The following is a 288,358-nucleotide window of genomic DNA, read 5'->3' as shown; positions in this document are numbered from 1 at the left end:
CACAATTTAACATAGTTTTATTTTGAACCATTACATCCTATATGATTAGCATCCTAAGGGCCATCAAGTTATATCTATGAAAATTAGTATTTGGCTTTATGGTTGAAAAAGACTTTTTTTTTCGAATTGAATTTGTCAGATAATAATTGATCTGATTATAATTAATTACGTAAACAATGAGGGTTCCAAATGCGCCCTGGTCAGAGAAGAAGCCCACAAATAACTCAGCAAGGTATTATTTTATCACCATTACACAATATCACATAGAACTTATTAAAACTTTGAAAACTGTTATAGCAACACATACCCAAGCTGTCTTGCTATTGAAATCCTTAACATTGTGATAGCCAGCTTATAATAAATAATAATAATAATAATAATGCCATTAGCTTACTTGAGTTAGAACTTAGTATTCCGTGATATTATGACGGAATATTCTAAATTATTTTATTCGTAATGTGAAAACCTATTTATTTTACTTACTTTAAAATATACTAAAAAGAAAAACTGGTCTACTACCTACTCGACTATAATACTTACTCGTAGCAACCATAATTTGAAAAGAGTTATCCTCGTAAGGAAATCTCAAGCAGTCAGAGTGTGTTTATTATGTACTTAAATAAATAACACACCTACGTTCCTTTTACTCAAAAGCCATTTGCAACCACTAACTAATTAAACATGAAAGATGCACATTTCTACATGCATAATGAAAGCTTCACGAGCAGGATCTTAAGATGCTTTGGTTTGCAGTATAACAATAAATAAAATGTAGTATTTTTATACCTATAAGTATTATGGCCAGCGTGGTAGAATATGGCCAAAACCCTTCTCACTCTGAGAGGACTAGTGTCCCGGCGATGGGCTGTTCATGATTATGGTGAAGTATTATGTTAAAAATAATCTAATGTTAGTTCTTCTTTTTGATCATCAAAAATGCCATTTTTTACAAAAGTTTTCACATCCGACGAAGTAAATGGAACATAAAATTCAAACTTCTCGTAGTTAAACTGAATTAGATTCCGTATTTATATCTATAACCATTACAATAACCAAGTCAGTTAGAAAGGTTTTAAAAATGGTTCATATTCGGTGATATGAGCTACTTAAGTAGTATCTATTTAGTCGGACCACATCACAACACCAAAGCAGCAAAAATATTGCCAGACAATACCTACTCGAGACTACCTATTAATTACTGTTCGAGTGTGAATGGTTATATTACGGTTCCTAAAATTGCGTTGTCGCAGCCAATAATTACTAAGTAGTTAGTCGATTGTGTGTGTCGCGAGTGATTGTATTTGTGGTCGTGATGTCGTCATATTGTCCAACGTTTGTGACAGACGTTAGACGCAATAGGCTACTTGACAATTTTTTTAAGTTGGTCTTAAATGGTTAATATTTGTCCTATTATATCAAAAAAATTAACACTATATTTTTTGCGCCCTAAAAACCGTAAAACTTTAATTTAAAAAATATTTTTCTTAGACAGGTGAAAACACTGTCGGCCATGTTTGGCCGATAGATTATCTGTGCTCTGACGTCATGCATTTGTAAACAACAGTATAACCACAGGGTTATACTGTTGTTTACAAATGCATAACCACAGGGTTATACTGTTGTTTACAAATGCATGACGTCAGAGCACAGATAATCTATCGGCCAAACATGGCCGACAGTGTTTTCACCTGTCTAAGAAAAATATTTTTTTAAATTAAAGTTTTACGGTTTTTAGGGCGCAAAAAAATATAGTGTTAATTTTTTTGATATAATAGGACAAATATTAACCATTTAAGACCAACTTAAAAAAATTGTCAAGTAGCCTATTGCAAATAAATTGTTGTACGTGTGATGCGGCTACAAGTACATAGCGCGTGGAATTTGAGAATGGACTCGACATATTTGCTCTATGTGTCAACTGTCAAAAGTACAGTTTACCGTTATGAATGGTACTTTGACTTGGCAGTTGACACAAAGAGCCCAATGCCCATATGGCGAGGCCTTTTGCTTTATGCGTGTTTTGTCTGGCGACATTTGAAGTTGTGGCATGTCTAAAAGGACTCTTATAATGTTTGCTATGGTAACAGAACAAACATGACCGAAAACTTGATTATAAAATAAGTAGATTATAAATCATGATCTCTATATATAAAAATGAATCGCTAAATGTGTTGCTGATCGCAAATCTCAAGAACAGCTGAAGCGATTTCGCTAATTCTTTTTTCATAATATTCCTTGAAGTACGAAGATGGTTCTTACGGAGAGAAAAATTTAAAGTATTAAAAAAAAATTACAGAATCGACTGTTAGGCGGTACGAAGTTCGCCGGGTCAGCTAGTTGCTTATAAAAGCATCGCAAACTTTGGTACACCGTAGTTGAGAAGCGACATTCAGTCGCATCATCCGCCACAATGAAGCCAATATTTATATATGCTGTAAGTATTTTTAAGTTCTGATTACAATACCTAACTATATTAATAATCTTATTTGAAAGTCATAATGTAGATATTAAACACAAATTAAACCGTCTAGTCTACATGAAATTAAATTAGGGTCAAATTAAATTAACAGTTGTGATTCGGAGTATATTGGATTATTTTTTTCATCCATTTACGCAACAGGTTCCGATGGCAATTCGGTAGAGCGCCGGCCGGCCGGTGGCGTGCGGGTGTGCGGAGCTTCCCCCTGCCTCATACCCCGATTGGCCATCTCGACCTGTCACCTATTGTACTTCTAACTAAATGCGAAAGTGTGCCCGTTACCTACCCTTTTATATGGCCCAACCGGTGAAGCGATCAAATCTTGAATCGGTTTTATCTCGGAAAATAAGAAATCGCACTAGATTTTTTAAAAATCTTCATGAATGTGAAACAAGTCCCGAATATCAACTAGTCATTATTATGTATGTGGCGTAAAAGTAGATAGGCTCGAAGATACCTACTTATTTATTTTTGTTTCTTTTTTATGACGATTTAAAAAGAGCATGATAAAAATTTGTAAGTAAGTACCTACTAAGTTCTTAGGTGTACTTCGTATCGCAGCTATCTTTTACCCTGACCCGACAGTTTACTCTGGGTAGGTTCACTATCTTTTAATGTTATTATTATTATGACTTTAATTAAGATAAAAATACAATAAGAAAGCCTATACCTAATAAATTAAACTAAACTAAGGCACAACACTGCGAGATGATCAAAATATAAGAAGAAACAAAATTATTAGAATTATTAGTACGTAAATTTTTTCTTAATTTTGGAGTTTATTTTAGACGTCAAAATGACGTCATTTCAATGCCTATGAGACATGGTTCTAGGGCAATAGCAATTTGCGGGATTAATACTCAAAAAACCTATTTAAATGCCAAAAAAACAAAATAACAAGACAAAAAGTAACGTATTAACTTTCATTTATTGAACTGTTATAGTTTTGTCTCTCGCTGTCGTGGCTGCAGAAGACCAAAAAGATGTTGAGCTGTTATTCCACATGGGGAACAGCAGATTCACAGCAAAATTCTTTCCGTAAGTTTTACCAGACCGTTTTAAGACCAGATTTAGTATAAACCTTTCTTTACACATAAATTCGTTTTCTTCCTAGCGACTTCCTTATTTTTAACCGACTTCATAAAATGAGGCTATGTATTCGCCGGTATGAATGTAGGTATGCATGTATGTTCGCGATTGTCTCAAAGACCACTAAACGGATTTTGATCATTTCTTTCACTATCGTAATTTACACACTTTAGAAAGGTTATCATTTTAAAGGCTTAAGATTTGGTCTGCTTATTATTCTCATCAGCAGTTATAAAATTGCTAGCGACGTACTTACCTTTCGACAGATGAAAAATGGGGGAAGAAAACTGAAGGTTATTGATTCGAAGCAGAAAACCATCTTAGCCCATACCATCACTTTCCATCAGGTGTGGTTGTGGTCATGCATCTGCCTATAATGAATTTAAAAAAACTGGCGTGTATTTTTATGTTTTCGAGAAGTATGTACCTAGTAGGTAACTGAAAATTTACTAAGCATGGTAAAGAAGATATAAAGTCTGTTCCTATGAGCTTTTATTGTAATTATATACAAGTTTTTTGGCCACCTTAGCTCCACAACCGGTTAAGGATAAACAGGTAGGCAAGATATCTAGCCAGGTTTAGAATTTTTTACCATGTTATATTAATTTGACATTTAAGATAGGTATTATTGTCAGATGTTAGTGGTAATCATCGGTACCACCAAATTAAAGTACCTACTCACTTGGGCACGGGGAAAACCGACAAAATCAGTTCCCTATCCACTCCGATCAAACAGAGTCAAAAATTTTAACCAGTGCTATCGACGATTGCGCAGTTGGAACCACTCTCAATACTTACTCATTACGTACATTAAAATTATTTGTAAATATTTACAGGAAGTGGCGAAAATAAACCCCGATAGAAGTTTTGTTATATCACCATACTCGGTTATGACGCCTCTTGCGCAACTTAGCATAGCTGCAAGAGAAAATACCCGAGAACAACTATGGCAAGCCATTGGAATAACTACTGATGAAGCTGTAAGTTCTTTAGGATAAGTCAGGTTCTATACCGTATACACGGCGAGAAGTTAGTATAGTCTCTGTTACGACCAATATGAGATTACGTAACAGAGACGAAAAAAATGGTTAACGCCTACTTTGTCTTAGTCTTTTGCATGGGATTGAGTACGTAACATAAAGAGCCCTATACTAACTTCTCTACGTGGATATTGTATTTGTATAGGAAAATATAACCAAACTTAGTAAGTACAAATCCAGAGTGAAACAGTAGATATTTTGCAGTTTGCTCCTTATTTGAGTGCAAAGACAAACAATTTAAATTTTATTTTCAGGTGAAATTAGCTTTTTCACACGCAAACACCAAAGTAAATTCCATAAAAGGCGTGACACTAAAAACAGTCAGTAAAATATACCTGGCTTTGAATTATGACGTGTTCAAAGATTTCGGCGCTACTACGTGGGAAACCTTTGGTGCTGCAGCTCAAAATATTGACTTCGAAAAGAATGAGCAAGCTGCGAATGAGATCAATACTTGGGTAACTATCCATACTATATAATGTTATAAATGCGAAAGTGTGTCTGTCTGTCTATCTGCTAGCTTTTCACGGCCCAACAGTAACCGATTTTGATGAAATTTTGTACAGAGTTAGCTTACATCCCGGGAAAGGACATATGCTACTTTTGATGCCGGAAAATTAAAGAGTTCCCACGGAAAACCTTAATCCACTTGGACGGAGTTGCATCTAGTAAATAATAATTAAATTATCATCATCATCAACCTATCGCCGACTCACTACTAAGCACGGGTTTCCTCTCCTTGGTCAATTGGATAAGATTGCTAGACTTGTTGAATGGTATGGTAAGATATGTGGACCCCCGAGCAACATTTTTTTAATATTAAATAGCTAGCAAACGAGCAGGCGTGATTACCTGATGTTAAGTGATTACCGCTGCCCATGAACATTTCCAGCACCAGAGTATCCGCCAATGCGTTGCTGACCTTTCAGGAATTTGTTGCTCGCCCCTTGAATGTTTTAATCTAGTGGGATTACCGCCGATGGGAGTTAATTCCACAGTTTGCATGCGCGTATAAAAAAGGATCTGGCACAACGGGTGGTCGAAGTGCACCAGACAGCCAGGTAGTGAGGGTGAAATTGCTTACGGTGGCGTGCGGTGCGGTTGTAGAAAAAGGAGGGTGGAATGAGGTCAATAGCTCTTCAGAGCACTCCCCATTATAAAGGCGACAGAACAAGCAAAGAGAGCTTACGTCTTTGCGGTGCTCCAGGCTTTCCAACGAGCCGATTAGTTTGGGATCGTCCACAAGTCAAAAAGCCCGCCTTTGGACCAAACCTACTGTATTCTGAGGTGTTAATGATAAAAGTTAATGACAGCTAATATTCGTTTATCGATAACGAAATGATAGTAAATTATGTTTTATTTTCTAATTTAGGTGGAACAAAACACCAACAACCGTATCAAGAATCTCGTTAGTCCTGACAGCTTAGGTCAGGATACTAGAGCGCTCTTGGTCAACGCAATTTACTTCAAGGTATTTGAAATCATTATAACATTCGATTCCCTGTACTGAGACTATGAAATGAAATGAATGAAATGATGAAGATATATAGAATATATATAGAATGCTACTAATACACATGAAAATATGTGTATTAGTAGCATTCTATAATTTTATAGTTTCGTACCTGAAGAGTACAAATGCAAAGGTACCCTATTAATAAGCCTCCACTATCCGTCCGTCAGTTCACATAAACCGTAAAAGGTAGACAGTTGAAATTTTCAGTGTGCCATTGCACATGCATTTCTGTTGCCGCTATAACAACAAATAATAAAAAAGCAAGATGACGAATTTCAAAATGCCCGCTATGCAAATTTAAAAAAAAAAGTATATTGTGTTATGATTCCTTGTACGATGGTACGGGTCAACGATGGTGCGAGTCCAACTTGCACTTGACTGGTTTTTTCATTTCATTTTGATCTCTCTCCAGTTGTGTCGGATTGCCGTCCCATTAGACCAGGAAAGCGTTTCTTCACTTTCATAGTCTGATGGGATAATGAGTTGACGCACACACTTGAACACTATAATATTATCTCCCATGTAGTTAGCTAAGGCTCTATTGAGGTTAGCCACCGTGGCAGAAATTTGGTCAGGAGGACGTTGTAACTTTTTCATTCACATCATTTTAGGGATCATGGGAGACTCAATTTGACAAAACGCTTACCCGTGAGAGGGATTTCCACATCAACAAAGCAGAAACAAAAAAAGTTGATATGATGCACAGAAGAGGAAATTACAAGTACACAGAGAGCGCTGTTCTGAAGTCTCAGGTTAGTTATTCGGATCTTTTATATCTAAATGTATAAAAGGAAACGATGACTGACTAACTGACTGACTAATCTCTCTACTGCACAGCTCAAACTACTAGGTGGATCGTCGGGCTGAAATTTGGCATGCACATAGCTAGTATAACGGAGACATTCACTTAGAAGTTGCGGACATTAGCTAAATTACAATAATTTTACACAACCCAGTCTGAAACCAACAAATCGTTTAATATTAATTTCAGATAATAGAAATCCCCTACAAAGGTGACGAAACTTCGCTAGTCGTGGTGCTACCTCGTGACATTGAAGGTATTAAAGAGGTACAAGAAGTACTCAAGGACTCGACAGTTTTAGATAATGCTCTCAACGATTTGCGGACACAAGAAGTTGACCTGTCCCTTCCCACATTTAAAATTGAGACTACGACTGATCTGAAAGACATTCTTCGAAAGGTAAAAATAACTATTATTTACCACTTTATATACAATCTTCTTGAATTTCAATGAGGTTTAAACAGATAAAAAATTTATTATCATGCTTATAGAAAGCAATGAAGAGGTGATTGGAGCACGCATGCCTAGAAGACGCCTATTCACTCTTGCCTTGGAGGCACACACAAAAATTCTAAGCCTATGCTATTACCTACTTATTGACGTCTGCAAAGGCTTCAAATGCTCGTTTTCTCGCTGTTCTGTCGTAGAGCAGTGAAGGAGAAACAAGTTGTCACATTATAAATCCCAAGTACAAACGGATAATCAACCTTTTATTGTATTCTATCATCATCATCATCATCATCATCATCAACCGATAGACGTCCACTGCTGGACATAGATCTCTTGTAGGGACTTCCACACGCCACGGCCTTGCGCCACCTGAATCCAGCAGCTCCCTGCGACTCGTCTGATGTCGTCCGTCCACCGAGTGGGGGGTCTTCCAACACTGCGTCTTTCGGTGCGAGGTCGCCATTCTAGCACCTTGGGATTGTATTCTATAATTTATAATAATTAAATTATTATTATTCACGCATACTTCTATTTGCTTCAGATGAATGTAACGGAGATATTTGATCCTCACGTAGCAAGATTAGATTACCTCATTCGTGTCAAAGGCAATATGTACATAAGCTCAGCAGTACAAAAAGCTTTTATCGAAGTCAATGAAGAAGGTGCGGAAGCCGCTGCCTCTAATGGTGAGTACATAATAAAGGCACTCGTCAAGTGATATAACTAAGAACGATAATATTTAAACACTTAACGTTTTAATGGTAATTTAGAATACAAACATGGAGAAGAAAAAAATCAGGAAGAAATTCATACTTATATTATAAATGCGAAAGTTCATTATAATTATGATCCACTAGATGATGCCCGCGACTTCGTCTGCGTGCACATAGGTTTTTAATAATCCCGTGGGAACTCTTTGATTTTAAGGGATAAAAAGTAGCCTATGTTCTTTCCCGTGATGCAAGCTATCTCTGTACCAAATTTGATCAAAATCAAAAACGGATGGGCCGTAAAAAGCTAACAGACAGGCAGACAGACAGACAGACACACTTTTGCATTTACGATATTAGTATGGATAATAGGCCACGTTTCTAACAAAGTTGTGATGATTTTGATTTAAAAAATCAAATGTCGATCTTGAGGATACTTCTATAGGTAATATTAGATGATGCATTTAACGTCGTCGGTCGAGGCCATTCTTATCATTTTCTGAAAACTATCTATTTATTACTAAATATGCACATACCTACACACTCTAAGACCATTTTATTATATATATAATGAAATCACTCACGATAGTTTAAACGCTAAAATTTTTATTATTATCTGAAAGTTATCTATTTATTACATTTGCGTGGTTAAGTTTGTGCTCAAGTATTTTTTTTCACTAATTTCTTAAAATATAAGTGTGATTTTGTAACCAAAATTATTATACACCATGAAGTAGGTATGTTCATTGCCTTTACCTCTTTGTAACGCCATGATACTGTTTCAGTATTCGCGGCAGTCAGTAGAAGTTTGTCTGCCCGTTATCAACGCATCAGCTTTACAGCGGACCATCCATTCATATTCTATTTATGCGAAGGAAACAATATTCTATTTAACGGAGTCTTCAATTCTTAGGTAGGTATTTATAAATTAATGGTCATGATCAAAATTACACATTTTATATTATAATATAAATATGTGTGTAGTGTCCCATCGATTCATAGAATTTCATATCCAAGCAGGTACAACATTATTATTTTATCTAAATAAGGGCAGTTTTAAAGGTTTTTATAATAACATGCTTTTTCGCACTATTTGTGCACACACTAGCTTTATTTTATTCTTATCTTCGATTCTTATTCATTCATTCATGTCAATCCATCGCCGGCCTACTATTGGCCTATTGGGCTCAGGTTCCTCTTAGAAAATGAGATGGGTTCTCAGAGTGAGAGGGGTATTTTCCATAAGTGCTTGTTAACAAATAACTGTAGGGATATTTATCATCTTCAGTGCTTTTATAAAATATTATTCAAAGACAAACTGGTACAGAAACACACAATTACAGTCAAGCACGTATTACACAGCCTTTCGACGCAGCTTTGTGAGATTAGTTTATTGGCAAACTTACTAGTGGACACACTATTACTGGACTCGATAAAAACTCGTAATTTAATTTTTACTGTTATTTAGAAGATTTTCTAGTATCGAATGAAAACCCTTCTAATATTAAGTTTCTTTTTAACGAGTTGTTTATGTTTTTTCAGTTACCACCAGCCGCTTTCGATTGTTCTATGCTGATAGACCATTTTTATTTGCTTTGAAAATGAACTCTTTAACTTTATTTAATGGCGTGTACGCATAGTAAAAGTCATCTTTTGATCGCAATATATTAGGACTTGTTTTGTTTACCTTTCCATACTAAGTATGCTGTAAATATATGTATAATTATTGCTGAAATAATTATTATATTTTACTATGACGTAGTAAAGTTATTTTTGTAACCTAACGAACCTATTCCCGTATTACATCGAAAACAAAATATAAAGGCAAGTGTATGCGTGTGAAGTATGAGCTGGCTTTTTATTGCGCCCACAAAATACTATTCTGCTGAGTTTCTTGCCGATTTTTCTCAGTCGAATCTGTTTTCCGAACCAATGTTAGAATCTTGACTCATCACAGCCTATGAGAAATGAAGATATTTTATTTTTAATTTACTTTACTAAAATTTTGGAGACAATACTATCAATATAAAATATAATTATAATATAAATATATAGGAATGTTATTTATGTACTTATTTTCTTTACTATTATCAGGTGAACTTTGCTTACAATTGTTTTTAGTTTCTTTGTTTTTTGTCTTGTTTATCTCTTGTTTTGTGTGCAATAAAGTATTTCTATCTATCTATCTATCTAACTAAGATGGAGCGCGCTAGCCTAAAAGATGCCTATTCACTCTTGACTTGAAGATACGCATATTATGATTGGACGTAATAACTGATGCTGGAAGGGTGTTTCAAATCTCAGCGGTTCGAATTAGAAATGAGAAGGCAAATCGCTTCGTACTGTAACAAACATAGTCTACCATACTAACGGTCTTCCATACTAATGGTCTCTCATACTAATAAAGTGTTACTTTTATTTGGAAAAAGTACTAAAACATTAACTTAAAATATATAAAAATCAGCTTAAGTAATAGGGTATAGGATGTTGTACTAGCATCTAAGATTCTGAGCCTAAAAATTTATACGTTTTTTAGTTTTTAATTATTGGTTTCGCTACGCTCTACATTCGCTATTTTATTCTACTACTATAGTCGATACATAGTTAAAGATAAAACTTCTCCAAGAAACATTAAGTGAGCTATAAGAAAATTATAACGTGTTTTTGAAAGTGAACATTTTTCTATGTAATTTTGATTAATGAACTTGTGTATTACCCACTAAATATTTAATTTTACGGATATGGTACGACAGACGAGTGTAAGGCCCAATGTTTCTTGATTCTTGGTTACGGGTGTCATTTCTGACATTTTTCGAATAGATGGAAAGTTCACCCAAGTAGACTTGGACACCTTGCTTCCCTTGACATCATCGTGAAAAGGTAGGGACACGACATAAGCGACTGAGCTGCCCAGCCATTGAGGTTTGTTTCATCGCCACGTTCTTTCTTTTGTTTCACTTTTTGCGAGTTAGGTCCTCATCTCAAACGTTTGTTGAGAAAATTCGCTTCAATATCCTCAACAGTTTCGAACAAGCTGACTGCATATGCAGCGTCAAGATGGCAGAACTTACTTGTATCGTGACAGAATGTGGGATGATTTAGAATGAGTTGGAAGAATAAAAAAAATATATTTCTTATTAAATTTATATTTTTTCCAACATAATTTATTAATATTTTTTATGATACATAACTTGTGTGTGACGAAACATTTAAAACGTAAAGGAGAATCACAATTTTTGAAGATTTAATTAATAAACTAATTTAATTAATTAAGCAATTGTATCTATTAATTTAGCTGTAGATTATATTTATTAATTAGTGGTTAATGTTAAAAGTTTGTAATGTAGGTAGCTTATTGTTAACACAATCGGAGACTTATGTAATGCTGTATATGCCTATAATTGATGATTGTAGTAGGACTGGAATTGTTTGTGACATGTTTTTAATATTTGTGAATGTTGTTACAATTTATCGTTGGCATATCTAATAAAATAAATAAAATAAAAAGATTTGTTTTACTTTGCATACATCACACCACTGAACAAAGGTTCAGAGTTCATTTTCAAAACGAAGTAAAAAGGTCTATCGGCATTGAACACTGGATGATATTTTGGTCCAATCGTAAGACTATCGACGACAATATTGAATACTGGAAAAAAAGACACAATGTTATTGTTTATCGCCTAAAAATATTACTAATAAGAGCTGGTAATAGAAATTATACAGTAGATGCCGAAAGCTTGCTTGAAAAATTAGTTAGATAGATAGATAGATAGAAATACTTTATTGCACACAAAACAAGAGATAAACAAGACAAAAAACAAAGAAACTAAAAACAATTGTAAGCAAAGTTCACCTGATAATAGTAAAGAAAATAAGTACATAAATAACATTCCTATATATTTATATTATAATTATATTTTATATTGATAGTATTGTCTCCAAAATTTTAGTAAAGTAAATTAAAAATAAAATATCTTCATTTCTCATAGGCTGTGATGAGTCAAGATTCTAACATTGGTTCGGAAAACAGATTCGACTGAGAAAAATCGGCAAGAAACTCAGCAGAATAGTATTTTGTGGGCGCAATAAAAAGCCAGCTCATACTTCACACGCATACACTTGCCTTTATATTTTGTTTTCGATGTAATACGGGAATAGGTTCGTTAGGTTACAAAAATAACTTTACTACGTCATAGTAAAATATAATAATATATTTCAGCAATAATTATACATATATTTACAGCATACTTAGTATGGAAAGGTAAACAAAACAAGTCCTAATATATTGCGATCAAAAGATGACTTTTACTATGCGTACACGCCATTAAATAAAGTTAAAGAGTTCATTTTCAAAGCAAATAAAAATGGTCTATCAGCATAGAACAATCGAAAGCGGCTGGTGGTAACTGAAAAAACATAAACAACTCGTTAAAAAGAAACTTAATATTAGAAGGGTTTTCATTCGATACTAGAAAATCTTCTAAATAACAGTAAAAATTAAATTACGAGTTTTTATCGAGTCCAGTAATAGTGTGTCCACTAGTAAGTTTGCCAATAAACTAATCTCACAAAGCTGCGTCGAAAGGCTGTGTAATACGTGCTTGACTGTAATTGTGTGTTTCTGTACCAGTTTGTCTTTGAATAATTTTATAAAAGCACTGAAGATGATAAATATCCCTACAGTTATTTGTTAACAAGCACTTATGGAAAATACCCCTCTCACTCTGAGAACCCATCTCATTTTCTAAGAGGAACCTGAGCCCAATAGGCCAATAGTAGGCCGGCGATGGATTGACATGAATGAATGAATAAATGAATCGAAGATAAGAATAAAATAAAGCTAGTGTGTGCACAAATAGTGCGAAAAAGCATGTTATTATAAAAACCTTTAAAACTGCCCTTATTTAGATAAAATAATAATGTTGTACCTGCTTGGATATGAAATTCTATGAATCGATGGGACACTACACACATATTTATATTATAATATAAAAATGTGTAATTTTGATCATGACCATTAATTTATAAATACCTACCTAAGAATTGAAGACTCCGTTAAATAGAATATTGTTTCCTTCGCATAAATAGAATATGAATGGATGGTCCGCTGTAAAGCTGATGCGTTGATAACGGGCAGACAAACTTCTACTGACTGCCGCGAATACTGAAACAGTATCATGGCGTTACAAAGAGGTAAAGGCAATGAACATACCTACTTCATGGTGTATAATAATTTTGGTTACAAATCACACTTATATTTTAAGAAATTAGTGAAAAAAAATACTTGAGCACAAACTTAACCACGCAAATGTAATAAATAGATAACTTTCAGATAATAATAAAAATTTAGCGTTTAAACTATCGTGAGTGATTTCATTAATATAATAATAAAATGGTCTTAGAGTGTGTAGGTATGTGCATATTTAGTAATAAATAGATAGTTTTCAGAAAATGATAAGAATGGCCTCGACCGACGACGTTAAATGCATCATCTAATATTACCTATAGAAGTATCCTCAAGATCGACATTTGATTTTTTAAATCAAAATCATCACAACTTCGACAAAAAAAAATCAAAAAAACGTGGAATAATATCGTAAATGCAAAAGTGTGTCTGTCTGTCTGTCTGCCTGTCTGTTAGCTTTTTACGGCCCATCCGTTTTGATTTTGATCAAATTTGGTACAGAGATAGCTTGCATCACGGGAAAGAACATAGGCTACTTTTTATCCCTTAAAATCAAAGAGTTCCCACGGGATTATTAAAAACCTATGTGCACGCAGACGAAGTCGCGGGCATCATCTAGTGGATCATAATTATAATGAACTTTCGCATTTATAATATAAGTATGAATTTCTTCCTGATTTTTTTCTTCTCCATGTTTGTATTCTAAATTACCATTAAAACGTTAAGTGTTTATATAGTGTTTAAATATTATCGTTCTTAGTTATATCACTTGACGAGTGCCTTTATTATGTACTCACCATTAGAGGCAGCGGCTTCCGCACCTTCTTCATTGACTTCGATAAAAGCTTTTTGTACTGCTGAGCTTATGTACATATTGCCTTTGACACGAATGAGGTAATCTAATCTTGCTACGTGAGGATCAAATATCTCCGTTACATTCATCTGAAGCAAATAGAAGTATGCGTGAATAATAATAATTTAATTATTATAAATTATAGAATACAATCCCAAGGTGCTAGAATGGCGACCTCGCACCGAAAGACGCAGTGTTGGAAGACCCCCCACTCGGTGGACGGACGACATCAGACGAGTCGCAGGGAGCTGCTGGATTCAGGTGGCGCAAGGCCGTGGCGTGTGGAAGTCCCTACAAGAGATCTATGTCCAGCAGTGGACGTCTATCGGTTGATGATGATGATGATGATGATGATGATAGAATACAATAAAAGGTTGATTATCCGTTTGTACTTGGGATTTATAATGTGACAACTTGTTTCTCCTTCACTGCTCTACGACAGAACAGCGAGAAAACGAGCATTTGAAGCCTTTGCAGACGTCAATAAGTAGGTAATAGCATAGGCTTAGAATTTTGTGTGTGCCTCCAAGGCAAGAGTGAATAGGCGTCTTCTAGGCATGCGTGCTCCAATCACCTCTTCATTGCTTCTATAAGCATGATAATAAATTTTTTATCTGTTTAAACCTCATTGAAATTCAAGAAGATTGTATATAAAGTGGTAAATAATAGTTATTTTTACCTTTCGAAGAATGTCTTTCAGATCAGTCGTAGTCTCAATTTTAAATGTGGGAAGGGACAGGTCAACTTCTGTGTCCGCAAATCGTTGAGAGCATTATCTAAAACTGTCGAGTCCTTGAGTACTTCTTGTACCTCTTTAATACCTTCAATGTCACGAGGTAGCACCACGACTAGCGAAGTTTCGTCACCTTTGTAGGGGATTTCTATTATCTGAAATTAATATTAAACGATTTGTTGGTTTCAGACTGGGTTGTGTAAAATTATTGTAATTTAGCTAATGTCCGCAACTTCTAAGTGAATGTCTCCGTTATACTAGCTATGTGCATGCCAAATTTCAGCCCGACGATCCACCTAGTAGTTTTAGCTGTGTCAGCTAGAGAGATTAGTCAGTCAGTAGTCAGTCATCGTTTCCTTTTATACATTTAGATATAAAGAATCCGAATAACTAACCTAGGACTTCAGGAACAGCGCTCTCATGTGTACTTGTAATTACTCTTCTGTGCATCATATCAACTTTTTTTGTTTCTGCTTTGTTGATGTGAACACATCCTCTCACGGGTAAGCGTTTTGTCAAATTGAGTCTCCATGATCCCTAAAATGATGTGAATGAAAAATTTTACAACGTCCTCCTGACCAAATTTCTGCCACGGTGGCTAACCTCAATAGAGCCTTAGCTAAACTACATGGGAGATAATATTATAGTGTTCAAGTGTCGTGCGTCAACTCATTATCCCATCAGACTATGGAAGTGAAGAAAGAAGAACGCTTTCCTGGTCTAATGGGACGGCAATCCGACACAACTGGAGGAGAGATCAAAATGAAATGAAAAAACCAGTCAAGTGCAAGTTGGACTCGCACCATCGTTGACCCGTACCATCGTACAAGGAATCATAACACAATATACTTTTTTTTTTTAAATTTGCATAGCGGGCATTTTGAAATTCGTCATCTTGCTTTTTATTATTTGTTGTTATAGCGGCAACAGAAATGCATGTGCAATGGCACACTGAATTTCAACTGTCTAACCTTTTACGGTTTATGTGAACTGACGGACGGATAGTGGAGGCTTATTAATAGGGTACCTTTGCATTTGTACTCTTCAGGTACGAAACTATAAAATTATAGAAGGCTACTAATACACATATTTTCATGTGTATTAGTAGCATCTATATATATTCTATATATCTTCATCATTTCATTCATTTCATTTCATAGTCTCAGTACAGGGAACGAATGTTATAATGATTTCAAAATACCTTGAAGTAAATTGCGTTGACCAAGAGCGCTCTAGTATCCTGACCTAAGCTGTCAGGACTAACGAGATTCTTGATACGGTTGTTGGTGTTTTGTTCCACCTAAATTAGAAAATAAAACCATAATTTACTATCATTTCGTTATCGATAAACCGAATCTATAGCTGTCATTAACTTTTATCATTAACACCTCAGAATACAGTAGGTTTGGTCCAAAGGCGGGCTTTTTGACTTGTGGACGATCCCAAACTAATCGGCTCGTTGGAAAGCCTGGAGCACCGCAAAGACGTAAGCTCTCTTTGACTTGTTCTGTCGCCTTTATAATGGGGAGTGCTCTGAAGAGCTATTGACCATCATTCCACCCTCCTTTTTCTACAACCGCACCGCACGCCACCGTAAGCAATTTCACCCTCACTACCTGGCTGTCTGGTGCACTTCGACCACCCGTTGTGCCAGATCCTTTTTTATACGCGCATGCAAACTGTGGAATTAACTCCCATCGGCGGTAATCCCACTAGATTAAAACATCAAGGGGCGGAGCAACAAATTCCTGAAAGGTCAGCAACGCATTGGCGGATACTCTGGTGCTGGAAATGTTCATGGGCAGCGGTAATCACTTAACATCAGGTAATCACGCCTGCTCGTTGCTAGCTATTTAATATTAAAAAATGTTGCTCGGGGGTCCACATATCTTACCATACCATTCAACAAGTCTAGCAATCTTATCCAATTGACCAAGGAGAGGAAACCCGTGCTTAGTAGTGAGTCGGCGATAGGTTGATGATGATGATAATTTAATTATTATTTACTAGATGCAACTCCGTCCAAGTGGATTAAGGTTTTCCGTGGGAACTCTTTTAATTTTCCGGCATCAAAAAGTAGCATATGTCCTTTCCCGGGATGTAAGCTAACTCTGTACAAATTTCATCAAAATCGGTTACTGTTGGGCCGTGAAAAGCTAGCAGATAGACAGACAGACACACTTTCGCATTATAACATTATATAGTATGGATAGTACCCAAGTATTGATCTCATTCGCAGCTTGCTCATTCTTTTCGAAGTCAATATTTGAGCTGCAGCACCAAAGGTTTCCCACGTAGTAGCGCCGAAATCTTTGAACACGTCATAATTCAAAGCCAGGTATATTTTACTGACTGTTTTTTAGTGTCACGCCTTTTATGGAATTTACTTTGGTGGTTTGCGTGTGAAAAAGCTAATTTCACCTGAAAATAAATTTAAATTGTTTGTCTTTGCACTCAAATAAGAGCAAACTGCAAAATATCTACTGTTTCACTCTGGATTGTACTTACTAAGTTTGGTTATATTTTCCTATACAAATACAATATCCACGTAGAGAAGTTAGTATAGGGCTCTTTATGTTACGTACTCAATCCCATGCAAAAGACTAAGACAAAGTAGGCGTTAACCATTTTTTCGTCTCTGTTACGTAATCTCATATTGGTCGTAACAGAGACTATACTAACTTCTCGCCGTGTATACGGTATAGAACCTGACTTATCCTAAAGAACTTACAGCTTCATCAGTAGTTATTCCAATGGCTTGCCATAGTTGTTCTCGGGTATTTTCTCTTGCAGCTATGCTAAGTTGCGCAAGAGGCGTCATAACCGAGTATGGTGATATAACAAAACTTCTATCGGGGTTTATTTTCGCCACTCCTGTAAATATTACAAATAATTTTAATGTACGTAATGAGTAAGTATTGAGAGTGGTTCCAACTGCGCAATCGTCGATAGCACTGGTTAAAATTTTTGACTCTGTTGATCGGAGTGGATAGGGAACTGATTTTGTCGGTTTTCCCCGTGCCCAAGTGAGTAGGTACTTTAATTTGGTGGTACCGATGATTACCACTAACATCTGACAATAATACCTATCTTAAATGTCAAATTAATATAACATGGTAAAAAATTCTAAACCTGGCTAGATATCTTGCCTACCTGTTTATCCTTAACCGGTTGTGGAGCTAAGGTGGCCAAAAAACTTGTATATAATTACAATAAAAGCTCATAGGAACAGACTTTATATCTTCTTTACCATGCTTAGTAAATTTTCAGTTACCTACTAGGTACATACTTCTCGAAAACATAAAAATACACGCCAGTTTTTTTTAAATTCATTATAGGCAGATGCATGACCACAACCACACCTGATGGAAAGTGATGGTATGGGCTAAGATGGTTTTCTGCTTCGAATCAATAACCTTCAGTTTTCTTCCCGCCATTTTTCATCTGTCGAAAGGTAAGTACGTCGCTAGCAATTTTATAACTGCTGATGAGAATAATAAGCAGACCAAATCTTAAGCCTTTAAAATGATAACCTTTCTAAAGTGTGTAAATTACGATAGTGAAAGAAATGATCAAAATCCGTTTAGTGGTCTTTGAGACAATCGCGAACATACATGCATACATACCTACATTCATACCGGCGAATACATAGCCTCATTTTATGAAGTCGGTTAAAAATAAGGAAGTCGCTAGGAAGAAAACGAATTTATGTGTAAAGAAAGGTTTATACTAAATCTGGTCTTAAAACGGTCTGGTAAAAACTTACGGAAAAGAATTTTGCTGTGAATCTGCTGTTCCCCATGTGGAATAACAGCTCAACATCTTTTTGGTCTTCTGCAGCCACGACAGCGAGAGACAAAACTATAACAGTTCAATAAATGAAAGTTAATACGTTACTTTTTGTCTTGTTATTTTGTTTTTTGGCATTTAAATAGGTTTTTTGAGTATTAATCCCGCAAATTGCTATTGCCCTAGAACCATGTCTCATAGGCATTGAAATGACGTCATTTTGACGTCTAAAATAAACTCCAAAATTAAGAAAAAATTTACGTACTAATAATTCTAATAATTTTGTTTCTTCTTATATTTTGATCATCTCGCAGTGTTTGTGCCTTAGTTTAGTTTAATTTATTAGGTATAGGCTTTCTTATTGTATTTTTATCTTAATTAAAGTCATAATAATAATAAACATTTAAAAGATAGTGAACCTACCCAGAGTAAACTGTCGGGTCAGGGTAAAAGATAGCTGCGATACGAAGTACACCTAAGAACTTAGTAGGTACTTACTTACAAATTTTTATCATGCTCTTTTTATAAATCGTCATAAAAAGAAACAAAAATAAATAAGTAGGTATCTTCGAGCCTATCTACTTTTACGCCACATACATAAAATAAGATGACTAGTTGATATTCGGGACTTGTTTCACATTCATGAAGATTTTTAAAAAATCTAGTGCGATTTCTTATTTTCCGAGATAAAACCGATTCAAGATTTGATCGCTTCACCGGTTGGGCCATATAAAAGGGTAGGTAACGGGCACACTTTCGCATTTAGTTAGAAGTACAATAGGTGACAGGTCGAGATGGCCAATCGGGGTATGAGGCAGGGGGAAGCTCCGCACACCCGCACGCCACCGGCCGGCCGGCGCTCTACCGAATTGCCATCGGAACCTGTTGCGTAAATGGATGAAAAAAATAATCCAATATACTCCGAATCACAACTGTTAATTTAATTTGACCCTAATTTAATTTCATGTAGACTAGACGGTTTAATTTGTGTTTAATATCTACATTATGACTTTCAAATAAGATTATTAATATAGTTAGGTATTGTAATCAGAACTTAAAAATACTTACAGCATATAATAAATATTGGCTTCATTGTGGCGGATGATGCGACTGAATGTCGCTTCTCAACTACGGTGTACCAAAGTTTGCGATGCTTTTATAAGCAACTAGCTGACCCGGCGAACTTCGTACCGCCTAACAGTCGATTCTGTAATTTTTTTTTAATACTTTAAATTTTTCTCTCCGTAAGAACCATCTTCGTACTTCAAGGAATATTATGAAAAAAGAATTAGCGAAATCGCTTCAGCTGTTCTTGAGATTTGCGATCAGCAACACATTTAGCGATTCATTTTTATATATAGAGATCATGATTTATAATCTACTTATTTTATAATCAAGTTTTCGGTCATGTTTGTTCTGTTACCATAGCAAACATTATAAGAGTCCTTTTAGACATGCCACAACTTCAAATGTCGCCAGACAAAAATCACGCATAAAGCAAAAGGCCTCGCCATATGGGCATTGGGCTCTTTGTGTCAACTGCCAAGTCAAAAGTACCATTCATAACGGTAAACTGTACTTTTGACAGTTGACACATAGAGCAAATATGTCGAGTCCATTCTCAAATTCCACGCGCTATGTACTTGTAGCCGCATTCACACGTACAACAATTTATTTGCAATAGGCTACTTGACAATTTTTTTAAGTTGGTCTTAAATGGTTAATATTTGTCCTATTATATCAAAAAAATTAACACTATATTTTTTTGCGCCCTAAAAACCGTAAAACTTTAATTTAAAAAATATTTTTCTTAGACAGGTGAAAACACTGTCGGCCATGTTTGGCCGATAGATTATCTGTGCTCTGACGTCATGCATTTGTAAACAACAGTATAACCCTGTGGTTATGCATTTGTAAACAACAGTATAACCCTGTGGTTATACTGTTGTTTACAAATGCATGACGTCAGAGCACAGATAATCTATCGGCCAAACATGGCCGACAGTGTTTTCACCTGTCTAAGAAAAATATTTTTTTAAATTAAAGTTTTACGGTTTTTAGGGCGCAAAAAAATATAGTGTTAATTTTTTTGATATAATAGGACAAATATTAACCATTTAAGACCAACTTAAAAAAATTGTCAAGTAGCCTATTGCGTCTAACGTCTGTCACAAACGTTGGACAATATTGACGACATCACGACCACAAATACAATCACTCGCGACACACACAATCGACTAACTACTTAGTAATTATTGGCTGCGACAACGCAATTTTAGGAACCGTAATATAACCATTCACACTCGAACAGTAATTAATAGGTAGTCTCGAGTAGGTATTGTCTGGCAATATTTTTGCTGCTTTGGTGTTGTGATGTGGTCCGACTAAATAGATACTACTTAAGTAGAGCTCATATCACCGAATATGAACCATTTTTAAAACCTTTCTAACTGACTTGGTTATTGTAATGGTTATAGATATAAATACGGAATCTAATTCAGTTTAACTACGAGAAGTTTGAATTTTATGTTCCATTTACTTCGTCGGATGTGAAAACTTTTGTAAAAAATGGCATTTTTGATGATCAAAAAGAAGAACTAACATTAGATTATTTTTAACATAATACTTCACCATAATCATGAACAGCCCATCGCCGGGACACTAGTCCTCTCAGAGTGAGAAGGGTTTTGGCCATATATATAGGTATATAAAAATACTACATTTTATTTATTGTTATACTGCAAACCAAAGCATCTTAAGATCCTGCTCGTGAAAGCTTTCATTATGCATGTAGAAATGTGCATCTTTCATGTTTAATTAGTTAGTGGTTGCAAATGGCTTTTGAGTAAAAAGGAACGTAGGTGTGTATATTTATTTAAGTACATAAATAAACACACTCTGACTGCTTGAGATTTCCTTACGAGGATAACTCTTTTCAAATTATGGTTGCTACGAGTAAGTATTATAGTCGAGTAGGTAGTAGACCAGTTTTTCTTTTTAGTATATTTTAAAGTAAGTAAAATAAATAGGTTTTCACATTACGAATAAAATAATTTAGAATATTCCGTCATAATAATATCACGGAATACTAAGTTCTAACTCAAGTAAGCTAATGGCATTATTATTATTATTATTATTATTATTATAAGCTGGCTATCACAATGTTAAGGATTTCAATAGCAAGACAGCTTGGGTATGTGTTGCTATAACAGTTTTCAAAGTTTTAATAAGTTCTATGTGATATTGTGTAATGGTGATGATAAAAATAATACCTTGCTGAGTTATTTGTGGGCTTCTTCTCTGACCAGGGCGCATTTGGAACCCTCATTGTTTACGTAATTAATTATAATCAGATCAATTATTATCTGACAAATTCAATTCGAAAAAAAAAGTCTTTTTCAACCATAAAGCCAAATACTAATTTTCATAGATATAACTTGATGGCCCTTAGGATGCTAATCATATAGGATGTAAAGTGGTTCAAAATAAAACTATGTTAAATTGTGTGACAAAATATCTAAGTAATTTTCAAGATAAATTTTTCTGCAAATATTGCCCATAAATTCAACGAACAGTTCAAAGCAAAGGGGCGACGCGAGTGCTTTATGCTACGGTAAAGTAAAATGCATCCATTGCAGAAGCGCACGGAATACGTATCGTATACCTACACCGTTTACAGCTTTCAACGACACCACAGCAGCTGCTCGGTTAATACAGTCGTGGTTTACCCATTATTTTGTTGAAAGCTCGTTTAAATAGCTGCTAGAAATGTGTGCACTAGAAGTTTGGTTAGAACCTACCTACTTGTACTAGTACTATTATGTATATTATTCTGTCATCATCATCATCATCAACCAATAGACGTCCACTGCTGGACATAGGTTTCCTGTAGGGACTTCCACACGCCACGGTCTTGCGCCGCTTGGATCCAGCGGCTCTATATTATTCTGTGCTTGTACAAAATTAATCTAAAAAATGGAAAGAATTAGAGTTTTTGAGCAAACTCATCACCATCATCAACCTATCGCCACCTACTGAGCACGGGTCTCATTTCCTAAAAATAAATACCTACTAAGTAGGTAATATAAACTCCTAAAAATAAGTAAGCGTAGTGTAGTGCATCCTCCAACAAGATGGACCGACGATATAAAGACGTTAGTAGGAAGTGGCTGGATGAGGAAGGCTGAGGACCGGGTGTGGTGGTGCTCTTTGTGAAAGGCCTATAATCAGCAGTGGACGTCCGCAGGCTGAAATGATGATGATGACGATGATGGACTACTAAGTTATTTTATAGTACCTAATATCGACAAAAATCAATGAAATTGTTAAACAAAACTACCTATTCCGACTATTGGGAGATAAATAGGTACAGTACGCGAATAGTCAACCAAGTTTATGTGTACCTAGCACACTTCGAATAGTTGACTAATTATTTTTAGTGTAGTTATGTTAGTGTAATATTAAAAGCTTTATCAATTAAAATTCTAATATTGAATCTGTCGTTCCATATAGCCTTGTTATTCTTGAGAAAAACACTAATAATCTAGTAGTTGCCGTTATCAAGGCTAACAAAGGTCATAAATATAGTCTAAAATCTAACATATTGAAAATTTAAAGAGCTGATCTGAGTTCATGAGCAAGACGAAAATCATTAAAGTAATTATTTTTGATGCATAATTATTAGTATAAGATTTTATCTGTCCAAAATGTAAACATAAAATTATAAAATATGTTATCTCTCATTATTGTGTGGGTACGATTTGAAAGTTTTTTGTTGATATAAAAAAAATGATTATTACCTAATACCTACTGATAAGTTTGGAAGATATATAATAAAACACGTGTATTGAAGTAAAGATTTTTATTTCAATTTTAGGTAGGATCTCTGTTACCATGGTAATTATTATTCACTAACTTTACTTCAGTCCAGCACTTTATTGTATGATTTAGATACGCTTGTACTTGTACAATACTAAGTATTGTATTTTCCTAATTGTAGAAGGCTCCACTGAATAAGGTATTGTTTCCTTCGCGTAGAGAGAATATGAAAGGGTGGTCAGCGAAAAAGACGTATATACGAGGTGCATTTAATAACGAAACGTAAGACACTCCGAATTCTGAAAGGAAACAGAATATAACATTAATCGAAGAAAAGTAAAAATAAATTTATAGCTAATGGAAAATTCCGAAGAACGATATCATGTCAATGGTTATAAATCGTAAATATTTTAATTAGGAAAATATAATGAACTAAGAGCCAGCGTGCCAGACCTTCGTTATTTTATAAAAGCTGAAAGTTTCTCTGCGTATTGTCCCCAACACTGTTAGGTACGGTTGGTTGGATGTTTGTTTGGATCATGGTGCTTTTGGGAGATAACAGGTAATAAACGTGTAAAAAATCTTACGTCAGAGTATAGAGGACTAATATTTTTTTATATTTTCTTCGGAACAGTATTAGAAATCACGTCATAAATTGCCGACACTTAGTAACCCCCAACCCCCTGCCAGACACCTTTAACGATTAAAAGTTTAAGGGTGTCTGGCAGGGGGTTGCCACATAGATCATTATAAGTCATTATTTGATGAAGTGTGCGTATCACTCGTAGCAACAACCAATGTGCACGTTCTTACCGTTTGCAGCACCAGCCTCAGCCCCTTCTTCATTAACTTCAATAAAAGCTTTCTGTTTAGCGGAGTCTATGTATAAATCACCGGTGTTTTGTATGAGTTTGTTCAGCTTAGCTGAGTGTGGATTAAATATCTTCGTAACTTTCATCTACAGGACAAAAGGTTGTGTTTTCTTTATCAAGAAATTAATACTAATTCTAAACAACACTCAAATATAAATTAACTAGTCAATCTAATCTAAAAATATTATATTTTAAATAATAAAATATTATTATTCAGCTCAAACCATAGTGGTCTAGAAACAGATTGCATTGTTTGTAGGTTTTCGGTATAACGCGGGGTCTACGTAGTAAGAATTTTCAAATTTAGCAAATGTACCTTGCTTAAGTTTTACATAAGCTACTAACTTACTTTAATTAAAACATCTTTAAGGTCGGTGGTCGTTTCAATCTTAAATTTCGGTAGAGACAGCTCAACTTCATGTTCGGTCATATTTTTAAGAGCGTTCTCTAGAACGTTCGGGTCTTTAAGAATTTCTTTGACTTCATTAATGCCCTCGATGTCCAGTGGAAGAACAACTACAAGAGATGATTCATCGCCTTGGTAAGGTATTTCGATTATCTGAAATTAGTTAAGGTATTTAATCTACGCATACCACCCACTTCTCACTAATTGCTATAAGCTCGAAATTTCGTCAATAACAAATTAAATTATATAATATATTATAATATAATAGGAATACTAATTTTAAAATAATTATCTTCTTCTAACTGCATACTACAAAATAACTTACTTTAGATTTCAATTCTTGGCTTTCTCCGTACATGTAGTCTCCATTTCTGTGCATCATTTGAACTTTGGTCGTTACGTTCATCCTTTTGTAGAACACTCGTTCAAAAGTTTTATCTTCATCAAATTTCTTTTTCCAAGTACCCTTTAAAATAATGAACAAAAGTTGAAAAAGCTTCAAAGGTTTTTAAGAAGCTATGCAGACGTTATCACGTGATTGAGATATAACTACTGTTGCAATCAACATTTACAGGCGGGCTATAATATATAGGTACTTAAGGGTGAGATGGACGATGTTTTAACAACGTTTGCTATTACGTTACTATTCTGAAAACTAAACAATATTTTTGAAATTATTATTTACTTTTTGCAAACTTGTGGTTTTTACGTGGTTTATTTACGCTCGAACATATACCTCTAAATCGAAGCGCTCGAAGTTGCTTCCAAATTTGGTCTAAATCCATACTATAATAATAAGATAAAAATGCGAAAGTGTGTCTGTCTGTCTGTCCCTCTGTCTGTCTGTCTGTCTGTCTGCTAGCTTTTTAACCGATTTCGATGAAAATTGGTACAGATATAGCTTGCACCCCGGGGAAGGACATAAGCTTTAAGCATAAGATCCCGGAAAATCAAAGAGTTTCCACGGAATTCAAAAACCCAAATATACGCGGACGAAGTCGCTGGTATCATCTAGTCTAAAATAAAGATGTTTCAACTTTCAAAATAAATTTCATTTTACTTTACTTATTTATTGTTGTCAAGGACAGTTAATGGAGATATATTATATAAATCAATATCTGAGTTTCAAATTTAGAACAACAAAATATATTAGAATAATCTACCTATGTATAAAACAATCAGCGAAATACATTTGTGTAAAGAAGCGTGTGAGAAGTAACCTTAAATTGCAAACCTTGAAGTAAATGGCGTTGACTAAAAGTGCTCTGATATCTGCAGTAAGAGAGGCAGGATCAACTAAATCCTTAATACGACTGTTGGTTTGCTCTTCCACCTGAAATGGTAAATAAAAATGGTAAGCATTACCATGGCAATTCTGTTTTTACCCTGACTACTCGTGAAATTGATACTTACATTTCAGGTAAACTGAAATTATTTAATTGTAGTGTATGATCCATAAAAAAACCAGCTAAGTGCGATCATAAAAAAACCAGCTAAGTGCGAGTCAGACTCGTGCACCGAGGGTTTCGTACTACAGTTATTTTATCGGCATTTTGCACGATAGTTCAAAAACTATGATGCATAACAATAAATAAAAATCTGTTTAAGAATTTACAGAAAAAGCCCTTTCATAATGATACCCCTCTTAGTTATTAATCTTACTTTGAAAGTTAAAAATACTAATTAAGTATTTGTCCATGAGCAAATTTTTTTTGTGATGTAACTACAAATTCACGGTTTTCGGATTTTTCTCCTTATGTGTGCTATAATAACCTACATGTGCTACCTGCCAAATTTCATGATTCTAGGTCAACGGGAATTATCCTATAGGTTTTTGACAGACACGATAGGCATACAGAAAAAGTACAGTAAGTGTTATTAAAATATGTCTTTGTACAAAAATTTTAGAGATTAGTTTTGGAAAGTAAACATATTACCCATGTGTTCATTTTATTTGCAGCATTTTGACTATCCCCGAAATTCAAGCTTTGAACTTCGGATCCGAAGGTTTGTAGTGTGTCGGCAGCAAATTGATGGTTCAGCTCATAGTTATCAGCAACGTATATTTTGCTTGCTGTTTTCAATGTTACTCCTTTTACATCTCGCACTTTAGTGTTGATACGGGAAAATACTTCTTTTGTCTAAGAATAATGAATAAATGTTTTTTGAAAAGTTCGAACTTTCTTTATTAACATAAGTACATACTTAAATGATATTGCTGGCAAACAATATTTATCTATAAAATAAAAAGCTTAAAACGTTGATACTATTTCGCATAGCCATCTTTAAATAAAGCTGACTAACTGACTGAGTGACTGATCTATCAACGCACAGCTCAAACTACTGGACGGATCGGGCTCAAATTTGGATTACAGATTGCTATTATGACGTAGACATCCGCTTAAAAGGATTTTTAAAAATGTAACCCCGAAGGGAGTAAAATAGGGGTTTGAAATTTGTATAGTCCAAGCGGACGAAGTCGCGAGCATAAGCCAGTAATAAATTAATAAGCTGATGATACTTACAGTGCTATCATCAGGCATCCCTATGGTGTCCAGCAGTTCATCGTGTGCCTCATCCACCGAGGCCAAGCTCAGCTGAGCGAGGGGCGTCAACACCGAGTATGCAGATAAAACGAAACTCTTCTCTGGGTTAGTATTTGCTACTTCCTGCCATATTTAAATCATTTTTCGTAAAAACAAATCAAGTTGAGTAAAATCAAAATACAGAACTACTCTGTAAAAAGCGTTAAACAAATAAAACAACAATTACTTAGACTTACAGAAAACATTCTTGTTGAGAATTTATTATTTCCTTCGTAAAACAAGTTTTCGAGCTGATTTTCATCGCCCGACGCCATCGTGGCAAGCGCCAAAACTGTTGGAAAAAGTTCATTTTATTGATATGCTAAAAAACAAGTGCAATAACCGCAATAACATACTTTTCTAATATTGAATAACTAGCTGATGCCCGTGACTTCATCCGCGTGGATTTAGGTTTTCAAAAATCCCGTTGGAACTCTTTAATTTTCCGGGATACAAGTAGCCTATGTCACTCTCCAGGTTAACTCCATGCCAAAAATCACGTCGATCCGTTGCTCCGTTGCGACGTGATTGAAGGACAAAACAATATACCAACAAACAAACACACTTTCGCATTTTTAATGTGGGTAGTGATTTTGTTTTATTTTATTAGAGGTGTTCTGGAGTTGAGACCGCGTGCCAGTAAGCGCAGTATGGGCTCCGGCAATGTAGCGTGAAGTGGGTGGATTCTTCATCCATCCAGGTTTACTAGGTCTACATTTTTTTTCGGAAAAAACGACCCGGGTTTGGGTTCTTGCGAAAAACTCGATTCCATGCGGACAAAATCGCGGGTAAAAGTCATTCATATTCTTATCATTAGAACCTATTACCTACCTACTTATAAATTGGAGTATCGCACGTGGAAATTTACAGTCCGCCCTTCTCACTCTGATGATAATACGGCGTGACCATTGCAAAGTTGCAAACCATTGCACATCTGTTGAATGAAGTGGAGCTGATCCGAAGGATCTTTCCCAGATTACAGCTCAATGGTTTTATTTATTTTAGCACAACGGCAATGATGGCGCAAACCATGTGCTGCGCTTTTTAAAGTTTCTATTGTGTTTTGTTTTCTTGTATATGAATTTCAATCTTATGTCAAAGTAAATAAGCTGATTTTAAATACTGTTATCAAAAATATTCGGTGGCTCCACTTCACTCAATCTGCATGTGTCAGTCCTAAGGTAATAATATATTTTTAAGAATAAATAAAACAACTTACAATAAGTGAAATAAAATAGCTTCATTTTGATAAACGACGCTGTCGGGCAGCTATTCAATACTGAATCATCTAAATTGATAATTATTTCTTATATTATACATATTGCGAAAAGTATTATTAATTAAGTAGCTGTACTAAAGTTCGTACTTTTGACTGAACTGATAAGTCGCTATGGGAAAGATATCAAGTTGGTACAATGATTTCATGATCTTTTAAGCTAGCTCCATATCCACACTAATACCTATTATTAATATGAAAGTGTGTCTGTCTGTCTGTTTGCTGACTTTTGACAGCCCATCAGTTTAATCGATTTTGACAAATTTTGGTACACATATAGCTTGCATCCCGTGGGAGGACATAGGCTACTTTTGATCCCAAATTTGATTGGAAAATCAAAGAGTTCCCACGAGAATTTTGAATAACTTAAATCTAGGTGGACGAAGTACCCAGGTTTTATGCAAAACCTTGTATAATATGCGTACTAGATTGAGGTTGAATTCTCTGTGATAATAAGAATACGTCTATGATTCATTGCTACATAGGAAATAGGAATGCCCACTACGTAAGCCTGCGCGCCACGCAGTCTTTGTCAATGGAAATAACTTTTATAAATGTATACGTTTCTAAGATACAAAATAAGACAAGTGCATGAGATTATTATTATTTATTTCGATACTAGCTGATGTCCGCGACTTCATCCGCGTAGATGTAGGGTTTTAAAAATCCCGTGGGAGCTTTTTGATTATCCGGGATAAAAGTAGCCTATGTCACTCTCCAGGTCTTTTTAACTATAATATCCTTGCGAAAAATCACGTCGATCCGATGTCGATAAGACAGTGTCGCAATGTTTCTCTATCCATTAAAAATAATTAGGAAAATCGGTTGAGAAATCTATGTAAGTATAAATAATCTATGTATAATGTCTAATAAACGTATGTACCTACCTATACCGAAATCTCCAAGATTTCTGAACAGATTTGCGTAATTATTTTTAAAGTCGGTTAAAAAGTAGCCTATGTTACTCCTCGGTTAATCCTATAGGCGACTTTTTAACCGACCTTTAAAAAGGAGGAGTTTTGTTTACTTATCTGTGAAAGTCCCGTCAAATTAGGTTCAGCTGTTTCAGAAATTAGCCCGTTCAAACAGACAGACAGACAAAAATTTAAAAACCTGTGGTTCAGTTATGGTACAGTTCAAATAACCCTAGGAGCTTAATATGAGGTAGTTATTTCGAAATTACAAACAGACACTTCAATTTCATTTATTAGTAAGTAGGTAATAGTTTAGAAGTATAGATAAGGTAAGGCGGAAGGTCTAGCAGAAACGGAATTTTTCTTCGGCGTGTTATCTGCGCTAATTTTATAACATTCACCTCAACATTTAACATTTCAATATTTTATCGTTTTTATCACATTGTAGCAAAATTCTGGAATTCTGATAGATTTGTTCCCATTCTTACTGTCTCATCTCATTGTTTAATATTTTTTTGCCTTTTCTTCTTGGTTTCTGCAAATAAAACACTTGTTTTAGGTTGGTATCTATTCGATCGATATGCCATTAGTATCTATAAAATATGTAAATAGTATGGATCTATAAAATATGCCTGACGGACGGTTTAACTCATGAGTTAGTCGGAATACCTTACTAGAATCTGAAGCCACTTTCCCCTCCACCTCAGCCTTACAGCGTTCCTTGCGTGTCGCAGCCCGACCCGCAGTCTTCTTAACGCTGCGTCGGGAGCTGATGCCCATTGATAAAGAACCCCGGACGGATTAGAACCACTTAGGTAGGTATTTATACTTACCTGACTAAATTCCGACTGTCACGTGAGTTCAGCTGGCAGACAATTTTATATAATGGATATTATCAATACTTATAATAAATACCTAATATATTTTATAATGGATATCACTCACGATAGTTTAAGCGCTAAAAGTATGGATATACTGGATATATAAATAAAAAAATAAAAATATTTTATTTCAGGTCTGGGGGGACCCATATAAAAATTTAAAAATTACAATATGTATAAACAATATTTACCATTTCTATTATTATTAGATTATTAGTAGTATGCAGTCTTGACATGAATCCTGCCCTCGACCTACGCATTACCGCATAAAAGTCGTCAACCCTGTGCATCGCAAACATACCCGACGCGCTGCACCTCCACGGCAGCCCTAGCAGAGCTCGAAACGCGTTGTTGTACTGCACTCTGAGAGCGTCAAAAGTGGCTTTAGTATAGTCGTACCAGAGCTGAGAGGTGTAGAGCGCCTGGCAGTAGGCTTTGAACAGGGTGACCTTTACTTGTCGGGAACAGCGGGTGAACCGCCTAGCCAGCATGTTGCTTTTTGCCGCCAGAGACCGTCTCTGTCTCTCTAGGTCCTCATTGTCTTTCATCGTGTCGCTTAATACATGTCCTAGATATTTGAATTTAGTAACATATTGCAGTTCGGAGCCACATAGTCTTATGGGCAGAACATTTTCTGGGCCTTTTTTGTATTTGAATATCATAACTTTAGTTTTTGTTACATTATACAATAAACCATGTTTTTCCGCATATTTTTCACAGATTTCAATAAGGCTACGCAGGCCGCAGACCGAGGGACTGAGCAGGGCCATGTCGTCGGCGTAGCTCAGATTGTTGACGCTAACGCCTCCAATCTGGCAGCCAACCCTAGCCCCGCTCAGTTCCCCGATCAGTTCATTTACATAGAGGTTAAACAGTATTGGTGACGTCATACCACCCTGCCTAACGCCGCAATTCAAGCGATAGGTATCTGAGAAGTCATTTTGCCATTTTACTTGATTAATTTGATGTGTATACCAAAACTGTAGCAAATCCACTATTCTACTAGGAACTTTAGTAGCTCGTAATTTTGTCCATAGAATATTGTAACTAATAGTGTCAAATGCCTTGCTCAGATCCAGGAAACATCCATATACGGATGTTTCCCGGGCGAGGTAATAGTTTACAGTGCTTTTTAAGGCAAAAATAGCCAAATCTGTTGACAAACCGCTACGAAAGCCAAACTGACCGCAGTGTAATTCGATATTGCAATTTAGGTGAGATATTAACAATCTCTCAAGTATTTTTGAAAATATTGTCGCGAGAGAAATAGGTCGGTAGTTTTTAGGGTCCGAGACGTCACCAGCTCTGTTTTTAACGATCGGTATAACATTCGTCTTTGTCATATCTACAGGGAGATAGCTATGATCAATACATGAATTGTATAATGTAGCCATAATCTCGAAGAGCCTAGGGCCACCGTATAGCACATGCTCCACACTGAGGTGGTCGTGGCCCGGGGACTTGCCGCGCCGCATGTCGCGCACGCACCGCGCCACCTCGTCAGCTGACACGTGCAGCGCGCGCGAGTCTCCCGCGCCCGCGCCTCCACCGGAGTGTGACTCTGACTCAGTGCTAGGGCATGTGCCGACTAGCGGGCAGTCTACACGGAATTTATTTACAAATAAGTTTGCTATATCTTTATGGTTGTGTAAACCACCCACCGACACAGGAGTACTGCATTTAGGCTGTAATTTATTCGTTTCCTTCCAAAATTTTCCAAAGTCATTATTTCGTCTATAGGTTGCGATTATGTCCATTTTAATTTTTTCCTGGTTACATTGACACCATTTTAATTTTTGTTTAAAGGTTTTTCTAGAATTAGTCATTTCCTCGTATATATCTCCATGAGAGGGACGCCCATGCCAGTTCCATATCAGAAATGACTGTCTGGCCCTGGCATGGGAATCCCTCACATGTCGATTCCAGCCCACCACTGTCTTTTTCCTAGTCTTTGTTCCTCCTGTGTAGGTGTCAGTGGCAGCCCTAGACATACATTCAATCATGCTGGCATATAATGAATCTATATACTGGTGGTGACCGCGCATGTTACAAGAAGTACCACAGCACGGCAAGTTTTCATAATTATAGTTATCTAGATATTGACTACATAATTCGGTATATTCACACTGTTGGTCAGAGGTTCTATATCCCCACTGAATTTTATTAACATGTATTTTATTCGTTACAATACTTTTTGGTACAATTACGTCAAAATCGAAGTCAACAGCTAAAGGAAAGTGATCCGACCAATATACGTTATTGAGTACACGCACGCCCCTGAGCGCGCGCAGGGCAGCGCCCGTGACTACGACATGGTCGATCCAGCTAGTCGTGCCATGCGCGTCGCTGAGGTACGTGTATGTACCTGACGTAACGCCCAGCGTACATACATCCGCACAAGTCCAGTCCTCCTCGTCGCAATATGCAACTAATTCACGACCAAATAAGCTATTTTTATGTGACACATCACCATTAAAATCACCGAGACAAATGACACTTTCAACGTCATCATGTGACGCGATCACTGCACTAATGACTCCTAAGCATTCGGTAAACATCGGTAGGTTATCCGCGCCCTCCGTGGGCATGTACACTGACACCACTATGATACTGCGGCGCGCGAGTTCTAGGCGGACTGCTGCCACACGTGGGTTACCACAGTCGATAGGGTTGACAGTAGGGAACATATCCTTTCTCCATAGTATGGCGACGCCTCCGTAGGGTCGACCCTTGAGTACACCACTCGTCGTATCGACCGCGGACACACCGTAGGCTCCAAACTTGTCATCGATAGTATTCAGGAAGTCAAGGTCATCAGGTAGGAGCCAATGCTCCTGAATCGCGATAACCTGATAGTCACTACATAGATCTCGGATATGCTGGCAGGAACGCTTGACCGATCGGCAGTTAAATGAAATCATTTTTACACTAGTCATTTTTGTTTACTACTGTACTCTCGACGCCTATCAGTGTAGAGGGCTGATCAGCGGAAAATACGATCGAGCGGTAATAGCGTTTAGGTCTAAATTGGAATAGCCTGAATTCTATACCTACTGGCCAGAGATCGGCTGACAATAGGGTATTTTCTTCCGTCTTATTTACTGTGATTTTAAACGATGAGAAGTAAGACTTTTTGAATTGAATTAACTTTTCAACCCTTACAGGCTCAATGTTATTTTCTAGTAAGAAATCAGTGATATTACTGTCGGTGGTTTGGGAATCGAATCCTAAAATATACCTAATTATAGAAGGCTCCGCTGAATATAGTGTTTTTTCCTTCGCGCAAATAGAATATGAACGGGTGGTTAGCTATGAAGAAGTATTTAGGGCTGTAATCTATCGATGCGTAACCAACCACGCTGAATTCTGAAAAAAAAGGAAACATATTATCGTTAAGTAAAGAATAAATCTAAGAAAACAATTTTTGTTCATCGAACAGCCTGAAAAAAATCGGTTGAAATCTTAAATATTGTAGATAAGTAAGAGACGTACCTATAGTACGCGACAGGTTGAGATGGCAATCGAGGTATACGTTTGCTCGCTATTTTAATTAAAAAAAAACTCTTACCGTTTGCAGCACCAGCTTCAGCGCCTTCTTCGTTGACTTCAATAAAAGCTTTCTGTGTAGCGGAGCCAATGTACAGTAATTCATCGATGGTCTGTATGAGGTTATACAGCTTAGCTGTCAGTGGATTGAACGTCTTCGTAACATTTATCTAAAGGACATAAAATTTAGGTTTCTTAATCAGAAAAAATAATATTATAACCAATTAAGATTGTAGGGATGTAAGTGTATATATAAGAGTATTAGATATCAAGTCAGTAATAGCTTGTTTCATATTACGAGTATCTATTACACACTTACATCGCTATGGTGGTCCAAACCCATAAATAAATTATTCAATTTAATATGTTATTGTGTATATTGTGCAAGCAATTTATTGACTTACTTTTACAAGAATATCTTTGAGATTGGTTGTCGTTTCAATTTTGAATTTAGGTAAGTACAATTCGACATTGTGTTCCGTCATACTTTTAAGAGCGTCCTCTAAAACGTTTGGTTCTTTAAGTATTTCTTTAACTTCGTTGATGCCTTCGCTGTCACGAGGAAGTACAACTATAAGAGAAGATTCTTGGCCTTGGTATGGTATTTCAATTATCTGAAATTAATTTTTATAATATATAAATAAGCACATTAAGTTGTCGCCATCAAACAGTTGACTCCAACGATTATTATCGGTTCTTCGAACAATATGCCCTGCTCATTGTCAATTTAGCTTTGTAACTCGTTAAGCTGTCGGTTTCTCTGGTATGGACTTCCTTATTTCTGATTTTATCACGAAAAGAAACTTTGAGTATAGTTCTCTCCATCGCTGACTGATTGACTCCTGAGTCCTAAATTTTTGTTATAGGGCCCAATGTTGTGACTGTTTTTAAGCATATGTATACGATAGTGCGATATAAAATAGTAATAATATTTGTATAGTTTGACACTAATTTACAATAGGTACTCTCTGCACTAAATTCAGTATTTTTTTGCAATAAATTTTGTGAATGGGATAGAATTGGCAATTCTAATGAAATCCCTCCAATACTTACTTGAGATTTTAATTCTTTGCTCTCAGCATAATTGTAGTCTCCTTTCCTGAACATCATATGAACTTTGGTTGCTACATTTGTTTTTTTGTAGAAATCTCTTTCAACAGTCAAAATTTCATTAAACTTTTTGTTCCAAGTGCCCTTTAAAATTAAAAAAATTATAAAAGTGAAAGTACTTTACAGAATTTATTTTTTGTAATGAATAGGTTGTGCAAACCTTGAAGTAAATAGCGTTGACTAGAATTGCTTTGGTGTCTGCTGTAAGGGAAGCGGAATCAACTAAATCCTTAATGCGATTGTTGGTATGCTCTTCCACCTAAAATCGAAACCAAATAAATATAAATCTACTTAAACTTTTTCGTATATTTTTTAATTCTTAGAATTAATTTACATAGAAAAATATTGCAGATTGCTTAAATGACGGAGAAAACTATAAATATATTTTACAAAGTTAAAATAAAAAGTGTAAAATATAACGATATTATGATAAGCGTTGATAAATAAACTTTATATTACCCAGGCATTCACTTTATTTGCAGAATTTTGACTATCTCCGAAATTCAAGCTTTGAACTTCAGAACCGAAGGTGTCTCGTGTCTCGGCAGCAAACTGACTGTTGAGTTCATACTTATCAGCGATGTATATTTTACTTGCTGTCTTTAAAGTTACTCCTTTTATAGCTCGCACTTTAGTATTCACCCAGGAAAAAACTTCTTTTGTCTGAAAGTAAATATTTAAACAAAATTTAAATCAAAATCGAAAATATTTTTATTCAATTAAATCTTTACAGGTACTTTTGAATCGTTAAATGCATCTACCATTAATTTACATTGCTTTGGCTTAGACTTGGAAATAATGGAATTGACTACTTAATGGTTATTTATGATGGACGATTTGAGTTTTTTTTTGTAATAAAATATAGATTAAGTATATGAAACTCACAGTGTTGTCATTAGGCATCCCTATGATGTCCAGCAGTTCATCGTGTGCCTCACCCACCGAGGCCAAGCTCAGCTGAGCGAGGGGCGTCAACACGGAGTATGCAGATAAGACGAAACTTTTCTCTGGGTTGGTGTTTGCTACTTCCTGAGATTAAATTATCAATTTTCATATAAGTAAAACTAGGTATTAAAAAAAGTGAGAAGTATTCAGTATATTTATAAACATATTATTATAGTTTGATTGCAACGTTGCTTTATTATAAATGCGAAATTGTGTTTGTTTGTTGGTTTATTGGTTTGTTGGTTTGTCATTCAATCACGTCGCAACGGAGCAACGGATCGATGTGATTTTTTGCATGGGTCTAGGGTAAAGACCTGGACAGTGACATAGGCTACTTTTTATGTCAGAAAATTAAAGAGTTCCCACGGGAATTTTAAAAACCTCAATCCACGCGAATGAAGGCGCGGGTATCAGCTAGTATTTAATAATAAACAGATTCTTAGGACACAGGCAGTGACTAACATTCTAGAATGGTGATGATACAAGGGGTGGTTTCGTGATCCAATGGTTTATACGCACAGCCCGACTATATTGTGTCATTTCACATGGAACCTATCACAGTTTGTTTTATAACATGCTCTTTGTTTATTGTTAGGCAAGTGGAAAAGTAAGGTCAGGTGGACTTACAGGAAACATTCTTGCTGTCAATTTGTTGTTTCCTTCGTAAAACAAGTTTTCGAGCTGATTTTCATCGCCTGACGCCATTGCGGCAAGAGCCAAAACTATTGGAAAAAGTTTATTGTTATAAAATTATGAAAATAACTAAAGGATCTTGAATTTTTAGAAGTGATATATTATTTATGATAATTTTTTACCATAGACAAAAAATATTTTTTTATTAAAATGCTTACCAACCAAAAAATGTAACTAAGTAAACTAACATACAATTGACTACGTATTTCGACAGGTCGAGATGGCAATCGGGGTATGAGGCGAGGGGATGCCCCACACACCCGCACGTCACCCGCGCTATCCCGCATCGGATTAGCTGTGCTGTGGGCTGTGCGGGTGTGTGTCTTCACCCCGTCTGACATCTCAACCTGTCGCGTATTAGTTTAGTTTAATATTCTTTATTGTACACCAAAAAGAAAAGACACAAAAAGAAACATGTAAAAGAACTATACATAGTTTTATTTTTTCTAAAATATCGGCACTCCGACGAGCACTATTAACTTTAGCATGTCGGTGACGCGACTTTGAAGTTTTTATTCATCACAAAATCAAATCCTAAAGTTTTTTTCTTCAAACATACTACGAAAAATTATAATTATGTGATGCGTATAAGTGCTGTTTCAAAATTTAGAAAAAATTCTATCTAGCAAAGAAATAATTAAGTTGAACGTAACTTACAGCAAATAAAATATAATGGCTTCATTTTGGCAGACGACACTATCGGGCAGCTATACAATTCTGAATACTCTAAATAAATAAATTGATCATCTTTTCTTATATAGGTAGGTGACCTACCTATTATGAAAATTATTATTACCTACTCGCACTGTCCATTTGTTCGTTTTCTCCCTAGCGTTAAAGATTGTTTGCAAGAGATCGCTGTTTAGCGATAAGACCGCCTTTTTGTATCTACATTTTAAGTTTTCTTTTCTTGTAACCTGTTATTTGTGTTTTGTGGTGCAATACACAAAAACACTTGGCTGAAAATTGGTAGGATTGTTCAAAACACCAAATGAATGAAACGTGAAAAGTCCTCATCGGTCCGATACCTGGAAAAAATTTACTCGGGGTCAAAGGTCACAAAAACGGGTTTTTCGCAATTATCAGCAAAACGGTAAGTTTATCATAAAATTAGTTCAGACAAAAATTGTAGATCAGATAATTGTCTATAAAAAATGTCTGTATACTTTTTCCTAAGAGCCACAGTTTTTCAGATATTAGAGAACACACATTTTACCACTTTGGAAGTGTCTCTCGCGCAAACTATTCTGTTTAGAAAAAAATGATATTAGAAACCTCAATATCATTTTTGAAGACCTATCTAAGAGTTTGATGAAAAAAAAATTTGAGTTTCAGTTCTAAGTATGGGGAACCCAAAATTTTATTGTTTTTTTCCTATTTTTGTGTGAAAATATTAATGCTGTTCACAGAATACATCTATTTACCAAGTTTCAACAGTACAGTTCTGTTAGTTTCGGAAAAAAGTGGCTGTGACGGAGAGACAGACAGACATGACGAATCCATAATGGTTCCGTTTTTTGCTATTTGGCTACGGAACCCTAAAAACGCGCTAAGTACACCACCTAAAAAAGGTGGCGTGGAGACGTGTGCATATTATGACGATTACAACTCTTTCAACTTATTGAATCGTTATATCTCAAAAACAGTGGCTCTTAGGAAAAAAGTATACAGACATTTTTTGTAGATCTGATCTACAATTTTTGTCTGGTCTAATTTTATGATAAACTTACCGTTTTGCTGATAATTGCGAAAAACCCGTTATTGTAACCGTTGACCCCGAGTAAATTATTTTCCAGGTGTCGGATCAATGAGGACTTTTCACATTTCATTTATAATAGTGTTTTGAACAATCCTACCAATTTTCAGCCAAGTGTTTTTTTTTAAAGAATATTAGCCATGTTAAATGACTAATATTCCCCTTTCCTCTCCAACTAAGCGTAAGGCTTGTGCTAGGAGTAGGTACGACATTTATAGTGCAACGGGCGGGGTTTGAACCGTCGACCTTTCGGTTTCAGTCCACTCCTTTACCGGTTGAGCTATTGAGGCTCTGAATTATTGTAAGTTTGGAGTCTAAATTGACCGGGCTATTAATGACAGCAATTTTTTGCAGATAATATACGAGTACCTACGACACGTTTATAAAATGTCTTTTGAAGATCAAGGTCCTTTGATTACGAAATGATGTTTTTGTTGTAACTCAAATGGCAAAATAGGTTATCGCTAATTCTTAAAAAATTAATTGCCTATAAATTGACGGATGAGATTTCGTTTATATTATATCTAATGCCTAATAGACAGAGAGAGCCAGCGCGTGCCAGACCTTCCTTATTTTATAAAAGCTGTAAGTTTCTCTGCGTACTGTCCCCAAAACTGGGAGGAACGTTTGTTCGGATGTTTGTTTGAACCATGGTGGCTTTGGAAGATAACATGTAATAAAGGTGTAAAAAATCTTTCGGCAAAGTAAAAAGTGTTTTTTTAAAAATATTTTCTTCGGAGTAGAAATAACGTCATGCATTGCCAGCCACTTAGTGTCGTGGGAACCCGCCAGACACCCTTAAACGTTCATAATTTATTGAACTTTAAAGGTGTCTGGCAAGGGGTTGCCCCCATACTAAGAGTCTGGCAATGCATGACGTGATTTCTAATACTACTCTAAAGAAAATATAAAAAAAAATGACTTTATACTTTGACGTAAGATTATTTACACCTTTATTACCTGTTACCTCCCAAAGCCACCATGATTCAAGCAAACATCCGAACAATCGTTCTTCCCAGTGTCCGGGGGCAATACGCAAATAAACTTTCAACTTTTATAAAATAAGGAAGGTCTGGCACGTACTGGCTGTTAGGCCATAAAGAATTGCCACTATATTTAAATAGATATAAAGTTAAGTTCTCTCAGTAACTAACTCATCAGCGCCTATCCCAAATCCTTGGACCTAGAAACCTGAAATTTTGCACAAAGGTCCTTTTTTGAAATTCTCACTTGATAAAGAGGGTTCTTATAAAATTTATCCACACAGGTCATCCCTTTTGCCTGATTCTACGGTCGGTACTTATTTTAAGGCAGGTATTTTTTTAAGCTCGCGTCAAATAGTTACTTTAGCGCTAATTTGGTCAAAAGAGCGGATTTCTTGATAATAGGCACAATAGTTTAGTAGTTGCCAAAAACAAACTAAGGGAAGACCGCAGAGATTAGAAGGCAGCACTTATACCTACCTGCTGTCTTCTTAATTGGATTTATTGACTTTTATATTACACTACACTAGAGGAAGATTTTAAAAATTACGCTAAGTACATATAACGTTATTGTGTAGCACCAAAAACTTCGATGTATGCATAGATAAGTCATTGTGTAACACAATAAATTATCTGGGTGCCAAAAATTGAAATTATGAAATGCGTGCGTATGTTTATAAGTTTTGATAAGTTCAAGAGATAAAATAAAACACGTGTGTCGAAATTATTACTGTTTATTGAAATTAATATTATTGTCATGTTCATTTTTCGTCACTTAAATTTTCGTCTTAGTTTCTGAGTAATTAAGATAAGTGAGTACTCTTTAAATGTTAGAGTAATTTGTTCTGTGTTACATTACATACTTTACTTTAAAAAAATACATAATTCACTTCTTTGGTTAAGTAGTGCAAAAAAGTAGAGAAAAGATATCACTCTGAGGAATACTGACTGTTACACAAAAAAATAATGTTGAAAAGTTATTTATCTTAAAAGTTGTGCAAAACAGACTACCAAGAAGTAGGTACATTAAAAGATTTTCATTGATCTAGACACAACAATAAGAAGCTAAACTCTATCTTGTTAAGAATTATAAACGCAGTGATAAGTTTATTAACGACAGGTAAATTTATATTATTTAAATTGCTATTTAGTAAATACTTAGGAAGAGTAGTAGGCTCCATTGAATAAGGTATATTGTCTTCCGCGTAGATAAAAGAAGAATGGGTGGTCGCATTTAAATCTGATGATTTCAGGTTGAAAACTAAGTGAAGTAGCGTATGATACTCCGAATACTGTAAAAAAATATATGTGTTAAGATAAATTCAGGTAAATTAAAACAAACTTTCAAAAAAATTAATAGTAAATTAAATCAAATTAATAATAAAATATATTATGAATCATAACTTAATTAAACGATTAAGTTATGATTATAATAATTAACTAACAGGTGCCAGGTCTTCGAGTTTCAAAAAGAGGTTTAGGCTATACAAATAAAATGTAAGTAGGTATGTGCATTGTGTAATCATGGTCTACTAACCGTTAGCGGCAGCCGCTTCGGCACCCTCCTCATTGACTTCCATAAAAGCCTTCTGTGTAGCTGAGTCTATGTATAAATCATAACTATTGCCCTTTAGAAGGTTATTTAACTTAGCATTCTCTGGATCAAACATTCTCTGGACATTCATCTAAAAGACAAAAAGTTGACATAATATGTAACTATTTGTATATTTTATTTGAAAATCAATTTACGAATAAAATAATCGTAAATTATCGTAACTTTAAACTCAACTATTTTAATCGACAACAGTTAAGCGTCAATATAACTGTATAATAAGGCTGGACAAATATAAGTACCTATATATTATGCTATGCGAAAGAAGATATCATATTGATTAAAATCAAAATACAAATCGTAGTTTATAGGTATCTACGTACACTAATACAACTCAAAAACAACAAGTCGCGTCAGCGGTTTTTCGGGAATTTTCTCCGATTTGAATTGTTTAAGTGTTTCCAGTCTAAATATATCGTAGTTCTATTTAGGTACAGTAATATTTACTGGACAATTCCTATATTTAGGTGGAAGTTAGCATATAAAGCTCGTTTTACACTACGGGATATAAATTATATTATAGTCCGGTCAAAACAGACATTTAAGGTTACAATAATTCGCATATAGGGCTAAAAATTGGTACGAATGTTGGGAAAACCAATATAGAAATGAATAATTATGAAAAGTCCCCATCGACTTATACTAATGTTCCCAATATTCGTACCAATTTATAGCTCTATGCGAATTATTGTATGTATGTTTTCACTGGACTATGAGCCTCAATAGCTGAACAGGTAATGGAGTGAACTGAAAACCGAAAGGTCAACGGTTCAAGCCCCGCCCGTTGCACTATTGTCGTACCTACTCTTAGCACATGCTTGACGCTTAGTTGGAGAGGAAAGGGGAATATTAGTCATTTAACATGGCTAATCCTCTTTTTAAAAGAAAAAAAAAGAATGAAAAGAATTTATATCCCGTAGTGTGAAATGAGACTACCAACTACAGGTACCAGGTACCTACTCACTTTTGTAAGTATTTCTTTAAGATCAGTGGTCGTTTCAATTTTAAACTGAGGTAGATATAGTTCGACTTCAGTTTCGTACATATTTTCTAGGGCTTTCTCTAGAACATTAGGGTCTTTGAGTATTTCTTGAACTTCGTCGCTACCCTGCATGTCTAGGGGAAGCACAATCACAAGAGATGATTCATCGCCTTCGTAAGGTATTTCGATTATCTGAAAATGCATAATAGAATAGAATATTAGCGTAATACGAAATACTATATTACATTTTAAAATATTTCGCACATAAAGTATTAATTCGTGAAAAAGCATCCAATTATCTCATAGCCTTTTTATTTTTTTGCTGATATTATGTCTGTTTATTTACTTGCGACCACCAGGGAGCGAAGTCGCTCCTGTGGGAATTTAGAAAAATCCGGCCTAATAAGGCCTAATGCTTTCGGCTAATGCGGCTTTCTAATGGAGACAAAGAATTCCTTGTCTCCATTAGAAAATAACTTCTGACCCAATTTTCTAAGCGTTTAGACTGGACGTTGATGAGTCAGTGAGTGTCAGGGCTTTTCTTTTTAATTTTGTACACAAATCACATAGGACTGATTAAAATTAAGCTTTCAAAATTCGAACGCTTTATAATCAGACTAGTTTATGCTCGCGACTTCCTCCGCGTGGACTACACAAATTTCAAAACCCCTTTTCCCCTCCTTAGGAGTTGAATTTTCAGAAATCCTTTCTTAGCGGATGCCTACGTCATAATAGCTATCTGCTTGCCAACTTTCAGCCCAATCCGTCCAGTAGTTTGATCTGTGCGTTGATAGATCAGTCAGTCAGTCAGTCACCTTTTCCTTTTATATATTTAAGATTAAGATTAAAAACTGATTTGCTTTTAAATCTTGTTTTTTAGTTGATTTGTATAATTAGATCAAAATTGGCCTACAAGAACCTGAGGTTGTACATCGATCACAGTTTGATCGATGAGGTTGTAGGATAAGTGCATAAGATTAGGTAGTAGGATATTGATAAAAACGTCTACCTGAGATTTCAATTCATGACTCTGTGCATATTTGAAGTCTCCTTTTCTGTACATCATACGAACTTGGGTGGTCACATCCCTATTTACATAGAACGTGTAGTCAAGCGTAAGACTTTTCTCAAACTTGTTCTTCCAAATACCCTATAAAATAAGAGAAATGCGATGTTGAGGAATAATAATTTCTGCACCGTAAAAGAAAGCGAAACAGATGATTAAGTATATCTATTAAGAAAAAGGAAACAATTATCTCCTTCGGTAGAATAGGAAGATAAAAAGGTATGAGTACGCTATACCTATAGCCTATAGGTCGAAATGTCAATCAGGGAGGGAACACCCCGCACACCCGCACAACCCCCGCGCTAAACCGGTGCAGGTGAGCGCGGTTGACGTGCGAGTGTGCGGGGCGTCCGCGTCCCTCCGCCTCATACCCCGATTGCCATCTCGACCTGTAGTGGACTATATAATTTAAGACAAAGGAAATGTGCAAATAAGTAGACGATTTACAATGAAGCAAGTAAGTACCTACTGCGTTTTGCATGTACCTTGAAATATATAGCGTTGACTAAAAGAGCCCTGGAGTCTGCAGTAAGGGAGTCAGGATCAACTAAATCCTTAATACGGTTATTGGTCTGCTCTTCTACCTGAAATGATCAAAATGCTTATTTCATGTTCCTTTTTTAAATCTTTTAATGTTATTAATCTGTTACAGTTCTTGCAATTCACAAAGGAGAGTGAACTTTACTTGTGGTTACGTCGTATAGGTACAAGGACTTTGCGAAAGTGTGCACGTCGGACCAATCAGTCGCTCGCAAACGCACACTTTACCTTACTTATATCGATACAACTTAAACACAAGCATGAGCCACTCGCCCTCGTGAAATGCAAGAACTATGTTTACTGTAATTGAAATAAATATTTACCCAGGCGTTTACTTCATTTGCAGCTTTTTTAGCGTCTAGAAAATTTACACTTTGAACTTCGGATCCGAAGATAGTTCGAGTGTCTTCAGCAAATTTACTGTTTAGTTCATATTTGTCAGCAACGTATATTTTACTTGCCGTTTTTAAGGTTATTCCTTTTAGGGCCCGTACTTTCGCATTCGCTAGAGAAAATACTTCTTTTGTCTGAAAGTAAAAAAAAAATATAGCAATAGTAATTGTTTCTATTTTTTAATTAATTAATAATATTTTAACAGCTTTAACAGGTTGAACCTGTTCAATTCCCGGCAGTGGTAATTTAGAACATAAAAGCTAAATTGAGTCTGGTCTGTTGAAAGACTTGACTTGGTTGACTCTTGGTTAATTACCACCCTACCGGCAAATACGTGTTACTAGCGATTTAGCTCTTTTGATTTCAGTCAAATAGTGTACACTAAAGTGCTCACGAGGAAATTTACTTTATTTTTAACCGACTTCAAAAAAAGGAGGAGGTTCTCAATTCGTCGGATTTTTTTTTTATTTTTTTTATTTTTTATGTATGTTCCCCGATTACTCGAAGACGCCTGGACCGATTTTGAAAATTCTTTTTTTGTTTGAAAGGGTATAATTCAAAGTTAGTCCCATTTAAATTTGGTGAAGATCTGATGAACATCTTCGAAGATAGATACTGGAACTCCTCAACGGATAAGAGTAAATTGCTCGCGATCAGTGTAATAGCTTAGTAAACAGTAGATTTTTAACCAGTCATAGCATAATTCCATGGGGCCACTAAAAATTGTGAAATAAATTTTTTTTACAAAAAAAATAAAAACCGACTTCGATACACAAACACTAAAAATTGAAAAATAATTTAATTTATTACCGAATCTATTATGTATACAAGAGTTAATATAGTTCCATAATAATATTTTTTGGGGTCGGTGCCAATGAGGTGCCATTGTGGAGTCTCATAAAAATATGAAGTCTCGACGATTCGCGCAGCTAAAGCTAATTGGCACCGGCACCAAAAAGTATTATTATGGAACTATATTAACTTTTGTATACATAATAGATTCGGTAATAAATTAAATTATTTTTCAATTTTTAGTGTTTGTGTATCGAAGTCGGTTTTTTATAATACAGGATAATGCACGTGAGGTCAGCATTCATTCGATATCAGAACCAATCGTGATAAAGCCGGTCGCATATTACGAGACCATCCACCAGAGGTGCAGGAGGCAGGAGCCGCAAGAAGCGTCGAAGATATGCATGGATACGTCAACAGCTCCAGGCGCGGCAGGCTTGGTACAGTACGAGATAGTTCGAGATCGCAATCGGGGTGGCGACGCCCAGTGGCTAACTCGGTGCGGGCGAGCGCGGGTGACGTGCGGGTGTGCGTGGCTTCACCCACCTCATACCCCGATTGCCATCTCGACCTGTCGCGTACTATATATACCAAAGCGGAGATGGGTGCAGATGTTTTAGCAGACCAATCAGACTACTGATAAATGACGTGATAATGTTGACCCGATTATCTATCAAGAATCTGTTTGATCTGCTAAACATAATATCTCCGCTCCATGACTCCCCGCAGATGGATACCGGGCCTTAGATGACGAAGGCTCGTAATGCTGATGTCATCCGCAAGTTCAGTAGGTACTTAGATATACTTAATGAGTTACGTGCCGGCTTTTGTGGCAGTATGCAAACAGTATATTATTCATAACGTTTTACTATGCAATTATTTTGATTAGGTAAATATACCTATCACGATTTATTGACTGTAAAAAATTCCCGGGATTTCCCCTACTAAATTATTATGCTTGGTAACTAGTTGATTACTTACAGTGTTGTCATTAGGCATTCCAATGGTGTCCAGCAGTTCATCATGTGTCTCATCCACCGAGGCCAAGCTCAGCTGAGCGAGGGGCGTCAACACCGAGTATGCAGATAAAACGAAACTCTTTCCTGTGTTCTTTTTTGCTACTTCCTGTCATTTTAAAAAGAGTAATGTTATGCTTTACCGAGAAAGGTGAACATAAAACTGATTGAATGTTGACTACGGGCGTCAAACTCAACCGAAATAAGAGCTACGAAACAGATGGTATAGTGCAAAAGGTTGTGAGTAAACTCTAGTGCACTCTTTATTCTCTCACTCTCATAAACCGCTGAGTCAGTAATCCGACACGTACGGAGAGATCAGGTGTCAGACAACTGCTTTATTGCACTCTCCGAAGGATGGGAGTTTTACAGGGCTAATTCCCCAACTCCAGGCTACTATCTTGACAGAAGAACCCATTAACGTTTTGACGTGACTTAGGAGTCGAACTTGGGACCTTATAATTTGCTGTTGAATAAGTTAGACAATCTGTGAACTAACAAGCAAGTGAGTAAGCAAACATTCCTGATATGCTTAACAAACAAACCATCCCCATCCGGAACCTGGATGCATTATAATATTAAACGCGAGCTGTATAAAAATAAATAGTTAAAAATTGAAATGAAACTTACAGTAAACATTCGTGCTGTTAATTTATTGTTTCCTTCATACAGAAGGTTTTCGAGCTGTTTTTCATCGCCCAGTGCCACTGCGGCAAAAGCCAAAACTGCTGAAAAAGTTATTGGCATTGTTAAATAGATAATTATTATTTTCATACAAAGATACATTTTAAATATTAGACTACTGACTATTCCGGCGTATCAGAAACCGGATCAGGTTTATCCGTGCACCGGCATTCTTTGTGTTCGCTCGTTATATACATAGGTTAGGCACACTACATTTAATCACCGTCACCACTTAAATTGTCAACTAAGTAATACCCGTCTCATCATGATCAACCCATAACCGGCTCACTACAGAGCACGCATCTCCTCTCAGAGTGAGAAGGGTATTGGCCATAGTCTACCACGCTGGCCATGTGATACAACATTATACCCGTCTAGACTCTAGTGCATAGTAATTGGGTATTTGACTACATAAAATTAAATTATTTCTCAGCGATTATTAAACAGAGGAAACCCTCTGTTTAATAATCGCTTTGGAAGACTCCAAAATACGTAAAATCCACATCTTTTGTTAGTTGTAAGTGTAATAACCAATTTAAATTATGAGTTAACCTAAAAAAGTACGTCATTATAATGTGACGTCACATTCCAGTATTTCATAAAATATCGCATAGGTAGGTACTAAGTGCGCGTATTGACGTTTGATACAATAAAAAAACATAGGGGTTTTTGCTTGACATAATAATATCATAACCAATTTCGACCGCAATCTACTTTGGATTAAAAAAACTGAACTCAGAATTCTAGATCAAATCAAAATCAAAATCTATTTAATTGTTGAAATAGGTATATGTAAGGTGTTGGTACAATTTTTATATCACTCTATTTCATACTCATGTGAGGCGTACAAATCTTAGCCTATAAAATTATACAATTACGTCGACATAAGTTGCGCTAACATTCAACTATATTATTATAATTATTATAACATCTAATCTATAAGCTTACATTAGTTTTAAATCGTTGACAGTAGAGCCTTACATAGGTATCAGTAGGTACATAGCAAAGAAATTGTATGTACTACTACGTGTACATAGTAACAGCAGAGTCAACTAGTAACAGGTTATATTCAACTGTTGGGCAAATTTGGCACCTAGTGATGAATGTGTTGCTTTATCCAAGCCAAACATAGCCACAAACATGAGCCAAACCTAAACTGTCAAATATTTACCTAAACGTTTTTAGTAGCGTAGCAACTAGCCACAAGTTAAATCTCAAGGTTTTGTTAAATATATAGACTTTTATTTAATTTACATAGGTACTTAATATTATTACAGTGGAAGCTCGATTAACCGGACTAATTGTTGTCGTTAGGGATTCGGATAATCGAAAATCCGAATAATCGAATGTATGAAGAAAAGCGGGTTTTGTGCATATTATGCACTTCACATCACGTCACGTTCACTATAATAGTAGGTCACAATTTTCAAAGTAAGATAACTATACCTACCAAATGAGATATCAAATGAAAGGACTTTGCCTGTACATACATTCTAAAACAGATTTTTATGCATAGTAGTTTTTGATTTATCGTACAAAATGGCGGAAAAAATACCCGAGTATGGAACCCTCGGTGCGCGAGTCTGACTCGCACTTGGCCGAACAATTTTCGGTTGGTAGTCCGGATAATCGCGAATCCGTATAACCGAGGCCCGGATAATCGAGTTTCTACTGTAGTTGGATTCTAAAGTGGTCTGAAATATCCATAATAATATGCGCTCCCTTGTTTTCCTCGTTCTGGTAAATCAAATCAAGGAAAACCTTGGCTTTTTAATCTATATACTCTATACTAATAAATAAAATTGAAGTGTCTGTCTGTAATTTCGAAATAAATTGAAGTGTACCATAACTGAATCAAATGTTTTTAAAATATTTACCTGTCTGTCTGTCTGTCTGTTTGAATGGGCTAATCTTCAGAACGTCTAAACCTATTTTGACGGCACTTTCACAGGCAAGTAGAGGATTAATCAGAGGGTAACATAGGCTACTTTTTAACCGATTTTAATTTTTACTTACTTTAATTAAAAAATTAGGAGATGTATTTTCTACCTATAGGTATACACCAAAATCCCCGAGATTTCTGAACCGATTTGAGTATATTTTTTTAATTGATAGATAAACTTTGCGACATTGTCCCATAAAAAAATCCTGAATCCTGATGCTGTACGTGCCCTGATCACAAAAATTTATGGGATTTAGAAAGTGTCGGTTATAAATTGAGACTTTTTGAACTCGAAGACCAACTCCTTAGCCCTAATGCTGTAAGGAATTGCATTCTTAAATCGTGGTGATCCCACGGGATTTTTCATTTCATGAATAGTAATCATTTAAATGTATTTCGTGGTACTGAGATATCTTGCATCGCGGGGACGGGCAACTAAAGATAGGCTACTTTTGTCCAGGAAAATCAAAAGTTCCCACAGGATTTTAAAACCTTAATCCACGCCGCGGGCATCAGCTATAGTTTAAAAATATAATAATATGAAAACTTACAAAATAATGTAAAAGTCTTCATTTTGTACGACGGCTCTACTCGCCGACTACTCAACACTAACTAGTTTTTTTAATACAGGTGATTCGCTTTAAATGAGTTACGATCATAATAATTGTTAGGCCGCAAAGCAATTTTTGTTTTTTATTTATTAACAGGTTTTTGATTGACTAGTCACTTATTATAATATGTGAAGAAGAAAAAAACGTGTTAATTGTATGATAAATCGTATTAAGCTCATTTCATACTACGGGATATAATAGTAGATTATTAACCAAGGGGATAAAGCAGTGTCTTCTGTAGCGAGGGATTTAAGTTCACCCAAGACTAAGACAGCTTTATCACCGAGGTAAATACTCTACTTTTCGTACCATTTGCGAAAAAATTAACACTAATAATAATATGAGATAAGCATTTATTAAACGTATTTTTAGAACATTAACTTATTTATAAAAATAAATTAAAATAAACTTAACGTTTATGTACCTATTTGAAGAAAACAAAAACGCGGCAATTTTTGTCGGAAAAGCAAAGGCATCAAGCTCATACGGCCTCGTTGGTTTTCGTAATTTTATTTAATAATCATAACTGCATCTGAATTGTATCTGAATAAAAAAATAAAAATAAAAAAAAAGTTCAGTATAAATTTCGGTACCTAAGTATTCCAAATTTAAATCACATTCTCTCCCTAGGGGATGAATGAAATTCAGTACAATTTTCTTTCCCTGTTTTTAACAGATTATGATTACGATGACTATTGTTATGTACGCTTTTTGTGGCATTGAATGTCACTTTTTTGAGCAAGTGGTACGAAAATTATATTATAGTCCGGTCAAAATAGACATTCAAGGTTACAATAATTCGCATAGGGCTAAAAATTGGCACAACATCAATATAAAGCGATGGGCGCTTTTCGACCTAATCTTACGCATTGTTTTTAAACCTTACTCTAGCAAATGCTTGATCGTTACACTAATGAATATCAATGGGACCCGAAAATGAATTATTTAATCTTAGGAATGAATCATTTCTTTTTAATTTAGCGGACTCAGACGAAGAATACCAATATAGTTAATCTAAACTCTAACTGGTTTACGCACTTTAGTTGTAACATCCATACTACTCAATATCTGTCTCTACATGGCAATCTCTTGCGATCGAAATTGGTTCTTGACATCTATCTAATAGCTTCATTAGAATGGTCAGTAAGCTAAAAAAAACTTGTCTGAACTATTTCATCTATAGCATATAGCTACACCACAGATAAGTGAATAATATCTCTAGTCCGTCAGCTACACCGTTTATAAATAAAAGTTCAAGGTCTATTCAAGGCTTACAAACTATTTGTTTACTGTTATTGACGTTCAGAGATAGTTTATCACTCAAACTAATTAACTTTAAGGTTAAATAATTAAGTAATAATTATCTAATCTTAAATTTAATGTAGGTACCTAATACCTATACCTAACCTTTTTAATCATAAAAAGTAAGTAATAAATACTAAGTTTAGGAAACGAATGTAAGCATTTTAATAAACTAGACCTATTATATTGATTTAGTATATTAATCATTGTCACTACTTATTTTATAGTCTTGTCTATTAAATAATATGTTTATAGGAGGTAGGTGTAATAAACTTACAGTAGGTAAGTGCCTGGGTATAATCGGGTTTCACAAGGCGTCTTTTGTTATTCCGGTCGACAGTTCCGGTTATTTCTAAATTCCCGCGGAGACACCTGGAGTTGTTATCTAATCATTCAATCATTCATTCAAATTATTAAGCAATTCAAAATAACATTATCATAATCTTCCTAGTTCCTTAACGGTTTGTAAAGCCTATAAGTACTAATATAATATCCATTTAACGGTGAAGGATAACGTCCTAAGGAAACCTGCATGCCGGTAGAGATTTCTTTACAATGTTTTCGATTGTGTGTGTGAAGTCTGCACGCACTTGGCCAGCGTGATGAACTTGTGATGGTACGGTGATCGTCTCTGCTTCTTTCGATGATGGGCTATAATGAGGAAATTCAAAAACAAGTAAATCGGCTAAACTTTGGGACACTATTTGTATTCGGAGTCATATGTTATCTTAGGTATGGCCAAGTACATGGCAGGCACAATTCGTCGGACGGACATGTAGACCTTGCCAATCAAACTTCCAGATTTTCGCGGTTAGATGATGAATTTTATTTCAGAGATCTACTATTTTGACTCATTCAACTCTCTCGGATGAAAATCCTGAGGAGGAAAAAAAAAACAGCTAGGTTATGCGTTCTGGCTTGGATGAGGGGTCGGTTGGTACATGTATTTGCCAATAAGGCCATCGTTCTACTGACCAAAGCCTCTACTAGCACGGGGGACCCTGCGCTGGACACCAGCCTTTCAACATTGTTATGTGGGGCACAGCCGACCTCCCTGTTATTCGCTACGAAGCGTTTGGTAGCCTGTCGTGGAAGACAAGGTTCTTTTCTTGAGCTAAAAGCTCGCCCCTTACCATGGTATAATTTTGTATATATATATATATATTCGTTCAGTTATGTCTAAGTTGGCCAACTTAGGTGTCGAGAGGTCGAAGCTGTAAGACATGGCGTGTTTTGGTGTGCCGAGGCTTTGCCGCCAGGACGCCGTCATATCGACCGTGTGCCTTTTTACATTAAATCCGACCTTATAGGTCAAGGATATCAAACTAATAGTTCTCACACATTAATACTTTCAGTGTCCCGCGTTTTAGGCCGGTATGTAACGCCGTCCTATAGCTCTCGGAATGCGGCGTAACGATGACACACAAAAAAAAGGTCTGTACCTGTTCTACTGTTCACCAACGGCCCCGTTACTCGTTCATACAATCTGCTTGCGCCGTGTGCTGGTTGTAAGTCGCACTGACCCAGTTTTGACTCGCCTGCTTTCCACTCGAGGGTCGGGGATTCGAACCCGAAAGATAACCCTTTAGTAGTCGTAGTTGTGTATATTCAAATTAATTAAATATCACTTGGTTCGTCGTAGAAGGAAAGCATCGTGAGGTAAACCGCAACCTGAGAGTTCTCTATGGAGCCCGCGCTCAGTAGTGAGCCGGCGAGGGTTGCTCATGATGATGGTGATGGTATCGTGGTAGCTGATAGTTCAAAACACACCACATGATCCAAAATATTTGTGTGATTTTGCTCAACAAGTCAATGTGTATTTTTGACAAGAGGCGTTCCATCTGACTGCGTTAGTCTGCCAACTTTATTCTATTTCTTATTTATTGCTAGGTAAGAGCTATTATTGTGAATTCGGTGTACTGCTGAAAAAAAAGGAACTAGCCTAAACTTTACTTAATAGTAAGAGTCGTGATATAGGTAATATGAGAGATTTAATATTGGAGTCCGACACATGGAACCATGTATCTACGGCATTTTTGAACACACACAGTTCGATCGTTTTACCTCTAAAATGAATTTGAGCTCCATTATTAAATGTCTATAGAAGGTATCTAGACGTGATAAATAAAAGATGATATTTATACTCAAATGCTTTTATTTCTGGTAAATAAGTTGTTTTATTTACTCTCACAGTTGAGTATTTTTAGAAAAAAAAGAAACTGGTATTGTGATTTAGACGGAATTTTAAATGTGTTTGTTACATTTAAAACCCGCCAAATGTTCGCTTCCTAGGCCAATCTATTTAGAAGGGAAAAACGAACATTTAAACTTTAAGAACCCTTACGGCCGCGCAGTTTATTTCACAATCAATTACACACATAATATGTCATAAAATTTAAGAGAGATTTCTTAAATTTTATTCCTAAAAACGAATTAGAGTTAAAGACACACTGTACACACGGTTATATACATAATCTAGCACAAGTATTTATTCTAAATACATCTGAACCTAGTTACACAACTTGTCCGGTTAAAACCACCTTCGGTATATTCTTTCTAATTTAAACCTACTCGCGAGGTTCACAATACGCCCCCACTTCTCGCGACTATGCATACACAATGCGGTGATTAGGTATAATATGAAATTTTCACACGCTAAACCCGTGGTCCACTCCATCCAAGCCCAGGGTTGAGACCATTGTCTACGTCTAGCATGATATTGGTCTTCTAGATTATTTTCTAGATCTATTTCTTCTAGGTATACCGGCTAATCAATTTTATAAGCTTAAAAGTTGTGGAACTACTTTCAAAATTTACACTAAATACAATAATCTGGGTACTTCACCATTAAACCGCCGCTGGCTCGAACACACTGTCTCTATAACCTTATCTTATTTCTCAGGACAAATTTTAACAATACACTATACTATAATTTTAATCTACACTCCAATTTTGCAAAGGAAGCTCAAAATATCTCGAATGGACGAGGTCGCGAGGTTCGCGCTGGGATTTGTACTTCCGACCCGAGCCGAAATCCTGCCTTGACTGTCCTCCGTTCTTTTTCCAGTTCTCCTTAAAGGTCCCCGTGGTCGTGTTTCGTCACGCCCACAGTTCTCTGAAAACCAAAAACACACAGGGGAGTACGGTACTCTGGTTGGTCTCCTCTTGCGCACAAAATTACCCTATTGGCCGAAAACAAAATTGCGTTCCAGGCCCCACCTCCAAAAATCTGTCCACATTAGTTCGGAGATACTTGTCGCCTGTTATTTGTCCCCAGACATATGGTTGCCATTTAGTATTAGTTTTTGCCGTGTTTAGCCAGAAATTTTAAAATAACTCACGCATTTCTTGACGTCTTTATTAACAAACGCACTCTCTACTCTCGATAATTTGTTTTTGCTGTATTTAAAATTTATGGTCGCCTTTTTATTTTTCTTTCTTTGTTTTAGATTTATTGCCTTAGTTTTGAGAACGCCATAGAATCGTGTATCACACGGTAATAAATTTGGTGATTTATGAGTGACCATCTCACACGCCCCCAAATCGATTTTTTAATACACGTAATAAACCTCTATGTCCTTGCATCAAACATTAGTTGTTTCAAAAATCTATTTCCTTTACAATATTCACACGCTAATCCTAAATTTCCCACGCTTAGCCATCATATTCCCAGGCAAGACAATAACCTATTCAACTCGGGTATTTCCTTTTGTTAGGGTACTTCGAGCTAATCGTTTTATGACCGCGGCGTCAACATTCTTCGCTTCCTTTCTATACTCTAGAGCTACCTTCCTTCTAGTTGTTTACATAATAGCGAAACAAGTGTATGGCATTGTAGTTACCTCTGATCTTATCAGAATGAACGTCAACTAATGTATATACATTATTGTACGGGACTGCCCCTATTATGTAAGGCCCTTCATATAGCCGCATAAATTTCCTTGTCAGCTTTTTATCCGCATCTGACTTTGCAAAAGTCTTAAGTTTCACCAAATCGCCTACCTCGAACTGTATTAACTTATGGTTCTTGTTATAATGAAATTCTCTACGTTCGGCCGCCCTAGCTATGTTCTGTCGCGCATGTTGTCGAATCTGATCCAACGTCTCCCCTTGCAAGTCCGACCCTGTCGCTACTTCAACGTTAAAGTCAGTTGATAACTGGGTCCGTTTCCCACATACTAACTCATTTGGTGAATATCCAGTCGTAGTATGTACTACCTGGTTGTAGCAATCTTCTATATCCACTAGCAGATCTACCCACGAACGGTGTGATTTATCGCAATACGTCCTGAATAACCTCCCTAGCTCTTTATTCACTCTTTCCGTCGAATTTGGTCGCGGATTCCTAACAGATGTATGTGTTAATTCGATACCTAGTTGACGGATACCTGACTCGAACACCTTCGAAGTAAAGTTCGCGCCTCTGTCCGAGCATAATGTTCTAATCGCGACCTGCCTATGAAACTTTTTAACACAGGTTAATGTAGCTTTCCCACTAGCCTGGCGTAGTGGGTATAACCTGATCAACTTACTATAAGCATCTTGTATGACGAATATGTATTTAAAACCAAACCTTCCCGCTGGTAAAGGTCCATAAATGTCGCAAAAGACTCGTTCTCCTATTTCCTCTGCTATTACCGATTTAATTGGCCCCGTATGAGTTTCTAAAACATGTTTCGACTTTTGGCATGCCTCGCACGACCTTACGACCCGACCTATTATACGAGACATATTCGAGAAATAGTACCGACGTTTCATCAGTGCATAGACTTTGTATCGTCCGAAATGACCTAATTCTTCATGTATGCTAACGATCAAATCTTTTTGTAAGTCCTCGGGGACATATAACCTTAACGTATCCTTTCTTATGTCTGTTTTATACAGAATCTCTCCCTTAAGCACGTAGTATTTAGATTCAGACGTGTCCGTTATTTGCATGCGTCTAATTATCTCACTAGCGACTTTATCACGTCTTTGATAACTACCTATTTCCTCCCATCGCTCTCGTACTAACCGTCCTAATGAAGATTTGAATAGATTCATTTCGGGCCCCGTGGTCTTGTTGGTTAATACGTCAGTGGTCCCCTTTATATGTCGAGACAACACATCTGCTACAGTGTTTAATTTACCTTTGACATGTTCAACTGTATAGTCAAACCGTCCTATATAGTGTACCCAACGTATCATCCTAGCACTCAATAGTTTGCATGTCTGCAAGAATATCAGACTCTTATGATCAGTCCTAATCACTAACCTTGACCCTCTCAAATATGTTTCAAACTTAGACAAACTAAAAATAATCGCCCACAGCTCTTGTTCGGTAACTGTCCACTTACGTTCTGTCTCTGTTAACGCTTTACTACAGAACCCTAATATTTGTTCTTCACCTACTGAATTCAGTTGGTAAACATACCCTGAAACCCCTAAGTTACTGCTATCGGTTTGTAAATAATAAGTTCCCTTAGGATTCGGGTGTACGAGAAGTACTGTGTCTATAAATAACTTCTTAACTCTTTCAAAACAAACGTTAATCTCCTGTGTCCATGACCATCTTGTATTTTGTTTCAACAGGTCGCACAGTGGTCTAACTTCCTCGCTATATTTCGAGATAAACCTTCTGAAATAATTTATTAATCCCAAAAATCCCCGTAGTTGTTTTATAGTTCGAGGTATAGGGAAGTCTAATATGGCTTTAACTCGTTCAGGATCCATACGTACCCCATTAGTATTCACTATGTGCCCTAACAACTTCACTTCTACACATAAGAACCGACACTTCTCCAATCTTCCGGTTAAGCCTGCGGCGCCTAACCTATCTAATACTTGATCTAGATGTTCTAAGTGCAACTTTATGTCCCCTGTGGTGAAGATAACTATGTCATCCAGATAGTTTACGCAAAACTCTCGTACCTCTCCTAGAATATAATCCATCGCCCTCGAAAAACCCACTACAGAAGTCTTTAATCCTTGAGGTAACACACGGTAAGTATATGTCTTTCCCATGAATGAGAAACCGGTGTACTTCCTAGAGTCCTTATGCAAAGGTATTTGGAAATAAGCATTATTCAAATCGATTAAACTGATGTAGTCCACTCCATGGAAGGATTGTAAAATCTCAGATGTGAGGGGTGGCGCCCCCGCGTCTCCTATCATTTTCTTATTTAACTCGCGTGCGTCCAATAACAGTCTTATTGACTCATCTCGTTTTTTCGTGAACGTGAGAGGGCTACAGTACGGTGTTGCCTCCTGTCTGATCACGCCTAGCTTTTCCAACTCATTTAATTCGTCTTTAACTTGTTCCCTATATGACAAAGGTACCGGATAGCTATGCTTCACAAAAGGTGTTTCGTCTACTAACTGAATAACATGTTCATACTTGTTAGTCAAGCCTAACCCTTTCGTAAACACTTTACGATGTTTGTTTAACACAGACAATAAGAATTTCCTATGTTCATTACTTAAGTTCGATTTTTCCAATTGGAATTCCGTAATTTCCTCACTTTCTAATTCTCTACTCGCTACACTCTGTTCCACAGTCCCGGAGTCTTGATTTAATATCAAGTTAATCGTAGCCGCATTCGTCTCTCCCCCCAACCTTTCGATTTCGCAATCGGAATTCAATCTGACACAAGATCTAACTCCCATATGTTCTATAGTCAATGTTCGCTCATCATTACAGTTCACTATCCCTTTCACCCGCTCTAGCCAGTCATATCCCAGTATCAATGACCTAGGTAAACGTCGCATAATTAGTACAGGTGCTTCAACTAAAGTGCTACCTAACTGAAACTCTATTAGTACCAACCGATTTGTACTCTCGCTCCGCGATCCGAACGCCCCCTGTATTTGGATTGCTGGAATAGCGATTTCTGGTAGTTTCCTATTTTCTCTCACAATAGAATCGTACAATTCCCTAGTTATTCCACTAATCTGGCTTCCCGTATCTATAAGAGCACTCATACTCCTTCCGTACAACCTCACACACACTTCTGGTAATTTAGGTAAAGAATAGTCAATACCTACGTCGATTTGTTCATCTAGTTCATGAAACATTGTATACACGTTCAATTGTCTTTTCGTACACGCCTCGCACGACATGCCTACCTCGCTACATTCTGCTATATTCTCAAACTGGTTTTCCAATAAGACTCCTATGCTACTAATTTCCAATTGGCAATTTTGTTCGTCATTATCGGAGCCGCCTCTCAATAAACGCTTAAGGCCTCCTTCACCTATCCCTAGACTCTGTCCCGGTTTCCATCCACTCTTAATTAAGATCTTATAGACCACACCTACTCTTTCGTGTTCTGAGGTCTCACTGGCCCCCGTTCTACACAATATTGATTGATTCGACCTATTTTGTGTGGGGTGACCTAGTTTTTTGACGGTCCCTCCCCCACTTTCTTTGACACAGCAGAGTCTTCGCCCTCTTTCACGAATGTGATAGCCGGTCTGACCTGCTTAGTTTCGGATACCGTGGGCCTGCTAAAATTTGCCCTAGAACCAAATCGACGGTAACCCCGACCCCTGGTCGAAGTTCCCCTAGTCCTCCAATTGTTTGTCGACATTGTCGCTACGATAGGACGCCTCGATGGCGGTTCATTGTATCGCCTACCACCTCTATAATTACTATTCATACCACCTCTCATAACCCCCCTAGGTTTTTCAACAATATTTTGTTCTATGTCTCTGAGGAACTTTGCCCCGTTCATAATGCTAACTACTTCAGTTCTAGTAAACCATAGACGTTGTATGTCTATAGCATAATGACGCATAATGGAATTTACCAAATCGCGCTCGCTAAAAGCAATGGTTAATGATTGCATCGATTCTGCCTGCTCAGCGAAATGCTCAGACATCGTCATACCTGAATCGCTCGAGTATACTGCATTTATCAACCTATATCTAACAGATTCTTGGATTTGTTCGGTCCAATAGTTCCGCCTAAAATCGGTTTCAAAATCAGCGAATGAAGTCCACTCTTTCGAATATAGTTCCATAACCTTTCGTGCATTCCCCGAAATGCAACCTAGCGCGATATCAATCTCCCGATCTGCCCCGTTTACTGCCTTTATATATTTTTTTAATCGTTTTAAAAAGGTGATGGGATTAGTGAATGGCTTTCCGTCAAAATTTGGTTTGGTAACCGACGGTTGTACTACAAACAAGTTTCGGGTTTCAGCAAACGCTGTACTTGTGCTCGCGGTGTCTAGACTAACCCCTTGTCTATCAGATTTTCCGCTTTCACTTACTCCTATTGTCTGATGTGACGAAACACTCGCGTTTTCGTTTTGGCCTGCGTTCGAACTCAGCTGTTGTAATTTCGTTTCGAATTCGGTGATTTTTTTTCAAAATCAACTCTAATGTAGTATTCCCTAAGGTCGACGTTTCGCTCTGCCGCGTACCCGCTTGCTTTGTTCTACGTGTTTTTCTACCTGCAGGCATCTTTTTTTTTTTTTCAATTCGTCCCTTTTCGTTTTACCTACTCAAGTGCCAACTTAATTTATATTTGAATACTTTCGTAAGACGCGAAGCCGTATTTTTAAAATTTCTATATTATTGATACTAATTTGCAATCATATGTCTGAGATGTGTTTCTATTATATGAATTCTCTAGGTTTGAAGAAATTTTAAGCCTAAGAAATAAGCAAGGAATAATAGCTCGATTCTCTGCAGTATCTTCTGAAAACCTGTAAATTGTACATTTATAAGACATACAGCTTATTTCTGCTCCTTCTTATACCTAAAATAAATGTAAATGTACAACATATAAACATAATAACATGCACAGTGTGTCCTTCAACCTCTTTTTAGTTGCTTATAAGATTTTGCTCTCATATACCCAATCACGACTTCCTACGTTGTGTTCTATTTTTTTTTTTTTTTATAATCTAGTCATATCGTTAATTCGAATACATACATAGATTCTGCTCGCTCGGCATCAAAATTCTGTGATGGTACGGTGATCGTCTCTGCTTCTTTCGATGATGGGCTATAATGAGGAAATTCAAAAACAAGTAAATCGGCTAAACTTTGGGACACTATTTGTATTCGGAGTCATATGTTATCTTAGGTATGGCCAAGTACATGGCAGGCACAATTCGTCGGACGGACATGTAGACCTTGCCAATCAAACTTCCAGATTTTCGCGGTTAGATGATGAATTTTATTTCAGAGATCTACTATTTTGACTCATTCAACTCTCTCGGATGAAAATCCTGAGGAGGAAAAAAAAAAAACAGCTAGGTTATGCGTTCTGGCTTGGATGAGGGGTCGGTTGGTACATGTATTTGCCAATAAGGCCATCGTTCTACTGACCAAAGCCTCTACTAGCACGGGGGACCCTGCGCTGGACACCAGCCTTTCAACATTGTTATGTGGGGCACAGCCGACCTCCCTGTTATTCGCTACGAAGCGTTTGGTAGCCTGTCGTGGAAGACAAGGTTCTTTTCTTGAGCTAAAAGCTCGCCCCTTACCATGGTATAATTTTGTATATATATATATATTCGTTCAGTTATGTCTAAGTTGGCCAACTTAGGTGTCGAGAGGTCGAAGCTGTAAGACATGGCGTGTTTTGGTGTGCCGAGGCTTTGCCGCCAGGACGCCGTCATATCGACCGTGTGCCTTTTTACATTAAATCCGACCTTATAGGTCAAGGATATCAAACTAATAGTTCTCACACATTAATACTTTCAGTGTCCCGCGTTTTAGGCCGGTATGTAACGCCGTCCTATAGCTCTCGGAATGCGGCGTAACGATGACACACAAAAAAAAGGTCTGTACCTGTTCTACTGTTCACCAACGGCCCCGTTACTCGTTCATACAATCTGCTTGCGCCGTGTGCTGGTTGTAAGTCGCACTGACCCAGTTTTGACTCGCCTGCTTTCCACTCGAGGGTCGGGGATTCGAACCCGAAAGATAACCCTTTAGTAGTCGTAGTTGTGTATATTCAAATTAATTAAATATCACTTGGTTCGTCGTAGAAGGAAAGCATCGTGAGGTAAACCGCAACCTGAGAGTTCTCTATGGAGCCCGCGCTCAGTAGTGAGCCGGCGAGGGTTGCTCATGATGATGGTGATGGTATCGTGGTAGCTGATAGTTCAAAACACACCACATGATCCAAAATATTTGTGTGATTTTGCTCAACAAGTCAATGTGTATTTTTGACAAGAGGCGTTCCATCTGACTGCGTTAGTCTGCCAACTTTATTCTATTTCTTATTTATTGCTAGGTAAGAGCTATTATTGTGAATTCGGTGTACTGCTGAAAAAAAAGGAACTAGCCTAAACTTTACTTAATAGTAAGAGTCGTGATATAGGTAATATGAGAGATTTAATATTGGAGTCCGACACATGGAACCATGTATCTACGGCATTTTTGAACACACACAGTTCGATCGTTTTACCTCTAAAATGAATTTGAGCTCCATTATTAAATGTCTATAGAAGGTATCTAGACGTGATAAATAAAAGATGATATTTATACTCAAATGCTTTTATTTCTGGTAAATAAGTTGTTTTATTTACTCTCACAGTTGAGTATTTTTAGAAAAAAAAGAAACTGGTATTGTGATTTAGACGGAATTTTAAATGTGTTTGTTACATTTAAAACCCGCCAAATGTTCGCTTCCTAGGCCAATCTATTTAGAAGGGAAAAACGAACATTTAAACTTTAAAAACCCTTACGGCCGCGCAGTTTATTTCACAATCAATTACACACATAATATGTCATAAAATTTAAGAGAGATTTCTTAAATTTTATTCCTAAAAACGAATTAGAGTTAAAGACACACTGTACACACGGTTATATACATAATCTAGCACAAGTATTTATTCTAAATACATCTGAACCTAGTTACACAACTTGTCCGGTTAAAACCACCTTCGGTATATTCTTTCTAATTTAAACCTACTCGCGAGGTTCACAATACGCCCCCACTTCTCGCGACTATGCATACACAATGCGGTGATTAGGTATAATATGAAATTTTCACACGCTAAACCCGTGGTCCACTCCATCCAAGCCCAGGGTTGAGACCATTGTCTACGTCTAGCATGATATTGGTCTTCTAGATTATTTTCTAGATCTATTTCTTCTAGGTATACCGGCTAATCAATTTTATAAGCTTAAAAGTTGTGGAACTACTTTCAAAATTTACACTAAATACAATAATCTGGGTACTTCACCATTAAACCGCCGCTGGCTCGAACACACTGTCTCTATAACCTTATCTTATTTCTCAGGACAAATTTTAACAATACACTATACTATAATTTTAATCTACACTCCAATTTTGCAAAGGAAGCTCAAAATATCTCGAATGGACGAGGTCGCGAGGTTCGCGCTGGGATTTGTACTTCCGACCCGAGCCGAAATCCTGCCTTGACTGTCCTCCGTTCTTTTTCCAGTTCTCCTTAAAGGTCCCCGTGGTCGTGTTTCGTCACGCCCACAGTTCTCTGAAAACCAAAAACACACAGGGGAGTACGGTACTCTGGTTGGTCTCCTCTTGCGCACAAAATTACCCTATTGGCCGAAAACAAAATTGCGTTCCAGGCCCCACCTCCAAAAATCTGTCCACATTAGTTCGGAGATACTTGTCGCCTGTTATTTGTCCCCAGACATATGGTTGCCATTTAGTATTAGTTTTTGCCGTGTTTAGCCAGAAATTTTAAAATAACTCACGCATTTCTTGACGTCTTTATTAACAAACGCACTCTCTACTCTCGATAATTTGTTTTTGCTGTATTTAAAATTTATGGTCGCCTTTTTATTTTTCTTTCTTTGTTTTAGATTTATTGCCTTAGTTTTGAGAACGCCATAGAATCGTGTATCACACGGTAATAAATTTGGTGATTTATGAGTGACCATCTCAAATTAATGCCTAACCCTTCTCTTGTGCTCATTAGTGGGCCGTCGATGGGTTGATAATAATGATGATGGTGTTAATGATAATAATCTACAGGCTAGTTTTACCATTGACTAGATTTACATAATTTTTCAAAGAATTTTCTTGGGGAAGTACCGTATTTATTAAACGACAATATTTTTGGCTGATACTGGGAAAACAATTATCACAAGTTTTTCTAACCTCAATTCATGTGAAATCAAATGTTGATATTCATAAGACTTTTCCGTAAGATTATTTCGGTAAATACATAGGTATATATTCACTTTAAAAAATGTAATTTAGGTTAGTAAAAACAGTAGGTATTCGTCGAAAAATCTTATCGTACAGTTCTCAGACGTAATTACGGAAATTAGTGGAAAGTAAATAATAGTATATAATGAAAAATATGACTATTTTATTTACCTGAATAAATTATTATCAGAATACTTGTGTCATTGCTACGATTGAATACACCGAGGATGGATATGTAGTCTGATTGAATTTTAACATTGTTTCTATAATTTTTTCCTTACTTTATTCTTGAAACTCAAAATTAAAACCTGATGATTTTTAGTCGACTACGGCAAAGTCAAAAGGAAGAGTTAAGTTTTAGCAGTCTATGTAGGTATGTATGATAAGTTTATATTTATGTGTGTTACACTGTAGCACCTAAACTACTGAACCGATTTTGATGAATGAGGTGTCAATCGATTCTTTATTCTTTATGAGAGTCCGGGTAAGAAGGGCTACATTTTAAGATGTGGCGGCACCCAAAAAAGTGGGGGTTTCTGAATTTTTTTTATATCGTATCGAGGGAGGTTCAATAAAAGAGTAGAAAATTCTGAGTTCAGAAACATGACAGATAAACAATTATTTTACTAATATTTCAGCATTTATTAAGACGATCATAGTGGGGTTTTAGTTTTCAACTTTATTTTGTTAAATTGCAGTCATGTGCACGTTTTGGTTCGGTTGGTGGCACGATTACAGTGAATACAGTAATTTTTTTTTATATTTATTTTATAAAAGTAACCTCACAATTAAACTTATACATCGGTAGGTAGGTACTTCGTTCTTAAAAATTCAATTAATTTAATAAAAAAAAAGATTACGGATTTGTGAAGAAATCTCTAACTAAAAACAAAAAAATATATATTTGTAAAATCATTTTTGTACACGATCAAAAATGAAAGAAGAAGAAAAATATTTTAAAAGTTTTCTTAACTTCGTTAGGTAAGTTCTTAACTTTTGGATGGTTTGCAAGTCACTCAACAGTTGATGTTTTAATTGATTAAGTTTGTAGTTTCGTCGTTTCTCCAATATTTGCAATTGCTCGACTGCAGAAAGTCAATCTCAACCCGGGGTTCGCAAATTTTTTTTGGGCGCTGCAATCTAATATCGTGGAAATATCGATTGTATCGAAGTCTTATTACCTTTTTCATCGGTGTTACGATCCCTTCTCAAAGAAGTATAGATAATATTGCCACAATATTATCGGTATCTGGATTTATACAAAGACTGCGAAAGAGACGTGCCCACGCCACGTCTCGCCAAAGTCACGAGTAAACGCTAGTAGTACCTATTATATAAAACGAAAAAGTGACCGAAAATTATAACCTCTCTATAATATAATTTCCCCTATAAAAAAAAGATTATGACAAACGCCATCAAGATCTTAAAAACATTCAAATCCACGCAGACGAATTTCGCGGAAAAGCTAGTCTAATCACACATTTAGTTTTTATTAAGCACTAGCTTATGCTCGCGACTTCGTTCGCGTGGACTACACAAATTTCAAAGCCATATTTCACCCCCTTAGGGGTTGAATTTTCAAAAATCCTTTCTTAGCGGATGCCTACGTCATAATAGCTATCTGCATGCCAAATTTCAGCCTGACCCGTCCAGTAGTTTAAGCTGTGCGTTGATAGATCAGTCAGTCAGTTAATCCTTTTATATATTCAGAAGACTTCCTTAAAATTTTCTACGAGCTCTCGGGCCAATATCATTCGTTGTGAAAGCAACGGAAAAGATCGCTATCATTCCTAACATTGGCATTGCAAACATTCCAGGCATGAACTCTCGAATGCTAACGTTTACCACTCTTGCATCTCAAAGTATTTTTCCTTTACCAACTATCGTATTTCATGTTTATCTAGTCAACATGCTATTTTGTACTTCAAATGTTTACTCGTGGGTCCAATTTAATGCATTTTAAAATAGTTTGAAACAGCCAGTTTATAGAGAAGTAGCTCATGCTTCTCCACGGTAGCTATGCAATGCCGTGCTTACGTTCGGAGCTCGGACGCTCGAACAGCTCAATAAAAGTCTAAGCTGCTAGTACTTAATGTCGTAATCAGCTGATAAGCTGCTGAAAAGAACAAATAATAGTTAATACGAGTGCCAAGCCTAATAAAGAAATATAAAAAAATTGTGCCCTCTCAAAGATGCCTTCGTATTATTAATGCTTTAAGTTTTCTTATAAACATAATATAAGCTTCATATTCTTAGCTTAGCTTAGGTATACTCTTTACAACCAGAGTTAAGAGGAGCTATGTTTTGGATTTGAAGTGATCCCATAAAATTGGTGCAGTTCCATCAATTCAATCATTATTCAATCCAATAAGCAGTTCACACAAATTATTCGCACATCCGGATAATTTCAAATGGCCTTTTCAAGTTATATCTATAGGGATAACTTGAATCAGCAGTTTATTGGTAACTCTTAAGCTGGTGTAGACATAGAACTAAGCACGTCTTGGTAAGACAGTTGTCAGGTCACACTTTTCCACTAGTAAGGATAATAATAATTATCTATTACTAAATGATGCCCGCGACTTCATTCGCGTGGATTAAGGTTTTATAAAAACCCCTTGGTAATTATTTGATTTTCCGGGATAAAAAGTAGCTTATGTCACTCTCCAGGTCTTCACACTATAACCATGCAAAAAATCACGTCGATCCGTGGCTTCATTGCGACGTGATTGAACGACAAACCAATAAACCAAAAAACAAATACTTTCGCGTTTATAATATGGGTAGTGATTATTAGAATGAAATCTTGGGTAATTCTTCATTTAATTTTCCAAGGTTGGGTAGGTTGGGTACATCACTTCCCAAGCATCCTCGCATATCTTTACTGGTAAGGCAGCCTTAAACCCGGAGCGGGAACAAGCATGGTTTGTACGACATTACGGCACCATTTTACTAAGTGATAGTGGTGAAAACTAACCGATGGGCCACGCTTTGTTCCCCAATGAGCTGTCAGACGAACAAACGCGTGTTGCTAAGATTAATGCGGCCTCACCTTTCACCGCCCTTATTATCTTTACCAAGGGCGGATCCAAGGGGGGGGGTCACGGGGGTCATGACCCCCCCCTGGGCTGCGTCCAGAACCTAGGTGGACCACTAATTAAAATTGTTAAACATAATGTTTTTTATATTTTTATTTACCTAAATTTTATGTAAGTTCCTTCAATACTTAATCAATTTAATATAATATTTTGTATGATGGCAAAAACATTATGTTCTTGCGAACAAACGCATCCAAAATTTGAATTTTACCGCGCCACCGCTACCTTTCATCGAGATGTCACATTTCGTGTGACGTTCTTCAATGATTGAAGAACATCACACGGCACTTGCCCAGGGCCCACGATCGATTGGGGCCCAGTAGTCCCTGCCAGATCACCAAACTATAACAGACCAACCGATATTTTAATACCCAAAAACATATTTATTTCGATAAAATCAACGGTCAAAAAAGCCATCTCAAACAAAGGACCGTAGAGATTGTTAAATAGTCTTATATCCGATCTTTATTGTCTTTACGCAAATGATAGAATATTTCATTCTTTTTCACACTTTTTAAAAAAATTCCGACAGTAAAAACCTCTAAAAGTAAAAAATAATATGTATTATATACCTATAATGTATTGCTCGGATTGGTCCTTTACGTTTATTATTTATAGTAAAGTTTTTATTATCCAAGCGCTCGTTGCATCTGGGGACCCCTAAAGATAATAGAACTATTCTTTATACAACAGATGACTTTATAGTTTTTAGTACAAAATTTTTGGCATTTATCTATGTCGTAATACAATATTTATCTTTTCTTTACTGACATTTATCTTTTCTTTTTTTGTAAATAACGTCATAAATTTTGCGCTCGCTTCGCTCGCACGTACGGTCCACTACGATTAAAAATCCCTTCCGAGATGCAAGCTATCACTGAGTAGTACCTACCTACCTACATTTGGCCATGAAAAAGTACCTAACAAGATGATAGACAGACAGAAAATTTCGCGCTCGCTTCGCTCGCGCTTTTGCTCTGTATTAGTTGTTGCCCGCCCGCAACCTTGTCCGCATTGATTTAGGTTTTCAAAAAACCGTAGGAACTCTTTGATTTTCCGCATAAAAAGTGTATGCAGGTTTCCGGGATGAAAGCTTTCTCTGTGTAGTACCTGGTCAAAAAGATAGACCGTCAAATGGTAACAGATAAGTAGATAGACACGCTTTCGCATTTATAATATTAGTAGCTACCTTATGATTTTATCGTAAATATATGAAAAATTTCGCGCTCGCTTCGCTCGCGCTTTTACTTTATATTGGTTGATGTCCGCAACTTCCCTTTAATTTTCCGGGATAAAAAGCCGTTTCCGAGTGTAAACTATCTCTGAATAGTACCAAATTTTGATTTAGAATATGGACTTTGAAAAGGTAACAGATAGATAGAAACATTCGCATTTATAATACGTCTTGAACGTGACTTATCTGCTTTCTTTGCCTATTCCAAGAAAATAGTACCTACTCTGTCAAGATCATAGGGGCCCCGTTATTCTAATGTGCCCAGGGCCTCCAAGAGGTCGAGATGTTGTGACTTGACCACGACTATGTGACCCCCCCCTGGCACCAAAGCTGGATCCGCCCTTGATCTTTACACTACTTCGTCCGTGTGGATTTAGGTATTTTAAAATCCCGTGGGAACTCTTTGATTTCCTGGGACAAGATAGACAGACACAGTTTCGCATTTATAATATTAGTATTAGTATGGATAGATTGTTCTAATGACGTCATGATGGTACGGTGTTTTCAGAAATTTTATAAAATAAGGATTTATTGAATTTTTAGGGTTCCGTACCTCAAAAGGAAAAACGGAACCCTTATAGGCTCACTTTGTTGTCTGTCTGTCTGCCAAGAAACCTACAGGGTACTTCCCGTTGACCTAGAATCATAAAATTTGGCAGGTACGTAGCTATTATAGCAGACATTCGGAGAAAAATCTGAAAATTGTGAATTTAGGGTTACATCACACAAAAAAAATTGAATTGTGGTCATGAACTAATAATTATTATTTTCAATTTTCGAAGTAAGATAACTATATCAAGTGGGGTATCATATTATGAAAGGGCTTTACTTATACATTCATAAACATATTTTTATTTAATTTTATGAATCATAGTTTTTGAATTATCGTCCAAAATGTCGAAAACAACGACTAGTACGGAACCCTCGTTGCGCGAGCCTGACTTGCACTTGGCCGGTTTTTTTTAAATTTGGGTAGTCCACGCGGACGAAGTCAAAAGTCAAGTCAAATGATTTATTCAAAATAGGTAATAAATTACTCTTATTGATTGTCTGGTATAGTGTTAGATTTGTAAGATAATATAGTGGTGATAATTATAACGCAAACTTAAAACTAAAGCTACGAGGGTTCCAAACGCGCCCAGGTCTGAGAAGAGCCCACAACAAACTCAGCCGGGTATTCTTTTTATTATCACCACTTTACAAATTTATTGAAACTTATTAGAACTATCACAAAGTCGTTAAGCAACTCATTCCCAAGCTTGCTTATCATTTAAATAATCCTTTACATTGTAATAGGATTTTTCAATTAGTGTACGTTTTATGAAAACTTTGAACTTGTTGAGAGACATCTCCAATATGTCTTCTGGAAGCTTATTATAGAAACGTATGGAATTACGAGCAAATGAATTGCTAACTTTACTGAGCCTAGAGGCGGGAATTACAAGTTTATTTTTATTTCTAGTATTTATATTATGACAGTCACTTTTTTTTTTAAATTTATTTATGTTTTTATGTACGTACAGTAAATTTTCAAAAATATATTGATTATGCACTGTCATAATTTTAACTTCCCTAAATTTATTTCTCAGCGACTCTCGTGGCCCCATACTGTATATGGCTCGAACAGCCCTTTTCTGCAGCACAAAAATAGAATTAATATCAGCAGCATTACCCCATAATAATATACCATATGACATAATGCTGTGAAAGTAACTAAAATATACTAGTCTCGCAGTTTCTATGTCTGTCAACTGGCGAATCTTTTTTACCGCATATGCGGCAGAACTAAGTCTGTTCGATAAGTTATTTATATGAGAGCCCCATTGAAGTTTTGCATCTAACGTTATTCCAAGAAAAATAGCGGTATCCACTAAATCTAATTCCTCATTATTAAGTTGCACAGTGGTTTTCACCTGCTTAACATTTGGTAAAGTGAATTTAATACACTTTGTCTTTTTCCCGTTGAGAAGCAGGTTATTAGCTTCGAACCACTGTACTAACTTGATGAGAGAATTGTTTACTTCATCAAAAGTTGTTAAGTATCGATTGATTTTAAATAAAAGTGATGTATCATCAGCAAACAAGACTATCCCGTAATTGTCCTTAGCGAGGTAAGGAAGGTCATTGATGTAAATAAGGAACAGAAAAGGTCCTAAGATGGAACCTTGTGGCACCCCCATTTTTACAACGGATCCGGGAGATCGCTTTCCATTCACGTCTACCCTTTGTATTCTATCATTTAGGTAAGAACTCAAAAGTCGTAGGCATAAGCTAGTTTAATAACAATTAAAAAAACGTCTGGCTGATGCTCGCGGCTTCGTGCACGTAGATGTAGGTTTTCTTAAGCCCTGTTGGAACTCTTTCATTTTCCTGCAGTTTTTTTTTCTTTTTTTTTCTTGAATACCTCTGTGCTCGTCAAAATCGATTCAGCGGCTGGGCAGTGAAAAGTTAACCGGAAATAATAATACATTTAAGTGTATGGGTTGTTTTGTTCTAGATATTATAGTAAAACAGAATCTATAGCTTCTTCTTACTTACTTACCGGAAAATAGGTAGGTATATCTGCTAACTTCAAGTACAATTTATCGATGTTATGGCGACCGTACCTACATATTTAATTAATTGTTCTCAGAAATGATGATAGATGAATGAACAGATGATAGAGAATAATTAGTATTAGTAACACCAGAGACAATTAATGCTCCAGCATATCTACTGCACTTGTATGTAGGTAAATCTAAATATATGAAAGGAAAAGGTGACTGACTGACTGACTGATTGACTGATCTATCAATGCACAGTTCTAACTACTGGACGGATCGGGCTGAAATTTGGCATGCAGATAGCTATTATGACATAGACATCCGCTAAGAAAGGATTTTTGAAAATTCAACCCCTAAGGGGGTGAAATAGGGGTTTGAAATTTGTGTAGTCTACGCGGACGAGGTCGCGAGCATAAGCTAGTTTTATGTAAGTTGAATTTATTTATAACTGACTGAGGACACACAACGAGCGATGGCTGAGCTGAGACGAGCTACGGCAACGTGCCCTACACTGCTGGCTCATATAGAAGTTTTAATATTTAAAGAACTTGATGATGTCTGCGACTGCATATGCGTGGATTTGTTTTTTATATTCCATGGAAACTCTATTTTTCCGGGATAAAAAGTAAATTACTATATCCGTTTTTAGGATGCAAGTTATGTCTGTACCAATTAGATAATAATATTTTTTCTGTATAATTATTATGAGTCGCTTAGGATGTTGCCAGATCTTGCTATAAAACGAGTCTTACAGTATGAGAAATCACCTGGGACTCATGTCATTAAATTTTCAAGTCGCATTTAATCGCCACACGAAGCGCGCAAATTGAACTAAATCGAGCTCGCTAACGGCCGCCCCTGTTATATACGGTACCCACAATAAATGCGTTGAAACTAAAACTAAATATTTTTTATACTAAGCCCACAACTTCGACCGCATGGATTTAGGTTTTTGAGCGGTACAGCCTTGAAAAGGAACAGACGAACACAATTTTGCTTTAAGTATGGATATATTATACCTACATTAAAAATGTGTGTGAATTTAGATTACTAAGGGCTAAAATATTAATTGCAATACACATCGAGTAGGACACAAAATAGTTTATTAAAATCATCTATCACGACAATTACTAAATTGTTGTCATCCTGAACACTTACCAAAGTTTGTGACTAATAAATTAAATCAACTTATGTTAAAAAAATATTCTTTCATCGTAAAACTTTTCTTTGCAGACATATTTTCATCTGACATATAAACAGCCAGAAGACTTTTAAATGTTCTGTTTTTGTGCTTAAAATAAATAATTCTAATAATGTTGATGTTGACGGAGGTTCGATCCCGGGCACGCACCTCTAACTTTTCGGAACTATGTGCGTTTTTAATAATTAAACATCACTTGCTTTAACGGTGAAGGAAAACATCGTGAGGAAACCTGCATGCCTGAGAGTTCTCCATAATATTCTCAAAGGTGTGTGAAGTCTACCAATCCGCACATGGCCAGCGTGGTAGACTATTGCCAAAACCCTTCCCACTATGAAAGGAGACCCGTGCTCTGTAGTGAGCCGGTGATGGGTTGATCATGATGATGATGAATGTTGATTTATAGGTAAGTTCATTTGGGTAAGTTTGAGTTGGGTGGTAAAAAAATTTTGAAAAATTCCAACGGGATTAGCTAAAACAACTAAATCCACGCAGTCCTAGTCTCGGGAAAAAAGCTCACAATTAATTTTTTTCTTTATGTTCAAATATAGATTATGTTAGCCCTTGACTGCAATCTCACCTGGTGGTAAGTGATAGTGGAGTCTAAGATGGAAGCGGGCTAACCTGGAAGGGGTATGACAGTTTTCATTAAACCTATACCCTTTGGTTTCTACATGCCATCGTATCGGAACGCTAAATAATAACGTAGAAGACTTTTAATAATATTATCTTTTGGTGAAGGCATCTAAAAGCATAATTTGCACAGAAACAGGGTCACGACCCCATTAGGTACATAAACATTCAGCTGTATTTTAAATGGATCCCGCTTTAATCTTCCGATCATCAAGTTCCTTTTATTGCGGCGCGAATTTCTAATGAAATGTTAGAAGTATACGTAAATTTGGAAAGGAGAGCCAACTGTGCCTACGGATTTACCTTTCATTAAAAAGATAGAGCCTGAATATAGAAAGAGGATCTCATATAACGTGACAGGGCGAGATGGCAATCGGGGTATGAGGCAGGGCGTTCTCTCCCCCCCATTGCCATATCGACCTGTTGCGTACCTAATCTTGTTTTATTTTATCTTTTCCAAATTTAATATAAATCGGTTAAACGAATGGGACCTTAAGAATCTAGTGGGAACTCTTAAATTTTCCGGGATAAAAAGTAGGTACCCTATGTCCGTCTCCAGGATGTAAGCTAACTCTGTACCAAATTTCATCAACATCGGTTAAATATGAGTCGTTGACAGGTACTTGATCGTTCTCAATTAAAAATAAATTAACTACGACTGTTAATTTGTTTCAAAATAAATCGCTTGTTATTTGTAATTATTATAACATTAAAGTGATGGAACTCACCAAGTTGGTAGAGGTTTATTTTAATAGCGAAGTAGGTACTTGGCATCTGGCGAACGTATATAAATATATCATGATATTAATTAATTAAACAATGGTACATGAAATACAATCCCTACGGGGAAAATCTTGGCATTCCCGAACAGAATCTTAAGAAGCTTTGGTTCGGTTTAAATAAAAGGTATTCATTAATTCAGGGAGGATCAGTGCGAAGCCTAATTAATCAGATTTCAAGCTTGACCGTAAACGGAACTTTGGCTTCATAGCACCTGCGACGAATATTTTATTGTGAGCTGTTTTTGTTCTTACTCTATTCTATCTACTTTCTTGTTGGGTCTTCTCCGAAGGGAGGGTATTCCAAACCAGTGTTAGATGCTTGTAAAACTTTATTTTGAATAAAATTCTTTCTGTTTCTATTGATAAATTAAATAATTTAACGTCTGCCTCGTTCATCTAGGGCTGCCGGTAAGGCATCGAATGATGAAATACCGGGTATTAAGAATTATTGAAGTTATTGATCAAGAAATTTTCAGTAGGTAGCAGCCCAGAGAAGGTAACAGTGTTAGGTCTGTTTTTCTCATTAGTGGGGAGGAGAGGAGTGACGTTCAGTCGACTAATCAGATTCATATTAGACTAGCTTATGCTGATGACTTGGTCCGCGTTGACTACATAAATTTCAAACCCCTATTTAACCCACTTAGGGGTGGAATTACGAAAAATCCTTTCTTAGTGGATACCTACTCTTTACAAAGAACACACCCTCCAAATTTCATGTCTCTAGGACCAGCGGTTTATGCCGTGCTTTGATGTATAAGTCAGTCAGTCAGTCAAGACTTTAAATTTTATATATATATAGATGACGCGAAAAAATTAGCTATCACGTCATTTGAAAATCTGATTGGTTAACTATACACACATCTCTCCGCTCCGCTTAGGTGGAGACCGGGGCTACAGCTTCGTGTCGGTCGTCTCTAAAACTCGGCTGGACTTTACTCCATTTACTTATATGTGTCGGCCCTTAGTCTTTTCTGATTCTTCTACTCTTTCGAATATTGAACGGTTGCTGCAAACGTTTCTGGCCCGCCACATTTAATTTAATGAAGGGTAAGGGGGTAATTGTCGTAGGCTTTTCCTTAAATAAATTGATAAGCAGGAATAATTTAATGTACTTTATTTATTGTTTAAAATGTCTGTGCAGTAAAAACTAAAACCTCTTAAAAAGTTAAAACTATTCTCTTTAGATAACGTTCTCACAAACTCGGCAGCCTAATGGATGGACTCAATCTAAATTTAATTCTGCGTTAAACACCCTGTACTTTCCTTAATAGAGTTTTCTGTTGGATTCTTTTCCACTACATTTAGTGGGAGTCGCTTTAGAAAAGAATTTTAAAATCTAAACATTCGCTGTGCCAAGCGGACTTATTACACCCACAGCCGTACCTTTTAAATCACATTCCTACTAAGTTATACAATATCAGAACATTAACTTCTATACCTCAGAACTATATAACGCGTAAAAACTAACTTCTCACTCGCCATTTTAACTTTATGTGTCAAATTTTATGTCACACTGTCATCCTAATCATAATCTATAATATAAAAATGAATCATAAAATGTGTTGCTCATCGCAAATCTCGAGAACCGCTGAACCGATTTCGCAAATTGTTTTTTTATAATATTCCTTGACTAGCGACCCGCCCCGGCTTCGCATGGGTGCAATGTAGATACTAATGTGGTGTCATTGAGGTGTCATTGCCTCGGAAACTCTCAAATAAGAGGATTTTTTTCCGACCTAATTCACATTATTTCAATTTCTCTAGGGATCTCGAATTAATCTATAGCTATAAACCTTCCTCTTGAAATACTCTATATATTGAAGAAAACCGCATTAAAATCCGTTGCGTAGTTCAAAAGATCTACGCGTTCATACATACATACAGACGCGGGAAGCGACTTTATTTTATACTATGTAGAGATATTCAATGATTTAATAAATGATCCACTCAAAAGTAATTTATACACAATCAATTAAAAACTACTAACTTACAATTTAACTAGACCAACGAAGTTGTTACTTTTGCATTGATTTTATAACAGGAAAGTCTTTTGCGAGTTGGAACCGTGTACGTGGAGCCTTTAACTAAAGACTTCGAATAGCGAGAGGAGAAAAGTTAGATAGCCTAACAAAAGTAGTTTGTAGCAACAAGCACTTTTCTGTTTCCAAGATTTGTTACATTACAACTTTTTTACAGTTGTTTTGATTTCAGTTCCTATGGCTTCGAGGGTTAAACGACTTTTATATTTATATTATTTGGGCAAGCGATACTGCTTCTTCCTTATTGGTGGGATATAATATTAAAGTTACTGTTGAAGTTTGTTAGTTTAGCGACTAGAAACTAACTAGTGACTAGAAAATATAAATCCTCTTTATTCTCTATCCCGTAGGAATTTCAAAAGTCTGACCTTATTTCTTGTTCAGGTTAATTTATAAAGGAAACCTCTGTGTCTAAGTGTTAAAGGCTGGGCATTGTTGAGTGAGTCAGTGAGACTTTGTAATCTAACTAGCTGACACCCACGACTTTATTCGCGTGGATTTAGGTTTTTCAAAATCCCGTAGGAACTCTTTGATTTTCCGGGATAAAAAATTGACTATGCCAAAAATCAAGTCGATTGGTTGCTTAGTCAGGGCGTGAAGGAAGGACAAACAAATACACTTCCGCATATTTTTAGGCTACTTTGAATCCACGAAAGAGTTCCCGCGCCATTTTTAAGAAAACCCATATTCACGCGGATGAAGTCGCAGACAGCATCTAGTATTTATCTGAATAATAAATTACCCTTAATGAGATAAGCATTTTTATCATAAAAATTTTAATGCAACATAGTAAAATTCCTTAGCTACCATCTCTATTTTTTTTAAAAGGGATAATGATATCAAACGAAAGCATTCGAGTTACTAAGATAACAACATGTAATTAAACAAAGACAATTCTTTTTAGGGTTCCGTACCTTAAAAGGAAAAACGGAACCCCTTATAGGATCATTTTGTTGTCTGTCTGTCTGTCGGTCTGTCAAGAAACCTACAGGGTACTTCCCGTTGACCTAGAATCATAAAATTTGGCAGGTACGTAGGTATTATAGCAGCGTTCGGAGAAAAATCTGAAAATCGTGAATTTAGGGTTACATCACACAAAAAAAAATTAAATTGTGGTCATGAACTAATAATTATTATTTTCAATTTTCGAAGTAGGATAACTATATCAAGTGGGGTATCGTGTGAAAGGGCTTTACTTGTACATTCTTAAACATATTTTTATTTAATTTTATGCATCGTAGTTTTTGAATTATCGTGCAAAATGTCGAAAAAGTACGAATGTAGTGGGGAACCCTCATTGCGCGAGCCTGACTCGCACTTGGCCGGTTTTTTGAATCGTACCCCAGCGAAGCGTGTGTAAACGGTTTGAGACAGAGCAAAGAAAACAAAGTACGGAGATAACAAGATAACCGTGTCCGGAGTAGTTCCCCATTGTTACTTGGGTGAGACAATTTAATTCTGCCAGCTACATGGTCTCTTGGATAGCTTTTTAAATTGTTAGTGCTTTAGCCATCCAACTACCAGATGAAGACAAGGTAAATGAATTTTTCTAATTAATACTATTTACCAGATAAGCTAAATCTAGTTTTTTAATCAAATCAAATCAAAAATATTTTAATTCAATTAAATTTTTATAAGTACTTTGGTCTCAAGGTGCTGGAATGGCGACCTCGCACCGGAAGACGCATTGTTGGAAGACCCCCACTAGGTGGATGGACGACAGCAGACGAGTCGCAGGGAGCCGCTGGATTCAGGCGGCGCAAGACCGTGGCGTGTGGAAGTCCCTACAAGAGACCTATGTCCAGCAGTGGACGTCTATCGGTTGATGATGATTATGAAGTACTTTTGAATCATCAAAAGTACCACTGGTTTAGAATGCCTTTCCTACTAAGAAGAACCAACAAGAAACTCAGCGGTTGCTCTTTTCAAAGATTTGATAAAGAATATTATGCCATGTATAAAAGTAATTAAAGTCCCGTGCATTGCTGGAGCGAGTTCCACGTCAATTCCACGCTCTTTTATCATTTATATAAGCTTTGATTGTATAATAATCTTATAGTAATATACTTTTTACAGGAGCATAATTTTAATAGATTTTGAAACTTGGGTAAAGGCAAGTCCAAAATTGATTACAAAATTTTGTTATAAAATATTATACCCATTCCCAAATTGCTTAATACTCCTTACCAGATAAGATAAGGTGAAGAATTTTGGACGAGAAGACATCTCGAAGTTTTCTGAACGCTCGTTGCCCAGCCGAGTTGGATTTGGTGGGTAACCTCTTTCTCGAAATTGAAAATTTATTTTAAAATAGCCTTATCTCATAGTCAACGTCCTAGTCCGGAGTCCTTTTACGTAACCTGTGTTCCGTTAAATTTATAGATTGGCTTACTGCTCCGTATAACAAGGTAATGGAGTCAACGGCTTATTAATGGATGCAGCTCTATATAGGAAACATTGTAAAATAAATTTCCCGTATCTTTACTATTTCATATCCGTATCATAAAATATGCGAAAGTATATGTGTCTCTCTGTATGGCTGTGTGCTATCTTTCACAGATCATCTGTTTAACAGTTAACTATATAGTTTAGTTTACAGATTGTGTACAACAGAATTAGCCACACTAAAAATGTATCTATGTCTGCTACCCTTTTACAGCCTACCAGTTTACAGTTACACTGATTTTAATACACAAGGGTATATTATATTATGTACTTATGTAGATATTTTCAATCCATTTCTCCCAATAAATTTCTAATAAATAAAAACGAAGGATAAAAATATATCACTGAAAGAAAAAAATATTGTTGAAAAGTAATATTTTTATTCGAGTTACAATAAAATTTCGTAGAAAATGAATAGGAACAGGTTGATCTATGATCCATACATGACGCCGTTGAACAGATTCAATGAGTTCATTTTAATAGCAAAGTAAAAGGGTCTGTCAGCCTTAAACACTTTTGGTTCTTCTGGATTAAAAACAAAACTGCCACCGGGACCTTCAAATTCTGAAAAAATACATAAATTAAGCTACGGAATATATAAATATTAATCTAAATATATAAAACGATAAGCTGGCTGACTGGCTGATCTATCAACGCACAGCTCAAACACTACGACGGATCGGGCTGAATATTTGGCATGAGGTGTTATGATGTACACATTCGCTAAGAAAGGATTCTTGATAGTTATAGTATACGGTGGAAAATATGACCCGAATGTTGTATCTAATGTATGTAATGTAATGTGAGTTATACTATTTACTTATACATCATAATCAGCATCATGATCAACCTATCAGGGTCAGTAGTGACTGAGTGCAGATTGCAGACTTCACACACCTCTGAAAATATTATGGGAGACTCTCAGGCATGCAGATTCCCTCACGATGTTTTCCTTCAACGTTGAAGCAGTAATATTTAATCCATACCAATATTATAAATGCGAAAGTGTGTCTGTCTGTCTGTCTGCTAGCTTTTCACGGCTCAACCGTTCAACCGATTTTGATGAAATTAGGTACAGAGATAGTTTGTATCCCGGGGAAGGACATAGGCTACTTTTTATCCCGGAAAATTAGTGTTCCCACGGGATTTTCAAAAACCTAAATCCACGCGGACAAAGTCGCGGGCATCATCTAGTTTCCAATAAATAAAAACGAAGGATAAAATATCACAGAAAGAAAAACATATTGTTGAAAAGTAATATTTTTATTTGAGTTACAATAAAATTTCGTAGAAAATTAATGGGAACAGATTGATCTATGATCCATACATGACGCCGTTGAACAGAGTCAATGAGTTCATTTTAATAGCAAAGTAAAAGGGTCTGTCAGCCTTAAACGCTTTTGGTTCTTCTGGATTAAGAACAAAACTGGCTCCGAGAGCATGAAATACTGAAAAAAAAAATGTATACAGAGTATAAAAAATACTAACTTAAATATATAAAACAGTTAGCTGATTGACTAACTGACTGATCATCAACGCACAGCTCCAACTACATACTGGACGGATCGGGCTTAATTTTGGCATGAGGTGTTATGACGTAGACATTCTAGTATTAGTACACGGTGGAATGTATGAATGTTGTATCTAATGTATGTAATGGTAATGTGAGCTATACTATTTACTTATACATCATAATCAGCATCATGATCAACCTATCAAGCTCAGTAGTGACTGAGCACGGGTCTCGTCTCAGAGTAAGATGGATTTAGGCCATAGTCTGCTACGCTGACCCAGTGCGGATTGCAGATTTCACACACCTTTGAGAATATTATGGAAGACTCTCAGGCATGCAGATTCCCTGACGATATTTTCCTTCAACGTTAAAGCAGTAATATTTATTTGCTTAAAACGCACATAACTTCGAAAAGGTAGAGAGAGGTGCGTGCCTATATTTAACCACTAGGCTTTCGCCGCTTCTCTTTTACTGTCATGGCGTATACACTCAAAGCATATTATACAGTGAGGTCCAAAGTTTACTAATTGCATGCTTACCATTCGCAGCAGCAGCTTCAGAACCTACTTCATTGACTTCAATGAACGCTTTCTGTAAAGCTGAATCTATATATAAATCATCAGCATTTTTCAACAGATTATGTAATTTAGCTTTGTCTGCTTCAAATAACTTCGAGACATTCATCTGAAAAGTTTTATCAGTTTAGTATTTTGCTTGAAACTATTAATACTTTTCATATCACAAAGTATAATTATTCTAAAAAGTTATGCTTACTTTTATGAGAACATCTTTCAGATTAGTGGTAGTTTCAATTTTAAAACTTGGCAATTGCAAATCTACTTCTGGTCGAGATGACTTTTTCATGACACTCTCTAAAACCTGCGGGTCCTTAAGCTTTTCTTCTAATTCAAAAATACCCTCAATATCACGTGGAAGAACAACAACAAGAGAAGCCTGATATCCTTTGTATGGAATTTCAATTATCTGAAATTTTAATAGAGAAATTAGTATTTAATAATGTAAATGTACACCAAGTCAATAATTCAAATTTAAAAAGATATATTTCAAACATACTTGTGATTTAAGTTCATCACTTTCAACATAATCATAATGTCCTTTTTTACTCATCATAGGAACTTGAATCACATTTTTTTTGTTCACGTGGAAATCTTGATCCCTCGTCCATTCCTTTTCAAATGGATCTGCCCAAGTACCCTTAAAATAAGAAAACAAAGTAATATAACTAAAGAAAATTTTGTGAAACAGAATTTGATCTTAAAAAACATAATATTATGTAGGTTTTATAAAAAATATGACAGGCGAAAGAGGTGTAGGTGGTGGTAGGTGGTATTGTAATCTTCATAAAAATATTGATCACTACCCCTATTATAAATGCGAAAGTGTGTTTGTTTGTTGATTTGTGACATAGGCTACTTTTTATCCCGGAAAATCAAAGTGTTCCCACGGGATTTTTAAGAACCTAAATCCACGTGTTCGAAGTCGCGGACATCAGCTAGTTTAATATAATATGAAAATTTATAGAAGCAACAAATTCATGAAAGCGCTCCCGTTGCTTCCTCAACAAAAATGTAATGGTCTTTTGATAAGTATGATGATAATAGTAACCTTGAAGTAGATGGCGTTAACTAAAACGGCTTTTGTGTTTGCTCCTAAGCTTCGAGGGTCGACTAGATCCTTGATCAGATGATTTGTCTGGTCCTCCACCTAAAAACATAAGGAGGTACCTATTATTAAAATATACGTACATATAATATTATAACTTCATACTTCTAGAAATTTCATTTATTAAAATTTTCATAACATAAATGCATTTTTATTATAATTACCCATGTATTGATTTCTGTCGCGGCTTTTACATTTTCTCCAAAGTCTATGTTTTTGACCTCAGAATCGAAAGTTTCCTTTGTTACGACGGCAAAATCTTTATTTAGCTCGTAATCTTTTCCAATGTAAATTTTACTAGCTGTTTTTATTATTACGCCTTCCTCTGCAGATTTCAACTCCTTATTTGCATATGAGAAAACTGCTTTTGTCTAAAAATGAAAAAAATAAAAGCTCGATGACAAGGTGACAATTTTCAAAAATCCTTTCTTAGCAGATGTCTACGTTATAATAGCTATCTGCATGCCAAACAGCCCAATCCGTCCAGTAGTTTGAGCTGTGCGTTGATAGATCAGTCAGTCAGTCAGCTTATTCTTTTATATAATAATATTATAGATGATACCTATTATTATCATCATTGTTTATTATGTATGTATCACTCTGTGTCATCGTTAGATCGGTTGCTGTTTGCCCTTCATATTGAAATTTTTAAACAGTATTAGCATGTGGATTAGAAAAGTTTTAAGTGAGTTGTAGTCCGCGACAGGTCGAGATGGCAATCGGGGTATTAGGCGGGGGGACGTCCCGCACACCCGCACGTTACCCTCGCTCCTCCGCACTGAGAGCGCGGCGACTGTGCGGGTATGTAGGGCGTTTCCTCATCGATTGCCATTTCGACCTGTAGCGCACTATAGGTCTATAGTTTTAAAGTTCAAAAATTGTTGGTTATTACAATATATTTGTTTTGATTAATTTTATTTATACTTACAGTATCATCATTAGGTGTTCCAATTGCTTGCAGCAGTTCATCGTGTGAATCACCAACCGATGCCAGAGCTAATTCAGCGAGAGGTGGCATAACAGATATTGCAGATAAGATCACGCTCTTTCCGGGATTCGCTTTGGTAACTTCCTTCAAAAAAGATGTTCAAATAAGATGGTTTTTATCTATAACTACATCAAATTGAACTTAATACAAGACTTGGACTGTTTGTCCACTGGCGTGGAGCTAGGTAGCGGAGCGGAGTGAGAAAGTGATGTGGAGCGGAGTTGCGGACTGTATCTGTCCATAGACGCGGAACTAGGTAGCGGGGCGGAGCGAGAAAGTTATGCGGAGCCGAGTTGCGAGCACGCAACGAGTCAATAATTGAGCTACTGGCGAGCGGGCAATTGGTACGCGAAATATCCGCTTCCCCGCTACACTTCTCCGTTCCGCTTCCCCGCTCCGCGTTAAAATGTATGTTTTTTAAAATCTAGTCGGCAAATCCCTGTCCGCTGAAACGGAGCGGGAGTTTTATGCAAATCTATTGGTTAATATTTGTAGGTACAGCTCCGCTCCGCTCCTCTCTTCTCCGCACCAGTGGAGAGGCAGCCTAAAGACCTTTCACAATGTTTGTAATATATTTTAACTTTTACGTAATTTTTCACTAATATTTAATTATTTATATTATTTGCTAGAGCCTCGTAATGCTCTTATTTACACAATTTGGGTTTGCAAAAGATATTTATTTTATTCATTTATTCTTATTTTTCATGTACCAAAATTGTAGTTACAAAATAATAATAAATTAAGTAACATTAGAGACGGTATATTATGGATAATTTTTGATGTAATGTTATTACTTACAGAGAACATTCGTGCTGTAAATTGATTACTGCCATCTCGAAGTAGCGACTCGGTGTCCCTTCCGTTTGACATTGCCATTACGGCAAGTGGGAAGACTGTAGGAAATGAAAATAATGTGGAAATAAATGTTACTTTCCTGTAAAATGAATACCCAGCTGAGTTTTTTGTGGCTTTTCTCAGACCTGGGCGCGTTTGGAACCCTCGTAGCTTTAGTTTTAAGTTCGTGTAATAATTATCACCACTTATATTATCATCTTACAAATGCAACAACCGACCATCGAAAAGTGTTAATGTATTACCTATTTTGATTAATTTTAGTACAAGCGCTGAATATTTTGTGAATGTAATATTATGGGGATGAGAACAATGAGGCAAAATGAAAATATATGTATATAGATTTTGTGTATATCTTTGACAATTTAGTTTAGAGACTGTGTACAAAAGATTTAATTATCCGTAGTACCTATCTAGCAGATAACTATTTGCCTTACCAATAACTAAAATGTTAATTATTATTAAAGATTTCAATTTGTAATGCCAGTTATTAATGGAAAGTCACATACTTTCCACATTAATAACTACAAAAACAATATTACGTCAAGCCATAAAACGAAGAGCAAATAGCGTGGTAGTTCTTGACCGGTGATTCCCAATGCCCTTGTGTACATAAGATAAATTTGATTGTTTACGCTTGCTTCTAATATTGTAAGATGATGTAAGCCTTTGAAGCCTGTTACTAGCCCATTTTTAGGGTTCCGTACCCGAAGAGTGCCAACTGGACACTGTTAGTAAGTCTCCGTTCCGTCTGTCTGTCCGTTTGTCCATCCGTAGGTATGTCTGTTGGGGGGCTGTATATCATGAACCGTAATAGGTACCTACTTAGGTAGAAAGATGAAATTTTCACATACCTATTGTATATTTTTATTGCCGAAAAAATCAAGAATGCGAGTTACAAAATGGTTGCCATGCAAATTTAAAAAAAATATGTAGGTACATGTAAGTAAGCACATGTGTAACCGAATCAGAACGTGCTGTAGATATCCAGAGCACCACTCTCGGTTCTGACAGCTCGAGTTGTTGTGGTCTGTGGACACCTTCACTTTTTCTGTGAGCGAACATAATATTATTTGGAACTGCGTCTGGAAAATTATAATTAAGTATATCAAAGAGAGACATTTGATATACTTAATTATAATTTTGACGTTAGTTGATAGACGAACCATTCTTTTATTGTTTTAACAAAAAAGTGGAGAAATTAAACTCAATACAAACTTACACATGTAATAAAGTTATACGATGTACGATGGTATAGAACCCGTCTCATGCGAGTCCAACTCGCACTTGACCGACTAGTTTTGGATTCGCAAAGTCATGTAAAAATAATAATTTGTGAGCTAAAGAATTTTATGACATGATTGCTTGTTATGTTTTCTTAAAACTGGATTAAAAGGTTCTTTCATATTAATTACATTTTGATTAGATTTTGATAAAGTTTCGTTATGATGCAGCTTCAAAATCATCGTCATTTAGTTAATATTATGCACATAAGATAATTATACGTCTACTTTTGTCAGCGACCAGCATGCTATGCTGCGTGGAGTAGGCAAATTTCAAACCCCTATTTTACCCCCTTAAAGGTTGAATTTTCAAAACTCCGTTCTTAGCGGATATTGAAATAGCTAATCTGCATGCCAAATTTCAGCCCGATCTGTACAATAGTTTGGTCTGGGCGTTGATAGACCAGTCAGTCAGTCAGTCACCTTTTCGTTTTATAATAGGTATATTTAGATTTAGAATAATACATTTAGTCGCTTTTACAACTCTCATATTTTCCAATGCTTGATATCACCTTCTAAAGACTATATAATATGGCCTATATGGATGCGTTTAGCAGCGTTCTATCTCAAGAACAAATTCTGTGAACTATGATTTGGAAACGTTGGAGTCTTATTTTCAATGTTATAACGGCATAAAATAATATGTTAAAGCAATAATATGCGACAATGCGGCATGCTATAAATGGAAACATTGATATTGCAACCTTATGCAGCATGCAGGATTGATATTCCTAGGCCGCAATATCAATCCTGCATGCTGCATAAGGATGCAAAAGTTATTTATACTAATTTAAAATTTAAATCATTACACCATGCGACTCTGTGGCATGCCGCAATGTCGCACTAAGTTGCTCTGACGTAAATGAAGCTTTATAATTTAGTCCGGCACAGGTAACGTCTATTTTAAATCATTTATGATATTAGTATAATGCTGCTAAAGCACGAACCTGTTATCAATAAAAAATTCACGGCCAGCTAGTCAACTGCCAGCACAATCGTGAATTTACTAACTTTTTTACTTACCAAATTAAGCGGCAATTACTTATTGTGATTAAGTGACTTATGCTGAGTTGTTCGTTAGAAATTTAAAAATTTAATTGGCGATTAATTTGATCACAATAGTTTCCTATGAAGTCTAAATTAGCCGTTATCTTTCTCTAAACTAAATTTAGAGTATCTGCATCCTTTTCTTTTTAACAATGCTAAAAAGGGACAGAACATGAACTTCTCATTTAAAGACCCTAAAAATTTTAGTGCACGCTACAAATTTAAACAGTGGGCTCGCGACTGTGCGCTAAAATCACGGGTTTTACCATCTAAAAATTAAATTTAAAACTGTCAAACCGCGTCTGTCCTTTTCATATTACAGTAGTAAGAAGAGGATGCGAATACTCTAAAATTAGGTTGTGCTCAGAATCAGTACCAAATCTCTGCTTAAACTTTTGAATTTCTTTCGAACAACTCAGCAATAATAATATAGTTAAACTGAATGATGCCCGCAACTTTGTCCACGTGAATTTAGGTTTTTAAAAATCCCAAGAGAACTTATCGATTTTCCGGGATAAAAAGTAGCCTTAATCTATCCCCAAAATGCAAGCTATCTCTGTGTCTTTCATAAAAATTAAAATCTAAAGAAAAAGCCGGTAGCCCTCCATCATCACATGTACTGAGTGGCTTAGACAGTTTGTTTTACACGTTAAAAAACCGTAGTAGGTATTACCTACTTACACTGTAATCGAAAACCGGCAGACTGAAGACTTTTTCAAACGATAGAATAGCTCAAACCGGCGCTCAAAAAGACTTTGTATAAGTAGTCTCCTTATTATATCTATATCAAATATTTCAAAAGAGCAACCGCCGAGTTTCTTGCTGGTTCTTCTCGGTAGGAAAGGCATTCCGAACCAGTGGTAGATGCATCCGACTATTCGAAAGTACTTGTAAAAGTCTATTTGAATAAAAAAGTTTTTTTTTATACCTACCGAGTTGAAAACAAGATATAAATAATAAATACGTACTGCATAAAATATAGAATATCTGCTTCATCTTGCCGGCCGGTACGCGTGAATCCGGATACAACACTAATAAATAAACGAAGATTTTGTTGTTATATGTATTATGTTTACTAATGTGTGTGTGTGTATTATTATGTTTACTCACATTAGTTTTTTTCACAACGCGAGAACATCTATGCGGTCGTTAAGACCGACTATTATTACCGAGAAATATTTATCTGCTATGGAAGCAGGTACGCGAAGCATTCGGTTTAAATAATTTAATTACTTAATAAAGTATTTTCATTGATGGTGATAGGATCAAGTAAACATCAAAATTAATAGTTAATTATTCTAGCCCGTAATTTGTGGATAAGTTATTTAGCGACGTTGCTTTATTGTCAAAAAATAACATACAATTTTTGAACTTTTACATTTTCTTCAAAATCAATATTTTTGTCTCTCCAGTAAAGTGTCTCTTGAAATGACGGCAAAAGCACTTTAGTAGCTTGAATTTCTTAAAAATATAAATAAAATATTGCTAACAGTTTTTAGTGCATTTACTTCCTCAGATTGCAATCTTTTTTTGCGTTTGAACTGCCTTTGCCTAAAATAAAATAACAATACTTGATAAGAAAGTGTTCAATATTAAAAATGCGTTTTCATCTTCCATTTTTGAATCCCTGGCCATACCTATCATCTTCAAATAGGATTTACAAGATAGGAATTTAGGAATAAGAAGAATTAATTTTGAGTGTAATTAAATTATTTAAATGATAAATAATTTAAATTATTCTGACATAATAAATATTGTGCCTACAAAAAAAATATGTTTCGGTCTAAATGACCATCAAGTAAGCGTTAATTGATTTACATTTACTATTATATTTAACGGGTTTTCAATTAATTTAAAGTAAATTATAGCTGTGAGTCCCAAACACTTATCTAATTGTCGAGCAAATATTATGTAAGTCATCACATTCAATAAATAGGTGCAAGATGACCGTCTTTTATTTTTAAGGTACCATATTAATGTTTGTATACAAACATCAGAAAAAAAATGTGTTCTCAGAAATAGCTTTAAATAGTTTATACATGTAGGCATTGAGTGGGGCACATAGTTCAAACAAGAATAAGTAGGAATGGTGACCTCGCACCGGAAAGCACAGCATTGGCATACCCCTCACTCGTGGACATGACATCAGACAGGCGCAAGACTGTTGCATGTGGAAGTCTCTACAAGAGACCTATGTTCAGCTGTGGACATCTATCGGTTGACGATGATGATGATGACAGGTAGGCGTATTGTAATACAGATCGGTATAGTGAACATAATAATATAAATATGTAGATATCGTGTAGAGGGCACTCAGTGATAAAAAACAGGTTCGCCTAAGGATATCATCATTAGATGCAGCTCCCGATTAGAATTTATTACCTACTGGAATTATTAAATAACATCTCTTATAAATAAAAATAGATTTGAAGAGAATAAGTAGATAAGTATATCAATAAAATACTTGCAAATATTACTATTAACACAAGTCAAGTTGTTTTGTATCAAAGTGATATTCTGTACAAGGGTGCGGCGATTATTATCCATACTAATATTATAAATGCGAAAGTGTGTCTGTCTGTCTGTCTGCTAGCTTTTCAAGGCTCAACCGTTCAACCGATTTTGACGAAATTTGGTACAGGGATAGCTTGCATCCCGGGGAAGGACATAGGCTACTTTTTATCCCGGAAAATTGAAGAGTTCCCACAGGATTTTTAAGAACCTAAATCCACGCGGATGAAGTCGCGGGCATTATCTAGTTAATAATAATTTTCTTGAACTCGACATTGTCATCATCATCATTCGAGGTAAGGTCATTATTAAACTACGAACTCTAAACTAAATTTTCGGAATTTGCTCATAACATTGGCTTTGTTGAGCCTTTTGCAATTTCATACTTTTATCATACACCTGCGACAAATGTAACCTATTCCAGTCTCATTTCCAAAAATAGTTTGTTCACTGACCTGTTTGACCTTTTGCAATCTCAATTCAATTTTAAGTCAGTAACTCGAGAACCGCGACAGACTAATTCTTGTTATTTTAAAGTTAGAACACGTACTTATCTACCTGTGGGTTGGGAACCCGTTAAGTTCTAATTCTCCTATAAGAGGCTAGTTAGTCCCCACGCTTGAGTACGATCATCTTTTTTTACATTTTATTTAAGTATTACTTACTACCTACTCTATTATATTTATTTAAGTGTTATTATTCATCATAATTATCAATCCTTCACCTGCACACTACTGTGTACGCGTCTCCTCTCAGAATAATCCGCACGCCGGCCGCGGCCCAGGGCAAATCGGCAGACTTCACATACCTTTGAAAATATTATGGAGAACTCTCAGGCATGCACAGGGCCCTCTTTCCCACTGGGCACTCTGGGCACGTGCCCAGGGCCCACGATTGATAGTGGCCCACTAATCCCTGCCAGATCACCTTACTATAACCAACTGACCGATATTTTATTACCGAATAACATATTTATTTCGATAAAATCAAAGGTCAAAAAGGTCCTCTCAAACAAACGACGATAGAGACTGTTAACAAGTCAAGACTGACTTATATCTGATACTCGGCGGCTGTTGGACTACCTACTTTCTTTGCCTATTCTAAGAAAATAGTACCTACTCTGTCAAGATCATAGGGGCCCCATTATTCTAATGTGCCCAGGGCCTCAGGGCAGGGCATGCAGGTTTCCTTACAATGTTTTCCTTCACCGTTACAAACGCACATAACTCCCAAAAGTTCCATTTTCATGATGGATTTCCTATCGGTACTGAGATATTTTTCCGCGGTAAAAAGTAGCTTATGTCCGTCAGATCTAAATAACATTTTTCAAATTTCTGGCGAAAGCTGTGCAGATTGTGTGCGAGTAGGTAGGTACAGCGTGAGCGTAAGCTATGCGAGATAAAAATAAAATCAATGTTTTTTGTAGCAGTCAAAAGTAAGCAGGCATTCCTTAAACCATTTTATAGGCAACAAAATCTCAAAACTCAACATAGGTACCTACTATTGTTATAGAAAATTATTTGCACCAAAACGCACGGCTCTTGCAATTTCATTTCGGAAACACTGCGGCTGACTGCACACGACCGCAGCAGCGATAATTCGCGCAGCACGAGATATTGCATTCAAAATGGATGAATAAATTTATTGATGAATGAGGATAAATGTGTTCTGTGTATCATGAATTGGACGACCTCTCTGGTGCAGAGATGTGCTATTTATGGCTTATTCAATTTTGTCAGGTCATGTTGGAAAATGATTCAAGTCTGGTCTGGTAGAAACATGAAATTTAAAAAAAAGTCGTTATCTGCGTCGTATTCCTCAATCTTGAGGATCGTGACCTATACCATAAATCACATAAGAGAAGTTTTTTAAAGTCTAAATTAGGTGGTTTAAATAAGCAAGTTAATAGAAATGGTATCAGCTATTTTAGTTACCGTCTCATTACGTCGCCGATCGTTAGCCACATATTAGCTACAAATATGTATGTATGTATGTATGTATGTATGTATGTATGTATGTATGTATGTATGTTCTTTATTGCACCTCAGAAACACAAATGACAGGTTACAAAAAGAAATCTTAATAAGTAGGTACAAATACATATACATATAGAAACATAAATTAAACTATAACATTACGTAAATACGATTCTTTTTACAAAGCGCATTGGTCTTTCACTAACCATCTGACAAAATAACTTGCGATGTCATAATATACCTATAAGAATTTGGTTCCTTTATTAGGCCAGTAGAGAATCATCAATTCTGCCGATGTATAATCTACTCAATGGACTAAAAAATGGGAAAACGAAAGGTTGGATTAAAAAAATTTGAACTTCGTCCATGAAAAGTTTATCCATTATACGATATCAAAAATGTATCCAATATAAAAGTTATTGAGCCCTGGGAATATTCAGATAATTGTATTTAAAAATTTCGCCTTTGTGTTTTTACGAAGATTTTTTATATACGTATATACGTAACGTAAACGTTGAAAAGTTAGAAAAATTGGTGGATTCGACATTAAGAAGTCTAAAATAAAAGACATTTAAACTGGCATTCACAACGCATATTATCTAATGGGAACAGATAACTCGTAATTTTCAAGTGTCATTAAAATCTATTTATGAAATCCATTAATTATGATCGCTATATAATGAAAAACGATTATAGTCACTGTGCCTATGTAACTATTATATATTTTCGTAGTTAAACAATAGGCCTGACGAACATTTAGCAGCACTCCTTCACATTTATCTAATACAAGGGTAATGCATCTAAATCAAACAGGATGTACGTGCAGTGACAGGTCACCGAAACTAATGGATACTCAGTCGGTTTAGCAGCTGGCAATAATATAAGGCCGTCACTCGCAAATGTTTGTGTAGGTCGTGGGACAAAGATTACTGTAATGTAGAAGTAGCAACTCTTTGAAAGTTTCAATTTGGAAATTTCTTTTTTGCATAATATATGTTACAAAAGATGATAATTGTATAAATGTTCAACGGCGTACAAATATTGTGGTTTATATACTTAGGTTAAGTTTAAGTACAAGACCTGCTGAGTAAGTAGTGTGTGGACGTGGTGAGAACAATAGTATTATGAATAATATGATGTGCTTTATTAATAAAGTGGAGTATCGATAAATTTGTAGCAGGCGAGTGGAGCATTCATTGTCAGAAACAACAAACACTTGTTGTACAAAACTTGTTCTTTTTGTACAAAACTTGCAGTGTTGACTTGCTCAATACAAGTGACTTGTCAAAGCTAACTTCTGTTGCTAATGGTCACTTAGCATAAGGTACAAATAAGCACCACAACGTCTACTAACCAACCCTGGTAATGGGCCGCTATTTTTTGAAGCTTTTTTGGGAAAGATGTGTATAAGCCCCACGCTATCTATAGTCCGCGACAGGTTGAGATGGCAATCAGGGTATGAGGCTTCGGGTGTGCGGAGCGTTACCTCCCCGATTTCTATCTCGAGCTGTCGCGTACTATTTATGTAGTCTGATCGCTACGCGTGTCGCGTATATTATGCCACAGACACAAGAGTACGAATTTTAAGAGCCTCAATAGCTCAACCGGTAAAGGAGTGGACTGAAAACCGAAAGGTCGACGGTTCAAACCCCGCCCGTTGCACTATTGACGTACCTACTCCTAGCACAAGCTTCACGCTTAGTTGGAGAGGAAAGGGGAATATTAGTCATTTAACATGGCTAATATTCTTTATAAAATAATAGTAATAATAATAATATATGTCTTCACTTTTTATCATTAAAATATAATTCTTATGAGCTTTGCCTAGGTATATCTGGAGTGTGATTATGGCTTTGGTATTAATATAACGTCTCTGTCACTTATCTTTTTTCTAAATCTTCGGAATAATGAATCGTGGTATATAGCTTTGATAGTTTAATACATTATTAAATAAACATAATATATTAGTATTTTATATTTGGTAGGTAACGTTCTATCCGAATTTATTTATTCTTTGTAGGGAAATGTCGCTAACAAGCAATGTGACGGACTCGGGCGGGGCGTGATGTACACAATATCTGCAGTTTACGACTCTTCACTGTGTACGTGTTGTTGAGTAGACTGGCCTATAACAAATGTAACAAAATTATTGTGGCTATTAGTGCCCCGAGCGGTGTACTGTATGCGTAACCTGCCCAAATTAGAATACTTGCCGAATGCTGATGGCCGCTTTTACTTGTATACTGAGACTAGATTACTCTGCTGAGACGGATTGTTATCTGACACAGATATTATGGCCATACATCTACAAGTACGCTAGATAAGAATATGTGCCATGCAAAATTACACGATTTTTATGCCGATTCATAACACCCCACTGAGCGCAACGGGAATTAAAATTGACACTTTGTGTCAAAATATGGTCCTCGTGTTGACATTTTGTTAATCCAGTAGGGCGATTGTCTAAAACCTGCATTAATCATTATTACAATCTCAATTGTTCTGATTGGCTGAATTTGTGCGATTCTTGTTGCAACAATGCATTGTGGGCAATAGTGAGCGAGCATTAACCAATCAGAGATGATTGCGATCGTGACATTGTAGCTGTCAAACAACCGCGGTAGAGCCACAGGTCTGATCACTAACATTTAGTTCCAAGTTCGCTCACATGATGTTCACTGCTTCTATCAGTGCCAAAATGGAGATAATCTATGCTTCAAAAACAGGTCGGCAATTTAGCAAGTCCAGCAATTGTATTAAGTAGTAGATGTCAGTGTTATCTATTTGAAAATGGCCGTCCTCAGACATTGAGAAGCAGTAGAGGGCGTTTCGACTAAAACGAAGACAAAAGAAACGAAGCACAGATGCGTATGTTTCGTTCAATAGATAGATTACTCAGAGACGAGAGACAGACGTGCTCTAATTTTTGTCACGTCTGTATCTACAATCTAATCTGTTTGGTCTAGCACTTACCGCAGGCACATGTACTGCACGGATTTCAACTATGCCTATACGCATCTTCACTTATATATCTTCATGGTTTTCTCTAGAAAAAAACGGGGTTTTATAGATTTTTGGCTAATTTAATTTTCCCAAATGATTTGTTCGCTTTGTTGATAAAAACACTCAAAAACCCGTTCAAAAACTCTGTCGCAATTACTGTGCTTGGACTGCTCAAGGCATACTAGAGACAAAAGGAAATGAAAAGAAAATATTCCCGGATATCGTGACGATGTTTCATTTCTCGTTCCTGGTGTATTTTTAAGTATTATTTTACAACTCTTCTTACAGAAATGTTAGCTACTGAATGAACTGTATGTGCGTGTGAAAAGTGGAGTGTTATTGTAATATTAAAACATAATTAAATTTCATTACTTAAGTTCATTTTTTAACTAAGTATTTGTCACTTTGTTCACTCATTCATCTAAGAAATATCTAGATGGGACTTGCGGATACCTATTAAACTTAAAAAACTGAGCCTTATTTTAGTTTATGTGACATTTTATCAATATAATCATCCATCAGGTATTAAAATTACTTTTTACGTTAAAAGTTAGGAGTCCATGAGCGATCACGTCGCATGCTGTGAAAAATGATGCATGAATATTCCCACCGCCGCCGCCACCCCGCGCTGTTGCTGCCTTTAGTTAAGATAAATGGCTTGAAGTTGACGTGAACACAATAAAATAATATGATTGCTAATGATTCCAATGCCATATTAGAAAAATTAGGTTTCGACGATAACAACAATAATTATGTTTATGAGAATATTACAATGTCCTTGTAGATGCACAATAACTTTTAGTTAAATTTAATCCATACTTAATATTATAAATGCGAAAGTGTGTCTGTCTGTATGTATGTCTGTCTGTCTGTCTGTCTGTCTGTCTGTCTGTCTGTCTGCTAGCTTTTCACGGCCCATCCGTTCAACCGATTTTAACGAAATTTGGTACAGAAATAGCTTGCATCCCGGGGAAGGACATAGGCTACTTTTTATCCCGGAAAATTATAGTGTTCCTACAGGATTTTTAAGAACCTAAATCCACGCGGACGAAGTCGCGGGCATCATCTAGTCTGATATATTTTCTAAGGGGCTTTTATAGTTGACCTATAATATGCCAGCCCTATTGGTACAGATTAAATTAAAATCAAACTACATAGTTAAACCTAAAACTTAATATTTGAGAGAATCTATAATAAATTCATACACTTTCATTGCCGAACCTATAATCGTCTTTGATAATCCCTCTTTCTATTGGTGAAACCCGTATGATAACAGCTTTTATTTATAGGATGTAGTAATCTTTAAACCAAATTGACAGGCAAGTAAAGCAAATACTTAGTATTTTTTCCACATAGTTTATTGTGAAAGGGATTACATTATTTTTATACGATTTAATTTAGTTTTAGTTTAGTTTAGAGATTACTTATATACAGCATACATCGTGAGCGTTGTTAAATAATCCCCTTCTTGATTCCCTTGCTTTATAACCATAATAATAATTGTGGATACAAAAATAAGTAAGGAAATATTTAGCCAAAAAATAAATTAATATCGCCCAATAAAATACGGAAACCCGATATATCATAGCAGAGTGGCTATTATCGAGAAACTTTTTATTCGTTGAAACGTCAAAATTGAAATGATAAATAAATCTAAGAAATAATTTTACGGTTGGATGCTACTTAATCATAAACAAAAGAAGAGCACAATTAACATTTCGGAAATTTTATTTAAATCATCAAAACTCCAAAAGACTTTTCCCACAAATTGTTTAGGCCCGGGAACTAAGCCGTTTCTTTTCGTAAGAAATTAAAAGGCCGACGAGAGATACAATTGCTTTGCTTCCATCATTTATTTTATTTCTTGGAAAGCTTATTTATAAGGAAAACCATTGTGCTTTGTGAAAACTCCTGAGTCCCGCTCCATCAGAGTGACACAAAAATTGTAATTTGTAATAATATTGTTGTATTTAGTAGACAGATCATGAAAATATCCGTAATAGCGTAATAAGTTTATTGTAGACATTAAATTTTTTTAAGAAATAAGATTAAGACGTAAACTGAGTAGACAATAATCTTATACACATGCAAAGATTTTATTAATGTCCTAGTAGCATATCACCATCATGATCGACCTATAGTTATACGGTATATAATATATTGTATATAACATAATATCCAAGAATGAATCCAGAAACTAAAGTATCGTCTTCCTTAACCTTTGTAACAAAACATCACAAGACGTCGACGAGGACTGCAGCAATAGAATTTTCTCTTTTGAATGTGCAAGTTCAAACAAGTGCTTTGCTTCCTCGTTTCTAATCCGTACCGCTTTTCGAAACGGTATTTTGCCTTCAGTCCTTGAGCAAGTTTCTGTACTATTTCTATATTTCTGGGATAAACCTAACCCTAAACTAAAAATTGACTAGGGAATTCGTCTTATGTTTTGATAATTAAAAATTGAGTAAGAAGTGTAGTATTGGAAGGATCGGGAACCTAAATTAATCACATGATTGTAGGAGTTTTCTAGGTAAATTAATTACCTAGAAAACTCTTACAATCATGACGTGATTAATCGAAAGGAGTCACGACCCTCAGCAATGATTCAGTGAGAGAGATCAGAACTAAAACCTGAAATACAACGCGCATAGGGTGGTGCGCGGCCTAATAATTGGTATGCACGCTCAAACGACTGAAACGACAGATCAAGTTACGATAGGTACTAGTATTAATACGTACACAAACGTAGGTACTTAAATATTCCATTCTGGGAAAACGTATTTGTAACGATTGGACGATATCGTATTTACGTCGCCTCTACACTGCCGCGCCACGATAAAAGGCTTAAAGCTTTGTGACTATATTTCGAACGTTCTAATCTCTAATTTGTTTCCAAATGGTGGCTGTTTTGGTTGCTTAATGTGAATACATTATCTGAGTACGTTCCAATAAAGCATTAAGAGCGGTATATTAGTGCATTATGGCACTTATTGAAACAAGTATTTTTTTATATTATTCGGTGTATTATTTTCTGTCTGAGTTTTATTTCGGGTTAGAAGAAATTATGTTATTTGATAGAGAAGGGCATTTTGAATCGGTGAAATGGTAGATTTATTTGCGTAATCAAACTCGCGTAGCATCCTTTTGGGAAAGACTTCGGAGCTCTAACAATGCAATACTCAAGGTCGTTTGTGAACGGATGCCCAGCCCTATTTTTAGTTATTGGCTATCTGTACACCATGATAAGAACAGAAAATAATACCTGTGACCTGTGACATCTGAAATGAGTTTTTTAACCACTTCAGTTAGTCGTAAGGTATATTAATGTATTATGTGTATTCTTTATAATGTAAATTTTATTTTATTGTAATTTTTAAATGTGTATAGGTATGGGTTTTTTTATGCCTGAAAATAAAAAAAACTATTATTATTATTATTATAATTATTATAATCGGGCACTATGGAAATTCCGTACTTACAATTTGTTTTTTTTTTTTTTTTTTTTTAATACAATAAAACTTAAAGCTAGCCTTATCTAATTACTATATAAATCATGACCGCGTTGAATGGTGCCAAGAATACTGGCTGCATTTCCGCGCTGGACAGCCAGGCTGATCCGCTGCGCAAAAAATGAGCCAGCCCTTCTGTCACCAGTTGAGGCTATTAATCGCGGTGAAATGTCTCGTAAAAAATTTTTAGCACTAAGACTCCATGGCCCCATTTGTTTTAGTATCATCCATATGTTATATGTCAAGACAAGAGTGAATAGGTATCTTCTAGGCAAGCGCGCTCTATCTTAGGCTGCATCATCACTTGCCACCCAGGTCTGATTGCAGCCAAACGCTAGTCTATAAATTAAAAAAAAAATGTCATTCAGATAGATGGTTGTTTACCTTAAAACACTTTATGCACAAGAGCATGAAAATAGTTTTAGTCCGTTTACGGCCAGTATTAAGTAGAACTGTACGAGCATGAGACGTGAAAAAACATTTTTTGTTGCACTAAGGCTTCTTCAGGTATACGGTCGCTTTCCTACCATCCAGATAATATAAATCAGACCTCAGCTCTGCTTTTTGTTATCTACGGCTATGAAAAGTTTACCCATTAAAACAGCGATAAAACTACGTCAAAAATTGTTCTCGATAAGAGAAGTTGCGACACGGGGAATATTGCGGTCCAACTTTGGAAATTGCTGAATTTAAAATTTTCATTTATGTTTTATATTAAAAATATGTTCCTTATTGGACTATTATGGACCTGATAAATTATGCGTTTATTGACGTTCACGTTTTTAGGGTTCCGTAGCCAAATGGCAAAAAACGGAACCCTTATAGATTCGTCATGTCTGTCTGTCTGTCCGTCCGTAGGTCACAGCCACTTTTTTACGAAACTATAAGAGCTATACTGTTGAAACTTGGTAAGAAGATGTATTTTGTGAACTGCATTAAGATTTTCACACAAAAATAGAAAAAAAACAATAAATTTTGGGGGTTCCTCATACTTAGAACTGAAACTCAAAAATTTTTTTCATCAAACCCATATTTGTTGATAGAGGTCTTCAAAAATGATATTGAGGTTTCTGATATCATTTTTTTCTAAACTGAATAGTTTGCGCGAGAGACACTTCCAAAGTGGTAAAATGTGTCCCCCCCCCCCCTGTAACGTCTAAAATAAGTGAGTGATAAAACTAAAAAAAATTTATGATGTACATTACCATGCAAACTTCCACCGAAAATTGGTTTGAACGAGATCTAGTAAGTAGTTTTTGATTTATCGTGCAAAATGTCGATAAAATACAATTGTACTACGGAACCCTCAGTGCGCGAGTCTGATTCGCACTTGGCTTGTTTTTTATTCATACAACACGTAGGTGAAACATATTGTACATTGCATAGATAAGTAAAGCTGGTGAGTAACTGCTATCGCCATACCGAAGTAGAGACGGTCGAAATGGTCGGCTTTCGGCTTTATCGTTGCAGAAAATCAGGCTTTGAGGCGTGGTCTAAAGCACTCAGTATATGAAGGATTTAGAACTACGTGTAGAATCGTTGTGGACGCGATATTTGGAAGCACACAAAAGCAAACCTTCTTTTGAAACGAGATTGTAGAGTACATTTCGAACAAAAGAAATTCTCTCTCAAAATGTCGACGTGAAACTTATTTAAGCACTAAAAGTGCATTACAGAAATATATACCTATACATCATAATATAACAATGCAATATGTAGGTAGAGTAGCTACGAATTGAGTCGAAATGGTACAACTTACGCTAAGTATTCTAGAAATAGGACAAACTTAAAATTCATATCACACGGTGAGGTGATGGTGCTAATATTATACTTGTCAATGATGGTTCCAAACGTGACCCTGTTCTACGAAGCCTACGACAAACTTAAGTAGGCGCCTACTTATTGATTATTTATTTTTGTTCTAGAAATGTTAAAACAGATCAAGTAAAATACAAAATTACAAAATTAACTTTTATTTTTACTAGATACCTACTAAAATCTTTTGACTACGTTAAAAAGCTAAATTCACCGTGAATTTGATACAGTGAGATCATAAAACAGACCCCTAATGAATTTCAATTCTACGAAATGGAGCGTTATATTATCATTACCTTAATTTAATATCGTGTATGCCTAAAGGCTGCTTTTATTAACGAAGTTTAGATAACATTTGGTATTGTACTTAAGTAGGTATACGTTTTATATTATCTTATGTATCTATCTACTGTTTTAATATATTATGTAGGGCATGTCTAAATGGAATTTTAATTACAGGAAAGTTGAGGAACGGATGATTTCAGAAGCAGGTTAGAATTATTCAAAGTCGCAAAAAAGATTTATTTCTACAGCGCTGTTATTATCATGATATTATGTACATTGGGGCCGATTCTCTTGTACACAATCTCTAAACTATACTAAGTTAACAGGTCTAAATCTAGTGCTATCCTTTTCCGCAAGCAACATTATGACAGGGATATAATAGATTTGGACGTGTCATTTTAGTTTAGTTTTGAGATTGTGTACAAGAGAATCGGCCCCATTGTACACTTTTCTGAAAAGTCTTTTGTATATTATGTATCAGCTAATTAAACTTAACGGAAAAACGTTATGAATTTGAACGCTCATGTCATAACATGGGTATAATTTCTCTTTTAGAACTACTTAATAGTACCATACTACCTGGTTAGACTTCGCTTCAAGACCTGAAAGTTCTGGTGGTAAAAACTTGTTACACCAAATCGGCTACTAAAACTCGCGAAGCGAGAATTCTATCTGACTTCAATTTACTTTTATTGTTCCTTCGCTTCCTATTCTCCGAAGGAAAGGTTTTTCTTACGTTTTAGGGACATTGTAAACACATTTTTTATACTAATTCTAGCAAAAGCAAGGCCGGAAAATTCAAGTTTCCTTTCTACTATATCAAAGCAAATAGAAACAGATTTCTTTTGTAATAAGATTTGATCTTTGATAGAATTTTCTTTTTCCTTACTTTTTGAACACGTATTGTATTGATAGATAGTTTTGATTATAAGTAGCCCATGAAGATAGCCATATAAGATAAGCCAAACTGGGGAAATAAAAGATTTAATTTAACATCTTACAGTTGAGATAGTATTATTTAGTCAAGTATCTGCTCGATATTGAGAACTTCTGCGTACTTAAAAAATATCGTACGTAATCTGCGTACTTTGATACACGGTCATTGTTACTTATAATGGTGATCTGTGCTTATAACAAACATAAAGTGGCACTGGCGACCGACAGTTCCATATTTAAAATCATCAGCTACTAAAACAAATTTTATTGTTGTCCAACTTTATTTAACAAGCTTATGTCTGTTTTTGTTTCACGATGAAAAAGTTTCAGTTAAACTTTAAAAAAAAGAAAAAACGTTACCAGATAAAACCGTAAATTTAAATTTTTAGAGATTCTCACGACTTAAAAGAACAGTGAATACATCCAGTGCAGAAAATTGAAAATGTTTCAATTTTTAGTTCGCGAGATTCCAGACCAATTCATCTTTTTTTCTTTGGCTATGTGTTGCGCAACTTTAGCTTTCTAGACCGATATTCATACAATTCTTCGTTATTGAAGTTAGACTGAATGTCTTTGATGTTTTGTAGAGGTGATATACCACCTCTCGCTGCTCACATGATGCTGCAAAATAATTATCCAAGAATAAAACTATACACAGTTGGCGTTAGGAACAAGATTCGAATTTAGAAGCAATTCTAAAATACTGCTGTTCTTCGAGATAATTTGAGAGCTTCCCTTCCTGACTTCAGCACAGAAGAGATCTTTATTCATTACGCGTTAATTTTCACAACAAGATATAGTCTTGCCATTAAACAACATTTTTGAAATATATAAAAGAAAAAGGTAACTGACTGACTGACTGACTGATCTATCAACGCACAGCTCAAACTACTGGACGGATCGGGCTGAAATTTGGCATGCAGATAGCTATTATGACGTAGGCATCTGGTAAGAAAGGATTTTTGAAAATTCAAGCCCTAAGGGGGTGAAATAGGGGTTTGAAAGTTGTGTAGTCCACGCGGACGAAGTCGCGAGCATAAGCTAGTTACATTATAAAGCCTATGATCATAGGCTTACAAACATACATATTTAGTATTTTTTCTCAAAAACTCTTTTCCTAAACCCTATTCGCGCGCTTGCTTTCGGTGAAAATCATCGTGCCTCTCACTTTTCTCATAGCAAACAGGTTACCCACGTGCGCCGGCAATTTCGGTCGAGCGTACTGCACCACCTTAAGAGTCAATCTATTATTTCTTAATCAGCGAATAAAGTCCGTTATTAATATCCAACTTTCATGAATAAAATCGACTTTCAGGTGTAAACAATATTAAATTAAGGTAACGATACAACGCCTCCGTTTCGCAAAATTATTAAAATTCATTAGGGGTCTGTTTTATAATCTCGGGTAGGTACCTATTAAATTTAAGGAAAATTTATATTTTACAATTTTTGGTGGAAACGTAATAAAAATAAATGTTATTGTCCTTCGTTATAATGGTTGTAATCCACCTTAAAACATTTAATAGCTCAGCTGTGTGAAAAATAAGTATCTTAGGTAGTAATTAAAAAAAAATAAAAAACATGACTGCTCTTCATTTTAAATTATGGATTAAACTAAAAAGCACGTCAAATGATTGTGACGTCACATGCCGGTATTTCATAGAATCGAAATCGAATAGGCATCCCACACTACGCTTGCTTATACGCGGTTTCCACTCAAGGACTTTCCGGCTCCAACAGTCATCGCCTTTACGACAGGCATGACCTGCCCACTGCCACTTCAGCTTTCTAATAGTTTGGACTATGTCAGTGACCTTGGTTCTCCTGCGGATCTCTTCATTTCGGATCTTATCCCTCCGGAAAACTCCTCGAAAGGGAAAGGTCGGGAAGAAGACACTGGTTTAAGACTTTCGTCTTCAGGCACTGAGAAATTGAGGATGAGAAGACTTCAAACTATGTCCCCTGACTATTACTACGTCTTCAGCTTCGCAATCATTTGGACTGTTAGTTATGATTGGGAGTGCTATAATATATACTAATAGCAATTTGGTATACATGGTCTTATCCGATGGTCCGTGACTACCACCATGAGTTACACCATTTTTGCGAGTAGATTGTGTTTTAGTTTTGAACTTTTGTTAAAATTTAATCTCCTAAATAAAGCTTTACATTAAACGATTTAGTAAGTAAGTTCCATTTCGACATCTCAGGGGTAGAAGCGTTTGTTTGCTCAAAGTACACTCCACAATCTCATTTCAAAAGAAGAACTTGCTTTTGTGCGCTTCCGAATATCGCATCCGCACCGTTTCTACTTCTAAATCCTTCATATACTGAGTGCACTGGAACTCGGTTCAAAGACCGATTTTCTGCAACTATAAAATCAAATACCGATAACTTCGACATTTTACTCAGGTTTCTTGTTCCATCCATAATATGATGGGGGTACAGATTTAAAATATTAAATCTTATCTTCAATACTTGTATTTTCTTGAAGTAATATTCTTTTGCACTGATCTTCCGATGGACCAACATCTTTTTAAATTCAGTCTTTTTTAAATACAAGATTAACAAGACTAGGCAGATTATTATTTTGAGAAAAGTATATATAGCTTATGAGCCAACTTCAAAATGAGACATTCAATTCAATGCATATTTCTTTGGTTTGTGCTCACATTGTGGGGCTTCTAGTAGCAATATCTTAAAAAGGTAAGTTGCTCATGTGCATGTCCTTATGATTTTTAAGGTTTTAGTCTAAATATATAACAGTAAAAGGTGACTGACTGACTGACTGACTAATCTATCAACGCACAGCTCAAACCTACTGGACGGATCGGGCTGAAATTTGGCATGCAGCTAGCTATTATGACGAAGGCATCCCCCAAGAAAGGATTTTTGAAAATTCAACTCCTAAGGGGGTGAAATAGGGATTTGAAGTTTGTGTAGTCCACGCGGACTTAGTCGCGAGCATAAGCTAGTAATAAATAAATAAGTAAAAAGAAGAATCAGAAATAAAAAGAAGAAAATGCATACATTTTGAGAACTCACTCGCCATATTTACTCTGTGTCATGCCAAAAAAGAACGGTTTTGAAACCGCACTTGTGAATAGAATAGAAATATTTTTGAATAGAAATATTTTAATTCAGTCCAACTTTTGAATCGTCAAATGCATTTTGACACGAAACATAGAGCAAATAATATAACGAATGAGTTCTCCAAATGTATCCATTATAGTATCGGTTTAATTATATTATATACCCAGACGACAAAACAAGAGATTAAAGTATTTACTGAGGTTTGAAATTGGAAGCGCTTTCGTTTCTGGAAATTATCGGCTTGTCGACCGGCTGTGAGTGACGGCTCGCGTGAGCTCATTATCTTGTCACGAGGCAGTTTCCGATTTCTCCCACAATGTCACACACATCCTCCGATTAATGTGGAACCAATGTGACGTTTGATTGACTCATCCCTACCGTAAATGACGCTGATCATGAAAAGCCCGTATGAGACGATCACTTTATCTGAAAAATTTATTGTCTCTTTCAACAACTCATAATGGATATTATAAATATGAGGATCGAGCGTTTCGATGCGACAGTGCATATCAATCAATTGTGCTGGGTACATAACGTTGACTGAAGTCGGTAACTGACGGAAGGACTGACTGACTGCGGAGATCCAAAGTTGATCTTTTCCGTGCTTCAGTCTACGTGCAGGTCGTCCGTCCTGGTTACTCTAACATAGCATCTTATATTAATTATACTAGTTTAAACTTATCCTTAAGTATGTTACAAAGGAAACCTACAAGCAAAATCTTATGTTTCTAGATCCAGTCCACAGTGGTTTAAGCTATACGTAGACATACTAGTCAGTCACCTTCTTCTTATACATATAAGTAATATTTTGGTGTTTAAACTATAATGAATGATTTCCATTATACTTAAGTATAGATTGTTACGGCTATACTCTAGGTATACCTGGGTACGGTACGAGCTGGGTCCCTGTAAATAGGACCCTAGATGGGTTCCAAACTCGGGTATACGTCGACTAAATACGTGTGTATAGCCATAATAATCCATACTTATAATATAAGTAGTTGCTGATGCCCGTGACTTCGTCCGCGTGAATTTAAGGTTTAATTGAAAATCTTTGATTTTGCGGGATAAAAAGTAGCCTGTCACTCTCTAGGTTCTTTACCCATGCAAAAAAACATGTCGATCCCCGTTGCTCCGTTCCGACGTGATTGAAGGACAAACCAAAAGACCAACAAACAAACACACTTTCGGATTTATAATATGGGTAGGCACTAGGCAGTGATATAGCTACGTAGGTACTTATCTCTTTGACTATATGGCACACCACTGCCAATGTGTTGTCCGAGTAATGATTGTTTATTAATGACGGAATAATGGACAACATGCATCAGCCGCTGTCGCAACCTCATAAATCATCGAGATGCATCTGATCTGTTAGAACTACTACGCTGTTAATGATAGGCTGAGCAAATACAACCCCTTGATATCAATTTAATACGAGATAACAATTTAACATCAAATTAATACGAGAATCTCGACTAGGTTTAGATCCGTTTGGGGGTGTTCATTCAAAAACTTATAACAAATGATCATTTCACCAAAAACGTTTCAAATAGATGCTATATTACTAAAATTAATAATAATGTTATTTGTTGTTTTACTAATTAATACGATTAAGAAATCAATTGTTTGTCAAATGGTATTTTATGAAATGACTTTTTGTCTGGTAATTTGTTTTATCATGTGAATTATTTGTAACCAGGATTTTTATAACGATGATAAAATGATTCATAATTTTGCCAGAATTTGTTTGTGGAATGAAACTTGTTATTTGTTTTTTTGTGAATTGTCACCAAGTCACCAATCCAGCAGTGCACAGGATTGCAATTACCTACTTGTATTCATGGCATAAATAAATAAATCTAATCTTCGAAAAGAGCAACCGCCAAGTTTCTTGCTGGTTCTCCTCGCTCGGTAAGGCATTCTGAATCAGTGGTAGATGCATTTGACGATTCAAAAGTAAGTAGATACTTGTAAAAGTTTATTTGAATAAAAATATTTCTATTCTATTCTAATGATATGAATATCACTCAAGATAGTTTAAGATTAAGTTTAAATAAAAATATTTTAGGTCCTCTAGTCTTATTAAGATAGGTACATACTGATAAACAGCACAACCTATAGTGTTTGAATTGCTGCGCCAAAAACCTATAGGTATGGTATGGTATACACGAAGTAATGGCGCAACGAAAGTAATGGCGCTGATTCTGTTGTATTCGCTAAACAAAATTTAGAGTATCTGCATCCTTTTCTTTTTAATATTTAGATAAAAGGCCGGCATATAAATTTTACATTTAAAGACTAAATTTTAGTGCACGCTACAAAAAACGATACGCTCGCGACTGGCAGCTAAAGTCACGAGGTTTGACGGTTCTAAATTAAACTAAAAACAGAACTGTCAAACTATGTCTTTTTCTATGTCTCCTTTTCATAATATTATATTAGTAAGAAGAGGATGCAATGCTCTAAAATTTAGTTGTGCTCAGAATCAGTACCACTATTTGCTTTCCAAGTTCATAAGACATGCCTCCCATCTAAACCGATGCTCCGTTGCACATAGTTTGCATTATAATGCAAAGTCAAGTGTCAGCGAAGAGCGTGTGAATAAGGAAGTGCCGAGTCACAAGTTTGGAGAATGGCGGCACCGGCTGATACAAATTAGATGCGCTCTGGATGACTTGCCTTTTATAAGACTCAATTTGAACAAACATAGGTGTTTACCTTTATATAAATTACTTTGCACATAATTAATAAGGACATATCGCGTACATTAAAGCCCAAATCCTTCCTTGTTAACGTAGACAAGGAATAAGGCCAGATTCTTCAAATATTTTTTTCACGAGTGTTCCACTAGTATAGTCGTAGACGTAGCTAGTCTAGTCTAAAAGATTCGCTCTTGTTACGTTTTAAAATAGTGCTTATTAGGCAGTAATTTTAAAAATATATAACAAACTAGATAATGCCCGCGACTACGTCCGCGTGGATTTCAGTTTTTAAAAATCCCGTGGGAACTCTTTGATTTTCCGGGATAAAAAGTAGCCTATGTTCTTTCCCGGGATGTAAGCTATCTCTATAACAAATTTCGTTAAAATCGGTTGAACGGATGGGCCGTGAAAAGCTAGCAGACAGACAGACAGATACACTTTCGCGTTTATAATATTTGGATGACGTGAAAATGCCAAGTAGCAATATGCCTTAAATGCACGCACAACAGACGGAAACGTTTAAGTGCGGAAACCAGCCCAGAGTGAAGATGCCTTAAATGCTGGTAGCGTTACCTCTTTGAATGGCCAGGTTGATAATAATATATTTTGCTGACTAGGAAGGTAACCGCCAACCTTCGGGTCACCGATAGCCGCAATAACCTGGGACGATAGATTCTTACCAAATCTAGGCTCTCGCCCCATGACTTACGGTCACAAATATAAAACTGATCTCAATATGCTCATAATATTTGTGTCGCTTGGCCCTTTCAGCTATAGTTATTTTCAGTTCGTGATATTTGGCTCGCAGGCATAAAGGCCGGGGTTATTAATTAAGTATACTTAGTTCGTTTGGAATGGTTTTGCTTCTGTGTGTGGCATATTTAGCCATGATTGTGATGCTAACCAAAATACTGGCAAAAGAGTGGATGCGATAAGATGCCGGGTGCAAAATAATCTCAAAGAAATAATAATTTCAAAGAATACTTTATAAAATTCTTCGATTGCGAGAACGCACATCTTGAGCCAGTGGGTCTAAAAGCATGGCGCAGGAGCTTATCATCTATAATGTTGGTAAGCTCAAAAAAAAGGTTGTTGAAAGTTTATCCCTAAGAGTCGATACAATATAATGGCAGCGATAAGAAAAATAAATTGTCCATATGCCCGTATTCGCAATTTTTTTACGTGATGGAGCTAGAAGTGCTTTGTAAAATTTACGAATTACACTTTGATTGCTGCCAGTGTGAATGTGTGAATCGACCTTATAAGGGTTAAATAGGGGATGATGGAAAATCCCATCGGGCACACGGCTCGTTAGGTAAGAAAATACTGTTCACAGTAAGAAAATTTTACGTTACAAAATAAGGGTTTTAGGGTTCCGTACCTCAAAAGGAAAAACTGAACCCTTATACCCCTCGTTGCGCGAGCCTGACTCGCACTTGGCCGGTTCTTTTATCGCGCGACGTAACGAACTTAGTTAAAAATAAATTGTACAATATCGAGTGTACCACAGGAGTGAACACGCGAACGATCGATTAGTGTGCTATTAAATGCATGTTTAATCTGTAATCAATGGCTTTTAATCAGAAGATGATTAATAACATGACCAATGAACAAAAGGTAATCGGGCGTTTTTGAACCGCTTGTATGAAAAGTTGCGGAGATGAATGGACGAAAATAGTTTAAAATCAAAGATAATAATATTGTAAGCTTTCTGTATATATAAATATTTGATTCAAAATCGACAGGGGAAAAAAGTTATTTAACATTGAAAAGACTATGAATCAATAGTTTTTCTTTCTTGGTAAGTACAAAACTTATTTAATTTTTTTCGTGATTCCCACGACTCACAACAACGCGACCTATGACAGTGTAGATCAGAGAGTATTTGAATATATTATACTGTTAATTTTGTTCGTGTCCGCCGTGGGTAAGGTTTCCATACTCCAGTGCCCGCTTACCTTTCTTATTTCATACGATTTATTAATGTGCTTTACCCGTGGGCGTGGTAGACGCTATTTCATAAAACTTTTTGCTGTTCATTTATTTCTTTTTAGTGCAGTACAAGTAGTTTATGTATTATGATTTATGGTAGAGGCTATACTGTAAAAAAAGCCGCACTACTTAGCTAATGCTTGAATGAATGAGGTTGATCATGAAATTATTATTATTGGAGCTCATTTTATATATCTCATATTACCAAACGGAATACAGATACCTTTAATTATGTATTGGTTAAATATAAAACTGTGCTAATAATCTTTGGAGCATTCTGCAAAGATAATATCTATGATTAGACATTTATTTTTCTTGACATTCTAGTATACCTACCTATATTTAATTTCTAAATAGATACAATGAACCAAAAGCTTAATTCTATAAACCGCTGAAACTGGTCAAATCTGTATGGTGCAACATGCAGCATACATATTCGACCTGTTTCAGCGGATTATAGCAAATTTATCTTTTGGTTTATTGTATATCATGGACTTCCGCAAAGTAACGCCTGCTTCTATACAACATTCTAAATAAATCTTAAAAAATTTGTTTAGTCATTCAGATACCCCTCCGAAGTTTTTAAACAGTATAAATCTAAAACTATTTTAGATCTTCCATAAAATATTCCAAGCACATGAAGTGACTTATTCGTTAGCACTTCACTTGAATAACTTGAATATCTTTACTAAGGTGCTCGGTTGGTACTGCAGGCGAGACAAGATCTGTAAGTACCGCTAATGTTTTATTCGCTTTAATCTCCAAAGTGAGTCCTAAATATTCCCTTTGCAAGGATAATAAATAATAAATTCCTAGACTGCAATGCTAGCCTAACTTATTAGAACTCCGTATTTCTATTGAAGACCTCCCTGGCGTAGTAGTGAGCGCTGTAGTCTTTTCAGTGGGAGGTCCCGGGTTCGATTTCCGGCAGGGGGTAATTTAGAATTTTATAATTTCTAGTTTTCCTGTGGTCTGGTCGGAAGCTTTAGCCGTAGCTAGTTAGTTAGTTAGCTACGGAAGCATTTAGCGTTCCGGTACGATGCTGTGTAGAAACCAAAGGAGCATGGGTCAATAAAACTGCCAAACCCCTTCCAGGTTAGCCTACTGCCATCTTAGACTGCATTATCACTTACCACCAGGTAAGATTGCAGTCAACGGCTGGATTTATAACTTGTATTTGAATAAAAGAAATGAGAGGTTTGGTAGGCAAACGCGTTTATTTAGACAATCATTAAAACCCATTTAGCAATCTTTTCTCAATTCTTCTGATTTTCTGAATAGAAAATAGTGAAGAGCGTCAGGCAATCGGAAAATTCGGAAAAATCGGATTTTATATCTAAGTGCATAAAATAATTGCATTAGTCAATATGCCTGCCTGAAACACCCCAAATCCAACAATGCGCGATAAATACAGTGCGTTGTAAAATGAGAATATTGATGACCCATTGACTATTTCCAAAATATTATCTAATATGAATAGGCTTATTATACGTCCATGTGAGCCTAAGGCATGGTTTAATACAATATCTATTTCACAATAATTTGCATCCTCGAATAATTAATGTGTTTATGTTGGGCAGATAATAATATATGCCTCTATTTCGAAACAAATCACCGATTAAGAGGTGCGAAATATCACATAGCTTTAAACCTTTTATCATGGTTCGGCAGCGTAGAGGGATAGAGGGATATAAATAAATTTGTTTCCATACGAATTCCTAAACTAATATAGAGTAGTTATAAGTTGGTTGGTTGGAGCAGGTCTCATAGCCTTTTTTTAAAGAATATTAGCCAAGTTCATCAAGATGGCTAATTTTTTCCCTCCAACTAAGCGTTAAGCTTGTGCTAGTAGTAGGGTACGACAATAATGCAACGGATGGGGTATAGTATCCTAGCTCATGTTTAGTAGAAACTGGAAAGGCAGCCCACACGCAACGCAATATACAGAACCTCTTCATTTATGAATGAAGCAGGATTAATTTCATTGTGATATTCACCGCGTGTCGTGGAAATTGTCGGGTCTGCGGTCTGTATATAGTCTGCCGTAGTGTTCCCAAAATGTATGTTGGTTCATATAATTGACTTAATTTTACAATAAACTATCTAGGATTGAGTTTGACTTTTTCACCTTTATTTAATACCGATTAATGATAGAAATTGTCGTACATAATTAATACTATTTTAATCTGATCCGGGATAACATTATGTTCGCTAACTATGGGCCTCATAAGGAAGCTCCGAGTCACTCAGCAGACGATGGAGAGGGCTATACTTGGAGTTTCTCTACGTGATCAAATCAGGAATAAAGAGATCAGGATGATGAAGATGAACAGGTTGTGAAGTTGAAGTGCCAATGCGTAGTTCAAAATCTAATAGACGTTGCAATACCAACCAAGGTGCTAGAATGGTGACCTCGCACTAGATAGCGCTGCGTTGGTATACCTTTCACTAAGTTGACATACGATATCAAAAGAGAACGAAGCGCTGGATTCCGGTGGCACAAGACCGTGGCGTGTGAAAATCCCTAATAAAGACTTATGTGCAGCTGTGGACGCCTATCAGTTGACAATGATGATGACGATAAACTTTATTTAAACAAATGTCTTAGTTTTAAATTCTGAGTTTAATATGTATAATTATATATCTGCGCGAAGTGGATCTTACCCAAATTTACCAAGCACAATTAATGCCTCTCAGCCATCAGAATTGTTTAAAGTTAATGTTCGAAATAAGCGAAAATTTACTGCAGAAAATGAAGAATTAAAGGCTGAATTTTCGGATGTGAAACACGAGTTCATCGGATTGAGAAAACAAATGACAGGACTACATCTACAAATGTCAGAAATGATGACGTACCTTACATCTAACAGCACCATGCAAATCGATAATTTCGCTAAAATAAGTGAAGATGTTTCTGTCATAAAAAATCAAGTTAGTGATATAAAATCTACGACTGAATTCTTAAACGAAGAACTAAGGAAACTAAAATTAGAAATTATGAATATCAAAAGTTCGACACAAAAGAAGATTGAATTATTAGAATCTAAAATACAAAGCATAGAATCGAAGACGTTTAGTGAAGAAGCAAGCCCAAAAGTGAAAGCACAAGAAGAAATTATTATAGAACTAAACGAGCGAAACGTGAGATCAAGAAATATATTAGTGTCAGGCATAGCTGAATTAACATCTACTGACCCGAAAGAGAGACAAATTCATGATAAAAACGCTTCCTGGAGTATTTTAAAAACTATTTACACAGATTGCCCTCAGCCTGAGAAAGTATATCGTATAGGAAAACACAACCCAGATAAAAACCGCCTAATCAAAGTATGTTTTGAGCTCCCAGAAACAGCCTCGTATATACTTCGAAACAAATCAAGCGTGAAGAATGACGTGAACAAAATTTACCCTGATCAAACATCCCAGCAGCAATCATATATGAAATATCTTAAAGAAGAGCTTGAGGGTCGAACAAGAAATGGCGAAACAAATCTTATAATAAAATACGTGAGAGGTGTGCCTAAAATAATTTCTGCGCCGCCAAAAAACTACAACCGATAATTGGTACTAAAAACAATAATACGGGTGAAGATGGGGATACTACCACTTTTCAAATTTGCAAAAGCTGTTCTGATGTAATAACTTCTAAAAAGTCTTTAAAATGTCTGTATGCAAATGTTCGTAGTATTACTAAACGAGGAAAATTAGATGAACTAAGATGCATTGTTCAATCTTTTGAAAAAACCCTTATTCACTTAATTGTTATATCAGAAACATGGATCAACTCAGATGATGAGGCGAATAGAATACAGTTACCAGGCTATAATCATTACTAAAACTACAGAAAAGATGTCAAGGGTGGTGGCGTCTCAATTTTTGCTCATAACAGTCTCAAACATAATTTTATTGAAAAACACTCGGTTGATGAAAATCACTACCTTTGGATACACATAGATAAATTTTGCCTAGATATAGGCGCAATATACAAACCCGGACGTACAAACCATTCAGATTTCTTAAATTTTTACTCAACTCAGCTGGAAAAAAGAAAAAGGGCTTTAATACTTGGAGACTTTAACTATGACTTACTGAGCACCGAAAGATCTGTTCGTAATTATAAAACTACTGTAAAAGAAAGTGGCTATGATATAATAAATAAAATTCACTATGACTACTGTACTCGTGAAACTGATAAATCTAAGACTATTTTAGACCACGCCTGTACAAATTTAAAACAGAATAAATTCCACTTCGCTATAATAGAGTCCAGTATGTCAGACCATAAGCAAATTTATCTGGAAATAAAAAACTATAGACCAGAACCCTTGAAGACAGTCAAATATCAAGCAATTGATTATGGAACTCTCTATAAAACCGTTGAAAGCTGTACCAAAGATAGTAATAAAAAGTCAGAGTATTCTATTTTAGAAGAAAACATAATAAAATGCATTAATCAGAGTAGAATAAGCAAAATTAAAAAATGCAACCCAGTAAACAAAGATTGGATTAATAAAAGTATCATAGAAGGAATAGATAGAAGAAATGCACTATGGCTAAAATATAGGAAGAATCCTACTGATAATAAAATAGGACAAGAGTTCCTGACAGAGAAAAAGAATGTGGCGCAAATTATACAAGACAGTAAAACCAAATATTATTGTAAATCTTTTAAAAGTTGTCAGAATAAGCCTGCTAAAATGTGGTCCCTAATAAATACCCTTTGCTGCAATAAATCAAAAGAAGTTACTGTTCCAGCTAAGCTAAAAACCGAAAACGATTTTATTTGTGATCCAGTCGAAATCTGTGAATATTTCAACAAGTTCTTTTCTACTATTGGTGAGACTTTGGCTAACGCAATACCTGCTACAGACCATAAGGCTAATGTGTTCATTGGTACCAAAATAGTGTTATCACAGTTATCACACTTATTACCAACATCTATTGCTGAAGTAAGCAAGATAGTAGATAATCTAAACTGTAATACGGCCGCTGGCATAGATGGGGTCAACACCAAAGCTATTAAATGTATTAAAACATTAATCATTTCCAACCTTACTAATTGTATAAATGATTGTCTAGAACGGGGCATATTTCCAGAAAGTCTAAAACTTGCCAAAGTTACTCCTATTTTTAAGTCAGGCAACAAAAGTGACCCTGGCAATTACCGCCCGATATCTGTTCTCCCTATTATATCGAAAATCTTTGAAAAGATTATATATAATCGGTTAGAAATATTCTTAAACATAAACAATATTATATCACAAAATCAATACGGCTTTCGGAAAAAATCAAATACACTCTCAGCTACAATAGACCTTATAACTAAACTTAAAGTAAATATAGATCAAAAGAAAATAGCTCTAGGGATATTTATAGATTTGAAAAAGGCTTTTGATACTGTAAGTCATGAAATACTCCTGGAAAAACTGGCAAATCTAGGAATAACGGGCTCCGCATATAGCATGTTCAAATCATATTTATCAAACCGCAGTCAAATAGTCAAAATTGGAGATCATAGGAGTAAACCAAAACCTGTTACATTTGGCGTTCCTCAGGGATCAATATTAGGCCCTTTGTTATTCCTGATCTATATTAATAGTATAAATGAAATAGGTTTAAAAGGAAACATAACGCTGTACGCTGATGATACATGTTTATTTTACTATGGCAACTCAATACACACAATCATCACAGATGCACAAAATGACTTAATACTACTCAGTAAATGGTTTCAATACAACCTACTTACAATTAATACCTCAAAAACAAATTACATTATATTTAAAGCTAAAAATAAAAAATTCCGAATTATGAACCTCTTAAGATAAATGATGCAGAAATTAATAGGACCGACAAGGAAAAATATTTAGGCCCCACACTTGATAGTGATCTGACTTGGAAACCACATATTGAAAAAGTAAAAAATAAGCTTGCCTCTCTCACAGGACTCTTAAGAAGTATAACACGATGTATTCCACAGAAAGTGCGTTGCCTTATTTATAACGCACTTGTTAAACCCCATATTGATTATTTGGTGGAGATCTGGGCCACAGCTGCAAAAACTAATCTAAATGTAATGCAAAGAGCCCAAAACAAATTGATTAAGGTACTATTTAATTATAACTACTTAACGCCTACCGAAAAACTATACAAAAAAACCAAATTATTAAATAGCACTCAAATATACATATATAATACCTGTTTATTAATAAGAAAAATTTTAACTAAAAATATAAATTCACAAATAACTTTTACAAAAAAAGTGCAAGTACAAAAAATGGTTTTAAGAAATGCAAATAATCTAGTATGCCGAGCACCAAGAACTAACTAAGCTACGGTATGAAAAATCTTTTATTCGAAGGCGTACAATTATATAACAAGCTCCCCAGTGACATAAAAAACACACAGTCTTTACAAACTTATAAAAAACTCCTAAAATATCATATACTGAACAATTACTCTGGAACTATACGATAAATTACACTAGCAAAAATAACCTTAACATAAAAAAAAACCATATTATGCTACATTACATGTTTATATATAAATATAAGTAAAATAAATTTTCATACTAAATTCACATACATGACTATAAAAATAAAAATAAAATACAAACATTTTATAAACATTTTTAAATATACATATATGTATACATTTATATACTATAAACCCTATATTTACTATAATATGTAATACATACACATAGGCACAGATATCATTACTATTATACTACTGTACTTACCCTGAAGTGCCAAGCCGTTTCTAGTCTCTAGTAATCCGTGTTTTGCCTGTATCGCGCACTCGACCGTCTCGCTTACTTTGCGATAATTTTATTTCTACCCACTTTGTTTTGTATAAAATCGCAGTGATGTGTGGATAATATACCTACTGTTTATTTGTTAAATTTCTCATGTAAGTGAATTTAATTCTTAGTGAGAATAAAGTTCTTCTTTAACCGTATAATTGAATCGCTAAGCTTCAACTTTATTATGAAGAATGTAATTAATTTACCTTCCGGCCTTCGTTATATCTACCTAACTATAAAAGTCTGATAGGGACAACATAAAACAGACTCCTAATGAATTTGCGAGACGAAGCGTTGCATCGTAATACTGTTTAATATTTTATCAAAGAGATATCTTTTAACAAAGTTAGGAAGTAAATTAACGCGTTTATTTACTACACTATAATATTATTTCAACATAATAATGAAGATCGGATACGGAATTTACAATCTATTATTTACTGCACATTATAATTAGACTTGCCTGACGGACTGATTAATTGATCAATCAACGCACAGCTTATTAATAATAAAATAATATCCATCCAGTCCATCAATCAGCTGATCAATGTAGACATTAAATAAATAGGGAGATGTTAGGCCACCCTGTCTAACTCCACACTCAAGGTGATATGCATCAGACATAGCACCAGCCCATTTGACCCTGTTCGTTTGTGAGCTATACCAGAACCTCAATATATTAACCAATTCTGGTAGTACATTGAGGTCCCTTAACTTAAACTGCTGGGATTAGAAACTTGAAATTTTGACTGTAGGTTCCTTTTATAGCGTAACCGCTTTTTAAGAAAGGATTTTTGAAAAAGGAGTTTAAATAGAGGATAAAATTTTGCATGATAATCCGTAATTTTTCAAGTTATATCTATGAAATAGTATTTGGGCTTTAGGGGCGTTTCAGGATTTTTGGAAATTCCACCCCTCACCAATTTTCAAAATTTTGTACACGGGCGAAGCCGGGGCGGATCCGGAAGTTTAATATAATATTTTACGTCGTCCTTAAGGAGTTCGTTTGGTCTAAACAGACGAAGTCGCTCCGGGAGAGTTAAAAAAAATTTGCTATGAAAAGTTTTGTCATTGAAATGTATGCGTCAGGTTGAAATGGCAATCGGGGAGGGAACGCCCTGCACACCCGGACAGCCCCTGCGCTAACCCGGTGCCGGCGAGCGCGGGTAACGTGCGGGTGTGTTGGGCGTCCTCCCGCCTCATACCCTGATTGCCATCTCGATCTGTCGCTGACTATACCTGCCATATGAAATGGTGTTTTTGTTTTATACCTACCTATTAATTTTGTATTTTTATATTATTAATTTACTTAAATATCAAAAATATGAATTGAGCCCACAAAGTAATAATTTCATATTGAAGAAATAAATTTTTAGGACAAAGATTTAAGGGTACTTATGTAGAAGTTTATAATTTACTGTACAGTACCGGATCAAGGCAAAGTTACATGCCTAGTTATAATCTGTTTTCCTCTTCGTTAAACTTGGCTTTCAGGATCCTATTATTAATTTTGACTGTCGTTAGTAAATGCTGTAAGTTAGTGAATAATGGAAATATAGAATTCTACATTATTATATTTCATGAGAGATATTTGTGATAGCATCCATATAAGTACTCAATACTCGTAAATATAGCAAATTATAAGCCAAATAGTAGAACGAAAATATTATTTAAGTTGAAATTTCATACTAACATCGATTTGCATATACAAATGATTTTTAGGTACTGAAGATAAGGTTTTTCTTAAAAACCTCTAATTATTATACTTTGTTGTGTTAAGAAGTCAATTTTACAACTTACTAACGAAATTTTATCATCCATAGCTCAACCAATTTTATTCAAGTCATTAAAACTCAAATAATTTTACCGCGAATTGTTTGGGGGAGGCTAAGCTGATTTTCTTTGAGTAAAATTAAAATTATGACGAGATATACAATTGCTGCCCTACCATCTGCCACGACTCTGACATTTATTTCATTTGTTTTTTATTGAAGCTCATTTATAAGGAAAACCGCGAGATATTGTGCTTTATGAAAATCCCTTTTCAGATTTCAGCGGGATATAAAAGTGATGAATATTACTTTGATATTGTTTCTTTAAGAATGGTCCTTAAACTTGTTTTGAGAAAATGAGTTTTCTTTTCTTATAAGAAGGGCTTGTTATGCTTTTTGCCATTTTCACGGATGACTTAGTTTAATAGGCAAGGCCTTAAGATTTACCGAGATTGGTTTAAATATTTCGGTTACTATTTCGTTGTAGTTTTCTATATAAATACCTACATAAACAGACAAAGAAGTAATACTTGGATTTTGTGTTAAAATAAATTAACCAATTATAGATTTGAGGAAAAATAGGTAAAAAAAGAAAAAAAAAAGAAAATTTGGAGTAAGATCAAACCTGAGTGCTAAAGGGATCCCTCGGGTTTTCTTTGATAATAAAAAGCAGAAGAAATTTGGAAGCGAAATTACAACGTTGCGTTCACGAGAATTAGTATTGAAATGTGTTTACAGTGACAATAGACGAAAGAAAAAGGTACATTTTCATTGGACGACACAGTGGGAGTAAGAGTGGGAGGAGAGATGGAAGGGAGCAATAAAAGTGAAATAAAGGCAAATAGAATTTTCGCTTCACGAGTTTTAGTATAAATAATTCGATTCGATTCGGTGAAATAATTTTCACTAGTACTACAGAGTAAGAGTAGTATTAAGTACAGAAAATTTAATAAATGATGAAGTATAATATGATTTTACAATAGATAGGTTTTTATTAATGAGCAATAAGTTTAAATGAAACATTTTACGGTAATCTTCTTCTTTGCTCTGAGCTGGTTTCCGTCTGTTGTGCGTTACGTACGGTAATATCTAATAAGGTTGGATATAAATAATATTTAGCGTATTTAAATTTGAATTGAGCCTTATCCTCTACTCTACCTACTTGGTTTTAATATATTTCGAATTTTTCAATCTAAGACCTCCAGACATTTTCAATGTTAGGGGACAATAATATATCCCCAAACAACCAAAAAAATCTGGAGGAGCTGAAAAAAAAACCAAAAGACTGAGATTTATAGAACTTAATATTACCCAGGGAGAAGCTAAAATAGTATTTACTTAATGCAGAATAAATTACTTTTGATAACACGGGTACTGAATCTAAAACTGGGTAGCTATTCAAACGAATAAAGCTTTAAAAATTGTGCGTAACCTATCTAGCTACTTATAATATATGGATTCGCAATTTCGTTTCGAAAACACTACCCATGCCTATTCCATATGAGTTCACATGACCGCAACCACGATAATTGCACTGCGAGAGATATTGCATACATTATAAATGGGCAGCGTATAGTTGCTCCTATGTGTAGGTATGTTACGTTATAGCTTTTTGTATTTATGAAATAAAGCCGGGCCCAAAGTACACACTTTTTTAAAATAGAGATAGCGAGCAAGTCTGCAAGCGGGTCACCTGATGTTAAGTGATTACCGCCGCCAATGAACATTTGCAGCACCAGAGGAACTGCCGATGCGTTGCCGGCCTTTTAGGAATTTGTTGGTCCGCCCCTTGAATAACCCCATGTTGTAGTCTAGTGGGAACACCGCCGATGGGAGTTGGTTCTACAGTTACACATAATGATAATAATAAAATATGATGGCTCTTCATCATCATTACTGTCAATCGATAGACGTCCACTGCTGGACATAGGTCTTTTGAAGGGACTTTCACACACCACGTTCTTTCACCGCCTGAATCCAGTGGCACCCTGCGACTCGTTTAATGTTGACTGTCCACCTAGGAGAGGTCTTCCAACGCTGTGCTTTCCGGTGCGAGGTCGGCATTCAAAATGAAGGCTTAAAACTAGAACACTTTGCTGTAGAGCGCTATCTTTTCTATTCTCATGCGTTTTTATCTTCTGTCTTACTCATCACCAAACACGAATTATATTATGTTATGTACGCCATGTAATATGAACATAACATGTCCTTGGTGTATTGTCAAATATATACAAATTAACCAAAGAACAAAGGCGAACTTCATACAAAATTTTACCTTGAATGCGTCTATGTAGGAAAAATATTAATACCACAGGGGGCCCATTACTTAAACATAATCACCAAGATTTTTCATTTCAGGATTCATCCAAAAAAGATATTAATATTTTTATATTTTGAGATTATGAAAGTAACGTAGTGGTTACATACTCTTTGGTTGGTAGTATATGCAAGATTGATGCATTAATATTATCAAGTAAAAACACTTAAGAGTTGTGTGCTCAATTCGTGAGTCAGAGACTCTGACAAGTGACATTTGCAACTGCACGAATCACGCGCATGCGCACAAATAGCAGGAGACGAACACAGCTAAGATACTTACCTACTAAATAATGGTCCTTTATATGCCATTAGCATTAGCATTGTCTATAAAAGATCTATTTCAGTATTTAACATGATTTACTAGTCAGTGATTATAGTTTAGTTGTTATCACGTAAACAGTTCCGATTTGACAATGGAACCAAAATCCCTATGAATCTATGTAGCTATTGGTAAGAGTTATAACCTGCTGTTAAACTAAGTTTAAGAGCAGTTACCGCTGAGATATAGGTTCTCTCTATTTAACCTATAACATCAGAAAGGAAGAATAGACCAATTTTGTAAACGAAAATCTACGCGGTAAAAGATACTTATAAATAATGGTACATGCAAACAGTATTATACTTAATATTAGGTATATAGCATGTCGCGTAGTAGCGGATTGATGTGACTTATATTCACAAAGGCTCCTTTGAATCAAACCACCACTTCTGCTTGATTGATGCATGCGATGTGCGAGGGGTGTGTAATACGTAAGCATTACGTCGCTGCCTTCTGAGATTGGATGCTGGATAACGATTCGCATGGAGATTCGGAGATTCAAGCAATTTTGATTGCCTTCAAACTTTGATTTCATAGGAAAAGAAATTGGTAGAACAAAGTTACAGAATTTAAAGTTTATTTTATTACCTACTAGATGATGTTTAGAGAACTTCTTATGTGTGGATTTAGGTTTTCAAAATCCTGTGGGAACTTTTTAATTTTCTGAGATTAAAAGTTTTTAATTATTCTACATGTTTTGATTATATCCACGCAAAAAATCACATTAATCCGTCGCTTAGTTACGGCGTGCTAGAAGGACACAGCTACAAACAAACACATTTTTGCATTTATAATTTTGATGCCACACCTCGTGACACCTCAAGGAAGTGAAATTACATACCTACAGAAATGTTTACCGAAAGACTAATTTTTGCTCTCTAACAAGGTATTCTCTGTAGGTACTTTTTCTTATATGATAAAGAGGAAAGATTTGTTTGTTTGTTGCAATCGATAAACTCTGAAACTACTAAACCAATTTTAATAATTCTTTCACCATTAGAAAGCTACTTTATGCAGTAGTAACATAAGCTAAATATATTATAAATATAATATATGTGTATCTTTATACGAGCAAAGTTTCGTTGACAGCTTCATATAAATAGTAGCACCAAGTAAATAAAGTAGCGTGTAAGTTGCTGTTTTATACGGGAGCCACGGTGCAACTCTCGCCTAAGAAATTTTTAGATAACGCGTAAAATTTAACTCCTCGCACGGGTCATTTTAACTTTGTATCAAATATGTCAAAAGTACGATTTTAGCCTTATTCTTTTGTTAAAAATATTATGTTCTTATTTTAAAGGTGAACCCGTACTTTTGGCATGACAGTTGACCCATAGAGTTAAAATGGCGCGTGATGAGTCATTTTGTACGGACTACATATTTTGATTTCAACGGTGTTGTCTTGAGGTTAGAATAGCAAAACCAAACAAACATATTCATCGCCAGAGATAGGTATCGATAAATCTGTATAACCCTTCTGGCCGTTACTTTTGCTGATTGATTGATGCCTAGCCCGGGGATGCTCGCGTAGATCAAATAGATGTGATACGTTATTGTTGCGTGGATATATCCATCTACGATATGCTTCGGTCAACAATTTTGTTTAACGAAGGCAATGGGAGATCCACTCTGTCCAGAAGTTAAACAGGCAGTAATAAAAACCACAATTATTGCTCTGCCAAATTGAATTTTTTATCTAAAAAATTATAATAGCCCATGCCACTCGGGATGATGTATGGATTGTAACGATACTCCATTTTAGATCTGTTCAGGCATTTAGAAGTTATGGTGGAACAAAGAAACTCACAATATACCTACTACAAACCTTTAAAGCCTCGATAGCTCAACGGTTAAACGAGCAGACTGAAATCTGAAAGGTCGCCGGTTCAAACCTCACCCGTTGCACTATTGTCGTACCTACTCCTAGCACAAGCTTTACGCTTAATTGGAGGGGAAATGGGAATATTAGTCAGAATGTTAAACTTAGCTAATAATCTTTAAAAAAAAACCCACCCTGTCGATCGAACGTCGTGGGGATCGAAGCCCAGACTCACCGACTACCTAGGAGATCGTACGTCTTAACTACTAGGCTATCATCGCTTTTTTATGGGTATTATATACGTTAATTTTATTTTTAAACAAACTCAAGAATTTGAAATTAAATAAGTGTGATTCAACTTACTTACTTATTTGTTTTGTTACGTTTTATTGTCTAATTTTATTAGTATTGTTTATGCACCAAGTTGTATGAAAATGTTTTTAAATTAGAGAAGCAGCTTTGCTTGGAATTGAGTACTAACGTGATAACTATATATTATGTAAGTATATAGGGGACGCCCCGCACACCCGCACAGCGTACACACTCCCGGTGCGGGACAGCGCGGGTGACGTGAGGGTGTGCGGGGCATCCCCCCGCCTCATACACCGCTTGCCATCTCGACCTGTCGCGTACTATACGTCTTATAAGTTTCAAAACAAATACAATTTTTCTGTTTTTCGTTGTCAAACATATAGATAACTAGATGATGCCCGCGACTTCGTCCGCGTGGATTTAGGTTTTTGAAAATCCCATGGGAACTCTTTAATTCTCCGGTATAAAAAGTGTCCTATGTCCTTCCCCGGGATGCAAGCTATGTCTGTACCAAATTTCGTTAAAATCAGTTGAACGGCTGAGCCGTGAAAAGTTAGCAGACAGACAGACAGACAGACACACTTTCGCATTTATAATATTAGTCTGGATGAGTATCTGGCTTAGTAGGCATTAGATCTAAATTATTAACAGAATAATCAACGAGATTCCTTTGTATTAAGAAGCACACAACTGGTAATTTCTATAACCTTACTATGAGTAGACTAGTGGTTTTCGTATGAATAAACAAAATAACCGCCTCGATCGTGAAGTTTACAGGTTGATTCATGCATGTGATTTGCGGGTTAAGCTGTAATATGTTAGTGTTGCGTCTCTTGCATGTGAGATTGGATGTGGGATCGAGATCGTGACGGAGATTACACGGCTCAAACCAGCACTTTCAATTGCAAACATTGAACCGTAAAACCGATAGAAACTGTGGTCTCTGTGTTGAAACGGTCTTGATTCGTGCGTGTGATGTGCGGTGTAGACAGAGTTAATCAAGTAAATAACTTGTATTTGACTGGTTTTTTTATATTTTAGTTCAATCGAAAAGTAACCTTCTTATCGTTAATGTAAATGCTTAATCTATTCTTATTGTTAATGCAAATCAGGTTCCCACGGGTCACGACACAGGACTACCTAGTGTGGGTACAATTAGAAAATGTTTAAATTTGACAAAACTGTTTTGTTAATTTTTTTTTTTTATTTTTTTTTATCATAATTATTCAACAATATTAATCAACAATTTGTTTCAGCTGCGCACGAGTGGTTAAGTCCATCCGTACTTCGCTGCTAAGCGTTAAAGTCCTATCTGAACAATGAAAATCAATACAAATATAAAAGTAAAATAAAATACAAATAAATGTAAATAAAAATATCTGTGCACAAGCAAGATCGTGCCGATTCTTACAAGATACCTATATCTAGCGGTGGACCATATCATATAAACTGTTCTCGTTATAAATTATTTTTGTTTTAATGATAGCATTAAAATCCACCAAGAAAATTTGAAGTTATAAGAAGATACACAGAAAAATGAAACTGTTTTATACTCTCGTACCTATTTGAAGAAGAGATACCGTAAGGATGACGTAAAATACTTAGGTAAAATACATATAGTCTTCGTTATTGAAGATTAATGTGCAACGAAAAACAAAACTGATGGTACAGTTTTTTGGTTCCGCTTTAGCGTTGAAGAGCAAACTTTCTTCAGACCAGTCTTTTTCACTTTTATATACTACTAACTATAGACTTCCTTTGTAATAAGATCTCTTTTAATTTCTAAGAATTTTTCACGTGAATTGCTGCGTCATTATTTCTTGTAGAATAGGTACCTACGCGTATTTGCCAACGTCTAGAAATAGTAAATTTCCGGAGTCCGACTTAAAGGGGTTCCGCAGTACTACGCCTCTTAATGTTGATTAAAAACATAAAGCAGCACTTCACGACGCTAACAGCTCGCATGCGTTCTTATCAGGAGCTAAAGAGCGCAGCACTGTAGGCGCTGAACGTGTCACGCGATTTAACTATTAAGGCTTGGACAAACAAGAAGCGGGATGGTAGCAACACGACATACTGACACACTGAGCTCGTGTACGATTTGTGATACAACGGATTGTATGAATAGCGTAACAGCGGGACTAGGACTCGTTCGTCGCTGCTATCTCGCGTTTTATCTTTCCTAGGCATTAGCGTTTATGGACATTCTAGTATCGCATTTAAAAAATTATAGATCTGTCAATTTTTACCTCTATTATTGAAAATATATTAAATTTTATTTTTTTAAATTGCAAAACAATAGAAGGGCTGAGTTTAAAGTTTAATATTTTTATTAGCTCCAGAGTCCAGAGTTAACAAAGCGATCAAAGAATTTGTTTATTTCCGAAGAACACGGAAAGTTACCTGATTAAAAGTCACCCCAAGTAAAAGCTCTATACTACATTCAAACTTGAATCGTTAAACCAAGAGAGAATGTGATAGAATCGTTGATTTTACAGACAACTTTGAGCAACTTCGCTGGTACACTTGTACCGCAATACTCCTAGTTAAAGTAAACCAGTGGCCCTACCGCGGTTGTTTGACAGCTACAATGTCACGATCGCAATCATCTCTGATTGGTTAATGCTCGCTCACTATTGGCCACAATGCATTGTTGCAACAAGAATCGCACAAATTCAGCCAATCAGAACAATTGAGATTGTAATAATGATTGATGCAGGTTTTAGACAATCGCCCTACAGGTATACTGGTATTGTTATAAGGATACTTCATACTGCTGCAGCAATTTTTGAGATTAGAATTTTAGATGTAAGTGGGTACACAGAATTAATATTCACATTATAATTCACATTTATAATATTGAGATAATGTTGTGTGAATTCACGAGTAAGTTCGGTAACAGAAAATACAAACGAAATTAACTTAATGTTACATAAGTAACTTTTAGTTTTAGTTAGTTACTCTTTTATGACGTATTTACATTGAGTTGTAGACTCTAGAAATGCAGACCTCATACTGGTATATTTCTGGCGTCAAAGAAGCGCCCCATATTTTTTCGCGACAGAAAACCCTAAATTCACTTAGACTTGAACCTCATGATCTATACCCAAAAAGTTAGTTATCAGAAAACAAAACAACTTAGATTAATTATTCTTAATCTGAGCAAAACAGCTTGTTTTGCTTCATCATGTTTGCGTCATCTTTACGGCATATTCACACATCGACGTTTTATGGATCATAATCTAGGAATTTCATCACGAATTGTGAAAAATTATGAATCGAAACAAAGGTATCATTTATTTTATTTTCATTTATTTATTGTAAACACGATAGAGCATTCATGACATATTATACTGACTGCACTAGATTTTCCGAGCTGTCAACCGCTCTAGCACAGTTACTTCCTTGCAGAATGCAGTTGACTATGACTGCTCGAGCAGTTGACGATGTCTGGTCCAGCAGCGGTTCGTGTACAGTGTTCAACGCTCAACTGCGCAAAATACTCTAAGAGTAGTGTAATTTTATGATAAGAAGTCTATTCGAAAACAAATTAAAAGCGGGCAACGTGCCAATTTACTGAGTGACTAAAGGTAGGTACGACTAATTCATTAGTCACATTATTGACATCTCGGTCTCTAGGCTATGACGCCTCTCAGACTTTTCATAATAACAATGGAAAAGGAAAAGTTTTACAGTAACTCATGTTGATATAATTTTAGGCAACAATGGAGAGCATGAAACTCATCATAATTATAAGCCTTAAGGTAGATCTTTTTAAGGAGATCGCACACTGTCTACAAAATCTGTAAGAAGCGCAAGTGTAATATTTCAGCACTAAAAATAAGAGTCGGCGCATCAGCTAACGTTATCACCATTTTTTCGATGTACGCTATGCTTTCAAAATCTTGCTGCGGATGTCATTTTACCAGTATGTATTAAAAAATGAGTTGCATACGGTTTTTATGCCACGTATTGTAGATCGTCTCATGGTTTGCGATCACCTTTAGACTTTCACTAAACTAATTTTATTACATACTAATGGCAGAAACAGATCAGGGTGGGGGTGGAGTGTTGCAAGTGTGCCCGGTCCATGTATACCTAATTGTTGGTGTATTTGCTAATTTCTACGTAGGCCGAGTTAACGTGTTAATCGTTGTTCATTCAAAAGGAGAATTTTGCCAGTTAGCTCCTTCAATTTAATTTTGTTACTAAGTAGAGTTTCAAACAAAGTTACCACAAAATACAGACTTCTCTTTATAGGAGACAGTACCTATGTAGGTACCTACTACCTTTAGCAATAAAAAGCACTTCTTATAACATTAATATATTTGAGTTTTATTACAGTACCCATTACTGGATTTTGGTAATAATTATAAAAAGTCTAGCTGATGCCCGCGACTTCGTCTGCGTGGAATTAGGTTTTTTAAAAATCCCTTGGGAACTCTTTGATTTTCCGGGATAAAAAGTAACCTATGTCACCCTCTGTTACACCGATGCGACGTGATTGAAGGACAAACCAACAAACCAATAAACCAACAAACAAACACACTTTCGCATTTATAATAAGGGTACTGATTATCTCCAATATGTTTTCTTTATACTGATTTTGCAAGTTTGCAATTATTTTGCCAGTAACGATGTGGCGGCCGATTTACCAATGATGAATAGCTTTGGAGTAGGCTCAAAGTCCTCAGCAAGTGGTAAAAGTGTGATTTGGATCCGTAGTAGAACCAAAGTAACCGAACAAAGCGTAATGAATTGCGAAGCTAAAATTTGCAAACGGCAACGGGTGGTGTACAGAGGTCAGACAACCTATGGACTTATTGGGGTCCCAAGGTTCTGGAGTAGGTAGCGAAATTGAATCGAAAAGTGTGATGTTGGTAATTCTTAGTAGGGAAACAAACATCTTGAACGAACTACAAGGTACGACAAAAGGTACACAAAACAAAGACGTGAATGTTATACGAGAGAAGTTTGTTTAGAAGTAAGAACCTACCTATTATTATTATAATGCCTGATAGGCAAACAATACCTACATTAGGATTAGGAGGATAGTGAATACATAATTGAAAATAATGTTCTCACATCACAATATGAGAGTACCTATTATGTAATTTAACACCTCTATCTAATTTACTGAAATTGAAAGCCTAGTCAAGGTTTATAGATACCTAAATCCGAAATACTGTGTGATAAATGATGGACTGAAGCTTATTTCAATAAATCTAAATATAAAATAGGATATAGAATTTAGGTTTAGCTTTTGGTCACCTCGAAGTAAGAGGTAAATTTTACTAGAAATTTCAAAGAAAATACTCAATCACTGCTTTCTCTCTTATATTTTCCGGATAAAATATTCCTTTTAATTCGAACTATATTAATATACTTACTGGAATATTTTGAAATGTGTTTATGGTGACTTCTTTTTGTTTCTTTTTTTGGTATAATGAACCATTTGGCAAGAATATCTTTAAATCAAAAACGGCCCTATCTGGCACGTAAAATATTTATTTTCTTTTTAATTCGAGATTCGTCAAAAAGAACTGGGACGACATTATTTCGTTCAAAGAGATTCAAAACTACAGTCTCTCGAATTTCAGCCCGCGCCATTGAAACTTCAAAGCTTTTTTATTTTTGCAAGAAATGTGAAAAAGTTCATTAAGAATCCAGGGGATATCTACAGTACAACCACTCCCCATTGTTTTCTATATCCTATGCAACAATGAAACAAGTTAGTTCAAAGCCATTCACTGTTCGCTAGCTAGCAATTAAAATTGCGATTATTCGTCTCTCTTTTTATAATAGGAGAATAATAGAAAATTCTTAATGAATAGAAAAGAGGGGATGAAAGACGGTGTTTTTTCACGAGCCTCTATTTTCAGTTAATTGTTAAATAAATCAAGTGTTTTTTAAGATCTTTCGTCATTTCGCATAAACATCAAAAGTTAAGTACCTATACAATAATTCACATGGCATCAGGCTTTGAAAAGAAAATAAGAAAGTTGGACAGCAAAATGCATTCTGTAATTTGAGCTTATATTTAATTTGCACGGTTGGTGGAGCACTGCATCATTGTTTATGAAATAACAAAATACCTTTTCCACGAAAGCTCATTGGAATAAAATCCGTTCTCGAAAATCCGTATTCACGTAGCTTCCGTGTTACGTAGTCGGTACTGTAGTTTATTTGAAATAATAGCCCAGAACATTTTTATTTTAATAAAGCTGAAAAAGCAAACTGCAGTGTCGCAACGTCGGGGTCGGTTCGTAGACCGTGGTTCTCCACGGCGGAGACACGTGTAAGTAAATGAATAAAATTGCTGAAAGGAATATTTAAATTTTCCGCTCCAGGTCAGCCTCTCTGTGCGGAGTACAATGTTTACATTGTCAGTATTGAAGTGCACTGCAATTTTGTTAACATTTTACTACAGTGCGTTATTCTTTTTGTCGTATTCAATAAGACCCATGTGAAAAATAGGATTACGTGCATGCAACGTTTTCCAATATGTATAATTTTCCAATACTTCCATTTTATGTATTACTACTACATTTTGCTCACAGCTCCATGAGTATATTACGATGTTGAATATAATGAGTCGTCCCTGTGACCCATTTCACTGAACACAGTTTCAACGCACTCATAAATGCATTGCGTATATCTACCTCTCGTTTTACCTGTGGTTTTAGTAGAACTGCTTTCAACAACATAATCAGTGTGGCTAGTGGCTACCTACAATTTCTTGCGGCTGTAGAATTTTTTGTATATAAGGGTAAAATTATTTAGCTTACTATGTATCAAACGGCAATATGTACCTAAGCGTTTTACTGCTCAAATGATGCCTAGAATTGAATTTGAATCACGTTCTCGAAGAAAGACAGTTTGACGCTTTCCCGCGTCGATTTGCATAAATTTGCAAGATTAAGCAAGCCCTCTTCAGCCTAGGCTTCCGATGTATACTTGATTCTTACTAATATACAAACAACTAGCTTACACTTGCGACTTCGTCCGCGTGGACTAAACAAATTTCAAACTCCTATTTCACCCTTTTAGGGGTTGAATTTTCAAAAATCCTTTCTTAGCGGATGCCTACGTCATAATAGCTATCTGCATGCCAAATTTCAGCTTGATCCGTCTAGTAGTTTGAGCTGTGCGTTGATAGATCAGTCAGTCAGTCACCTTTTCCTTTTATATCTTTAGAAGATAGATGTATTCTGCCACTGTAATACAGTGTTTAATAGTACAGGAGTTGCCCATTCATTCATGTGAATTAAGTACTGATTAATTTTAAATCTTGTGGCCTGACTAGAGGTGACATGACATGACCTAGCTAAATGTAATGTAAAGAATATTAAATATTAGATATTAAAAAATTCTTTTTCTGGTTTCAGAATACTCATTTTTGCATGATATAAACAAAAATAGTGAGTAATTTTACTACACTTAATAATTACTCATTCACTCAATAGCAATAATAATGACTGGAGTGTGAATTGATCCCCCTTGATTGGATCCTGCCGTGATGGCTACAGCTCCTACGATCCATTCGTAATTGATACTCAATACCTGTCGGTCGCTGCTGAGTCTGTTATAATTATTATTATTGGAAATACATAGCATTATATAGGTATACTTATAATATGTAAAATGCAAGACATAGTCTTCTTTTATATAGATAGTATTTGTTATCACTATTAGACGACACGCCCGTGACTTTGCTCGCGTGGATTTAGTTTTTCCAAAAAATCCCGAGGGAACTCATCAATTTTTCAGTTGCCCGTCTCTAGGATGCAAGCTTATTTTGTACATAGATGATGACTTAGACTTTGTTCACATGGATTAGGATTTCTAAGAATCCCGTGGAAACTCTTTGATTTTCCGGGACAAAAATAAAAAGGGTATTTCCTTTCCCGGAATGCGAGCTATCTCTGTACCAAATTTCGTCAAAAAACGGTTGAACAGATGAGCCAATGAAAGCCAGTAGACAGACACACAGACAGAAACACCCACTTTCACATTTAATAAAATAATAATACATATGGTAATAATAGGTATGGATATGGATTATCTTCTTATGTCTATGAGGTGCAGAAAACTCTTGAGAACTTTTTGTAGCGGGAATAAGCTACTCAGTATATCTATAAAACATTATTTTAAATGTTCTAAAACGCACAGCCTAAAGTGGATTTGGACTGGAAACTAGGAGTGCGGTAGAAGGGATGAAAAGGGATGGTATTATATGCAAACGAGTGAACTTCGCGGGTTGTTTTTTTCTTCTTTCAGGCTTTACGTTAATACAACCTATGTATTAAATCAAATATTAGTTATAGGTAAATTGTGTTGAAAGGCTCATGTATAAATGCATCTGATATGCACTCCGGCTGCTGTTCTGCTGATTGGAGTGTTGGCAACGGGCCTGAAGAGCTGCCAATGTTTTTATATTCGCGCGCTATCCAATTAAATTTTATTACGAAACAAATTAATGCATTGATTAGTAAAAAGATAACGTTTAGGTAAATATAGCATCTCGGTCCTACTTTGATGAAAATATATAAGATGAGCTTTATCATCATTATCATGATCAAACCACGCACGAGCTCGGGTCTCCTCTCAGAATCCATTGTCATCTACCTGGCCCAGTGCGAACACACACACAACTTTGAGAACATTACGGAGAACTTTCAAGCATGAAGGTTTCTCCGTGATGTTTTCCTTCACCGTAAAAGCAAGTAATATTTAATTACTTAAAACGCACATAACTCCGAAAAGTTAGAGGTGCCAGCTCGGGATCGAACCCTTGACTTCCGATTAGGAGGACGTTCTAATCACTAGGCTATCATAGCTTTTTGCGTCTGTTTAAATCTTTGTAAAAAGTTTAAAAATCAAAAAGACTTTTATCAAAGTGCTGCTTACTTAAACTTACACCAGCCCCATCTTTTTATCAATTCATGCAAGACAATGTAGTTTGATAAAGTTCGCTCGCCGGGTACACTATCCTACTCGCCACACAAAAGACCTTTACTAATGGACTGTGTCCCCTCCCTTTGTTACAGAGACCTTATGTTAAACTAGCTTCTCCTTTTGTTCAATCAGGTAAGCTAAACTTGTAGGCTGCTCGTACATTTTGTTCGTGAAACTTTTACGTCGAAAAATACCGAATTCTAATCCTAACACGTTCTACACAGTTGTGTTGTGTATATATCTCCGTAGAATACCTTAATATTATTATCGTCTATACTTTCACGGAATGTTACCTAAGTGCTTATAAATACAAAAGTGTGTCTGTCTGCTACTTTTTCAGCTGCGCTATGAAGATGGAACCTATCGTGACAAAGTTTGGTACAGAGATGTAGCTTGCATCTTGGAAGGAAGATGTAATACATTTTTATATCCCGGAGCATGAAAAAGTTCCTACAGAGTTTAAAAAACCTAGGTATATCGACGCGGATGATGTCGCAGACATCAGCCACATAATTTTTAACTTAGCTTTTAATTTACTCACCGAGCCTACTTACTTACAAGGTTTTCTTCAAAGTAATTGTTGCCAGCATGGTTACCCGTTGTCAACTTGCACCGCTAGAATGAGCGCAGAAAATATGTAAACTGTGTTATAGTTTACAGTTAAAAGTCACAAATTAGCGTTTTATTATATAATATAATATAATCTATAATATAAAAATGAATCACTAAATGTGTTGCTCATCGCAAATCTCGAGAACAGCTGAATCGATTTCGCTAATTCTTTTTTTATAATATTCCTTGAAGTACGAGGATGGTTCTTACGGAGAGAAAAAAAAAATTGAATCGACTGTTAAACGGAACGAAGTTCGCCAGGGCTGCTAGTCAATATATAAAAATGAATCGCTGAATGTGTTGCTGATCGCAAATCTCGAGAACAGCTGAACCGATTTCGCTAGTTCCTTTTTTATAATATTCCGTAAGAAACATCCTCGTACTTCAACGAGGATGGTTCTTACGGAGAGAAAAATTAAAAAAAACCTGAATAAGAAGCGACTGTTAGGCGGTACGAAGTTCGCCGGGGCAGCTAGTTTCTAAATAAATATTTATAATTAAATATTTACGATTTGCAATCAAATGGATTTTATCCCCACGTTTTAAACTAGTTAGTTGAAATGAAAAAATTTATCCCATGTGTGTAACTAACTAATGCCCGTATCCTGCTCGTTATAATAATATTATATAGGTCGGATGTATAAAAGAGGAGGCGGGCGCTAGCCGCTGACTCAGGATGAATACTCGGTAATGAAGCGATGCTGTACGCTGAAATCCAAGTATTCAACAAAATAAAACGCTTGCTTTTCCATTTCACGGCCTTAACCACTTAACTCATTTAATTAATACCCTAACTGCTCAACGGGTAGGGTGGAATTATGATTGACTCGGTGCCTAGTTTGACTCAGAGCTTGGGTGAATTGGTATCCTATCTTTTTGTAGAGGAAGTATGTAGTTGCATTGCTGAGACTGCGCTCCGGTCACATTCCGTCGAACAAGTTCGCATGTTTAATGGGCGTGACTGACTCCCCAAACTGCACAGTTTGTGGGGTCATTGATGACGTCTAACATGTGCTGATGGAGTTTGGGCGGAACGCAGCTCAGCGTCGACGTGTTCGGTCTCGACATTTAGATGTAGGGGTGTGCAACAGCATCTTAGCTTGCCCTTATCAGAGCAGGCGAGGATGCTCTGCACACTACTATTTGCGGTTTTTAGTATTTAAAATTTAATAAACATATTAATTTGATTTGTATACGGGGGCGACATTATCGCAAACGATAAAGCCCCGTCAAAAATAAAGATTTAAAAAAAAACCTTTCGTAGAAAAATATTATGTTGATTCATTTATTTGAGAGCAACGACTTTTATAAACTGGTATTGGGCCATATTTTGTTGATTGAATACCTACCTCAATAGCCGCAAGAATTGCCAGTGTCGCAAAAGAGGGAAAGTAAGCACTAACTGTTCGGGCTGCTGGTGAATGCAAAACAGTTTAAAAAAAAATTAAAATACACGTAGGTATGTATGTGTATTGATTTTATAAACTGAAGCTTTTATTTATGTTTTCAAATAAAAAATAAAGCAAATAAAGTTGGTAAAATTGTACTGAGACTGAGGTTCCGTACAAAAAAAATCGATTCAAAGTTGTCCGTATGGTCGCGAGTCTCAAACTCAAAGTAGTTTCCATAAACTTGCGGATGCAAGTTATCAGAGCTATTTTAGCTCAGTAAGAAGTTTTTATGGAATGTATCTACCTAACTATGTTTGTATATATTTCATATATAATTGTATGTATTTCATGCCTAAGTTAATGAAGGTTTGAAATTATGTAGTCCACGCGGACAAAGTCACGAGTATATAAGCTAGTTAGGTATATTAATAAAGGTATTAGTGCCAAGCAAATCACAATGTTTATTTTTGTACCTAAAACTTAAAATTATTTTTATTATTAAAATTACCGTTTTATTATAAGTATTGATTTATTTTCGATTACATAAGATCGGATGACTTCGTCGTTATAATTCGTCTAATTTCCTCATTTCACTCTGGCAACAAATTAATACGCAATTTAAAACCTAGGTTAAATGGAAAATGGCGTTGAATACTTATTTGCAATAGGGATGATGACTACAAGTCAAATCAGCGACTTTTTATGGAACGTCAAGACACTCAAAACGCTGGCTTAATTAGGGAGCTTGTATGAAATACACAGATGTGACGTCATGGACGTTCGACGTACTTTTAAGTTAAATCAACAATTGAAAATGGTTAGCAAATTCAAAACTAACATCGGACGCGGACCCTCTATTTTATCTGGTTCCATCACATCACCGAAAATAAGACTATTTTTTTTTACACTTGTATCATAGACTACTGCAAACTTATGTAGGTATATTAAATTGCTTTTACATTCGGTCAGTGGTACGTTTGAAGAACTCATTTTTTTTTGAAAATTGTGTAAGTAAAATTTTTTTGCTTTCAGGCATTGCCCACGGAACCAAATAAAGCAAAGCAAAAAATGTTGAGAACAAGCTATTCGGCACTATTCGGCTTGATGAATGTTAAGCTAGTGCACGTATATACTGAGCTTCGATGTTACATTAAGCGCATTTTTTGTCAGCACGCTGTAGGTTTGATTAAAGCAATAAATCGGGCCGAGCCGGTTATCTGGCAGCTCTGTGTGGAATTAATGCGGCGGTTGGACGGGATTTGGCCGTAAATTGTCCCTCAGTCGGCTTTCTTAGCACCATCTTACATACTATTTAGTTTAGGCATTGTTTTCACCCAGTTCGAAGTGAATAATTTATGTCTTGGTAAAAAATATTATCTATTTATCCTACCATAAAAAGCTACTGTACACGGTGGGGCAGCATATTGGGTCTATGAAATCGGCCTAAAGTAAGGTCACACTGAATATTTTGATCCAAAGTAGTCGCTTAAAACACTCTGGTCTAGTACCTACACGATGAGTACACGCACAGTGAAGGATGAAACGCTAAGTCGCCAACGTAGGAAGTGTTAATCGTTGCCTTTTAAGTAAAAAAATCGGAGTACGGAAATACCATAGCTACTATAAATTAATATTATGAATGCAAAAGTTTATCTGTCTGCTAATTTTTCTGCGCATCTGTTTAACCGATTTTGTCGAAAGGTACAGAGGTAGTTTACACCTGGGGACTGTTACAGTACGCGGCAGAAAGTAATGTACATCGGCTTTTAGAATGATATTTCGTTGTCTCTGTTACTCATACAGAGACAGAGACAATGCTCTACAAATCTGCTATCTCCTTCTAAAGGTCGAGGTACATTACTTTCTGCCGCGTACTGTACTTTTTATCCCCGAAATTCAAAAAGTTCTCACGGGATATCGATATTTGTTTTACTGATTTTAACAAAATTTGGTACCTATTGAGATAGCTTGCATCCCGGAACCGGCACTTTTTATTCCGGAAAATCAAAGAGTTCTCATAGGATTTTTAAATATTAATAAATCCACGTGGACGAAGACTCGGCCATCATCTGGTAGATCATAAAAACTAAGAATAAATTTCATTTTGGCACAAATATAGTCATAAGTTATATTTGGAGTGAACCAAGGAAGATAAATCGTACCAGGTTGGCATTGGCGGCCCACAAACAAGATTTTAATAAAACTTAACTTTTCCATAAAATCTGGCACTCTGCCGACCTCCCAATATTGTACCTATGATAATAATGTAATCAGATGTCGAGATTTTCTACATGTACCTATGTTAAATATCTAAACCTAATATATTAAAAACCGGCCAAGTGAGAGTCAGACTCGCACACCGAGGTTTCCGGACTACATTCGTATTTTATTGACATTTTGCACGATAAATCAAAAACTATTATGAGTAAAAATAAATATAAATCTGTTTTAGAATGGATATAAAGGATATAAATAGAAAGAAAGGATTTTGAAAAGATTTCAAGAGTATTTTTGAAATACCCAAATCAACCCAAATCTGAAAAAAGCTTATATCATCATCATACAGTTTTAATTAGGTGATCTAATTACTATAATATTTTAGAAAATCTACTGAAGGCCTAAGCAAAGTTGAGGCAAATCATCTAGTTAACATGAGTGACAGATACTCATTTTTACCACCACAAGGTAGAAAATTGTCTGTAGGAAATAAATCAAGTCAAAAGTTAAAGTAGGTAGGCAGATAGTAAAGAGAATACGCTGTATATGGAGTTTCTCTAAAGTGTCTAGTGATTTATTTGAAAAGTTATATCCGAAAAGTCTAACAAAGAAAACGCGAGAAAAGAGCATAAGGAGGTAACAATAAAAATTGGTAGACAAAGTCTGTCATTTTCACAGCTCCTTATGAATTCCTTTTGGCTTTATAAAATAATCGTTTATTCCCGCGACGTCATCCGCGTGGACTACACAAATTTCAAATCCCTATTTTACCCTCTTAAGGCTGTTTGTGCACTCATTCGTATTCGGTTCGTATCCGTGATTCTTCGAAGTAGTGGCCGTCATCAGGTTCTCATACTCTTAACACATTTAGCTCATACATTGTCGATGAATCAGTGATGTTTACTTTTAAATTCGTACGAATTTATGATAAAATAATATTTTACCGTAAGTCTTCAGTAATGATAATGACAGTGGTAAATAAATAATTAAATTAAGTAAATTATAAAAATACCTGTGCAAATTACCCTTTTTATGATTATAAAACTCAGTATAGAAAGACGAGGATTCAAGTTGGAATTCCTCGAAAATCTCGTTTGAACGAAGCTATTCTGAAAATATGATATGAAGAAAAGAGTTTTCGAACAAAATGATATTCAATTAGACGGATTTGAATGAATTCCCACGTATGTTATTAGAGTACTTACGGTCTTTATTAGAGGACTAGCTTATGCTCGCGACTTCGTCCGCGTGGACTACACAAATTTTAAACCCCTATTTCACCCCCTTAGGGGTTGAATTTTCCAAAATCGTTTCTTAGCGGACGCCTACGTCATAATAGCTATCTGCATGCCAAATTTCAGCCCGATCCGTCCAGTAGTTTGAGCTGTGCGTTGATAGATCAGTCAGTCAGTCAGTCAGTCAGTCAGTCAGTCAGTCAGTCAGTCAGTCAGTCACCTTTTCCTTTTATATATTTAGATATTATTTTAAAAAGTGAATACCTACGTCATTCCGACGTTTGAATCTCTGATTTTGTTTATTTTCAGTTAAGCCCCTACGCAAGGTTGTGAGTGGGGAAATTATTATACACTTAACCCCGCCAGTACAATTAGCACCAACTCCAACACAAGAATGTATTGTTTGAGTTAAGATTTCTCAGAAAATTCCCGTAAGCACTGTGTTGTTGTATTTACGAGTACTAATGAAGAAAAGTCTCTTTGTAATGTTTCTAGGTATTATAAATGACCTTAACCCTTAGTTTTATTAGTCCTGATAGTGTTTGTTACGTTTAGTCCTGCAATTGATCTGGCACCAGTTTCAGTTTTTTTTAATTCTTAAAAGTCTTTCTTGCTAAGAAGGTAGAGATAGCTTCTCACAGTTTGCATTAGTTTGAATAAACCCTTGGAACATTGTGAGTAATCTCTCATTTAAATTCAAGGACAGTGTGACTCATGCTGCAGTCTGAAAACCATCCGTGTGACATATCTCTTTCGTGGTCAGGCTAATACACTTGACGGCACGGCTTTGCTGGCTGGATGAGGTAAAAATTAACTACGGCGAAGCTTCCCACTAGATCAGACCACCGCCAATCAAAATTAACAAATTTTCAGATTGCCTCTGCTGAGAATCAAACCTGAGACCTCCTACTTATAAGACCACAGCACTCGCCACTGCGCCAGGAAAGTGGTGAAAATATTTATATGGTGTCGCTCGGCTAAGTTTGTTGTCGGCTTCTTCTTAGGCGTACGCGTTTGGAACCCTCGTAGCTTTAGTTTCTTAATATCATCATTAGGTACGTCAGTTTATTTTTCAAATTCAACAATTGACAATCAAAAAGTTTACATTGATACCGATTTTGAATAAAAGACTTTGACTTGTTACGTTAAGTTATAAGTGTGTTTCTCCACCATTTGAATTGCCAAATGAGCATAGTGTGAGTGAAGCAATTTGTCAGTTGAATTACAGTCCTAGTAATTACAAGCGCACCGCACGAAGCGACCCTATTGCCACCATTGCCGTGTTTACTTGTTGGCTTAGATTCGGTAATTTACATGTTGCGTATTATAGCGGTTGCCAACATGCTATGTTAACGGCCCTACATAGCGTTATGTAACCACTCACTTACGGCCAACACCGAATTGATGGCCTTGATTTTGACAAAATGATGTTTTGTATATCTTTACTAGCTGCTGCCCGCGACTTTGCTCTCGTGGATTTACGTTTTTAAAATCCCATGGGAACTCTTTAATTTTCCGGGATAAAAAGTAGCCTATGTGTTAATCCAGAGTATAATCTCTCTTCATCTAAATTTCAGCCAAATCCGTCCTTTACTTTTTGCGTGAAAGAAGCACAAACATACACATAACTATACACATATAAACTTTCGGCTTTATAATATTAGTGTGATGTGAAGTGTGATGTGATAGTGTGATTAGTGTGATTCTCCAAGTTTAGGGAATAATTTGATTGATTTTACATGAAGTCCGGGCACAACACTTAATTATTATTATTATTATTACGTACTCGCATTTAATTATTGTACTACAATGTCTGTCCGTCCTGTCGTGTCTGTCACGAATACCTATAAGTTGACCTAGAATCATGAAATTTGGTAGTTCGGTCTTATAGCACAAGTAAAGGAATAAATCTGAAAACCGTGGATTCGTGGTTACATCACACAAAAAATACAATGTGTCAATGAACAAATAATTAGTAGGTATTTTCAATTTTCAATATAAGGTATCTATACCAAGTGGGGTATCATATGAAAGGGTTTTACCTGTATATTTTAAAACAGATTTTCATTTATTTTTATGCATAATAGTTTTTGATTTATCACGTAAAATGTCGAAAAAAATACCCCAGTACCTCGGCGGTGCGCGAGTCTGACTCGCACTTGGAGAGGTTTTTTTTTAAATTTGTCAGTCTCTTTGTCTCACCTAATCCTCAACGGTTGAGCCAATTACCTAGGTAATTTTTGGCAGATGTATTTTTAAGGAACCTAAATCACGCACAAAATGTAGTAATTTATAAATAAACTTAATGATGCACTGAAATATTTTAAACTTCATGCAAAGTTAGATTAACCTTGGCTCAAACAAACAACAAACTTGCTTCGCTGCAGCAATTCGTTTGTGGTATGTTATTAGAGAGGGTTAATTATAATATGTTGGAAATCCACTGCAGTGTTAACATGTCGGGACGGATACAGTTCACGCGTCGCGTAACAAACGCTGACATGTCGATTATTGTGTATGACAATATGACAGTGTTTGCATATTAGCGCGAAGTGTAATAATTCGAGAACATGCTAGCTGAATGCTATATTGTGTTGCCTTAGTAATACAAGCTCATAGATGGCATAGCAGAAAAGCTTATATTAAATAGCTATATAAGCTGGTGCAGTGCGTCACAGATGTTTGCGGAGGCTCACACAGATAATTTTTACGCAATTGTGAGAAAAAGAGCTGCATCTGTGATGAGCAGGGTGCGTGGGAGCTCCAACAGTATTCTGAGAACATTGGCTGCAAAGTGGGAAAACCCTTTTATGAAACACTGGGTGTACATACACATGAACACCAAGTGGTCAAGGGGGTATATGAATTAATTATTATTTGAATTAATTAATAATAATTGTAAGCTTATTTAGTTACTAACATAGTTAATAAGGTCTTCTGTTACTAACACATTATGGATAAAATATCTGAAATAAAATAAATAATAATAATAATAATAATAAATCCATAGAGTTATGATACTAATTAAATCAATTTAATTTTACCTACAGATCAAGGCCGCACTATTTTAACTCTATGTGTCAACTGTCATGTCAAAGGTACCTTTAAAATAAGGACTAAAATCGTACTTTCGACATGAGCCACATAAAGTTAAAATAGCGCGTGAGAACTCATTTTCATTACTTGTAGGTTCTAATTGTATCCACATTTTTTGATGAGTTAGAAACAAAAAACAAACTTTATTAAGAGTAGTTACTTACCAGAAAAAATATTAATTTTATGGATATTTAATTTGTTAATGTATCCTGCTAGTTAACTGACGGGTTTAGCCCGAGATTTTGCGTGGAGTTTCTCTCCGTACATCCCTCATTAAGAAAGAATGGAGAAAGAAGAAGTAGAAAGAAGGACAGACAAACAGACAGACAACACGGAGCGATTCTATAAGGGTTCCTTTTTCTTTTTTCCTTTTGAGGTTTTTTTGGAATCCTAAAAAATGTAAATTTCATGGATATTTGTTTAAGAAACTTGCTTCAAACAATGAAACAAAGTGCAGCAATCCGTTTGTGGTATATAATTAGAGAGGGTATGGACTATGGTAATTATTACATGTCGAGAATCCAGTGTTGTGTTCACATGTCAACTGAGACAGCCATACGTCATGCGTCACGTAACGTACGCCAACATGTCGAATGTGTATGACAATATGACATTGTTTGCATATTACCGTGGAATGTAACAATTCGATGATATATGCTGAATGCACTGAATGCTATGTTGTATGGCCTCCTATTGTGTATAAGAGCAGAGTTGCACAAAACCTTATCTATTTAAAATATTGTTATTCCTACCTTAGCTCGGAAACTTTCAGCTAAGGTAGCTAGATTTTTTGATGAATATTGAAAAATAAACATTATTGTAACTAATAACTGAAAAATAATATTGTAGATACGGATATTTGTTATTGTAACCTTGTTTCAAATAACCAGCAAAGTGGGTTACCCGCAGCAATTCGTTTGTGGCACGAATTAGAGAGGGAATAATTACATGTTGAGAATCCACTGCAGTGTTTAGGTACATGTCAACGGATACAGCAGTTTATGTCGTCAGCATGTCAGGTACAAACGCTTACATGTCGAATATTATGACAGTAATGTCAGTGTAGCATTAGCATGGACATGGATTGTAATCAGTAAGCAAGTATATAAGTATACTTATTTAAATTTACTTTATCTGACCTGAAGGTTGTTTTATTATTATTACCTATATTATTACCTACTGATTAAATATAAACCTGTGATTTTCCACTCACATGTTTAAAAATGTCAGAACTACTTATCCGTATTTTTTTTGAGTGAAATAGAGTCTTTCATAGGTAAATAATAATACCTATTGAGTTAAGTTTTGTACATAATTTCAATTATTGTGTGTGTTGTTATCTTTTTTTTCATCTTTCTGTCTTCCTCATTATTCGTAATCCTTGCCATAAATCATCTTCACTTGCACGATGTTCTCGCATTAAAATTTGTCCTTAACACTGTGGAGAGCAACGTGGAACTGATATACCAAGGGCAGTGCTGATCTGATGTTAGCTGACATGCAATAGTTTATCATATCTATAAATAAAATATCCTGACTGACTGAGGGTCTAGTTTGAGAATACTTGGCTTAGATTAACACCGCATCTTGCTGAGTCAGTAGGTATATTTGCCGAAAAGTTAGAATTCTAGACGGCCACAAAGCTGAAGGAGAAACTTAAAGTAAGAAAGGAATAACCGATGCATTACTGAGTATCATTGAATCAGATTTCATACCGCTTATTAAAGCTAACAAAATCGCAAGGAAAATCTAGTTAACCATTAAGTAGTGTAGTAGTCGAACGAAGCTTTTGTATACAATTTCATTGTTATTGGTAACAAGTTAGTCAAGAGGGTTCGTCTCTATTTAATTATCATACTATTTTCACAATGGAGCTCGATAATAAAGCAAATGGAAATAGGTCGAACTTCCTTTATTGTATCGCTGGATACAAATACTGAAACTATTAGGGCAGAATTAGACGTTTCATTATGGTTTATTGTTGGATTCATTTTCGACGCAGCATCGACGAAGCGTCTGAATATTCTATCCGAAGGTTAACTCGTCTGTCATGCCTGATGTTTTAATGATAGCTTTTTATTAAACGTTCTCTTTCACTACAAATACTTTGGTGAGGCGAAGACTTATGGCTGCTACAATACCTAATTCATTTTAGTTAAACCGTCTAAATACGCCTTAGAAAACAAGATACAATCAATTTATTAAAGAAAATGTTCTATAGATAATCGACGGAATGGATGAAAAAAAATATGAACATATTATTATATTTGTTTTATAAGAAAAAGCTAAAGATTTCGTCAAATTTTGAGTGACATGGTGGGAAAATCGTAAGTTTTTCAAGTAAAATAATATATCTAGGGAAGATGGGCATCATCTCTTTATAATATAAAAATGAATCACTAAATGTGTTGGTCATCGCAAATCTCGAGAACAGCTGAACCGATTTCGCTAATTCTTATTTTAAAATATTCCTTGAAGTACGAGGATGGTTCTTAAGGAGAGAAATTTAAAAAATTTGAATCGACTGTTAGGCGGAACGAAGTTCGCCAGGGCAGCTAGTATTCAATATAATATTATTACATGCAACACTGCTCGATTTTGCTGTAAAAGCAAAATACCACTCGTCGCTATTAGCACAAACCCGTCACGTTCAGAGTACTAAATATTTATACCTCTGTTTCATTGCAACAGGGGAGGTTTACTGTGTAATAAAATCGTTTACATGTAATAAACAATAAAGCGTACATAAAATAGCGTATTGGTGCTTTCTAATATTTTATTTAGAGTAGGTAGGTACTAACGTTTGATGCCACTTTGTAATATTTTGGATTATTCCAAACTCGGCATCTAAATATATAAAAGGAAAAGGTGACTGACTGACTGACTGATTGATCTATCAACACACAGCTCAAACTACTGGACAGATCGGGCTGAAATTTGGCATGCAGATAGCTATTATGACGTAGGCATCCACTAAGAAAGGATTTTTGTAAATAAATAGAGGTTTGAAATTTGTGTAATCCTCGCGAACGAAGTCGCAAGCATAAGCTAGTTTTAGATAAAATAAACACGAGCCGAGACAGGAGCGGCCCGGGACTGAAAAAGCTCGGGAACTTTAAAATTTAGATTTAGTCACTAAGCTGATTATTAATATTTATACCTATATTTTCTAACATAGTAGTAACTCTTACTCAGAATAACACTTGGTAGGTACCCAATCTGTATTCAGGAGCAACATGTTTTATTGACACAAAATTGAATAATTCAATCTGACTAACCCAGGGACCGTACCGCGGTAAGTAGTTTGACAGCTACAGTTCAGCTACAGACAATTGAAATCGATTCTGATCGGTTGACGCTCGCTCACAATTGGCTACAATGCAGTGTTGCAACAAAAATACCATAAATTCAGCCAATCACAACAAGTGGGTTTTCCGGAATCGACCTAATGATTTCGCACGGGCGGGCTTAGCAGCCATAGACTACTGTGAATGTTCGCGAAATGTTCGTGATAGTGAAAACCACAACACCATATTGAGGTGTATAGAAGTTATAAACTATAACTATTCAATACAAAATATGTAGGTAAACGTTGACTGCGAACGTCACCTTTGTCACACCCTGTATATTTCATATATAAAACAGCAGATACTGAAACTTCATTTATGTTCATTTTAAATAGCGCTTTTGCATTAAAATCATCGCTAAGCTAAATACTTTAAAAAAACAACAAAGCAATACGCGCGCGGTTTTATAATGCCCATACACTATACAGTAGACCAGCGGGCTTGCATAAAGACTCTTTCGCAAGAGTGCAGCCGGACATAGGCTGTTATAAAGAACGCATTCAATTCCAAATGGGTCACGAGTTTACTGGACGCTGAATTTATTGCTCCGAGTATATTATACACAAATGGCTCATATAGGTTTAAATTATACGTCATAATATTAATATTATTATATTAGCAGTGGTCGATATCCATTTTAACCGACTTGAAAAAAGCAAGAGGTGGCAATGTGGCGTTACAAAAATATGAAGTGTATAGACGATTCGTGCGGCTTATTGGTATCGGCTCCTAAAATATTACATATATATTATTATAGAACTACATTTAACACAGAATACACACACCTACCTAGAAAGAAAAGCCGTTTATTTACCAAACTGTGCCACACATCACATCTTAAAACCAAGAGCTGGTTATTCCGGCGCTTCTTCCACTTGAGCATAAGCCCAACGCGCTTCAAGCAAAAGAAGCGCCGGCACAGAATATGTAATAGTACTGGAACAAACTGTCATGTGTGGCACAACCCAAAACTACGGACTTAACCTACGTAATATAATATTTAGTCAGAGGATTTTTTTTTAGTTTTGTGTTTATTAAAGTCAGTTTTTTTTTGAAATTTTTTGAATAGATAATTCCATGTATGCTAAATACAATTTGTTCACTTTTAGTTACTACAACATACAAGAAGATAATAATATGGCAAAAGTAGCGCCATACAGTTACACTAGAAAAACTTTAGAATTCAATTTTAAGGCTAGCTAACTTACTAAGTATATAATTATAACTAGCTTTTGCTCGCGACTACGTCCGCGTGGACTACACATTTTTCATACCCCTATTTCACCCCCTTAGGGATTGAATTTTCAAAAATCCTTTCTAAGCGGATGCCTACGTCATAATAGCTATCTGCATGCCAAATTTCAGCCCGATCTATCCAGTAGTTTGAGCTGTGCGTTGATAGATCAGTCAGTCAGTCAGTCAGTCACCTTTTCCTTTTATATATTTAGACTAACTTATGCTCGCGACTTCGTCCGCGTGGACTACACAAATTTCAAACCCCTATTTCACCCCCTTAGGGTTGAATTTTGAAAAATCCTTTCTTAGCGGATGCCTACGTCATAATAGCTATCTGCATGCCAAATTTCAGCCCGATTCGTTCAGTAGTTTGAGCTGTGCGTTGATAGATCAGTCAGTCAGTCAGTCAGTCACTCAGTCAGTCACTCAGTCAGTCACTCAGTCAGTCAGTCAGTCAGTTAGTCAGTCAGTCAGTCAGTCACCTTTTCCTTTTATATATTAAGATTTGTGTGCAGTCAAATTAACATATGGCACTGCACTGTTCTCAATCATTTGTCAAAGTATTAAAGTAAGTATGATAAATGTACGGAAATCCAATCAAACAGCTTCCAGTAAAAATCGTGATCATACTAAACCGGTATTTTTGTAATAAATGTATCCGTCGAAGTGCCAATATATAAACAGAGCAGGCGTTCGTCTGTGCCGCCACTTTTACTAGTTGATTGATACATGCGATGTGCGAGTTAGGCCCTAATACGTTAGTGTTACGTCACCGGGATTGGCAGTGTGATGCGGCATTAGGGGATATTACCAATTACCATCGGTCTCTATTGTTGACATTATGACTGAAAGCCCGTGTTACTAATGGCTCCATTCTCCATTCTCTACGATTGGATTTACTGTTTTATTTACACCAGACTAGACTGTAGTAAAGTGTATAAAAACCCTTTGGAACAGGTCATAGTGTTTGGTTAGATTTTCATATTCAAAAAGAGAGTTAATCGTATTTTGAACCACTGAATGAAACTGCAAGATAAGTATATAGGTAGATTTATAGGTTTAGTATGGATATATTGTTAAGATTATAAACCATCATTGATTGGTAAGATTACTCGGAAATCTTCGAAACACTATTGCAATTCAAGATCAAGAACCAATCAAGGGGGAATATAGGAGATTTCCAAAGGCTTGCGTCGTTATTAAATGTACAGTAGGCAGTAGGCAATGCTTGCTGAAGCTGTACACGTCTTAGGCGCAGATTAGAGTGTAATTCTCGAAACGGTCTAGAAATGAAATCCCATGAAATCCAAAGCATAATCTTTATGAACCCTTTTCCACTAATAACGTAATGATGATAGTTTCCTTGAGATAAATGGGCGCTGGGCACCAAATCCTTTTACATATAACTTCATGAAGAGTTCTCACTGGAATTTAAAAAACCTAAATCGCACAAAAAAGTTACGGGTATCATCTATTCGGTACAGAGATAGTTTGCTTTCCGAAGACGGATATAGGCTACTTTTTATCCCGGGAAATCAAAGAGTACCACCCACAGGATTTTGTTTACCCACCGAATTTATGCGGACGTAGTCGCGGGCATCATCAGTAGTTAGTCACTACCCACAATATTATAAATGCAAGAGTATGTTTGTTGCTTTGTTGCTTTATACGTTTGTTGGTTTGTCTTCCAATCACGTCGCAACGCAGCAATGGATTGACGTGGTTTTTTTTATTACGAGTAGTTAAAGACTTGGAGAGTGATATTTATGCTACTTTTTCCCGGAAAATTAAGGAGTTCCCACGGGATTTTCGCAAACCTAAATTCACGCGAACGCGGTCGCGGGCATCAGCTAGTCTAAATATATAAAAGGAAAAGCTGACTGACTGACTGACTGACTGACTGACTGACTGACTGACTGACTGACTGATCTATCAACGCACCGCTCAAACTACTGGATGGATCGGGCTATTTGGCATGCAGATAGCTATTATGACGTAGACATCCGCTAAGGAAGGATCTTTGAAAATTCAACCCTTTACAGCGGTTGAACACATCCGATCCGAGTCCGTGAAAATACGGATATGAAAAACTCGGACCGAACTCGGATATTGCTTACGCACTAATAATAATAATAATAATAATAATAATAGTTTTTTATTGTCAGGCATAAAACCCATAAACACATTTAAAAATTACAATAAAATAAAATACAATTTACATTACAAAGCATACAAATAAAAATAAAAAATACATAAAGATACCTTACAACTAACTGAAATGGTTAAAAAACTCATTTCAGATGTCACAGGTCACAGGTATTACTTTCTGTTCTTATCCTGGTGTACAGATAGCCAATAACTAAAAATAGGGCTGGGCATCCCTTCACAAACGACCTTGAGTATTGCATTGTTAGAGCTCCGAAGTCTTTCCCAAAAGGATGCCACGCGAGCTCTAACAATACAATAGAAGTCAGGCACCCCCGCTTCGGCAAACATAGTAGAAGCACTGCAATACCTCGGCAATCCCATGAGTATTCGGAATGCGTCGTTATATTGTACTCGTATTGCAGTGAACGACTTTTTAAGAAAGTTTGTCCATAACTGGCACGTATAAAAGCATTGGCAGTAGGCGTTAAATAAGGTTATTTTAACGGCCTTACTGCATTTGCTAAATCTACGCGCCAGCATATTGCAACGAATCGAGAGTGCCCTCCTTTCCCTCTCAATGTCGCTGTCATCTTTTAGATGCTCTGTCAGGATGTGTCCTAGGTATTTGAATTTCTGCACAACCCGAACTGCTTTACCATTTAGAATAACTTCTGGGATTCTTTCCGGACCTTTACCTGACTTGAATACAAGCATCTCAGTTTTGTTAACATTATATTTCAGCCCATCCTATCTCTGATCCAATTCTAAGCTAATCAGCGGACATCTTTGACATATCTACGTCATACCTCCGATTTGAATCCGAGGCACATCCGAGATAGACGGAGAGAACTCGTATGACGGAAGTGCAGTGCGTAATCGCTTTTAAGGGGTAAATTTTCTGTAGTTCACGCGGATGAAGTCGCAGGCATAAGCTAGTTAATAATAATTGTTACAAAACAGCGATAATAATCATGTTTGCCAGAGAAGTAACATCAAATTATTTGTTCGATCAATATTGATTAATAGAGGGAGGCCTTTTGACGGTCTTAATGATTACTGTAGGTACACGGGGACGATGCGAAGGCAAGGAAACCATTAGGAATTAATGAATAAGGCATTATTTGCCACAAAAAAGATCGGCCGTCCAACGAAACATACTTATTAGAGATTCGTATGAAAAGAAAGATATGAAAAACTCCCTAATTACGTAAAATTTCTTTTCTCTTTTTGGAGGAAGAGGAAAACCTTAGAAATATCATCTAAGTACCTAAATACAGTTTTATATTTTGATAAGAAGTACTCTTATTAAGGTGGCATAAATGCTTTTACATTTTTTATAGACGATCTATACTAATCATGAATAATAAGTTGCGTCAATCTTTCGTGAAAATTCACAAACAATTTTTGTTTTGGTAAATGCAGCAGTCTTATTTAGAAACTTCTAATTTTATTCTCAGAGGTCTGCCTTTGTCTGGTCTTTTCTGAGAGCTGTCTGGAGTTTGTCTACGTAAAACCGATAGTTGATGACGACCGACGTTGGGGTCCCAAGGTGCTAGAATGGCGACCTCGCACCGACCTATGTCCAGCGGTGGACGTCTATCGGTTGATGATGATGATGAATTTTTTCCTATAGGAGTCAGTTTGACTGACTGACATATTAAAGTGCACCTTTAATTGCTGAGTCTAGAAATTTTGACTTTAGATTTTGCATGTAGGTAGGTTGCACCTATCTATCTGCCACGCGTCCATACTTTCAGCTATGTTGCTACCATCATTTTTTGTACTTATCTAGCGAGGTTTCATCATCATTATCATCATCATTTCAATTCATCTGGAATGAGAAACGTTTAGGCCAAAGTCTACCACACTGGTCTAGTACGTATTGGTAGACTTCACCCATCTTCGAGAACACATTATGGAAAACTGTCAGGCATGCCGGTTTCCCTTCACCGTTAATGCATATGATGTGGTATTTCAATACTTAAAACGCACTTAACTAAGAAAAGTTAGAAATTAGAAGGTAGAGTGTCCGGGATTGAACACCAGACCTCCCGAATAGATGGCCAACGTCTTAAGCATTAAGCTATCTCCGCTCGTCCAGGCAAGGTCTTTAAAGTTGATATTTAATCAACTAACAAAAAGTTAGAAAATAGTTAGATTGTCTAGGATCGAATACCAGACCCCCTAAATAGAAGGCCAACGTCTTAACCACTAGGCTATCACCGTCCGTCTAAGCTAGGTCTTTAAAGTTGATTAAATACACAAAACAGCACTTCACAGTGCTAACCGCTCGCATGCTTTCTTATCAAGAACCTAAAGCTCAGCCTAAGCACTGAGCGAGTCACGCGAAGCGACGATTACAACGTCTTTTCTTTATTAAAGGTAGTAGGTTGTTAGACGTAGATTTTTCTTTGTGTCCGTCGCCATGTACTTTAGGCCGCAATTACACCTGTAAGTTTTACTCACGTTAGTAGCTTACATGAATAAACTTACGATAAATTTACTAATGTAAACACTCTTATAACTGTCATTATCCTTAGTAAATTTGTTGTCAATTAATTACGCAAGCTACTTACGTGAGTAAAACTTACAGATGCAATCACGGCTTTATAGTAAACACGATGTTGTTAGGCCGCGATTACATCTGTAAGTTTTACTCATTTAAATGGCTTACGTAATTATAATTGACAACAAAACTAAAGTAAATCTTAAATATATAAAAGGAAAAGGTGACTGACTGACTGACTGATCTATCAACGCACAGCTCAAACTACTGGATGGATCGGGCTGAAACTTGGCATGCAGATAGATATTATGAGGTAAGCATCCGTTAAGAAAAGATTTTTCAAAAGTCAACCCCTAAGGGGGTGAAATAGGGGTTTGAAATTTGTATAGTCCACGCGGACGAAGTCGCGAGCATAAGCTAGTGACTTATAAAAGTGTTTACATTAGTAGTAAGCTAATCATATAAGCTACTTGTGTAAGTAAAACTTAGAGGTGACTACAAACTTTGACTACAATCTTTGATATACATGTATGTAAATCTTTCCTTTAACGGTTGTAAATGACGTTGTACAGTCTAAGATTACAGTTTATTTGTTTGTTTGTTTGTCTGTCCGGAACAAATTTTGCTCATTTCCATTAACAAGGAGAGTATAACCTTGACACAGTAAACGTATGGAAGCTAAAGGCGTTTGTAAACGCAATTTACAAGTTGCCTATTAGGTATAGAGCAGGAAATTACTGAATAAATTCAATTGACTCTATCGGCTCCGGGCTTGATCACCCTATTGCGTGTACGTCCCTCGCTCTTGAGCATAAGAACATAAGTACCCCATGACGTGTTACCTCCTTGCTTAAAATTACACGTTACCTACCCGTTCTATGAAGTTATGTTAATGAAAAGGGGCATTACAATATTATTTTGGCATGATTTAAATAAATGAAGCTTTTTTTGTTCTTTTTAAGGTTCCGTAGATAAGGGAATAATATTTTATTAAGACGGTTTGAGATCTAATATTACATATTCGGGCATCAATTGTCTACTTAATATTTAAAAAAAAGTCAAGTTTAGAGTGCGTGTACAAGACCTATCGAATTGCATAGTGGGGTGAGACAGGGGGATATTTTATCCCCGAAACTTTTCTCTAATGCTTTGGAAGATGGTTTTAAAATATTTGACTGGAACGAACAGGGCATAAATATAAACGGAGAGAACATTACTCACCACTGATTTACTGATGATATCGTCATTAATCTCAACTTTGCTGCAGGAGATTCAACAAATGCTCAATAACTGCCTGTGTGAGACATACAACGAACTTAGACAAAACCAAGATTAATGAGAAAACCAAGAGACCAAATGTATTTAGAAAACACCAATTAATGACCAGGTCAATACGGGGATGATTACTATCGATGGATCTATTCTCGAAGCTATCCGAAAATATGCATACCGTGAATTAATTTTCCAATTGGGTAAGAAAAATTTCGAGATCGGGTATTTTTCTATAATATTATTATCTAGGTACTATCAGACAAAGAGAACCGAAAGTAAAAAATAGTTAAAAACAAATATTGGGGCATAACAGTCAGCACAGATAAATTTAGCTATCAGGTAATTACGCTAGAAAGTGGAGCCAATTTCACTAGGAAATTGAATGAAAACACTTCAGCTCGAAGCTTCTCCAACCGTCCCGACTAAGGAAAAATATTAGTTTTAGATTGTGGAAATTATGAATTATACGGGTATCCCATACTTATTTTTAGACTTTAGTGTCACTTTTTAAATTGAAAACTCTTTGTTAAAATAAATTATCTCTTTTCAACCAACTTCTTAGAAAAAGATATTTCATTCCAGTTCTTAGCTTAGTCGTTTCGTTTACTTGTACTTTTTAATGATTATTTTTATCACTTGGTCGAGTACGAGGACGAGGCTTACCTCTTATAAGAGTACGGTATGATTCCTCTTAGAAAGCAATAAAAGGTACTTTTAGGGGTTTAATAAAAACTGTTACGTTTATCCTTCCAGGTTAGCCCAATTTCTGCTTAAACTATATCATCCCTTACAAACAGGCGAGATCGCAGTCAAGTGATAACATTAAACGACTAAAAATAAAATATATCCGATACCCAATATAACCCAACGACACCCAACGATACCCAAGGGGCTAGAATGGCGACCTCGCACCGTAAGACGCAGTGTTGGAAGACCCCCCACTAGGTGGACGGACGACATCAGACGAGTCGCGGGGAGCCGCTGGATCCAGGCGGCACAAGACCGTGGCGGGTGGAAGTCCCTACAAGAGACCTATGTCCAGCAGTGGACGTCTATTGGTTGATGATGATGATGATGATGACCCAATATAATAGTAAAGATAAAAATGCGATACCATAATTTTAACTGTATCAAGAAACGGAATGCCTCAAATAAGTAGAACAAAATACTCCATATCTGCTTGTAGTTCTACATCAGTGTTAGAAGACCTAAAGGAGACGTACTCGTATTAGTTTGTGCATTATAAAAAGTAAATGACTGCATTGCTCAAATTTTCCTTTCCCCGTAATTTTCAAACGAAATTTTCATTTAAAAGCATTTTATTTAATGCCATTTCTTTTTCAAAAAGATTTAAGCTGACTTTTATTGGTGCAGACCGTAGTAGATACTAAATTCGAATACTAAATATTGGCTCAACGGACACGGAGAACTGAAACCAGAAAGGTCTTCGGTTCAAAATATATTGGACCAGTGCCGGCCGGGCTCACTTTGGATTGCTATTTGTTATTCAAAAAGACTGCAATTTTTAATAAATATAATAATGTTATTAAGAAACTTTTCCCGCGGTTTTTTTTCATCGACAAAGTTTTGCAAAAGTCGATATGAAATCTCTGATTGTGCTCGCGGTGGTGTTATTTATCAATGTCATATTTTGATTAATAAAATAATTTATAGGTCTATATGTTCTTGACATAATTAGGGATCTAAGACAATCCTGATGGTACATACTCAACATATTTGCTGTACACTTTTGGAAGAGACAAGATAAAGTCATCATGAACAAGAAACTCAAATAATTCGCAAATAAACTGAACACAAAATTTGGTTATTATTCATATGAGCATAAAGGGAAATTCGATAAGCGTAAAACGTATGAAAGCTTCCTCTCGTCTTTATTTATTTTAGATTACTTCGGGCTTGACAAAGTTAGGGCGTGAGTCGCGAAAATATCCATGGATAAAAAGGCTTCGCAAATGACAAACTTATGCGACGGTGAAAAAGAACAATCGCTAAGTTTTTCAATTCGCCATTACAAGTTTCAAAATATGTAGAGATGACAATTTATTTCTTTTCCTGTACTCTATTCAGATCATAGTTTTTTTTCCAATTTATTGTTTTGTAATATACGTACCTATGTTTGTGTTCTGAAATTTTATCTGTACATTTTCTAAAAGAGATGACATAACCGGGGCTTTTAACCGCTAATAAGTTGCCAGCTTTCTTTGTTGTTGATTTTATAAATTGCAAATTGATTGTGAATCGATAGTAGGTACCTAGTAGTGAATAGTATAGTGCATCTAGTAGTAGAATAGTAGAGTGAATAGGCATCTTCTAAGCAAGCGCGCTCCATCTAAGGCTGCATCATCTTTTGCCAGTTGCAGGTCTAATTGCAGCCAAGCACTGGTTTATAAATAAAAAAAAGTTGAGCTACGTCTAAAACTATACATACCTACCTAAGTAAGAAGAAATATATTCTCGAATTCGGGCGGTGAAATACGATTTAGCATGACTAAATCCAGGTCAAATTTAGCATCGCTAGAGAGATACAAGTCACTTCCTGTCTCGGACATCTGGGCCGGCCAGTCAAATGCATCTGACGCCAAGTGCATATGAAGCTGTAAATATTGCCCATGTCAACTGTCATCACCAGCTTTGCGATACAATAAGACTATAACTGTCATCGCATTGTTACCGTTTAAGTGCTAACAGTAACAGAATGTTAAATGTAATATCATTGTCACAATTCCACAAACCAATCTCCTATGTATCCTCTCCATAACATGTTTGCGAAATAAATGTGCTTGACTAGTATTCTAGTAATTAGGTATCTAAATATACAGTCTATATATATCTATGTATAAAAGGAAAAGGTGACTGACTGACTGACTGATCTATCAACACATGGTCAAACTACTGGACGGATCGGGCTGTTTGGAATGCAGATAGCTACGAGTATTATGACGTAGGCATCCGTTAGGGTAGAAATCTGTATCTCTAATTTTGTACGTTTCATCAGTTATAAGTATCAGTTCATACAGCTTAGTTATTTATTCAATGATATTATGAAAAGATCACTATATTTAAAACTGCATCATTCAAACGTTACTAGATGTATTGATCTTTATTTTTATTTTATTTTATTTTGCCTTAGTTGATCCATATTAGTCTGCCTGCGCGTTGTCCTAAGGAATGTAGCCAGATTTAAACACTTATTGTCGTCATCATAGTCAACCGTAGAGGTCCACTGCTCGATAATATTGTCTCTTGTAGGGACTGCCAACACGCCACGCCGCGGTCTTGCCACTTGGATCCAACGGCTCGATGTCGTCTGCCCTGATAGCAGCTAGTGCCGAGTTAACCAAAGCTACGCTTTGCTGTATATATTGCCATTTCAGAACCTTTAAATACTACTCTCGGTACCAAAATAATTAACTAATAACTAGAGTCTAGACCCAAGATAAAAGTCATGAAATTCTTGCATCTGGAACCGTGGGCAGAAGCTAGAAAATAAAAATAAAACAATTATTTATTGGTAATAAATACCTACATCATTTATTAAAATAATTAAGTAATCTGAAAATTCCTTACCTTTTAAATTCGTTTCATGGTTCTATTTGATTCTAAAACCCAATTTTAACAAGAATGTTTTAAATAGATTTGTAATTCAATCTCTTACCGATAAGAGATTGAATTTCAGATCTATTGAAATGTCCTAGAAACTGATTAGGTACCTATCTATTTGGCATACCTAACAAGAATCTTCACGGCTGAAGTCGCAAACACAAAGGCGCATACATCAGTGTTCTAACGACTTTGAATATTAAGTTCTATCGGATCTCAGAACACAGAGGTGCGAGTAGGTACTACTATATCGATATTGTAACGAATTTGAATATCAAATTCGACCGTATCCGAGAATAGGCCTTTAGGGAAAAGGGAATTATTTGGCAAATGTGCCAACTGCTAACCGTTTTACGGCTGAAATGACGCGCCGAATCGGATTTGGATCACGTATCTGAAGAGAAGACAGTTAGACGTATTGTCGTCGACTTGCATAAATTTGCAAGTTTAGGTAGACCATCTCCATCGTCCTATTATTATTTCCATACATTGAATAATGTATGGAAAACGGAAATAGTATTAAAAAAGCAACTGACAATAATTTATAACTTTAGAGTACCCAACCCGCTAGGAGCAATCCTGTGTATCGATGTGCTTAGTATGAGACTTTATATCACACCAACGTTGAGCGTCGAAACACTAGCTTTGAAGTAAAATGGACCTTTAGATTCTTGTTTTAAAGCTCAAGTTCGTCCATACATCAACAGTGACTGCTCCAAGTGGAAACGTTGCGAAATTAAAATCATAGTACTGAATTTTTGACTTTAAATCAAGAAACTGTAAATTAATGTTAGCCTATTGTGGTTTGATTTCGAATTCTATCAACCTTGCATTATAATATTATGTACAATTTCACACTAAGCACGCAGCTCGGATTCAAGTAGGTATAGGACCACTATGAAGCATTACAGCGCGCACAGTGTGCGCAGCACACTTATAAGACACACGACAGGTCGAGATAGCAATCGGGGAGGCAGGAGGACGCTCCCACACTCGCACGTCACCCGCGCTACCCCGCACCCGGTAAGCGTGGGGGATGTGCGGGTGTACAGGGCATTCCCAAACCAATTGTCATCTCGACCTGTCGCGTACTATACATTGCACACAGTAACATTGTACTAGTGATTCTGCATTTAACGGTTCCAAAACAAAGTACTCAGGAATATTGTAAATGCACCCTGGTACATCAGAAATGATGATATTCATAGGGACCTTCAAATTGAATACGTCCATAAAGTTATCACCAAATCTGCCAAAGCCCACGACTATAGGCTTCACCACCACGTTAACGTTGAAGCAATCCAGCTGCTTGACGTAACGGAGTCAGTGAGAAGACTAAAAAGGACCAAACCTTTTGAGTTAGTGTATAGTGATTAGTGATAGTGTACATAGTGTAAGTGCTGAAAGAACACGTGAACAAAGTGTCATATCTCAAATCAAGAAAGACTAAGATGCGTCAGTGGACAATTTCTTGGTATATAAGATAATTTATAAGTTTAGGTTAAAATAAAATTACTTATTAGTCATACATTAGGCTAGATCGTAATATAATTGAGTAGCTAATTGGCACTCAACAATAAGGAAAAAAAAAGAAAAAAAAAGTGATTCTGCATAACACGGTACTATGATGACAATGAGTATGTACGCGACAGGTCGAGACGGAAATCGGGGAGGGAACGCCCCGCACATCCGCACAGCCCCCGCGCTAACCCGGTGCGGGTGAGCGCGGGTGACGTGTGGGTGTGCGTGGCGTCCCCCCGCCTCATAGCCTGATTGTCATCTCGACCTGTGGCGGATTGTAGGTATGTACCTAATTTTAGACGTGCTTATTAGTGGCAGTGATGCTTTATGAATCTACTGGCTGATCAGCTCCGGTTTCGCTCGAGTGAAAATTTCGGAAATCGTTGACAGAAGGATTACCGAAAATCTTGAAACAAAAGACCAAATAGAAATGGCTATTTTTATGGATATAAGTAACTTGAACAATGAGTGGGCATCCGCCTTTATATTATGTAGTTAGAAGTTAAAATAAGGAACATTGAAAAGGTTCAAAAGCTTTTAGGTCCATATTACAATAACAGTATTGTATTATTTACTATTTCATCAGTTTTCTTACACAGGCGTAAATAAATTTATAGACGTGTGCTAAAATGCGAAGGTCCTTTGACGAATTACGGCGGTTACGCACCCATCCGATCCGAGTCCGTGAAAATACGTTCCTTTTTGTTTTGTATGGGAGCTTATGACATAATAATGTCGTAGATAAAATCGCTAGTATGCTCACGGATGACGCATAGAACTCGGATGATGGAAGTGCAGTGCGTAATCGCCGTTATCGTACCTACTTATAATTAAAAATTCCAAATTTTCCTAGTAAGTTGGGATGTTGATGCTCAGCTTGTATTATGCCCGCGACTCCATCCGCGTGGACTATACAAAGGAGGATGAACAGACAGGCCGGGGTTGTGTCCTCAATAAAGTATACCTACTTCATAATTTTAGATTAAGATTTTATAGTTACCTACATATAGAATTAAATAAACAACTTTGCCTATTTCGGGTTATTATGTTGTTATCGTAAAAAGTATTTAAATTGATTTTACGTGTTAACAGTTTTACTATAATATTTCAAACGATTGTTGTCGGGTTTTAGTTTTCAACTTTTTCTTGTACTCATATATTATATTATATAGATTTAAATAGTGCCTGCTTCTGGAACGATACTACACCATTCGAAATACAGCTCGTAGTATAATATGCTGATGAGTTACAAAAACAATATCCAGAATATGAAAATGTTTTCAGTTCGTTATACGAGTCGTCGACTGCAATATTAACAAGTGAGAATAATACAGAAATTTGCTCAATAAAATTGTTGTTGTATTGTTTTGGAATTGCAATTCTAAATACTAGATACAATGCTGTGGATACATAATTAACAGTAAGTAACTGTAGGTACTCTCAGCTTCTCAGTTTCATAGCTAGCAGCTTGCACCTAAGTAACTCCCACAATTTCTTGCGAGAGTGTTTTTATTGCAAATTATGTGCAAGAGACTTACCAGAGCTAATTATTGCAAGAAAACTTGCCAGTGCCACTACAGTTAATCTATAGATTAATTATGTAGTCAAGGCACAGGTGTTTTGTTTTACACAATAGATAAAAAATTTGACTACGATAAAACAAAGATTAAACACGCTACAATTTACAAAAACTTGTCTCTTGTTACCTACGTGCATCTATGTTTTGTAAAATTTAAATATTTCGCTCTATTTTGAAGCCAGTTTATAAAGTAGGAACAGTTATTCAGTCCCCTATATATTTATTAAAATTTTATAACGAAAGTGTTTAACCACTTCAGTACCAACTTCCTCATTAAAACTTTAGCACCGTAAGTGTAAGCGTGATTATGAAAGTTAAAAAAAGTTTGCTATTTTTTCAAAAGTTCAATATTTCAAGGAAGAATAGCAAGAAAATCACTATCATCATCATCATCAACCGTCCGTACTGTAACAGTAAGTAGCAGTGGACGTCTATGTCTGTAGATATAGTAGATAGGTAGCTGTAGATATTAATCGGTTGATGACAAAACTTAAACCGTTCCTATTGGTATTGTTGGGAATCATTTAGCTTGCAACCTACTTAAGTATATCTTTCAATATTACACGCGGCACGTAAGTCGCTGAACGAAACGTGGAGAAGATAGCTGGACGCCCCGCGCACTTTCAGTGTACAGTCGCGTTCTGAATTGTATTGTTATTGCTGTTAATTTTTGTTGTTTTTTGTTAAGTTTGAGTTTATTAATTTGTTTTTTGTGACTTTAAACAGTGAACATGCCTAGAAGAAATAGTTTATTAATAGCTAAATACTATAAATTCATTAAAGTAATGATTGTATTGTGTGCGTGACAGTTTGTAACTCTACCGAGGCCTACCTAATGAATTTACCCTACCTCATATACTGATCTACCTAAAGAATACGCTTCCTATTTCATATCTTTTAGTGGCACGCGTATCATCTAACAGTAGAAACCTTTTAACATGTTGTGAACGCAATAACCCAAGGACGTTTAGAGTATCAGAAATAGTGAGTTCATCAGACCTAACGGACCTTACGGGGTATGAGCTGAGGAAGTGGGCATTCACGTATTGAATGCTCAAATGACTGTAGGTGTTCGGGCTTTGAAGGTATGTATTCACGCATAGAAACTAACACATTATTTTGGAACGTGCGTTCGTGTATAGGAGTTGTCTGGTCGATCATTCAGTTGTTCGCGTATTGAATACCAAATGTCTACCGTGTTCGGGTATAGAATTTAAACCATTGGGGTTTAAGATGTGGGTTCAGCAATTGAGACGTATTAAAAGAAGTGTAATAATATTAGTACCCATACTCAACGTGTGTAAACCTAAATGTAAGCTCTTCCTCCTACTGTAGGAAGAAGAAGCCCTGTGTAATGGCACCATTCACTCCAGTTCGTGTAAAAGGGGTTAGGAGTGAATGATGGTTGAAAGCTCCGCCGCGCCTTCAACGGTGAGCTTCTGCCTTCCCTTGGTATCCTATCACATTAAGAACATAAAATACCAACGAACACGAGCTCCCCCCCCACTACGCGTCATCATTCAAGGGATAGCGCAATGTATGCAAGCATACTGTTAGGAGAGGTGCGTTCCTCTCATGAGATAGCACGGCGCATGCAAGCATACTTTATAGTGGCGTGTTCCACTGTAAATGGTTTGTGTAGTGTGGTGTGGTGTAGGTATATCGATCTCTTAGAGATCTAAAGGATGAGTGGCTTACTCTACGATACCGCCGAAGCAAGCTATAAACGCAGGCCTAACCTCAATCCTTTGTGTGTGAATGAGTGTAATGATCTTAGAGATCTCAAGGATGAGCGGCTTGCACTACGATACCGCCGAAGCAAGTTATAATCGCAGGCCTGACCTCAATCCATTGTGTGAAGGTATGTCTTTGTATTTTACTTGTAAGTGATAAAGTACTCACGCAAGAAATCACTCTCTAGCAAAAGATTCACAAGCACTGGGGCGCTAGGCTCTCCTTTAGGCAGGATGCACAAACACCAGAGTGCTATGGTCCTCTTTCGCTTAAGTGCTCTCGAACGCTAAAGTTGCTTATGTATTATTTATAAATATCCATCAGAAGAATGCAACGCTCCAAGCAATATTAGGGTAACATAGAGATCAACAGACCTATCTGGTGTCTCTAGTCAATTCAATTCAATGTTTAGACACATGCGTAGCCCAATAGGTAAGGAACGTGTCCCTTTACACACATACCCTTGTAATTTAGCACTCAGAGTGCTCGGTCTCAAGTGATAAGTCATCACTTATTTGTGTACGCTAGAAATCACTATAGTAAAGATTCACAAGCACTGGGCGCTAGGCTCTCCTTTAGGTAGGATGCACAAACACCAGAGTGCTATGTTCCTCTCTCGCTAAAGTGCTCTCGAACGCTAAAGTTGCTTTATGTATTATTTATAAATAGCCATCAGAAGAATGCAACGCTCCAAGCAATATTAGGGTAACATAGAGATCAACAGACCTATCTGGTGTCTCTAGTCAATTCAATTCAATGTTCAGACACATGCGTAGCCCAATAGGTAAGGAACGTGTCCCTTTACACACATACCCTTGTAATTTAGCACTCAGAGTGCTCGGTCTCAAGTGATAAGTCATCACTTATTTGTGTACGCTAGAAATCACTATAGTAAAGATTCACAAGCACTGGGCGCTAGGCTCTCCTTTAGGTAGGATGCACAAACACCAGAGTGCTATGTTCCTCTCTCGCTAAAGTGCTCTCGAACGCTAAAGTTGCTTTATGTATTATGCGTGTATTCACTAACCACCATAAGGCGGTTAAGTATTCCAACGAATGTCAGAGTACAAACAGAACAGCAGTATTACCTGCCCTCTGTGATCGGTAGTTATTAAAGTATGCTAGAATCAGCTCAGCAAAGGATTCACAAAGCGCCAAGTGGCGCCATTAATGGCACTAGGGTTCTCCTTCGCATAATCATCTTCCAACGCACTCCAACGTATACCAGCAAATAGATCGAAAGTAAACACAGAGTACAACTCCGTCTGCCAGCTCAAGCAAGGATTTACCGAGTATCCTAAAGGACGCGCGGTTCACCTCGCCTAAGCAGCCACATTACCAGATCAATCATGAATCGCTTTTAGACTTTAGAAGTATCGCCCCTATAACATAAGAAAAGTATCCTTGTACTTAAAGTGGTCCCATTCTCAAATTTTCTTACTTGAGTATAAATCTTATGTGTCGTCCAGCACATAAGTTTAATTAGATAGATTATATTATCTATTTTTATAACGTCGGTTGAGTTATTACTCAATCCACAATCCGGACGTTATTACGTAACCATTTGCGAGCACACACACCGTTCCGACCGATGGGGTCGAAGCGATGCCGCACGCGCTTTCCAACGAAATATTGATATTTGGATAATATTTATAATTGCACCATCTATTTAAACTGGCTTGTAAGTAATAAGAGCTATGCTCTCAAGTTATAATATTCCAAACTTGGTTTACAATAGAGCCATGCTCCCATGTTTCCACCTACCATAGTGGTGTTTTAATAGACAGCACGTACGATCATGTGCATGCCTGCCCGCTCTTGCGTTCATTTTATAGCACCCTGCTTTGAGACTTTGTATTTACATAAGTGTATAACCTCTGGCTATGCCAGTAAATCCCTGTATTTTACCCCTTTTTTCCACTTAGTGGTAGCATTCAATGTATGGCGCAGCGGACCCAACACGCGCAACACTGATTCGGCATTAGGACATTGACCGCTTGGTCGTTCCTTTCTTCCAATTATTCTCCTTTAGTGAAACAGCGATAGACATAGTGCAAGGTGTCACCGACAAGCACGTCTACCGTCTTAGACAACCTCACCTCCATATCATTCAACTAGTTGCACCTTAGGAAAAAATAGCGATAGACATAGTGCAAAGTGCCACCGACAAGCACGTCTACCGTCTTAGACAACCTCACCTCCATATCATTCAACTATTTTATAATTCCACAGACCTGTTTAAATGAAGACTATGTCCTCTATAAGAACACTTAATGCAAGCACCCATTTCCACAAATATTTCCACCACACGAGCGCTAGACTGCACGCACCTTAGTGCGCGCATGTCCCGCCTCGCCTCTACTCATTATAGTTTCACAGACCTGTTTAATTGAAGACTATGTCTTCCTCCATAAGAGCACTTAATGCAAGCACCCATTTCCACAAATATTTCCACCACACGAGCGCTAGGCTGCACGCACCTTAGTGCGCGCATGTCCCGCCTCGCCTCTACTCATTATAGGTGTCTACCACTATGGTCCTCGCCAGCGTGTTAGAGTCTACGAACGTTAAGTGCTCGCACTTCCATTACACTCACACACAAGAAGCCATATGGTCGACCACCAGTTAATTGCTCAGCCCTCGCGGACCACCCCTTGCAATGATAAGGGAATTTGTTCTTTCACATAAGTGTTCGAACTGTGGCCCAACGCAGTAGAGAAAACTAATGTCAAGTGTTTGATTTTGATTCTAACTCCCGCGACCGTCTGGTCCGCAGGCTCCAACCGACTAGAGACAGTTTTCCTCGATAGACTACATTGACTGGCGGCCGTATGAAAACCTAAATAAAAACCGAATTTCTCATGCACCGACTAGACTGACTGACTTACATTGATAAAAAAAAAATTATATACATAATTTTTTTATTTTTTTTTTTTTTTTTTTTTTTTTTTTTTTTTTTTTTTTTTTTTTTTTTTTTTTTTTTTTTTTAAGGTCCCTATGTTGTATGTAGGCTATGTTCGTTACATCCAACCCCCTAAATTTTTATGAAGCATTGCACCTCGCGGCATGCTGAATAAAATTTACCATATGACAATTTACCTTTTCTTCTCAATTTTTAAGCGGGAAAAAAAAATCGGTTCGTGTTTTGATAGAACTAAACAAATTACTAACTAAACAATTGGCTTTACATGACAACTACAAAATTCATTGCTACAGTGGACTCCCGGCAATCCGACAAATTACGATTAAGGCGGTCTTAAATATCCATGTAATATCTTTGTCTTTAATTGTCGGTGTTTTGTGTAACCAGTACAAATTTAACACACGCTAGACCGCATCGCTATCTTCTTTAACTTTAATTTAACCTAAGCAATAAGAATCAAAACTACAACGAGTCGAGCACAATTATAGTGATGGTGCGTAAAAGTTATAACTCGTCCAATCTTGCATTAGCGAACATTGTCAAGTCGGTTTACTGGGCGTCCACCGTATTTTATTTTACAATATGAATATACATAGATATCTGTCTAGAAAATCAACTACTGTTACACCCACCCAATAATACAATACACACATAGTTGATTACACAACATTAATTATTAGTTATTACACATTGAATGACTTCTTAAATTGGAATTAACATTATCACTTAGTTCGAATTATAGCATTCATGGATTCCTTCCCTTTGATTACAATACATTTAACATCGAAGTTTCTAACAACCTACTTATTGAGTTACTACTTACAGAAAGTAATTTGAAAATTAAAATTGTTAATCAGTTTGGAAATAAGCATTGTTTAAATCAAGTGTAGTTATAAAATTACAACCATGAAATGAGTTTAACACATCCAATTGCAATGGTGGTTTTTCCGTCTCAGCCACCATGTGTCTGTTTATCTCCCTAGCATCTAATAATACCCTAATTGATCCATCTCGTTTCAATGTAAATGTTAGGGGGCTATTGTAAGGCGTCGACTCCCTGGATATTATTTTCAACTTCTCCAATTCTTCTAACTTTTGTTCCATTTTTTGCCTATACGCATATGGTATAGGATATGATTTCTTCACTATGGGATCTTCATGGTTCATTTTTATAACATGCTCATAACATTTACACTTCCCTAATTCTTCTGTAAAAATAGCTTTAAAAAGCGTTAACATACCCAATAATTTAACCCTATCACCTTCCGTTATTTCAGTTCCGATTTTAATCTGAATCGTAAGATCAGTATCCCCTTGTATGCCAATTACTTCTTTTGTTTGAATGTCCAATGGCCCGTTAATAAATGGTATTACATACTTTTGATTATCTTTTTGAATAATTATGCACATTTTATCCTTCCTCAGATTTAAAACTATCTCATTATTCTTTATCCAATCAAACCCTAATATCACTGAATGAGTCAATCCAGGCACAATTAAATAACCAATATCTAAAGTTAAACTACCTATTTTGGTTGGCACTATAACCATTTGTTGGATTTTTATACTTTTTTTTTGCCCTATAGCCCCTTTCAATTGTATAGTACGTGTAGGCATTAAAGGTAATTTCACAGCACATTGTTTTAATTGCAAATACATTGATTCTGATATACAAGTAATATCGCTACCGGTATCAAGTAAACAGTCAACTTCAAAATCTAATAACTTAATATGTATCTCAGATTTTATCTGATATAATGTCTCTAAAATTTCTTGTTCTTCATAAACATTTAAAATTTCACCGTCTAATACGTAAGTTTCTGCGTGGTGTGTCCGAAATTGTAGTAACTTAATTATTTCTTTACAATTTAATTCATTTAGGTATCCTAAACCAGTTTTGCCTGTTTGACCCTTGTGTTCTATTGGCGTGTACAACCCCCCTCCTTTGCCTATTCTCTGCCGTGGTCGCCATCCATATTTCAGCATAATTTTCAAAGCTTTGTCCCCTGTGTTAGTAGCTGTGTTGGGGACCGTTTCCACAGCCACCTTTAGTTTGATTGATGTGTATTACAACCTTGAATTTCATCCAAGTTTTCTCCATAATTTATGTCACCTACTTGTATAGCATTACATTGTTCATCTTGACCGTTATACTGCCGATTTATTGCGTTAAATGGCCTTCGCCAATTCCTGTTACCTTGCCTATTCTGATCTCTCTGTAAGGTCTCTTCCTTATAGGCATATCCATTTCGTGGTTTATCAATTGGCCCTGTATCTTCTTGTTTATTTATATCATCTTGTTTTCTTAGAAATTCTGTTGCTTCAAAAATGGTTTCTCCCTTCGTAATAATCCACATTTGTTGTATTGATTTTGGATATTGCTTCATCATATCAGACACTAATTGTTTTTCGGGTATTTCAAAGGACAACATCTTAACTTGTGAAGTTAATTTTAAAAAATGTCCAAGCATAGTTGGTTGTGTAGATCTATTCCACTTTGCACACACTATTTCTCTCCTTATTTTATTCTGTTCCGTTTCTCCCCAATAAGTTTGCAAAAAATCATATTTAAAATCATCCAAATTCTTCCATCTAGATTTATACAATCTAACCCAGTCCTTTGCCTCGCCTTGTAGGCATTCATAGGCCAATTCTAATTCTTTCCCTTTATTTGGAACCTTCCGAAGATATGCAGTCAAATCTTCTATAAATGTAACAGGGTGACTCTTACCATTATAAAATTTTGGTTTCTCGGTTGCTATATTCATTATATTACATGTTGCATAATCCTCTATCTTAGATGCTGTATTTTCTACAGGCTCTAATTGTACGGAAGTTACATTATCGGTGAGTTGTTGTTCCTGTGCTAAACGATTTTCTAATGTTTTGAATTTCTCTTCGATCATTCGTGTATTTCTGTTTATTAATTTGTATAACATTGAAAATTCTTTATTCCTTACACTAGAAGGCTTTGCTTTTACTAGTCTTCTGCGTTTGGGCGCTACTTCTACATCACCAGCAACATTTCTTCCCGGCATTGGCTGGTTAACATTTATATTATTTTCTGTTACTACATTCTCTGATTGTACTGGTGATTGCGCTTTCCTTTTCCTACCCCTCCTAGTTCTTTGCTCCATTTTTTTTCGTACACTTGTTACTAATTTATTTTTATTTTACTTTTATTAACTAAACTCAAGGAAGTCTCTTACGTGTTAACTTATTCAATGTGACGTTTAATTCTGTAAACAAAAAAAAAAAATTATTCGGTTGTGTGCTTTACCTAATTTCTCAACCCCCAGATCAGAAGTCATCCAGGCCATAATGAACTCAAGATCTCTTCTGACTCTCTCCACTTCACAAGCAACAATTGTAGGCTTTCGCCCAATTTATCCTACCTATATAATCTTTATACCATCTGTTTAGCCGTAATAACCCAGTTTCGAATCCTGGTCACGGCACCAATTGTAACTCTACCGAGGCCTACCTAATGAATTTACCCTACCTCATATACTGATCTACCTAAAGAATACGCTTCCTATTTCATATCTTTTAGTGGCACGCGTATCATCTAACAGTAGAAACCTTTTAACATGTTGTGAACGCAATAACCCAAGGACGTTTAGAGTATCAGAAATAGTGAGTTCATCAGACCTAACGGACCTTACGGGGTATGAGCTGAGGAAGTGGGCATTCACGTATTGAATGCTCAAATGACTGTAGGTGTTCGGGCTTTGAAGGTATGTATTCACGCATAGAAACTAACACATTATTTTGGAACGTGCGTTCGTGTATAGGAGTTGTCTGGTCGATCATTCAGTTGTTCGCGTATTGAATACCAAATGTCTACCGTGTTCGGGTATAGAATTTAAACCATTGGGGTTTAAGATGTGGGTTCAGCAATTGAGACGTATTAAAAGAAGTGTAATAATATTAGTACCCATACTCAACGTGTGTAAACCTAAATGTAAGCTCTTCCTCCTACTGTAGGAAGAAGAAGCCCTGTGTAATGGCACCATTCACTCCAGTTCGTGTAAAAGGGGTTAGGAGTGAATGATGGTTGAAAGCTCCGCCGCGCCTTCAACGGTGAGCTTCTGCCTTCCCTTGGTATCCTATCACATTAAGAACATAAAATACCAACGAACACGAGCTCCCCCCCCCACTACGCGTCATCATTCAAGGGATAGCGCAATGTATGCAAGCATACTGTTAGGAGAGGTGCGTTCCTCTCATGAGATAGCACGGCGCATGCAAGCATACTTTATAGTGGCGTGTTCCACTGTAAATGGTTTGTGTAGTGTGGTGTGGTGTAGGTATATCGATCTCTTAGAGATCTAAAGGATGAGTGGCTTACTCTACGATACCGCCGAAGCAAGCTATAAACGCAGGCCTAACCTCAATCCTTTGTGTGTGAATGAGTGTAATGATCTTAGAGATCTCAAGGATGAGCGGCTTGCACTACGATACCGCCGAAGCAAGTTATAATCGCAGGCCTGACCTCAATCCATTGTGTGAAGGTATGTCTTTGTATTTTACTTGTAAGTGATAAAGTACTCACGCAAGAAATCACTCTCTAGCAAAAGATTCACAAGCACTGGGGCGCTAGGCTCTCCTTTAGGCAGGATGCACAAACACCAGAGTGCTATGGTCCTCTTTCGCTTAAGTGCTCTCGAACGCTAAAGTTGCTTATGTATTATTTATAAATATCCATCAGAAGAATGCAACGCTCCAAGCAATATTAGGGTAACATAGAGATCAACAGACCTATCTGGTGTCTCTAGTCAATTCAATTCAATGTTTAGACACATGCGTAGCCCAATAGGTAAGGAACGTGTCCCTTTACACACATACCCTTGTAATTTAGCACTCAGAGTGCTCGGTCTCAAGTGATAAGTCATCACTTATTTGTGTACGCTAGAAATCACTATAGTAAAGATTCACAAGCACTGGGCGCTAGGCTCTCCTTTAGGTAGGATGCACAAACACCAGAGTGCTATGTTCCTCTCTCGCTAAAGTGCTCTCGAACGCTAAAGTTGCTTTATGTATTATTTATAAATAGCCATCAGAAGAATGCAACGCTCCAAGCAATATTAGGGTAACATAGAGATCAACAGACCTATCTGGTGTCTCTAGTCAATTCAATTCAATGTTCAGACACATGCGTAGCCCAATAGGTAAGGAACGTGTCCCTTTACACACATACCCTTGTAATTTAGCACTCAGAGTGCTCGGTCTCAAGTGATAAGTCATCACTTATTTGTGTACGCTAGAAATCACTATAGTAAAGATTCACAAGCACTGGGCGCTAGGCTCTCCTTTAGGTAGGATGCACAAACACCAGAGTGCTATGTTCCTCTCTCGCTAAAGTGCTCTCGAACGCTAAAGTTGCTTTATGTATTATGCGTGTATTCACTAACCACCATAAGGCGGTTAAGTATTCCAACGAATGTCAGAGTACAAACAGAACAGCAGTATTACCTGCCCTCTGTGATCGGTAGTTATTAAAGTATGCTAGAATCAGCTCAGCAAAGGATTCACAAAGCGCCAAGTGGCGCCATTAATGGCACTAGGGTTCTCCTTCGCATAATCATCTTCCAACGCACTCCAACGTATACCAGCAAATAGATCGAAAGTAAACACAGAGTACAACTCCGTCTGCCAGCTCAAGCAAGGATTTACCGAGTATCCTAAAGGACGCGCGGTTCACCTCGCCTAAGCAGCCACATTACCAGATCAATCATGAATCGCTTTTAGACTTTAGAAGTATCGCCCCTATAACATAAGAAAAGTATCCTTGTACTTAAAGTGGTCCCATTCTCAAATTTTCTTACTTGAGTATAAATCTTATGTGTCGTCCAGCACATAAGTTTAATTAGATAGATTATATTATCTATTTTTATAACGTCGGTTGAGTTATTACTCAATCCACAATCCGGACGTTATTACGTAACCATTTGCGAGCACACACACCGTTCCGACCGATGGGGTCGAAGCGATGCCGCACGCGCTTTCCAACGAAATATTGATATTTGGATAATATTTATAATTGCACCATCTATTTAAACTGGCTTGTAAGTAATAAGAGCTATGCTCTCAAGTTATAATATTCCAAACTTGGTTTACAATAGAGCCATGCTCCCATGTTTCCACCTACCATAGTGGTGTTTTAATAGACAGCACGTACGATCATGTGCATGCCTGCCCGCTCTTGCGTTCATTTTATAGCACCCTGCTTTGAGACTTTGTATTTACATAAGTGTATAACCTCTGGCTATGCCAGTAAATCCCTGTATTTTACCCCTTTTTTCCACTTAGTGGTAGCATTCAATGTATGGCGCAGCGGACCCAACACGCGCAACACTGATTCGGCATTAGGACATTGACCGCTTGGTCGTTCCTTTCTTCCAATTATTCTCCTTTAGTGAAACAGCGATAGACATAGTGCAAGGTGTCACCGACAAGCACGTCTACCGTCTTAGACAACCTCACCTCCATATCATTCAACTAGTTGCACCTTAGGAAAAAATAGCGATAGACATAGTGCAAAGTGCCACCGACAAGCACGTCTACCGTCTTAGACAACCTCACCTCCATATCATTCAACTATTTTATAATTCCACAGACCTGTTTAAATGAAGACTATGTCCTCTATAAGAACACTTAATGCAAGCACCCATTTCCACAAATATTTCCACCACACGAGCGCTAGACTGCACGCACCTTAGTGCGCGCATGTCCCGCCTCGCCTCTACTCATTATAGTTTCACAGACCTGTTTAATTGAAGACTATGTCTTCCTCCATAAGAGCACTTAATGCAAGCACCCATTTCCACAAATATTTCCACCACACGAGCGCTAGGCTGCACGCACCTTAGTGCGCGCATGTCCCGCCTCGCCTCTACTCATTATAGGTGTCTACCACTATGGTCCTCGCCAGCGTGTTAGAGTCTACGAACGTTAAGTGCTCGCACTTCCATTACACTCACACACAAGAAGCCATATGGTCGACCACCAGTTAATTGCTCAGCCCTCGCGGACCACCCCTTGCAATGATAAGGGAATTTGTTCTTTCACATAAGTGTTCGAACTGTGGCCCAACGCAGTAGAGAAAACTAATGTCAAGTGTTTGATTTTGATTCTAACTCCCGCGACCGTCTGGTCCGCAGGCTCCAACCGACTAGAGACAGTTTTCCTCGATAGACTACATTGACTGGCGGCCGTATGAAAACCTAAATAAAAACCGAATTTCTCATGCACTGACTAGACTGACTGACTTACATTGATAAAAAAAAAATTATATACATAATTTTTTTTTTTTTTTTTTTTTTTTTTTTTTTTTTTTTTTTTTTTTTTTTTTTTTTTTAAGGTCCCTATGTTGTATGTAGGCTATGTTCGTTACAAGTTCCCATGCACAGCTATCCCCTTCACGTTTTGTTCAGCGCTTGACTTACGTGCCACGACTTATACATCATTCTATCTCCTATAAACTGTAGGTATAATATAGTTACCGTGGCTTTCCATGCTGTAAAATCAAACATTGTTTTATGCCCATTTCGAGCTCGCGTTAAATGTTCGCAGTTGTGAGTTATGGATGTGTCCTCCATGATCCCGTATCTCACACTACTAATCCCGCTATGGATCCTGTTTCCAGTGATGCAGCACTGACGTATAGCCTAAATCCGCGAATCGCACGGATCAGCCAATAAAACTACTATTTTATAAACGAGATTTAAACAAATAAACTTTTTACCGATCGCATTAAAGTAAAATACTGGGGCCGATTCTATTGGTCACAGTCTTTAAACTAAATTAACAGATTTAAATCTAGTGCTTTCCGTTTTTGCAAGCAACATTATGAAAGGAAAAGGAAAAGATTTAGACGTGCCATTATTTTAGTTTAGTTTTGAGATCGTGTACCATGGAGTTAGCCACACTGCCGTCTTTTTAAAAAAAATGTTAACAATATCCTTACGTACCTTATTGTTGTTACTTACGTACGTTATAATAGTATAAATACCTAGCTTTTATAGATTGTTTGAAAATCTTATAATGTCCTGGGACCATTAATCTTAACACAATAGCAAATTGATGATGAATAGGTACCCTATCATAGTTTGTGTACAGGTGGTGAATGAGTTTCATTAATAACCCACAACATTAAAGCAAATAACAATTTATAAGTACTCAAATTGTTAATTTATATCTTCCATACATATTATTTTGAATTCGAATGTGTCTGTCTGTTTGTATGTCTATTTTACAAGGAGGACTAAATCTTAGGCAATCATCTAGTCATTTGATACAAAGAAGCTATAACCATACTAATATTATAAATGCCTAAGTTCGTATGTATGTCTGTTTGCTAACTTTTCACGGCCCAACAGTTTAACCGATTTTGATGAAATTTGGTACAGAGCTTACATCCTGGGGAAGGACATAGGCTGCTTTTTGTACCGGAAAATCAATGAGTTCTTACGGGATTTTTAAAAGACCTAAATCCACGTAAAGTTCTAGTAATATATAAAACGAAACTGACTGATCTATCAACGCAAAGCTCAAACTACTGGACGGATCGGACTGAAATTTTGCACGCAGATAGATAATTATGACGTAGACATGTGTTAAAAAAGGATTTTTGATAACTCAACCCCTAACTCGGACGAAGTCGAGGGCATAAGCTAGTGTAAAATAGTTACCTAACACTTATATTTGTTTGCAATCTAGGTACGTGTATTCTGGTATTCGTTCGAATTAATTCAGGACGTCGATACTATCCACATGGATTTAGGTTTTTAATAATGTCGTTTATAGGATAAAAAGTATTTATTCATGATTAATTTATAAATATTTATTGCACACTCAAAGACAGGAAAACAATACAAGATTACTATTATAAGTATTAGACAAGCTATCACTAGGTACCTTGTGTACAGACATAATATACTTTTTATTATTTCTGCGCTGGTAGCAGTGAGATGATGTAAGCAAATGTCTAAAGAGCTTTATATTGATCGTACTTTTATCATAATTAAAGGCCTTGGACCACCATTAGTGGAAGATTAAAGACGGGGATAGTAAACACTTAACGGCACTCAGACCTTTTCACTGAAACAATTTTAAGGTAGGTACTGTTGGGTAATTTAAAATTACAATGAACTTTGATTTTAGGGCTGAGATAAAAATTTATAGGTATTAAATTATTTTAGTATTACAGCCATAGTTTTTTAGTGCTAAACCTTTTTAACATATATCTAAATGCTAGTAATATTTAGGTGTAGTGGTTTAACACTGGGGCCGATTCTCTTGTACACAATCTCTAAACTAAACTAAATTAACAGGTATAAATCGAGTGCTATCCTTTTTCCCAAGCAACGTTTTGAAAGGGATAGCAATAGATTTAGACGTGCCATTTTAGTTTAATTTAGAGATTGTGTACAAGAGAATTGGCCACAATATATTCTTAAACTACCACTACACCTCAATATTGTAGCTAATTCCGTTGTATTCAAACTCTTAACTAAAATGGCACGTCTAAATCTATTACTATCCCTTTCATAATGTTGCTTGTGGAAAAGGATAGTACTAGACGTAGACCCGTTAATTTAGTTTAGTTTAGAGATTGTGTACTAGAGAATTGGCCCTATTATTATATTATATTTTAAGGTTGGCAGTGCACTAACTACTACACTTGTTTGAGAAACTAGTTCCTTTTCTTAATTTTTATGCTGGTTTCATACACGAAAGTAATTATATCAGGCATGTCTGGAAAGTTTGAGAGGTCAGTTATGAGCTCGCAGTTATAAGTGCCTTCCGCATTTAGAATTAGAATAATTATTTCTGCAAAAATATATTCAAAAATTTGAAGTGAAAGAAGACGCTGCAATAAAGATATTTCTCATCTAAAAGTACCTTATAAAATATTATAAAGGTATGAGTTTGAAATCACTCGGACAAATCTGATTTTATTGGCAGTGCTAGCATTCAAATAGAATGCTCTATTTCCATCGGACGCCATAAATTTTGCGTCTCAACGGTCCCATTTGCAACTGAAAGCGTTTTTATAACAGAATACATACAGTACTGGACTAAGAGCAAGCGCGTACTAGACATTCGTTATTTTATAAAAGCTGAAAGTTTCTCTAAGCACCTATTGTCCCCAACACAGGGAGGAACGATCAGCGACTGAAGTTTGGATCATGGTGGCTTTGGGAGATAACAGGTGATACAGCTGTAAAAAAATCTTTTTATTTTATTTTATAGAACCACCAAAGTAGGTATAAAGTCTAATTTTTTATATTTTCTTCGGAATAGTATTAAAATCAAGTCATGAATTGCCAGGCACTGAGGCAACCCCCTGTAGACACCCTTAATCTTCAACAAACTTCAAGGGCGTCTGGCAGGGGGTTAAGTGTCTGGCAATACATGACGTGATTTCTAATACTATTTCAAAGAAAATATTAAAAACTTACTTTATACTTTGACGTAAGATTTCTTACACTTTTATTACCTGCTATCTCCAAAAGCCACCATGATCCAAACTTCATAGTTGCTGATCGTTACTCCCTGTGTTGAGGTTTTTATAAAATAACAAAGGTCTGGCACGCGCTGGATCCCTCTCTATACGACCAATAGCACGTTTACGAGGGACTCAACATGCAAGTCGCAGTATATAGTAGCAATAAAAACAATTGCGTAGCTAGTGTTTTAATACTTTAAAGCTGTGGATTAAGTAACATTTTCCAATCGATTTGTGTACAGTAGAGCTTTTAGATAAAGGAATATTATGTACAAAAGTCTACACAACGTACCTACAATGGTTACGTTAACAGCGAGACGCAAAAGAAACTTGTTCACGGTGGCCCTAGTAGGTTGGTATAGTACGCGACAGGTCGAGATAGCAAGCGGGGTGGAGACGCCCCGCACACCCGCACAGCCGCACACGCGAACAGATAGCGCGGGTGACATGCAGGTGTGCGGAGCATCCCCCCATCTCATACCGCGATTGCCATTATATCCAAACCAAATATTATAATTTTACAGAAGCAAAAGCTTATTATAGACATACAAAAAATAATACCAACTTTGCTAATAAATGCTTAGCGTGGCGCGGGGTATAATGCAGTCTACGTTTAATCGATACCACGAGGCGGGCAAATTTAAAATTGTAAAGACCACCAATCTAAGCTTTAAATCATAAGTTATTACCACGCGAGGTAACTATTAGGGCGGTATTAAATGACTTGCTCGCACTTTGGACGTGATTAAGGTTATTAGAAATTCAAGTGTCAGGACTTGGCCTTGTAGATTTTTGTGGATAAACATAATTTATTGTATTCCATATTGTTTAGAATAAAAAGGTAATAACTAATAATAATTTAGAATATTAGGTATTTCATCACCATCATCATCACCAACCCATTGCCAGCTCACTACTTACCCCAGGTCTTTTCTCAGAATGAGAAGGATTTAGCCATAGTCCACCCTGGTCAAGTGCAGACTAGCAGAATTTACACATCTTTGAGAATATTATGGGAAACTCTTAGGCATGCACCTGCATGAATGAATGAATGCTGTAAAGGATAACATGGTGGGAAAATCTTTCTTCACCATGTTTTCCTTCTGCTTGCCTGCGTAATGTGGTTGTGACAAACGACAAGTGGGAACGGGGGTTTACATAAAGGAGCCCAATTCTTATTCCCAAGATTTATAAGGAAAAATTAAAGGCAAAGGGGCTCCAAGTCGCCAAAAACGGAAATAACTTAACCCGTAGGTATAACTAGTAATGCACAGCACAGCTTTTTAGAGCCTCAATAGTTCAACGGGTAAAGGAGTGGACTGAAAACCGAAAGGTCGACGGTTCAATCCCCGCCCGTTGCACTATTTGTCGTACCTACTCCTAGCACAAGCTTGACGCTTAGTTGGAGAGGAAAAATAGTCATTTAACATGGTTAATATTCTTTTTAAAAAAGCAAAAATCATCATCACTTGTAGGGACTTCCACACGCACACATGACAACAAGATTCCACAAGACCGTGGTCTTGCCCCGCCCGAATCCAGCGGCTCCCTGTGACTCGTCTGATGTGGTCCGTCCACCTAGTGGGGGGATACAGCTTTGTTAACAGAAATTAAAAGAGCTGGTATTAGAGAGAGAAGTAACATAATCGCGCGTTCATTTTGCCACTACAGTTGCCGTAGCGTCGCGATTCCGTCGCGCGTCATGTGAGTGTATATTATTAGTATTTCAGGCTTTATAGTGAGTTTGCGGGCTGGCATTTCACCCGGGATTGCGTGTTTTCTAAACACGTATTGGACTTGCAACTAGTTTTTATCTAGGCATATAATATATAGCCTACCTAGATAATAATAGGTACAAGCTGAAATGCGACGATATTTTGCTTTCGCCTCGCGTACAGAAATGCGAGTCGAGACGTGCCAACTGAATGTTTATAGCATAGAGATTGCGGCAAAACTTTCATATTTCATAATAAAAGGATTTACACCTCGGAGGTTTAAGTAAAATATACTCGACTTCAGGTATCCATATATTTTGGTGCATTCCATTTATTACCATTACAAACTATAAATTATTTTATTTATTCTTCCGTGTTTATTCTGATGTCAAATATATACTTTGTAATTTAAATGAGTTACAAGTTGGTTTGATTAAAAAATCATACTTAATGAACTAAAATAATACAAAAAACTAAAAAGTAAAAACTTTCACATTTGAAAATGACGCCATACAGCCGCCACATTGAATTTTCTTAGAAATCGGTCCAGGAGTCTCGCAGAGGTAACACCTCTACTATATATTTTAAAAAAAACGGATCCAGCTAAGAACAAACTTCTTTTTGGAAGTCGGTTAAAAATCAGGGTGAATTTGAAGGCAAAAGCTACTAAAATGTAGTACCTCAGCAGTCAATCATACCACAAATTCATTATAATACTTTGTGGTGATTGTTGATTGATTCAAATTCTACCATTTTTATCAAAAGAATTACGTCATAGCTGAATAAAGCATTTTGTTCGCTACCTTCTATCGAGTTTGACTAATGTCTTTTGAGGTGACTACCGAACCTCAGAAGAATTTTCGAGCCTAATGAAGTCGCAAAGAAATTTTTAATGGACCAAAGGGAGGGAATGAAATTCGTTTAGAAACTTTTCAAAGGTTCCGATCCGAATAACGACAATGAACGTTGGTTCGTAATTAGTTTATTTAAAATCCCAGATCATGATTAAAGTAACCTTTAGCGTTGCCGATATCTAAAAGGGATTTATACAGTCTACTACAGTCAGTCAGTCAAGACTTTTATAAAGTTTTATTTCTAACTACCTATAGATAAATACATACCTAAGTAATAATTAATAACTATTATATTATGTTTAAGGTGTATTTACATATTCGCATCGCACAAGAGGCGAGCAGGACGCGCTGACGCTTTCTGTTCTTTGAACTATCATTTTTTAAACAAAAATTCACGATATCAAAATTCTTGCTTGATTGTTGTAAGTGCTTGATTGTTTATCAAACATTCCTGTCTGATATCGTCTTGTAACCAACGTAGTGGCAAAAATATGCGCAAATATTATGTGGCCCGTTGTAGTGCATGGCGAATGTATAAATGCATGTTTTCCATGCATTCATACATAGAAACTCTTCTGCTAATTACAGTGTACAGTTAAGGTTACAAAGGAACAAACAGCGTGATAGTAAAAGCATGGCACGCCATTATACCTATCACGCGCGTGTAGTCGTGGACGATTCGTTACAAAAAATTCTAGAAAAAAATTGACACTTGGGCCAAAGAGAGTGCGTTACACACATTCATTTTCAATCTTGTCATGCACATTGCCGAGAATATATGTACGTGCCACGCTACACATGGCACAGTACACGGCGGGTACTGTGCCATGTGTATGCGGCACGTGCCGCGTCGCGACAGCGAATGTGTATATGAAGGGTTATAGATTTTAAGGTGAAGGTACAAAAGAAATGCTCACAGGTATATTTGTACAATTAACTACATTCGAGGGGCCCGCATGGATTAGATCACGTTTCGGAAGGATCAAAACAGATCTAAGGGATATAGAATAGAAACTCTCTTTTATTTTTCTTTTAGAAAAATAACCCTTGATGAATAATAACTAACAGCAACAGCCTCAGTGAACTTTATTAGAACATTAATAAATCTATAATAAAAATACCTAGCTCATTCCCGTCTTTGTGGACCACACAAACTTCAAACCCCGATTTTACCCCTTTAGGGATTGAATTTTCTAAAATGCTTTCTTAGCGGATGTTTACGTCATAATAACTATATGCTATTATGACGTAAGCTACCGTTGATTTCCATAGTGCATGAATTTTCATTAATTATACCTAATATAAAACTCGCTGATTTATCCTGACTACGCACGGGTCAACTTTAGTTAATAAGTAGGTACCATTATCATGTTTCCACAATGTATGTTATTAAAAAAATAACTGTTTGCGAAACCGGCACTTATCTTTAATTCTGTGGCAGAAGTAGTAACACAGTTCTTCATCACTACCCCTATTATAATTAATGTGAAAGCGTGTTTGTTTGTTGGTTTGTCCTTCAATCACGTCGCAACGGAGCAACGGATTGACGTGATTTTTTGCATGGGTATAGTTTAAGACCTGGAGAGGGACATAGGCTACTTTTTATCCCGGAAAATCAAAGAGTTCCCACGGGATTTTTAAAAACCTAAATCCACGCGTACGAAGTCGTGGACATCAGCTAGTATAGGTACTATTATATCGTAGTGTGGTGATACTGAGTAGTGTCTATATGATAGTAGTATTATACCTGTCACTTTCATGTGGTATCACCTCGTATATTTTTTTCGTAGAGATAGCGAGCAAACAAGTAGGGGACACACACCTGATGTTAAATGATTACCGCCGACCGTGAACATTTGCAGCACCAGAGGAACTGCCGATCCGTTGCCAGCATTGCATAGAAGTGATGAAAGCTTTATCGAATTGTGTCCTTAAATTGATGGTACTAAAGCCTGCGCGTTTCATCCAATATATTACAGACTGAGTAGATCCGACTCAGCGTATAAATCAAACAGCATGAGATAGGAGTTCAATGGTCTCCTTCGTACAAGTTAAATCGCTCTATACAACCTCCATCTTGTTCCATCAAACGCCTATTACTTCAAACCTTTTTATATAGAACTGAGATTTTATTGAACAGAGAGAGCGCTGCCAATATTAATAATAATAAATAATAAATAAAACGTTTATTTTTCAATCATATAGTTACACACATACATGGGTTTGATCTTGAACAATTAGTGCTTAATATTATGAATGTTACAAGATCAAGAACTGGCTATCCTAGCTAGATTTTTAGATCTGTGTTAAGGATAGCCAGCCCTCTCCCTCGGTTATCTAAAAAGTAACAATAGTAATATTTATTGCAGGACTTTATTTCGGTCTTTTAATATATTTTATTCCACTCGGGCTATACTAAAGAATTCCTGGTTCTAATATTTCAAATCAAATGCAAGTAGGTACGTGGTCATTTAGGTAAAAGTAAATTGGCATTTTCACAATGGTCTAAGATCCGGTATTAGAAAACTCTAACCTCATCTGTTATTTAATCTTATAGAGAATATAACATGCTAGATAATTTTATAGATTCATACTTCATTCACGTGCCGATGATGTTAATTTTTTTATGTTTTTGATCAACTTCCCTTATTGGGGGACCATTCGCTTTTTTAACACTATCTATACCAATGTACTTAATGTTCAAAGTTGTATCGGCTTGACGTACTGATGTAACGCTCGAATACAAACGACGACAAGCGAATTTGACGGTATGTCAAATTATATAAGCAGAATGTAAGTTGATAGAAAAAAAGAAGCCTCGCCTCAGCGCAGGACCATTCCGTCTGTGAGCGTTTCTCCTAATTAAAAACGTTGTCAACAGTTTTGGATCATGGGAATTGATTCACATGTTCAATTTTTAATCCTCTGTTTTTGTATTGCTTTTATAACGGCTTTGGAAATGAAAATACAGCAGTTCGAATATTACAAAAATGGTATGAAAATATAAATCTTAATATTTGTGACACTGTTGAATTGTAAATTGCGTTTGGAAATTAAAACAATTCGTAAATACAATAGAAGGGTAAATATAATCTTGAATGAATGGATTCACTACTACTGTTCGCTAACTGATGAGAAAACTGATGAAGTTCAGTGCTAGATTGAGAGTTAGGGCTAGCGCGCACCACGGTTTTCCGTACGTTTTTTCCCGCAAAATCTGTGAACTATAGAACTACATAGAAGCGCGCGCACTGCGGAATTAATTCATCATCAACTAGATCATCTAGCCTTAAAATTGAAATCCGGTTATCTAAATATATAAAAGGAAAAGGTGACTGACTGACTGACCTATCAACACACAGCTCAAACTACTGGACGGATCGGGCTGAAACTTGGCATGCAGATATAGCTATTATTACGTAGGCATCCGCTAAGAAAGGATTTTTGGAAATTCAACCCCTAAGAGGGTGTAATAGGGGTTTGAATTTTGTGTAGTCCACGCGGACGAAGTCGCGACCATAAGCTAGTAGGTACCTAAGTATATAATAAATTACGGGTTTCCATAATAAGTACTTAGTGTTTGGAATCAATACCCTTATTATACATGTGAAAGTGTGTTTGTTAGTTGGTTTATTGGTTTGTTTGTTTGTTGGTTTGTTGGTTTCTCCTTCAATCACGTCGCGACGGATTGACGTGATTTTTGCATGGATATAGTCATAGACCTGGAGAGTGACATAGGCTAAATTTTTATTCCGGAGAACCGAAGTTCCCGCGGGATTGTTAAAAAGATAAATCCACGCGGACGAAGTCGCGGGCGACAGCTAGTATTTTATAAAATATATTCTTAACACCTTAAATAAACGTACCTACTCATCTGCATTCAGAGAGCAGTGCCTCTGACAGAACGGTCCATTTCGAGAGCAGGCGGGAGTGTGGATGAGCAACGCCCGTGGCAGTCCCCCATTGGGAAATTATACTGTTGCTTGGTATCCAAGCGTGCTTGACACGGCCTTGTTTGGCATTCAAATGAAGCTGTGTTATTTTACTATTGATATAAATGGATTACAATTTAAGCTATGATAAATTATTCATTGTTTATAGTGATGGTGGTGGTGGTTTCATCGCCAATCTGCTAAGAGCGCGGTTGTCTATGTCCCAGAACAATTGAAAAAAAGTCTCTAACAAAGATAGCCCAGAACTGTAATGATGAAATATTTACTGTATTTTATATACCTACTCTGTACTGTACTTATGCTCCCGGTTATTATCATTAATATTGGATTATAATCATCAAACATAAGACTTGAAATATGACTTTGTATGCGGAAGGATCTGGGAAATAGGAAATAGTTATCCCAAGAAAATTTCTACCGGGGAAGGGTCAGAACTCTCAGTAAAGGGGAATACGGTGCAGAAAGAGAGTAGGTAGGTACATTGTGAAAACCGACTATACTCACGTCTCATAATGGCGTCCCTGCTGGAGAATACCAGCGATTTACCGAAGTGATGAAAAAGCCATCTGGTTCCGAGAAGCGGAGCATCTTTACTCTATGATTTCTACATTGTGTCTAGTGAGCACTCGGTCTGTGGTTTGAATTGGGACGAGCTAAGAAATTCATGAAGTAGGTTAGTTCTAGAATAACACTTTCATTTACTTATAGAGAACGTTAACTACGTTCGAATTTATTTACGGTAATACAGTAAAACTAGTAGATAATAATTGTCGCGTACATTTAATTCTGTAAATTGAATAATTGATTAATATAATGCGCGTGAATAACACTAGCTTAATACGTTTATACCTCATGTAAATACATATTTTGTACGTAACACATGTTTTGCGGAAAGGGAATTTTATGTAAATTGTTTATCTAAATTTGGCTGCTTGTTATGTAAATGCATGTGGTATAAGTGAGAGCTGAATTGGGACATTTCTAGTCAAAGTGACAATACATTTCGCGAAAGTTGATGTACTATTCTGTAAACGCCCGACCTCACTTTTATTAAGTTTATGTAGCGACGAAGAAAGCATACCTGACTGACTGACTGATCTAGCAACGAACAGCTCAAACTACTGGACGGATCCGGCTGAAATTTGGCAAGCAGATAGCTATTACGACGTAGACATCCGCTAAGAAAGGATTTTGTAAAGTCAACTCTAATCCTAAGAGGGTAAAATAAGGGTTTGAGATTTGTGTAGTTCACGAGGTTGAGGGGATAAGCTATAGTTCTATATTAAGAATTTTCACTTCAGTGATTCTCGAATTCTTCATTTCACAATTCACATCGCCCTCATCATAGTAATTCCCATACGAGCTCCCATAGGGAAGTTTTAACTTTATTTAATAAATAAATATTTTTTTTTAATTCAAGTAAACTTTCAAAAGCGCTTTCGAACCGTCGGATTCCAAACCAGTGGTAGATACCACTGGTTCGGAATGCCATTCCTAGCTAATGTTTTGAAAGCTATATGCCAAAACAAAAAAATCGCGTTAAAGTTTTTTCTTTCTGGTTAAAGTTTTCGTTTTTGCTTTTGTTTTTTTCTGTTTTAGCGTCGCAGTGTCCTAGGAGTCAAAACATACCTAGGTATGTACATAAGTATCTACTTATAGTTTTTTCACACGCCTAGGTTGCTTTTAGTTGTGACGGAAAGCATTTGCTGCCCTCATAATACGAAAGTTATCATCATCACATTGCTTAGTAACAGCAATTATTATGATTGGCTAAACTTACGGTATTTTTGTTGCACTTGTACATTTCAGCCAATAGTGAGAAAGGGTCATCCAATCAAAGGTCATTGCAATCGTCACACAGTAAACATAGCTGTTAAACTATGGTATACTTGTCCACTGGGCTGCAGCATTTTGATCATTGTCTAAATCTCGACGACGAATTCAACGACTAACTGCTAACTTTACAGGATAGCCGCTCACTATTTACTCTTACGGCTCACGTGTTCATCGCTATACCAGTCACCCAATATAACATGACGCGTTGTCAATAGTGTTCACTCACTTGCTATGCAGGACAAATAGTAAACAGATGAAGCCAAGTTTGTGTGAGGTATCTCGGTGAATAGATTTCATATTGAACGTTGAAATAATAACTTAGATAATATGTTTTGTGTATTTGAGTTTACAAGCCTACTCGTTTATCTATAGGTACAAAAAAAATTGCAGTGTGGTCAATTCTGTTGTGCACCATAACTAAATTAAAATAGTTATACTTTTAGGAAAGAATAGCTTTAGTTTTAATTAGCCAAATTATCTATGGTGCATCCTAAGAAAAGTTAACCTACCGAGTCAGTCTATCTGAAAGCACATAACACAAAAAGCATCCACTCTTAGCCCGGACAAGGTTTTCACGTACCGTCAAAACTTATTATTATTATATAGCATTAATTTTTTAAATAATAAAAGATACCTACATATAAACGTATATCGAAAGTTCTTTATTTGGTTATTCCACTTCGTTTACTTAACGCTTTTATTTGAACAATAGCTACGCCGAAAAGTTGAAACGGGAAAATAGTTTTTCGAAAAGGGAAAATCTTTTAGTTCTTTGACGCCTTAACTCGTATCGGAGATCGTATCACATACAAAATGGATATTGAAATACTCTGTACGCCCACAATTTCATTTCAAAGATACGATAATACGATAAAATAAACATAATATCTTCATAGATACCTACTCGTAAGCCATCTAAATAATATTTAAAAATAGAGGAAGTACAATTTTATTGTTTTAAATTATGAGGGCCTCAGGGCGCCTGTTTTACTTAATAACAAATGAACTCTGTAATCCAATTAAAAATAGAAGATACCTACACTTTTCTACGTATGTTTTAGAGAAAATAAGAAAATACCCTAATCCTAAACTTAATTAATCTTAGGATTAGGATTTTAAGACGAAATGTGAAATTACTGTTTGGATGTCTGTCATTCCTTCATGCCACATAGACTGAACTGATTTGAGTGAAGTTTGGAAAGTAGATAGCTTACACCACGAATTAGCACATAGTTTACTTTTCATAATTAACACATAGTTTACTTGTAGCATAATCTAAGTAAAGAAATAATGCTAACAATGTATGAACTGTCTTCATTAATTAAAAAATAAGGCCGAAGAACTGAAAATACTGTTAAATATATAGGTATAGTGCAAGACATGTCGAGATGGCAATCGGGGTATAAGGCGGGGGGATGCCCCGCACACCCGCACGTCACCCGCGTTTGCCCGCACCGGATTAGCGCGAGGGCTGTGCGGTTGTGCGGGACGTTCCCTCCCCGATTGCCATTTCAACCTATCGCGTACTATACCAATCAAATTACTCACGCTTAATTAAACACATTGTTAACGCTGAATGAAATGCGGATTAGATGGATTTTTAGCGGTTTAGAAATCGATTCATCAAAGCCCTTAGAAAAAACGTTTTTCCTTCGGAAAATTTCTTTTTGCTAAGGTCAAGACGTTTAAAGAAAAACAAGATGATAGATTACGTTCGACGTAATCTCAATGGTACTTAGTCTTAAAATAGAAGAAAAGACCAAGAATAAGATACCTATTCTGTTTTATTTTTCTGAGAAAGTTAATTACTTAAACTTTCATAACTGAAGTGCTACAGAGGCAAATATAATGAAAGATATTTTTTTAATAGACGGTTACTTTCGGGTATATAATAAATAATTTATTGTTAAATATTTTGAGCTGTTAAAAGAAACATCATAAAAATATTATAGGTAGTTATGCATATTTTCATTTGCAACAATAAAAACATAATTAAAAAAATAATGTACCACAATACTCACCCATAGTATCAAATCTAACAGCATTATTAATTTATAAATTATTCAGAAATAAGTCATCATCTAAAATTTTATTGAACTAAGTACGCTACGCTATGTTTATAATTAAATTAAGATACAATCTAAGTTAGCCATCTTAAAATTATTACTAAATATATTAGTTTCTCAAAAGCCCTACGTATTAAAGGGCATAACCATAAATTTTGACCGCAGTCATAATAATATTATAGGAGTAATTTATAACAGAATTAAAGCGTATAGGCAAATGCTCCAAACAACTATACGTTTAATTAATTTACTAATATGTCTTTTGCATAGTAAATTGTTGTTACTTACATTATAGTACGCGACAGGTTGAGATGACTATCGATCGGGGAGGGAACGTCCCGGATACCCGCACCGCCCCCGTACTAACCCGGTGCGGGCGAGTGCATTAATTAAGTACCTACATTCTGCAACAATGTAAAAAAACTTGGAATATGCTAGGCCTGGACTGTAATGTATGTACTATTTCTCCCACTTACTCGGAATTGGCTACTTTACTGAAGAAAGGATTTCATTACAGAGAACTGTTGTTCGATCTATAATGGCCGCACGCCAGCAATTTCCAAAAGGACTGTAATGGAAATTGCTGGACTAATTTATACTGATGACGAGGTTCTTTATGGTGTTCTTTTTCTTGAAATGCCGGCTCCTATCGGAGCTTGGCAATCATTAGGGCTATCTGCACCCTGTACACTGCTGCGCGGAATAGAGATCGGGTATCTTCCCTTACCATTGGCGTAAATTCTTTAGGCACGTTGTTCTTCTTCGGCCGGGTGGTCTTTATGCTAACTACACACTAACATAAATTACGTTTTTTTAAGTACACGGTTTTAAGTATAATATTTTTTTACATAAGTATGAATTAAAACTTCGTTTCTTAAATTAATTTTTCGCAAATGGGAGAAAAGTACTAGTACAAGTCTCGGCCAAAATAGCGGTTACTAACCTCGTTTAGTTTAAACTTGGCTGGCGTCTCGTCCTTTCAAAATCACTCGAGAAGTCCTTGGCTTTGCCTCGGCTTTCCAATAATACTCGGCCAGTAATTGCTTTATTTCTGGCCTGGACTGTCATTTACTATTATGAAAACTGTATGGAGTTGATCAAAATTAGCAATCTGTCCGTGGTATTCTTATACTATCGTCGAAAATATATCGGTCTACGGTATACGGTCTACGATAGCCAGCCAATAGCCAGGTAAACCGACTTACCAAAATTGATTGCTCTAAAAGAGACGCCAGTGAATTAATGTACTAAATGCTTGTGGCGAAATTGTTTGATAGCTAATGGAGTGACGAACTGGTGCACAGTCACATTTAGGTCGGCACGCTGATTACGCTAATTTAAATTCCAATGGAATTGAGATTTCAACGTTTGGATCAATTGTATACCTACATTATCATCACTATTAACCGATAGATGCTCACTGTTGGACATTACGTAGGTAAATCTTGTAGGGGTCGAAAGACGCAGTCTTGGAAGACCTTCCCACTAGGTGGACGGACAACATCAGACGAGTCGCAGGGAGCCGCGGGATTCAGGCGGCGCAAGACCGTAGCGTGTGGAAGTCCCTACAAGAGACCTATGTCCAGCAGTGGATGTCTATCGATTGACGATGATGATGATCTTGTAGTGACTTTCACGGTCTTGCCGCCTGAATCCATTGGCTCTCTGCGATGGCAGTCTTCCAACGCTGCGCTTTCCGGTGCGTGGTTGACCCCGAGGTTGGGACCCCAACGTCTATCAGTTTTTGAACTATGTGACCAGCCCATTGCCACTTCAGCTTCGCAATCCGCTGAGCCTGCTTACATTTACACTTCATATAATAACATGGCGTATAAAACGCATTATTAAAGATGAGTACAATAGAAGATAAAAAACCCACGAGAGTTAGCGCTCTATAATTATTATTGTAGAGCCAAAGGGCATTCATTTTGAATCGAAATTATTTCAATTTTATTTATTGATCGTATTAATTATTTTATTTATTTACTTAGGATTAAATTTAGTTTTAAACATAAGATTTTCTTACTGTTGGTAAGTACTTAGGTAGTAACATTTTGTTTCTTGTTGTGGCAGGAAAGTATAATTAGTGAGATTGGTAACGAGCTACGGTAATTGATATTAAATGAACCGTGGAAAGGTCGATAGGTACTGGAGCATTAACAATAGCAATAAATTAGGCTGTGCTCTCATTAATTACGTCAGCAACAACCCTCTGCAATAATTATATTTGCTGTACCTAAATCAAATAAGTAACTTTCTTTTACTTAAAATCTAGTTATAAATTTCCAACTTCAAATGGGCATTGACAATACCCATTCAAGTATGAACAAATGTACTTTCTGTCTTCAAGATTTCTGTATCACCATCAAATTAAATTATTCTATCTGTTCAATGACATCATCAAAATATTTGCAGAAAAATTAACGAAAACGGTTGCCGCATTTCAGAAATATTAACCATGGAACATGTCATTATTGTGAGGTTAGGTAGGTACAGTTAGAAAGTAATAAAAAAAGAGTCTTTATTGGCTTAATAAAACAGTCAGTTTCAGATTTTTTTATCCTAAAACAAATATTCATGAAAGAAACGAGAAGAAATTTGAGAAATTATGTTTTTGTTTTAGCTTTAATAAAAAAAAAAAAAAAAAAAAGTACAATGCTTCTTGTGAGAGTACTGTCCATGGGCATACTCCTTTGCCGCAAACCTAAAACAGCGCTACACCCGCTCTGCGGCCGCGCATCGTTTCATCGGTCAAAATTATGGATTTACAAAGCAGCGCGACCCCAGCACTGCATCCGCGCTGTCTCATTCATACATTATTATCACAGGCCTTGAATCCTTTTCTAGAACATAAAACATCGCAAGTACCTATAATTTAATTTAGAAGCCAACAAAACATTTTATAACCAACCTTGTTTAAAGCTTATAGCAGCCCCAAGCGGCGATCCCTTGAGAGCAGAGTAGCTGTAACCTGGCTATAACTCCGACCATTCACACGACTTATTTATTTAACATCTACAACATACATAAAACTGTGGAACTATACTTCCTGTCAACACTGTAGTTGCCCTACTGTCAGTGGGGTCATTTGCTTACTCAGTGTCTCACATTGAAAGATAGCGACTGATTTCATTTAAAATTGTTGGTTATACATTGCTGCTTCATTGAGTGATATTAAAATAATTTTTCGTAGAAAACCTTCAATGGATTAAAAATAAAATTAAAATGAGCTTGGTGGCTATCATTCAGTGTTACGGTGTATTATCACTGACACGGAGCTGGGTGGAGTGGAGCGGAGCGGACCGTGAGTTGGCCAATCACACAGTTTCCACAGCTGCGAGGTATACTCTTATTTTTTAATACAGTTAAAAGTTCCTAGTAATATAGTTATTGCTCCATAACTTATGACGTGATAAATAATTATTTGATGGATAACTATCCAACCACAGACCGTATCTTTTAAGCTTTTTATTGACTAAGTTTTTCTATTTTAATGAAAGTCTTACTCATTGCCTCACAAATGTTTGCTGAAAATTAAACCTTGTCATTAATGAAACCATTTAGCGTTTACAAAGTGTAATGAAACGTATTCTGTACTCCTACGCACCTGCGTTAATCACATGTGATTTGTCAAGGAATTGTGTTTGCAAGGAGATTGTTATCGTTTAGAACAAACATTAATAACGTGCTAAGTTGTTGTCTTATATAAGTCAGCGTTAAAATCTTACAAATTACGGGTACGGAAATTTTGTGTTTGTGCCAGTTTAAAGAATGGAGTGAAATTGTATGCATACCTACCTATAATGCATCCGAACTAACAAAGGAAAAGTTTCCGCCTTGTTGTGACTTCTTAGCTAGAAACATATTTTTTTTATTCTATACTAGCTGATGCCCGCGACTTCGTCCGCGTGGAATTAGGTTTTTAAAAATCCCGTGGGAACTTGGCAATTCTTTTAATTTTTCCATCCCCGTACTTAAGGAATATTATAAAAAAAATCGGTTCAGCTGTTCTCGAGATTTGCGATCAGCAACACATTCAGCGATTCGTTTTTATATATAGAGACTAGCGACCCGTCCCAGCTTCGCATGGGTGCAATGTAGATAGGTACTATAATGTGGTGTCAGTGAGGAGTGATTAATAAATAATCCATACTTCCATACTAATATTTTAAGTGTGATCACCCCGCCCGCGCCGCCTCCGTCTCGTTTCGTTGCGCGTTAGTTTTAATTTTACGATATTTTATATTATTTTAATTTTGTCATATCTCCTAAGATATTATTCTAAATTAAATGATGTAAAAGGCAATTTTGGTCTTGATTGAATATTTCAGATGATCAACTATTTATCCATTTATAATTTAGGTAGTGAAGGTAGTGACTATAGAAGAGCAATTTAGTTTGCAGTGACACGGCGTGCGTCAGTGGAGTGACTAATTTAAATTCCTGACCGAAACGGATCGTGACACTATTCCGTTGACATCCTTCCCATTTCCTGCATGCAGTTGACAGCGCGCTCCGGGTGCTACTGTATATCGATACATCTACGAACAGTATTATTATACATATTTCCATATCCATACTAATATCATAAATGCGAAAGTGGTTCTGTCTGTCTGTATATCTGCCCGTCTGCTAGCCTTTCACGGCCCATCTGTTTAACCGATTTTGATGAAAATAGAGATAGCTTGCATCCCGGGAAAGCATATAGGCTACTTTTGATCTCGGGAAATCAAAGACTTCCCATGAGATTTTTAATTTATTATTTTCCAGTTAGGCAAATTAGAGGAGAAATGTCACAGTAAATCAGTACCCATATTATAATAAATGCGAAAGTGTGTTTGTTTGTTGGTTTGTCCTTCAATCACGTCGCAACGAACCAATGGTTCGACGTAATTTTTTGCATGGGTATAGTTAAAGACCTGGAGAGTGACATAGGCTACTTTTTATCCCGGGAAATCAAAGAGTTCCCACGGAATTTTTAAAAACCTAAATCCACGCGTACGAAGTCGCGGGCATCAGCTAGTAATATAATAAGGTGGTTTTATTTCGATATTAATTGACTGCTCTATCTTTCTAAATTCTACATGAGAATAAGTTTACGCCCTGCTATAGAATATTTTGATTAAATCAATAGCCAGAGGCTTAGGCAATAAAAATACCATAGAATAATTTTGTGCCTGGGCTACTCGACCCGAAATTAACAAAGTCTCGCTTTAATCAAGTCAAAATTTAAATTTCACAGAAAAATTTGATTGCATATTGAAATGAAAGTAAAATAAATTTCAATGTCATTAATATTCCATTTTCCGTTTTTGAAGAAGAGCTGGCAAAGAGATTTTATTGAATAAATTAAAATATATTTAAGGAAGAAACAGTTAGCTTATTCCATTTCCTTGTGGGTTTTATGTGTATTTATGATAAAAGCCTATTAAGTGATAATTTCATCACTACCCATATTATCACTACCCATATTATTAATCCGAAAGTGTGTTTGTTTGTTGGCTTGTTGGTTTGCCCTTCAATCACGTCGCAACTGAACAACGGATCGCTGTGATTTTTTGCATGGGTATAGTTAAAGACGTGGCATAGGCTACTTTTTATCCCGGAAAATCAAAGAGTTCCCACGGGAATTTTAAGAACATAAATCCACGCGAACGAAGTCGCGGGCATCAGCTAGTCTTAAATGTTATTGTAGATAAAAGTTACTAAGCTTAGTTAAAAAGTGGTGATAGATAGATGGTGGTTAAGATGTCTTGACTATAGTCAAGGGTTCGAACCTGATTTAAGCAATCAGACATCACTTGTTTTAACGGTGAAGGAAAAACATCGTGAAAAAATCTGCATGCCTGAGAGTTCTCCATAATATATTTAAAGTGTGAAGTCTGCCAATCCGCACTGAGCCAATGTGGTAGACTATGGCCAAATACTTTCTCACTGTGACATATTCAGTAGTGATCCGACGAGACGATGATGATGATAATGATTGATGAAGCTTTGTGAAAGGGTTATTCAAGAACTATTCACAAAATTTCTAAAATAATGATTTTTTAGCTTATTTCGTGGTTTAACGATTACATACCACGATTAATTTGATGTTTGTATTTGTCGATATTTCAACCCAATTGCATGGGTCGTGATCACGACGGGACTGCGGTGCTACGACAGATGATGTTCGAGCTGTCATGGGCAGTAGCGAACTACCCTCTTTCTCGTTCTTTTCGCTAGAACTTCACGAGCTTCAAATTAATCGTGGTATGTAAAACCTAAAATGCCAGCAACGCATCTCTTTTGGCTATGCCAATATTCGTAGGTAATCATTTAATTATTAGGTATAGTGTGACCCACCTGCATATTTTCATGTTCCAAAAAAGTTATTTTCAATTCTAATCCTTTTCAAACTGGTTCGCATTGACTTTTTCTGCAAAAAAAATGAACCTTAAAAGGGCGGTGAAACGTGGCAATAAAATTGTTCGTGCGTATTGTTGAATGTCAGGGTTAAAAAGTTCCAGTTTGACGATAAAAATATTGTAACGTTCCTAACCTTTTTACGTACTTGATAACTTTTTCCTGGATATCGTTGTCTGCATATTCATCACTTGGAACTTGAAACCTATGAATATTAATTACTATACATGCAGCCCATCAATATCAAGTTAATTCGAATTTACATCGGATCATGCCGTTTGACCGCTCATTATATCGATGATTCCAGTCTAAAATAAACGCATTGATACATGTAATTATAAACAAATATTGTTCATTTAAACTGTGATAGCCTAGTGGTTAAGACGTCGGCCTCTTAATCGGGGGGTCCGAGGTTCGATCCCAGGCACGTATCTCTAATATTTCGGCGTTATGTGTGGTTATTTTATTTTTATTTTATGTGTGGTTTAAGCAATTAAATATCGCTTACTTTAACGGTGAGTGAAAAGCATTGTGAGGGAACCTGCATGCCTGAGGTTTCATCATGAAGCTTCATAATTTTCTCAAATATGCGTGAAGTCTACCAATCTGCACTTTTATTTTATTTTATTCAGATACAAGTTAGCCTTTGACTGCAATCTCGCCTGGTGGTAAGTGATGATGCAATCTAAGATGGAAGCGGGCAAAGCTGGAAGGGGTCCCTCTGGTTTCTACACGGCATTGTACCGAAACGCTAAACTTGACCAGCGTGGCGGACTATGGCCAAAGCCCTTCTCATTCTGAAAGGAGACCCGTGCTCAGTGTAATGAGCCGGCAATGGAGTGATCATGATGATAATGATGATGAAAACATTCAGTAAATTCTACTTGTTTTTTCAGCTACTCACCTAATTAAAAAAAAACCGGCCAAGTGCGAGTCGGACTCGCCCACGAAGGGTTCCGTACCGTTTTCTATAAAAACAAGCAAAAAAAAAACTAATTACCAGATCTCGTTCAAACCAATTTTCGATAGAAGTTTGCATGGTAATGGAAATCAATTTTTGTTAAATTTTATCATTCTCTTATTTTAGAAGTTACGGCGACACACACACACATTTTACCACTTTGGAAGTATCTCTCGTGCAAACTATTCAGTTTAGAAAAAAATGATATAAGAAACCTCAATATAATTTTTGAAAACCTATCCATTGATCATCATCCCCCACACGTATGTGTTTAATGAAAAAAATTTGAACCCCCAAAATTTATTGTTTTTTTCTATTTTTGTGTGAAAATCTTAATGCGGTTCACAGAATACATCTACATTACCAAGTTTCAACATTATAATTCTTATAGTTACGGAAAAAAGTGGCTGTGACATACGGACGGACAGACAGATAGAGGGACATGACGAATCCATAAAGGTTCCGTTTTTTGCCATTTGGCTACGGAACCCTAAAAACATGATAGAGCAACAACCAATTATTTGCCACAAATTATTTGGCACAATAAACACAACCGAACAAATGGAGAAGCATTATAAAACGTGTTATTTCGGCTTCTAAACAATTAAAACAACATCCGGAATTTGGGATTCCGAATAAAAATATTCAATTGTACAAACTAAACGGCTTAATAAAACCAATTTTACGCTATCATTAAGCCGTGCAGAAAATTGTTTCTAGCCAAATAGAAAATGGTTTTAGAAATAATGTTCTATACAATTGTCTGAAAATATTTTAAAAGCTAATTCAGGTTTGTAAAGGATTTTTTATTCCCTGTTAGAGATCGAACATTTGATTCAACAAACATTCTAACAAATCAAAGGGTAGACTGCTGTGCTAAGTGTGGCTACAGCAATCCATTAATTACTGTGTTCTTCTAGTGCTATATAATTATTTTCTTGGGTGGCGGTAATCACCATGTTAAGGTGACCTGCCTGTTTACTTGCTATCATCTTCTCAAGAAATTTTATAGAGCTCGATTTTATGGAATAAATTCATTCACGCATAATCGTCATGACCAACTTATCGCCGGCTCACTGCAGAGCACGGGTCTCCTCTCAGCGTGAGAAGGGGGTGCATAGTCTACCACGCTGGCCATGTGCGGATTGGTAAACTCCACACACCTTTGACAACATTATGGAGAACTCTCAGGCATACAGGTTTCCTCACGGTGTTTTCCTTCACCGTTAAAGCAACTGAAATTTAATTAATTAAAACGCACATAACTCCGAAAAGTTAGAGGTGCGTACCCGGGATCGAACCCCCGAACTCCGATTAGAAGGCGAATGTCCTAACCACTAGGCTGTCATGCATAATATCTTGGAGCAAATCTGCACTGCCTACATCAAGTTGTCACTCTACGTAAAGCGCTCTAAAATTTCCAGCCCGTTTTGAACGAAGATGTTTTCCTACTGTCTCAGTATGTTTCTTCCACTCGCTTACTTTGCAAGACTTTAAGCGCAAAACTTTACAAATAAATCTGCGGGCCTTGTACAGTTCAGTGAAACATAACGTTGAGTAAAGTTTCTTGCTATCTACGTACCTAAAAGTTAGACTGTGTCGAGGTCAAGTAAGATCGTGAAGGACTTTTTTATATCTGAAACGGGAAAATTATCCGGGCCCGCTGTCGCTGAGCTAAATCTTCAGATAGCACTCTATTTAATACTGATGGTGAGGTGGCTTAGTTGCAACAGCGCATAGTCTTGCGCTTGGTTGACACAAGTTGGTACAATGCGCGGCAGAAAGTAATAAATCTCGACCATCCAATCTCGATCAATCGAACCATCAACCTTTAGAAAGAGATAGCATTGTCTCAGTCGTTGAGACCGACAAAATGTCATATATCTATGAGTGACAGAGACAATGCTCTACGAAGCTGAAATGTCATTCTAAAGGCAGATGTATCGTAGCGAAACCAATAATTTAGGCATGATTCCGAACCACGCTGCACGCAGCAGCTCTGCCGCAACAGTGCTGTCACCAGCCGTCACAGTCCTGTCGCGGCACTACTGGTCCCCATACAATCTCTTTAAGCTTATATGACATTACATTCCGAGCTAGGCAGCAATGTTCCGCTACATTGCTGCCGCGACAGCACTGTTGCGGCAGCGCTGCTGCGTGCAGCGTGGTTCGGAATCATACCTTTAATCTATGAGATGTATATTATTTTCTGCCGCATACTGCAATATCTCAATGAGGCAGGCTGGAGACTGAGAAAAGAAAGGCCTGCATCCAAAATCATATGTGGTGACTAGCTTATGCTGGCGACTTCGTCCGCGTGGACTACACAAATTTCAAACCCCTATTTCACCCCCTTAGTGGTAGAATTTTCAAAAATCCTTTCTTAGCGGATGCCTACGTCATAATAGCTATCTGCATGCTAAATTTCAGCCAGATCTGTCCAGTAGTTTGAGCTGTGCGTTGATAAATCAGTCACTCAGTCAGTCAGTCAGTCACCTTTTCCTTTTATATATTTAGAATTAGATAGATTATAATTATATTGCATGTTTAAAATAAGTTATTTAAATTTTGGAATATTTGAAAAAAGAAACTGTGGTCCGTGTCACACATTATCTTACCCTAAAGTATGCTATACATGCTACAACGGCACCTCCACTACCTCAACAATGAGCCCAATACGGTACTTGACAACTAGTCAAATCAGTAACTTTTTATCAAACGTCAAAACGCGCGCTTAGTATACGAGATTCTATGGAATACCGGTGTGTGACGTCACAATCATTTGACGTGCTTTTTTTAGTTTAATCGATAATAATTTAAAATGGTTATTACACTTAAAACCAACAAAGGACGTGGATTTTACGTATTTTGGAAGACCCTCTATTTAATAATCACTGAGAAATAATTTATTTTTGATGTAGTCAAATACCCAATTGGCAGAAGCGCCGCTGTGGCAATTTGCAATTTCAACTAGCTTCAAATATTAGTAGGTACGTTGTTCTACTTTATACCAATTCTGAAGAATCTACTTCAGACAAAACTGATAGGTGGCCTGAGCATTCATTGTTTGAATTCGTGACTAGCCCCACTCACACCGAGACACGCCGTAAGTCACAATCGGCTTTTCGCGTGGACGAGCTGACGCTCCAATTAACAAAATGGATAATCCTTACTTGGACAGGACGATGGAACTAAATAATATTTTATTATTTTATTTTCATTGAAGTACATTATTTTCTGCCGCGTACTGCATTATAGGTTTATTTTATAGCGTAGACCCACTGTGGAAGGATTTTCAAAAATTCTACCCCAGCAAAGCCAGAGCATGCCAGCTAGTAATAAATAATCGCCCACATCATTCTTGTAATCTTTTAATTTATATTTCTGTTAAGTATATTTTATTTAAAAAAATACTCAGACACAAATAAATGTAGTCCACGAGTTGTGGACAAATTACTAAGAAACGTGTAAGTTTGACATAGTATAAATAAAAAAGCTTTACCTTGAGCGCCAGAAAGATAGGATTATGTTGGCAGTACACGAGTTTGAATTTCTCTTAACTAAAGCGGGTCGGGGATTGTGAGTCAGTTCCGGCGGCGCCCTTCCATTTCCTCCTCGACGTCTGCTTCAGTTATACGACTCTGTCTGTGAACTTAACAGCGAGTGTCACAGTTTTGACTGTAAGTTTGTTTAGTTTTATATAAACGAGACATATTATAATGTTACTCTTTCCTAGTTTAATTCAAAAGCTGTAGTATAAATCTTTTTAAAATGCCGTTTCAAACAAAGGTCGGGGATTATTGCGGCAACTTGAATTTTTGACACGGAGTACTGAATAATGATTGGGTGATTTTATTGTGACATTAAAAATTTATAGTTGTAGTTGTGGCTACATTAACAACTATCAAAATAAAATAAATCGTATGTTCCATTAAAATGTTGACCGCATCTGTAAACTAATATATTTTGCAGGTGTGGTGAACATTTTATCGTGCTAAATAATATGAATAATTCTGATACAGCTTAGCATAGTATTCATGCACATTTAAGTTTCAATACAAAAAGATAAAAAACCACTAAGTATGTACCTGTGGCGTTTTTACCACGAAGAAAGAGTCCTCCCACGAGTCTACTTTAGACGGAAAGCAGCGTCAGTATTGTATAATTATTACTTAGGAAGAAACAAGTTTTTAATCTAAATATATACCTAACAGGAAAATATGACTGACTAAGGCTAGGGTTCGTCAGAAGCTACATAACCAACGATTGGGTGACCGGCTGGTTGATTCTCAACCATCGTTTAAACAACCGGTTTAATATGTACTGTTAATGCTAAAAGGCAACGCATTAGCGAAGTTACATTGTCATTACTATTTAACACGTCAAACTGTACTGTCAATAAAATACTTTCAACTTGAAAAGTACAACGACGCTATGGGGAATATAAACTACACTATTGTTCTAAATTTTGGCAGGTAATAACCGGCCAAAGTTAACGTCACAGTCGTGGTCATGTGTCCTGCACATGTGGGATGGTTGATTTATTGTTGTCGTGTTGCCCCAATTATTTGTGCGTACAATTTAAAGATGATTTAGGGTAATTCCGGGGGAGATGGCCGTACGGGAGAGATGGCCAATACATAAAAAATCGACAATTAGACAGTAAATGGCACTAATATCAGTTTAGTACGCTTCCTTTCGCGACCGGCGACAGGTGTCCGTGAGTTGTTGTCAAAAAAGTACATGAAAATGTAAGTAAATTCCACTTTTTTGTTTGATTAAACATTTCATATAAGGCAAGGGGTTATCATAATACGTGGTGGCAAAAAGTTTTTACAATATTTGCATGTTTTAGCACAGTTATTGTAAAGTAATTAAGTTTCCACGCATTTTAACCTATAAATTATAAATCATAGTTGCGTGTTTCTTTTTTTAATTCATATGGCCATCTCTCCCGGACAATCGGGATAGATGGCCTATTGGTAGAAAACGCAAAGCCATTCGGAGGATCTCAGACAGTAGCTGTGAAGAAGTTCCCTTCTCCTTTTGTGATACTTCTGAAAGTGAGAATGAAGACAACGAAGAAGATAACTGTAGAGGCTGTGGAGAAAATTATCACAAGACCCCACTCGTCGAAGACTGGCTGCAATGTAATATTTGCATGCTTTGGAAGCATGAAAACTGTACGGAGTTTGAGGATATGTGCTCTGACTGCGGCAATAAGAAAAAGAAGGAGTTGAAAGGACGTAAGGGCAAAGGGAAAGGGAAAAAGAGTACTGGCTATCTCTCCCCGACTCCTATGGCCATCATACCCGGACAATCTGGGAGAGATGGCCAATCGTAAGTTTTTTATTTCGTGCCAGGTTGATTACTTTTGTTTATTTTAAGACTGATTATTGTTAACATTTGATAACAGAGATAATTAAAGTTTCGTTTGTGATTAAAGTAATTGTTTGATTTATTATGATTCATTGACAATCAGTCCACAAAGTTAATGGGGCCATCTCCCCCGGAATTACCCTAAAGAGATTCTAGTGTTTAAAACAATAGTAAAATAGAAGGTCAAAAATGTGCACAAGTGATTTTTCAAGTAACGACAAGCACATCCTTTCGGAGTTGGTTTTAAAATACCAAAATATTTTGGAAATTAAGAAAAGTAATAATTAGCCACGATTACATTAAGTACTGATCGCATGCTTTTGAATTAAACAGCACAAAGACAAATCAAAATAATTTAAAATTATTGATTATCGTGTACAACAAGGGCACAACAGATGTGAAAATGTGGGAACCACCGATTAAACCACCCTTCCAAGCTCAGTTAGGTAAAACGGCCGTTTTAAGGCCGTTTCAAACCTTGGTTATGTGGTGGTGAACAGTAAAAATCATTTAAACGGCCAATTATCATGATCGGCCGTTTAAATGTACGTTAAACGCAGATAACTATTATGACTTAGACATCTGCTAAGGAAGGATTTTGAAAATTCAATCCCTAAGTGATTCTAAGTGGGTAAAATAGGCGCTAGAATGTGCGTAGTCCACGTGAACTAAGTCAAGGACATGAGCTAGTCCTAATTGTAATTGATGCAAAGAGATAATTACAAAATCCTATTCCTATGATCGTAAGGATATGGATATAGCCAAGAATAGTCCCGGAGGCCGGTTCCGGACCGCAAATTTGTCGGAACTGCCACTGATCGGATTACTGTAGTCCGTGGCGAGGGACCCTAACGAGGCACAATACCATTACCAGACGTCAATTGTATCTCCGAGTAGCTACTAATTTGCCATTTGTTCCGGTTAGAATACATTTACACTGTAACCACAATAATCTGTATACCTATATAAAATTCAAAATCCTGACTGATTGATTGACTGCCTGACTTATATATCAACGTACAGCCAAAACTGCTGGTCCTAGCGATAGCGACACGAAACTTAGAGGGTGTGTGTAAGAAAGGATTTTTCGAAAATCCACTTTAAGAGCGATTATACACTGCACTTCCGTCATCCGAGTTCTATCCGTCATCCATGAGAATACCAGCGATTATCTACGACAATATGTCATAAGCTCCCATACAAAACAAAAAGGAACGTATTTTCACGCACTCGGATCGGATGATTGGCTTTATTATGTAGTCCACGCGGACAAAGTCGCGAGCCTAAGCTAGTACTGCTATATACAAGATCATACCGTAATAACTATTATCTTTCAACGTACTCCATAAACTTAATCTGTTAAGTCAGTATGTGTCCGCGTCCACGTCCAAATACATGCCTCCGCCACTCGCTTTTCTGTTACATAATCCGCCCGTTAAATGATCATATTCCTACAGCTAGATACATGGTCTATTAATAGCGTATGCCCATGGTAGGCAGATTAATTTGCATTCTCAACCAAAACGGATCGAGAAGCTATTCCGCCTGCATCCCTTCCATTTCCTCACAGCCGGCTCGTTGTTATCCGGACGGCACGAGTATCACGAGTGAACCTAATCGCGTTATGTCTAGTGTTTTATACCAACTCTTTGAGTTGGAATAAGGTGATTAGTTTGTCTTTCAAGGTAATGAGTACGTAAATAACTGTCGAGGAAAGCTGGAAATAGTTTATATTAGAGAGATAAGCGTGACTAAACTATGGGACGCGTCCGTAAGCCGCAGCTAACAGCCGCGACTGATAGGTATGCACACAGTCGTCTTGGGAGATATGTCTTTGACGTCCGCAGACGTCCGAGCGCTCAAGGTTACTTTCGCGACTTTCATCCGACAGTTCAGCCACATCTTATAATTCGTTTTCTGCCCATAAGATTCGCCTTTGTTTCACTTCTAATCACTACTATTATCGTAAATGGGGATTTTTTGTTTTTCCTTCAATCGCGTCGCATCTTATAAACGGGTAACTTTTTTTGGTTCACTACCTAAGTATTTATGGTCTTCGCACAAGACATGTCATTCCGAACATAATTTTTTACGGGCTGGTAATGTCCAGCATCATACCTACTATTTTTTAAAATAGCTCTTCTATAAGTTATTAAGTAATGATTTAGTTAAAAGGTTGTATTTATGAGTAGTAATGTCAGTGTGCGAGTAGATAAATATACCTACTATTAATTCCTGGTAAGAAGGATATTTGCAATTCGTGCCCATTCACCAGTCGTATTCGTGATTAAACTCACTTAATTCAGAAATTTTTCTAGCCGTAATTAGCTTTTCGCGTGCCTAAATTTAATCTTCCACTAACTAAATATATATATCTAGGTGATAATTTATTAATCTAGGTATAGCGGTCAATTGATTATCTAGATAAGTTCCAAGAAAGTAACTATTTTTTTTTAATTTGCATATCTAAATTATTACTCGTAAATAAAAAGAAAACTTTCAATTCACTGACTGACTCATCAGCGCCCAAGCAATAAAGCTAGATTTTTAAAAAATTATTTATTAAAATTTATTAAAGCAAGCGATGCCGTGGGCTATCGCTTGCTTTAATAATAAAGATTTATAGAAGTAGACAAACTACTCTATCAAGCTTTTAGAATTATAAAAGTTTATGTAGATACACTTTCTGGCTTCTATTTTATTTTATGTTTCATTTTCCCTCCAACGGTGATTGAACGAGGTTCGGCAGATTTGCCTAGTAGAGTAAAATAAAAATCAAAAGAAAACCGGTCAAGTGCGAGTCGGACTCGCACACGAAGGTTTCCGTATCCGTATTCCGTGAGAAAAAAACATCTTGTAATATACAAGATGTATTTTTCTCACACTATGTATTTATTAATTATTTTTATGGCGGCCATTTTTAAATTGGCCGTCTTGGTTTTTAATTATTTATTGTTATAACGGCAATAGATATACAAACCCTGTGAAAATTTCAACTCTCTATTACGGTTCATGAGATACAACCCGCTGACAAACAGATAGATTGAAGGACAGCGGACGTTTAGTTAACTGTTGGCACCCTTCGGATACGGAACCCTGAAACAGAATTTAAGAGGAATGGAAAGATAGCTAACAGAAGCGTCGGGTTAATTTACACTCTCGGCCGTAACGTACCGTAGGCTATTCCGTCTGGGTATCTCTCCTATTTCCTGTTCATAGTCGACAGTAGGACTGAACGGATGGCGCTTTTCCGACGAATTTGGCGACTTCTATGGTGCAATATTGCGAATTCCTACGTTGAAACGTGAGGTGAGTATGAAGAGACCTTTGCACCTCGATAACGTAAAGTGGCTAGGAACTTGAAGAAGAGTTGAGCAAGGTACTGATTTAGTGGTAACGGCTGCTTAGCTTAATTAGCCTTTCTGCTAATTAAAAAAATACTTTTGAAGTGGAAATGGAAAAAATATGATGCACGCTATGTGAATGTATTGCCGCCGCTTGCCGCTCCGTTAACTGATGAGCGGATAACGCACCAAGAAGCTGAAATCTCGAAAATACTTATCCAATAATATTTGAATATTTATTTTATTTAAAACACTATGAAAGTTCGAAAAGTCGAAATTTTCACTAAATTTCAAATCGACACGGGCGAAGCACATCGTTAATGTGCGAATTTCATCTCACGGTTGGACGAGCGATGCATATTTGATTTGTTTTGCATTTACACGAGGCTATAGGTAGGTATATGCAGTGAATCGTGACGAGAAATATTTAGGCCGATAAAATACGTGTGACTGTCGCTGGCAGTGCGTGTAATTTGACATTCTACAAAACGCTTGACTAAATAATATATTTGATGACTTCCTGAATATACAAGTCTATAAGCCATTGCGCACGGCCGACTAGACCGTTAGAAACTGCAATTTATATGGAAGTGGTCGTGTGTATCCGCACAGAGTCGCGGCAACTTTGTGCGCTTACACATTTCCATACTACAAGGCGACTTCCAGCTCCCTTCAGTACCATTATTATAAATGTGAAAGTGTTTGTCTGTTGGTTTGTTGATTTGTTAGTTTGTTGGCTTGCCCTTCAACCACGTCGCAACGGAGCGTCGGATCGACGTGATTTTTGCATGGGTATAGTTAAAATCCTGGAGAGTGACATAGGATACTTTCTATCCCGGGAAATCAAAGAGTTCCTATGGGATTTTTAAAAATCTAAATCCACACGGACGAAGTCGTGGGTATCAGCTAGTAATTTATATAAATACAAAATGTTTATTCAGATAAAGATTCAGATTGGTTAGAAACTTTAATCCTGCTAAATATTATGAAAATATCATATGATTGATAGTTTATTTCTTAAGAATTCTAAAGAATAGTATGCAATACAGTGGTCGCAAAATTATGATTTCCAGCAGGCTCGACTGCTGTTTCGTGAACCACTGGTGAAACCAAATAAAAGAGGTACTTACCTAGTCGTTTACATAAGTTTAGTTTAATTTATTTAATATCCTATATGAGTATCTGTGATGTCTGAATTTTTTTCTAGAAAACCACGTTATCTAAATATTTCAATCGTACAATAGTTCAGTAACGTCATTTAACGCTGAAATAGTGGCCCCATGTAATGGCACCGCTTAGATTATTAAATCCTAGTCTGTGATCCTATTAAACTAAAGCTTAAGCTTTTCAACTCGATACGCACGGATGTTTGGACATTGCGTTTGTAGATTAAAGGGAACGTCAGTCAGTAAGAGAACTCCTGATAGATTAGCCGATTATGCAGAGAACCTGATTAAATAGCCATATTTAGTCGGATCCAGCGCGTTTTGTGAAATTAAATGGTGCGGCAAGCGGATGGACGCTCGGCTTTCAGGTTGACTGGTTGAATGCGTTAATTTGCGTTGCTACTGGCACTTTTTACCCGACGCTTGCACTTTGTATAGAACTGTTTCTGATGGCTGCTTTGATAGGATGATGTATTTGTTCACGCTTGGATTATTTTTTACATAAAAATATTTTGCTTTGTGTGTTTCAATGTGGCGTACAACATACCTAACTAGCTATTATATTAAAAAACAGACCAAGTGCGAGTCAGGCTTGTGCACTGAGGGTTCCGTACTACAGTCGTATTTTTACAAAATTTTGCACGATTAATTTAAAAACTATTTTCTCTGTCTTGTCTCGCCATTGACTTATATATTACTTAGTATGGACAGGGCCATTGAACAAACAAAATGGCACCGACTCATTGGTGCTTTAGCACCAATGCAACCTCAGTGACGTCTGGATTTCGAACGGGTCGTTCATTAGTATCTAATAGGTGACGCTGATTTGTTTGGTTCCAAAACCGTGAAAAATTTTGTTCGTTTGGGCATATCTTGTCATTTATATCGATGTATCTCGCTCTTGTTGTGTTGGTGTCTTATTGTTATCTGGCTTAAGTAAGTACTTCAGGTCTATATTCAGGTACGTAAAGTTTCAATTCAAAAGTTAATCAATTTATTCTTTGTTGATAGATATTTCATTAACCTTTGTAGTTGAAAATAAAAATTGAAAAGCTTCGCAAAAGGGATTATCCATTTGGTTAATTGAAGTGTCAATTCGATGATACACGAAGCCAATTTACGGCCAAATTACCATCTCATACAGGCGTTATTTAAGTTTTCGAAAAACTGATAGCTGTAGGATAGTGCTTGTATGAAAATTGACTACAATAACAAAATTTAATGAATTTTCATTCAAGAGCGATTAAAAGACAAAAAATACAATATTGAGCACCAATTTTCGGTGTGACCTGTGACATCCTACGAGTAAATTAGTACTTATTGTGTTTTTAGAGCAACGATGACCTGATTCAGCTAATACCCGGATGTTTGACTGACTTTCGAGGTTCTTTGCCTGTCCTCTATACCTCGAAGAGCATCAACCGCAGGCAACCGGCAGGCATTCCGAACCAGTGGTAGATGCATTTGACGATTCAAAAGTACTTGTAAAAGTTTAATTGGATAAAAAATATTCTTATTTTATTTTATTAGCAATTATTGTATGGTATATGAAGATTGAAGGTATATGGGATATGAAGGGTTTAATGAAACTGCCATACCCCTTCGAAGTTAGACCGCTTCCATTTTAGACTGCGTCATCCTTACCATCAGGTGAAACGCAGTCAAGGGCTAATTTGTATCAGAATAAAAAAATATTATAATCGTTGAATCGTATGGCGAAGTTTCTGGGAGTCTGTCGCTTTAATAATCCATGAAAACTCCACTGTTAAGTTACTAATGGAAGGCGTTACGACTCTCAGTAATGAGGAGCATGGAGCAGAGATGAAAGATATCTCCCTACTGTAGTAATTTCGATACCGATTTATGTGCTTGGTTGTGGTAGGTAGATTATAACTCCCAATAAAATATGGCTGAACCAGTATCGAAATGGTTTTTTATTCGTAACTTTGTTTTTATACATTTTGGACCCCCTCTAGTAGGTATTTTGAAATTTACATAGGTACTAGCTGATGCCCGCGGCTTCGTACGCGTGGATTTAGGTTTTTGAAAATCCTTGTGAACTCAAATTTTCAGGGATAAAAAGCCTATGTCATTCTCCAGTTCTTAAATTATACCCATTCAAAAAATCACGTCCATCCGTTGCTCTGTTGCGACGTGATTCAAGAACAAACCAACAAACCAATAATCTAACTAACAAACACACTTTCGCATTTATAATCCGGGTACAGTGGTTTGGTTTTGATAGTAATAATAAGTATATCTACTTCTAAGTTTGAAAGTCAATAAATTAAAGCTGGATACGGGACAGAGTAAGTGCATAAAACACATTTTATAATCCTATTTTAAAATACTTTGAATTCTAAGTAGGTTCTTAAGAAAACTTATATTTTATTATAAAGTAGAACGCAATATGCAAATAAAACTTGGCGAAATCGTTTAGCATTTTAAGTACCCAGATCGATTTGAAGTCGCAAACTTCGTTAAAAACTTCACAATTCAATACGGCGGAGTGAATTACAGAATTGCTAAACGAGAAACGCGACTCTCCACTTGGCAATGCTACTTAATCAGAATTAATGGACTTAACCTTGGATAAGATTTTATAGAACTTTAGGAACGCTTACAATTCAAATAGCCCCAGCAAATAACCACGACTTAGTTTTTAAAATTTTAGTAAAATGTGGCCAATTCTATGGTATTATAATATTATATTCTTATTATTAATATTATACTAAGGTCTAAATAAATTGACAAGGGCCGATTTCATCGACGTAAAATAAGTCTTACCCGAGAGTGAAATTGATATTTTAGCAGGTGTTCAGTACAAAAACTGTCAGCCTAATTTATTCCTCGATTAAACGTCACTCGACGTTGGTGAAATCGGCATTTAATGTTTCATAGTTGCTCCCGGCGCAAAAGAATATTATAATGATCCATAAAGAAGTACCTAGTCCAATCTGAAGTTGCAAGGGCTAAATAGTAAATACACAAGCCCAGCAGAGATGTTTTTGTACAATGCGTAATCAAACGCCTAGTGATTAGTTTCGCGCTCTACAACACTAGATTTAGATTTGTCAATTTAGTTTACAAGATTGTGTATAACAGAATTAGCCACATTGGCAATATATTTTTCAAAAATCTAAATTCAAATCAAAATGTTCCAAGGTACTTGAAGGCATTATTTTGTAAACAAAATGTATGAAGTGCACTGGGAGCTCAAATACACTACGTAAAAAAATTGTCTAGCGGACAAAAAATTCACGTAACTCGTTTTGTATGGAGCTGCACACACAAGCACGACGGGACAAAACGTCCCTCCTCTCCCACTTTGTGTTGTACTAGTCTCTCGGAGCTCCTTAGCGCGCGTTCGCTTCTTTAGCTCGTAGCATATAATATAGCATAGCAGCGTAGCAGACTCTACGCTACGCTCCGATGCTACGCGTCGACATTCTCATTCATATTTTCATACGCATCGTCTTGCATTTCCAAAGTATAATTTTGTGGAATAGCATTTGTCTGCACCAGCCTATAAAAAGCATAGTGCTAGATCCCGCATAGTGATAGTAAAATTCAATTCCTCACGCGCCATTTTAAGTTTATGTGTCAAATATCATGTCCAAAGTACGATTTTAGTCCTTATTTGTAAAGATGAACCATACTTTTGATACGACAGCTGACCCATAGAGTTAAAATGGCGCGTGAAGAGTCATTTTGTACGGACAATAATATGTTCGTACCTTAATGTTTGTTTATGGGACATTTTTATGATTACAATCACGACATAGCAAATGAAACGTTGCGTGTTACAATAATATTAAATGTAGCACCACTGACGGATATTTGTTTTCATTAACCACACTTCTTATTAGCGAAGATAGAGCGGAAGCACGAAAAGAAATAAACTGTAATAAATTTGATGGATGATAAATCCTAACGATTTTTTTATTTGTCATTGACTTGCCCATCGCACCTGTTGGCAAGGCCTATTTTTTTAATTTTTAGTGGATGATATCTTGTACCAACGCACACGATATAATATACCTATGTACTTTAAATTTTTTTTAATAATTTTTTTCGCGTTTTTTTTGTGGTATCATATCAGTACCTGTTCTGGTTACACCCTGTATATTGTGAAGCTTTTAATTAATTTGTTAAACCTGCTCAGCATAGAAACCTCATGCAAAATTATGAAGGAATATTTCAGCTGTTTAAACAACATGCATGTATCTACGTGGCGAAAAATACCAGCTATAATGGGAAATGGAATAGTGAAAGAAGGATTCCTTGCACTATTCCCTTTCTCATTATACCTATATGTCGTAGGATAATTTTAGAACAGGAACCGTAGTAGATATTAACGAAAAAAATCAGTAGAATAATTCAGAACAGATAGATTCAAACAGTTAGATTTTTTTTTGGAAAAATTACTAGAACATTCGCACACCATTCACTTTCACTTCCACTTTTTCATCCGTTGAAAACACCGATTGGGAGCAAAACAACACACATCGCTTTGTATACTTCACAAATAAATCAAAAAGATAGGCGGCAAATTTCAAAAGTTTGTGATTTATCATAATACGGATTTCCATTTGGTAAGCGACTGCTCCATTATTCTACGTCAGAGACATGGCATAGGGTGTGTGTGCCAAAAAAAGTTCTCTAGTAAGTACGAGAACTTTTTAATAAGGATTCGAGAGTTAGCTAAAAGGGTTTTCAACTGTCTTAAAAAGCAGTCAAGGGTTCCGTACCAACGTAAAAATTGTACCATATTTATGTATATAATTTACATGGTGGCTGTTTTAAAATTCGCCATCTTGGCTTTTTATTATTTTGTTATAGCGGCAGCCGGCAAAAGAGAATAAACTGTGAAAATTTCAACTGTTTATTAAAGTATTACGTTTCATGTTACACTCTTTGTATAGCAGTTAAAAAATAAAGTATTTACAAGGTAAAGTATGGTCCACAATCCATTAAGACGTCATAGTAAACCAGTAGCCGCTTAAATTACAAAGCGTATGAAATATGCGTTACCTCGGGGAAATCTTGTTTCTACTAGAATGTAGTCGCCTCGTAAAACCATCTAACGAAGCTCCTCTGAGAAAACACTCCGTGTTTTTGACGGCAACGGTCATATTATAATAGTTCATGCATGAAAGGTACAAATGATTTTATGTCACTCTGTTCATTTGTACGAATTCGCAATACAGAAACTGAAAATCTTTATAAGGGCACCGTACCTAGTACCTACTTATACTAAATTTTTATTTAATTGTTTATTGTGAAAAACACAATTTGTGAGTACAATTATTAATAGAATACGGTCTGTTTTCAGATATCAATGATTTTTTCTAGCATAGGTATTATGCATATTTTGTCCCATCTGATATTATGTATTACCTACTAGCTTATGCCTGCGACTTCGTTCGCGGGGACCACATACATTTCAAACCCCTATTTAATCCCCTTAGGGAATTAAAAATCAAAAATCCTTTCTGAGCGGATATCTACGTCATAATAGCTATCTGCATTCTGCATGCCAAATTTCAGCCCTATCTGTCCAGTAGTTTGAGATATTGTACGTTGATAGATCAGTCAGCCTGTCAGTCAGCTTTCCCTTTTATAAATATAGATTTCTCATGGTATAGTTACTATCATAAACAATCCTACATAACATGACCTTTGTATTAAACTTAAACCAAAATTCATGATTCTAGGTCAACGGGAAGTACCCTATAGGTTTTCTTGACAGATACGACAGACGGACATACAGACAGACAAAGAAGTGATCCTATAGGGGTTCCTATTTTCCTTTTGAAGTACGGAACCCTAAAAATGACAATTTTTTTATCAAATTCATCAGAAGGAGAGATATTGATTGATTAAAGATAAAAAAGGACACAAACAATATGCAAATGTTTTCAGTTATTCGTTAACATTATTATCATAACCAAATATATAAAGCACAGCGCATACTCTTGCTTTTGTTAATCAATAATATTATATTCATTATAGAGTTGTGATTATAAAGTATTATGTATACACATAAATTATTTTAAAATTATTCATCCTTTTAATCACCTAGCCTGTCTGTAATTATTTGCCTGCTAATCTCAAGAAGTTTCCTCTTAAAATATACGTCTCTTGGAGTTTGCTTCTATATTTAAATGAACCGTCATTATATCGATTTTAGAATCTTTGCTGTCCTAGGGTTGACAAGTCAACCCTCAGGGTTGCGACTTGCGTAGGAACCTGGGTTAAAGGCAAAATCTTCAACCTTTCACTAATACATTTTTGGTAAACCTACAGCGATGTAAATGTTCCACTAGATGGCACGCTTCACACTAACAACATGTTCCAACAAACATCAGTATCTGCACTTCTGTCGATCGTTATTCGCTTTAAACGCAGTCTGATTGTAAAAATTAAACCTGCGCGATAACTCTAAATTATGTATGTATGTATGAATATTTTTTATTCAACCACAAAACACAAATGACAAGTTACAAAAAAGAAATCTTAAAAAGTAGGTACAAAAATAAATTATTTATGATTCACGTAGGTAGCTTTAGCACTTAGTCTGTTTTAACTTATTTATGTTCGTGGAAACAGACTGCATCTATAGCGAATTACGATTAACAGGATTGCGGACACCAACGTTCGTTGGATAACGTTATTTGGTACTATGAAGCGCCCCATCTATACCAACAACAAGCGATATAAATGGCAACATTTATATCGCTGTAAATCTATGATGTTGTGCGTAGGACCTAATGGAGAGACTGCTAATGACGTATATAGCTGCAAGCTCTCGATAATGTAGCTTGTCGATACACGCCCCAGTTGATGTGTTGATTATTGCGACATGAACATGGGTATGTCGATACATGTTTCAATTTAATACTATCTACCATATTGGTGTTGAAGCTTGGAAAATAATAATGGATAAATGGATATTTTTAATCACCGACGGGGATAACGACGGGGGGAGAACACGGGGTCTTTGACACTTGTGTCACTTAATGACATTTCTGTGTGTGGCTTCGTAGCTCCATTCGGACCAAGATTCGGACCAATTTCGTTGCTGTTTCATCGTCGATGTCATCATCCGATAGACGTCGACTGCAGAATATTATATAATCATATAGGTCTTTTATAGGGATTTCCACACGCCATGCACGGTCTTGCGTCACCTGAATCCAGCTGTTCTGTTCTCTGAGACCTGTCTGATGTCATTTGTCCACCAAGTGGGGGTGCGCAAACGCGTTTCCAGTACGTGGTCGTCGTTCCAGCGCCTGAGGACCCCAAGTACTATCAGTTCTTTAAACAAGTGCCTCATCCGTTGCCACTTGAGTTTCACTGCAATTTTATTTGTTAATTATTGGTTTAGCCATAGCTCTGCTTTGTTGGGGATTTATCATAAAGTCAGATCCTACTGGTGGAGGTGGTGGTGGATTTAGTACATTTTGTACAATAAGATTTTTCCTGGAGGTCGTGCAAGACGCTGTTTATGTAGAAGGTATTAAGTGGTGTTAGACATAACACATGTTTCTTTCAGGCTCCATGGATCCACTTACTTTGTTATCTCTATGTCTCAATAATTTTCATAATACTAATTTACAGAAATGAATCTACATTTTCGACTTATTTATAATTTAATAATGTTCATTAATTAAGAAGTGGAATATGAATATAAGAGAAAGAAGCGTCCTTATGTAGAGTAATCAACGGCTAATGACTTCACCACGTGTGTGGATTTATATGAAAGATGCGAGCTGCCTCTGTTGAAATTTTAATGGCTACGGGGAATGAATAAATTAAAAGCACGAGTTCTCATACGTCGCGCGCTTTGTACCTATATTTGTATTTTCTAATATTATAAGAAAGATCGTACTTACGACACTCAGTATAGATACACAAGGTATCTTATTAAGAAGAAATATCACTATCACACTATACATACATACGAGTATTATACTATATACTATACATACTATGTTACACGAACCAGAGAGATCGAAATGAATTATCTGCATACAATGCTCCTTTAAACCGTTCCTGGGCATTAGGCAGGAGCAAATAAATCATGCCTTCCAGAATAACAACGTTTACACATTGGCCGGCACTTACCAACTGTGTAAGGCCAATGTCGCCTTTAGGATTTCAAATACAACCAAGCACGGTTTTTATCTTTCGTTTGTTGATGTTATCAGTGAGATACACATACGAACTTTAAAGTAGGTGCTCTATGGCAGACATAATGGCACTTGCGCCTCTTGCGCTCAAGTACTGCTCTCGTCTGCCTCACTTTATCCTCAGCCACATTCAGTGCAGGTTTAAATAAACAAAATAAGTTAAACTCTTTACTTATAATACTTTATTTAAACGACAAAACGTGTTTATTTAAAGGACAACCAAAACCCAATAAATAATATTTCGACGTCTGATTGCTTAAAATTATTAAGGTGAATTCATATTAGTGTTCAGGCTAAACATTTGCATAGGGTATCTTAACTGAAGTAGGATAAGGGTTCGCAAGAACCAATTCTTTCTGGTCTTGGTGATTTATTATAAAAAAAATTAGTAGGCGACGGGTCGAGATCGCAATTGGGGAGTAAACGCCACGCACACCCGCACAGCCCCCGTGCTAACCCGGTGCGGGAGAGCGCGGGTGACTTGCGGGTGTACAGAGCGCCCTCCACCTCATACCTCGATTGCTATTTCAATCTGTCGCGGACCTTTCCTAATAACATCTTAAGTGGCGTAAGAATTTTACCGACATTTAAAAGTCACCTATTATATTTTTCTACTTTTAAAACTCTTACTTACTTAGGTACTTTATTATTATAATTTTTCTGTATTATTTCGTCAATATGAAAAACAATAGCAGCGAAGTAAAGGCCAGTCGGTCGGTAGGTATATTTTTCTAGATTTTCAGACTTAGAGAAAGAGGACAATGTACGAGCAAACAGGTCACCACAAACATCTTAGCGGGTTTATTGCATCTCTGTTTATGTTTTGTTTGCCTCACTAACGATAAGGGTCAGCTCCTGGAAATATACGAGTTTTTCGTTATCACTCGGTAAGTACAGTGAGCATACTTTTATTAGTAGGTAATTGGTTTTAGTCACAAGCCGTAACACTGTTGAACCGCGATTTTCTTTAGCAATGCAAGGAAAGAATTTATCTTCTTAAAAATATTTTTTCTTTTTAAAAGTTTAAATAAACGAATACACTGAAAAACGTGGAATGCGATTTATACTAATTAACTTAGATAACCCTACTACTTATTACTGTAGTTACGCTTACACGGGCAATTGCAATCCCGCAATTCCAGGCAGTTTAGTCAGTTATGACTTCACTATTGCAATAAAATTTCAGCAATGTTACGCAAAATAATTGCTCCAGATTGTTCCACTTATTGCTCTAGATCGATCCATACGTGTTGAAGAGCAAAAAATTGCCCATGTAAGCGCGCCACAGGTTCAGTTAGAATAATTATATTACACTTTTTGCATGTTATAAATGTTACCATCTAAACTAAAAAAACTAAGCGCCATGAACGTTCACCACCTACGAACCTAAATTCTGGTGATCCCTGCTTCAATCGCTACGAACATTTTTCTTTTTACTTATTCATAAGTAAAATGGACTGGAGCTACTCGAAAAATACGTGACGGTTTTATCGTAAATATTTTATTCGGCTTACGTTGAAAGTAGTAAATAGGTAGATAGTGACAGGTGATGCAGGTTTTCTTTTTGCAAGTTGAGGAGTTTGAACCCAAAAGTAACATTTCGTCACTTACCTGGTGCAATCATCACCAATCTATACTATCTATACCAAGTAATTTTATAAAAGCAAAAGTGTGTCTGCTTGTCTGTCCATAGCTTTTCACGGCCCATCCATTTAACCGATTTTGATGAAATTTGGTACAGGGCTTGCTTTCATCCCGAAGACGGACATAGTACTACTTCTAACGCGGGAAATTATAGAATTCTTACGGCACTTTCAAAACCTAAATCCAAGCGGGTGCGTCATTTAGTTAATTTAAATATTATTATAATTGGGCAGATTGTAAGTCTTCGTTGTAATTAACATCAGGATTAATAAGTTAGAACCTGGAGTTTCACATATTATTGTCATGGGAAAATTTCTACTGGTGAAAGAATTTTCAAAATCGGTGCAGTAGTTCCAGACATTATTTCCTAAAACAAACTTACAAACTCTTTATAATATTAGTCCAGATTAGATTTGTAGTCGAAAGAAGCGAAGCGGTGAAAAGGTACTTTACTGCGTTTGGCACTAAAAAGCCAGTTTATATCTGAACATCTTTAGAAATATTATAAGCGTATTAATTAGACGAGATCACAAAGCAGTCGCGCACTAAGCACCATTTTAGAGGGTGGCTCAGATCCTAATGATCATGTGATCCCTATTCGCAGGAGATTTGCGGGCACGGCGAAATTGCCCGACTTAATGGATGCTTGTTTTTGGGACATACTTTTTAGGTGAAATGTTAGTTTCTTCTAACATTAAATTCGTATAGCAATAGTGCAGCCATTCCTCTTCATTCCTGAGGACTTGGGGGATGAAAGATCAAATTCAGTATTTTTTATAATTTAAATTAAGTGCGCCATCTAGTAAGTTTATTTTGGGTGAACTAAAATGTGTTAACAACAAAAATTAAAAAAAAACCCACATTAATATTGTCTACGGGAAAATAATTGTAAAAAAATATAGAACTGAAAAAATAGTCATGTGACTTTGATCTTCTTTAAAAATATTTTCATTTGAAAAGATACATACCTATTTCGCTAAATTCAAAACCTTTTAAATTAAAACAAGTTTTGCCTATAAAACCATTGCACTGTACCGAAAGCTAAGCTGATTCCTAGTTCCATGGTACCAAAATAATACTTATGAATTTCATTAAATAATTAAACATAATGATGTGTTCAAAATAAGCGATTTATTAAATTTTCTCTAAACTATCTAATGAAATTTTTCTTTCCTTATGTTTTAGTTGTGACTACTTATTTTTTTTTAAGCTATTATGGTGAATGCTAATCCGCGATTGTTTATTTATCATATTATTATGGCACTTGATAATGGGATACAAGTGTTTGATGGAACCCAAACCTCAATGGATTTAAACTTCAATTCATAATCCTGATATAACCATCAAGCTTATCCATGCATAACTTTAACTTCCATCATTCATCATTTAAAGCTAAGTTTATATGACCATACGTCTGGTCATATAAATAATTTTCAAGATTATATTAATATATTTTAATATTTTATAACTCAACTACATTTTCGTAAGTTAATATATAATCGAGTCTTATCAAGTCTAATCATTAGCACGTAACTACTGTTTCTATTGAAACTGAAGAGCTTTTTGACCTCATTCTACCCTCCTTTTTTTACAAACGCACCGCGCGCCACCGTAAGCAATTTCACCCTTACCACCTGGCTGTCTGGTGCACTTCGACCGGACCAACAATTTCTCAAAAGGCCAGCAACGCATCGGCAGTTCTTCTGGTGCTGCAAATGTTCATGGGTGGCGGTAATCACTTAACATCAGGTGACATGCCTGCACGTTTGCTTTCTATCTCTATTGAAAAATAAATAAAAATAAAGCAAGCAATTTCATAATAATATTATGTCAACATCTAATGACATCTCAGCAGTCCACAATCTCCACATGTGTAGATTCATACGAACGTTGAAACGTTTCCCGTTGAAATTTTAATGAGAACAGGAAAGGAAGAAATTTTAGTGAGGGTTTTATTCCTTGAATACATTATAAATCTTTTGATGTGGATATAAATAATGCCAAGTAATCTTGTGTGACTTGACGCAATCAACATCTAATGAGATCACTACATTTTAATTGACTTATACGTACGTATCTTGCTAACGGGAAATAGTTAAGTAAATAGAGCATTTAACCTCGCACTAAATTTCCGATCCAATTTCTTTTTTTTTTAGGTTAAGGGTCACTTACTGACCATAAAATGACAAAATGCTGACAGATCCAGGTGGAGCTTCGATCGCAATCTTGAAAGAAAGTTTTTGGATGATATCTCGAAAATATATCTCACTTTAGGGCGAAAATTATGTAGATCATTGTAGTAGAAAATAAAATTTCCCATCTTTTGTTTCCTGTAATTTTTTTTTTAAAACTTACCGTTTACGATTTATGGCCGATTTAGTGAACCGGTTTTTCCAATATTTTAAAAGTTATCGGCCGAAATAGAAAAACCGGTTCATTCAATCGGTTATAAATCGTAAACGGTAAGTTTTACAAAAAAGTTTACAAGTAACAAAAGATGCAAAATTTTACTGGCTACAATAATAGTCTACATAATTTTTCGCAGCCCATTGAGCTATGTCGGTTACTCTAGTTCTCTTACGGATCTCCTCATTTCTGATTTGATCACGTAGAGAAACTCCAAGCATAGCTCAGTGCTTGAAGACCAAAGTCTTCGGACAGTGCATGTTGCCAGTGATGACATAATACGTAAATAAAGCAAGTAAACTCCTGTGAATATTATGTTACTTTTTTGGATGCACAAGACGCCAACTCCTTTTACTATCGTTACTATTTAGAGTTTAGACCATGGAGCTTCGCTTTAGGTACACGCTGACGCAGCAATGAAAGTAATGTCAGAAATTTTCACTGCGTGCGTGCGGTGCGTGTCGCTAGTTATAAATATAAATGTATGACCACTTAACTCACAAGTTTGTCGGAGTATGCCCGACAAGTTTCGAATCCGTCCGGGGAACACTCAAACAAACACGAGAGTTAAGTCTTAAATACATTTACGGTCTGATTCGCACTTGACCGGGTTTTGTAGGCTTAATCTTCGGTCTATTGAACTCAATGCTTGTACGGTACTTACCCGGCAGGAAATATTGTGCATCGACCTTTAGAGAGAGATAGCGGTTTCGTGTAGTGTTGTCTCTGTCGCTGAGACTGACAACACGTCACATATGTATGAGTGACAAAGACAACGCTCTACGAAGCCGACACCTCTTTCTAAAGGTCGATGTACAATATTTCCTGCCGGCTACTGTGATCATTAAACAATCAATTAGACTAACAATTATTCAACTTGACTCGTCCATCACTATTCAAAGCCAAAATAACAGATAATTCCGTGGTGAACAAATGCTTAAATAATTTGTTAGCGAGCTGGTTTTGTCATGTCACGCAAAACCAAGGTGTCATTGAAACGGACAGTTTGCTAACTAATGCTGTTGTTATCAGCTCTAACCAACACTAGTTTGTATTATTAATTTATTACTTTGACAAATTATAATGAACATGCTGGGGAAGATAGATATAGAAAATGTATACGGCCAGAATTATTGTAATGTTTTATAATACTTATGTGTTATGGATTACGAATCCTTTACAATTTATTTTGTGTTTTGCTTATTGGAAATTTTTGCTTAAAAATCATTTCCATATTTAATTGAAATGAAAGACAGTAAAGATAGAGTTCACTTTACATTGTAGTTGAAATGTTAGAAAAGGTTTATTGCTTCGCTTTGACTCAGCTCTCATATGCCTTGAGCCCTTGAGCCGTTGATAGCTAAAGTGTAAAAAGAAAATATTCACCATTATTGTTAAAGAGCGATTCGTGTGAAAATAAGTGTCCTTCATGTCGTATCTCCTAAGGATTGTGATAAATGGGCAGTGGTCACGCAGAAGTGTTGCACGCGATGCCTCCACTAATTCTTTAGGCCACCTTCCGATAATTTGCTTTTCAGATTACGGACATAAAAATTCCGACCAAGCCTCTTCATTACCGACTAGTTAATTTAATGTAGCCGTTGTTTGCATTTTAACAAGAGATTCTAACATTGTTACGTGTTTTGTGTACATTCGTTTTTTAGCTAAAATATCTTTTAACGAAAAGCATTTTGGAAAAATCTGTTTACACAACCCCCTAACCAGCCAGCCAACCAACTGGAGGGAAGGTATGGTATATAATACTTAAACATCCATTACAGTAGGTACCTACTAAGAGTCCGCTAGTGGTACAAGTCCACACTATTGATAAAATTATTGCAACGAGTGATTATGTACCCGTGTGATATACACTACAGGAAATTTAAGAGATAATAACTATTATACCTATTGGAAGATCTTCACCGAATTGTGACAACCATAAAATCTTAAAATCAAATAAACCTTACCTAAGTAAAATTAGTTCATCCAAGTAACAAGCAGACATCGATGTATTTTTTTATAACATAAATACGATCCCATTCATACCCACACACAGTGGTCTGTGTACCCACACAATGAATGATGATTTTTTTCGCATTTATAATATTAGTATGGATGGATGTAGTTGGCTAAAAAAATAACCAGCTGCATTTAAATGGATGCCTCTGTTTTTGTATCATAAATGTGAATAGACTATTCGATATCGCTCTGCAATTATAGTACTATTTATAATACAGTACTAACAATAATAATATAATTAGTAAGTACTTAATTGGCAATCAGTTGTGCATGCACTAATATATGCCACTTAGCTCGGTCAGAGTGAGCTGCTTTGTCTCTTAATTAACTTGATAATAGCTAAAGCTCCATTGTAGGTTTGAAATAGGAAACTAACTATATTAAACCTTTAAATAGGCCTTTTATAATAAACTAGCTGATGCCCGCGACTTCGTCCGCGTGGAATTATGTTTTTTAAAATCCCGTGGGAACTCTTTGATTTTCCGGGATAAAAAGTAGCATATGTCCTTCCCCGGGATGCAAGCTATCTGACTGGAAGACTGGACTGGACTGAAGAACGACTGGGCCGTGAAAGGCTAGCAGACAGACAGACAGACAGACGGACAGACAGACAGACACACTTTCGCATTTATATATAATAATAAAATATATGCTTTATTGTTTACATTATTGCTAGTAACTAGTATGTGCAATGTTATATCTAATATACTATCTAAACTAAAAGCTAACAATAAACAAAAGGTCGCAAACTCAGCATAGCCGAGCACTGCTCACAATGCTCGGCGCTGGTTTTCAGTTTGCGCCATAAATTTATATTGATTAATAAAAACGCACCGCGCCCGTTGCGTTATCTCTGCATTGATCAATAACTTTGTATAAACTAAACCAAAACAGTGACATAAAAAGAACAAACTAAACCAAAACAGTAACATAAAAAAGAACAAAATCTAAAAAATAGCAGTAAAAATAAATGTAAATATAAAAGTAAAATATAAGTATATAAAATATAAAATATAAAAAAAAAAATGTCCCTTCCCAGCTTAGCTCTTAAATAAAGCTTAATAAAGCTCTTAATCATTTAAAAATACCTATCAGTAATATACAGCAACATCATCTAGTGAACATATAATTATCTTTAAAAGAAAAAACAATATATATTAGTAATATTAGTTATAATATTAGTATGCATTCAGTGAAGGAAGAAAAAAAGGAAAACGAATTATTTGAATTGTATCGCCGTCGATCGAATTATTTAATACTAGATGATGCCCGTGACTTCGTTCGCGTGGATTTAGGTTTTTAAAAATCCCATGGGAACTCTTTAATTTTCCGGGATCAAAAGGGGCCTATGTCCTTCCCCGGGATGTAGCTATCTCTATACCAAATTTCATCAAAATCGGTTGAACTGTTGGGCCGTGAAAAGCTAGCAGACAGACAGACAGACACACTTTCGCATTTATAATATTAGTATGGATAGTTCACATTAACGGTGAAGAAAAACCTTGTGAGGAAACCATACATGCCTGAGAGTTCTCTGAGGGCGGGTGAAGTCTGCCAATCTCCACTTGGCCAGCGTGGTAGACTATGGCTAAACCCCTTCTCACTTTGAGAGGAGATCATGATGAGATGATGGGCAGGTTATGTCAGTCGCAGAACTAATGACTGATAAGGCAGACGTATTCTGGAATAGAGACCGCATTACGATCTCCAGCTCAGACGGCATTGGGAAGATGTAGGGAAGTGGTTGGACAAAAACGAAAATTTGTATGACTGACGCTCCCTCGAACCGCCTATGTCCAACTATAGATCCTAAAAGGCAGGTTGTGACGATGATGACACAAATCTTAGGCCGCTTTCTTTAAATATATTGTTAAGATACTTATTTTTATTTCTTATTTTAAAATTTTCCTGTTCTAAATTTCTCGGATACGGCATACAGGAATGGGCAAAAGCTACTTTAAAATCTCATTCACATTAGCTTACGACCATGTAGCGCGCCAACCCGTGGAACCAAGCCAAAACGCCGACCTAATGTTAAAAATTAAGGGAAAATTATGTAATAGCATCCCGATAGAGAAGTGTTACTAGAAAAATCTTAATGAAAAAGTTTTTCTTTGCCATACGTTCTGGTTTTTTCACGTGTGGTAAATTACTGTTTGTAACAAGAAAAACGCCCGCTATGTCAGTCTGTATGAAAATGCTTATCTCAAAAATGTACCGTACAGATACTTTTATTCAAATTTTTTATCAATAAGAAGAAACCTTCAAATATGTATATGAAGTAGGTAGGCCAACCTATTCTAATAATTATACATTTTAATTATAATTTATACAGAAGTTTTACAACCACTAGTTCGAAATGCCCTTCTTAACGAGAAGAACCTAGAAAAAACTTAGTATGTCGAAACTTAACCAATTCGGAAGCACAGACGTTTACTACTCGGTGTTCGGAAGGAAGATCCTACTGAAAAGAGCTTTCCGTTATATTATTATGATAAATTCAAGACCTTACTCAGAAAATTTCCAGAGAGATAGATTGAAACTTACCATCTCTCAACTCACTTCTGTCCAGTACTAGGGCTCAAAGAAATCATGATTGAGAATGTAGCTCTGAAGAGATATTATGCGCCGCTCGTTAACCCGCCGAGGAATAGAGTAATGAGATTATTTTACGTATCTCAAATGCACTAGCTTCAGTACGGTCGGGTTCAAGCCTGAGGATATAATTTTGGAATGAAATAATGTGTAAGTATAGTTCGCGACGGGTCGACATGACAATTGGGGTGGGGACGCCCCGCACACCCGCACACCCGCCATGCTAACCTGGTGCGGGATAGCGCGGGTGGCGTGCGGTTGTGCGGGGCGTCCCCCCCCCCCGCCTCATATCTGCCATGACAACCTGTCGTGAACTATACAAGCTTATGCCCGTAACTTTATTCGCGTGGACTACTCAAACCCCTAATTTTACCACCTTTTTGCCACCTTTGGTTGAATTGAATTGAATTTGGGATTTAATTTTTAAAAATATGTCTTTGTCATAAAAGCTATCTGCATGCCAGATTTCAGCAGTGGTTTGAGCTATGCGTTGATACACCTTTTCCTTTTATGTATTTAAATGGAAATGATAGTATACCCGCAATATAATTTCAGTGAAATTTGTGTAAGAAGTATCACAAAGGATAGTAGGTACGCAAGTCTGAAATGTTGCTGACAAAGAGAAGATTTCAGCGATTTGTATAAGATGGTCACGATAAAAATTTGCTTTGTGTTCGTGAGAAACTTTCGTCTTTTACCTCAACAATTTTCCTGATGAAAAACTTGAACCTTGAAACGTAATACCTACTTAATCATAATGTCTAGAATTGCAAGCCGTTTTGGAACATAAAGGTATGATTCCGAACCACGCTGCACGCAGCAGTGCTGCCGCAACAGTGCTGTCGCGGCAGCAATGTAGCGGAACATTGCTACCTAGTTCGGAATGTAATGTCATATAAGCCTATAGAGATTGTATGGGGACTAGCTGTAGTGCCGCAACAGGACTGTGACAGCTGGTGACAGCACTGCTGCGTGCAGCGTAGTTCAGAATCATACCTTAAGTGATATTTTATTGTTGATTGAGTTACTTACTACATTGACATCACGGACGAACGCAGTATACACTTAAGGCGGCCATTTTGATTTTTTTTATTGAGCGGCAACAGAAATACACATTACACATACGATGAAAATTTCAACTCTTTACCTATTACGGTTCACGGGATATAGTCCGCTGACAGACGTAAAGACAGACGGACGGACGGATGGACGGACAGACACCGGGGGCTTAATAAATATTAATAGGGTACCGTTTGCATCTTTCGGGTACTTACGGAACCCTAAAAATGATCGGTTTGAAGAATTGGATTTAATTTCATACTAATAATCGTAAGCTTCATTTTCAAAATAATCTACAAAGGGTTCGTAAGCAACTGCAAGATTGCTGACAAAAGAACTAAATAGAAGATTTCCAGCGATATGTACAAGATGGTCAAGATAGAAATGTGCTTTGTGAACGTTAAAGGGATTTCCCCTTTTAACTCAACGACTTCCCAAGTAAAAGGACTTAAGACATTAAATTGAATTTGAGAATAGATATATTATTTGGTAAGGGGAACGCTTTTGAGAAGATTGTATTATCGTGGCGCTACGGAAGTTTAATTCCGCATACCTACGTAAAAATATTGAACCCTTATTCCTTCATAATTGGGTATTTGACTCCAATTTTTTTAATATTGCCCATGACTCCGTACAAAACAATTGGGTATTTGCCTACTTTTGAATTTGGTAAATATTATAAACTAGAATAAAAATAATGACGTTGAAGAACTGAAAAAACTAATTAAATCGATCAAATAACAAAAAATGTATAAGCATTTAAATATTTCTGATTAGACAGAGATAGTGATATAGCAGTTTGACGTCACACCTACTAATGTCATAGTAGCTTCGTGCGGTTTCATACAAATTTTCGTTTTGCGAGAAAGGGCTAGAAGACCATCCCACTCCAAAATTAAAATGTCTGTAACTTTGTAAATCTTTGTTGGATTTTAATATATTTTTCAGTTTACGTCATTATTTTTATTCTAGTTTATAATAAAGTAATAATATTTGCCAAATTAAAAAGTAGGCAAATACCCAATACCCAATTTTGTACGGAGTCATGGGCAATATTTAATCTTCTTTTAATATACCTGAGTATAAAACAAAAAATGTTTCTTCTTGTATCCGTTACACATTTGGAAACTATCCAACCGACGTGCCCCAAATCGGTATCATTAGAAATGCAAAGATGATTTTAGACAAAAAAAAAAGATTCCGACGAATTGAGAACCTCCTCCCTTTTTGAAGTCGGTTAAAAAAATGCACTCGGCACATTCTTTTTTTAGCGTAGTAGCTCACGACGGCTTACCGCTAGTAAGATATAATTCAAAAGAAATAAACAAATAAAAGTTTATTCTGCTCACAAGACAAGAGAAACAAAATTTATAAACCGAATGTTAAAAAATTACAAAATTAAAACTACGAGCTTGAAAATATTAAGAACAAAAATGATGTTTTGTTTGAGCTGAAAGGTATCATTTTAACATTGTAATTACATAAGTCATACTTATTCCTCTGTATATTTAATCGATTCAGAGTAATTTTCTCTCAATTTTTAACATTAAATAGACATCTGGCAAGGTTCCAAGAACGGAAGTTTAATGGATGAAAGCATATGATACCTACAGAATGACACTATAACCGGAAATGAACGTAATTACATGGATATATGGCCAATTATTGTCTTGTTAAACATGCTGTATCAGTTAGCTTGTATTTTATTGGTACCTACACCATAAACACATACATAGCGGCGGTTTTTTAAAAGTTATTAAAACGATTCACTGTAGAAAACACAATTTTTTGTCAATGCGCCATATGCGATAAATTGCTTTCTTTTGTGAGCGGTTTGCGAGCTTCATAATGTAGTATTTCAATCTAAAAGCAATACTTACATATCTCTTTAGAACGTTATATTCTAGAATATCGTCTATATCTTCGATATTTCGAATTGGTTTTTCCTTGGCTTCTTCGCTCTAAATAAAAGTTGTAAAGTTCCTACACTTAAGTAAGTTATAGCTTTTACTTTACTGGAATTAACGTTATTATTTACTTATACAAAATCACTAGTTCTCGGTTGCGGTAGTTATTAAAACAATCAAATTTTCCTACATTTGCTCCTTTTTATGGCAATTAAAAATTAGTAGTGTATAAAGTCTGGTTTTGGTCTCGTACTGATGATTGCTAGTCAGCACTGACTTACTACAGCGTTATTCAAGAACATCACAGTACCTAATGCATAAAGCGTGTAGGTATAGCCGCGCAAAACAGCGTTATCACTCGTCAGTCTGACTAGTCAACATTATTAAGGCACGCTTCATAGTAATGCATACCTACGGCTTGTTATCACGTCGTCTCATTCACATCTCGTCACATTCGCAACTCGTCCCCTGCTATGACCGTCGACGATCAGTGTGAAAACAACCAGCCTTCAAGGCATTCATTACCTACTTCTGTCACCAACCGCTACCGTCACGATAAGTAGTGTGACGTCTTCCATACAACTCCTTGTCATACAAATCTCTAGACCCTGTTTCTGCAACACATCACTGCAGTCATAAGTTCAGTATACTGTTCCGCCGTGCAGCTGGCGTCACACGTCGTCGTCCTCGCTTTTTTTGTGTGACAAAGGTTTTACAAATGTTTTTTAAGCATAACCCTACTTTTATTTGCCTATTTCTACTTATGCTGTTAAAATAGAAAATAGGTTTTATCTTCAGAGTTACGATCAGTAGGTAAGTCAATGGTTACGATGGTATTGCGTGACAAGTGACAAACAAGACTGAAATCGCTTGTAATCAAATTATCTAGTAGTTTGGCAACCGAAGTTATCTCTTATCGTGGGACTGTAGGCAGTAAACTTCTCTATCAACGTTTATGGATTACCGGCTTGCTCATTTTATAGGGTGTTAAAAAGTATAGTGAAACTTTAGATCCTATATTTCGTTAAAGTTGCAAGTACAGAGTTTTAGATCTCAATACCCAGAAAATTAGATTTTATTCCGTAGGGATTTCAAAACTTCCGCTCTTATTTCTTATCTTTATTATTATTGATTATTGACTGACTGATCAATCAACGCACAGCTCAAATTACTGGACGGATCAGGCTGAAATTTGGCATGCAGATAGAGCTATTATGACGTAGGCATCCGCTAAGAAAGGGTTTTTGAAAAAAAGTTTGAAATTTGTGTAGTCCACGCCGACGAAGTCGCGAGCATAAGCTAGTTTAGTCGATAAAACTGATAAGACATGAGCAACATTTATTTCGTGTGAATAAACGTCTTGCGGTTAGTCTGACGGAGCCCTTAGCATTGTGAACAAAATTGTTTAACAAATTACAAAGGGCGAAAATCAAGTATGAAAACTGATTGTTATTAATTGGGCTCAATTTAAATATTACAAAGAAAAGATCGCCCACAAAGAAATAAAAGATAGAGCATAAATAATGAGTAGTAGCGGTCAAGGTGAAAACGTACTTACTCAGAGGTAAGCTGAGAGGGATTTCCTTTTAATTCACTTAACTTTTTTCTGCCTTGAGATATTTCAAAGGAAAAATTTGCAATTTATTTGTTATCCACAATAAAATGAAAATAGCGGGTCAACATTTTTCAACCTTGACTTCAATCAAACAATCAATCGGTCCGTTTGTTTGTTTGATTACTTATAGGTATCGGTCTTCTATAGTGTGCGCTACTATGCAATGTGCAATGCACCTTCTTTTGTGTACCTTCTTAACTTTTCATTAACTTATTGCTGTAACTATAAAGTTTTTGTTGGTTGCAGGTTAAAACATTTAAAGCTTCACGGAAATCTAACTTGGATAGTCAGAAAATAGGCTTAGAAGATAGAATAATACTTATTCTAATGTGACATAAACAAGTATAACTTACATCCCAAAGGTTATATGACACAGGATTTAAAAAAATATATTTTCCAGCCTATACTTACACGTACTACCGAAATGATACAAGATACTCCCATATAAATTGTGTTGGATATCTAGTATCTGACGAAGATGATCGGTAAGGCAAACAAAGTGACTGACTTAGCCTAAAAGATATCAGGCGATAGACAGCAGTGGGCAAGTCATATCTATCTGTGGTAGAACTGATAGTTGTTAGAGCAGCGGTGCTCTGCAGTAGAGGTAGGTGGACCGCGAAGAATCATGTGTAGTGGCAGCACTTAAAATGTCCAGCAAAAGCTACAAACAGGCTGATGATGACGACAATCTAAAATATAAAATCATACTTATTTGGTTGATTCAAACATAAATGTGTCTGTAATTCAAACCAACAAACAAACACACTTTCGCATTTATAATATCGCTAGTGATGGCTAGTGATAATATGGGTAGTTAGACTTACTTGGTAGATTCAAACGTGTAACTATTCATTTATAAAAGATCAACGAGCATTCAACCATTCAGATTGAAATAGGAATAAAAAATAAAAAGATGATTTACTATTCATATAAACATAAACCATAATATTAAGGTACTTAGTGCTTTTAAACCGTAAAGCAAATCTACCACTTTTAGGGTAAGTATAAGCAAGTATAAGCTCTTAAGAAGTAGGTATAAAATAAATACAATTTCTATTAAGCAGATAAAGAGTTCCTAAAATAAAAACTAATCTCATCGAACCTTGCTGTCTTTTTAAGACTTTAATTTTCTTTCCAGATAAAAATATCCACTCTACCTCAAGGATTAGTTAGACAATTCAACGAAAAATTCTTGCCCCTTAAATAATAAAGTAGGATCACGTTCTACTCAAAGTTGAAGGTCAAGTAGTCTGATAACTGACTATGATTAATGTATTTTAACTTCGTACATAATTTCCAAGTTGGGTTTCATTGTGGCCAGTTTCAATAAACCTTATCTGTGTATTTAGACCTTAATTACGTTTGTCTTTTGTTTTGCTACTATCCAACTTTTGTCTAAGATCAATAACAATATAATATTGTGCACCTACACGGTTCAATCACCAAAGTAATGTTGAAAACCGATAGTCTGACAGTTTTCTTTTAAAGACCAATTTTTTGCAGATTTTGTATTCAAATTTCAAAATCTGTAGTTACATTTTTTATTCGTCAGTTAAAGTCTATAAAAAATATGACGAATATTCACAGCACCACCACCAATCTGATCAATCTAAAATGTTTTAATTTGTTTTCAAATTCAAATATCTTTGTTCACTTAGGCTAACGTGTGACTTAGTAACATCTGAGAAAATCGACGTGTGTATGTTTGTTGGTTTGTCCCTCAATCGTGCCGCAACGGTGATCCTCAATAGTGATTTTTGGCATTGATTTAGGTAGGTACCTAGTTAATGATCTGGAGAGTGACATTGGCTACATTTTATTCAGGAAAATCATAGTTTCCACGTGACTTTAAAAACCTAAATCCACGTGAATGAAGTCGCCGGCATATGCTAGTATCCAAATAAAATTAAAAATCGAAATCACTTCTTAATCATTGATCCTATTAAGTTTTTGACTAGTTGAAATAGTTACGTTTTGCGATATCCAACAAAATAAAAATCAACTAAAGTTTTTCCACTAAAATAATTTAACTTTTAGTTTAACTGTATTGTAAGTCCCATGTGATATATTTTCCTTAAGAAAGCATCGATGCTTGAATGAAAAATCTTTTACGTAAAACGAGTGCTACAATATTAATTAAATACATAGCAAAGTCCAATTTAACGTGATCTCTTGTAATGTTTGTAACTATTGTTTTGTGAGTGAAACCAGCTTACGGACTGAAAACGGTTAGTTCAAATCTGAATGGTTGTTGCACAGCGTGCATTGCGTGTTAATTGCCGGGGTCACGCAAAGGGGCGTAGACGTCCCCTACGTGTCAAATGCCGAACAATGCGCAAATAATTGCTTTATGATTTTGTCTAAATAATGTTTGCCCTTTTCCCGTGCAGTCACATATTTAATTATTCAGCAGCGCAGCGCTTGCCGGAATGTCATCGGCCACGGTTACGAGAGGAGACCTTAGATAAATAACTAATGCCACGACTTCTACGTGTGTTTTTGGAATTCCTAAAAGTACCCACTTCCATATAAGTACAGTTTCACGTCTCCTAAAAGGCACATAATTTGTTCACTACACCTGTTATTTATTATGCTCGCTCAACTGAGCCCTACCCTATAATATTTTAGTACTTTGTCAAAGTGTCATACGTATAATTAGTCAGAAAATAACAGTTCAAACTTCAAAGCACATGTTGTCATGGGCGTTATTTGAACAATTTACTAACCATTAATCTTTTTTATTCAAACAATTGTGTAGATCCATCGAGATGTATAGATCATAATCTATATTTTGAAGTAATCACTGTTATTATAAACTTATAGTCTGCCAATCCACACTTGGCCAGCGTGGTAGACTATGGCCAAACCACTCTGAGAGAAGACCTGTGTTCTGTAGTGAGCCAGCGATGGGTTAATCATGATGATGATGATACACTTAAATGCTGAGTTATTATTGCTGAAAAAGTGCAAGTTAATTTATTACTTAGTAATTAAAACTTAGAACCTGCTATTTCTTAAAAAAATATTATGTACAAGTAAGTTATGTACAGGTAAGTAAGTTTAGTTAAGCAACTAATTAATATCACTTGATTTAACGGTGAGAGAAAACGTAACAATACTTGCATGCCTGAAAGTATCTATAATAATCTCAAAGTATTTCTAGTAGTAATTCTTCTCTTAAAACCTTGGAATCTTAAAGTCTATCGGTCATTTAAACTATGTGCCATGCACATTGCTATATGCATATGCTATAAATTAGAAGGTATTATATAAAACGTAGGTAAGCTTTGCCTAGAACATAATAAAGATGTAGATTAATATCTATCTAATATAAGTTATTTTTCCTAGCCGTCGCGTGACTTAAGGCACTTTAATGATGTTTAAGTTCAATGTAGCCCATTTCATACAATAATATTTTAGTGCACGTAATCTACTGAATGGATTATCCAGCAATAAATTAAAATGGTGTTTGACCTTTTGGAAATACTTTTTATACTCTCACAATTTTTTTAAATCTATTATATTCAATGAAATTATTGTCAAGTATGGATATCAGACCATTATAAAATTTAATTTTTACATCTAACTGTATTCTGCGACGCACTCGTATGTCAGTTAATATTTATAATAATAATAATATAATACAAGGAATATCAAAAATAATTGGGTGAATAAAATGCAATTTTTTCTTCAATTTCATCAAATTTAATAAAATAATAAAGATTGAAACACATAATATGAAAATCAAAATTAACATTTCCAATAAATCCATTATTATACTTACAAGTTTTCGTTTAATGCCTAATACATATTTTATGCAATAATATTAGATGCGAAATGATCTATTATTTACAACGTTTTCGTTAAATGTATTATCTAAGAAGGCGTCACTAAGATCGTATTTACAAATCACAAAATATTTGAATTCATAAAATTAAAATTGTAAAAATGCGGAGGTACTTAAATAAAACTATAATAAGCACGCTTAAATAGAGATATGTATTTGATATGATGATTTTACTAAACTGATGATATTCTCAACTGAGCATTCGTTTTGGTGTATAATAAGAAAAATTAATTTATTTTGCATTTGCTGATCGCATGGAGGAAAAAAATCTTTTTGCAGAACAAAGTAAATAAAATTAAATATACAATATTTTTCCGTCACTGTCAAACTTTGTTTTAATATTGTAACAGTATTATTTTGAGTGGTGTTAAACTGAACGAAAAAAATAACAATATAGGTAATTGATTTCTGTGTTTTGTTTGCGTGATAATATTACTTTTACAGAACGGCTATAACACTTTAATTAGGAGCAAATGATCCAAAATAGAATTATTTGCAATTACTTCCTTTCACTTAGATTGTCTTTGTTGACATGTATAATATAAAATATCTAAGACCCGATTTTACAACTCAATGGAAACTTTGAGTCTTTGAGAAACCTTAAATACTAAGTAATTATATAGTATACACTAAAGGGCCTCGTTTACAATGTAATGTTAAACATTGATTTGTATTGTATATATCTAAGTACATATAGTATACAAATTACTTTTGAATTCAGTCTGTTCACTAACTGTCACAATTCAGACAAACTGTAGTACATAGTTACAGTCGCGGCCGGCAAGAAAATATATTGTACATCGACATTTAGAATAAGATTTCGGCTCTGTAGAGCTCGTCTTTGTCACTCATACCTGTGTGATGTTTTGTCGGTCTCAACGGCAGAGACAACGCTCTTCGAAATCGCTTTCGGGTTCTTCCGAACAAAACTTTTTGCTGGCTTTAAATCATTTTCGCTTGCAACTTGATATCCAGTAGGTATTATACTGACTTTGACAGCTTCATAGAACATGAGTTTTAATACGCTTCTATTTATTAATTAATTAATTGACTAATCAATGGTTAAACATTATTTGGCGATTAAATAATAATCGAACCTTAATAAAGTAATAATGATTTATTTACCATATAAAAATACTAGTAATACTATGTAATTCGAATTTTAAAACAACACACAAAAGAAGGCCCTAAAGTAACATGACTATAAATTTACCAAAACGATCGCCTTTCAAGCGAAGGTTAGTCCAGAGTAACGATGCCTTTTAAAAGGAGACCAGAGACAATTTATCACGTTTCCGATTCCAACAAAGAACTGAGAACTCGAAGAACAGAAAGTGTTAACAAAATTACACTTAATGTAGACACCGAGCTCGAGCTTCGCACTGAAACAAACAAGGTTCTTATTATTTCAACTAATGTTTGTAATTTTGACGGTGGAATGATGATGGGATGTTTATAAAACTTTATTGTGTCGCCTGTCTCTTTAAATATAAATAAGTTTTGACGCTAACAGAGAGCTTAAATAAATTAATATTCTAGTTCCCAAGGATTTATGTATCAGATATACTTTGAGCTATAAATAAATAAAGTACTTAATCACGGATTTTAAGGACTAATTGCATATTCGTTGTGAATTATTTTTTACTAGATGATGCCCGCGACTCAGTCCGCGTGGATTTACATTTCCAAAAATCCGGCATTTTCCGGCATAAAAATTAGCCTATGTCCTTTCCCGGGATGCAAGCTATCTCTTTACCAAATTTCGTCAAAATCAGTTGTACGGATAGGCCGTGAAAGGCTAGCAGACAGACAGACATACTTTTGCATTTATAATATTAGTACGGATGACACGTACCTATTAGTGTTAAGATAAGATATACTGAATTAGAACAGAAGCCAATCGTCTTTTTACAAAACATAATATAAATTATAATATGTTAGACTCGCAATAAAATGCTTTGACCGTTACAGATATTGAAACTTGTCCACACAGGGTTGTACTTTGTTTGCTGAAGCCAAAGATATTAAAAAACTCCAGATGGTCAAAGCTCATACATTCGTATTTTAAATACATAAAAAAAGTCGAAAAAAAACCGGGCCGAATTGAGAACCACCTTCTTTTTGGAAGTCGGTTAAAAAGTGAAGACATGTATGACATGTATGATGTACAGGCTACATAACTAATGGCGTGGTGTTTACTCACCTTTGGATAAAACACATACGAGCACGCTTCAAAACATGGTGGCCCATTACCAGTCTATGTAAGTCCTTGGTTGAAGCACACACCAACTTACCTAACAACATAGCCTCTTTGCTGTCCGCAAGCTGACCGCTACCGACGACAGCTTCACTGCCTTCTCTCCACGCAGGTGCGACACGAGCGGTGCATCGCACTTGCATCGTGCGACCTGCAGGGACTCTCAAACCAAGAGCTGACGACAGCAAGCCGTGCGCGTGCTGCACTGTTGGGTATTCCACCAGTAGCATTGGGTCTGTGACCTAAGGAACAGAGGTAGATGCTATAGCCGGGCTTCAACTGAGTATGGCGGGCTGATTACGTAAAACGTAGCAGTAGCGACAACAACGCAACAGCAGTAGCAATGTGACAGTTCATAGATTGTCCGATAGAGGGTGAACTAGAGCTTGATTGCTGTCTGCTCTGTATCCGCTGTTACGTGTGACGTTTGACAGCAATGATCGCGAGACTTACGCCTGTCGCAAGTCTGTCGCGAGATTCGTAATCACCCCGCGGGTCTCTTTTCAGAATGAGAAGGGCATTAGGCCGTAAATTATCAGACTAGGCACACCTTTAAGCACATTGTGGAGAGCTCTCAGGCATGCAAGATTTTTCACGTTTTTTCCTTCATCGTTAAAACAAATTATATTAATTAATTGCTTAAAATGCTAATACCATCGAAACGTCGGGATGGAACCCCGAACTCCTGAATAGTAGGCTGGCGTCTTAACCACTGGAATATCCGTACTTATAATATTATTACAATTCCATAGTTTGCATTTCTGTTCATTTAAATTTGCAGTTAACCAAACATGGCGTTACCTGCTAAATTTGAGCTGAACAACTTCAAAACTACCAAAGCTTTAACTTTAGGCAGCCGCCTTGACTAACATCAGCTTTAGGTCAGGTGCAAACCTAGCGGAATTTTCGCATGCGAAATTCCGCACGCGCAAAAATATGACGCATCCGTAATATTTTACATTGTAGAGAAATTCTGTGAGCTGAATTCCATACCTGGACTATCGCTGGATTTTTACCGGGCCTAATATTAGGCGTAAGTGAAAATGGATAGACGCGTGTTAATTTGAGTAACCTCCAGTTAGCCTCGACTCGAGGCTGCTCGTCCTGAAGCTGTTCAAATAGATACGAAGCCAAAGACGCCATAGTTCAAGATTATGTTGGTACTTAAGAATGATTTAAAACTGGAAGCTCAGCTAAAAATATCGCTATAGGTGTATAAATCCTGCGGTATTAAGAGGATCGATTGGCCCGGTTATAACCCTCTGCAACTACAGGCAGAGTTCAGTTAGCAGGAAAGAAATTGATATTCAATTTTTATTTTTAAACCCTGTTGCATAAAAAAAAAAAAATAAAGAGCGGTGTTAGAAGATTGATTGTTTTATCACTCTGTTTTATTGTAGGTACGTGTTCAAACGTTTGCAAGCAGTTTTTTATTCCAAAGTCTGTTTAATCGAAATTGTTCTTAGTGATGTTTGATGAAAATCGGTTCAGCCGTTTGAAGATTATCAGCTCTTGTCTCAGCTGATGTAGGAATCTCCATACACTTTATTTTTTTTTTACTTGCACTTCTATTGTATTATATTGCTTCTTTTTCTCTATCTAATCCACTCAAAATTTGGCACACTACTTGTAAGTGATTCCGACCACACTGAAACTAAAAGGCAACCTTGTTTTAATGCTGTAACCAGGATTTAATCTGCGTACTACCTAACTCTTTGAAAATTTATAGCAGATTTATCGTGGTTGGGCTCATTGATGTTGGTTTTAATGTGGCTTACATTAATGACCAGGCTCAGCTGGTGGAGCACGAAAGTTTCCCCATGAATTCGGCCCTCTTAAACGTAGCTAGTTAATACTTATTTGTCTCAATACGTAGGTGGCAGAATCATAGTAATCAATGTCAATTGATGTGAAAGAACCTATAGCTTCCTATCTTTCTTTATATTATAAAAGTGAATCGCTAAATGTGTTGCTGATCGCAAATCTCAAGAACAGCTAAACCGATTTCGCTAATTCTTTTTTTATAATATTCCTTGAAGTACGAGGATGATTCTTACGGAGAGAAAAATTTTAATTGCCTGAAAAAGAATCGACTGTTAGGCGGTACTAAGTTTGCCGGGGCAGCTAGTTGTTAATAAAGTTAAGAATTTTCATTATATAGTTGTAAACTGAGGAAAGTAATTTTAGCCCTTACATAAAATCCTTAAAACTTTGCACTTTTGTCATCCCCGATGTAAAATATTTTACGCATTTACGTAACAAAAGAATTTATTAAACTTCGAAGTTAATAAGAACCTAAAGGTCGTAAGGGTTCAGGGAACAATAGAACTTGGGTAAGATTATAGCCATTATCAGATTGTTAATCAGAAAAGTATTCAAAACTTTTCAAAAGTTTAAGTCAAGAAAAATTCTAAATTAGCTTCTCTACTTCGAGATATCCAAGTTTTCACTTTATAATTTTAAGGCTACTCGTTGAGAAATTCTATTGAACGCGATTTCATATTGAACGACGAAAGTTAGTAGCGGTTTTCACTACAAAATGTATCTCGTATTAATTATATTTAAATTTATCAAAACTCGCGAATACTTTATTTTTCTTGTATAGCTATTTCACTATCCTAAATTCCTTCCTTCCTTTGTGGGGAATCTTGTTATACCTACCCACGCTTTATTACAAGATTCCGAAAAAAATTCTTTGAATCACTGTGTCAAAAAACATTTCACGTGGTTATACGAGAGTTTAATATACTATATCTTAGGGTTATACATACGATTTGACGAATTTCTCAGTTATAAGTCCCACAAATTGCTATTGCGCTGGCTAACCATGTCTCATTAACATCGAAATGACGTCATTTTCACGTCAGCTGACATAAAAATATACCATCAGCTCGAAACTTCAGTCTAGTGCTGGCGAAACTAAAATGGTGGTCACGCGCATTAGCGATTCGCGGGACTTATACAAGGTTGCATAGAAACGGTCGGCTTTACATTCAACAGCCCACAAGGTAGAGTAATTTTTACATTGCTTATGTATTGTATACATATTGTAACATTTTATTTAAAAACAAAAAGAGCAACTGCTGAGTTTCTTGCCGGCTCTTCTCAGTAGAATTTGTTTTCCTACCTCATGATAAATATTGACATCTCGATATATAAAAATGAATGTGTTGTTGATTGCAAATCTCGCGAACAGCTGAACTGATTTCGAAAAATGTTTTTTTATTCCTTGAAGTACGAGGATGGTTCTTACGGAGTGAAAATTTTAAATTATTGTAAGGATTTAAAAAATTAAAAATTAAAGAATCGACTGTTAGGCGGTACGAAGTTTGCCGGGTCAACTAGTTATATAATATTTATTCCAGGTAGATGAAATTACGGGCATCTATAGCACTACTAGACTTGTTGTCTATTTAGTAACAGAGAGTATAATATTTTGCCATAGTAAGTAGCACAATATAAATACATACAGTAAGACGACGGTCTTGATGTTTGCGGACGGGCCAGTTTTATGATATATAGCTCCTACAAACCTGAATGACTGATCTATAGACATTCAGCAAAATAATTAAGTTTATTTGTGCCGATTTATGGTTGTCAGTATAATTGCTCCCCCGTCTAACTGCTGGGACCACACAAAATCGCTCTGTCTAGACGTCTCCGTCGACCGACTGTAAGTATAACTTATCTTTTTAGGCCGTGGTTTGTATTGTAATAATTTCTTTGTTGTTGGATTTACGTAAGTAGCCTACCTACTGTTGGAAATTTGTTAGAAGCTTACTCAGTTACGACCGTACACTGCCAATCTCAAGCTGGTTATCTCACATTTGCATTTCAGTGTTTGGACCCCTGTCGACCTCACTCAAACGAATATATACCTACTTTTAACGTTCCCAATTTTTCGATACAAAAATATCCTATATAATATCCTACTTCTGCCTTCTATATTTATGAGAGAAAGCGCTCGTAGTAGAGTAGAGTTTCATTGAAATTGATTTGCTAGCAAAGTCAGCATATTTTTTTATTTTGGAAATGTATATTTTTGCACCATGTGTATTTTTTATCGCTACAGCTTTGGACATTTTAATTTTATTATTCTTATTCTTATAGTTCACTCAGAGTCGCTAATCGTTACTTAAGATTGAGTTAAAACGAGACAGATTTATGTGAGAGATATTAGATTAAGCGACTCTGAGTGCGCCAGAAAGACATGAAAACCATCCAACAAGTGGACAATGACAACACAGTCTTAGGTAAAAGATTTCGAATATGGGAACAATAACATTGAAGTGTCACCATAATGTGAGATGTGCCACAATGAACCAAAAAAATAACTTTCTTTAAAAGTGTGAGGTTGTCTTTTTTATTGGAATTGATGAAAGAAATATTTTATTTCATAATACGTACCTTTTCACCATCAATGTCCCAACTTAAGACTGCTGCAGGATAAGACCGGCTTGAGGTGCAATTAAGGAATAGAGAATCCCCTCGTCTATTCTCTTGTTCATTGCCCGTTATTCGAGGGCCTTCGCGTGGTAGATCTAAACAAAACGAGATATGAATAAAAAACTATTATAGGAACCCAAACCGTTCCCTCAGGAATGAGAGGGGTGACGAAACTGTTAAGTCGCCGTCACCTACCCGTCGCGCTATATAACGTAAAACCGTTTTACTTATACGGGTAGACCTATAATAGTTATAAAGTATTTTTGTGCTTTCATCAAGAAAAATAACTACACCGATAGAGACCAAACTTTTACAGTTCGCAAGCTTAAATTCAGATGTTAATATTGTGCTCCAACTTTATAGAATCAGTTCACGTGAACCCAAGTTACAAACGCTAGATAAACAGTAGATTCTTAATAGTTAATCATTTGATGTAATTAAAAAATTAATTGCTTATCGGATGCTTAAATGCTGTAAAGATATAATATAATTCAAATGAATAGTTATTATACTATGAAAAATAATAGAGATCCCTTGAAATTCAGATGGATTAAATTTTTTATTAAAGTGAAGTGAGTAAGTGAGTGAGTAAGTTTTAATGAATACATTAAGACTTAAAGTATGCATATAAAGCAAGAATAAAAAGACCTTCAGATGAAGTTTACAAAATAAAGAAGCAATTAAAATCGCAATTTAATTGTAACTTTGCTATGTTAAAAGTTTAAAAGGTACAAAGAGCCATTATATTGGAAATAACCCAAAGTTATATTTCAAATAATATTATAATAGAATAGTCAAGAATTTAATTAACTTGTATCACAATGAATATTAAGTAGGTATTATTAAGCAAATTGATGAAATAATTAAGTCAAAAGTTCTTGTAATTATTTACTTTATTTTCAGGCTAGCTTATTCTAGCGCCTTCGTCCGCGTGGACTATACAAATTCAAACCCCTATTTTACTCTTTCAGGGGTTGAATTTTTAAAAATCCTTTCTTAAGAGAAGCTATCTGCTTACCAAATTTCAGCCTGATCCGTCCAGTAGTTTGAGGTGATCCTTTCCCCGGGATGCAAGCTACCTCTGTACCAAAGTTCTACAAAACTGGGTATTTTACTACTGAATTTGATAAATATTATTACTTTATTATAAACTAGGGTAAAAATAATGACGTACGCTGAAAAAAATATTAAAATCAAACAAATATATACAAAGTTACAGGCATTTTAATTTTCGAGTGGGAGGGTCTTCTATCCCTTTCTCGCAAAACGAGAATTTGTATGAAACCGCACGAAGCTACTATGGCATTAGTCAAAATGACGTCATAATTCTATATCGCTATCTCTGTCTAATCAGAAATATTTAAATGCTTATAACTTTTTTATTATTTGATCGATTTAATTAGTTTTTTTCAGTTTACGTCATTATTGTTATCCTAGTTTATAATAAAGTTATAAAAAAATTGGAGTCAAATACCCAATTGGTTATACAGAAGGGCCGTAAAAAGTTAGCAGACAGGCAGACAGACACACTTTTGCATTTATAACATTAGTACGGATATGGGTAGAATAAACTTACATATAACTTCCATTCTGCCCTCCCCGGCAGCTGAAGCAAAGCTCGGCGCTTCCGCGGAAACTTCGCACCGATACAAACCTGTTGATTTCAGCGTCACCTGGTGTAGGGCGACTTTTCTATCGTCTGACTTCGATATCTATTGACAAACACAACAGAAAATATTAGTGGAAATTGATAATAATATTTATCGATTACGGCACAACGCACACCTAACCTACACCTACAGACTAGGGTGAAGCTGATGGCCGAAAAAAAGGAGGTTACATTTTTGAACGGTATGTATGTACGTGCGTAATATATCCGCGATTATCTCAAACACCGATTTTGATATATTTTTTTTAATATCGTAATTTAGTCAGTAATCTACATAGGTACTTTTAGGAAGATTTTCATATGTAACTAGCTGCCCCGGCGAACTTCGTACCGCCTAACAGTCGATTCTTTTTCAGGATTTTAAGAACCATCCCCGTACTTCAAGGAATATTATGAAAAAAGAATTAGCGAAATCGGTTCAGCTGTTCTCGAGATTTGCGATCAGCAACACATTAAGCGATTCATTTTTATATATACACCTTATTTTTGATAACAACACAATCTCAGATTTATTTACTTTGGCATAGCAGCAGCATCACCTCTGAGACTCAAAACTGAAGACGTTGAGTTTATTTCGGATAGGCACTAAGGCAATATAATATGGATAATGGGGCCGATTCTCTTGTACACAATCTCTAAACTAAACTAAATTAACAGGTCTAAATTTAGTGCCATCCTTTTCCGCAAGCAACATTATGAAAGGGATAGCAATAGATTTAGACGTGCCATTTTAGTTTAGTTTAGAGATTGTGTACAATGGAAATAGCCACATTGTAATAATATTTCCAATAAACAATACAATCACTAAATTTAATTTTTGAAGGGCCCCCTTCAAGGAATCAGGCTTTCAATTCCGTTCTAACAATGCATGGATTTTCAGTTCATTAATCAGGAAATCGGCCTCACAAAGCATACTCATCGGTAAAATTCTATTGACCTTCTTAATTGGCAAAATATGCTTTAGTAAAATGTTTCAAAGGAACGGCACTTACATCCACTTTGACTCCATCGAGTTTGTAAGCGTGTTTAGGAGGGTCGTATTTCGGCATAAATCGATAGAACTCTTCATTATCTCTGTACCATTTCACTGAGTAGAGAGTGTCGTCTCCTAGTTCGTAATTACACTCCAGTTGGGCGGGCTGACCTCTCACCCGGTACGAGGGGACCGTCACATGAACTATTCTTAGAAGTAGGGACTCTGTAACAAGAAAATTAATCTCTTTAAGGGTTGTTCACTATAATAAGGGTACAATCTTAAATATGATTAAAAGAAGTAACTGACTGACTGTTATATATCAGGGTCAAGAAACTTGAGATTTTGCATGAAGGTCTTCTCTGGAAGACCCCCACTAAGAAATTATATAAAAGGAAAGGTGACTGACTGACTAATCTATCAACGCACAGCTCAAACTATTGGACGGATCGGGCTTAAATTTGGCATGTAGATAGCTATTATGACGTAAGCATCCGCTAAGAAATGGTTTTTGAAAATTCAACCCGTAAGGGAGTGAAATAGGGGTTTGAAATTTTTGTAGTCCACGCGGACGAAGTTGCGAGCATAAGCTAGTGATAGATATAACTATAAGGTCCAATTTCCCACAAAATTATATCCAACGATGTTAATAAAATGTCTATCTTTATGAAATGACGCAATTCTTTCAGTATATTGTAACAAAAGAATGAATAATTACGTTTGCTTGATAAAAAAAATCGCTCAAACTCATCGCCCTCTTGCACCAAACTGCTCAGGAAATTAGTATATGGAATGTCTGCACTCTTTGACAAGTTTATTCCAGGGTTAAAAAAGGACTGACCTACTACGTCTTCTAGATAAGTTTTCTTCAAATTATACATCAGACGCTACGCAGCTACAAGTGCTACGGCGTAGATGACGATGAGCTACGCTGATTTTATTCTACCAGCTGTTGCCCGCGACTTCGTCCGCGTCCCGCGGAAACTGTATTTTCTCGTGAATTGTCCAAAAATTTATTTTATACAAACCTTGTCCTGACAATAATAATTATAAACAAAACAAAAAAAATAACCAATTTGGCGCAGTCGTTCGGAAGTTATGCGCGTACATACATTTCAGCGATTCATTTTTTTATGATAGGTATAGATTTTTGTGTTTAGGGGTGTGTGGGTGCCCAAGTATGCTTGCGTAATTAACACAAAGTTACTCTGACTCGGCGAGCAGATATAGGTCACGTACGTCAATCGTACGTATCCAAACCACACACACTTGGTTCAATCAGAAACGCTTAGTGTAGCTGTAGGAATAGTTCACGCGACCGCAGTACGTTACCAAAATTAACGTAGGAAGAGTGGAACCCTAAAAATATTCAATAAAAACAGTTTTACAAGCGTGGATATAACTTTTGACTTTTGAAATTGCTTTAAGTTTCTCAGATAAGCGGCCAAATTATCGGAAAAACTGGCGTTGGGGACAAATCTACATGAAAGTGCAAAACCGGCAAACTTTTTGTAAGATAAGCCGAACCGAACTTCAAGGGGAATAGTTGGGATGGTGATTGCATAACTTTGTGATAATTAGCACAGCTGACGTAGCCAGTTAGGTAACTTCATCGATTTCCAAACTCGTATTCCGTACAAGTTTGAGTTCATTAACTTGTATGAATACCGCGGTTCGTGTAGTATTTCGAGAGAAGTTATATCTAGTTTGTAGCTTGACTGACCAATTCTTGAAACACGAGAGAAATTACTCGGAGTAAAAGAGATAATGCTTTATAATTTATGTATGTTTTTGCCCGAACGCTCAAAAATTCATCAGTAGTTTTGTTCCTAAGTGCCTATAGTAAATAAAAGAATGTGTAGATACAATATTTTATTCTACTATGCTTCCATACGTAAGAGAAAGTACCCGATAAATAAATAACAAGGATAAGGAAATATTAAGCCTTCGTATCCATGAAAAATGAGTCCAATTCCAAGGTATTTGACATAATGGCTTGTTGGTAAATATTTATATACCCTGATATTTCCCCAAAGATTTGACATTGAAGTTTGAACTAAACAGATTTTTGATAAACTTTGATAAGACCAGCTTTTACCTGGAGTCTAGGTGTGTTAAGTTAATTTTGTGCTTGAAAATTGCATGATACCTACTGACCTACCTATAGTTTAATACTAAATTGATTAATCAATTTACTGGCGCCGATTTTGTTGTCTTTCTCTAAACTAAATTTAGAGTATCTGCATCTTTTTCTTTTTATTATTGCTAAAAAGGACGGAACATGAATATTACATTTAAAGACTAAATTTTCGTGCACGCTACAAATTTAAACAATAGGCTCGCGACTGGCAGCTAAAGTCACGACGTTTAACGGGTCTAAATTAAATTTAAAACTGTCAAACTGTGTCTGCCCTTTTTCATATTATATTAGTAAGAATAGGATGTGAATACTCTAAAATTTAGGTGTGCTCAGAATCACAGTGCCAATGATTACGACTGTATGACTTTAAAATATCATCATGATCAACTCTTTACCAGCCCACTACACTACTGTGCCGGGTCTCCTCTCAGAGTGAGAATGGTTTAGGCCATAGTCTGCCACGCTTGCCCAATGCAGATTGGCCTTTAAAATATGCAAGTGTTAAAATAATTATTTAATACTATTTTAATGGTGTCCAAAGTCGGTTTTTTTCTTTTTATTCTTAGCTTTTTAGTGAATTTCTAACTTCCTGGAATCGGTTAACAAATATGAGAGCTGTAATCTGCTCCACATTAAGCTGCTAACAGCTATCATTAAAACATTGTTAAATAGTTAAATGTTTAAAAGTACACTTATATCATTTTTTTCAAAAGGCCAATAATAATATGTACAAATACTTACAGTAAATTAATTTCGTCATATTACCTCTGAATATTAACAAAACAAACGATAAGAAATACGAGAACATGGCGATAATAATAAAACACAAATAACCATGACAAATGAGGCCAGTTTCTAAGCTTATGACAGGACGATCTGCTGGTAAATATTTCCATTCTACGTTATTTCCCCCGAGGCATGGCTGGGACGGACCCAACAGTCATTTAAAGTGAGTAAACACAGGCAAGAAAGCCGAGCAACTCATAATAAATTTAATCTTTGAGGCGAAAACTTGAAGACATCAAATTAGACGCATAGCTATTATGGTAGTTGGAAATGTCTTATGTAATTAAAACAATGAATGTTGGTAGTTTGAGGTAGAGAGGTTGACACATTAATAGAAGTTATAGACTTTATTTGCGGCTCCACTAGTTGCTGTTTCAGTATTTGCGGATGAAAAATTTAACTACTTTTTGTGTTGGTGGCTGGACATATAAGATTGTCGATAGTGTAATAATGGGCCTATTCTCTTGTACACAATCTCTAAACTAAACCAAATTAACAGTATTCTTTTCTGCAAGCAACATTATGGAAGGGTTAGCAATAGATTTAGACGTGCTATTTTAGTTTAGTTTAGAGATTGTGTACAACGGAATTAGCCACAATTTTAACCTGAAAATCTGAGTGAAGGATAACAGATCTGAAACAAATAGTTACTTAACGAGCTTTGTGAATTGATGTTATGGGTACCAAATATAATAATTAAATGCTTTAATTAATTATTTTACTGAAAGTGTTTTATTTATTATGTACTAGCTGCCCCGGCGGCGGAATATTATAAAAAAAGAATTAGCGAAATCGGTTCAGCTGCTCTCGAGATTTGCGATCAGCAACACATTTAGTGATTCATTTCTATATTATAGTCCTTTATACCCGACTACGGCAAAGCCAAAAGGAAGGATTATTATTTTAGCAGTCTATCTATGTGTTACATTCCACAGTAGTTAGATTTCATTCATTGAAAAGTTTCAGTTAGAAACATATTAATTTTGTAAACGGAACTCGCTTATAAGTGTACGCATTCGCAAAAAAGGCGAGCCATGACGCGAGCTACCTTTCACATAATCGTCTCCGCCTTGTGACGCGATGGCATGTGTAAATGCAGGGTCAGAAGTTTTAAATAACTAATAATAAATAACTTGTAGGTAAAATCAAGCATAATATCCGTATGTCTGCTTTTTTAAAAATCAAAAATCCACTGCTTATTAACGCTACTATTTTGAATGACACTGAGGAATATGTTAAGCGTGGTAGACTACGTTCAAACCCTTCTCATTCAGAGAGGAAGCCCGTGCTCAGAAGTGAGCTGTTGATGGGTTAGTGATGCTGATGAGGAATATACCTAAGGACTAGGAATATACACGTACATACTTTTTACTTGAATCTCCTACTTAACTACCCATTACAATGCACTTAATGTGTTCGTAACTTCGTAGTAAGTATGCATGTTACTAGTTCAAAGGGCTTTTCTTACCAAGTATGTGAGCCTAGACAATTAGACTTTGAGGTGGAACTTACTAAAAGACAGCCATTATAACGAGGCATCTAAGAGTCCCCGCAGACCTCAAACTTTTTATCGGCGGATAGTTTGGTCGGTTTCTCAATCAGTATGAAGATGACGTAATCGTTATAATTTGCGCACTTACATACATCTTCATACTGATTAAGAAACCGACCAAACTATCGGCCGATAAAAAGTTTGTGGTCTTCAGGGACTCTAAGCTCCGATTATAATTGAAACTTTCTGTATGAACTACTTTTAATATTCAAAATGCATGCCTCGATTTCTTATGTAAGCTCCTCGCCTACTCCTTGAGTCACGATACTTCGCCGTTACTACGTTTTTATGATGCCTGCCGACTATTTTTATTCATAGTTCAAGCGAGTAAATCTTTGTTACAGAATGACCTAGATAGACCTATAGGTATATACCTGGCCTGTTGCTTTACCTATATTATACTTTTATAATAAACAAAGATATCATTCGCCTTTGAGTTTGACGCTGAAACATAACAATTTATAATTTGAAACTAAGTAGATCTTGAATACAGACCAATTAAGCACTAATTTGTTCGGCAAACGTACGACTAGTACACGATATGTCGAGATGGCAATTGGGGTGACGACTAGCCCGGTGCGGTGCGGGATTGCGCGGGTGACGTCCCCCTGCCTCATACTCCGATTGTCACGACGACATACTATATAGTTTGTCGAGAGTGAAATTTTTTTGCTATACAAATTACAATAAAAATCTGTTTGAATTCTAAAAAAGGCTTAGTAAAGGTCAGAAGCCAAATATTATGTATCATTTTGTAGTTGTGTCAGCGATGAATGCAAAACTGTAAAAGAAGAACATCGTAGTCAAGCGCAAAATGTGATTCATAAAAAACTTGTAGATCAATATAAAGTTATCAACTTGTATATTTTGGAAGCTCTGAAGTGTCAAAAGCCGTACTCAACTTTATGATTTATTGATAAAATTTCTAGAATGAGTCTCGAAAGTACTATAAACACGCTAAATTTAATTAAAATATCCCTGGCTTCTCATTTGAAAGGTTATCGAATTCGGTAATGTTGTTATAAATGAGGTGTTAAATTTAAGCCAATTACAAGTTGTCAGACTTAACCTATAGTACGAGTACAAGTATAGGTGGGTATATCTTTATCATGAATATAATTCGTATATTATCCTATTAATGTCTTAGCTTCCATATTAAAATATTGAGGTTGATATTAAGGTCTTCTTTGACATCGAATATTTACGGCATTTCACCGCTGTATTATATTTCAAAGCTGATTTTCATTTCGAATATTTCAAACGACATTCAGCGTCTTTGAAATTGATGTCGATATTTCAACCCCGTTATCGTGATCGCAAACCACGGAAGAAAGGTGCAACAAGTCTTTTTTTATTGCGTGATAGGCTTGCGCTTGTCTTTTTTCATTGCGTGACTAGCGACCCGTCCCGGCTTCGCACGGGTAGCTTATTACAATTTCTCAATTTTTTTTTGAAAATGAAATAAGTATAGCCTATGTCACTCACGATTCACGAATAATGTCTAGCGGTGAAAGAATTTACAAAATCGGTATAGTAAGTCCAGATATTACTTCCTACAAACAAACTTACAAACTTTACCACAAACTTAACCTTTTTATATAAACAAGCTTACAAACTTTACCTCTTTATATAGAAAGGCTGACATCATTGCTTAAGTGGGCTCAGTTCGGTGCTTTCTTCATACAAACGTAGGAGGGTAATTACAACATTATTTGATTTTGTATGCTCAAAACTAAGTATTATATCGGTTTGTCTTGCCATTATCTAGGTTTATTGATATATTTAACACTGAAAAAATATTGATTTTAAAGTTACGAGCTTCAAAGGATTCCTATTTTAACACTAAATTTATGTCAACTTTGGGCGTAAATGAATAAGATTAGGGGTATGAAAATTGTAAAAGAATTTAACATTAGACATAGTTTATTTATTCAAGAGATCGCGCGCGTCTCCTCGCAGTGTCTACGAGAGAATCGAGCTATTGGCTTCAAGCTCTCCCTTCGAAACATACCTATAGGCACTCTTTTAGACCACCTTACACTTACTGTCGCGGTTGGTCTTCGGCTTGGCGCTAGGATTCAACAGCCACATCTTTGTCATTGTGGCGAGACAGTGGACGTATATGGTCACCACGGTCTTGCTTGTGCCAAAAGTGCCGGTCGTTTTTCCCGTCATGCTTCCTTGAACGGAGTCATACGTAGGTCTCTTGTCACGGCTAATGTGCCTGCAGTATTGGAACCAAATGGTTTGGCACGTAGCGATGGCAAGAGACCAGACGGTATGACTCTTGTTCCGTGGAAGCAAGGTAGGTCGCTTGTGTGGGATGCCACGTGTGTGGATACACTGGCGCTGTCACACGTACGGGCGACCTCCGTGGCGGCCGGAGCGGCGGCTACTAAGGCAGAAAGGGCCAAGAGGCGCAAATATGAGAATATAGAAAATAGTTTCATATTTGTGCCTTTTGGGGTGGAGACCATGGGTTCGTGGGGCGAGGATGCTAGATCCTTTTTTAAGGACCTTTCATCCCGTCTCGCGGAATCCACGGGGGACCGGAGGGCTGGCAGTTACCTCGGTCAGCATATTAGTCTGGCCATTCAACGAGGTAACGCTGCCAGCGTTCTAGGCACCCTGCCTCGTTGCGGTGGTTTAGATGATATTTTCGATTTGTAATTTTTATGTTCTAGAATAAGTTTGGTATTTTTGTTTTTTGTATTAAAAATTATTGTTATTGTTTATAAAATGTTTGTATTCATTAGTTGAAATATCTTTATTTTACAAACATACATTTAGTGTTTTTTTCTCAAAAATACTTTTCCTAAACCCTTAATTTCAGTGAAAATCATCGTGCCTCTCACCTTTCTCATACAATGTCAAGTGAAAAGCAAACAGGTTAGGTCGATCGTACTGCGTCACCTTAAAAAGCAATGATGTTGTTTAGGTTGGAGCGCGCTTGCCTGGAAGATGCCTATTCACTCTTGCCTGGAAGGTATTTACGTGACAGAAAACACGTACATACCTATGTACCTACCTATGCCGGAAGGGCGTTCCACACATTAAGCGGTTCGTATCAGAAACGTTGAGCAAAAACGTATCGTGCGGGTGAATTGGATGTCGACCACACTTATTATCATGGCAACCCCCTGCCAGACTCCCTTGAAGTTTAAGGGTGTCTGGCATGGGGTTGCCACGACACTAAGGCTGAGATCTATAGAGCTCACTTTGACTTTGCTTACACTTAAGATTGAGTTAAAACGAGACAGATTTATGTGAGAGATATACATCTGTCTCGTTTTAACTCTGTCTTAAGCCTAAGCAAGTGTCTAGCAATGCATGACGTGATTTTTAATACTATTCGGAAAAATATATAAAAAAATCCGGCTAAGTGCGAGTCAGACTCGCGCAACGAGGATTCCGTACTAGAGTCGTATATTTTCGACATTTTGCACGATAATTTAAAAAAAATATGATGCATAAAAATAAATAAAAATCTGTTTTAGAATGCACAGGTGAAGCCCTTTCATATGATATCCCACTTGATATTATAGTTATCTTACTCCGAAAATTGTAAATACTAATTCTTTATTAGTTCATGACCACAATTAAATTTTTTTTGTGTAATGTTACCATAAATTCACGGTTTTCAGATTTTTCCCTGAATGTCTGCTATAAGACCTACCTGCCTGCCAAATTTCATGATTTTAGGTCAACGGGAAATACCCTGTAGGTTTCTTGACAGACCGACAGACAGACAACAAAGTGATCCTCCAAAGTGAAGGGTTCCGTTTTTCCTTTTGAGGTACGGAACCCTAAAAATTATATAAATTTGTTAGTATTTAAAAAAAAAACTAAATATTAAAACAACCGTTTACCGTTTACCATGAGGGGCTCAAAACAAAGTAAAAGTAAACATTCAATTTAATTTAACAAAAGTTTTCTTTCTGGGATCAAAATATTATCTACCTACGTAAACAAATTGCGATTCAAATTCAAATTAGTTACTAAAACAATACCTTTTATAAGTAAACAGAGAACTGCCAGTAAAACAAACATGCTCTTCAAAGTAATCCAAAACGTCTCATCACATATCACTTGTTATCGGTTCCTATTACTTTTGTGTTTCACTAATCACCCATTTAATAAATTATTTAACAGACAAGTCAATACGTAACATGAATTTCGAGGAACAGTGCCAAGCGTGTATTCACATTGACGGTTGTTTCTTTACTGAGCCTGAGCGGTCGTGCTAGGCAGAATTGGCGACCCCCGCACCCTGTCGGGGTCACAAAATAAACCCTGTTACATTTTCATGATCTTACAGGTTGAGTTGATACAGTTTATTGTTTGACCAAATGCTGGGGTCTGTAAAACACTGTAGACAGTTACTTTCCCTTTTAAGAAATACGGCGTCTGTAGAAACAAAACCTAGAAGAGTTTTTAATAATATTTAGCACGCATTTATTTATATATTATAATTCAGGACAAGCTGTATGGGTATCTCGAGTTCTAGTCAACTGATTTTATCAAAGTGGTGCACTATATTGATATTTCCATCTGATAATATTATGCTATCGAAAAGATATCGCTTTGTTACAACAATAATTACTCGGATTGTACAATAAAACAATGTTATAGAGCTCTTAAATAATTGAGGACTCTAAAATTGTTTTGCCAAACCTACCTACTATCCATGAAACCAAATGTGTGATTTGAAAAAAGTTGTAGCTCTTTGTGCGAAGTCTCTAATAAATTAGATTTCGAACTGTCTATTGAGTATTTTACTACATTGCAAGAAAATATATGAAAATATATAAATATATTATAATATATTTCTACATTTTGATACAATAAATAAATATTATTAAACTTACCAATCCCATTTACTTAATAAATTGAAAAGAACTCTTAAAAAAGAAAAATAAAACTCTACTCAGTAAATTAACTTCTCTTACAAATAATTATTATATTACTCTTGCAAAATAAATATCCAAGTATTTTTCTATATAAATTAATATTATTATGACCTATGAGTTCGAGTCTATTGAGAATCGTCTTTATATTGGTAGCATTAAGTTAATTAGGGGATCATAATACCGCGTGACACACATGCTCAATATATACGAGTACACGATATGGAATATATGGAATATAATATTATCATCTTTCATTTTACCAAGTTATTAAGATGAAACATCATCGTGCGTCCTTATTACCCGAGAACCTATGGCATGTTTTGAGGAGGTGCTGGATAAAATATGAAATAAATAGATAATTGTTCATAATTTTTATTCCATTTGGGATAAAATACAAAAAAAAACCGGGCAAGTGCGAGTCAGGATCGTGCTACGAGGGTTCCGTAATACAGTCGTATTTTTTTGACATTTTGCACGATAATTCAAAAACTATGATATATAAAAATAAATAAAAACCTGTTTTAGAATGCACAGGTTGCACCTAACATAATATGATACCCCACTTGATATAAGTAGTTGTCTTACTTCGGAAATTGAAAATACTATTATTATTAGTTCATGACCACAATTTAATTTTTTTGTGTGATCCAACCACAAATTCACGTTTTTCAGATTTTTCTGTCTGTGTTAATGTCTGCTACAAGACCTACCTACCTGCCAAATTTCATGATTCTAGGTCAACGGGAAGTATCCTGTAGGTTTCTTGACAGACCGACAGACAGACAGACAGACAGACAGACAGATAGACAGACAGACAGACAACAAAGTGATCCTATAAGGGTTCCGTTTTTCCTGTTGAGGTACGGAACCCTAAAAAATGAGAAAAAAAAATAGAAAAATTATTTAGTAATCTCCTAAATTATATCCAATTGGCATACTTGCTATCTATAAGTGATAGGACCTTTTGCATAACTGCAGCATGGCAAACTACCTTATATTCATCCGTAATACATAGTTATAACAACTACTTACGTACAATCCATCTCGGCTCGGCTGATGGGGTGGGTACGAGGTTACCATTCCAGCACCGTGAAACTCCAACGTCTATCATTCTTCAAACTAAATGTCCCGTCCATCGGCGCTTCAGCGTCGCAACTCGTTGGGCTATTATGTCGGTCATGCTGGTTCTTCTACGGATTCGCTCATTTCTGATCACGTAGAGAATCGATTCTATGTCATCACTGACAACACGTACACGGTACACCCAATACAATACATAACAACACAGTAATGTGTCTGTAGCTTAAGTAATTTACCAAGCACCATCACAAAACTTCCTACGAGCTCTCTGGCCATCAAAGTAAATGTTGTAGCTTCTTATAATATCCTTTATAACTGAAACGTGTGTTCGTGTGACAATTTCTCTTTTTCCCTTTACTTCGGGAAAGTCGTAACACTTTAACGTTACGATACCATATTCGGGAATTGGGGAGTATCATAAAATCATAAACAGCATTTTATCCCTTACAAATTTCCTCTGTTCACCCTCAATGGCCGATAATGAATATCGTACTTGGTACGTGATCATTTTGTTTATAGCAGAAGTAAGATAGTTTAGATATTTTGTCTTATTAATATTTGAGTGAAAAAAAATTAGCGCTTTAGAACTTAAATTAACCTGCTTATAATGTTCTTTATAATATCACTAAATGATGCCTACGACTTCTTCCGCGTGGATTTAGGTTTTTAAAAATCCCGTGGAAACTCTTCAGTTTTCTGGGTTAAAAAGTAGCCTATGTCCTTCCCCGAGATGTAAGCTAACTCTATACAAAATTTCATTAAAATCTGTTAAACTGTTTTGCCGTGAAAAACTAGCAGACAGACAGACAGACACCCTTTCGCATTTATAATATTAGTATGGATCTCTTATCATGATGAGAGTTTATTATTGTTGTTAGCTAAAATTGACTGACTGACTGACTGACTGAATGACTAACTGTCTGACTGACTGACTGACGGATCTATCAACGCACAGCTCAAACTACTGGACGAATCGGGCTGTTTTGCATAGATAACTATTGTAACGTAGGCATCCGCTAAGAAAGGATTTTTGAAAAATGAACCCCTAAGGGGGTGAAATAGGGGTTTGAAATTTGTGTAGTCTGCGCGGACGAAGTCGCGAGCATAAGCTAGTCTTGAATAAAAAGGAGGCTAAATCCGGCCCCTCGGACTCGTGTGCCCTCGGTCTCAAGTTCTTTCTACTTAAGTATATCAAATTGATTAAACTAATGGGGCATGAAAATAAACATATGGGCAGACAGACGGACAGACACACTTTTGAATTTATAGGTAATATTAAGTACAACACATTTTCTTCGCCTTCTATCCATGGTAAGTACCTATAGTCCGCGACAGGTTGAAATGGCAATCGAGGTATGAGGCGGGTGTGCACGGTGTTTACTCCCCGATTGTCATCTCGACCTGTCGCGGACTATAATTTAGGGGTTTCCAATAAATAATTTTATTGTTTACAATAATCATTGTATTGCACAAATACGTAAGTATACGTCTATTTATTCTGTGTTAATAGGTCGCCGCTCTCGTGGGGTCTCCGCGCATATTACAGGGCGACAGGGCGAAGACGGCGTACTCCCAACGCTTTATCACTTAATTTGAATCGTGCCCTGAATTTCCAATGCCCTGTATTGCCTAGAATCCATTACGGTGCACGAAAACGAAATCATCACTGGATGATTAATTTCCCTTGCTCACGATGAATACAAAATAACCCCCGAAAATAATTCGGTCTCGAAAATGTTACGTAAGTATCGTTAATAATAATAATAATAATAATAATTTTTATTTGCTAAATATGGGTAGTTTACAAAGGTCTTAATATATTACTTATAATCTAAATAGTCCCCGCATATTTACTGATACTTCAGCATGCAAATATTAATAATAATATATCTACACCTAAAGGTAATTTGTACAATGACAAACGATGTAGGGTATATTATTCAAACTTATTTTATAAAATTACAACTAATTAATTATACATCTTAAATTATCACTATGACTTCCATGGTATATAATTGAGGTAATCTGATACAGAGTAGAACGATTCATCGCACAACCATTGAAAGAGCTTCCTTTTAAAATGTGTCGTCGGTAGCTTTTTTAAGTTTGTATCTAATTTATTATAAATTTTAATGCTCATTGCGTAAGGCGATTTTTGAGTTTGCCTAAGATTATATTGTGGCATTATTAGCCTATCTTGATTCCTTGTTATACTATTTTGGTTTACATCGGATTTTTTGACAAAATACTCCAAATTCCTATGTACGAACACAGACGTCTCATATATGTATAGAGATGGTAATGTGAGGAGTTTATATTTTTTAAATATTAATCTGCATGAGTCGGTTGGTTTCATAAGAAGAATACTTCTAATACTTTTCTTCTGTACTATAAAAAGTTTATTAAAGTCAATTGAAGATCCCCAGATCACAATACCATAGCGAAGGTTCGACATAATATATCCATGGTAGGCAGAAAATGCTGCTTCCAGTGATACAGTTTGTCTTAAACGTCGAAGTGGATATATAAATCTATTAATTTTATTGCAAATGTCATTAATATGGTATGTCCAGTCACAATGTTGATCTAGTCTTATTCCTAAAAACTTTACGTTATTATCCATGCCAATCGACTCATTATTATACATAATTTTTAGTTGATTAGTTTCTCGACGTTTGGTTTTAAATTGGATATATTTAGTTTTATTTACGTTTACTGATAAATTATTGCTTTGTAACCATTCTATAGTTTTATTTAAGGATTCATTTATTTCAGATTCATATATTTTACTATCGTTGCATGGTATCATAACAGTTGTGTCATCTGCAAATAAAATCGATGGATATTTTATACAAGTAGAGAGGTCATTGACATAAAAAAGAAACAAAAGAGGCCCCAACACACTCCCTTGTGGTACCCCAAAGTTATTATTTGCATAGGCTGATTCATAAGTATTAATCGTATTATTTACCCGCTTTAATATCACAGTTTTTTGTTTCCTATTGATTAAAAATGACTTTATCCAATCATGAATTTTGCCACGGAATCCATAACATTCTAATTTATTCAAAAGCTTTTTGTGGTTTACTAAGTCAAAGGCTTTTGACATATCCATAAATAATACAGTAATAGCTTGGCTTTTATCAATTGATTCTGTAACTAACTTTATTAATTTGAATATTGCTGTTGTAGTTGACCTATTTTTTCTAAATCCATGTTGTGTTTCAGTTAAAATTTTATAGCGTTCAGCATAATTATACATTCTTTAAAGACAACCTTTTCAAAGATCTTTGAAAGTACAGGATTTAGAGCAATTGGCCTATAATTTCCAATTTCGTCTTTTTTACCCTTTTTAAAAAGAGGTTTTATTACTGACAATTTAAGTCTTTCCGGGAATACGCCTTGTTCCATTGAGGTATTAATTATATGACTTAAAGGCACTGCAATGGAATTAATACATTTTTTTAATAAAATTGTGCTTATTTCATCGTATCCTGTTGAATATGTATTTTTTAGACTCAAGATAATTTTTCTTATTTCATAAGGGTCAGTTGGACTACAAAACATGTTATTTTCGTAGCTTTTTAAATTTTTTACAGAGCTGTCAAACTTATTTAATAGTTTATTTGAGGTTTGTATAAAATACTGGTTTATTATTGTACATATATCTATAGGGTTGTATATAGCTTCATTATTTTGTGTAATATAGTTAATTTCTTGTGTTTTACGTGAAACACCTACTTTTCTTTTAATAATGTTCCATGTAGCACTGCAGACATTTTTTGAATTGTTAATATATTTTTTGTTGATCTGTCTTTTTCTATAATAAACACAGTGACGCAAAATGTGGGAATATTTATTATATAGAACTTTTTTCTTATGATTACCACGATTACAACATATTTCAAAGTACATTAGTCGCTTTTTTCTGGAACTAACTCTTAAGCCCCTGGTTATCCATTTTGCTTGCACAGATTTTACGTTATTTGGGATCTTAATGATGGGGAAACAAAGGCCATGGAAGAGTATTAATATCTCATGTAGTTTATTGAATGCCTCATTTGTATCGTCTTCTTCTAATATTTCACAAAAGGAAAGGCTTTTTATGCAATTAATGAACTTATTCATGTTTTCATTGCAGTAATCCCTTCTGAAAGTATGCGTTTTTCTTGTGCCTACTTTCACATATTCATTTGTCGTATTAAAATGGAAAGATTGTGCAGTATTATGGTCTGATAGACACAATTTATGAAGTTGGCTTTTACCCTCCTTGATATTGGTGATAATATGGTCTATGCAAGTTTTGCTTGAAGAGGTTATCCGAGTTGGATTTTTAATCACGTTAACAAGGTTATAGTTTAATAGGATTTCGTTATATGATTTTGTAGTTTGGTTATTGTTAAGAATATTTATATTTACGTCACCACATATTAATATTTTGTATTTTTTATATTTATTTGTCAGAGTATGTAGAAATCTGTCTAATTTCTTTAAGAATATTTTTACATTAGATTGAGGGGTTCTGTATATGCATATTACAACAGCGTTTAGCTGATTTAAGATTATACCACAGCTTTCGAAGTCCTTTTCATTTGCGTAGCAATCAGGATACTCAATCGGCTTGTAGTCTACCCAAGGACGAGTCAGTATACATACCCCACCCCTTTTTGAAGTTTTTCTTGAAAAACAGGATGCTAAGGAAAAATTGTTCAAACATAGGTTAGATTCTTCTCCAGATAGTAAAAAAGTTTCCGACAAGCATAGTACATCAATTTGTATTGAACTCATTTCAAGATCATTTAGTGCGATATCTATATTATCTACTTTATTGAGCACTCCTGCTATGTTCTGATGGAAAATGCCAAACTTTCGCGAAAATTTGGGTTTGAGATCTGTGAAGGGACTTTACATTTGGTTTGATCTTTTTTCTTAGTATTGTCCTTTGATTTTGGGAAGTAATAAGGGATAGTCCCTTTTTTTGCACTTAATTGTTGGAGTGAATTTAAGTTGGAGCTGGTTTTATCTTTATAGAAGTAAAAAGGAATGGTTCCTTTCTTTGGTTGTGCGATGCTTTTACGTTTTTCATAATACTTTCGTGTAGCACTGGTAATCGATGTCAAGAACATCTTTTCGTATTCTAAACAATCAATTTCATAATTAAGAATTTTGCAAATATTCTTTCTAAAATTAAAAATATACGAGTCAACATGAATAAATTTGGCATGCTTAAAGCTATTTGCAATATGTCTAAATGTGTAGTTAAGCTTTGATTCATTTAAGTAATCGTTTTTAACCACATTAAGTAAAAGTACATTGCAATTACTAAGGGTTTGCAAAATTGAATATAAATTATTGGATAATTTGTTACAATCACTGTCATTATGCCCAATCATTAGAATGACATAGTCGTTAGAGCTGATTGTAAGAGCTAGGGATTGGCAATCTCGTAGAATTTTTTCTGAAGACGCATTTTGTTGCGTATAACAGTTTATTGAAAAGTCCGTTTTACCCCGACTTTCACGATAGTCCGTCATTTTTGCTCCTAAACCTGCTCCAAGTTGGTTGTCACTTAGTATGATAATTTTGGTTTTTCTGGGTCCCGTTTCCTTCGTAATTGGTTTGGCAAGGTTTTTATTCACAACTATAGTTTTGTGAGTCTTGTCATTTTTGTCGTCATGATTTTCTACCATTCTTTGCGTTGTAATAGCTTCCTCAGTTAACATCATAGCCTCTTGAGGTGTGGAAAAATTTGCTTCATCAATTTTTGAAATAGGTGTTGAAAAATTATCTTTTTTTATGATATCGTTAGTTCTTGATGGTGTTCGTGTAGATGAGATGAATTTAGTCTTTCGGTTTTTTGACCTTACGGGCGTAGAATTGCCAGATGTTACGCCTTCACTTAATAGTGCTTTGTAGGTTTTTATTTGTTTTTCATTCTCTTCTATTTGTTCCCTAAGCTTTGAGTTTTCAAAGTTTAGTTCCGATATTTCCTCGTGGGCACTTTCTAATTGACATGACAGCGTCGTTATTTCTTGCTTTAAGTCAATTACTCGCGAGTTTTCAGCTGTAGATAAGTCTGGTAGACTATATGTGGTAACATCTTGTGAAGTTGAATGGTCTTCCATAGAGTTATATGTTATATTATCTTCTACAGATTGGTTACGTAATCTTAATGTCGGTAATGTATCTGTTTTGGCTTGAGTATCTTTTTTTGATCCTTGTGTATTTTTATTTTTATTCATGCACTTATGACATTTCCATTTCGCCTTACCAGTCAACGACATTGTATTAAATCGTTTTAGTGTAATATTAGCACATTTCAAGTCTAGTAGGTTAATGCAATCAGCACACTGCAGGTATTCTTTGCTTATTATTTTGTGCGTGCATACAGAGCAGGCGACAATTCTTTTTGATCTGGTAGACATTTTGATGTTTATTTGATGTTACGAAAATATTAAAAAATTGAAAAGCTTAGGTGTCGTAAGCAAGATTTGAACCCTGGTTGCTTCGAACTAGATTCCACTGTAGTCGCCGATACACCAGCGTAGCATTAATTTTAATGACGAAAATTGTGTTTGTACTCGGCTTTTGAGCTTCATAGAATATAGTAATGTGCAGCCATATATCGATGTAGTATAGTCTTGTAACAGTAGATGGCGTTGACATTACAAATATGTTTTCCTTTTAAAATTGTTTCTTTTGGAATTGTTGATGTAGTACAGTCATGTTATCATAGATGGCAATATTATTAATGTAAATATACCATATTACTCAGTTTGAAATTTGAATAATCAAAACAAAAACAAACGGTCATTTTAAATTAGCATTTAGCAAAATAACTTGTTTCTATTACTTTTGTACACTTTTTTGACCATTATATTATGCATTTCTTTTAAAAGGTAACTAATATTTAGTTTATTATTAAAAATGTTAATGTTTTGGTTGATAAATTCACTTTTAATAGTTAATATTTAAAACACGGTTTTTATGAAAACTTCGTCACAGTATTTTTTGCAATCATTTTTACGTTTGCATTGCACAGTTATTTGATCATAAAAACACTTACAATACACATATATTGAAAGTTTCTATTTTTAAAATGAAATTTATTACAGAGCCCGTATACATTTGGCGACGCCAGCGCCACGCGCTGTCAAATAACTCATGACAACGATAATTTTATAGGTTCCTTCATGAAGGGTTGCCCTACTTTGATGCCAGAATAAGGTACTTATATTGAAGGCTTATATATTAGGCCTAAGTATATTGAAGTAAATAACTGTACGATTATTACAGACAGTAACTTTCGTTTGACCAAGAATTGATTTTTATCAATGATAAAATTTATCTTAAATGTAATTATTATTGCATCTAGATAAAGTTATTTGTAGTAATTAATAATATATTATAGACTATAACCAGCAATTTTTAGCGTTTAAACTATCGTGAGTGATTTCTATAATAAACTAGCTGCATCGGCAAACTTCGTACCGCCTAACAGTCGATTCTTTATCAGGATTTTTTTTAAATTTTCTCTCCGTAAGAACCATCCTCGTACTTCAAGGAATATTATGAAAAAAGAATTAGCGAAATCGGTTCAGCTGTTCTCGAGATTTGCGATCAGCAACACATTCAGCGATTCTTTTTTATACATATATAGAGAAGATATATAGAAGAACCCGGCTTTACTCATATATTTATAAATACGTGAGTAAAGTCGGTTTCTTCCATATTTTTATAATAAACCAATTATTATTTATGAATCCTTTTTCTTATACAGAATATTCTTAAATTAACATAAATTTAACTTAGGTAGATTGAATGGAAATACAATTAAATGTATCTAAAAGTGTGTCTGTATGCTTGATTCTTTTTACTTCATGACGTCTTAACAAACGATTTCAATGAAAGCTAAAATACTTGGCAGAATCATTTTTAATACACAGACTCTTTTATTTTCCCAAATTGGAAGGGAATACGAAAGGATCCCACGGGATTTTGAAAACCTATATTCTCGTGGACACAAAAATACTCGCGGGCTAAAAAAATTGGTTACTTTTTTACGTTATAAATAAAGGGGTTTTACTTTTATATTCTTTTTGTATTCTTTTCGCTGAATCAAAGTGTTTTACAAGATTTAACAACCCTTGGTGCCATGCATAAATCCACACCGTTCCCTTTACGCTATTATGTCAACCGAAGCGATTTATGATCGCATCTAAGAAATTTTCATGAGGGAAGATCTCTCCGGGCAAATTGTATCTACCTATTAATATTTTCCACATGTGACATTTAAAAATGGTATTGTAGCGAGTAGCGACTGAGCTCATTCAATAAAGATTAAAAGAATTATTTATAAAGATTAATAGAATGTGCTATTCGGTGCGATTCTTTTAATTTATTTTAAGTTTGTACTATGACAAATTTTTGCATAGTTAAAAAAACGCGTGGGTGAAGAAACACAAAAACAAAATATACCAAAATTGCAAATTTGCCAATTACATATAGGTAACATTGTCTGATGGTACCGACGTCCATTTTTGAACATACTTAATATGTTTTTCTTAAAAAGCGCTACCACCTTGTCAAGCTTCAAAATAATGTTAGAAAAAATATGATCTAATTCTCTTGGACAAAATTAATTCTAAGCTAAACTAATTTGACAGTCTAAATCTATTGTTATACTCGTCCGCGAGGTGATAGCAATACATAGGCTTTTATTTTAGTTTAGACATTTGTTATTACAAAAATATAGTTATGAATGCAATATGATGAATAATGTAGTAATTTTATTTATTGACTTTGTTACGACCAGCTTTGGCAATGGTTTTGTAAACCGCGATTGGTATAAGCTTACAAACTCGATTATTTATTTATTCATCAAGCGTTTTAATTAATTACAAAGTCGATGAACCCAATCGGAATTGAAAACTAATTATAACAAAAGGTTGATTATACTGTGCTACTGTAAAATATCTGAATGAGTAAATTTATAACTCATCATATTATAATACTTAATCATAGATTTCAATTTAGTTTTCCTTAGCCGACTTAAAATAAACAAGTGGGTATTACTTGAGAATGTGCGTAGGTGACAGTTTTGCACGGCACATACGATTTTCTTAACCTGAGTTAGCGATGAAAGCATGAGCTACTGTACTAGTAAAAATCCAAGTTGAAATTTATTTGACTGTTTTTGAAAGTATTTGTAGTAAGTATAATAATATAGTATATGTAAAAAACGGTGATGCTTTGATAATTAACGTGTATAGATCGTACAAAATAAGTTCTCAAAATAAGTTTTATGTGTATTATTTATGGTAAAAGTACGGTTCACCTTTCTTCTTCTTATCTTAATATATAGCTTTTCTCAGTTGCCATATCAGCACAATGCAGTTTGCCAGTCTTAAAAAGACACAAAGGAGATTGTCCGGTAAAAATGTGACCGTTAAAATGAGGACTAAAATCGTATTTTTGACATGACAGTTGACACATAAAGTTAAAATGGCGCGTGACAACTCATTTTGTACGCAAAATATATTAGATATACCTAATTTATGTCAAAGTTAACATTCTTTTCTAACATCTTTAAGATTAAAAAAATTCATTGTAATAAGTTGCCTTGTTTAATTTACAACAGTAAGTATTATTAAGTAGAGCAGGTAGTTTGTTGAATGTTCATAATATTCAGGAATAGACACCGGGGGTAGATATATTATAATGTAGGTGATTTATTCTACGATATTACGCACCCTGGCTTGGCTTGAATGGCATTACCTTGACAGCTTATGAGCTCCTTTATTTAGGTTTGATTTATGTAGATAGAGCTACCTATGTGACCTTTTACTTGGGACCATGTTTCCTGTTCTCAGCCAATAAAATGCTGAAACCGTAATTCGAAGTCTAGTAAGTTAATTTTTTTTTAAACTTACTAAAGCATAATAATAATTATTATGCTTGATTTGATTGTTAGTCAATGTGACAACACTTTTTCGGGGCTTTGACAAAGTCTTGTTCAGTGGCATAAGCTGCGAGGAACCCTTGTCTCACTAAATATGCAAAGATTGCTAGTTGACAGTTTCAATTTAGTTATTTCAACTACAAAAAACCGGCCAAGTGCGAGTCAGGCTCGCGCAATGAGGGTTCCGTGCTACAGTCGTACATTTTGCACGATAATTCAAAAACTATGATGCATAAAAATAAATAAAAATCTGTTTTAAAATGTTTAGATTTTTCCCCAAATGCCAATTCTACCTGCCAAATTTCATGATTCTAGGTCAACGGGAAGTATCCTGTAGGTTTCTTGACAGACAGTCGGACAGACAGACAGACAGACAGACAGACAGACAGACAGACAGACAACAAAGTGATCCTATAAGGGTTCCGTTTTTCCTTTTGAGGTACGGAACCCTAAAAAACACCCAACTGTAACTTTGTAAACCAAATATAGCCGTTTTCAATTTGCATAAAACCTTAGATTCTATAAGTTAAGCTCAAGGGATTTTCAGTGTTGTGTTAGGGTTCCATACCCTGTCTATCAGTCAAGACCCTTTGTCTTAGGAACGCTTGGAGGTATTGAGTCGACACTAATATGAAATACTTACTCAAGTCTACAAAGCTGTGAAAAAAATCATACTTTTAACTCAACGCAATCAAAAGATACGACCGCTAAAACGCATATTTTGAGTCTCGCAAGGGAATTAAAAGCTATAGGGTACTTCCTGTTGACCTAGAATCATAAAATTTGTCAAGAAATAATAGAGAGAGAGCCAGCGCGTGCCAGAGCTTCGTTATCTTATAAAAGCTCTAAGTTTCTCTGCGAATTGTCCCCAACACGGGGAGGAACGATCAAGCGACTAATAATGTTTTATAGCCTAAATAAAGGTAAAAATCCCAAATTATAAATAGGTATTATAATATAGATATATCACATTGAAATTTGTAGTCGGGGATAATTTAAGCAACAAAATAATTACCTACACGTATTCTTCTACGTAAAAGTACTAAAGTAAGTACTAAAGTACGGACCCCTCGGTGCGCGAGTCCAATTTGTGCCGAGTCGGTTCTTAAATATATCTAAATATATAAAAGGAAAGCCTAGTGGTTAGGAGGTCCGCCTTCTAATCGGAGGTCGGGGGTTCGATCCCGGGCATGCACCTCTAACAAACTTTTCGGAGTTATGTGCGTTTTAGTTAAATAAATATCACTTGATTTAACGGTAAAGGAAAACATCGTGAGGAAACCTGCATGCCTGAGAGTTCTCCATAATGGTCTCAAAGGTGTGTGAAGTCTACCAATCCGCACATGGCCAGCGTTATAGACTATGGCCAAAAACCCTTCTCACTCTGAGAGGAGACCCGTGCTCTGTAGTGAGCCGGCGATGGGTTGATTATGATGATGATATAAAAGGAAAAGGTGACTGACTGACTGACTGACTAACTGACTGATCTATCAACGCACAGCTCAAACTACTGGACGGATCGGGCTGAAATTTGGCATGTAGCTAGATATTATGACGTAGGCATCCGCTAAGAAAGGATTTTTAAAAATCCAACCCACAAGGGGGTGAAATAGGGGTTTGAAATTTGTGTAGTCCTCGCGGACGAAGTGGCGAGCATAAGCTAGTATATAATATACAGCATATTATATTATGGCTTGTGTAAAACACGTCAAGGCGCGCGTCGAGGGAGTATTATTTCAAAGACCCGCTGAGCAGGGTCGTAAACCACTAACGACTGTGCGACCGCGATAATGAATTCACTCTACACTCCAACCGACATTGCATTTGATTTTAACGAGGTGCGCAAAATATTTGAATACACGTATCGTGATTTTTGAAAGAGCTTCATTAGAATATTTTTTTATTTAATCTGTAAAAGAAAAGACTTTGACTACGTATAAGTCCGCGACAGGTTTAGATAGCAATCGGGGTATAAGGCGGGGGACGCCCTGCACAACCGCACGTCCCCCACGCTCGCTCGTACCGGGTTAGTGCGGGGGCTGTACGGGTGTGCAGGGCGTTCTCTATATCTGTACTATATCTTCTATGATTTTGTTTCAATAAAAGTTCATGTTTATTCGCTTACTATTTTCTAAGTCTCATTAAACGACTTATATGGGTCGCTGTGTTAAATGCCACACGGGATATTAATCTCGAAGGTATGCTTCGTCGTAGGATTCTATTCCGAATCCGCCTGGCTAGTGACCACACTCCACTCCTAACCAGCCGCAAAGCATCACATGTCCCCTCGAATAGTGTATTATGCTTGTGACCATTAGGTCCATTAACCAAGAGACCACTGATGCTGCGTCATTCGTCAAATTCTTGAAAAGCTGGCAACGCATTGGCGGTTCCTCTGGTCCTGCTAATGTTCATGGGCGGCGGTAATCAATTAACAACAGGTGATCCGCCTGCTCGTTTGCTTGCTATTTTTATACAAAAAAACCGGTCAAGTGCGAGTCAGACTCGCGCACCGAGGGTTCCGGATTACAGTCGTATTTTGTCGACATTTTACACGATAAATCAAAAACTATTATGCATAAAAATAAATAAAAATTTGTTCCAGAAAGTATAATATGTAAAGCCCTTTCATATGATACCGCTTTCAGTAAATTGCTGCTATCGAAGAAGAGCAAAATAAGAACCGCACAAAATGTAAACACAGAGTGCCGGCATGTTTTCCCGGAAACACCACCCGCACCCGGAAAATTTCCACAGTTTCCACACCAAAAGGAAAATTTCACTTCTACTAACTTTGTTAAAACCTGAATAATAATACAATTTGATGTAGTTTACACTTCGCTAAAATATTCATTTCGTATCTCGTTTCAGAATTCAGTTATTAGAAATTTCAAGAGCATCTTATTCCTCTTTGCTGAGGGTCGTGACCTCTTTCCTTTAATTGTATAATGGTAGGAGTTTTCATGGGATTGCAATGCGGTGGGTTCCCAGATCCTTCTGCATACAAGTCGACTACTCTTAGATTTTTACAGTTATTATCAGATGTTAGTGATAATAATGAACGGTATTGGTATATATGGTATTAGAAATATCTACCCTCACCTGCTATTTAATCGTGATAGAGAATATGTCATGGCAGATATTGTTTGGATTGATACATCGCGAAAAGGTTGCCTAGCCAAATCACGTACGTACCGATGATGTTAAACAATAAAAAAATAATGTTTTCGATCAACTTCCCTGATTAGTTATTTATGAAAGTCGAACATCAGCTGAAGGAGTAATGGCTACTTTCCGCTCTGCGTTGGGGTTCCCAGGTATAAACAGACTGCACCGCACCGCACCGCACTGCACCTCACTGCACCTCACTGCACCGTACCGCACAGAACCGCTTTTCTTCTTCCTATCGTTTGTCTCGACTTAAGCCATGGGTCCTTTTCCTGCTAAGTCACTTAGCAGCTTCCATTTGACGACCTTTGGCACGTGCATCAGCTTGCGCCATGTCACTCCACCGCTCTTTCAGCTGGCTTCGAAACCTCTGACTATCTCGTCGTTTAATATAATTCGCTTCAAATATGCTAACGTCAGGGGGTTTCATGGCCCAATTATTTTTATAATAATAGCAGTTTTGTTCCGGACTCTAGAAGTTTCCAAAAGCCCTCGAGTGCCCTTAACCTACGTCAAACGTGATTATTTGTGGAAAAGTCAAGTGAATTTAAACAGTATCTTTTTTGGGATTTCCTTGTTTTTGACGGCAAGTGAAATGTAGCAATTTTTCCTTTATAAGTACTTTTGTAAAATATTAATCATATAACCCAAAAGAACTGTATTAAACGTACATTGCTTACCAAATTAGTGTCCCAACAGAATAGTAGGTAAGTGTGTTTGTCTAACTAAGTACAAGCTCTTTGCAGCCCTATCTGTTTAAGAACGATTTTGATGAAAGGTACAAAGTTAGCTTATATCCCGAGGATGGACATAGGCTTTTTATCCCGAAAAATCAATGCGTTCCCACAGGATTTTTAATAAAACTTAACCACACGGATGAAGTTGCGGTCATTATCTAGTTTAAAAATAACAAGCAGTAAGTATAAATAAGATCTTTAAACAAATTCCTTTTCTTATGAATATTTTATAAATCTAAAAACCAGAAGATCAATTCCACGCGATCCTCTTAAAGAATTTCATTAATTCATGAGCTTGTAAGTAGAGAAAAGAGATCTCAGTGCAAATGGAATCATTAATCATGAAATAACAACCCGCTTTCCAAGAATATACCTACCTACTACGTAGATCGCTGAAAAATATTTATTTAATAGATCTAGTGAATGTAAACTCTATGTCAAAATTTTTCTTGACTTGTATTTTTTTTATAAATGGACTAAGAGTCAGCGCGTGCCAGACTTTCGTCATTTTATAAAAGCTGAAAGTTCCTCTGCGTGTTGTCTTCAACACTGGGAGGAACGTTTGTTTGGATGTTTGTTTGGATCATGGTGGCTTTGGGAGATAACAGGTAAAGGTAAGGTGTAAAAAATCTTACGTCAAAATATAAAGTATAATATTTTATATTTTCTCTTCAGAATAGTATTGGAAATCACGTCATGGATTGCCAGACACTTAGTGTCGTGGCAACCCCCTGCCAGGCACCCTTAAACTTTAAGGGTGTTTTGGCAGGAGGTTGCCATGATATATATAAAAACTGATGAACTTAGAAGTACTAAATACAGAAAGAAACACATTCTATTGCGAAAGACATAGCTAATAAGTAACCCTCCCACGACTAAATATAACCACATTCTGGCAAATAAAAGTATATGTCACAATTCGATAAAATGGAAACAGCTAACACGTGGTCAAGCGCAAAATTACAGTCAGTAAAAAAGCTTTAAACAAAAAAAATTAAAACCACAGGGAACCTGTAATAAAGAAACTCCCAGACCTCATTTTATGTACGTACTAATAAAATACGAACGGCGTTGTTTAAATTTCAGAGGGCCGTAATGAATCAAAACACTTTTGGTGGCCGGTCGTTATGAAAAGTTCATGTACTTAAACAAATGCCTGCCTAAAACAGTGTTCCTGTAATCATACATTTAATGGGTTCCATAACGACCTCGTAAAGTGGTACCAGCCGAGTTTTGTTCATAAATACCGAACTTCCTTTTTTCACGGAAAATTAAATTTTTCCACCACCATTGAATTATGGTTTTGGTTGCGTCAGAAAGTTAATTAGAAAAACAAATCAAAAATATGGTTTAAATTAGAAATCTCATATTATAAAAAGTAAGTCATTCATGACTTACTCATTTATTGACTGATTAAATCATTAATGCCCCAGCTCAATGTCTTACCTAGACCTAGAAAGTTGAAATTTTGCACAGAGGCCCCCTCTATAGACTATCAAGAAACAAGACCAAATTTTTCGAAATGAGAAGGATTTAGGCCATAGCCCACCACGCTGGCCAAGTGCGGATCGGCAGACTTAACGTACCTTTGAGAACTTTAAGGACAACTCTCAGGCATGTAGGTTTCCTCATGGTGTTTCCTTCACCGAATGCAAGTGATATTCAATTGGTTAAAGCGCATATAGCTCCGAAAAAGCAAAAGTGCGAGCCAGGGATAGAATCCAGGAACCCCAACCAGAAGGCCGACGTCCTAACCACCGCTTATTAGTAATACTAGTATAATCTGTAGGTACTAATATTATAAATGCGAAAGTGTGTCTGTCTGTCTGCCTGATAGCTTTTCGGCCAACAGTCAAACCGATTTTGATGAAAGTTGGTGCAGAGTTAGCTTAATCCCGGGGGCGGACATAGACTATTTTGTATTCCGGAAAATCAAAGAGTTCCCAAGGGATTCTTAAAATACCATCCGTTAAACCGATTTGTATAAAATTTGGTACATAGGTAGTTTGCGTCCCGCAAATTAACATAGGCAGCTATTTGAAGAAAGTTCCCACAGGATTTTTAAAAAACCTAAATCCACGCGGATGAAGTCGCAGGCATTAAGTACTAATAATATTTTACAGTAATTAGTAATTTGTAGGAAGAACATGTAGGTTTCAAACTCAAACTCAAACTCAAATTATTTATTCAGAATTGGTAAAATTTTACGCTTCCTGATTGTCATAAATTTTTATTTGTAAGATGATATGATATAGTTGTGATAATTAATACGTGCTTGAAACTAAAGCTACGAGGGTTCCAAACGCGCCCAGATCTGAGAAGAGCCCACAACAAACTCAGCCGGGTATTCTTTTTATTATCACTCTACAAAATCACAAAGCTATTAAGCAACTCATTCCCAAGCTTTCTTATCATTCAAATAATCCTTTACATTATAATAGGATTTTTCAGTACATTTGTTTGTACAGTACAACCGTCTTAATAATTAATGTAACCACCAAACATCTTGTTAAGTTATATTGCTATTGGATTAGAAACCTTAAAGTTACACAATGTTTGCTTTCACCGGCTTGTTGATTACTTTGGAACTGGTGATAGTCGGGGTAGTCGGGGTAGTCAGGGTAGTCGGGGTAGTCGGGGTAGTCGGGCTGCGGAATTCGGAACAAACACCATGTTATAGGGTTACCACTTACCACAAATCAAAAAGTTCACTTACAGCTAGTTCAGAGTAGCTTAAAATTCTTTACAATTTTATTTTATGATAATAAGACAGATAGAGACATAATAAATTATTATCATGAACACATCTATCTATAATATAAAAATGAATCACTAAATCTGTTGCTCATCGCAAATCTCGAGAACAGCTGAACCGATTTCGCTAATTCTTTTTTTATAATATTCCTTGAAGTACGAGAATGGTTCTTACGGAAAATTTAAAAAAATTGCCTAAAAAAGAATCGACTGTTAGGCGGTACGAAGTTCGCCGGGGCAGTTAGTTTAAGTATTATAATATAATATGACCGAGGCGGGAATCAAGTGCATGCTCCTTTGACAAAGTTCAAAGGTCCACTTAACTTTATTTATGGTTTTCTGAACATGGACCGACGATATAAAGAGGCTGGCGGGAAGTGGCTGGATGAGGAAGGCTGAGGACCGGGTGTGGTGGCGCTCTTTAGGGAAGGCCTATGTCCAACAGCGGACGTCCACAGGCTGATGATGATGATGATGATGATGAACATGGTAATTATTGGTAAGTGAACAAAAGAAGAAGAATTCTAAACCTTTACAATTTGTATGTGACAAGACAATCCTGAACAAAGCTTAACTTCAATAAATAAACTTCAGCTTTTTAAGTCCAAGGGTTTGAGCTGGGCGTTGATGAATAGAATCGAATATAGTATTTTTATTCAAGTAAACTTTACAAGTGCTTTTGATGAGATGAGAGGTATTTTTTTTATAATTTAAAATAGGTAGATATAATTATTGATATCTAAATCTAAATCTAAATATATAAAAGGAAAAGGTGACTGACTGATTGACTGACTGATCTATCAACGCACAGCTCAAACTACTGGAAGGATCGGACTGAAAAATTGGCATGCAGATAGCTATTACGACCTAGGCATCCGCTAAGAAAGGATTTTTGAAATTTCAACCCCTAAGGGGGTGAAATAGGGGTTTGAATTTTGTGTAGTCCACGTGGACGAAGTCGCGAGCATAATCTAGTTCGTATAATAAACACTTATCGGTGCAATTATAAATATTAAAATTTATAACGCAGCAATAAATTTTAAACTTGCAAAACTTACCAATTTTGAAGTTAATTAATGTAAATGCATGAGCTACGAATAATGTTTAAACATATCAATTCATTGTAACCTCAGAACGTGTCATTTTCATGATTTTCCAGTAATTAACGAGCAATGTGCATGAGAGGGATACAACCCTAATTGCAATAATACAATATGCTACAGCTTGGCGGCTACAAAACTGAATCTAAGGGCCCTAACAGACTTGATAGCACTCTAGAAGTAGGCAACTGTAAATAAAGCCGGCCAAGTGCGAGTCAGGCTCGCGCAACGAGGGTTCCGTACTACAGTCGTATTTTTACGACATTTTGGACGATAATTCAAAAACTATGATGCATAAAAATAAATAAAAATCTGTTTTAAAATGTACAGGTGAAGATCTTTCATATGATACCCCACTTGATATAGTTATCTCACTTCGAAAGTTGAAAATACTAATGATTAGTTCATAACCACAATTTAATTTTTTTGTGTAATGTAACCACAAATTCACGGTTTTCAGATTTTTCCCCGAATGCCTGCTATATAAGACCTACCTACCTGCCAAATTTCATGATTCTAGGTGAACGGGAATTACCCTGTAGGTTAATTGACAGACAGACAGACAGACAGACAACAAAGTGATCCTATAAGGGTTCCGTTTTACCTTTTGAGGTACGGAACCCTAATTATAGAATAACTCAATGTCTTTGGTGGTTGCGGTAGAGCTGGTATCAATCACTATAGATCTATATTACACGTAGCACCAATGACTGACTGACCGTACTTGCCTTAAAGATTATCTTAATATATAAAAGCACTGGTGACTGACTGACTGATCTATCAACGCACAGCTCAAACTACTGGACTGATCGTGCTGAAATTTGGCATGCTGATAGCTTTTATGACGTAGGCATCCGCTAAGAAAGGATTTTTGAAAATTCAATCACTCAGGGTGTAAAATGGGGGTTAAAATTTGTATAGTCCACGCGAACGAAGTCGCAGGCATGAGTTAGTTAATAATAATAATTAAAGTAGTGTATGCAGTTAGGGCCAGTCTCTCTGGCATTTCGAAACGATTGCTATATCTAATGTTGGTCGACTGCATTGGTCTTAGACTGTGCTTGTTGCATCGACATCGGTGATTTGATGAAGCTTATTCTCAACTAAGCTCTACGTGACTAGGTGCATTGTGATTTGTTAGGTACTTTGGTAGTCTACATCTACGTCTCACTTAGTAGAGTTCCTACACATTTGAAAGCCAGTGCGGCAATTAGATAAGTGAGGTCTGGCTTTGCGGATGTTATCTCTGAGATTAAATGCAAAAAAACATTAATCACGATGACGCTAATGCTAGAAGTATTGGGTAGGCTATTAAAAGACTTTAAAAAGAACGAAAAAATTCACTCGCTTAAGATTGCCTGGATAATACAAAATTACCTCTGTACAAAATCTTGGTGGCGCGGTCCTAATGTTATATTGTAATACTTTAGAAACTAGTGGGTACGTGGGCAATATAGTTTCTTTATTGTGGCGGCAGGTTAACCTCTTGGGAAATTAGCAATAGATTGCAACGTCAGAAACTTGATCACATATTGTACTCAATCTCCTTCAACCAATGCTCGTACACTTAACGTAATGTGTGTGGTTGTTCCCAATCACTTAGCATTGCTGTATCTAAATATAAAAAACGAAAAAGTGACTGACTGACTGACTGCCTGATCTATCAACGCACAGCTCAAACTACTGGACGGATCGGGTTGCAATTTGGCATGCAGATAGCTGTTATGACGTAGGCATCCGCTACGAAAGGATTTTTGAAAATTCAACCCCTAAGGGGGTGAAATAGGGGTTTGAAATTTGTGTAGTCCACGCGGATGAAGTCGCGAGCATAAGCTAGTATCATTTATATAAAAATACTATTATATAACTTTTTACCGCATCTGAGTAATGTGACCTATAGTCCGCGACAGGTCGAGATGGCAATGGTGGGGTATGAGGCGGGGAGAGGGGGGAGGCCACGCCCCACACATTTGCACGACAACCGCGCCTCACCCGTGCACCAGATTTGTGCGGGATTTTGAAAAACCTGAATCCATGCAGAGAAAGTTCTCAGTTTGAGAAAAGTTCGAATTCTAAAAAAATAAACTCGCGCGCATCATCTAGTAAGATTTAAGAAATAAGACGCAGAGAGTAGGTATGTTAAATATTCCTGAACATATTCCTGAATAGGTAGGTAGTTAATTGCTGTAATTTTCGTTTATTGGAATTTAATACGAGTTGCAATTTTATTAAGTACCCATGTTCATAATAATTATTGTACCAGTAGAATTAAGATCCTATAAATATCTCAACTCATCATCTCCAGCTTTGAAAAAGACCTTTAAATAGAAAGTGGTTCAAGTGCTTCAATTTTCCACCCTTTCAAAATGCCACATAAAGCTAAATTGCGGTGAGTAAACCCAGACGAGTAATTTTTATCGATTTCTCGTGTTGCGCTAAAAGGGCTCATTTGGCCATATTGTATAAAATGGATGGGAGTGTAATTTGCATTGAATCGGTGGTCACGCACGTCGTGGGGAGTTACCTTTTTTATTGTTCGACTTGCCTTAGCCGTTACTTTAATGTAGGGGGTGGTTCGGACCCCGCATGACCACTGTGGGTTAATACGAGTAAATACAATGAAATACTTTTAGTTCTGCATATTATTTTTAGTTTTAGCGGAAGTAAGTAAAGGCTAAAGATCTTTTAGGTTTTTCACAGATGCTTTGCAGAACTGCTAAAAATGTGGTAACTTTAACACCTAGTACTTAAACGCTGAAAGTTCAGTTATATGGGACATATTCTCAGTCATGACTGGTACCGTTTCCTTCAGAACATCATGATAGACAGAAATGAAGGAACGATAAACGTCGATAGAAAAAGAAAGTTGTGGCTTAGAAATATTCTTGAATGGATTGGGATAGCTAACGTAGCACAACTTTTCCGTTTAACGAAAGATAGGACATTGAAATAATACTAGCTTATGCCCGCGACTTCGTCCGCGTGGACTAAACAAATTTCGAACCCCTATCATACCCCCTTTTCAAAAATCCTCCTTAGCGGATACGTCATAATAGCTATCTGCATGCAAACTTCAGCCCGATCCATCCAGTAGTTGCGCGTTGTGTGGAGCTGTGCGTTGAAAGATCAGTCAGTCAGTCACCTTTTCGTTTTATATATTTAGAAGACGTGATGCCTGCAAACCTCTAATACAGGAGAGGCATGAGAAGAAAAGGATGATATATACCTACGTAATAGGTACCTAAAGCAAATCTATGGTAGTTACCTACATACAGTCAGCCATTAAAATGTAAGTACTTACATTTTATGTAAATTTCTTTTTTCTTTCTCTCAATCTCCTTTCAACTGTTGAGCTATCAAAGCTTCATTCGCGTATAAAAATAAAGAGACTCCATAAATTATATTTACGAACTAATAAAATAGCAGCCGTGCTCTCAATGTTTACGAACATCATGATGAAGTGAAATTACTCATGGATGCGGGTCGTTTACCAAAAGTTTACACACTTAAACAATACCTCTTCAATTATTCACCCTACTCCTTCTTGGTCCTAAATATAATTAATGTTACTGTTCCGACCCACAGCACCATTGATTGTTACTATAATGGCAGTGTTAAGCGTAAGCGCCGCTAATCCAAACATAAAACGCCCAACATCTTTTGTCGAAATAATTTTTCAACTCTTGAGTTAGGTAGGTACTATTATAGGCCTTCACATTTAATAGGCTATTAGACTAATTTTTGGAAATCGTTTTAAATTATTCTTTACTAGATGATGCCTGCGACTTCGTCTGTGTTGATTTAGGTTTTTAAAAATCCCGTAGGAACTCTTTCATTTTCTGGCATCAAAAGTCTATGTCTTTCCCGAGGATGCAAGCTAGAAAGTACCAAATTTCTTCAAAATCGGTTAAACTATTGGGCCGTGAAAAGCTAGCAGACAGACAGACAGACACATTTTCGCATTTATAATATTAAGTATGAATTGCAAGAAAAACGCTGCACCTCGCAGTTTGCATTGTGCCTTTTTGTCTTTCAATCATACGCAACAGAGCAGCGCGCTGCTACCCATGTAAAACCTATAGGTATATGAAATCCCATAGATCTAGAATCATGAAATTTGGCAGATATGTAGGTCTTATGGCACAAGTAAAGGAATAAATCCGGAAACCGTGGAATACATCACACAAAAATCTTTTAATGAACAAATAATTATTATTTTCAATTTTCAAAGTAAGATAACTTTTCCAAGTGGGGTATCATATGAAAGGGCTTTGCCAGTATATTCTAACACTGATTTCATTTATATTAATGAAAAAAAGAATTTTTGATTTATCGTGCAAAATGTCGATAAGTCTGACTCACACTTGACCGGTTTTTTTTTGATTAAAAAACTATTCTTACATTGGTCGAACTTGTAACGAGAGCAAGACGAATTAATTTGAACTACAAATTATTTAACGTAAAATATCGATATAGTGCGAGCTGTAACGGGTCAATGTGGCCTAAACAGGCATAAAGGCCGGGACATCTCCAGACTGTGCCACGAGTCGATCGAGACTCCGTTGCACATAATTTGCTACTGCCCTGCTTTAATGCACAAATGAAGCATACATCGTATACCCTGAGGATGTTACTTCAATTCCAGTCAAAAAAGTGTTGCTGTATCTGGCGGCCACAGGATTTGACAAGAAAATGTGATGTGAAACACAATAAATCGGAGACGGTCACAGTGATACAGGATATTCAAGAACCTGCATAGCCCCAAATTATAAGAAGAAGAAGATCGATATAATATAATTTTATAGGTATTTGAGTATGAGTCATAATGTTGAACCTTTTCGTTTCCAACCATAAAAGTTGGGCAACATGTATGAATATTTAACTTTAGGTGCCCAGTACCCACCCTTTTATGATTACTCCAAATTAGGGTCATTCCTGTAAATATTATTTTTACGACTTCTCTGGCGCAGTGGGAATATCCTTGCATGTGAGCGGCTCTGGATTTAATTCACTGCAAAGTTAAGTACAGTACGTGGCAGAAAATAATGTACATCGACCTGTAGAAAGAGATAGCGGTTTTGTAGAGCATTGCCTCTGTCGTTGAGACCGACAAAACGTCACATAGGTGTGAGTGACAGAGACAACGCTCTACAAAGCCAAAATCTCATTCTAAAGGTCTATGTACATTATTTTCTGCCGCGTACTGTCATTTCGAAATGACCTTTGCCAACAGCCACAAACACTACTTAGTTTTATGATAATTCATGATTTTAATCTACTTAGTTTTCAAGGGTTCCGTATCCGGAGGGTAGGTGCCAACGGGACCCTGGTACTAAGCCTCCGCTAAGCTTTAATGGTGAAGGAAATCCGCATGAGGAAACCTGCAACCCTGCGAGTTCTCCATAAAGTTCTTATAGACATGCATCTGCATTTGGCCAGCGTAGTGGACTATGGCCTGAACTCTTTTCATTCTGAGACAAGACCTCAGTAGTAGATGAGTTGAGGTGATGATGATGATGAATTGGATCTTTGTCTGAATTACTCAGAAAACACGAATAAATCTGTCCGAAATAAAAGCTTATTATATCCGAGTAATAAAGTATGTACTTATGTGAACAAAACCATCCGATGTGCACCGCGGAACGATAATTACGCAATAAATAACTTTGATTAATGCCGGGATAAGAGCAGAGTAAATGAACGGTAATAAAAATATCCGACGAATACATAAGTTTGCATTAATATACAGGATGCTTTAATAAGATTACTTAATTAAGACTTAATTGAGGATCACGTGGACTACAGAAATTTAAACCCCCTATTCCACCCCATTATTAGGGGTTGAATTTTCTAAAATCCGTCCTTAGCGGATGCTGACGTTATAATAGCTATCTGCATGCCAAATTTCAGCCCGATCCGTCTTGTAGTTTGAGCTGTGCGTTGATAGATCAGTCAATCAGCTTTTCCTTTTTATATATTTACATAATCGAAATGCATTGCAGATAGCTATTATGACGTAAACAAGAAAGGATTTATAAAAATTCAACCCTGAAGGGGATAAACTAGAGGTTCGGTGTAGGTATTCCACGCGGACAAAAAAAAAACAATAAAAAATGACGTAGGCATCCGCTAAGAAAGGATTTTTGTAAATTGAACCTCTAAGGGAGTGAAATAGGGGTTTGAAATTTGTGTAGTCCACGCGGACGAAGTCGCGAGCATAAGCTAGTAATATTATAAATGCCAAAGTGTGTCTGTCTGTATATCTGCCAGCTTCTTACGGTCCATCCGTTTATCCAATTTGATGGAATTTGGTACATATTTTGGTGGTTTGGTACAGAATTCGGTACAGTTTGCATCTTGGGAACGGACATTACTAGGCTACCTTTTATCCCGAAAAAGCAAAAGTTTTCCACGGGATTTTTAAAGGCCCATCCAATTAACCGATTATTGCGAAAGTGTGTCTGTGTGCTAGCTTTTTACGGCCCATCCGTACAACCAATTTTGATGTTTGGTACAGAGATGGCTTGCACGGGATTTCAAAACTTTAAATCCACGCAGACGAAGTCGCGGGCTTCAGCGAGTGTAATATAATTAAATTCACAATTATGAAAATGATAGAATCTTGGCGTATAAAACACGAATTCCGATTTATTCTGTTTCTGAACATATCCTGTATATTATGTGAAACTATGGCTGTTTAGATTTTTTTCTATTTTTATTAGTAAGTGTTACAATGAAACTTAAAGCTAGCCCTTTTCGAAGCTATATATTATGTTATTATTTATGTTTGTATGCTATATTTGTTATTCCTTCACGCACAATGAATTGAACCGATTTAGCTGATAATATCATTTACAACTAATGACATAAAAGATATTGTACTAATTCTCTCGTAATTGATAAGATATTAGTGGAATATTTATCATTTTGTTCTAGTAATTATTTCAACGAAAAGATATTTTTCTCGCTTTTCCTAACGATGCTTCTTTTCCCGATACTGATCCAAAGTTTTTCCGTTCTAAGTCGTGACATCAATAGTAAACCAACGTCAAACGCAGACAGAAGACATGTTTTTTGCTATATGAATAATAATTTACGTTGATACTCTATGAAATTAATTGTTTATCTTTGTACTTGATTTTATCAGTAGTACCTACGTAGATGATGCCCGGTACTTCTTTCTTTCACGTAAATTTTGGTTTTTAATTCCATAGTTTTAAAAATCTTTCTTTTCTGACATAAAAATATAGCTTATGTCACTGTAGAGGTTTTTAACTATATTACCTAACCTAGTAAAAAATTGCGCGAATCGGTTGATTTGTTACTGCACTTATTAATGTTGATCAAGACATTCTTGTTTTACGTGGTGAATAATTTATTTATTTATAGTGAAATTCAGACTTTTTCTGAAAACCTAAAAACCCCAATGTATACGCTACAAGACTGTCTTATATATTTAAGTCATTTTATCTGAAGTCTACATCACCCCATTGAAGGCCTTACTAATAGTGTAGAACACTGTGATTAGGTACTTGTACTTATTGTTAATTATATCGTAGGTACATGAAATACCTAATATTTGTTAAGAAGATTTTTACAAAGCATTTATTGGACTGTCTACGCAATAAGAGATAGCTATTATCAGCAAACAGTATGTGTGTTGGATTAGCCAGTAAATGTTATTCTATTATAGTATTCTATTCTATAAAACTATTAACTTCTTATATGCCTATAATAATTAACCTTTTCCTGTCAGTCTGTTTATCTGTGCGTTACCTATGTTATCGTGAATAGTTTTATTTCAACATTTTCTATTTTTCTTGGTTTGTACTTACTTATTGCGACTGTAGTATTTTTTAAAGTAAAATTTTAAAAAATATGTCATACAAAAAAAAATATGTCAAAAAAATATGTCATATATTTACACGCACGAAACTTTTTGCGTCATCATTCCTCATACGTAAGGTTTGGAATACTCTTCCGCGATATGTGTTTCCTAACAATTACAACCCGGGTATCTTTAAAACAAGAGTGAATAGGCATCTTCTAGGTAAACGCGTCCCATCTTAGGCCACATCATCACTTCCCATCAGGTGTGATTGTGGTCAAGCGTATACCTATAGTGAATAAAAAAAAAATGTCAATAAAAATATTTTACAATAATGTTGAGGGTTTCCCATTTTTTACAATTTTGGTACGGAATCCTAAAAACATTACGCATTATCCAACGACTTCTACAGTTGTTGGATTTTGCAGGAAGGTTTTTAATATCATCCATGTAGTATCAATTCTCTTCGCAATGCATGCTATTATTTAGTCGTCTATGTAATGTTTTTAGGATTCCGTACCAAAATGGTAAAAAATGGGAAACCCTCAACATTATTGTAAAATATTTTTATTGACATATTTTTTTAAATTTTACTTTAAAAAATACTACAGTCGCAATAAGTAAGTACAAGCCAAGAAAAATAGAAAATGTTGAAACATGCGCACCTATTTTACGTTTGTTCTAAAAACACGGGCTTTAAAACTACATTACATTTTCAACGGAGCTTCACCGGGCGAAGTGCAAAACAGTGTTAAAATTTGTCTCACTGTCTTATCACGCGAAGACGTAAGAGTTTCCCTAAAAGCGAAATTTAAAAGGCAAAATTAGCAGTACGTTACTTCGCATAAACATTCTCCGTTGATGTAATTAACCATAATATTATGAGGTTTCTAGTATTTTATATCTTCGCCAGTGGTTCAACATGAGTGCACGGTTTATGGTGAACAAAATCCAGTTATCCTTAATTATTGCCAACTTCCTATATGAGATGGCATTAGAAGACGGAGTATTTCCTAAAAAATTAATCAGCTAATACTAAGATTAAGAGTAAGTAAACGTTACTATTATAACGTTATTCTTTTCTTGATTAAAATATTATAGAACCTATTAATCATTAATATTTCTTAAACTAAAGCTGCAAAACAAGGCATCAATTCATTTAATACAGTTAATATTTACAAAATATTTCAAAAGCCAAACCAGATACAAACATAAACGTTTTATCTAGATTGACTTGATAGTATTAAAAGCAAATAGTTTTGAAAACAGCGCATGTAGGTAGGCATATATTCAAATAGACCAACGGAATAGCACAATCTGTTTGGTCTTAATTATTATGATGTAATGTTGGTCCAAGATGGAAGCGGGCTAGCCTGGCAAAAATTAGGTATCTTAGGTTAGGACATCCGCCTTCTAGTCGGAGGTCGGGGGTTCGATCTCGGGCACGTACCTCTTTACGGTTTGTACATTTTAATTAATTAAATATCACAAAATATCGTGAGGAAACCTGTATGATTGAGAGTTCTCCATAATGTTCTCAAAGGTATGTCAAGTCTACCAATCCGCACGTGGCCAGCGTAGTGGACTGATTAGCCCGCTGCCTAGTGGTTAGGACGTCCGCCTTCCAATCGGAGGTCGGGGGTTCGATTCCGGGCACGCACCTCTAACTTTTCGGAGTAATGTGCGTTTTTAAGTAGGTAATTAAAATATCACTTGCTTTAACGGTGAAGGAAAACATCGTGAGGAAACCTGCATGCCTGAGAGTTCTCCATAATGTTCTCAAAGGTGTGTGAAGTCTGCCAATCCGACCGTGGCCAGCGTGGTAGACTATGGCCAAAACCCTTCTCACTCTGAGAGGAGACCCGTGCTCTGTAGTGAGCCGGCGATGGGTTGATCATGATGAATCAATATTGGTAAATGAACGGTTGTACGGATGTAAATATAAATTCGAAGCTCAATTACCATGTAGGAACATAATATCATGCGGAATCAAGCATAGCCTGAAGGAAATTGTGAACAATAATATGTTGTTATTTTCGATGTTACAATCTTTTGTTAATTTTCCGGGAGACTAACTGTTGATTATAACAAAGACAATATACCTGTTACTTGTTTCGGAAATCGCAAAAGTTTTATTGTTTAAAACTGTACGATTGAATTTAACTTCACTTGTTTGTTTCATACTTTACGACACTAGAGTACTAAAGTCGACCTTCCTGGATAATTTTATTGGCTTTGACACTTCTAAAAACTTTTAAACGTCACGGTCAGAGTGAACTAGAGTGAGGGAACTCTAGGTTTGATCCTGAATCCACGATATGTTAAATGTTATAGGCTAAGGGCAACGTGAAATCAAAGAAAAATAGCCGATTCATAGCCTTTTGATTTGACGCCTGCCAGTGACGACGAACCATCGACGTTTTGTTACAAGTTCCCTACCGTCGTGAAACTGTGCCACAGATTCACGCCGCGCTAGCTTGGTTCCAGGCGGCGTAAGACAGTGGCGTGTGGAAGCCCCTACAGGAAACCTATGTCCAGGAGTGGCTGTCTGTCAATTAATTGATAATGAGGATGATGACTCCTTAAATGCATGTCATAAAGTTGCTGTCTAAATGTAGGTATACCTATACTTTGGCAATTTTTAAAAACATATTATTAATACAGTTATATTTAGTACTAGCTTATGCTCGCGACTTCGTCCGCAAGGACTACATCAATTTTAAATCCCTATTTCACCCCCTTAGGGGTTGAATTCTCAAAAAATATTTCTTAGCGGATGCCTACGTCATAATAGTTATCTGCATGCCAAATTTCAGCCCCATCCGTCCACTAATTTGAGCTGTGCGTTGATAGATCAGTCAGTCAGTCAGTCAGTTTTTACTTTTATATATTTAGAAGAAGATGATGCCCGCGACTTCATCCGCGTGGATTTAGGTTTTTAAAAATCCTTTGGGAACTCTTCAATTTTCCGGGATAAAAAGTAGCCTATGTCCTTCCCCGGGATGCAAGCTATCCCTGAAACAAATTTCGTCAAAATCGGTTGAACGGTTGAACCGTGAAAAGCTAGCAGACAGACAGACAGACACACTTTCAAATTTATAATATTAGCATGGATTCTGTCATAATACCTTGTTGATCTCGAAGTAGTGGCGAGGAGAAAGTCCTTGGTTAAATTCCCAACAGAATAATTTGAGAATTTATAACTTGTAAATTGATTAAAGTTTGATTTGGTGGGACGTGGGACGGTTTGGCCGTGGCTTGTCACAAAGTGGTGCCACTGTTGACTATTGCTCCTATACAATGGCGCAGCGGCAGAAGCCTGTTAGGTGTATGGGTTTAGTATAAACTGTCGTACCTACTTCCAGGCTAAACCTTTGACCATCTCAGACTCATCATCCATTAACAATTTCACAAAAAAATAATCAATTAAAAATATTTCTCAATCTTCTTGAATTTGTCCGTGGACTCATTTTGACTTTTGCGAACTAAGAATATTCTACTGATTTTAATATTCATATGAATACATTAGGTAAAATTACATTTTATGAACCGTCCTAACATAAACAGCACTATAATTTCCCTTTCCAACAAACATTTACATGTACAAGGTTATTTAAGTACTTACTAACAAATCCTTATAAAGATTGCATCTAACAAATTGTATGAAATATAAACATGTTACTTGTAAGACCCTCTTAGTTTGTGTAAGAACTTCCAAAAAGTTTTTATTGCGTGCTTACGGTTTCCGAGCCCTAATGGGCGATAGCGATTTTGCTGACAAAAATAAATATGTACTGCCTTTCGCCGAAATTGACGTGGCCATAAAAGGGTAGATTGTATTGGGATTTCGGTATTATGGATGAAGATAATTTGACGTAAGTACATTTTTTTATACGCTCAAGTTTGTTGTTGTACGCGAAATGTTCAATTAATCTTATTTTCTTTAAAGTTCTGATAGCTTAGTGGTTAATACATTGGCCTCTTATTCAGGGTATCGGTGGTTCGATTCCGAGAAACGCGCCTATAACTTTTCGGAGTAATGTGCGTTTAAACAATAAATATCACTTTTTTTTTTTTTTTATTCAGATACAAGTTAGCCCTTGACTGCAATCTCTCCTGGTGGTAAGTGATGATGCAGTCTAAGATGATAGCGGGCTAACCTGGAAGGGGTATGGCAGTTTTTATTAAACCCATACCCCTTTGGTTTCTACACGGCATCGTACCGGAACGCTAAATCGCTTGGCGGCACGGCTTTTGCCGGTAGGGTGGTAACTAGCCACGGCCGAAGCCTCCCACCAGACCAGACCAGAAATTTAGAAATTATAAAATTCCAAACCCCTGCCAGGAATCGAACCCGGGACCTCCCACTATTAAGACCACAGCGCTCACCACTGCGCCAGGGAGGTCGTCAAAGCTTAAGCTTCAACGGTGAAGGAAACATCGTGAGGAAACTGCATGCCGGAGAGTTCTTCATAATATTCTCAAATGTGTATGAAGTCTGCCAATCCGCACTAAGCCAACGTGGTGGACTATGTCTTAAGCTTTTCTCATTCTGACTGTGCTTAGTAGTGAGCCGGCAGTGATGATGATGTCGATGACTCTTATTATTATACCGTTATCAAAACTTAAAATGTCTTTGCAGATATGCATCAACTCTGCGGTAATATTATTCATATATTATGTTTTCAGGACAAATGATTCTTAAAATGTCTTACATTACTAAAACTACTTGATAATATTAATTCAGCACACCATGTTCATCTTCAAGAATATAGCTTAAATCTTTGTAACTGCAAACATTTGTTCAGGTAACAATGGCGTACCTACATTTTAGTGGAATTGCCCCAAACCTTTGACCTTATTTTATTGAGTTTTAATTTCCCGAGAGCATTCTGTGGCCTCAAACAGCCCTTACTTACATTGAGTATTGACTTACCTAAATAATAATTGACTGTTTCAAACTTAAACTGTTATCTAATTCATTTAAAACTAACGATCGCTGCCGTCTCTTTAATCTCTATAGTCTCTTTAAATCTTGTAATTTTTTTGATAAATCTGGCATTATTCGTTGTCTACATTACAAAGGACACTTCTGTGGAAAATTTCAGCTTTCTAAGTCCAAAGGCTGGGTTGGGTGTCATAAGTCAGTCAGTGAATCGGGACTTTTCTATCTAACCGCCGTACTCAGAGTCGCTTAATCGTTACTTAAGTTTAGTTAAAACGAGACAGAGCTATATCTCTCACATAAATCTGTCTCGTTTTAACTCAATCTTAAGTACCGATTAGCGACTCTGAGTACGGCGGTAAATGTGTTGATCTTATAGCCAACAAGAGGATGCCCGCGACTTCATCCGCGTGAATTTAGGTTTTTTAAAATGCCGTGGGAACTCTTTGATTTTGGTAGAAAGGTAGCTTGCATACCGGAGTATGCAAGCTACCTTTCTACCAAATATATACATAAATCGGTCAAACAGATGGGCATTTTAGAATCCCGTGGGAACTCTACGATTTTCCGGGATAAAAAGTTGTCTATGTCCTTCCCCGGGATATAAGCTAACTCTGTAACAAACATTAAAATCGGTCAAACTGCAGTTGGGCCGTGAAAAGCTAGCAGACAGACAAATAGACAGACACTGCACTTGCGCATTTAAAATATTAGTATGGAAGTGTGGAAGTATGGATGGAAGTAAAGATATAATATTAGTATGGAAGTATGAATTTAAGTAGGTAGATCATCTGCACCATCATCATTACAGCTTGTGGCTGTCCACATTGTTGAACATAGGCTTTTTCAAAGAACGCCATTATACACGATCCTTAGCTTTCGTCCTTCTCTACAGTTTCCGTCGTGAGTTCTTATATTGTTTCATGCTTAAAAGAGAGCACATTACTGTATAAGTCTTAGTTCTACTGAACTAAGTGCAAGAAATAAGTAGAGAAGTCTCCTAGTTCCTAACTTGACTTTCCTATTTCTTGGAAACGTCCATTGACTACGATGCCACTGAAATATTGAAGGAAAACTTCATTAAAAATTAAGCAAGTAAACCTAACAATTTCTGAGTAATTACAGAAATTTCGATTGAATTAACAAAGTGAAAAGATTGGAACTAATTAGCCGGTGCATAACTTTATCGCATTTGGTACGTAATTTAAAAGCTTCATGAAAGAGGACACCGCAGACTCCGGCGTCACCCCTTCAGCAAAATATTACAGGTTTAAAGTATTTTACAGTTAACTAGTTTACCCGTGCTACGTAATTTTATTACCTGATTCGTTTAGTTATTTTTTTGCCTAATACAGCACTCGGAGAGCAATCTAATTTTAATGTCGATGAAATTTTTTACGTACAGTACATTTAGGTCAACGAACTGTGTGTTTCACGACACCATATCAACTTACTAAATATACGTAAAAGATTTTTTTATTTTTGGTCTGATGCCTACATTAGAATTTATTTATATCTTACAGAGTCTATATCTAGTTATGTGCGTTTTGAGCAATTAAATATCACTTGCTTTAAACGGTGAAGGAAAACATCGTAATTCGAAACCCGTATGCCTGAGAGTTCTCCATAATGTTCTCAAAAGTGTGTGAAGTCTGCCAACACGCATTTGGCTTGGGGGACTGTGGCCAAACCCTTCTCATTTTGAGAGGAGACCCGTGCTCAGTATTGAGCCGGCAATGGGTTGATCATGATGATGATGATATTTAAGTGTCTAGCAAAAACAGAGGACACAATTATGTTGTGAGAAGAGCTTATTTGGTTCATGCAATGTGAAAACGTCTAAGAGTCACTAAGTGGAGGAAACGTGTAAAAACTTTAAGCTCTTGAGAGCGCTGATTGGCGTGAAGTGATGCAGGGTATTCCTAAGTTGCAGTTTCTAGTGTTGGAGACCATAACTCTATTTAATTCGTACATGTATGACTCAGTTTATATAGAAGTGGTACGTGGCTACAACCTTAGGGTTTTTTAACTTCATAGACTTGCGCTTGACTGCAATTACACCATAAAGTAAATTAACTTAAAGGTGGAGCGTGCCTACCTAGAAGGTGCCTATATTCACTCTTTCTTTGAAGGTATCAATATTATAGCTAGTGGGGTAAACGGAAGCCAGCAGTATATTCCAACAGAGTTCCAGCGCAGATATTCCAACTACTAAAAGTTCTACGTAGCTTACTTACTGTTTTTACGTAGAAATGAATTAGATTACTTTGCTGTTATAGGTACACGTAGGTAAGTAATTATGCAGGTAACTACCACTAAATAAAAAAAACAGTATGCTGAACTATTAATCAAGTTTAATACAATTTGCGTGACCATGATTACACATGCAAATTATACCTTCATGCATTCTTAAATTAAACCTAAACGACCACCTCAGGCGCGACATAGGGAATAAATTGGCTTATTTCCCACAAAAAGTTTAACGTATTCATGTAGTACCTACTAGTAATCCGCCCTGGCTTTGCACGGGTGCAATGTAGATACTAATGTGGTATCAGTGTGGTTATTTTGTTAGATTTCAAAAGAATAAGCGCGTTTGTGCACTTATCCGTGAAATCACGGATTCCGTAAAAACACGAATCGAATGAGTACGTATTTGTATGATGGCCACTTCAAAGAATCACGGATACGAACTGAATACGGATGAGTGGCCTGAGACAGCATTTTCGATGAAAGCTCTGAGTCGGCTAAATTTCTTCTGACATCTTGAACAATAATTATCATATTTCAACAAATTAACACAGAAAATATTAAACTTTCCATATAAACCCTTTTTTGTGAATCACTCTATCTATTGACGAAAACCGCAATCAAATCCGTTTCGTAGTTTAAAGGATCTAAGCGTACATAGATAGACGGTGGCGACTTTGTTTTGTACTATGTAGGGATTAGTATGACAGCTATATGAAGTTTATTATAATATTACTTATAATTATATAGTCTGGTCAGCAAAACACCATTCGTTTATAATATTGTCTTCTCCTTTCTCCAAAGGTTGGGAGCTCCCAACCTTTGGAGAAATTGAACCTGAGCCTGAATACCTGAGCTGAGAGCCTGTGGCTATCTCTAGAGATAACCACAGGCAATAAGACCGCCTTTGCAGCTGCAGTGTTCTTTTCCCAGTCGTATTTTCTTCTGTGCAAGTATCCTTTTATTTGTGTGCAATAAATATTTAAACAAACTAAAAATAAAAAATAGAGAGCACGAAGTCATGCTCGTAGAGATCTTGTAAGAACTTTGTAGTTAGTTCAAAATAATATGATAAGTACCAAATATGACAGAAGTGAAAACTTACAACTATGAAACAAGTTTTTTTTGGATTTTCAAATGAATTGTACTATCCAAAAATTTATTTTCTTAATTTCCCGGGCCGCTACTGAGAATTTCATGACGAAAAAATTCAATATAATTATCGTAGTCTGTAGCCATGTTAGTTACACTAGAGACCAACAAAGCAGTTCAGCAACGAGGATGGGTAATAAAACTTACTGCAGAATTACAGGTGGGCTACTGGGTAAGTAGAGCAGGCCGTGCGCTATAAAAGATTCAACGTTTTCCCACACCGGGGACAGATATAAAGGTACCTACCGCACACTCATGTTTTACTAAAATATCTCAAATCTCATTAATAAAAAAACCGCTCAAGTGCGTTCAATACTTGCGCACCAAGGGTTCCGTATTTTGGAAGGATGAAGGAAAATAAGAACCCATACGATGTTTGGTACGGAAATAGCTTAGGTATGTTTCGAAGACTGACATAGGCTACTTTTTATCCCGAGAAATTATTACAGGATTTTTAAAAACCGAAATTCACGTGGAAAAGTCGCGGGCATCGTCTAGTTGCAATTTTTTTTGTTTTTATTGAGTTTTTAAATCTAAGGTTACAAGAACAATGTGCTATGCATAATATGTCCAGAATTGGACTTGAACAGAATTGAAGATTGTGTTCATTTGCAAGTGATAATTTTCTAATTTGTAAAAGGCTGTTTAAAATATTGTCAGCAGAATTATTGTGAGTAGTGTCGGTACCCAACCAAAAACTATATAAAGCGAGCCTTCAGCCGCACTCGGGAGATTCGCAATTCATTCGTCGAGCGAGAAGGTTGTGGTACTGGCATTATACGCAGTAAGTTTGCTGACATTATTCTTCTGATAGTTTTTATATTTGTTTTAAAGTTATTAACGGTTGTATGTGATGTTTTATTGACTTATTGTTTAAAATTATGTCGATATGAAAGTAAATTGGATTTAGCTGTCTTGACCTTGTATTTTTTAATATTTTCCGCTTCTGAGTGCTAAAAATATCTTTTCATTTCGATAAATATTTGCAATATTGAGAGCAGGGATTACCTAAACTAATTATAATGTAATATTAATAGCGTAATGTGCCTTTATCTCAATTTACATTTGTTTGTATTAAGTAATAATTATTATGTAGTTTTGATTTGTCCACGTAGGTAGGTATAATTCATACGTTTTGCCATTATACCCATTATTGGTTCATCGATACAACGTAAAATATATGCTTCATAGATTCAATGTGTATTAGCGAACAAGCATTACACAATTAACAATTTCCAATTTTAGAGCTTCAGGGTTCAACGCACAGCATTTGTGCGGGTAATAGATAAACATTTTGTGCCGTTTGGGGTATTGTGTAGAACCGAAAATCCAAAATGAATCGCCCGATGATAACATCAATTATTCTGTTCGTTTTATCGCTAATCAGTTTATTTTCAAATCTGGCTAAAAATAAGCACTTATATTATATCGCTTTTCCATATATATTATAAAAATAGTGTTTGTGTGTTCGTATGTTCGAATACCTAGTATACGTAGTGACCTATATGCGTTTATAAAACACTATAAGGTATATCTTATTGATAAGTAGACGGAATGTGAACCTTCGTGGTTTTTTGCTCTGTCAAAAGACTTGCTAAATAAGCTTATGTAGATAAAAAAAACAAAAAAGACCATCGTTCGAAGAAACCACATGAACAAAGTGGTAAGGAGGTGTTTCAAAAGTACTGCGGCTGTGTGAAAACTATTAAGTATTTGATTCAGGCAGTGATAACTAAAATAAGTCAATGGATTCAGGGATCCGTTTGCGAATTATTAAACTGTATTTTTTGTGCTTTTGTTAAAGTCAAGTATTCCAGCAAATATTCGATGTCACATGCACTGAAAGGACAAAATAAAAATAATACCATCTTTATTTAAACGAAAGTAAACAATTACTTATTTTCTTTACTTAGAAATATTAGGTATATGAAACCAGCCTAACTATGAAATTGAAACTGAACAAAAAAGATCTAGCTAAATAATTGTTTCTTAAGGCAATATTTAATGAGAAAGACGAGACGATTTAAAATAAACTAGCTATAGGTACATAGTCAAATAAAATATTTTGAGAAAATTTAATATTTATCAAATATCTAATTATATCGAGGGATATTTTATATTAGATTTATTTTGATACTACTAGATGATACTCCAGACTCCATACGCATGAATTTAGATTTTTAAAAAATCTCTTGGGAGTTCTTTGAATTCTCGGTATAATAAAAAAAATTTACAAAAAAAAATAAAAACCGACTTCGTTACATAAACACTAAAAATTGAAAAATAATTTAATTTATTACCGAATATATTATGTATACAAGAGTTAATATAGTTCCCTAATAATACTTTTTGGTGCCGGTGCCAATTAGCTTTAGCTGCGCGAATCGTCTAGACTTCATATTTTTATGGGACTCCACAATGGCACCTCATTGGCACCGACCCCAAAAAATATTATTATGGAACTATATTAACTTTTGTATACATAATATATTCGGTAATAAATTAAATTATTTTTCAATTTTTAGTGTTTATGTAACGAAGTCGGTTTTTATTTTTTTTGTAAAAATTTTTTATTTCACAATTTTTAGTGGCCCCATGAAATTATGCTATGACTGGTTAAAAATCTACTGTTTACTAAGCTATTACACTGATCGCGAGCAATTTACTCTTATCCGTTGAGGAGTTCCAGTATCTATCTTCGAAGATGTTCATCAGATCTTCACCAAATTGAAATGGGACTAACTTTGAAGTATACCCTTTCAAACAAAAAAAGAATTTTCAAAATCGGTCCAGGCGTTTTTGAGTAATCGGGGAACATACATATTGAGAACCTCCTCCTTTTTTTGAAGTCGGTTAAAAAGAAGCCAATGTTTTTCACCGAGATGCGAGATATCTATGCAACCAGTTTTGACAAAATCAGTTAAACGGATGAGTCATGAAAAGGTAACAAACATATGGACAGACAGACACACTTTCGTGTTTATAGTATTACTAGCTGATGCCCGCGACGTCGTTCGCGTGGAATAGGTTGTTAAAAATCCCGTGGGAACTCTTTGATTTTCCTGGATAAAAAGTAGCCTGTGTTAAAAGTAGTCAAGGCATAAGTTATCTCCGTTCCAAATTTCAGCCTAATACTTCCAGTATTTTTTGCGTGAAAGAGTAACAAACATACACACAAACTTTCGCCTTTATACTTAATATTAGTGTGATATGATATGGATTTATGTTTGTTATAAAAACTACGAAAGAGTCGATCCATGCGACAAAACAACATAATATTAAGTACTTCTCTCACGATTTTTGCAACTCTTTGCCAATTACTTAGGACACATATATCAAATTACATCGTGGCGTTTCATACGTTGGTAAAAAAATATTAACACAGCTTTCCACTCTGGTTTAAAAATGAAATTCAACGGAAATACTCCCGATTAGCGGGAATTAACCGGAGTCCGTTGCGAAACAAAAGCCTTGATTTTACAGGATAAATGGATTAACGGAACGATCCCGGGACCCGTTTCAATTGTCTATTTAATCGCAGCCTGTATCTGCTGTGGCAAATATATAAATGCTGCATCCTTTTTCTGGTTTAACTAGAGGAGATTTTTTTACTGCAGGATAGGCTGGTTTAATCATACAAAAAAAAAACAGAAACGTTAAGCAAAATTGCTTCGTATGAGTAGATTGGATGTTGGCCACATAAAAGGACGCCAGCACTCATGGTTTCTCGCTCACTAGTTAAATTTAAACTCAACACCTGACAACAGTGAGGTGCGACACAAACTGCGCGGTAGTTTGCCACACTAAACGCGGGCGTACCCGTCTACAATGTGGAGTTGCTGTAGATATTTATAGTCCGCGACAGGTTGAGATGGCAATCAAGGTATGAGGCGGGGGGACGTCCCGCACACCCACACGTCACCCGCGCTCGCCCGCAGCGATTGACATTTCGACCTGTCGCGTACTATACATAATATGGTATCAGAAGATTTGGCATCGATGGGTCGGTGAACCATGGTATAATGTGTGCCAAAAAAAAACGAATCGAAAAGAGCTATCACTCAACCTCACTTACGCAGTACTTATTCCTTTGTGCATACTATGTGTGAGTGGAACGAAATGTGTGGCGCTAGTTCGTTACGATTTGTTTCTTTATTAGCTTGCGCTTAACCATTTTAAAGACACTAAATGCGAGATTCCCAAAAAGATACGGGGTTCAAATCCCACCGAATCAAATATCTTCGACGTTTTAAAATAAATATAATTAAAGCTATTTCATATTACCAACCGTGTTACTTTTTGAAATAAATACGATGAAAATACTCGCGATTAGCAGAGATTTGCTGGGGTCTCTGGCGGTACAAAAAGGATTTACAGGATAAACGGATTAGCGGGATTTCAGAACCCATTTTGATTCTCTGCCTAATCACGTCCCATTCAGCATCAAATGCAGACATGGGTTACTCGCACCAAAATTCATGGCTTTGAACTTGCACATTAAAGGCAAGGATTTAAAGGCAAGGATTTCAGATATTGGCGTAGCGCGATTTTGATAAAGACTGATGTGGTTGTATGAGTTCTATTCTCAGCAGAGGGAATTCAAGAATTTATATCAGTACCCTTATTATAAATCAGTACCCTTATAATAAATGCGAAAGTGTGTTTGTTTGTTGATTTATTGGTTTTTTTGGTTTGTTGGTTTGTCCTTCAATCATGTCTCAAAGGTGCAACGAATTGACGTGATTTTTTGCATGGTTATAGATAAAGACCTGGAGAGTGACATAAGCTACTTTTATCCCGGAAAATTAAACAGTTCCCACGGGATTTTAAAAAACCTAATTCCACGCGAACGAAGTCGTGGGCATCGGCTAGTAATTTTTATAAATTAGGGTGTGACCGGTGACAACCTAGTGGAGATATTGGCCCCTTGTTCGGTAGTTTCCGGGTTGGATCCCGAGCACCTCTAACTTTTCAGAGTTATGTGCATTATAAGCAATTATTATAATACCACTTGTTTCAACGGTAAAGAAAAATATCGTGAGGAAATCTGCATGCCTGAGAGTTCCCCATAAAGTTCTCAAAAGTGTGTGAAGTCTACCAATCCACACTTAAACAGCGTGGTGGTCTATGGCCTAAACCTTTCTTATTTTAAGAGCAGATCCGTACTCATTATCTATAGGACCGGTAGAGGTTACGATGATGATGAGAGATTAGCTCAGTTTTGGTCTACTCGGACCCTACATTTACTACTGGCAAAGATGGTCAATAAACTAATAATAACGTTACTAATCTCAGCTACTGGTCAAGACCTGCCGCCAAGTGATCTAATATTCTGGTACGATGTCGCCCAGGTTAGCCTGCTTCTATCGTAGACTTCATGATTACGTAACTCCAAGTAAAATGCAGTCAAGAGCTAACTTGTCATTTAATATAGAAAAGATGTTTCATAGATAAAAAAATTATTAAATTAATGTAGTGGTTTTGGAAGTCGGTTTTTTAATAATTTATTTTTTTAAGCTTTTTAGTGTAAGTAGTCATTTCTTGCTACCTAAACATCAATTCAGCAGCAAGTCTTTCCAAATCCACACGGCTTTGGAGTTCAGTACCTTGCAACATCAGGAGTTGGGACTTGGAATTCAATAACAAAGTCTATGCTCGGCATTTACAATATTATTTCACCAGGAACAATTCCTGAATCTCTATAGTTTAGGAGTGCTGTACCATGCATCATCAGGTTTGAGGAGTTCGGACTTGGAGTGTAATCATGAAGCCGTTGCTTGATACCTAAAATATCAATTCACCATCAGAAATTCCCGAATTCCCAAAGCTTAGGAGTTCAGTATCTTGCAGCATCAGAATTGAGGAGTTGGGATCCCAAGTTCAATGGTGTAGTCTATGCTTGGCACCAAATCAAATATTGCGTCATCTGCAGTTCCTGAATCACTATAGTTTAGGAGTGCTGTACCCTACATCATCAGGGTTGAGGAGTTGAGACTTGGAGTTCAAACATAAAGTCTTCGCTTGGTACCTACAACATTAATTCAGTACGATCAGTTCCTAAATCATGAAAGCTTAGGCGGGCAGTAACCCTGCAGCATCAGGATTGAGGAGTTGGATCCATAAATTTTATGGGACCACTACCGAAACATTTTCAGTTGATTAAAAAAAATTTTGCAAATCGGTCCAGAAACCTGGACAAAATCGATGTACATACACTAAAAAAAGTCGAAAAAAAACGGGCCGAATTGAGAACCACCTCCTTTTTGGAAGTCAGATAAAAAAGAACAATACCTAGGTACCTAAGTAGTTTAAAAGAGGCATGATGCATGATGAATGCATACATTCATGCTGATAAACTTAATTTTGTACCATAAAATCAGCATGCCGAGCATAATAAGTACGACATTTTCTCGTGACTTTTGCAACGCTTTTTCGATGAAAAACTGCAAGCAAATGTCACACTAATTGTACTGGTCTTACAATTATTTTCTAGATTTAAGATCGCGATATCCGTTGACTGTAAATTTCAATCAAGCAAAAGTTATATGGAAAAGTCAAAGGTCGGCCAGGGCTTTGCACCCGCGACCTGTGCTTAAAGTAGGTACGACATCACGTCTCGGCTACATAAAATCGAATTCATTTATTAAAATTTACTATCCTATTTTCAGATCACAAAAGTGGGGATATGAAAATATGAAATGTTTCAATTAGCAATTCAAACGAGATTGAAAAATTGTGTTTTATGTCCATAGATATAAAAAGATTTTTTTATTCAAATAAACTTTTAAAAGTGTTTTTAATCGTTAAATGAATCTAACGTGCTGTTTCGGAATGCTCTTTATACTAAGAATCGGTAAGAAACTCGACAGTTGCTCTATTTATAGATTCGACTTACAATTTTATACCATGCATCGTATGCATTTTAGGACGGCATACGTCGCAGTACAAGTCACGTGCCACCTATTGTACGTTGATAGTATGATGACAGAAACCTTCGCGCAAGTGTTGGTAGCGAGCAAATGAACATACATTTTTAGGGTTCCGTACCTCAAAAGTAAAAACGGAACCCTTACAGGATCATTTTGTTGTCTGTCTGTCTGTCAAGAACCCTATAGGGTACTTCCCGTTGGCCTAGAATCATGAAATTTGGCAGGAAGGTAGGTCTTATAGCAGACATGAGGGGGAAAATCTGAAAACCGTGAATTTGTGGTTACATCACAAGAAAAAAATTAAAATGTATTCATGAACAAATATTGATATTGTTAAGATTACTATACCAAGTAAGGTATCATATCAAATGGTTTTACTTGTACATTCTAAAACAGATTTTTATTTATTTTTAGGCATAAGCATAATAGTTTTTAATTTATCGTGCAAAATGTCGAAAAAATACAACTGTAGTATGGAACACTCGGTACGCCAGTCTGACTTGCACTTGGCAATACACACACACAATATTTAACACAGCTTTTACATAACCGTTTTTCTTTTTGTCTGCATCGCGGTGCTGCCGTGCAAGCTTTAAGATTAAAGGCTTTACTTAAATATAGCAAAAACCTTCCTGACTCTAACAATAGCCTTTTTATGAGGATCATACCTGAATAATTAACACAAAGGTGACGGTATGACGGAACTCCGTTAATCTAGATACATTAAATAGTAGCTTGCAGAGATTTTGGGAGCGACGAGACAATAGACAGTTCGCCTTTGTGATATCCCTTGAAGCTGTAGAACTGAAGCTCTTCATTAATAATGCAAGGTTTTCATTCAATTGGTTACGTGGTTCTGTACTAATTAGTACGTGCAGGGTACGCAGGAGAGCAAACTTTGGTTGAAACAGAGCTATGAAAACGGGATCAACGTGCCAAAACAACCCCGTTTCTTGAGGTACGTATGCTACCTAAAGAAAAGGCAAGAGTTTGTGAACTATGCAATAATCTATATTATGTAAATATTACATTAATATTAATGGAACTAATATATAACAAAAATGAAACAAAATGGGATACTTATTTTTTTAATCCAGCTTTCAACGGATAACAGCAAATTGTTATCCGTTAAAATTACGATATGGAGTTATTCAAGAGATAAATCACAACGCTTTGTCTAGTTTCTCTGGTAGGTACATCAGTCATTCATCACTCATGATTAACGGAATTCGAGACGGATAGCAGATATAGAATACTTTTTAGGTACCTGTGTATCACAATATCACGGCGTACCTATTAGATACATAGGTACGCCGCGATATTGTGAAAGCTGGGATATTATAATTTCAATTGAAGGTCGAGTAGGTGAAGCTGAATGAAGGGGTGACGGAGCGATTCTTCTGGCGTAGGCCATTTAAAAGACTTATATCCGCGGAAAAATATGTACCTACGGACACGAAAACCTAAATCAATATAACGTCGCGGAATAAAAAGTATCAATTCCACATTTTTTTTTTAGAGGTTTGTAGCATGCTCAAGTTCCATAGAGCTTTGCATTGTCAGCATTGGTTTTAACTGTGGGGCGCTAACAGACTACATCGTCCGCGAGTGCAGATGTCAAGGGGCACTCGTTCCCCGGATCGTGTTCTATCTTGTTTATGCTCTGTAATGGAACATATTGCAACCGTTGCTTTGTTCCCACTACTTCGTTAACTATTCGTTCTGAGCTGCCACCGATTCTGCGAAATAAACGAAATTTTCGTTCAATACTGAAAGTGCTTTGCTTCATCGTTTGTTTTGAGGGAAACTTTACATGAATAGTTTATGTAATTTTGTTGTTTGTTGTACTTTATGAAGAGTGCATCGTTCGTATTTTTATTGTTATTCACTTGGTAGGTATTGCCTATTAATTTTGCCTTGTGACCGTTTTAAAACAAAATATACGTAGTGTTAGAGACAATCTTAGTCTAGGTTATTCCTAATTGAAGCTATGAAATCAAATGAGTCGCAGGGACTCGCTAGACACAAAAGTTACAAGAGCATGAAGTGTGGAAATCTCTGAATGAGATTTATGTCCAGCAGCTAGCTAGCTATATCTACGTTTAAACGACAAAAAGGGCTCCGACCATCAATTTTGCTAAACACGTCACAACCACATCGCGTATATCCAAAAAAGTGTTAAAATGTCTACCAGTCCTACTTTTCGTAATACTAAGTACCAGTTTTAAAAACCGTGAATTCTCCATTCTAAAAGAATGAAATTAGTCGTTCTAGTTTCAGATCAATTATTTAGCCCTGTTATTATTTATTTTATGACCTCAATAGCAATAAGTAACCAGAAAATATTTAAAGGCACAATTTGCTTCAAAACATGCTTATCATTATGAAAATAGCTTTGAAGTTCCCAAGATATTAAATTTTTGAAACAAAATTTTCGTAAAACATTTTCTACAATATCATAACATAATACAAGCCCGCCTCTAAATTCTTTGTAACAAGCTACATTGAAGCAGAGTAAGCCTAATATAATAAGAAGTAACGTAGTGACAAAAAGGAGATTCACTGTTGGAACACAGCGCACTGCGGAAAACTAGAGTAATTTTCTTTACTGGGAGTTGGGACCGTAGTAGGTACTTGCGATGACATTCAAAGCGTAGCCATGCGATAAACACGCTTTTTGTAAAAGTATAATTTCATAACTGTCTTTGAAATAATTAATATGGCTAATAAAAGCATTTTTAGTGGCTGTTATAGGCATCTGCCGCAGATAGCAGGCAGATGTCTGCTAATCGGCACTGGACCAGCGCAGGTGGACTTGGATTTCCCTTTTCATTCTGAGATGAGACCCGTGCCCAGTAGTGAGCCAACAATGGGATGATCATGATCATGAGGATGATTTAAATTTTGTATTCCTATTGTAAAGATTCATTCGAGAAAATAAAATAATCCTAATTCTACGACATACAATTATTAGTCTAGAATATAATTGATAATGAATATATTTTTATTCTAGTAAACTTTTACAAATGCTTTTGAATCGTTAAATAATTTAAATTACCACTGGTTCGGAATGCCGTTCCTACCGAGACTGTATGATTTTGTTGTACCTAATTATGTAGGTACCTATCTACATCCAACTCACAATCTATTCTTCGCTTAATCACATCACTTTTAAAAATAGACAATACAAGTTTCATTAGAAACAACGAACGACAATCATCATCATCATTATCAACCGATAGACGTCCACTGCTGTCCTCACCCCACGGTCTTGCGCCCCCTGAATCCACCGGCTCCCTGTAACTTGTATAAAAAGAACACCCTGCGGCGAGATAGCGCTGAAGGAACTCGGAAAAGATACGAACACGTTACTGCGTTAATATTACTTTTATTAATCTCTTAATTACTTATTTGATTATAAATACTATTAACCGCACTATTCACAATTTGTGCTGTACTCAGCATCTCTCTAGAGAATGATCTCTGCAAACTCCCCAAACCTCTGGCTAAGTTTCGAACCCTCAAGGTAGGGGAAACCCAATCTGATTGGTCACCACTCCGCGCCAACTGGCGTTACCCAATCAACGAGTGACAACAGATAGTGTATTTGAAAATTAAGTTGGACAACGTGACAATAACAATCCGATTGGTCCCCACCGTTTTGCGCCAACTAGCGTCAACCAGTCACAGAATGCTGACATTTAAAAACAGAGTTGCCAACGTGACAGTCAACAATCTGGCCGGTTCCCGCCATTTTACAACAACCAGCGTCAATAAACACAGAATGATAACTGATAATCTATTTAAAAGTAAAGTTGCCATGGTGAAAAATAAAATATAATAAAATTTTGAAGCTATTTTACTTAAGATCCTAACAATCGACCGTCCTGACAACGTGTGCGCCCCGCACATGTCGCCAGGAGGCATCCTAACAATCGGAACTTAGCCAGTTGTTCATTCTTTACATCATACCAACCTACATTCTTATTATAGTGCTATTATGATGATACACAAATAATAATGGCGACGTTTAATAATTAATATACATATTTTAGCAACTGAATAACACAATATCCTATATGTATCATATCAAAATATAAACTATATTCTCAACTTGTATCTATATTTTATACATTGCAATCAGCATGATTAACGCAACAATCACAAACATCAATATATTAGTTGCACAAGTAAACTTGTAGGTACTATCTTTAATCTCATTTAATCTAGGTGTATTATCTTTAATCTCATTTCAAATCAAAATATTAATATACTTATAACAATATTTCATTATATTCTACTGGTTATTATTCATCGGATAAGTATTACTTCGTAGTTAATTATATTTATCCATCTGCTTTATAAGAAGAGCAACGATCAATTAATGTTTTCCATCACTTACGAATATCTATTAATTGGGATTCGAACGATCAATTAATCGAATAACCCATTATCAGATTATTCCTTAAATGATAGATTTATCGAGAAAACCCCGTCAGACGTGCCTACAAGACGATCTATTTACTTGTGGCAGTTAGTGGGGCAACATACTCTAATATTCTCGTACCAGGACACGATCCGATCAATTCTCGTGCCTAGTTCTAGTGTTTCTGTTGTATCAGGACACGATCCGATCAATTCTCGTGCCTGATTCTAATATTCTCGTACCAGGACACGATCCGATCAATTCTCGTGCCTAGTTCTAGTGTTTCTGTTGTATCAGGACACGATCCGATCAATTCTCGTGCCTGATCTGTAACAATGGAAAATAATTGTCTGTAGTTTCAATGCATCAAGGGCTAATACGAAACAAAAACACACACACACAAAAGGTGAACATAATATAACATTGTAAGCTAAAATCATGTGTACTGTGATCGACTATTTAGCTATGGTTTAATCAATTCTCACTATCAGAGTTGCTGCTGGTATCCGAACCGTTCACCTCCAAAGCAGCAATATGTATCCATGGCATCATACGGTTGGCGGCAACCGTTGTGGGTCGTTTGCTTTGCATGCCTATCAAACCTGGCACCGGCGCTACTTGATATCTATCCTTGCCTAAGACTTTAGTGACGCGGTAGGGCCCTATGTACGAGGGCATGAGCTTTTTGCTCTGTCCATCATTATTAAAACATGTTTTAGTTATCTTAACTAGGTCACCTACAGTATAAACTCGGGCTGGTTTTCTGCCCTTGTCGAAGGTTTGTTTCTGCTTCACCTGTTCGCTGTCAATCCTATCTTTAACCCCTTGACGCAAGATACTGACGTCACAGTTTCCATCAGAGCTTTTGGATGCAGCATTAAGAATAGGATTCATTTCGCTGTTCATGGGAGTTCCGAACAGTACCTCTGACGGCGTTCTACCGGTTGTTTTCTGGATGGTGTTGTTCAGTCCCCATTGAATTTTCCCCAAATGACTATCCCAATCTTTCTCACCGTATTTCACCGTCATTGCCTTTAAGGAGTCAAGAATGGTACGATTGTACCTTTCTACTTGACCATTCGACCTAGGGCTAGCTACTGCGTTAAGAATGTGCTTAGTGCCCTTATCCAAGCAAAATCGAGTGAATGTGTGAGAAGTGAAACAGCTACCGCGGTCACTTATAATACGGTCAGGAACTCTAAATGTGAAGAATATGTCGTCTAGAGCTCTTATTGCGTTTAAACTGTTGGTATTTCTAACGGGCTTAATGAAACAAAATTTGGTGAAACCATCTACAATCACGAGCAAATGTGTATAGCCTCGCTTTGATTTGACGAAAGGTCCGAGGTGGTCAACATGTATGGTATGAAACGGCACATCTACTTTAGTGAT

At 36.1% G+C, this 288,358-nt stretch overlaps 5 protein-coding genes and 1 long non-coding RNA gene across 10 annotated transcripts; 1 reads left to right on the top strand and 5 right to left on the bottom strand.

Moving 5' to 3' along the window:
* Positions 1 to 4,410: 4,410 nt before the first annotated feature.
* Positions 4,411 to 9,751, top strand: LOC117982190 (antichymotrypsin-2-like). Of its 2 annotated transcripts, XM_034968509.2 has the most exons (8): positions 4,411 to 4,548; positions 4,863 to 5,066; positions 5,981 to 6,079; positions 6,736 to 6,876; positions 7,116 to 7,325; positions 7,918 to 8,062; positions 8,872 to 8,999; positions 9,629 to 9,751. In XM_034968509.2, exons 1-7 carry the CDS (start codon positions 4,459 to 4,461, stop codon positions 8,997 to 8,999), a joined length of 1,017 nt encoding a protein of 338 aa, XP_034824400.1. In that variant the 5' UTR covers positions 4,411 to 4,458; the 3' UTR covers positions 9,629 to 9,751. The 2 variants fall into 2 exon arrangements, with proteins under 2 accessions (XP_034824400.1, XP_034824402.1); XM_034968511.1 differs by lacking the exon at positions 8,872 to 8,999.
* A 2,621-nt stretch (positions 9,752 to 12,372) lies between these two features.
* Positions 12,373 to 49,086, bottom strand: LOC117982184 (uncharacterized). Its single transcript, XM_034968497.2, has 20 exons — positions 49,013 to 49,086; positions 46,466 to 46,563; positions 45,801 to 45,944; positions 43,958 to 44,161; positions 43,580 to 43,678; positions 43,038 to 43,178; positions 42,011 to 42,220; positions 40,972 to 41,119; positions 40,596 to 40,726; positions 37,912 to 37,942; positions 37,353 to 37,421; positions 36,630 to 36,724; positions 35,943 to 36,086; positions 35,517 to 35,720; positions 35,218 to 35,316; positions 35,001 to 35,141; positions 34,352 to 34,561; positions 33,970 to 34,117; positions 13,126 to 13,253; positions 12,373 to 12,495 (listed from the first exon to the last, which is right to left on the bottom strand). The coding sequence occupies exons 1-19, from the start codon at positions 49,032 to 49,034 to the stop codon at positions 13,126 to 13,128; spliced, it is 2,466 nt and encodes an 821-aa protein (XP_034824388.2). The 5' UTR covers positions 49,035 to 49,086; the 3' UTR covers positions 12,373 to 12,495.
* On the bottom strand, positions 17,255 to 19,781 carry LOC138402412 (uncharacterized). Its single transcript, XR_011236782.1, has 4 exons — positions 19,718 to 19,781; positions 18,623 to 18,721; positions 17,592 to 17,731; positions 17,255 to 17,281 (listed from the first exon to the last, which is right to left on the bottom strand). It is a non-coding gene; the product is annotated as an uncharacterized lncRNA (long non-coding RNA).
* On the bottom strand, positions 23,615 to 28,600 carry LOC138402404 (antichymotrypsin-2-like). Of its 2 annotated transcripts, XM_069498798.1 has the most exons (9): positions 28,550 to 28,600; positions 27,528 to 27,622; positions 27,271 to 27,414; positions 26,683 to 26,886; positions 25,980 to 26,078; positions 25,071 to 25,211; positions 24,689 to 24,898; positions 24,281 to 24,425; positions 23,615 to 23,766 (listed from the first exon to the last, which is right to left on the bottom strand). In XM_069498798.1, exons 1-9 carry the CDS (start codon positions 28,572 to 28,574, stop codon positions 23,639 to 23,641), a joined length of 1,191 nt encoding a protein of 396 aa, XP_069354899.1. In that variant the 5' UTR covers positions 28,575 to 28,600; the 3' UTR covers positions 23,615 to 23,638. The 2 variants fall into 2 exon arrangements, with proteins under 2 accessions (XP_069354899.1, XP_069354900.1); XM_069498799.1 differs by lacking the exon at positions 26,683 to 26,886.
* Positions 49,087 to 76,882: 27,796 nt separating the features above from the next.
* Positions 76,883 to 218,753, bottom strand: LOC117982213 (alaserpin-like). 3 transcript variants are annotated; one of them, XM_069498790.1, is made up of 9 exons: positions 84,823 to 84,940; positions 81,471 to 81,565; positions 80,613 to 80,756; positions 79,849 to 80,055; positions 79,628 to 79,726; positions 79,076 to 79,216; positions 78,776 to 78,985; positions 78,541 to 78,685; positions 76,883 to 77,052 (listed from the first exon to the last, which is right to left on the bottom strand). In XM_069498790.1, the coding sequence occupies exons 1-9, from the start codon at positions 84,848 to 84,850 to the stop codon at positions 76,919 to 76,921; spliced, it is 1,203 nt and encodes a 400-aa protein (XP_069354891.1). In that variant the 5' UTR covers positions 84,851 to 84,940; the 3' UTR covers positions 76,883 to 76,918. The 3 variants fall into 3 exon arrangements, with proteins under 3 accessions (XP_069354891.1, XP_069354892.1, XP_034824424.1); XM_069498791.1 differs by lacking the exons at positions 76,883 to 77,052; positions 84,823 to 84,940 and adding exons at positions 77,733 to 77,936; positions 218,743 to 218,753; XM_034968533.2 differs by lacking the exon at positions 76,883 to 77,052 and adding an exon at positions 77,733 to 77,936.
* A 2,995-nt stretch (positions 218,754 to 221,748) lies between these two features.
* Positions 221,749 to 239,936, bottom strand: LOC117982406 (uncharacterized). Its single transcript, XM_034968759.2, has 6 exons — positions 239,737 to 239,936; positions 231,268 to 231,473; positions 230,183 to 230,318; positions 228,568 to 228,701; positions 224,198 to 224,402; positions 221,749 to 223,285 (listed from the first exon to the last, which is right to left on the bottom strand). Exons 1-6 carry the CDS (start codon positions 239,774 to 239,776, stop codon positions 223,191 to 223,193), a joined length of 816 nt encoding a protein of 271 aa, XP_034824650.1. The 5' UTR covers positions 239,777 to 239,936; the 3' UTR covers positions 221,749 to 223,190.
* Positions 239,937 to 288,358: the final 48,422 nt, after the last annotated feature.

The sequence above is a fragment of the Maniola hyperantus genome, chromosome 5 (assembly GCF_902806685.2).
Source record: "Maniola hyperantus chromosome 5, iAphHyp1.2, whole genome shotgun sequence".
In the NCBI taxonomy this organism is placed as follows: Eukaryota; Metazoa; Arthropoda; class Insecta; order Lepidoptera; family Nymphalidae; genus Maniola; species Maniola hyperantus.
Note: the sequence above shows the minus strand (reverse complement) of the source record. Positions and strands in the feature narration are given on the sequence as shown.

Coding starts and splice junctions, on each gene's coding strand:
- LOC117982184 (XM_034968497.2), bottom strand. CDS start 49,034: ATGAAGACTTTTACATTATTTT. Junction 43,179..43,579: donor TCAACGCTATATATTTCAAG/GTACATGCAAAA, acceptor CTTATTTTATAG/GGTATTTGGAAGAACAAGTT. Junction 37,422..37,911: donor CGAGAGACACTTCCAAAGTG/GTAAAATGTGTG, acceptor TTATTTATTTAG/AGTATTCAGAATTGTATAGC.
- LOC117982406 (XM_034968759.2), bottom strand. CDS start 239,776: ATGTTTGTTTTACTGGCAGTTCTCTGTTTACTTATAAAAG. Junction 224,403..228,567: donor GGGACATTGATGGTGAAAAG/GTACGTATTATG, acceptor TCTGTTCCTTAG/GTCACAGACCCAATGCTACT. Junction 223,286..224,197: donor CAAAGAGGCTATGTTGTTAG/GTAAGTTGGTGT, acceptor TGTTTGTTTCAG/TGCGAAGCTCGAGCTCGGTG.
- LOC117982190 (XM_034968509.2), top strand. CDS start 4,459: ATGACGCCTCTTGCGCAACTTAGCATAGCTGCAAGAGAAAATACCCGA. Junction 6,080..6,735: donor TCAACGCAATTTACTTCAAG/GTATTTGAAATC, acceptor ACATCATTTTAG/GGATCATGGGAGACTCAATT. Junction 6,877..7,115: donor GCGCTGTTCTGAAGTCTCAG/GTTAGTTATTCG, acceptor TATTAATTTCAG/ATAATAGAAATCCCCTACAA.
- LOC138402404 (XM_069498798.1), bottom strand. CDS start 28,574: ATGAAGCTATTTTATTTCACTTATT. Junction 27,623..28,549: donor GCTATTTTATTTCACTTATT/GTAAGTTGTTTT, acceptor TTTTTCCAACAG/TTTTGGCGCTTGCCACGATG. Junction 24,899..25,070: donor GCCAAGAATTGAAATCTAAA/GTAAGTTATTTT, acceptor AACTAATTTCAG/ATAATCGAAATACCTTACCA.
- LOC117982213 (XM_069498790.1), bottom strand. CDS start 84,850: ATGAAGCAGATATTCTATATTTTATGCA. Junction 81,566..84,822: donor GATATTCTATATTTTATGCA/GTACGTATTTAT, acceptor CATTTCCTACAG/TCTTCCCACTTGCCGTAATG. Junction 78,986..79,075: donor GTGATGAACTTAAATCACAA/GTATGTTTGAAA, acceptor TTAAAATTTCAG/ATAATTGAAATTCCATACAA.